The sequence below is a fragment of the Lutjanus erythropterus genome, chromosome 2 (assembly GCF_056507025.1).
Source record: "Lutjanus erythropterus isolate fLutEry1 chromosome 2, fLutEry1.hap2, whole genome shotgun sequence".
NCBI lineage: Eukaryota > Metazoa > Chordata > Actinopteri > Lutjaniformes > Lutjanidae > Lutjanus > Lutjanus erythropterus.
In genome coordinates this window covers 25,984,209-26,227,272 of record NC_139318.1, presented here as the reverse complement: position 1 = coordinate 26,227,272, position 243,064 = coordinate 25,984,209, and the positions used below count along the sequence as shown (strand labels likewise).

General features: G+C 38.4%; 14 protein-coding genes across 17 annotated transcripts; 7 read left to right on the top strand and 7 right to left on the bottom strand.

The window, feature by feature from the left end:
- Positions 1-211: 211 nt before the first annotated feature.
- Positions 212-19,118, top strand: slc6a11a (solute carrier family 6 member 11a). Its single transcript, XM_084735282.1, has 14 exons — positions 212-966; positions 5,000-5,134; positions 5,215-5,355; positions 5,588-5,675; positions 8,760-8,892; positions 12,723-12,857; positions 14,546-14,649; positions 15,558-15,682; positions 16,035-16,147; positions 16,240-16,377; positions 16,516-16,618; positions 18,334-18,434; positions 18,532-18,702; positions 18,843-19,118. Exons 1-14 carry the CDS (start codon positions 720-722, stop codon positions 18,957-18,959), a joined length of 1,851 nt encoding a protein of 616 aa, XP_084591408.1. The 5' UTR covers positions 212-719; the 3' UTR covers positions 18,960-19,118.
- Positions 19,119-21,960: 2,842 nt separating this feature from the next.
- ppil1 (peptidylprolyl isomerase (cyclophilin)-like 1) lies at positions 21,961-24,222 on the bottom strand. Its single transcript, XM_084735244.1, has 4 exons — positions 24,030-24,222; positions 23,527-23,681; positions 22,350-22,418; positions 21,961-22,198 (listed from the first exon to the last, which is right to left on the bottom strand). The coding sequence occupies exons 1-4, from the start codon at positions 24,083-24,085 to the stop codon at positions 21,978-21,980; spliced, it is 501 nt and encodes a 166-aa protein (XP_084591370.1). The 5' UTR covers positions 24,086-24,222; the 3' UTR covers positions 21,961-21,977.
- A 1,952-nt stretch (positions 24,223-26,174) lies between these two features.
- eno1b (enolase 1b, (alpha)) lies at positions 26,175-36,792 on the top strand. 2 transcript variants are annotated; one of them, XM_084735224.1, is made up of 12 exons: positions 26,175-26,315; positions 28,324-28,418; positions 29,459-29,554; positions 30,190-30,248; positions 30,349-30,418; positions 32,186-32,319; positions 32,449-32,671; positions 34,142-34,339; positions 35,373-35,574; positions 35,696-35,804; positions 36,026-36,084; positions 36,361-36,792. In XM_084735224.1, the coding sequence occupies exons 2-12, from the start codon at positions 28,334-28,336 to the stop codon at positions 36,428-36,430; spliced, it is 1,305 nt and encodes a 434-aa protein (XP_084591350.1). In that variant the 5' UTR covers positions 26,175-26,315; positions 28,324-28,333; the 3' UTR covers positions 36,431-36,792. The 2 variants fall into 2 exon arrangements, with proteins under 2 accessions (XP_084591350.1, XP_084591358.1); XM_084735232.1 differs by lacking the exon at positions 26,175-26,315 and adding an exon at positions 28,168-28,186.
- A 2,029-nt stretch (positions 36,793-38,821) lies between these two features.
- On the top strand, positions 38,822-54,152 carry rereb (arginine-glutamic acid dipeptide (RE) repeats b). Of its 2 annotated transcripts, none has more exons than XM_084735032.1 (17): positions 38,822-39,210; positions 40,122-40,170; positions 41,565-41,689; positions 42,725-42,824; positions 42,943-43,041; positions 43,638-43,718; positions 43,838-43,991; positions 44,124-44,210; positions 44,327-44,520; positions 44,739-44,888; positions 46,196-46,306; positions 46,769-47,916; positions 50,016-50,220; positions 50,869-51,571; positions 51,676-51,816; positions 51,912-52,086; positions 53,116-54,152. In XM_084735032.1, exons 1-17 carry the CDS (start codon positions 39,185-39,187, stop codon positions 53,147-53,149), a joined length of 3,582 nt encoding a protein of 1,193 aa, XP_084591158.1. In that variant the 5' UTR covers positions 38,822-39,184; the 3' UTR covers positions 53,150-54,152. The 2 variants fall into 2 exon arrangements, with proteins under 2 accessions (XP_084591158.1, XP_084591150.1); XM_084735024.1 differs by having other exon boundaries at positions 38,823-39,210; positions 44,736-44,888.
- A 1,900-nt stretch (positions 54,153-56,052) lies between these two features.
- On the bottom strand, positions 56,053-62,961 carry perm1b (PPARGC1 and ESRR induced regulator, muscle 1b). Its single transcript, XM_084735010.1, has 4 exons — positions 62,379-62,961; positions 57,712-60,563; positions 57,018-57,134; positions 56,053-56,372 (listed from the first exon to the last, which is right to left on the bottom strand). The coding sequence occupies exons 2-4, from the start codon at positions 60,536-60,538 to the stop codon at positions 56,284-56,286; spliced, it is 3,033 nt and encodes a 1,010-aa protein (XP_084591136.1). The 5' UTR covers positions 60,539-60,563; positions 62,379-62,961; the 3' UTR covers positions 56,053-56,283.
- Positions 62,962-66,053: 3,092 nt separating this feature from the next.
- On the bottom strand, positions 66,054-73,747 carry c2h1orf159 (chromosome 2 C1orf159 homolog). Its single transcript, XM_084745059.1, has 9 exons — positions 73,559-73,747; positions 71,135-71,215; positions 70,947-71,031; positions 69,115-69,210; positions 68,953-69,009; positions 68,619-68,753; positions 68,423-68,448; positions 68,254-68,278; positions 66,054-67,049 (listed from the first exon to the last, which is right to left on the bottom strand). Exons 2-9 carry the CDS (start codon positions 71,204-71,206, stop codon positions 66,943-66,945), a joined length of 603 nt encoding a protein of 200 aa, XP_084601185.1. The 5' UTR covers positions 71,207-71,215; positions 73,559-73,747; the 3' UTR covers positions 66,054-66,942.
- Positions 73,748-76,168: 2,421 nt separating this feature from the next.
- On the top strand, positions 76,169-80,359 carry iho1 (interactor of HORMAD1 1). Its single transcript, XM_084743192.1, is given in 6 exon segments — positions 76,169-76,423; positions 77,485-77,621; positions 77,730-77,778; positions 77,878-77,962; positions 78,226-78,341; positions 79,625-80,359. Coding segments are annotated over 6 exon segments (1,377 nt in total).
- Positions 80,360-80,955: 596 nt separating this feature from the next.
- kbtbd12 (kelch repeat and BTB (POZ) domain containing 12) lies at positions 80,956-85,197 on the bottom strand. Its single transcript, XM_084734999.1, has 5 exons — positions 84,011-85,197; positions 83,661-83,931; positions 82,615-82,765; positions 82,313-82,510; positions 80,956-82,217 (listed from the first exon to the last, which is right to left on the bottom strand). The coding sequence occupies exons 1-5, from the start codon at positions 85,081-85,083 to the stop codon at positions 82,048-82,050; spliced, it is 1,863 nt and encodes a 620-aa protein (XP_084591125.1). The 5' UTR covers positions 85,084-85,197; the 3' UTR covers positions 80,956-82,047.
- A 2,365-nt stretch (positions 85,198-87,562) lies between these two features.
- Positions 87,563-96,966, top strand: slc26a6l1 (solute carrier family 26 member 6, like 1). Its single transcript, XM_084743179.1, has 19 exons — positions 87,563-87,745; positions 87,918-88,057; positions 88,530-88,640; positions 88,908-89,083; positions 89,176-89,340; positions 89,630-89,782; positions 90,117-90,199; positions 91,251-91,398; positions 91,490-91,603; positions 92,553-92,630; positions 92,800-92,895; positions 93,000-93,106; positions 93,291-93,360; positions 93,453-93,545; positions 94,204-94,314; positions 94,712-95,140; positions 96,012-96,066; positions 96,144-96,289; positions 96,949-96,966. The coding sequence occupies exons 1-19, from the start codon at positions 87,606-87,608 to the stop codon at positions 96,964-96,966; spliced, it is 2,433 nt and encodes an 810-aa protein (XP_084599305.1). The 5' UTR covers positions 87,563-87,605.
- Positions 96,967-97,102: 136 nt separating this feature from the next.
- p4htmb (prolyl 4-hydroxylase, transmembrane b) lies at positions 97,103-105,808 on the bottom strand. The gene is made up of 9 exons (XM_084734987.1): positions 105,220-105,808; positions 105,026-105,107; positions 102,539-102,729; positions 102,328-102,424; positions 101,068-101,230; positions 99,874-100,059; positions 99,519-99,609; positions 99,229-99,352; positions 97,103-97,903 (listed from the first exon to the last, which is right to left on the bottom strand). The coding sequence occupies exons 1-9, from the start codon at positions 105,553-105,555 to the stop codon at positions 97,686-97,688; spliced, it is 1,488 nt and encodes a 495-aa protein (XP_084591113.1). The 5' UTR covers positions 105,556-105,808; the 3' UTR covers positions 97,103-97,685.
- Positions 105,809-108,608: 2,800 nt separating this feature from the next.
- LOC146331743 (myosin heavy chain, fast skeletal muscle-like) lies at positions 108,609-121,597 on the bottom strand. Its single transcript, XM_084734976.1, has 40 exons — positions 121,441-121,597; positions 120,217-120,432; positions 119,494-119,637; positions 119,249-119,405; positions 119,121-119,148; positions 118,919-119,030; positions 118,736-118,828; positions 118,567-118,630; positions 118,363-118,461; positions 118,164-118,267; positions 117,790-117,928; positions 117,361-117,479; positions 116,994-117,143; positions 116,694-116,864; positions 116,297-116,609; positions 116,065-116,135; positions 115,873-115,960; positions 115,672-115,789; positions 115,469-115,592; positions 115,245-115,381; positions 114,839-115,094; positions 114,508-114,750; positions 114,242-114,418; positions 114,015-114,160; positions 113,575-113,665; positions 113,074-113,463; positions 112,826-112,952; positions 112,607-112,725; positions 112,289-112,485; positions 112,008-112,191; positions 111,749-111,914; positions 111,276-111,400; positions 110,885-111,193; positions 110,597-110,800; positions 110,389-110,514; positions 109,533-109,703; positions 109,337-109,441; positions 109,102-109,197; positions 108,882-109,013; positions 108,609-108,749 (listed from the first exon to the last, which is right to left on the bottom strand). The coding sequence occupies exons 2-40, from the start codon at positions 120,418-120,420 to the stop codon at positions 108,732-108,734; spliced, it is 5,817 nt and encodes a 1,938-aa protein (XP_084591102.1). The 5' UTR covers positions 120,421-120,432; positions 121,441-121,597; the 3' UTR covers positions 108,609-108,731.
- A 9,912-nt stretch (positions 121,598-131,509) lies between these two features.
- LOC146331742 (myosin heavy chain, fast skeletal muscle-like) lies at positions 131,510-147,899 on the top strand. Its single transcript, XM_084734953.1, has 41 exons — positions 131,510-131,617; positions 131,883-131,919; positions 132,064-132,274; positions 132,393-132,536; positions 132,624-132,780; positions 133,182-133,209; positions 133,324-133,435; positions 133,525-133,617; positions 133,859-133,922; positions 134,002-134,100; positions 134,186-134,289; positions 134,551-134,689; positions 135,239-135,357; positions 135,457-135,606; positions 135,700-135,870; positions 135,959-136,265; positions 136,498-136,565; positions 137,332-137,419; positions 137,551-137,668; positions 137,748-137,871; positions 137,963-138,099; positions 139,985-140,240; positions 140,339-140,581; positions 140,670-140,846; positions 140,936-141,081; positions 141,171-141,261; positions 142,183-142,572; positions 142,692-142,818; positions 142,923-143,041; positions 143,135-143,331; positions 143,429-143,612; positions 143,706-143,871; positions 144,168-144,292; positions 144,411-144,719; positions 144,827-145,030; positions 145,108-145,233; positions 146,019-146,189; positions 146,498-146,602; positions 147,262-147,357; positions 147,517-147,648; positions 147,779-147,899. Exons 3-41 carry the CDS (start codon positions 132,071-132,073, stop codon positions 147,797-147,799), a joined length of 5,811 nt encoding a protein of 1,936 aa, XP_084591079.1. The 5' UTR covers positions 131,510-131,617; positions 131,883-131,919; positions 132,064-132,070; the 3' UTR covers positions 147,800-147,899.
- Positions 147,900-156,292: 8,393 nt separating this feature from the next.
- LOC146331741 (myosin heavy chain, fast skeletal muscle) lies at positions 156,293-171,169 on the top strand. Its single transcript, XM_084734964.1, has 41 exons — positions 156,293-156,319; positions 156,530-156,580; positions 156,997-157,212; positions 157,548-157,691; positions 157,781-157,937; positions 158,198-158,225; positions 158,616-158,727; positions 158,840-158,932; positions 159,018-159,081; positions 159,166-159,264; positions 159,899-160,002; positions 160,108-160,246; positions 160,347-160,465; positions 160,597-160,746; positions 160,834-161,004; positions 161,092-161,398; positions 162,286-162,359; positions 162,446-162,533; positions 162,631-162,748; positions 162,840-162,963; positions 163,070-163,206; positions 163,303-163,562; positions 163,669-163,907; positions 163,997-164,173; positions 165,212-165,357; positions 165,470-165,560; positions 165,643-166,032; positions 166,113-166,239; positions 167,360-167,478; positions 167,573-167,769; positions 167,857-168,040; positions 168,124-168,289; positions 168,398-168,522; positions 168,768-169,076; positions 169,166-169,369; positions 169,744-169,869; positions 170,012-170,182; positions 170,273-170,377; positions 170,467-170,562; positions 170,721-170,852; positions 171,040-171,169. Exons 3-41 carry the CDS (start codon positions 157,009-157,011, stop codon positions 171,058-171,060), a joined length of 5,817 nt encoding a protein of 1,938 aa, XP_084591090.1. The 5' UTR covers positions 156,293-156,319; positions 156,530-156,580; positions 156,997-157,008; the 3' UTR covers positions 171,061-171,169.
- A 12,584-nt stretch (positions 171,170-183,753) lies between these two features.
- Positions 183,754-237,899, bottom strand: cacna2d2b (calcium channel, voltage-dependent, alpha 2/delta subunit 2b). Of its 2 annotated transcripts, none has more exons than XM_084734933.1 (38): positions 237,532-237,899; positions 221,485-221,566; positions 212,867-212,983; positions 212,388-212,447; positions 205,426-205,470; positions 205,089-205,224; positions 204,858-204,989; positions 204,582-204,639; positions 204,419-204,469; positions 202,367-202,466; positions 201,164-201,325; positions 200,955-201,065; positions 200,768-200,846; positions 198,149-198,198; positions 197,874-197,963; positions 197,678-197,743; positions 196,399-196,473; positions 196,218-196,292; positions 194,845-194,916; positions 194,551-194,622; positions 194,058-194,119; positions 193,850-193,926; positions 193,688-193,748; positions 193,511-193,608; positions 193,338-193,428; positions 193,170-193,232; positions 192,956-193,059; positions 191,790-191,888; positions 191,505-191,596; positions 191,367-191,414; positions 189,521-189,592; positions 188,905-189,057; positions 187,342-187,394; positions 187,032-187,087; positions 186,596-186,719; positions 186,397-186,506; positions 186,194-186,276; positions 183,754-184,228 (listed from the first exon to the last, which is right to left on the bottom strand). In XM_084734933.1, the coding sequence occupies exons 1-38, from the start codon at positions 237,645-237,647 to the stop codon at positions 184,133-184,135; spliced, it is 3,291 nt and encodes a 1,096-aa protein (XP_084591059.1). In that variant the 5' UTR covers positions 237,648-237,899; the 3' UTR covers positions 183,754-184,132. The 2 variants fall into 2 exon arrangements, with proteins under 2 accessions (XP_084591059.1, XP_084591067.1); XM_084734941.1 differs by having other exon boundaries at positions 200,955-201,062; positions 205,426-205,467.
- Between the last annotated feature and the right edge of the window lie 5,165 nt (positions 237,900-243,064).

Genomic DNA, 243,064 nt, shown 5'->3' with positions numbered 1-243,064 from the left:
CCAGTCATGTAGACATACAGTCTCAATAAACATAAGCACCAAAGTCTCCCCAGGCTTGTTGAGTTGACCAAATTGACAAAGAATAAAAGTAAAGACATTTTCTGTATAATTTTATTTTATTTTAGTTTGTTTAAGTGAACAATATTGTTAGTTGTTTTTTTTGTTTTGTTTTGTTTTTTGTTCATTTGTTTTTTGTTTGTTTTTTTTAACTTAAATCTAGTTTTTGTTTTTATTTCAGTTAACTAAAATCTGTTTCCACACTTGGTTTTATTTTGTGGTTTAATCTTGCAAACAGTGTGCAAGCTTTTCTCCTTTCTCCTCTCCCTATATTTTCTTACTTGGGGCTCTTAAGAGGTATTATTATGTAAAATACCAGACATGTTTTATTATACAAAACCATACTAATGTATACTTAAATACATTAAAGCTAATCTGTATTTTGGGACTGTGTTAAAAATACATTTTGCCCCGGGTAAACCAATATGTCTACTACTTGTCGGTCATTTATACCTTGTGCAAGGCAGCGAGCCCCCAGTGTCAAAGCTTTAAGAACCATGTCCAAGAACAAATTAGTCACACATAATCCATCACTCTCCTGTTTGTCATTTACATGCTGGCAAACTGCTTCTGGCATACACCTAGAGGTCCCCCTTGTGGCTAAAATACCTTGCAGTCTGTCAATTATGTAGCCTCTTACAAAACTGCATCAGGCAGTCCCCATGCAGTCAATCCAGAAATTCAGGTATCTATGCCAATCTTCCCCAGTACACCACTTCTCCCTCAGCGGTATGGCAGACTTTCTGTGCAGGCTGTGCCATCATCTCTCCCCAAAAACGACCTCACAAACAGTCAAGGAGCGAGGCAAGTGGGGTAGCAAAAAGGAGTTCATTCTGTCTGTGGCTGGTGCTATTATTGGACTTGGAAATGTGTGGAGATTTCCGTATCTATGCTACAAGAATGGTGGTGGTGAGTATTTCTATTTATCATTCTCTCAGGTCAGTATTCCTCCTGCAACATCCACTTACTAAAAGTGCAGTAAAGTGTCAAATGCTAACTTTTTAAAACTCTTTTTTTTGTTTTTGTTGTGTATAACCTAGTAATAAATAAATAAGTATTGGCAAACTGATTAGAGTATTCTTTTATTATTTTCCAAGGAACTATAATTAGATTTTTTGGTACTGCTTTACTTAAATCATTTATAAATGGTTTATAACATGCATTATTAATAAGGTTGTAAAGATTTTATAAATCATAAATAAGCTGCTACAACACATTAGATAAAAAGAGCAACACTGACCTTTTGCTTGCCAAATAGTGAGCTTACATTTATCTTTACTGTTAAGCCTCAGATCTTATTGCTTATTGACCTCACTTTGTCTTCTCCATCAGCAGCAGTTATACCTGTCAGCTTCGTTACATATATTTTTTTAAGGAATTCCTAGTATTTAACCACTGTCAGACTATCTCAATAGTCAAAAAGTTTCATTTGGCATATCAATTTACCAGATTCATACACTAAGACTTTAGTAATATTGTTTACATGGACATTTTCTTCCTCCTTATTATCACAGGTGTTGATATGACGTAAGTCATGAAAAAATAGTGATGTATTTTACAATTTCTATTTTGTATAAATGCCAGTAAGTCATTAGTAAGCTTAATTAGTAGCAAGTAGTAACTTAGATCTAGTAGCAGATATTCCCACCTATGTAGGAAAATTGTGTTATAGCTCATGTGTATCATTGATTATTAATGATTCAGAAAATGATTAAACCCTAAATAATAACCTAAAATTATGAAAAAAAAAAATTATAAGGTAAGTCTTACTGTAAAGTGGTACTGATTTTTTTTTTTAATTTGTTTTACCCTATTTGTTATTAGGTTGTATCTTGACGGTATTGTAAAATATTGAAAGACAGGTGGACTAGAAAGATGTCTGCAGTAGACTGAGGGAAACTACACCCGCTGAAAAACAAACAGCATTTTATATGTGATAAATTTATGAATTCATTATTATTAAGTATTATTTGAAAAACTCAGTGTTACTGTCACAAACCCCGAATGCTGTGGTCTGCAAAACTTTCCATCTGTTCCCTCTGCTTCACATTTGATGGATAAGGGTTTGACAGGTTACAAAAGGTTATGAAAATAATGTTCTGTCCGCATTTGTGCAAAGAGCACAATCACATTCTTTGCTGAATCCCTACAGATTTTATTTACTTACAAAACACCACAGTCCTCTTGCTGATCTCGCATCCCTCAAATTGAACTGACTCAGAAATGTAATCTATTACAAAAGCACTTTAAACAGGACACTGCCATAATTGTTTTAAACTCATCCACAGAGAGTGAATTATGGTGATATTGCACAAAATCTGTCAAGAACTTGCTTGACGATAATCTAGTCAATGGATAAAGTAGCTTTAACAAATTCTACAAAATATAATAGGATTACATGGTGAGTAAAGAGCATACAAGAGGAAAGTCGTCCTGAGCATGTCTGAGCAAGACAATACCGAAGTATTTGATGTGTAACTGTCAGCCTGGGAGCGAGGAACTGGGAATCGGCTAAGCTCATTTTTTGTTTATCTCTCATTTGCCAGTTAGTCTGGCCAAATGCCAGGCTACACAACTGCCCTTTTCTACCAATTTTTAAGTCAAATAAGCCTGTTCAAGGTAAATCTGTGTGTCCTATACTGAATTTAGCACTCTCAATCTTGTCAGATTTCATCTTAGCGTGTTTTTGAGGCCTCAAAAACTGAACCACCTTAATTAAATAAAAGATCTGAGTGTTCCTTTAACAAAGGCCCATGACCTTAAATAACAGACTACCTGCTAAACATTTTTTCTCAGCATAAAGGTGAAGACGACACTTTACTCCTCATAAACTATTAGTTTTTGTCATTCCTGTCATTGCCTTTGTAAATGTTTTTTTTCAAACATTCCCAAATTTGCCAAGTATGTCAAATGATGATCTTTAACATAAAGTCTGTCCTTTACCAAATTCATGTCCTTTATTGTCCATATTGTAATAACGTATAGCTTTTAGATCTGGTTTCGGTGTGGGTTTTACATGCTTTTTGAATGACATTACATGTGGACACTCATAGTTACTGTGCATCTCTGTGCCAACACTGTGTAAACACAGCACCAGTTACAAAATTAGCAACGTACAATATGGATTTTTTCAGACCAATAATTACCTGCTTCGCGTGGTAGATATAAGATAACCAATAATTTCACTTTTCTGTGTTTTAGAAAGAAGTTTATATAACCCGTAGTTCATGCACATGTGAGGGTAAGAAATGCTAAGATGGATGGACATCATTTTACACATTGATGGAAAAGAGTGCATCCACTATAGGACTAATTTATAAAATCAACCTGACTTAAAGCGTTTTTACTAAACTGAACCTACATTGAACCCTAACCCTAACTTGCCAGACAATCATAGCTTGTTGTTGAATTTGTGTGTCTTTATATGCAGAAAGTATACCTGGGTTAAAATATCCAGTAACTGCATATCAATAGCCTACCAATGTGTTCAATATAGGCTTCATTATGGTGAAAAAATAAGGTGAAGTTAAGGTTGACTTTACAGTTTAGTCCTCGATTGTAAGAATATGTGGGTGCACAAATTATGACTTTCGTAATAACTGCAGCAGGTGCACTGCACTTCATGTTCCAGGGAGAAAGGCTGGCCTGTTGTGCTGGCTCTCTGCATACAATTATCTCGTGGTCATGAATTAACCAAAATCACGTATCTTGTACCCACGAATTAGCAAAAAACATGCACACATAATGGCATTTCAAGCACTCAATGTAGTAAAACATGGTCTCTATATATTCTTTCTCTCGAGGCACTTTGATGTATCAGATAAGTCCAAAATCCAAAATCCAAAAATGTACAACATCCACAAGGTACAAACAAGAATATTTACTTCTTCTCTCTCATTAAGAATTGCAGAATTTAAGACTTGTGTCCCATTTGTCCAGGTATGGAGGAGGATTCTTGCACACCTGTGGCCACAAAGCAAAAAATATGTAGGCCTGTTATTAATTACCAAGGTTTTGACATGACAGTCAAAACATGACAGACATGACATTTACATGACTGTCCTTATATTGAAACAAAGGTAAATGGTAACACGTATTTTTAGCAATGTGACTGCAAATGTGAGGCCATCTTCCTCCACACCTGTACTTTTTTTTCCATGATTTGATGATCATGAATGTCTCAATTTAAAACACTATTAAAATATCTCAATACAGCCAGACTTACTTAGATTTAGGCCACTGTGCAGTAAGCTAGTCTGGTCAAAAATAGCGTCAATGAAAACGAGTAGGAGTTGGTTCCTTTGTCGGGCAACTGAAACTAACAAATGAAAATGAATTATGTGGTTAATAGTCAATGCAGTCATATCTGGATATCTGAAATCTTCATCTGGGGAGAGAGCTGTGTTAAAGTGAATACCATGGCATTACACGTGGTATTCACTATGTGTATATTTGAGGTGGGTTTGAGTGTGTATGTGTGTCAGGGTGGGTCTGAACAGTGGTGGAGGAAGTCTTCAGATCCTTTACTGAAGTAAAATAACTAATACCACACTGTAAAAATACTTCATTACAAGTGGCTGAAAGTCCAGCATTGAAATGTATGTAAGTGTAATCAGGAAAGTGTACTTAAAGTATTCAAATTAAAAGTACTCCATGCAGAATACTGTATACAAAGTGCAGTAATATCTAAATCATCTGTCAGTCCTTGCACCAGTATGATTTAGGTAACAAGTTAAGTTGAGAAAGAAAGACACGTTATGAGCCTTTTAATGTTAATTTATTTTATCTAATAAGTAACATTATTATTATTGTCCTCCCGTCATTTTGCAAAGCAAAGCAACTTGAGCATCTGTGGTTTACAGCTTAAGTCAAATTTCCAGGTAGTTTCAGAAATCAGAAAAATGTATGTGACTATGGTACTCTGCTTTTTTCACACTTGCAGGTGCATTCTTCATTCCTTACATCCTATTCCTCGTGACCTGTGGCTTACCTTTGTTTATTCTGGAGACAGCTCTGGGCCAGTACACCAGTCAGGGAGGAATCATGTGCTGGAGGAAGGTCTGCCCCTTGTTTGAAGGTGATGTACTGAGCAGAGTTTAGCAGTTTAAGACAAAAATACTACGGCAATGCAATGTTAACGTTTTATGTTGTTTCCAGGCATGGGATACGCCAGCCAAATGATCATTTTCTATGGATCTGTCAGCTACATTGTGATTTTAGCTTGGGCTTTCCTCTACTTTTTCTCTTCCTTCTCGGCTGAGCTTCCATGGGCCAGCTGTAATAACACATGGAATACAGGTAAATTAATTATTTGTTTGGTCCTGTCAACCATTATAGAGATTATCTCTCCCAAGTTAATTTAAAAAACACAATAGTAAGGAAAATTGTATTCATAATTAAGTGTAGGGTCTGTGTAATTGGAATTTACCTAAACTGGCTGCTGTATCACTGTGCAACAATAAATTAACAAGTAATAGTGATCTAATAATGCTAATAACTGTGTATTTAACAATATTTTGATATGTTTCAGATTCTTGTGTGGTATTGAACAACTATAATGCCACTGCTAACTGGACCTCGCGTACGAATACATCGTCGTCTGTAACAGAGTTTTGGCAGTAAGTTTTTATCCAAACAAGACTGAATTTAATAGGAATTGGTCACAGATTAACAATGGATAACAAGGTGAAAAAACTATTTGGATAGGTGACCACTGAAGCATCCATAATACAAATAGATACATAATACATAATAAAGAGCTTGATCCAAATTCTGTCACATGCCTGTTCAAGTCTGGTAGTGATTGGGTGTGTGCAAACGTTTTATAATTCACTGATGTAAGTTTTTTTTTGCACATGTTAGGGCATGAGCAACTTCTGCCAATTTTATAATACAATTTACAATCTCATGTAACAGCTGACATAACTACTCTTAACTTGAACCAGACCACAGGTCTTAACCAACCAGAAAAATGCGTGACTCATAGAAAATCTCTGTCGTAACCACTAGCTCTGTTGAGCAGTGGAGGTCACCTGATCAGCACGAAGGCAGGAAAACATTTATTAAGCACACCTTTTGACTAAATAGCATAGTGGGGTTTTAATAAGCTGCACTTTCCCCCATTCCCTGCACTCTTGGCATGACAGGGAAATACGTAAGGGATAATTTACAGTGAGCAAATCGTTATTGTGTCAGCAGTGACTTGAGACATGAGATTTATTTATTAAAATTGAACGATCTTTGACGATCTTTCCCAAAGTTTAACCAGAGTGCTTAGTGCTTAATAGGAGAGAGGGTTGCCTCCTCAGGATATTTTTATTCTTATTGTTCATTCATTCTCTATAAAGTCAAAGTCAGCATCAGTATTTTGAGATAGTCATGTCTATGCATGTTTATGTATTGGGGCTGTTGTGTTTGGCCTCATCCAGTACTGATGCTGCACTCTTGTCATATGGGATGGATAGCAGAGATGGGAAAAAATCCTAATGACTTTCAAGCATTCACGCCATAAAGACAGTTACAGAGTTGGGTTGTTGTTTAGTTTTCAGGCAGTTCCACATTTCAAGTGCCAGGCTGAATTCATCTGAGCTACATTAAGTAGACGATTTAGGGGGTGATGGGGGATGCCATCCCCTTTGTTAGCAAAATAACCAAAATACGTCCTCCTTGTTAACCTGTCATTCCCCCTTTCTATCCTCTAGTAGCACAGAGTGTGCAGGGGCGAGAGGTTGTTTAGTTGAATATGTTAGTCTAGTCTGTCTGACTCACCGATCCTTTATCCGTCTGCAGTTTCTTAGGATCTATGGCCCTGACCATGGTTCTGAAATATCAGCAATTAAAGGAGAAGTGTGTGATTTCCAGTGGCCTCTAGCGTTCAAACCTTAGATTGCAACTAAGAGGATTTACCCCGACACCGCCCCTCTCACACCAAGTGTACAGTGGCCGTCAGCGGACAAAATGGCGAGCGAAAGCTTTCTCACAACAAACTACAATTATGTGTGTAGGATGAATTACCTGTCCAGCAGAAGACAGGCAACCTCGGCATCACTTTGAAAACTTTTGTCCTCCATCAGCGATTCTATCATGTAAACGCTATGCCAATGTTGATTCGTGTTTTTGCCGTTTCCTGTCATGCTTGCGTTTACTTTCTTCGCGTCTCCGCTTCTTGGATGACGGGAATTCACTGTCCGCTGCTTTTTGCTCTGGTACAGTGTATGTATGATCCTCCATTTGTCAAAACTGTGCCAGTCAAGGTTCACAACGCTAAATGGTCTGCCAGCAATCACCCGCGTCTATCCTCCCCATCTACTTCCGTGTTTACGCTGCGGCGTCTACGTAAGGTCGCCATGGGCTTCCCAAGACTCACTGTTAGTGCAGTTTGTCCGCTCTGCGCTGCCGTAGATGGCGCAGGATGATGATCTCCGTAAGTTGACCCGACAGTATATAACTATAAATGGCTATTTCTAAAGATATAGACATAAACATATAGATTATGAGTTTACGTTGATTGTTAATAATAAATAACATACTTATATATAATATATCGCATTTATATACATAAATTCCTGTAATTATTACACACTGGTCCTTTAACTGTGCTGTGTCTTCACTGCCCATGTTGCTGAAGTGGCAGACAGATTTAGACAGACACTAAACCCAGCCATCACGGGAGCACTGGGGCACTGTTATGACGGTGGTGTGACAATGGAGGGCCAAGGCCCCTTAAGCCCAAGATCTGGAAGTTTTACTCAAATTCAAATGTCATGGTGAGGCTGATTGGTGGGCAATCACCAGACCCTCAGGAGGTGGTCTGCCCATCTTATTCAGCTTTTTTTTTTTTTTAAACTGGCTATTTCTAACTAAATACCATTCATGTCAACATCCAAGTTGTAAAGAAGATACAATATATTAGACTTGGTTCTTATTAATATGCAGTTGCATGAAAAGCCAAACCAATATGGATGGCACAGACCAGCCAAAAGTCATAATTTAAGGTAATTAAACCCAAGTTTATTGCTACAGAATATCACCAATACACAGAACTTACACCTCCAAAACATCTCTACTGCATCTTTACTTTGTGAAGTTGTAACATGGGAGTTTCTTTCCATCTCTACAGTTCTCCGATTTGACATAAATGCAACATCAGTGCTGCACAACTTTTGTATCTGGCTCGGGTTTCCACATGTGCAGACTGTGTTGGATTGACTTGTGTTGGATCTCTGTCACACTTTTGATTTTGTCATTGTTGTTGTTGTTGCATCAGCTTGGGCAATTCAATTCTTTTATTGTAGCGTGAGCAGATCAGCAGACGGTTAAGCTTTTCTCAGGGTTTTTGTGTCATTCATGGGTGTGACCCTTATAAAGCAAGCGCTAGGACCTTTCCTGTGATTAATAAACAACTAGTACTCCTCACAGAAACAAGAACATCAAAAACCAAATATTGTCCAGAAAAATAGTAAGAAGAAAATACAAATAAAAAAAATATGATATTATGTTAATAACCAGAGAAGGGAATAAATGTTTTTACCATCTAACAGTGAAAAATACAGATGTGTATATGTGTCATCTCCTCATATTGTAAAACATTCATCGAAACAGTATAATCAATAAACAAATTAAATTTAATTTGTGATTCAGTGTTAGGATGTTAGGATGTATATTTCCTCAAATAACTGGTGACAATACTTTGGTCCCTACAGACGACGGGTGCTAAACATCTCCACCGGCATAGAGGTGCTGGGAAAGATACAGTGGGACCTTTCTTTGTGCCTTCTTCTGGCCTGGGTCATCTGCTACTTCTGTGTCTGGAAGGGAGTGAGATCCACAGGAAAGGTAACACTGAAATGATAAAATCCTAACTCAGAAATTACATTACCCACGCTCATGTTTTATTAATTTATTTAAAGCTACAATTGATAACTTTTATAAGAATAACATACTGTCACTACATCCTGACAGTTGTCTATGAGACAGAGAATATTTGATAAAAATCAGGTTCCTCTGGCTCCTCCTAGTGCTCCTAATGGCACTTGCAAGAATCCACTGTGCCTGAACAAAAACAACCAATAAAAGCCAGCTTTCAAACCAAAACACTGACATTTGACAGCCGGGAATGAGTCTAATTTCCAGATTGGTTGATCTGGATTGATTGCTGTCAGTGTCTTGTCAAATACAGACCGGTTTGAGGGTTGTCGGGCCACAGGGAGATGTTAGTGCTGACCTATAAACTGGGTTAAAGGACGCTTCTCAACTGTTTCAGGAGGACACACATAATTATAAATAGATAACAAAAATAAGGTTTTTCTTCCATGGGGGGAGGGGGGCTTACTTGTGCGGTAGCCTGTTCACATGCTGACAAGTTGCTATAGTGCAACTCAGGCAAACATCTTAAGGTATCACACCAGTGTATTTAATATACCAAAAGGGCCTTTTTTTGTATTTGCTGAACTAAATTAACATTTTATTTAGCCTAATGAAACTTGCCTAGTTAAGGAATGTTAAGGTACTTCAATTAGTGCAAATCCCTCATAATAAGTATATTTTATTTTACGATTTCTGCTGTAAGACTTGAGTACCTCAATATAAGTATGAAAGAAATCTGATACCACAAACCTTCAGACAAAGGAAGAAAATTAACACACTAAAACCAATTAGAAAATAACAAAAGTTAAGAATAAATGAATAAAAATATGGTATTACATTTGAAATTTAAAAATTGCCATCCTGTGACTTAAATTTTACTTTTTGTGGATAAATCTCACTGGGAGATGTAAATTTCTCAGTGACTACTAAGTTGTGTTTCCCACTTTTCTGCACAAAACAGCAACTATTTAAAAGTTCATAAAAGACCAGCACCACACATTCGACTTCTATCCAGAGGGGGAATGTAATTAAGTACATTTGCTCAATTACTGTACTGTACTGTACTGCTCAATATTTCAGCCACCCCTCCTCACCTGTCTGAAGATCACCTGGTCACACTCACAGATACACTGTCACTCTGTTCTCCACAGAGTTTATCATCTTCCTCTGATTGTTGTGGGTTTATGAGGTCTGGCTGATCAGGTCCAGACTGTTAAACTCAGTGTTTCTCTTCTAATGTTCTCCTCTCAGAACACCTGATTTATAGTGACTTTAAGGACTCTATGTAGCAGCTGCACCCAGTGCCCTCTATTGACCAGCCCACATTAGAGCCAGACAGATGTATTGGTTGGTCGGTATTATCGGTCTGATACCGACCTAGTACAACTTTATTGATTTATATCTGTATCTGCATGTTTATTGTCAGTTGTGTTTTACAGATCACAGTTGATTGGGGTTATCAGCAGCATTTATGTGTCTTTGATCCTTTTTCTTAAGACACGTTATTCAGTTTGTGTTATTTTAAAATGTGTAGTTATTCAAAAATACCAGTGAAAGACCCAATTCCATTTTGGATTATATAAATAAAGAATATCGGCCGATATATCAGTATGGCAGTTACACTTATACTTATACTCACTTATACTAAGAGCATTTAAAAAGTTTGAGTAAAGCCTCTATGATCCTGCGCATTTGAACAAATATGTCCTTTCCCACAATAATATGACTGCTGCATGTGTTTAAACATGTAACGACACCATTAACCTGTCAGTAAATTTTCTTTTCAAACCAGTGATGTGTTAATACAGTTGACCTTTACAAAGTTACATCACCTAATGATGTAACATACAATATATTCTCTTGATACGTCAAATGTCTATCAAAAGGCATGAAGCAGTATTTCTTCTCGACTGGCCTTTTCATAACCAGCATCTGTTTAAAGTATGCCTTTTCCTTCATACAAGCATGTTGCTGAGGTGGATGAGGAGAAATCTGAAACCATTTCACCCCCTGGTCATGGCTGGGTGCCTGAGGTGTGCTGTGGAAATGACGAGAAATCCAAAAGACACGGGCATACGTTGGTTATCTGGTTTGAAATACCACCTTTTCCTCGTGTAGCTGCCAAAGCACATGACTCTCATGGGAACATTCCAGGCCTTCTTACAGTATCTTCAAATTAATTAAATCAAAAGAGATTTCTTCAGAAAGATGCTGTTAATGATCAAATCTTTCTGGCATCTCTTTGTGTAACACAGTGTATACGCACTTTGGCACCTCCCGAGGGTAAAGTAAAAGGCATATCAGTGGAGATTTAAGAGTAATAAGAATGTGGTCTTGCCCCCATGGTAAGTCAGACCTGCTGCCGCATGCAATCAACTGTCATTCACCTCTCCGTCAAGCCCAGGGCATTGCAGACAGTATTAATGATGATGGATGTTTTTCTGACTGGTGTGAAAAATGGCTAGAGGCCAGTGTTGTAAATTCTTAGCAGCCAGCGGATGAGCAGGATTGGCATGAGTTCTGTGAAGGGGAGAAAGCTGAGTGGAAACGCTGACTGCCAAACTGCTCTGTGAGTGACATATTTGTAACTGATCCGGGGTACAGTTATCTAATGTCATTATGTGATTCAGTCCCTACTGCTGTATTTTTCCCCCAAGGCTTCACATAAGTCAGGAAGATATTTTCAAGGATATGTCCTCAATAACAAAAATAGTGTTATATATTATTACTTTTGCAGCTTTTTGCAGCTTTGTGCAGAAAATCTAAGGCGGTTAAAAAAAAGTCAAAATACTGGGTTGGCAATGATGTGGTCTCATACAGTTGGCAGAGTAGCCTAGACAGATATCTACTTCTTTGATCAAATCACATTATCTGTCTGCAGTATTACTATAAGTCTGTGCAGTCATCCACAGATAAAATAGTCATCTGCCCCTGTAATATTGGCCATTATTTGTCTGGTTCACATATTGTTTTTAAGTGGGAAAGTAGCAGATATATGAATTCATTTTAGATTACAGTACAGCTCTGTTGTAATGTGTCCATAATAAGTATAATAAGGATCTAATAAAGGGCAGAATACTGTCTAATAAAGACCAGATTGTTTCTGTTTTATCTAATTTGATACAAAATACGGCATGTGATGTCTTATCAGCGATTAGTACGATTGCTTTTGTTTATTTAGGCCTTTGTATCCTACTCAGTGGTCTGATCCACTCCGTATATTACAATTAGTGGAAATTTGAGAAAGGATTATTTCATCTTGACAGCCTTAAGGGTGATTCTGTGTTTTAGACCCTGTTTTACATATTGTGGTGTCATTGAATAATAGGTACAAAGAGTTTTGGAACTGGTCTAGGAGACTGAGTGAGCTGGCAGCTGTGAAATGGCCTGCAGTGGAAAAAAGTCCTTGTTTTGCCATAGACGGGCTCAGCTTGTTATTATAGGCACCTTAAAACATTATGGAAAGTTCCCTTCAGGAACAGACCTTTTTGTTAAAGAGTAAGATTATTTTTGTTTCACCAGAAGTATCCATTATATCACTCTGTTCAAGGCCACCAAGCTGCATTTAAAAAACAGTAATTTTAGTTGCTGGTCTGCCTCTGCCCTGATCGGTTAGTTTGTGTTACTGCGTGACTTTTGTCCCACCCTAAGCTGATGGTGTATTACAAAACTACTAAACAGTGTCCAACTGATGTCATAGCATTGCATCTAATATTCAAACTTTCCCACATGGATACAATCCCAGATTTAAATGTAGAATTCCTTCATTTATAACAAAATAATTTTCTGCTTCAATGTAGGCTACCTACTTCACAGCTACATTCCCCTTCATCATGTTGGTGGTGCTGTTTCTCAGAGGAATGACTCTTCCTGGAGCCTTGCATGGTATCAAGTACTACCTGTACCCCAATCCTGCCCGGCTCGCTGACCCACAGGTATCATCGCCTGTTTTCTAATCTGTATGTATTGGGTAGCACTTTATTTGAAGAGGTGCACATAAGACTGACATGACACCGTCATAACCATGTCATGTCAACTGTTATGAACATCAAGGAGTCTTCATGAATGCTTGTGACTGTTGTCTTTAACTGTCATTTGGTCAGTTATTTCATTTTCAATGCAAAGTTGACATTGAGATATCTTTGTTATGTCAACTGCTACGTTTTTGCTAGATGGACCCAAATCCACGACACAGACGAGACACAACTCAGGGGAGGTGAATATTAAAGAACGTTTATTGCAGGGGTGGAAGGGGAATAGAGGTGGAGGAGGAGGCAACTGGCAGAGGGCAAAGGGCGGTGACGAATGACTGGATTACCAGAGCTGGAGATGGCTGAGAGACAGCGGGTTGAACACAAGCAGGCAGGGAGATGAACGTGGTCCTGAAGCACGGGAGAAAAACACCGTTAACACAGAGGCAACACTGGGAAAAATAAAACCCTGAAAAAACTCAAGGCCTGAGCTCTTGCATGTTGTAGACTGAATGAAACTGCACTGGATAAGTGGAGACCGGAGGTAAATATACTGCAGCACTGATGAGATCCAGGTGAGGAGACTGGTTGTGTTGATGTGTTGTGATGATGAACACTACGCCCACAAAAAAAACACACAGACAAAGACAGACAAGACAAACAGGAGACACAGAGGTAGATAGAAAACAGAGGAAAACTCTGGGAGATAATGGGAAGCGCTGCCATGGGCATGACAGCAACTTGATATTAATCAAGCCAATAATGTCTTTATGATGTCAACTTGTCATTATCGGACTAAAAGAATCTGTTTAGCTTTATATGTTAACATTACATTAAACTATGTAGTTGGTTTCGACATTGGCTGACATTATAACTGCATCGTGAATATTTCCCTTGATCCCAATTACAGTGATAAGTTTTGGCCTTGTCATAAAGTGTCATTAAGAATTATTACACTGTCAAATGTTTAACGGACTAATGGCATCATGATTAAGTCACTTGACTTCAACTAGAGTGGTACCATTGGACTTGTCGTATTATATTTGAGGACAAAGTACCGTACTGTGGTGATGTGCAGAGTTGCCTGATGGACAGATCACTAGTTGACTTGTTTTGCGAAAGTAGGCTAACCCCTATCTGCTGTGAACTGTATAGCTAGTTAGCTCGGTTAGTAATGGAGCTAGCTGTCTTATTAGCTGACTCAGCCCAGAGGAGCCAAGAGACAAACCCAGAAAACCATCTTGGTACTGTGTTTCATGTCAAAGTGGCCGTCGTCAGTCTTGAAGGCTGTCTTCGGTCATGGTCTGACTGCATTCATCGGTTTTTGATAAGTTTGATAACATCAAGTTGTCGTAACAAAGACATTGACAGGTTATGCTGTCTTTGCTCATGTCAAGTTGTTATAACAAAGACATTAGCTTAATACATTTCAAGTTGTCATAAGAAAGAGATCTCAAATGATGTCAACTTTGCATTAAAAGGTGACATAATTGATGGACTGTCACTCAATGACAACAGTCAGGAACATTCACAAAAACTTCTTCATGTTCATGTCAGGTGTCATGACATGCTTATGATGGTGTCATGTTAGTCTTATGCACACCTGAGTCAATGAGTGTTTTGGGTCAAGTAATTTGTCACTTGATTTGTAGGTGTGGATGGATGCTGGAACCCAAATATTTTATTCTTATGCCATATGTCTTGGATGTCTGACTACGCTGGGGAGCTACAACAAGTACAACAACAACTGCTACAAGTGAGCATTTCATGATATAACAGAGAATAACATCTCTAGTTCAGTGGTTCAGTTGTATTAGGCTAACAGTATCTAGAATAGTTAATATTATTACTTTTTCTGTGACTAATTTGTACTTAGTTTCATTTGAGTGCAGGTTATTTTAATGTAGTTGTTTAAGTTTCAGTGGTGGAATGTAACTAAGTACATGTCCTCAAGTGCAGTACTTAAGTACTTGTATTTCAGTGCATCTTATTGAACTTTTTTTTTTTTTTTTATCTCTGCTCCACTACATCTCAGGGGCAAATGTTGTACTTTTTACTATACTGCATTTGTCTTACAGCTTTAATTACTTGTTGCTTTTCACATAACAATTTCTCATATTCTTCCTGTCCAGTGAAAACCACATATTACCAGATTTGGTGATTCTGAATTAGATTTTTTTGATCCTTTCAGAGATACGTGTTTGTCTAAACTACGCCAAAGTATATAAAGTAGCTACTGCAGTAAAATCCAACTTACACATTAATGCAGCAGTAATTTTATTTATTTATTTTTTTTTTTTTCCATTTTCTTTTTATTTTTGAAATACATCATTACATCTTTAAGTACATTCATGCCATTAGGTATGCAGCAGTAATTTTAATCCAAACACTTCATATATAATAGTAAAAAAATGACAGGGACCATTTTACTGCACAATGAGTACTTTTACTTTTGATACTTTGAATACAGCTCATTATACTTACATACTGTTACTGAAGAGAGGTTCTGAATGCCTGTACTTGTAGTGGAGTATTTTCACTGTACTTCTTCAAGTTGTCTGTAAGCATGTGTTGTGTATTATTTTACTGTTAATATAGTAATTTTAACAGTCCTGTCTTACTAAGAAAGAAATAAAAACACAGTGAATTGTGTGTGATTTGCAGAGACTCCTTCTATCTGTGCTTGTTGAACAGCGGGACCAGCTTTGTGTCTGGCTTTGCCATTTTCTCAGTTCTGGGCTACATGTCAGAAAAACAGGGTGTTGACATTCGCTCAGTTGCTGAGACAGGTATGAATGTGAATCTACTTGGTGGCATTTATAAAGACTTTAAACTGTCAGACTAAATGAAGTTGTTTCCTATAATTTTCCTTCCTTTGATCATACAGTGAAGATGTATGATGAGAATGTAAGTTTGTTGTTTGATATTGTGAGGAGATTGTTTTGAAATAGGTACTCATTTTAATTTATCAGTTTTAGCTTCTGTGATTGTTTTTTTCCTAAAATACTCATGTAAAAAACAAGCACAATAGATAGAATATCAGCTTTGCCACAAAAGTATCCTAATTTGTCACCAAGTTGTATCAAACAAGACACTTTGCTAGAGATCAGTGACTTACTCACTGCTGATTTCGTCCTGCAGGCCCCGGTCTCGTGTTCATCGTCTATCCACAAGCTGTGACCCTTCTGCCGTGGCCTCAGGTCTGGTCCGTGTGCTTCTTCGTCATGATCATCTTGTTGGGAATAGACGGTCAGGTCAGCTGCAGCCTTCTGTATGTCTCCCGAACATTTCCTGCAGTGTTTTTTGTGTTGTCCCTACACTAACATTTCTCTCTGTTGTTCTCCAGTTTGCTGGGCTTGAAAGCATCATGACCTCTCTAACGGATATCTACCCTTCCCAGATCCGAAAAGGATATCGCCGAGAGCTTCTTCTGATGCTGATCTGTGCTCTTTGCTATGTATTTGGCCTGCTTTTGGTGTCAGAGGTAAGCTGTGAGAAGTATACATCCACTGGAGGTCATGTAAGCAATTCAGGATTCAACTGAGGATGAACATCAGTGAGCACAAAATAAAAGGCAGTTGATATCCAGACCAGTTTTCAATCTGTCCTGTTTTCATTCTAGGCTGGCGCATACATTCTTCAGATCTTTGATCACTATGTATGCAGTGGTCCCACTCTGCTTCTGATGGCAATCTTCCAGTCAGTGATTATTGGATGGATTTATGGTAAGATACAGTTGTCAACAGTACGATTGTCTTTAGTTTTTATAGGTGACCTGACATCATGGTTCATTTTCTTTGCTTGGCCATTCTCAGTGTGTACTATAACCACTCCACTCAACCTGTCTGTCCAAATATAACCTGTCCCCTCGGCCTGTCTGTCCCAGTATAACCAGTCTGCTCAGCTGGTGTGTCCCACTGCACTCCTCAAAGTTTTCAGACATTTTAAGCTGTGGCAGAAGTTGTCAGATACAGCAGAAAGGTCTCTCACAGATATGGAATATGTAGGAGTTGTAGAAAATATAGAAATCACGACTGGAGAATGCACCGTGAGCATTTTAGCTTTTTTCCCAAACAGAGTGTTGTCACACATGATTCAACGATTCAAGGACTTTTATTATGATTTTACAGCAAAGGGCTGTACAACAAAATTATACAGTCAGAACTAGTCTACTCAGGTGCAACAGCCCGATCCAGGATGTTGTGGAAGCAGTTTTCTCTGCGTGGGCACAACAGTCTCTGGTTTCCTGTTGAGCCAGCCTTTTATCTGTTTCATTTTCCTGACTGAACTTTATCTAGGAGCAGCCTTAAGTCCCAGCTGTAGCATGGCCTGTATCTGCTCACCTCCTCTCTACCTGGGGTGGATCCGTGGCAATGTGTTTTCCGCTAGACTGGCTGCATGTTCAAGAGATGTTGACTACATTTGTTGATCATCTCAGGATCCGCTTGTGCTGTATGTACTTAACTACAGTACTCAAGTAAATGTACTTAATTACTGTCCACCACTGGTTACATGGCTCCAGATTTTCAGTCAATCTGGTGCAAAAGAGGTGTCTATGATATTTAAAGGAGCAATATGTGAGAATTGTGTGTGCAAAAATGAGTACTGAGGGCTGTACTACGAAGGAAGCTCAATACAGCCAGGCTTTCTTTGCATGCGCTGGCTCAACAAAACCTAAAACCCCACTCTGAGATAACAGGTATCGTGACAGTGGTTATCAACTTGCTTTATTAACTCCAGCTTTCTTCAGACTGTGCACACTAACATAAAAAGGGAAGTTTGGTGCATCACTTGACTCTTCTTCTGCACAAAGTGAAGTGATTTTGAGCCGCCCACTTCAGTCAAGATTAACAAGCTAATATAATGAAGAGTTATGGAAATTATATTAAAAATATCTCAGCAAAAAGCAACATCATTGCTGCAAATAAGACAGGAGAAGAAGAATGCTGTCAGATAATTACAGATCAACTGAATGCTATCTTAATGCTGCTGTTTATTTCTAACATGACAACTGCACATTAAACAATAAAACTTCAGACAGCAGATTTAATCACTGATCCTGTCTGTCTGATACCGTCCCATGACGACAGAGACGTGGACATCACAGTTTTTGGCAAAAAAATTTAATGAAAATGCAGCTAAAAATGATAACTCAGGAAATAATTTAACTTGTTACTTCTGTCAAAAAAGTAACAATAAAATATCTATTGAATCTTTGCACATCTTTTTATGTTTTGTCTTTGATTTTTGCACCAAATTATGATCGGTAGTATCAATAAGAGTATCTATCAGTATCAGTATCAGTATCAGTATGGGTATCAATTAAACCTTAACAATGCCCATCTCTAATTATAAAGTAATTTATTACTTTCAAATGAATATAACTAGTAAAATGTAACATATTAGATTTTTAAAGTAAGTTACCCAACACTTGTCCTAGGTGCTGAACGCTTCAGTGACAACATTGAAGACATGATCGGGTACAAGCCTCTATCACTCATCAAGTACTGCTGGATGTACTGCACCCCTCTGATTTGCAGTGTAAGTGTTTCAAGCAGAATAAATAATATTTATAGAAATCATCTTTCGTTTTGAACCAAAAAAAGTTTATATATTTGTTATTTGTTTCCCTTAAAAGGGCACCCTTGTATTTTTGTTGCTGAGATACACCCCCATGAGGTTCAACAACTCCTACGTGTATCCTTGGTGGGCGTACGGCATCGGCTGGTTTCTGGCCATGTCGTCTCTCACGATGATCCCAGTGACCATGGTCTGCAAACTGGCCAAAGGAAAAGGGACTCTCTGGCAGGTCAGTGGTCGTTGATATCAGGTGACTTGTCATTTTACACCTTTAAGAAACATTTGATATTTACAAATTATTCTTCATCTCCTGTGCATGCTGTTGTGATGGAAGTGATTTTCTTTGACAATATTAATATGTTTCCATAGCGTCTCAAGACAAGCTTCAAACCCGCTGATGACCTTCCAGTGATGGCAAAGGAAATGGCAAGCATGAGTGTCGCACTGCATTTGACTGATGATGGAAAAAATGACAATATGCAATGAAATGGCAATCCATTTTTTTATCTTAAAAAAATGTAGAGCAGGTTGTTTACAATATAGATGGTGGTGGTATTCATATAGAAGTATTTGTTTTATGGTGAGGTGGCCTGAACACATTATATTAAATGTCTAATATAGGGTTTTTATATCATTAAATTATATTTGGAATTGTTACACATACAATACATATCAAAACAACAATGGGGGCTTCTGCATGTTTTTCGCCCACTCACGCACACATTTTACATTATTGCTGTCTATAGGCAGGGTATTACTGTAGAAAACAAGTAAGCCATGAGCAGTGTAGTGTGGAATTATGAGGCTGGCACAGAGAAGATTATTCTTTTTCTCTTCCTCTATACCTGCTCCCAGTTTACACCCAAGGACACTTCTATATGTGTAGTTATTCTAGTCAATTCCTTTGCTATATGTAACAACTGTTGAATGTACTGGACAGTTATTTATTTAAACTGAGATTGCATACTCACATTGTTAAAGTATCTGGAATTTAAATACTTCTCTATTTTTTATTATACAGTATGTCTATATATTTGTGACTAAACTGTTAGATATTTTGTTAAAATTTGGATACAGGGTAAGAGAGCTGATTACGAGAGGTAATTCTCTCTTTTCCAAGGTAAAAGAATAGCTAGTGAAATAGAATGTGAAGGTCCAGTGAGTGTGCATGATTTACAGGGTGATTTGGGCTGAAATGGAATATAATATTCATAAGTATGTTTTCATTAGAGTATAGTCATCTAAAAACGAGAATTCCTGTGTTTATGTTACCTTAGAATGAGCCGTTTGTGTCTACAGAGAGTATCGGTCCTCTTTCACCGAGGCCACCATGTGCACTGCCATGTTTCTACAGTAGCCCAGGACAGACAAACACTGGCTTTAGATGCAGCCTTTTGCAGGCGCTGTAGGTTCTCTTACATGCTAGGAGCAGCAGAGGAAGATGAGGTGTTTGCAGTCTGCAACCTTACAGCTAGATGCGACTAAACCTTACACACTGGTTTTCATCACTAGACTTGGCTTAGATTTACAGATGTGTTGGTTTACACTGATGCAACCTGAGGCTTATTAACCTTTAAACTGTTTACTGATTTGGGCTTCAACATTGCTGTCTTTGACCTCAGTGACCTCCTCTGTACAAGTTTTCAATGCAGTGTTCAAGTCAGACTCATAACTATGCCATTAAATCCAGTTCTCATTCCAATACCAACACTTTGTAGCACCCCTCTGCGCTTAACGGTATCTTGTGCATCTGTATTTAAAGTAATCTCAATGTCAACTCATCTGCATCGCGTGACCAAGTATAAAGAATGAGAGAGTTTGAATGTGGAGGAGATGGGTGGATGGTTGGGTCAGACCAGTTTTAATCCAAAAAATAGTCTTTTCCTAAACTGCAAATGTGTCAAACTTGTTAAACTTGTATTAAAAAGACTTAATGGCAGCATTTCATACACATGCCAAAGGGAACCTTGTGCATCAGTATGACATACAGAGGGTTGTGACGAGACCCTTCTAGCACTGTGACCTCTGCAGCTGTTCCTCTCCTTTGTTCTCCTGTTTTTTTTCTGACTGAACGGGCCTGAGCTGCCATTATTCTGTTATTATAGCACAGTCATTCATCTGTGAAACTCCCTGAATATCGTTACACTACGGCACTGACCCAATCATCAGCCTCATTGGGGTGGTGTTGATTTTCCTATTGTTCGGATGTGATCTCAATTAAAACCAACTCGTATGGGGGTTTTTTCTCGTTACTTTTCTAACGCAAACTCATCAGATTGGCATTGACTGAGTAAAAAACCATGGAGTGATGAAACTTTCATCTAATCGTTTGTGTATTCACTATATAGTTTACCTATTTTACAACATACGGTGGGCAACTGGATTTACCTTCTCAAAAAACTGTTCTGTCACAGCCACTCACAGTTTGAATTTATAACACAAACACTATAGTGCCTTAAACACTGAATTGTATTTTTACTTTTTTGGTACTCAGTATTTCCTTGGATTACTATATTGATGATGTTTTTATATACAACTTTTGTCTTTATACATGACTTATTTGTGATATGAATTTGCATAATAAAATATTTGGGGCATTATTGCTTGTTCATTTTCATGCGAGTTTGGTGAGTGAACTGATATATGGTCGAGTGATCATTAAGCAATTAACAGGCATTAATAATTACTGAGAATCAGAGGTTATAGAACGTTCTGAGGGTGTCGTACAAAATGTTTTTACAAAGTTTTGTAAATGACCACACTCAGCTTATAACAAAATAAAAAGCTAAATGTTTTAAGGAGAAGTACCACAAAATAAATTCTTAATGGGTATAGGTCTTTTTAGTTCGACATCGCAGATTGGAAAGTAACAGTTTACCTACTTTGTGCAAAGCAGCTGTCTTCACCTTCAAAGACAACAATTCTGTAAACTCACATGCTATCCTGCCACCCAAGTTTTGGGAAAACTCAAATTTTGAGGTACTTTGACTGTAATTTAATATTTTTAATTTATGCTACTTTATTGTATATGTATTTAGACGGCTACATTTCAGAGGGAAATACTGTTCTTTCTTTCTCCACTACATTTATTTAACAGGTAAAGTTAACTGTTAAACTTAAGATCAGCATTGTACATGAATAAATCTGATAAGATTATAACAATATGCCTTGCATAAAGAAAGTAGCTTGATTAAATGGTATTTCTGAAAAGACACAAGCAGAGTGCCATCTAGTCCCATAATATAGGAGAGAAGGCCAAGATCTCTACAGCTCATACTGCCAAAACTGCAACTCGCACCAAAACAACCTACATGGATAAATACCACTACAGGTAAAAAAAAAACAAAAAACTAAAGTTGGTACTGCTGCAATACTTTCATGGATTGATTATTTCCATAAGCTAGCCATGTTATACAATTAAGACATACGAAGCTTACACATTGAAACATTTAACATTTATTTAAAAAAGAAAAAAATGTGTAAAAAAAAAAAAAAAGTATTTGTTTAACTGGCTACATTAGTTCTGATGATTTTGATATCATCGACTGGCCGATCTTGACCCTGTGTCTCCACCATCCCGATGCGGTTGAGCACTCCCATCCCCTGGCATACTCTTCCGAAAATACTGTGCTTTCCATCCAACCACTGAGTGGGTCCGAGAGTGAGGAAAAACTGGCTGCCGTTTGTGTCTGGTCCTGCATTGGCCATCGCGACAATACCTGCACCTAACAGACACAAATTAGATGAGAGAATCAAAAATTCATGTTAAGTTCCAACCTTGAAAATAATACAGTTAAAAGCAATTTACAAACTTTAAAGACCTTGTACAAACCCTGCACATTGTATTTGATTGAGATTTTTCCTCTGTGAAATTACCTGTGAATTTCAGTTCTGGGTTCAGCTCATCTTCGAACTGTTTGCCAAATATGGAGGCACCACCGCGACCTGTTGGAAGAACAAAGATCAGTAAACTACAGACTTGTACTGCTGAAATGTCTTCATCATATGACCTTCAAACTTAGCTGTGAGATGCATTTTGCTCTGTTGATATTTCACACTGGCTTTGCCAAAGAGCTCAAGTTTTGAGATTGATTAGTTGCAGATTAGTCTGCAACAGGAATGCTGCTAGATAGGCTCTACATACAAGACAGAAAAAAGGTTACCACTCGATACAAACTTGCTGGTTAATTGCTCCAAAAACAGCTGGTAAATTTACTACATTAAGGTATAAATCACGACATGTCACTGTCCATACAAATTAATGTTCCTTGGGCCCTTTGGACATTAGGTGGTAAGGCTTGGCTTACAGTTTTCAAATTCAGCCCTAATGGTGACAGATGAGGTGGAGGTCAGGGCTCTGTTAGGGCCAGTCTAGTTCTTTCAAAAGCATGTAACACAATTCCTTTTCCCTTCATGTTTCACTTCGAAACAAGAAAGGACTTTCCCTATATGGCTGCTATAAAGCTGGAAGCACTCCATTTTCTTAAAAAAAAAAAAAAAAAAAGTAGAAAAAATCATTGTGAGTTGTAGCATTAGATTTCTCTGGAACACTGAATTTTATGGGCTGTTATTTGCTTATAGTTTTTCTAATAATTTCTCAAACGTTTCTGTGAAAGAAGCACATAATGAAAAAGTTTAAAGAAAATGGAGTTCTGAGACTGTTTTAGAGTATATGTAGTTGTTTTTGTTACAGACTAATTTATCAATCACGTGTGACAATTGTCAGCAGATTAATTCATAATGAAAATAATTGTTAGCTGGAACCCTACTTGAGTTTCTAAGCATTTATTTATTTCTGAAGAGACCTCCTTAAAAAGACCCGGTACAGTTACACCAAAGTATATTCACCATGTCCACCTGACAATATGTATAAAGCAATTAACTACACCTGATTAACTGAGAGTGTACCAACTGAACACTATTTGACCTATAATTAGGGACAAACTGTATAGTTCAGGAAATGTCCAGGAAACTTTCACAAGCCCAAAAGCAACAGATCAAAACAACACCTGCCCCCTCTGGATGTACAGTAAAGTGTATGCGATGAACCAACCTGTTCCCGTAGGGTCTCCTCCCTGCACCATGAAGTCTTTGATTATCCTGTGAAACTTGGTGTTGTTGTAGTATCCTCTCCTGGCCAGCTCTGCAAAGTTCTTGCAGGTTTTTGGTGCGTGTCTCCAGTACAGCTCCACCACCACCGTCCCCATCCTGAAATGCGTGGTCAGTATCAGTAAAAACCGTCACTGAGCAGCACATGCTCTCACAATGTTCAAGATAAAGTAATGTGTGATATCGGGTGGCTCACAACAAAACCAGCATGCTGACAAAGAACCAAACAATCTGCAGATTTCGTTATATCCGGACATGACAGCACTCGGACGGAGTGATAAACATTATCCAGAGCTAGACCTAGAATAAATATATTTATTGCCAAATTAACCTATTAAGTACAGAGTTTCCCCAACATCACCAAACCGTTGGGAAACTACTTTGACTTCACGTTATTGAGAGCTAGCGGCTAGCAGAGTTAGCCCAGAGCTGTTAATAAAGACTTACGTGGTGTCCAGAGCCACTGTGGGCGGCTGCCATGTGTCTGGAGGTATCCCGGACATTATCACTCCAAACACAAACGTTTATCAGTCTTAAAACGAATCTGTTTCAATATAAAGTACGTGTTTAGCAGCCTACTACGTTCATTCATTTACCGCAGGGAGTTTCTTCTTCTGTGGTTACCGCTCATTTCCTCTACATGTGTGAGGAAGTCAATTACAATTGACTGCCCTCTATTGGACAATATGTGTCATGACATGTTGGCTTCGTGGGTGAGGACTGAGTAACGCTTTGCCTCTTGAAGTTAAGTATTTCATTATTTTGTGGTACTTGTACTTGTACGACTTGAGTATTTCTGTTTTTCAGCTTTTTATATTCCAACTCTACTTCAGTTCACGAGGTACTTTTTATTCCACTACATAAATGTATTACCTTTATTTACTGGTTGCCTTGCAGATTCATTGACACATCAATAATATTAATCCCATGATATAATATGCAGTATATGATGAAAATGGGCCATTCTGCATAATCATAATTTATGCTAATTGTAAAATTTTGAATGCAGTTGTAGTAGTCTTGTAGTTGTAGTAGTAATGCTGAGTATTTCTACACTGTGGTACTGCTACTTAACCAATGGATCTGAGTCAGGGAGAAGTGGTACAGTTGTAGCACTGGTACAAGTGTAACACTCATATTTTTTTCTAAATGTGAGGATGCACATGGGACCTCATCACACACACACACACACACACACACACACACACACACACACACACACACACACACATGTTAATGCCTTAGTCCACTGTTCCTCAAGATTTTTACACCATGTACCATCTCAGAAAATGTTAGCCTCTGCAACACAACTGTTATGACTGACATGGAGAAGAGGCAGGATATTACTGGATATTACAAAAGGTTAATCAGTGTGAAAAATCATGCATAGACGTAACATCAACAAATGTCCATTAACAAACCCTTCATGGTAATACAGATCTTAAGTATAGGTTGACAAAAGAGAAAAAGGAAACTGTCATGGTCTGTGCCTGTAAGAGCAAGAATGGAGATATTTATGACTAGATATTATGATGAGAGATAAGAAGAGTTCATGCAGAGCACATGTGATGGTGTGAGAAAGTAATTTATGAGAACTCCTGCAGGCTACGATCATTAGACAGAGCGGCCAGTAGCCAGACATTTATTTTCTGCTGATCATAGCTATTTAAATCATAATCTGCAGTATGTCTGCCTTCACCCTGGGAGCTCACATTAATTGCTTTCTCATACTTTCCTACTATGTGCTCTATATGAACTCTTTTTATCTCTCATCAAAATATAGTCATACATATCCTCATTCCTGCCCTCACATGTACAAACAAGAAAAAAACATGTGAATTGTGAAATAACTCTGTCCCACATCTGTGGAGAGAAATTAGTCGACACAATTAAATCGACACATAAAATATCAATATTTATTCAGGTTGTGTGCATTTGTTAAACTGTTTTACATGTGTTCAAACTGCATGATATTTGTATATGGCTTGGGACACACTTTGGTATGCACCACTTTCAGTCTAACTTCTCTCCATGCTCCTCTGCTCAGTGCAGTTCATATTCTAGTTATATTATATATATATTAATCTGTTTATTTCTGGGAGCCCAAGTTTCCCATCCTGACATATTCTTTGAAAAACAGATTTATGTATACTTACAGCAGCTTTGCTAGTAAATATTCATAGTTTAAAAAAAGAGAAGAACTAACACTGATTATTGACAATAATGGTGTTGTGTACATCTACATAGAGAGGAGTTTCCACACACACACACACACAAAAAAAAAAAAAAATATATATATATATATATAATTATAGAATTATTCATATGTTGACTATGTAGTAATGTGTACACAAACACACAGAGCAATATATTTTCTGTAATGCTACACACCAGGTGTATATCATGTAGCTTTTCATTTTTATTTTATATATAATATATTTGTATTTAATAATTAATAATAAGAAGAATTTTATTTCTGACTCTTGAGCTGCTGTAACAAGTGCATTTCCAAGTGCAAGTGCAGTGGAGTTTATCCTATTTTTCTCTTCATTTAGTGTACTTCACCTTGAAAGCTATGGGGGCAGCAACACGCACAGAACGCGTCGAGCGTGCTGAGAAATAAGGAGGAGAAGAAGAAAGTCTTCTTCCCTGATTCTTCCTTTGCACTTGAAGTTGCCTTCAGCCTGTCAGCATTTCAACTTCTCTATACTGATTTCAACGGTTGGCAGCAAGGTAGAGTCAACTATTTGCGCTGTTTCCACCATTGTAAGCAGGGATATTTAATTAAATTGTTTTTTATATCGGGTGTAGTCTGTCAACAGGCTCCTTGCTGCTAGTTCAGGTTCGCTAGCTAATCTTCGCAGTCGCAATCAAACCTGATGCTGCTGTAACCAGGAAGCGTTGTGTTTGAGGTCAGGGTAAAAGTTGTCAAAGTTCAAGTTCTGCTTAAAGTTTTAATTACTTATTGTGTTATTTGGTTAGAGAATGGTTTGAGGATGTGTTCTTTTCATGCAATAATTAATCACAGTAGAATCACAAATTCTTAAATTCCTTATAAAATGCAGTAAAAACAAACAAACAAATCTTAATCGGATGTCCACTTGTAAGAAGCTTTTTTTAACCACTAGTAATTGAATCTTGAGTTTTAATATTTTCTATGACAGTGAGTCATATTGACAGCTAGCTGCTATCTTAAGTGAATTACATATGTTTGCAGGTATAATATGGAAACTTGTATATATTTATTAGAGCTGTATTGATTAATCAATCATTAATCGAATATTAAGTTAATAATACTGATTAATCATTTTGAGTCCTTTTTTAATTTAAAAAGAGGCCAAAATGCGCAATTTCAGCTTCTTAAATGCGAACATTTCTGGATCCCCTATGACAGTAAACTTAATATTTCTGGCCTGTAGACAAAATTAGTAATTTGTACAAGTTACCTTGGGAAACCAGTAATCACCATTTTCTGAAATTTCATGGATCAAACAACTTTATCGACACATTAATGGATAGATTAATCAAGACTTCCTAATGTTATTGATTAGGGTTGAAAGATATGCAACAAAAGAAAAATCATATTGTGATTATTTTCACTGATATTGTGATATGTGTCATGATTTTAGTGGGAATGTTAATTTTTTAATGCTAGAGCTTCTCTGAAGCACAACAATGTTTCGTTTATAATGGTATGATCTGACATAGTTTGCCTTTATCAAAAAAACTGCAGTGCCTGCAGTATGGATGTTGCACTTGGCCATATTGCAATTTTATTAAATTTTGCAGAATTGCTCAGTCATACATTTAATTATATAATACGTGAAGCTGTTGGCTGACTTGTTTCTGCACTCATATTAACGTTAGTGTTACAAATACATTGCCCAAACACATTATGCATTTATTTTTTTTTTAGTATTCAATTTCCCGCCATTATGGTAGATTTTTTTTCTAGGCTAATTCTAACTGCACTCCAGGTCTACCTGAACCTCAGGTATATATTATTTAATTATGATAAATAATAATTTCAAGGTCCGTTTATTTACTGATAATTTTTCAGCTCCAATATTAATCACACATCCCTAACATATTAGGTAATGATGAAGCTCTACAGTATTATACTGCAGTTTAAATGCCTACATTTAATTTTGGAAATTTCAACAGGAGGTGCAGTTTCCTCGTTGTTCTTAATTTTGGCATGAAATCCAGTCTGCAGGAAGAGCCATTGTGTTGCCTCCTTGTTTATCTGGCAGGCAAAGGGGGGAGGGATTATTAGGGATATCATGTCATGTGATCAATTGCAGAGGGACGTTGCCACAGCAGAAATTCTGTTGAAATCAAAGTAGCATCATGACTTTGCTAAAATTTTAATTCATATAAATTTTGCTGCAGTAACCCAGTCTAGTTGTAGTCTTAAGCTTAACCTTGCTTTGACAGTTGCAGCAGTTTCTGCATCCTTATTGCCATGTGATTAATCAGATGAGAAGGTCTAATCCAATTAGGATGGTAGCATGCTTGTTAGCACGACTAAGCTTGCAGCTAGGTCAGGATATTTTTGTGAGTAAGCCCCAAGGAGAAAAGAGAGTAAAAGAGGAACGCCAGTAGTAAGAGAAAAACAGGCTTTTAGATACTGTTGAGTTTATATTTGTTTTGTTCTTCTGTCTCAAGCCTGAGTTGTTAGAGGCTGCACTGTGTGTTTGTCCAGATAATAACAACCTGAACTTCTCTGTCTCATCTTAAGGTCTTACACCATGTCTATTGTCAAGATCCACGCCCGACAGATCTTTGATTCTCGTGGAAACCCCACCGTAGAGGTCGACCTTTACACTGAAAAAGGTAGGGAGCAATGAATGACTTAATAGATAAAGTCCAGAAATATTGCTAATCTGCTTCAGTAACATAAAATATGTAATATAAAGGGTTGTATTGAATAGTTCAAAGCCTTATTCATAATGTTAGTGTTCAAATTCAAAATCAACAGTAGAGTGCTGTGCAGCTTATTTATTTATTTATTTATTTTTTCTTCTCCATGTGTATTCATTCTGTTTAAACCCAGTGTAGCTACAGAGTTGCAGATAAAGGTCAGGGCAGCTCCATACCGACTAGCATTGGAAAATACCTCTGATACCTAAAATGCTGGCACCAGCAGGTACAAGAGTCTATGAATCGATTCAATGCAATGTAATTTCTTCTGATTCTTTTGAGTGTCCTCCTGCATTCTTCACAGCAGGGTTGTGTGGAACTTACACTTTAATAAGAAAAAAGCTGGGTAGACACGCGTGCATTCAACTCACATGTCTATAGGCGCAGACAGCCAGTTTGATGTACAGTAGGTGTTTGCAGTACATGATTTAATGTGAAACTAGTGCAAGTGAAATTTATAGGAATCAAGAAGCAGACTTGAAATTAAAATTCCTCAGTGATTCCTTTGGAAAAGTTATTTTGAAATCAATCCTTGTTTAGAATCGATTCTCGATGCCCAACCCCACCTAAAACAGAACCCTGCTGCTTCTTAGGTGCATACCATATGCCCTTTTTTATCCCAGGATGGGGAAGTCATGGTCGATGATATTCATTGTCTGTAGGCAGCTAATACCAGAGTTTTAGTAACTGTCAAGATACTGTTGTTAGAGCTACAATGATTAATTGAATGATTAATGATGATGAATTGGTTTTGTAAAAATAAGAAATGTTTTTCAGGGTGATGAAGTCATAAAATAAATCAGACATTCAAAGCTTCATTTGAAAACCTCAACTGAAACATCAGGTGTAAAAAAAAATATTTATTATTATTTGTTAAATTTTTAAGAAGTTTTTAGTGATTCTTTTGTCACCACATGTCACATCCTCTTTCTGTTCCTATGTGCATTTTACAGGCTTGTTCAGGGCAGCCGTACCGAGCGGTGCATCTACCGGAATCTATGAAGCCTTGGAGCTCAGGGACAATGACAAGACTCACTACCTTGGCAAAGGTTTGTTCACCGTTTTCTGTTTCTCTTTTTGTGAAGGAAAAATAGATAAATGTCAGGTCTGGTTTTGATCTTTAGAATATTTACCACTAATTATAAACAAGCTTTATTGCCTTTACAGTTTGAAGCATAATTCAGTTTAAAGGAAAAATACAGTATTTCATACTTTGCTCATTTTTTCTGTCATCTTTACTCTCCACTCTCTCTCTTCCTTTTTTACCAGATGGGAAAGGGTTAGTGAGTTTCCATCATTAATCAAAAACTGAAGTTTGTGTATTTGACAGTGGAATAATTAATTATTTAATAACATGGTCATAACAACTGATCATTGAATGGTTTTGGCAATCAACTAGATATGATTTGCATGGTGACGGTGTCAGTAAAGCATGCCCTCACTCCAGTACTGATGTGTAGACTGTGGGTTGAAGTACAGCTCATGTTGAATGAGAGTTATACGTTTTTTAATCTAATACCAATAATTTTAAAAATATCATTTATACTATTGCATGCTTCTCTGCATATGTAATTTAAGAAGTAAAAGTTGCATGTGTTTCTAAATCTGTGTCTATTATTAGCTTTACGAGATTAACCCTCAGTTTTGTGAAATAATAATAATCACACTAATCTGTCTGTCACAGGAGTCTCGCAGGCCGTAGAACACATAAATTCAACTCTTGCACCTGCACTTGTCAGCCAGGTAAGACAATAAATGTCCCTCTTTGTCTCTGTCTGTTTTGAGGTTTCGCTTCTTTCATTGTTTCAGTGCCAGTGTGAACTTGTTCCTCCCGTTTCCTCAGGAAGTGTCTGTGGTTGAGCAAGAGAGAATTGACCAGATCATGATTGACCTCGATGGCACAGACAACAAATGTAAGTTTGACTTTTTTAACTAACTTTTAAAACTACTAATATAACTATACATGTTGCAAGATAGTATTAATAACTATCTAGAGTACGGCAGATTTCTGGTGAAGGAGAAATCTGTAATATATTTACTGCACTGAATCATCAAAATGATCATGATATCTTATCAGAGATTAAGGAAACATGCTAAGTTGATATTCTGGCTTCTGTGACAACAACACCACAGCCAGCATGTTTGCCGAATGAGTAAGTGTCTGTTTATGAGATGTAAGAAATCCTAAGTAATCTTGTAGAATATAATAGTAGTAACGGATAAATTGAGCAATATGTTAATTACATCTTGCAGGCTGTAACACAGAGAGTCACTGAACTCTGACTCAAGGGTGTATATTTTCAAGAGCAGTGTGCTTTTGTTTTTAGGATAATGGGCTTTATAACTTTATATTGACAGAGAATCAACTCTTCGCTAAGCCCCGCCATCCTCAGTTACTGTTGCTACACCTGTCAAGCTTTCCATTCCCACATTGCACATATGCTGTTTACAGTGATAAAGGCGGCAGATTTTACTTCAAATTCGGGAGTACTTGTTGAAATGCAAGGGTCTTTGATTCCATCAGACTTTTTTGTCTTTCCATCTAATACATTTTAAACTGAGAACCTGGTGACTCTGTATTACTGTAAAGTTATGTAACAGCTGCGTACATGATATAATGTTAGTAATACGAGACTGAGGCTAAAGCTGGCTTACATTTTAGCAAATATTAGTCAGACGTGGAAATGCGACATATGTATATAATAGATGATAGAAATGCACTCATTAACATGGGAGCAGAAGGCACAGGGATTAGATTAAGTGCGGCGGACGTTGAGATGGTCACCCAGCCGACCAGCCAGACCGACATCGCTTCAGGAAGTGAGCCGAATGAGAGCCAAGCTAACCCAGCTGGTATGTGCTTCTCGCATCCGCAAGTGCGCGGACCTAAGCAACCCAGAGAGATGCATTGTCATAGGCTGACTTTGATTCTGCACCAGCCCACATCCTTCTCCTCAAACTCCCCACAAGGAGTAAGCTGTGAATTTTTTTGCAAATGCAGTGGTATCTAACACAAGTTTGGCTGAAGGTAACATCACTGTAGCTAGTAAGCTAGCATTAGTTGGCGGGACATACTAACATTCACAGCTTACGTTCAGACAAAGACAAAGTCTAATCCATTCCCCACACACGTGCTCCGTATTTTACATTTTTGAAAGATATAAAAGAGAGGATAGTGTCCAAACTCATGAGACACCGAGTATTGCTCATCTCAGGGCCCCATGCACATGGCTTCAACATGGAGAGAAATGTGAAGTGTGACACGCTGCGATGCCCTAGTTACGGTTGCTAAACTGTGATTGGTCAGTTGCTGTTTGCGGGAGGGGCTTAGCAACTTGCTTGTTAAATATATTGTTCATGGCTCAGAATACTAGATAGATACTGAAAAGTCTGTTCTCAGTATGTGACCTGCAGGCTTCAGGTTTTCTCATCACACTAGTTGTAAGTTGTATAATGGACCAAGACTCCAAACTATTTGTGATCTCAGAAATCCCTGCTGGTATGTTCACATAAAAAACTGAGATTTCAAGTGAGAACAAAGAAACTTTCCTCCTTCAGGAGACGATTGTATCATATACATCATTCTGCACAGTCAAACATCCAAACAATTTAACAAGAAGAAAAATACATTTGAGTGGAGGTTGATTTAAAATATTTTTCTTTTTCTTCTTTCCAAACAGCCAAGTTTGGAGCAAATGCCATCCTGGGTGTGTCCCTGGCTGTTTGCAAAGCTGGTGCTGCAGAGAAAGGTGTCCCCCTGTATCGTCATATTGCTGACCTTGCAGGAAACCCCAAGGTCATCTTGCCCGTGCCGGTGAGGATCTGTGTGCCAATTTAGATACATCAGTTTCCTGGTATTTTCTCCTCATTATTCAGCCCCCCTCCTGTTCATTGTGAAGTCATAGCTCTCATCTCTCAACCCCCCCACCTCCACCTCGACCAGGCCTTCAATGTGATCAATGGCGGCTCCCACGCTGGCAACAAGCTCGCCATGCAGGAGTTCATGATCCTGCCGGTCGGTGCAAGCACCTTCAAAGAGGCCATGCGCATCGGCGCCGAGGTCTACCACAATCTCAAAAACGTCATTAAGAAGAAGTATGGCCAGGATGCCACCAATGTGGGCGACGAAGGAGGCTTTGCTCCAAATATCCTAGAGAACAAGGAAGGTATGTAAAGAGGAATGACTTCATTTGAGCTACTGATGTATTAAACTCTCCTGGAAGCACAAGATTAGCCCTGTTTTAAGATTCCTTTCCAAAAAAAAGTTGTGTCAATCAGTGTGCTTTAAACCAAATGTTCAACCAGGAAAAAAACACTGGAAATCTGCACAAAATTTTGATTTATTGTGCAACTATAAAAGAAATTACTATTCTGAGAAGTAGATTTTTGGGAACACTGGCATTTTAGTGGACTTAAATATCATGTGCTATAATCATAGTATCAGGGCCCATTCACCCTGACTCTGTATGGTTTAGTCAGAACCAAAATTGGAGGTGTGAAACCTCCCCTGGACCACAGTCTTGACCAAACAGCTGAGCCTTCATCCAACTGAAGGAGGCAGTCTCCATTCAGTTCATTTGTTTTGCATTGAGCCACGGTAACACACAGGAGAGGAGGAGACCAAATGTTTAACTGACATGTGGTCTGATGACTGTTCAAAAAGTCAGTTGGGAAAAATCACTTTTGGCACTCAAATTATTTTCCTAGAGGATGAGAGAGAGAAGAATTGAACTGAAATGACAACATGCCAGTATCAGACACACACCTGTCTACAAACAAATCCACTGCGAGTACATGGAGACATAGCTGACATAGATGATGCTGGCAGGACTTAGATATGCCATCTATTGTTCTTTAGTGCACTCATGATTATAAAGTGAAACCAATACCAACCCACTCAGATGTACACAGTGTAACAAAAATGTGAACCTTGGTTTGGACTTTCAGGGGTGAAAAGGCCATAAGTGACCATGAAAAAAAAAACAACTGCAAAGTTTTGTTAATTTATTTGTTAGGCTCCCCAGTAGCTGTGTCCTGAAACAAAGCTATTTCTCTATGGGGTCTGCACCTAAATGCTTACTAAACTTTACAATCCACACAAATGAACAAATGTAAAATGATACAATAAACATTAGTCATCACAGATGGTAAACAAAAAACGTATATTAAAGAATAAGTCATATTTATGAGACAAATACTACGCTGGTGACTCTCTTAACAGAGTTCCCAGCAAAAACTACAAATTCCACATGCATGGCATCCTACCAATATGATTTGTAATGCATGTAAGGCACACGTGAGTCAAGTAACAAACACAACCATACTAAACATGTTTTGTCAACATTTTGACACTGCAGTTGATGATGGGGTTTTAATAGCATGTTTTATCTTGAAAGATGATGCAATTTAAAACACAGCAAACTACAGACTCAAAATGATAATACTGTTAAAACATATTATGATACAGTATTAACAGTTAAAAATGTATGTTTTTAAGTAATACTTTAGGGGCTTCTATTTTCTGGTCATTCAGTGTGGAAATCATCATCATCTTCCTGCGGTGCTCTGTGCAAATTTGTAGCGTATATTGTGATAAGAAAAACTCTGCAGCTCATACTGATTGTTTAACCCTGCAGCTCTGGAGTTAATAAAGGAGGCCATCACCAAAGCAGGATATACAGATGAGGTTGTGATCGGCATGGACGTGGCAGCGTCTGAATTTTACAGGGAGGGAAAATACGACCTGGACTTCAAGTCTCCTGACGACCCGAGCCGTTACATCACTCCTGACGAGCTGGCTGATCTCTACAAGAGCTTTGTGAAGGATTATCCAGGTAACCTCCTGACACTTTTCTCTTTTCACGTTATTCAGCAGGAAGAGCAGGACAACAATATAATAGTAATGTCAGAACCAGCATAGCCTCACGAAGGGAAGAGATCTGGCTGTTCTGTTGCTATGTTCATCCTCAGAGGACCAGATAAATTGATGGTGTGCTACTGTCAGCGCTGGTTTACAACATCAAACACCTGTTTCATCCTCAGAAAACTGTCAAGAGCATTGATACTTCAACTTTTTTTTTTTTCTGAACTTCATTTTTTGAATGTTCAGGTAGATGGAGCACAAGGTTGAAAGAAGTTAAATTTTTTTAAGCATGTGAGACTTAATCAAAGCCTTCACCAACTTGTCCTTTGACTCACAGTGACAGCAAACCAAAACAGTTGTGAATTTGAGCAGGAGCTTAAAGTCAAATGAATATTTATCACAACGGATCTTGTTTGTTTGAAGTAAAAATATAATGCTGTACAAAGATAAAGATGGAGGTGTCACCCCCTGATTTTACGAGCATGTCAACAATGGTGAACGTCTTCATCTTCATTTATAATATAAATAACACAAAAACACAGTTCGCTGTACAAGATATAGTTTAAATCTTATATACTGTACAGCAAATTGGCTTAACAATGTAAACTGCATTTACATAATATTAAAGAAACCAAAAAAAAATCACATTTAAGAAGCTGAAATGAGACTTCACTTTTTTCCATTAAAAAACATTAACCATTAATCGACTAGATGTCAACTACAATTAATCTGCCACTATTTTGACAATTATTTAATCTTTGCAGCTCCAGTCTCCAATCTCAATTACTATGGCGGGTGAAACGTTATTATAACTGATACAAATTATGGCTGTAACTAAAGAATATACAAGACGAAAATACAAGAAATATTTAATACTTTGAGTAGAAGCTATGATTGGCTCAATTTGGATCTTTTGGTGGAACAAAATAATCAGACATATTTCAGGTGAAGCCATAATGATCATCTGTCCAATGAGGAATGCCTGTTTTGTTTTTTTCACTCAGTGGTTTCCATCGAGGATCCCTTTGACCAGGACGACTGGGAGGCCTGGACCAACTTCACTGGAAGCACAGACATCCAGGTTGTCGGAGACGATCTCACAGTGACCAACCCTAATCGCATCAGCAAGGCCGTGGAGGTGAAGGCCTGCAACTGTCTGCTGCTCAAAGTCAATCAGATTGGCACAGTCACAGAGTCTATGCGAGCGTAAGTAAACACAGAATGAGTCGGAGATGTGTTTGAATCAACTGAATATTAGACTAAACAGCCTACTATACAATGACCTGTAATGTGTAGACCTCGATGAAGTAACTCCTCCTCCTCACAGGTGTAAGATGGCTCAGGAGAACGGCTGGGGTGTGATGGTCAGCCATCGCTCTGGTGAGACTGAGGACACCTTCATAGCAGATCTGGTGGTCGGCTTATGCACTGGACAGGTAAATTCAGATGATAAACGCGCCTATTGTTTGACTGTTTATATGATGGATTTATGCCAAAAATTAAGGATTTATCTCCACTGTTCATTATCACATTGGGTAACTATTTCCACTTTTTTAATGACTTTGAGAAAAGTGTGAATAAAAGACAGAAAATAGTCAACAATCAATATCAAATCTGTGAGACATGTTGTTGTACACATTTTGTCCCACACTTTCAGATCAAGACTGGGGCGCCCTGTCGGTCTGAGCGTTTGGCCAAATACAACCAGATTCTGAGGTAAGTCTCCATACAAACTGAGGAGTTTTACCAAAATCATGTAATTTTCAAAAGTATAAAGCCTGACCATGTATGTGTTATTCTTTAATTTGAAAAATAAAATACCAGCAATAGCTTTTCTGCTTATTAAATGGTGTTGTTTAAATTGTTTTGGTAGGTGAATTAATCTCAGTTTGTATAATTTCTGTACTTTTAAGCAGAGTTTTTCCAGTATACAACCTATTAAACATATACATTAAAGAGAGGAAGTTAACTTTCAGCCTTTTGTTATTGTAGAATTGAAGAGGAGCTCGGAGACGAGGCTTGTTTCGCCGGGAAAAACTTCAGAAATCCACTGGCTGAGTAAATGGATGGAGCGTTTACTTACAGTACATTTACTCACATACAAATTGATTCATGCTCACAAATCTGTAATAACATGTTGGATAATAATGGAAAACACCTCAAAACAATAATGGTTAAAGTAGAACTACTTGAAAAACTAACAGAGGTGATGAATTTATAGAGAGAATATGAAACGTAGGGACTGAAGTTGTGGCACTTGACCATCAAGTCTAACACTGTATTCTGTGCTGTTTGTAAATGTGAATTAAAATAATAGACCTGATTATAATTTGAGTGATGTTGAGTAACACCACTGACAATCTGTAATAACAGAAACTGCATTTGGAGACAGTTAATAAAAAAAAAGTTTTCTTAGTGACAGAATGTTGTGTCATTATTATTTATACCATGTTTGATTTTATTTTGTAGGGGTGGTGGATCTTTTGTTGGCTTGTATGAGAATTCTTTTCCACATCTTTAATTATTTCAGTGATTTAAATACATGTCCAATGAAATTAAACAAACAGTCCATTAGAGAGAGGGATCTGCGGAGCCCTGAATCAATGTTAATATGGCTATTTCTCATATACATTATAATCAACACCTATAAACGAAAAGAGAAAACGTGCTTAGAGCTTTTCATTTCAAACTTTATTCCTCCGTCTGGCTGAAGTGTTTCTGCGTTTCAGTTCACACTCCTGCGCTGCTTTTCCGTGCGAGGCAAAATTAAATTCACTGCAATGTGGAAAAACCTTGTATTTTGATTGTAAACTTCTGATTGTTCTTCTTAAACTCTGGCTCCTGATTCTGTTTTCCATCACCTACTTGTCCTGTTCACACACACATACACACACTTTTATATTTTAAAAGTCCTCTGCACCTTTGCAGGAGAACACTGAAGCTTGTTGTTTACTTTTGATGGAAAACTTTTATCAGAGCACAATCAGTATCCAGCAAAATAGTCTAATTTCACTCAGTCTCATTGGTCTCTCAGGGATAATCATTTTAGTTTGTTCATCCTGATTCTCTGAAGTCCTTATCAAAAGTTTTTTTTTCCTTCATCATAAGTTGCAGACCTGACAGAACTATAATTGTATAATGTATTCAAGCATGCATAAATTCAACTTTTTGATGTTCAAGAGCAGTAAAATATTGAGTTGTATGTCTTTTTACCACATGTTTCTAATTTTTGTGAAGGTAATAAGTCGTGGAAGAAGTACATCACTTAATTAAAAGTCCTTATGCGATTTCATTAAAACTTAATTAAAATAATTAAAGCACTCAATGCAATTACTCACACATTAATGTAAAAGCAGGAGTTTACTGCTGTTGTTGGTTGAGATGAAGTTAATTTTTAACTCATTTGTAGCCTGTAGAAACATTTCTCAATTTTTTCTCAATAGAAAATATATCAGGCATCCCCTCATGTATGTCCCTTGGAATAATTTGATGTTACCTATTTTTTTTTTTTTTATTCTACTTATTTATGTGAAAGAACAACAGAAGGATATTACAGACATCAATTAAAGGTATTTTATCATGTTACATCACATAATACCTACACACACATATACACATCAAATGTGGATTCTAATTATTTTAAATAGCATTTAAATAATAATAAAAAAAAAACCACAAGAACAATAATCAGCCTAGCCTGTATTGCATGTGTTATATTGTATTGCTGTATGAATTAACTGTGTATTAATAATTATAAATGTAAAAATTAATTACGTTTTTTTGTATTTTATATATGATACTTGAATTAAGACAGGGTATCAAATGTTGCCTGTAAAGCCGAAAAATAGTTTAGTTTAGTATTTTAAAATTTTAATTTTAATTTTTTAAAAGGAAAGAATAATGAAATACAGTGCAGGGAGAGGCAAAAAGCCCAAAGGGCTTATTTGAAGCCTCCACCTAGTAAAATGTTCACAAAGTAATTAAGAACTCAAAATACAGAAAAATACAGATAAGTACATAAAATAATACAAGTGATGGCAAACTAGTAATGACAAAATATGTTTGATTGCAACAACAAAAAAACAGCAATTATAAAATCAATTTAAGAGCAAAAAATGTGAGTATGTGATATGTATGACAATGTTAACATGTATGATGTGTATGTGACGGGAAAATTATACTATTTATGCTATGTCATACTATGTTATACTATGTTAATAAATAGCTAATAAAAAATAAAAACCCAATTTGAGGTATCTTTTGTGAAAATAAAGTTGTAAAATTGGCATGTATGATGGACAACATATATGCCTTATTAGTATTAACTAAAAACCTCAAAACCAATCGGACCATAAATAATTCAAAACTGACATTATATTATTACTCAGTGGTTTCCTTCACCACTGTCCTACATGTAGAGTGGACCATCTGTCGGCGCAGGGTTACTGTTATGGCTGCTTACATAATAGTGTTTAATAACCACAGCAGTCCACACAGTGTGATATGTTGTTTGATTCATGGACGCCTGTCTGTGCAGCAGCAGCTGATGAGCACAAGAAGAAGAAGAAAAGCCCCAGTGGCTGCTGCCGCCGCTGCTGCTGATCCGCGGCACATGCTCAGTTATGTACACCCAGACAACTTTGAAGGCTTAGCTGTGGCTGCTGAGGTCATTGCACTGGAAAAAAAAAACACACCGACTCCCTCCACTACACCGCCTCCATTTTGAATAGCCATGTAATAGGGGATTCGCATAGTTTGTGTGTATCGCCCACTGCGCTGCGTAGTGTCAACAAGCCACATCCAAACATCCCTCGACATGGACGACCTGTTCAGTCCGCGGAGGTAACTTGATTTAACTCATCGTTTCTCTTTACACGTTATTCGCTTTGCATTAAATGTGTGTTTTAGTGTTCAGTGGTGTTACTTTGATAGCCGTTTGTATGAAATAGTCGGAGTGTCAGTGGTCACGAAGTTCGTGTCTGGCTAACAAGCTAGCTAAATAACGTTAACGGCGTAATGTTACTGTCTCGTTAGCAGCTAGCAGCTAACTAAAACCGTTTTCTGCTCGCTTTACTGTAGCTAACAGCCATTCCTGCAGCTCTCACGTTAAAAAATGACAGTAAAGCTGATTAACCTCATGCATGGCTGATTAATAAATCTGCTGTTATTCCCTCTGGGCATGACGCGTATTGACATATGTATGCAACGTTATGTATGTGTGTCAGCGACGTGTTGTGCATGCTAACATTGATCTTTATTATTGATCGCGTACTTTAGCTAACAGTTAGCCGTGCCAGCTGCTGTCAACCTGTTAGGATCTCCCACACAGCACACACTGTTCTCGTAATGGTGACCGTAAAAATTAGCAGCTCATGTATGATTGATTGACAGTGTTTCGCGGTAGCTGGCGTCGGATTTCATTCATGTAATATAAGGAAACGTCGCAGGTCACAGCTGAGATTGGTTCACGGGGATGGAGGGGCGGGATGTTATTCTAGCTACTGCTGAAATCAGTGTGCAGAGTGGGAGGAGAGCTGCTCTCACAACACACAAGTTATCACATACTTATTGATCATACGTCTGTGTGCATACACTACATCGTTAATTACCCGATAATTAACAGTTAATATATAGTAGACTGTATTTAACTATGTGAACACAATTGAATTTACTTGATCCTAGTATGAAAGACTGTAAATTTAATGCACACGTTGAACATGGGATGTTTGTATGTTTTTTCATTTTATTTTCAGGAGCCTGAACAGCACTCAGGGCGAGATAAGAGTGGGACCAAGTCATCAGGTACACCCTGCTACAACTAGACTATTATTATTTACAGGGATGCATGATAAATATGGGGGCGATGAATTAATGGTCCATAATGGGTATGTGATTACTTATTATTCCAATAATGTAATTATAGCACCAAAATGTTGGCTATAATAAAAATCTGATTTTACAGACTGACAAAGAATTTAATTTGAACTCTTAGGCAAAAATAAAAGTATATTTGTGAAGTTTTGATGTGCCTAACTAGAAAAACTACTAAGAGTCAGAACTGTTCTTTTTTTGTTTGTTTGTTTGTTTGTTTGTTTTAGTTGTTATAGTGATGTCAGTTAGTTTTGTTTGATCAGAGCTATGGAATATTAAATCATCTAAAAAAAATCTATATCATGCATTCCTATTTATGTCACATCTGAATGCACAATATACATTACATTAAATACATTTTATATTATAATGCTGTATTACATTACATTATTTACTACCTGTTGCAACTGCACATTGTAACTGATAATATCACATATTGCATTGCATTATTGTGGTGTATTATCATTATTATCATCATCATATTATTACTATTATATTACTATATATAATGCATGATTATATACTGTGCTTAACCATATTTCATTACATTATTATGTTATTTATCCATTGCAAGTCCACTGTCAGTTTACACTGACTATTGTTGCACTAACTCTTTAACTTTGGACTTACTGTAACTCTAACTTTGACTTGTTTGGCTTCAGGATGTACTGTAGGTCCATGTGGCCTATAAAGCTCATTATAAAACTGACCAGACCTGTCTGTTCAGTGTGCTCTGTTATTTTCAGAATTCTATACTGTGTGAATGTATTTCTGTCTAGGGATGGGAATTGATAGATTTTTTATTAACGACAATTCCATAATTGATTCTGCTTTTTAAAAAATCTGCTAAAATAGGTTAGCACAGGTTTTCAGCATCAACACAACTGTTTTATTATCTCTAAACACAGAGTAGTGAAAAAGCTCTCTGTCGTGACTCCTTGCTTCAAGTTTCCAACAGCGTAGACACATGATTGTGATATCATTGCTTTGTAGCATCCAACTGTCAGAAAAACGTGCCAGCACCATTAAAAAGAAGTGATAAGCTAAGAGGCATACGATTCAGATGGATAATTTGGGAACAATTATCAACTGGAACCAGTTCTTGATTCCCATACCAATCCTGACTCTGTTTGATCTGAATGGAACTGAACCTTAATTAGTATCATTGGTAACACCTGTGTTTACCCTGCCATTTCGTGTCAAAATGGCTGCTGTGAAAAAGGTCTATTATACCTTACCAAACATTAGTCTTAGCAGGACGTTCAGTTGCTGTCCTTTGAGGCGGTCTAATAAATGGTTTTATCTTTTCTTTGGTTTCATTGCAGGCCAAACTTCCAGAGTTGCAGCCGCGGCCTGCACCTGGTCTACAGACTCAGACAGAGAGTGAAGAGCTGATGTGGACACCAGGGGTCAATGACTGTGACCTTCTCATGTACCTCAGAGCTGCCAGGTGAGTGTCTGATGTATACTGCTTTACATCACTGGTACTTGAGTGAAGTTTGTCAGTCTTGAGTCATGCTAGCACCTTTGCAAAAGTGGAGGAATATAATTTTACAATAAACTGGTAATTTACCTGCAGCCGCATCCTTGCTGAACTGCAAGATGCACATGCTTAACTAAATTGAACTGTTTTTGTTTGTTGTCATGATATAAATAAGTGAAATAAATATTGTGTCACTGTAAACAAATACTACTTCGAAATCTGCCAAAAATGTGCTTATAATAGATCAAGTGCAGTTTTATTCTAATAACAAGATTAAAGCACGAGTATAATCAGTATTACTTGCTAGCTTTTTGACACAGAGGTCAGAAAAGTGCCATGAATAGGGAAGTACTTGCAAAACAGAACAAGTCTTGGTCTGGTTATGTGAAAGCCAGTGTGGTTGATTTCCTTTTTTAGCTGGCGTCAACATATTTAAATTAGTTTAAAGGTAATTTGATAGTAGAATATCATTTGTGTAGGTGTGTCATTTCTCATTTTGATACTCTGCTGCCACACTGTATAAAAAAGAGCAAAGTAAAGTTATTTTAACCTGGAAAAATGTCAAGGGGAATTTTCATTCATATAGGATTTATTCCATTCCTTCTCAAACTGTTGCTCAGGTGGCCTTGGCCAACTCTGCTGAGTGTTTGTTTGATGTATTCATTCATCACTTAAAACCCATTTTTCATTGTCACTATTTGTGTTAATTAGAAACTGCAGAATAAGTTCCTCCAATGAGACAAGTGTTGTGTATACTTGCTCTCAGGCTGCCTTGTTATTGTTTGATTTTTTTGTTTTACCTGATTTCTTAAAGGTCATGCAACAGAGAAATGTGGTGTTAATAGAGGCAGCAATTAAGAGAAAAATGGGTAAAACTTCTAGGTTTTTTTTGGAGAAACCAGAGCCTGTACGATCAAGTATTTGAGAGTCAGACGAGGAAAGCGTGAACATGCAAGCTTAATATTTCACCAAATAACATAAATGTTTTTTTTATGTTTGTAGGAGCATGGCAGCGTTTGCAGGGATGTGTGACGGTGGATCAACAGAGGATGGATGTTTAGCAGCCTCCCGTGATGATACCACACTCAACGCACTCAACATGGTGAGAGGCAACAACTAAACAACAACTAAAAATCATACTAATCAGCATCAGGTAAATTCAAAGACCAGAAATATTACTGTGCAAATCCACAAACATCTCTTGTTTTTCTCAATTCTAGCTTCATGCAAGTCATTATGATGCAGCCAAAGCTCTCCAGCGTCTGGTGAAGAAGCCTCTGCCAAAGCTCATTGAGAAGTGCTGGTCGGAAGATGATGTGGTGAGCCATCTTTAGCTAGTAGCACAGCACTGATGAAGGTCAGTGCTGTTTGCCTGTTAGTCCTTAACAGTGTTTGTACAGGTGCATAAAATCCTCTGTGATGAAATAGTGTTCATGAATTTAACAGTGTTAGGTTTTCACAATATGATAACCATCTCAGAACGAATCAAATTCTAATGGTATATTAGACTCTTGTTATTATTATTATTATTATTATTATTATTATTATTATTATTATTATTACCATTTTACTGCTGCATTCCTTTTAACAGAGTAATGAGTGTAAATTAAAAATTCGCTGATCAGAAATTGGCAGTTCAGTCAACTTCATGGACTACTGTTAAGACAGTGTTTAATATGCAGCCAAAAAATGCATTGTTCTGATACTAGCCTGCTGTAAAATAGTGTTTTTTAAACAGCTGCCTTAGTTTGAAATGGCAAATCAGTCTAGTGCTTCATTGTAATAATAATGTCAGGTGTGTGTAATAAACGATCTTATGACTCACAAGATTAACATTTTGTTTAGGAGCCTTTTGTTTCGCAACTGTATATAATTAAATTCAGTCCACCGCCACCTCCCTCCTTTTTAACTACAGAAACGCTTCATCAAAGGCCTGAGGCAGTATGGAAAGAATTTCTTCCGCATCCGGAAAGACTTTTTGCCAAGCAAAAAGACTGTAAGTGAACAACATGTTTTTCAAACAATTTTAGGACACGCAGTGCTTTGTGGTTTTTAAATTTTTGTTTAGAAACATAACTTGTATTGTTCCTAAAAGTACCGTGTTCTTATCTTCAGGGGGAGCTGATCACTTTCTATTACCACTGGAAGAAAACTCCTGAGGCTGCAGGAACGAGAGCTTATAGACAGCAACGCCGACAGCCATCCTCTCGCAAAGCAAAGACTCGCTCTGCGGCAACTCCTGTCAACACCCCGTCACGAAATTATTCAGGTGAGCTTAGTGTTCCTCAGAAATGTGTTGCCATTTTTGTTTCCCCTATTCATGCCATTGAATTTTGTTCATAGTGGTGCAGTCACAAAGTGTGGCAGTCATAATGAGTTGGACTGATCTATTCCTTTGCAGTGGATGCGAGTTCTGCCAGCGAGGATGATCTTGATAGTGAAGACAGTGAACAGGAAATCAAGAGCTGCAGCCACTGTGGTGCAACAAGTGAGTACACGTCATCTGTGATTAATCACAATGGGCAGAATTCAGTATTTTATGTCATACTGATGTTTTACAGATACTTGTTAAAGCTTTTTAAACATGTTTTTTTTTTTTAACAGGTTCTAAGGATTGGCACCAGGGTGGAAGAGACAGCCGGTTGCTCTGCACGACCTGTCGCACATATGAAAACAAACATGGATGTCTGCCGTCAGCTCCAAAATCTTCAGGCGCTCCATTCATGTTTAAACCTGTTAAAGAGGAAGAAGAAGTGAACAGCAAGCACGGCATGAGAACACGGCGGAGCAGAGCACCTGTAAGCCTCAGGCTAGCAGATCAGTCACACTTATTACTGTAAAAAAGCAACTGCCAAGAAAATGCCTGTGCAGATGCCATTTTGTAGTCAAAATATCATTATGATTTACAACAGGAAACAGATTTGACAGCCTGACTGAATCCAACTTGGGATTCAAGCTGGGAAAATATCTTGTATATCCGATGAACTATTAACTATTAAATATCTTCTTATAGCAGCTGTCATCTCTAAGAAGTGGCCACAGGAGGCTCACAGGCTCTCCAACCAGTGAGGATCAGCAGTCCAGTAGCCAGCCCTCCCCGAGCGGAGCAACTCTGAGATCATCTTCCACAGATAATAAGAATGAATCTGGCAGGAAGACAAACAAGGTAAACATGATACACAATTCATACACATGTACAGTACATGTTGTACCTGTATGACATGATCTTATCGGCCAGCTGGGTTGTTTGCATATTGCTGAGCATGTGTACCTTCCTGGAGCAGCTGTTTAGCTGCATATTAGGAATGTTAGAAAAACAAAGAGAATGACAGTATGGCTACACTTTGATTGTGCTCTGACAAAAACTGCTGTAGCTTGACTAATCTCAACAGACACATAACAACCTCACAAATATTGTAACTACTGGGTGTACTGTTATGATATGTATGGGTGAAAGTTTAGTTAATACCAACTAGGGCTGTGGCTATCCATTATTTTAATAATCAAATATTCTAGCTATTATTCCATTGATTAATCACTTAATCAGATAAGAAATGCTTTATTAAAGAGCAATAGTAAATATTCAGAAGAGAAAGTAAAACAGGTCTCTTAAAATGAGCAACTAATTGGCTTCCTTTTAAGAAAAATCTTCATTTTTATTGCTTAAATTACATAAAATATTATCTGTCAAAACCACACCTAACCCCCTGAATATACATGCATCTGTGTTTATTTTTTGAGAATACTTATCTTATATATATATCTAGGCACCATATTAAGTCCTTAACTAGCCATTACATTTAACCATAATTAATGTAATTCTAGCCTTTATCTCAATCTGTATCATTTTGATTTGTGTTAAATGCACACAGTAGTGCTGCCTTGTGTCGGATCCGCTCTGTGGACTGGATGTGTACACTGGATTTTTTTTGCTGAGACTTTGTGTTACTGTGGTAGAGTAGTTTTGTTTTATAATAGACGCTGACTCTACCTTTTTGTTTTGTTTCATCTTGAAATAATCCCAAACTTTGGACACTTTCTGTCATTTTACATTGGCCTGTCTCATATCTTTGCTCTTATTCTTTGTCTCTTCCTCCTTTTTGTAATCTGTGCCATCAAATCACTTCCTCACATCACATGTCAACAGTGTAAACACGTTTAACCGTAATAATCATCTATGTGAAACACAATGCACTGAATATAGTAATATGGATTAAACAAAGCTTCAATGCAAAGAATTTGCATCAATCATTTTAAGTAATTGAGTTGCTTGTGTTTCTCGAGGAATTGTTTCTGCCCAGGTCCTAGCTGAAATTACACATGTGCAGTATGATTCCCTTGAAGATACGTACAATACTGCTGCAGACATAGATGCTCATTGAAATTCACTCATTGAGGTTTTTGTGTCAGTCATTGTTGTCGTCTTCTGTCAGTGATTAATACCTTTTTGTAAATATCATGCTGTGTCCACAGAAGATAAAAGAGGAGATAGTGTCACCAAAGACAACAAAACGTGTACGGGAGAGTCCTGCTCAGGAGCCTGATGAGCCTGAAAAAGTTACGCCTAAAAGGCCGAAGACACAGGTGAGAGCGAACGTTCTGTGTCAAATACCATTTGAATAAAAACTTCTAGAAAGGCGCCATTTGTGATATTTCAGTCAGACAACTCGCATTTCAAATGCAACTCTTAACTCCCATGCTGGAGCCTGCAGATGCATCCTGAAAGAACAGGGGGAGAGACAGGAAATTTTTGCAGTTATAATAGACTGACAAATTCAGAGGATTAGTTTGGTATATTATTATGAAGAGAGGCAAGTCACGTGTGCACTGCAGTGCAGCTTGAGTTGACTGCCTGAACTAGCTTGCAGGTGTTGCTACATTTTATGAATTAGCATATCTGTAGTGAGATCTATCAGTCCTAAAATGTATATGTATGTATGTAAATATATATATATATATATATATATATATATATATATATATATATAATTTATTATTTTATGTAATTTTTCTTTTTTTCTTTTTTTTTCTTTTTTGCTTGTCCAGGATCCACCGGGCTCCCGGTCAGAGGGAGAGGCTGAGGTTGAGGAGGAGAGCTCCTCAGAAAGCCGCAGTGCTCAGGATGATGGCAGCAGTGACACCAAAGACATCGATCAGGACAACCGCAGCTCCTCTCCCAGCATTCCCAGCCCTCAACAGGGCAATGAGAGCGACTCTGACTCATCTGCCCAGCCGAATGGCGTCCCATCAGAGCCTGTTGCTCCTACTGCTGTGCTGGCTGACACACCGGTCCCGCAGCCCCTCCCCTCTCAGGGCGCTCCCATCACTCCTCAGCCAACGCAAAGCACCCATTCTGCTGATCCTGCTCCAAGCCCCCCTCCTCCTTCTCCTGACCCCCCTCAGCCAGCTGCTGGTCAGTCAGCTGCCACAGTGGGTCCAAACATCCGACCACCACAGCCCACCGCTCACCCTCTTGCTGCTCCTCCACCTCTTCCATCAGCACTGGGTCAGGATTCTCCTCTGTCTCCAGCTTTTCAGGTCCCACCTGCTCTCAGCAGCTCTGCACAGCCTCTGCAGCCTCTCGGCCCGGCACCTCAAGCCCCCCAGCGACCCCCACCCTTCTTCAGGGAGTCTCAGCTCCCCCAGCCTCCACTTCCTGGCCCACAAATCAAGCCTCCTCCCACCACTCCTATTCCCCCTTCACACAAACAAATGCCCCACCAGTCTGCGACACCTTTCCCTCAGATGCCCTCCAATCTGCCCCCTCCCCCTGCTCTCAAGCCCCTCAATTCTCTGCCCAACCAGCATCCTCCGGGTGCCCCTCCTCCCCCTCTTCAGCTCATGCCGCAGCCTCTGCCAATGCAGTCACTCCCCACCCAACTTCCAGTGATCTCTCAGGTGCAGACCCACCCTGGAAAAAGCATGACGTCCTCTCACCCACCTGCTGCAGCCTCACACCCACTCACCTCCGTAACATCTTCTGCAATTGGCCCAGTCCCAAGCCTCCAGCCATCATTCCCACCCCTTCCGCTGAGACCCTCACCAGGCGCCACAGCAGGAGGGTCACAGATCCAGATTAAAGAAGAGCCACTGGATGAGATAGAAGAGGTTGACAGCCCACCATCTCCACCTCGGAGCCCCTCGCCAGAGCCCACCATTGTCAACATGGCAAGCCACGCCAGCCAGTCTGCACGGTATGTGTGAAGTTTTATATTCTTAAATAAAATCACACCAAAAAACCAAAGTGTTTCTCTCATCTTGTTAAAGAAATAGAAGGTTTTGACTTTCCCATATATTGTTATGAAAGCAGGGAGACCACAGAGTTTAAATTCAAATGATGTCTCTTCATGTTATTACCTCCGACAAGAAGGAAATGTTTTTGGTCCAGTTAGTCTTTTTGTCAGCAGAATTACAGAAAAACTACTGGCCCAGTTTTAATTAAAACTTGGTGGAAGGGTGTAGCATGGGGCAAGAAAGAACCCATCAAATTTTGGAGCAGATATGTGATTTATTTTTCACTTTCCTTAACATTGTTATGCAGGTCCCTAGGCCAATTGTAACACAGTTCTCAGTGTCAAAAAATGAATTGGAATTCATTGCACATGCCACCTCAAACACCACTGTAGAAATAAATCCAGCAGTAATGTAAGAAACAAGTAACAGATAAATTATCCTTGCTGCTCTTTTCCAAGTCAGTATAACCGAAATAAGTTGTGAGCTAGCATAGCATGCATTATTGCTAATCATTCCTAGCTTTAGCATAAGCTTTAACAATCTTAAAATTAACAAATTTAACCACCACTCCTATCAGTTACGGTTACATGTTCCTGGCGACTAATTTCCCTGTCGATGAAACGCAAAATTTAATTCAGACTAGTCGACTAGTCTAACACTAGGAAAACACCCAGAAAGCAGTTAAAATTTAGCAGAATTTATTAATTTATAATGTTAAACACTGTCCGAAAAAAATACTGTGTATTAAGAGCCATTTGAAGCCATTTATTACAGTCAACAATTGCCAAATTGTACTTTAAATGCCCCTGAAATGCGCGCCACTTTGCACTATGCAATACAAACCTTACACATTAATGTACAAAACATGACAACAACTCAATAAACACTTCACCTTTTCAGACTGAAGAGGATCACAGTGTCTGTGGGTAAAGACGTTAGCTGCCAGCCTGACACAGTGTGGGTAACTAGCAGCAGCAGCAGTTCTGCTTGCAGGTTTATGTCCGTGTATGTGCTTAATGTGCTAACTTGTTGTATGGTACTGGACAGGTAGTGTATAGTGGGTTTTTGAAGTGAAACAATGAGCCGAGGGACACAAGAAAGTTTTGCAGAGCTGAAGTGGACTGTAGAGTTTGGTGATAAGTCGTTGTGGCTTCAGTGCTGTGGGCAATGAATGGATGTATCGGCTTTAACAGTTATTTAGACCTCTTATTTGGAGATGAAATGAAAAGTGAATTGATCCAGAGAATCTGTTAGAAGTGTCATTTGGTTTGTAAAGCTGCTAGTGTGTATATAACTACATTAAGTATTGTTGTGCGAAGGTGAAGCTCACACAGCAGGAGCAGGTTTGTATAATAATTTTAACCTTCACACAGTTGGTTCACACAGTTGAACTGTTTAAACTGCTTCTTGTTGTTGCCTCATTAACTTTTTTGTAACAACTATTCTTAAAGAGTAAATTGATTTCCAGACATTGGCACTTAATTTGGCATCTGAAATGTCATCAGAACTGACAGGAACTGTGCCATAACTGCAAATACAAGAGCCAGGTTTAAGTCGCTTCATGTTTATCAAAATCTAAATAAAAGTCAGGGACATATAAACATTAAATGACATCTTTTTGGGGAGTATTCACATCATGTACATCAGCATACAGGTTTCACATGTATAGTGCCAACTGCTTCAGTGTTTCCTCTTCATTCATTTAGCAGCTGTGCACCACCGCAGCAAGGAAATTGCCACCACTACAAACATAGGTATAAGCATTATAATTGAGCCTTAATGTTATCTATAACTAAACTTAGTGTAGTCCAGATGCTTTGATGATTGATTATGTAATAATTAAACAAATTTTTAACACTATGCTTAACTTTAAGCATAGCTAAGACCCAGACAGATATGAGACAGAAATGAAAATTATTGCCCAAAGCACCACAGCTGTATTAAGATTACAGAGGAAAGACTGAGCCTCCCAACCTTTGAATGAATCATGTTTCTGTTTAGCGTGAATGAAGCTTATTAGTCATACTCATTAATTATGCACATCTGTTATTTCTTTCAGGTTTATCAAACACTTGGATCGTGGATACAATTCCTGCGCCAGAACAGACCTCTTCTTCACTCCTCTTTCGTCTTCCAAGCTGGCTAAGAAAAGGGAGGAGGCCGTGGAAAAGTCCAGGAGGGAGGCTGAGCTCAGCGCTCGGCAAGAACGTGAGAGGGAGAAAGACAGAGAGAGGGAGAGAGAACGAGAGGCGGACAGAAATGCTGTGAGTGGTTTAAAATGAAACAGTATCTGTTAATTATAGTATAAAAAGTACCAAAGCTGTTAAAAAAAGTATTCATTAATTCATTCAAGACCACAGTTCATTCTTTATTCTCCTGCCTGAAATTTGTCTTGCAGCTAAACAAAACTAGACAGTGTTCAGTGACTTTTTGTGTACCAGCATGTGCAAGTTGTTTAAAAAAAAAGCGTGTGTGTGTGTGTGTGTGCGCACACGAGTGTGCCTAGGTCTTTTTTATTGTTGTGGTATCAAAAGAGGTATAGAGTGCAGTTTTTTTAAACAAGTGAAGGCTTTCCACAACTCCTTGAAAGTCTTAAAATGTCTAAAATCCAATACAGTACAATTTTGAAAGGTCTTACAATTGAATAGCTTGTGAGATTAATGTTACTATTATAAGGTTTCATTAACTTCAGTCTCACTTTTGAACAAGTTTTTGGGGAAAAATTGTATTGATCACACTGTAACAACTACAAAATGAAACCAATGTGGAACTAATAACTAGGGATGTCCCTGTCGATGAAACGCAAAATTTAATTTAGACTAGTCGACTAGTCTAACACTAAGAAAAGAGTCAGAAAGCAGTTACATTTTGTCTGTCAAAAAAACAAACACACACTCTGTCTGTGTTTACAGAGAGCTTCCAGCTCCTCGCACGACAGTCGTATGAGTGAGCCTCAGATGACGGTTCAGGCTCACGGACGACCCTCCTTCGAGCAGCCGCCCACCACTGTAGCTGCTGTGCCGCCCTACATTGGCCCTGATACACCTGCCCTGCGCACTCTGAGTGAATACGCCCGACCCCATGTCATGTCGCCCACCAACCGCAACCACCCTTTCTACGTGTCGCTGGGCCCTGGCGACCCCTTGCTGGCCTACCACATGCCCGGCTTGTACAGTGCTGAGCCAAGCCTCAGAGAGCGTGAGCTGAGGAACCTCAGAGAGAGGGAGCTCCGTGAGAGGATGAAGCCCGGCTTCGAGGTCAAACCTCCGGACCTGGAAACTCTACACCCCTCTGCCAATCCCATGGAGCACTTTGCCAGACACGGGGCGATCGCTCTGCCCCACATTCCCGGGCCTCCACACCACTTTGCACCCTTCCATCCTGGCCTGAATCATCTGGAGCGGGAGAGGATGGCGCTGGCTGGACCTCAGCTGCGCCCGGAGCTGAGCTATGCAGAGCGGCTCACTGCAGAGCGGCTCCATGCAGAAAGGATGGCGTCTGTGGCAACTGACCCTGCTGCCAGGCTGCAGATGCTCAATGTGACGCCGCATCATCACCAGCACTCTCACATCCACTCGCACCTACACCTGCATCAACAGGACCCACTCGGTCAAGGTGAGGCTGGACCTCTTGACTGATTTTGAAAAGTTATTTTGTCAGCAGTAATACATCCAACAGTGTCAAGTTGACCCTAATGCATAATTTATTTCTTCATCCAGGTTCAAGCCCTCATCCTCTCGTGGATCCTCTGGCAACAGGACCACGTTTGGCTCGGTTCCCCTTCCCTGGAGGCCCGATCCCCAACCCTTTACTCAGCGATCTTCCTCATGATCATGAGATGCTGCGCCACCCACTGTTTGGTTCGTAAGCTCAAATCCTAACATACTCATAATTTGAGTCTTCTCTGAATCCACCTCCGCTGATTTGTCCCCTCTTATATTTGTGTTTTCCACAGGAGCTGCATATCCACGAGAGCTGCAGGGCCCGATCCCTCAGATGTCTGCTGCTCATCAGCTGCAGGCCATGCATGCTCAGTCTGCTGAGCTGCAGAGGATGGCCATGGAGCAGCAGTGGCTGCACGGGCATCACCTGCATGGAGGTCCCATACCGAGTCAGGAAGATTATTACAGGTGAGGATTTTCAGAGTGTCATAGAGTGACATGCTGAAACATTTGAACTAAATTCAACATATTGGATAATTAAAAGCTTCAGTTCAATTTCTCTGCTTCAAAGCACCACTGTGTACTGGCTGCAAGTTGAAAATAAATGTTATATGTTTTATGTTTTCATACAATTTTTATTGTGAAGAGAACTAACTGACTTAATGGTATCTTGTGGAGCTTCTTTTTTTACTACAATAGTCACATAGAGCAGTATTTTTATGAGTGGTGGTCCAGTTTGTTTGATTTTAAATTGTGCAGTTGTATGAGGATGCTCATGAACATGTGGGCGGAGCAATTCAGGAGAAAAGCAAAAATCTTTCATTGATTAAAATGTTTCTCATTATTGTTATCATAGCTGTGCAGCTTAATGTGAATTCATAACAGTTTTCTCATTTGAACTGTGGACTTCAAAACCTGTCTGATTGGAAATGTGGTTGTGACACTGACCTTGTAGTAAAGACTCATCAATAAAGATGGCGCCTGAAATGCCATTATAACTGACAGGAATTGGCTTTGAAGAAAGTGGTTGTGAGGGACATGTTTTGTGTGTTTTAGTGGAAGGCACTAATATAAACGTAACTTTTGTTCGTTGACAAGAAAACTTCCCAGGGCCCCTTTAATTTCTCACATATGGCACATAATATACTCTAATTGATCAAAAAGCATCTCATCATTATCATAGTAGGGTTGACCTGAATGCATTGCAGCTTCAACTGTAGCCATGGTAATCAGTGTCTAAATCCATAATTGAATGCTACAGGATTTTAGTTATTGTTTTCATTTTTTGTTTTAAGAGAGGAAGGAGAAGTCCCCTTCCCCTTCTGTATGGGCTTGTAATTGCTCAACACTGGCCACTCCTCAATTGTTCCACGTTTTCTCTGGCGTGGAGCCAAAATTATCAACATCATTCCTTATTGCTCAGTTAGACTCATGTAAAATGTGTTTCACAGCCAGGTGCTCAGAATTTTAACTTACCTTTATTTGTGTTTCCTGCAGCCGTCTGAAGAAAGAAGGTGACAAGCCATCTTGAGTCGCAGGTGGTGCATGAAACCCAACACTCATACCTAATAGAATACTGTGTACTTTTGAGACTGTAAGAGAATATTTGTGTGTCTGTTCTTTGTTTTAATATATTTTAGAAAAATCTTTGTGGATCTTTATGTGCATTCCTTGTTCAGCACTTAATGGGACTGTCAAAGTCCGTCTGAGATTTTCATATCACTTAAGACTTTATACTAGTTTTATTATCAAAAAAAAGAACAATCTCACCCCTTCGTGTGAGATTTAAAGTGACAGATTTTCTCTAACAAACTGTAAAACGGTTTCATATGCAGTGATATTAATTTGCTAAACTACAGCTCATATAAAGGATATGAAAACAGACTGACTTTGGTGTTAAAGTTTAAATATCCCTCTGGTTTCTAAATGATTTCCTTGTACAGAATGACATTTAAATCAGTGTTTGAATGATTGTAACGAACCTAGCATGACTTCATTTTTCACCAAACTAGAGTAGCAAGTTGCATTGTGGTGTTTAGACTTTGACAGCATAGTAGAGGTTGGTTTTACTCTTTAAATCTGCTAAATATTTGTCTAAATCCTAAAGTTTTATATATCAAGATATCTTTTCACAGTATAACCGAAGCTTTTATTCGCTCGTTTTTGAGATTGTAAATATTACATGTTCACAATAATTCTATATGAATGAGTACTATTGATAGAGCAGTAGATGTGAACACTTGACCCTTGATTCAGCACGATAGCAGTAAATCATAAGCTAAAACAGTATATGGTATTATTATAAGGTGAGATAATTACTAATTGGACCATGATTTGTCACTACAGACAGAAAGTTTCAGTAGAATAATGTATTTAAATTGTTTGGATGAGAATAATTGGAGATAAAATAAATCTTAAGCATTTTAATGGACTTTTTTTTTAAACTGCCTCTAAATTCAATATTTATGTGACATAATATGAAAGTGTATCCATTGCATATTTATTTCAATAAATATTTCTGCAATGACACCTTATTCTCTTTGCACTTGCACTTCCTCTGTTTGAATGAGAACTGTCTGTGGTGCATACACTCAGTGTCCAGTTTATTAGGAACACTTAGCTAGAACTAATGCAGTTAACTGTTCTTTAATAATAAGAAGAAATCCAGCCTTTGTGAATGTCACAATAGAATAAAGATGTTGATTGCATTATTCGGCGAGGTGTCTAGTCTAACTTAACTGATGAAAATAGGGTGGACAAAGTAACAGAAACACCTGTTAAACACCAATTAAGTTCAACAGCCCCGTAATGAAAAGCTACAGATTTTACTACAAACTTAATACGGAACTGATATGGAAAACATAATTTGCTGTGCACTTCACTTCACTTACTATGAGACATAAAAGTCTTATAAGACATACATTACATATAAAACATTAAGATTTACTGTTGGAGGCGATGGGAAATTCTCTTTTCTATTGATTTCCATTTGCTGCACCACAAACTGCAGCCTCTGGAATGACCATACAGTCCAATCAACAACTCTCTAAAATAGTTTTAACAAAAACTGCACATTATAACCTTCATGATTTTAGGATCTATTGCAGGACTGTTTTATCTGACTGCATTAAGTTTAGCTAGTTGTACCTAATAAACTGGCAACTGTGTGTTTATACTGTGGGAAAAAAACAAGTTCCTGCAAGTGCTGTTGTTTCCTGCACCCATCAACTTGGACAGAGAGGACTATGGGGAATTCATTCATGGTTTTATTGCATTAAATCATTTATTGCACAAAATCTGTCAAATATGGAAAATCATATGAACCCAGTCTTGTTTGACAAGAGATATGAAGTGTTGTGACAACAATCATTTGCTTGTAGATCTTAAAACAAAATAGTTTTAAACAGTGACAATTATAGATGTGAACAGAGCAGAACAACAGACATGTCACTTTTATTGTTTTGCAAACAGGCAAAGCTATTTATTAGCTATGTTTAAAGCTCACACAGTCTGTTTTGGCTTTTTCTCTGTACAGTATTTTAAACCACAGGTTCCCAACCTGAGGGTGAACTTGATGAGATTAATCTAAGGGACAGTGAGCATTATGAGAATAGAAAACAGGAAGAAACAAAAATCTGCTACGTAGAGTTACATTCTTTGTCAGATTTGTCTCTAATCTTTGCTTTTCCTTACTGTCTAATTTAATACTGTATAGTTTAACCTCTTCAGGCATCTAGAAATTATTGAATTGAAATGGTTTAAAAAAGGAAAATCGCTGTTAAACAGTCACAATTCATGTTGATGAGAGGTCACAACTAGACGACGCCTTTTGTTTGAAATGGGCACAAAGCAAAAAAAGTTTGGGAACCACTGTTTTCAATGATGCTTACCCATCATCCACAGCTCAATCTGTCACTTACTGATTCTTTTCTTACAACATACGTACAAACCAGACCAATATCTACAAAGCAACTGCCTGTCATGCTTTTATCCCTCATTTTTTACCCTCTACAAAGATGTCCCACACTTTCACATCTGTTCAAAAACTCTACAAGCTGCCGTTACAACTTAGCTTGATAGCAGCTGTACAACATACAAAGCCACGTTTCAGGCACAACAGAACATTCACAAACACATCGTGTTAAAAGTATGAGCTTCTGTACTTACAGAATGGTCCATATTAAAAGTTTAAAATGCAGCTGAAATGATTTAAGGGTAAAGTTGGTGATGTACCGTATTTTTCTTATCCCATAAAAAGACCAAAACCAATAATGTGTTAGTCTATCAATATTCTCCAACTTCCTTATGCTGTCTGGCTTTCAATCTCAAGCCAATTTATTCTTATTTAAGATGTAAATCTAAAATCTTGAATGTGTACTCTGATTAAAAAAACTGGGCGCTGTAGTATTTAACAAATGTAACTCATGTATGAAATCCTTTAAGTTATATCAGGCTTTTGTTACACAGATATTACATATTATTAGGATCAATTCATTGTTGGTTTGTGTCTTTTCATGGAAAAAGAAACATACAGAAGAATTTGACCAGACTTTTCCCGTAATTAAAAATGTCCAATGAGCTTCAGGCTAAAAATAAAACATAGACACTAGATATGCTTTCATGGATGGACCCAAGTGAAAATGTTTGGAAATGAAATCTCTTGTATCAGGGATCATCTTGAGAGGGATTCCTCTTCTTCACGTACTGCCGCAGGTACTGGATAGCCGATAGTGCACTGATGTTTGCTAGCAGAGCTGCAAAGGAAGTCAATGAAGGTTAGTTTGTAAAATTCAGCGTCAGTTCAACAAGTTATAGAGAACTTTTCATGTTCAAGAGTTAAAATCCCTTAAGTATTTCTCAGTTAAGAGTAATAAAGTTTAAATTATTTTCATTTCATTTTATTTTTTAGTAGAAAAACCAGCAAAGCAATGAAAAACATTATCATCTGTGGGCCTGACTAAAAAAATGATTTTCCACACAGTAAGGACATAAAGGTAAGACAAATAAAACAGTATAAAGCAAGACATACACAATGATAAAAGTGACCAGTTATACTAAAACATAGTTAATATTTATTAAATAGTCAAAAAAAACTAAAGTAACACAACAGCTGTCATCAGATTTTAAAACCAGTGTTGCTAATCTCTGATTGATGCACAGAAAATCATGACATCTTTTTACCAACTGAGCCTCGTCAAATTCAAAACAGCGAGAAAAGCAAAGACAAAATAATCCTCAGGATGAAGGAAACTAACAACTGTTCTTTCTGTTTTCTAATACGAAGAAGTTAATATTTATAAAAAGTTTTCAGGAATTTTAATATTGTATTTTAGACACCAGGTTTTAGTCAAATTAGTAGATTAATGACTAACAGAAGAATATCGATGCAATTTTCATACCTGCTTTCCAGGCATCAGCAGCCTTTGGATCAGAGGATCTTAACACCCAGGAGGCAAAAGCGATGCAGACCAAACACATATCTGACTGCTTCAGTGTGGAGAAGATGCCCTCTCGTCCTATAAGAGACATAAACAGGCACAAGAAAAGTAGATTTTCATCAATTGCAGTTTATACTTTGGATGTGGTTTGATAACAACGCCCAACCTTAGCGATGCATGTTCATCAGAAGACCCACATGATGATATCCATTGCAGAGCAACATGTGTTACTAGAATGTAATGTTCAAATGATCTCTTGCTGTTATGCTAATTTGTAGCTAGAGCTGATCGTCTCTCATTTGTGGCCGTGTTATGGAGGATCACAGAAAAAGAAAATACAATTTGCCATTGACAGTCCAGTGACACCTTTTTCATAAGTTGAAATAGATCTGTCCTACAAAACCTCTCAGTCAGCTCGTCACCGTTGTTCTGTTCTGTCGCTAATAATCTCATCCAAAAGCCTGCCCATTGTAAAATCTATACACAACATGTGTCATTGCCGTTACAGTGTTGATCAGTGTTTACAAGCTGTGTTCTTCAAATTGTTGCTATAGAAACAGCCTAGATTTTGACTTCACCCCTGCTCTGACTAGACTTAAGATTTACACCCGGTTGTAACCAGCGTAAGTGTTAGGTCGACTGCCCACAGACTTACTTGTTGTCTGTATGGTTCCCAAAATCCTTTGCTGCACTTCCAGCTGTCTAAACAGCTGAGACGAGGCTGAAGAAGAAAAGTTCCCTTCAGTTACCACTTTTATTGGTGGATCTGATGTCCTGATGGTAATCTTCTCAGTCTCAACTGGAAACACCCAGGCACCAGACCTCCTGAACCAGATGCTGCCTTTGTCGTGGAATCGAATCTTCCTTATCGACAGCAAACTTCTCCAGCTGTGAAATCCAGGTGGGGCTGCTGCTGATGCCGCACCGTCATCGCCCTGGACGAAAGAGTGAGACACAACTCTGATTGGAGAAAAGTCATCCTCATCCTCACAGTCTGCACTCAGGAAAACATAGTCCGGATTTGGGAATGTGAGTTCTCGGACGGTAGGATGAGAACAAGAGAAAATGGGTATTGGTTTTTCATCGCTGCAGTGTGAATCAGCGAGGGAAGAGAATGATGATTCATTCCTGAAGGTACAGAGAGTGTAGTCAAACACAGGAGTCACTGAGATGTCCTCTGGATCATAGACAGCGACACACCGGTAGTCTCTCTTTGCTTTATCATCTGGAAAAAAATATTCAAACACTTCAGGGAAGGATATTTGAGTACTTTCAAGCAGTATGTCTGTGTTGGACAGATAAGGTGCAGGTATTTGACTGTCACTTGCTTTTAAAACCATTTTTTCTTCCAGTGATGGACAGCTGCTGAGAAACAGACTGCTCTCATCATCACCAACCAACAACTGCAAAGATAAATCCTCTGTACTTAAAGCTTGTACGTCATGCACACTTTTGCTTTTTGCTGTCCATCTTGGCCATGCAGGTTCGCTTGAAATGAAAGCATCTGAGTCCAAACACTCCCTTGAAAAGTCCCCTGAAGGCACAGGAGTCTCCCTTCCTTCAGAGCTGGTGGACTCATCTTCCTCACGTGCAAAGAGAGGAGAGTCTCTCATCCCGGGATGGTTTTTGCTTTCACTTTCAGGAGTAGTGTTCCGACTGGCGCCAAGAAACTGCCAGTACTCTTCCTCAAAATCGGAGGTGGAAAACTCACAGCTTGAGCAATCTGGTTTGGATTCGTCAGGCTGTGTGAAATAATCAGAGTCAGCTGTGTCGGATGTGTCCATTAGAGCACCGTCAGATAAATTATACTCCGCAGTGTGTCTGTGATTTGCTGGGAAATCATCAGAATTTGCTGTCACTGTTTCTTGTGGTATGCTTCTACCCATCCTGAGCTGCAGAATATCATTTATCGTCAATTTTTCCATTTCATCCCAAAAAGCAGAAATGGCGTACACAGGTCGAGTGTTACCCACAGCTTCGGCGTATGTTTCAGGGCTGTCGGCCGCAGAGCAAGGTGTTAGAGTTAAACCAGGAACAGTGGGAAGACCGGGCTGATCTCCTGTGGAGCAGCCAGATGCTGAAAGATTAATTTCATGTTTTTGGAGTCCAGTTGAATTTGAAGGCGTGCGGAGCAGCGTGCTGTGTGTGTCGCTATCACATGTGGAGGTGTCATCTGGCATTTTGTTAGCACTTTGGGCAACAGATGGAAAATCCATGGTAGGCCCAACATCGGTGCTTTCATAGCTTTCAGAGTTAGTAGCTGTTGGATGCGTTTCTCCTTCCTGATGATCAGTGTCTGTATTCTCATTCTCTGTTAGCCTGAATAAAAAGCTGTCTTTTGTCAGAACTGATGAGCGCTGTAATTGTTGTTTTTCCACGAGAGGACGCTGAGGTTCCTCCACTGATTCAGTAGCTGACAGATAGCTTTCAGAATCATAACTGTGAGTGGAGAAGAACTCAGCACCGTCTACAAACTCATCAGATTCCACACTGTCCCACCTTGGAGGGTCTTTGGCTATAAATATATCCTGTGATGTGAATGTTGAGCTGCTTGGGTCATGTTTGTTTCTGTCTATCGTTGGCTCCAGGTTTTCTGATAAACTGTCTTCTTTCCCAGATGTTAAAGACATCTGCAGTACATCTGAAATGACTCCCATCTGAATACTTTGAGGACTTTCTTCTGCTGAGTTTTGGTTTGATTGTGTAACATACTTTGTGTCTCTCCCTCCCTCACATTCATTATTATCATCACTGTTTAACTCCAAGTTATTTTTGCTTGATTTCTCCTCCCCCGGGGTTCTGCACATGTGATTGTTCCTACAAGGTTTTTTTTGTCTTCGTTTTTTTTTCGCAGATGTCGCACGCACCCGCTGTCGTGCGGGACTGTCATTCACTGTCACGAACCAGCGCTCTTTTTCTGCTCTTCTGCTTACATCCTCGCTCACAGCTCTGTCTGCACTCTGCGGCTCATTCACACTGAGCTCTGTTTGCCTGCGAGAAAGTGGGTCAGGCTCATGTATGGATGAGGTGTCACTCTCTTTCTCGTCTTTTCTCAGCTCTGTTGATTCTCCATCTGAAGTCTGAACATGCAGTTGCTCGGTTTGCAGTGTTGTTGTGACTTTGTCATTTGTCTCCTCTGTGCTGTTGATGGCATTTCCTTCAGGATAATTGAGGCATACGTCAGATTTAACCTGTCTTTCAGCGTCTTCTTGAGCTTTTGTTGTGAGATCATCTTCCCCTGAACCACTCTGATTAATCTGCACTTCTATGCTGCATCCTGCAGCATTGCTTTCATCACTGTTTGCAGCAGGGCTTTGCTGTGGCTCCTGTTGACCCGAGTTTCCTGAATCCTCTGAATCACTGAGGCTCAGGTTGTCAGGGCAGGCAAGTGACGGCTGTAGCAAACCACACTCTTCACACTCCTCATAGAAACTTGTCCAGTCATATTCTGCAATGTGCATGCTGTGATCTAAATCATCCATTTTGACGCCTCACATGCTTTTTAATCTGTAAAAAAAAACAAACAGAAAACATAAATATTAGTGATGGAAGGTTGCAGATTTAGATGTTTTGCATGAAGAATAATAAAAGTGGCCTTAGACCGTGTGTAGCACTAAGCAGCATGTCCTTGGTATCCTCATCAGTTATAGTTAAAGTTACATCAACAAATTTGAGTTAAATATAGAGCATGCATGTGTCTGAAGCTTAACATCGCTTGAAATCAGATGCCATTAGGAAACTGTTGTGTGGAAAGCAAACAAGCTTCTGTATTAAGCAGAAAATTATACTTTCCACATCCATAAGTACACAAGAGTCTACTAGGATCCATGTGATGTCAGTTTCATCATCAGAGGGTGAATGTGTAGGCCTGAATGTACTCTCAACAGCTCCAGACATGACGGACATGTAGTACTTCTGTTTATCCTACTTTCTAGCATCTGTTTGGCAGACATGTTCCACACATGCATTTGTTCCCTAGCTTGTTGTCTGGACAAGTGCGTCATAAGAAGAGCACACACACGTGTACACTCTCTAATGATGAAATTTATTTCACACATACATCCGCATACCTCCAATTTGTTGTTGACCTGTGTTCAGTTGAGAACATGACAAAGACAAGATATTTAATGTTCAAACTGATTATTGTGTTTTGAAAATATACACTCGTTCTGAATTTGATTCCTGCAACACGTTTCAAAACAGTTGGGACAGGGGTCCAGTCTATTGACTGGGAAAGCTGTAGATTGCTCAAAAAAACATTGCACTCTTACACAGGTTAACTGATCCAGGTAAGAGTCTTGGGATTGGGTATGAAAGGGACATCCTTGAAAGGCTCAGTCGTCCACAAGCATGGATGGGGTGTGGTTCACTACTTTGTGAAAAACCGAGTGGGCAAATCGTCCAACAGTTTAACAGAGGGGAAAGTGTCACTTTCAGAACTTCAATAATTACTGTCCTCAGTTCCCAAATGCTTACTGAATGTTTTTAAAAGAAAAGGTGACGTATCACAGTGGTAAACATGCCTCCATCCCAACCTTTTTTGTAAAGTGTTGCAGGCATCAAATTCAGAATACAAAAAATGCATGTGTATGTGTATATATATGTAAAATGTCTTGTTTTTGTACTGTATTCAGTGGAATATAGGATTAACAAATTCTGTTTTTATTTACATTTTATACAGCATCACAACTTTTTTGGAAGTGGGGTTGTACCACACATCCACGGTGTCCACAGCTGTCTATGTACCCTTCTGTTTAGGGGTGTTTGCAGGCCTTTAGTTCAAAGCTCGAGAGGTGAAGACATCAGAGAGCAGCAAAGCAACACCAGAGAGCCGTGATCACAAGCACCATAACAGACCCCAAAATACCCTGCGGCCCTGCTCTTAGTCATACGACCTGATATGAAAAATTCAGCTGTCCAATGTCAGAGTACAACAAACTGTATCAGCTTCACAAACAAACTCAGTTAGGGGAGTAACGTTGCAAAAAAATACACTGATGCAATACGACATAAACATTAAAATATCATCTTACTTAAAATTGTGCCAACACATAATTCATGAAAGTGTATCTTACATTTTGTATACGATCAACACATTTTTTTCAATATTGTTTTTGCTGCTGGGTAAACGATTTATTTACTTATTAGGTTCACTCTTTCACCTTTATCACAAGGGATGTTATTAAACCCCTTCAGCTTCTCTACGTCAAAGTCATTAAAGGTCTTGTCTGCAAGCACTGACATTATTAACACAGCCAACATGAAGCACAGAGCTGTAGGACATTCTTATGTGTTGTGTCTGTAGAAGAGAACCTACTGTACCTGAGGCAGAAGGACGCAGCGTCCAGTTTGAAGGTGTCAGTATACTTTCTCCCTGCAGGGACATTTCAGCTCTGATGTCCGTCTGTCCTTGCATATGTCAGACTGGGGCCTGGCGCTCGGCTGTTATAAATAGAGTAGTATGTCCAGTCACATGGAGCTGCTGGTGCAAACATCCGTCCCTCCGTTACCAGAGGTATGACATTTCAGTGCCCTAAAATACAAGCCCTCCTGATTTACTAGAGGTGAGATCAATAATCAGCTCCGTTATTAAGATCATAGAAATTCAAGGACAGAGACATGTTTTGCTTCAATTACGGATATTTTGTACATAGGTTGCATTTATTTTAAATGTTAAAATGTAAACAAATGTAAGATATTGTTTATGAAGTTATGCATACAACATATAACGTCAAGCAATCTTGAGATTTTTGGTTTGTTTGTTTGTTTTTGTAAGAAAATGTTTACTTGTTCTTGCAACTTTGAATTATACACAGCTGCTTTAACAGGAAATTAAAAAACAAGAAATAAAAAGAACTATTCCACAGCTTGGCAAGCAAACTTAAAAATGATCGATAGTGGCATCCACATAGAGAGGAGTCTCCAAAAATAAAATAAAATAAATTAAATAAAAAAAAAAAAAAAAAATACAGTAAAGCAAATAATTAATTTTGGCCAAATTCACAACTAAGTCAGTGCAGCACTTTATCACACTTGTAAAATGTCTGCATGTAAAACGTCCTCACAGCAAGTGGAGTTTTGTTATTTTTTTCCATTAAATATACTTTAATTAACCTTTCCAGGCACTGTTGTATGGTGGTTTGAGCCAAAGTAGCTGAAATTAAAAAAGCAAAAAAAAGCTTTTTGCTCTTATAATGTAATAATAGTCTAATAGTAAACCAGTATTCAAAAAAACACATTTCTATATGAAACCTTTGCCAATATGACTTCAATTTTGGACATTCCCAAAAAATATGTTTACTTATGTTATATATCGATAAAGAAATTCTAAAGAACGTCATTCTTAATTTCTAATTGAATTCTTTTCAAATTTATTCTCTTTGATAATCACATTAATTTGCTTCCACTTATCTCTGGGTGTTTGAATCCACCCTGAAACAAAATCAACATTGTGATATACAAAATGATTTTGAACTACTTCAATTTTTACACAAATACATCACCTTAAGCTGAAAATGAAAGCATTAAGACTTGTATTGGTATAGTTTTTTTGTTATTTAAAGAGACATTAAAATATTATGCTTAAGTAAATTATTTGTACGACCAAAGTAAAAAGAAAGACATAGATTACCACTGTTTCTGATGATCACAATAAAGATAAATTAAGTACTTTTATTCTTGATTAGGTTTTTTTCCTTTCTGGTGGGAAACAATGAATCTGTTAAATAACTAGCAGGGAAGTCACTTTCAGAATAACTAAACAGAAATTCTTGACGGGCACACAGTGAGGAATTGTTTATTATTAGCAGCAGGAATCACAAAAGAAACATACAGTATCAAAATTTGTCAAATTTGTCATTGAACAGTATGAAGTTTAAGCTGCACAGAGGGAAAGAACGGTTATGGAAAGGTGCTTTATTTCTCCACGTTACACACATCCTCAGAACATTCTTCATCGCAACGAAACTAGAATATGTACATCATTACAAAAACAATACGTCATTTGTATAAAACAATATATACATGTATTCAGCTTATGGCTGTCTATACAACAGCAAACACATGAAGCAAAAAGGGGAATATTCATGGAATGATTGCTGCCTTTTATCAGGTTCACTTCATATGGCTTCACATATACTGAAGATGGAAATAATTTGTTACAGCCTTCATGTTGTCAAGATATAAAAGTATAAGAAATAAAATACCATGGAGCAAATGAAACTTGGGTAACTCGCCTTGTTCAAGAATCGTGCGCAGTAAAGGCCACTAGATATAATTCAAATATCCATTTACTCATCACGCCATGACTGAATGTTTTCTGGTTGCATTTAAAGCTCATAATGGCACAGTAATCACAGTAATGGCACACAGTAGAAGCCATTTTCTTCAGACAACATTTGGCAAAAGTTAATAATAGTCAAGTAAAGTTATCAATGCAACAGTAAAGTTGCCATCTATACAACGAAAAAGTTTCAATCACTCTTGATGGCAACAAGTTGTTTGAGTATTTCTTTTAAAAATTAGCTGACTACCTCAGACAAATAAAGTGCAAAAGTCAATTCTGTAGTTTTATTTTTTGAGAGAAAAATATATTGGTATTTAAATGTCGTCCTTCATGGAGCAAAACTGGTATTTGAACAGGTTTTGTTGGATCACTGAACAATGAAAAAGATGTTTTTGTTGTTGAAAATTACTTTTTTGAATGTCTGTTGTGGAATGCTATTCATGATACAAGCAGCTGTGACGCATGATTTGTTGTACATGTGTAATACATTCATCTTGGTTAAGCTCACAAAAATAATAAATACAAATGCAATAATAAAAACAAAGGAAAAACAATCATCCACACAAGGCCATCCACAGTAACTCTCCCTAAAATGTCTCGATCCACCAGAAGAACTCTGTTTATATTAGACACATCATTTATTCTGTTGGTCTAAATGCAATCAATAAGACTCAGTGCACAGTTACAAAATGCAAATAAATATAACACATTAACAAAAAAATCTGACTGGCACACTTCACAAAAAAACATATTTCTATAAAATATCACTCAACTGTCACTTTGCCCTCCCCACCCCACCCAAGAAACAAACAAACAACAATCAAATAAACAAAAATCACTCAACTTGGCTCGATTCATTTTTGCTTGAAAGGAAAAGTTTGACGTTTCAGGAAATACGGAGTTAGATAAGAATATCAACACCGCTCTTGAATTTGTTAAAAATATGGTCATCAGCTGGTTATCTTAGCTTAGCATAAAAACTGGAAACAACAGTCTGTTGCTGTCAAAAGGTAACAAAATCCATCCAACAGCACCTCTAAAGCTCTCTAATTAACACCTTATATTTTCTTTAAGTGAGAAAATAAAATGTCCAAATATTTGTCCTATAAAACGGGGTGATTGTATTTTCTTCCATTCACTATTTATACAAATTAAAAGAGACACATAACACAAGTAAATAAGTAAATTTCCCTAAATGTCAAACTATTCCTTTAACAGACGGGCCCATATATTCATGAAACCCATCACTTAAGTTTTGGAAGTCACCTGAACACACAATAGCCGTATTTCCATCTAAATGTATTGTACTTTTTAACAGCATTTAAAGTAAATCAGCAGAAGAAAACATGAATGAATGCCTGTTTCCTTGCATACATGTTATACGATTTTCTCCACCTCGTTGGCATATTGGACCGGACAAGACCGGCCTATAAACAAATACAAGTGAACAGGAGAGCTGCATTTTTTTTTTTCTGGAAGAAAAATACTATAATGTTCAGGTTTCTCAACTGATTTTGAATGAGTAATGTTATATTCAAGCGTCTATGATATATATTGAGTATTTTTTCTCTGACTTACAGCATGTAGACCGTGAACCTTTGAATATAAAAACAACAAATCAGTTGAGATATGAAAATGCTATGGTGCTTTTTACTTGTATTTGTTTACAGGCCAGTCTTGTCCTGTCCAATATGGCGGTGATGTTGCTGTTTATGTATATATGTCTAGAGAAAAACCATTATACCATCGCAGAGGACAAGGGTGCAACACAATGACAAACAAAAGGAGAACCAGTGAAACCTCTAACAGTAAAAAAAACTGTGGAAAACACAGAAGATATGTCAGAATATGACATTTCTGTTTGTTTCATGTATTAATATGAGGAAAGTTACATCAGATCTGTTTGGAGCGATCATGGATGTATTACAGAGCCGCAGGAGCTATGAGGAGACTGACGGAGTGGAAACAGCTGATCAGTCATGCGAGCTGTTATGATGTTTGCTACATCAGAACTTCACTGGAAAAAGTGTTTCCATGTCCCATTACGCAGATTAACTCGTTTTCAAAAATGGAAAATAAGCACCTGTATGAGTGAGTGTGAGTCTTTTTCAAATACTGGTCATTGCCAATGCAGAAATTCAAAATGTGCATAAAATATGTTGATGGAAACACGGCTACTGTCAAACAGCAGATAAGAACTATTTAGTAACAGTGTTTAGACTTAAAACAAAGGAGTGATCTGGAAGTGCTGCACGAGGAAAATACAAACCTGTGATGTTTAAAAGTTACAGAGAAATACTGAAACTATTTTTCCTGGCTTGTTTAAGTAATTGTGTGAAAAAACTAATTAAAAGTGACCAGGTTAGGGACTGTTTGAAGAAGACTGCCAGGTTAGTAACTGAATACTTTTCAATATCATATTCCTGTTGAATACAGAAAAAGTAACAGCCCTGATGACAGCGCAGCAGAAGCAGCTACAGTTAAAATTTGGCCACTTTTTTAAGGACGAGTCAACTGGTCTTTCTTCACACTGCTGAACCTTCACTTGATAAGAAAATCTAACATCCTCTCCTACCCGCACCAACCTCCCCATCCCTCCACCTACACAGTGTAGTCTTCTTGTGCGGTGGATGTGGTGGGTACGGTGGCACTGTTCAGTGTTGATGTTGCAGAGGGCCGCTCCCTTCTGACATATCTTGGCTTCCTCACTTCAAAAGATACACACAAAAAAAGAGAACATATAATCACTTGTGGGAAAAACAAGAGGCAACATGCACCAGAATTTTCATTAACATCTTGGCTATCTTTTGGCATGCTTGGTGCTTTTAAGTACAGCTTTCAGTTTTCAAAGTGTATTTTCAAGCTTTTCCAGCACCTTACAGTTATAGTAAATTGCAACTTATATACACATAGTGAGAACTATTATTTTGCTTCTTCACATCACATTAAATTAGAAGTTTTTTGTGCTACAAACAAATTATGTTTTGAGACATTCTTCAAAAGGCCAACAAAGAAACTACAGTTTCATTGTCTGTGCAATATTTCTCAGACATGAAAAAAAAAAATCGGGTGCAGGGCAGTGTTTTTTTAATTTCTTTCTTTTCTCTTCTCTTCTTTATTCATCCCTCTCCATCTGCCTTCCCCTCTGAACGAGAGGAAAAATCACTGATTGCCTTCAGAAAACAGTTATTTTCTTCTTTTCACACTCTTCTGCAAATTCTATGTAGACAGACAGGGCCTTCAGCAGCTGCCTCACAGCAGAAATATAGTCTGGACACCACAGCGTGTGCAAGCCGCAGCAGTTTGGCTCGGTGCTGTCACGCACTGCTCAAGCGTGTAGTGTGAAAAAATGTATTTTGCATTGTAAATGTATAGATTTTTGGGTGAACTGCCCCTTTAAGTAGACTTGGACTATATTAAATGGCTGAGCTAATATTCAACTTATTTTATTTATCTAAGGAATGGACTACACCATCAGGTAGCAATTTACTATGAAAGTAGTGTGATTACAACTTTAAGCAATTTCAAACACTTATACAAAATCCAGGCACTTTTCAAACTTTGAAAACACCACATTAAAAATAAAAAGTGTTTTCAAGGTTTTCCAGCAGCCATACGAACCCTGTGATGCCCAAGATCAATTTTTTTTTTTTTTTTTTTTTTTTTTTGTGTGTGTTTGTGTGTGTGTGTGTGTCTGTGTGTCTGTGTGTGTGTGTGTGTGTGAATGAAAGAAAGCCTGTCCCAGTTTCTCACTACATCAGTCATAAACTATGAAACACTCCTTGCTCACACTGCCAAATACTACTGGGTAATGTTTTGACTGCTTTGCACTACTCAATACTACAACCTGTTCAGCAAGGTCACAGTCTGAAAACAGGTAGTTTACAGAGTGAGATAGTGTAATCGACTCACCTGACGAGGAGGGGATCATCACAGCCTGGAAGGAAAAGAAAAAAACAAACAGATCTTATAACCATCCCTTTGAGACACAAACATTGCAACACATTCACAGTCTCTACACAAGGCTCCTAATGCTCTGTATTATGTGATAAACTGTGAACAAACAATAAAACTGACTTACTGTCTCACTTGGTTGGAATATGAAGGCTGTAAAAGTGCATAAAATATAGTTACATATGAGTTTAACCGACTGAAAATCAATAATCTTGGATATAATGGGTGTGGTGGGGCAACAGGAGCTGCAGTGCTTTGTAATTCAGGTTTGACATAACAAAACCCTGCTTGTGTAATCGCAGTCAGGGCTGTGCAGTGTTTACCCTTGTTGCGGCGGTAGAAGATGCTCGGGAGTCGGTTGGAGCGTTTGAGGTAGAAAAAGGAGGCAACAGACAGGATGAGGAACAGGCTGATCAACAGTGTTCCCAGAAGAAGAGAGGCTGCTACACCTGGACCTCCTGCTCAAAAACAAAAGCACGAGACAGGAAGCGTTTGATAAAAAGAAAATGGTGACATCAGCTGCAGCAGACACATTTGCTTGAAACTGAAATAACTTTTTTCCTAAAAATTTCTAACAATTGCAATAATAATTATAATGCAATAAATATCATATATAAGGAAATTAGTAAATCACTCCATAATGAAGTGATATCTTACCAATTTTAGGAATGACGGTGGTTACAGTTGTGTGATTTTTCCTCTCCACTGTGTAGTCTAGTGAGCACACGGAAAGGGCAAATTAAAAAACATGATACAATAACACAACATTCAGATGTTTATGTTCTTAAAAACAGCCAGCAGACAGTTTTGAGTCCTTACTGTATGTGCAGACGGTGATGTTCTCCAGATCCACAGCTGCTGAGTCACAGAATATGCAAACAGTGTTGCTGTTCTCAAGGACTCGCAAGAAGCATCCTGAAAAATTCAAAAGAACATATTTCACTTTATTTGACGATTTATGCCTTTTGATACTCTCATACTGACAGATTATTTGTTATCCTGCAATGTATTTGTAACAAGCTAGAGCTGAAATAATGACAAAATGGTGTGCTTTTCAAAAATTTGTTACATTACTTGCTTATATATTGTATTTATAGTTTATAGAATAGTTTAATTTGATTGGTTTTCATTGAAATACAAACGTTTTACCTAAATAAATAATCCAGTTTTAAAGTTTAACAATTTAACTGTAGCCCACACTGTGACGTAAGGGTGTTTTCACACATGTAGTTTGGTTGATTTGGTTCAAATGAAGGGAAAAAAATGACACATTGTTATATTTCATGGTTCATGGTCACACTAGTTTTTTTTTTACAAAAGAACCAAGAGGAGTAAACATGAAGTTACACAGACTGGTAGATAACTCATCAAATGGACAGTTTTGACGATTCTGCATCATCAGGACCCACATGAGCATTTAAATGCTCATTTAAATGCTCCTAATGTGCATTTTATATTCTCAGATGTCATACAGACTGCAAATCAACTGCATAATGACAAACAGGTAGAGACCAGTCGAAACAGAAGCACATTGTACAGTCATATTTTGCCTGGTATTACTGTGGGATCGCTATGCCGCATTCTTTAAAGAGCCTTTAAACTTGCCGCACTCCCTTGCATATGCACATACAAGTTACCATGGTTAGCAAATATTCACATGAGTATATGGATTGCTTATACAAATCAATTCTAAGATTGATTCCTCAGTGGTTCACAATCAGCAGATGGATTTATTAGTAATTTATCTTTTGAAATCATGCTAAGAATCACACATCTCCTATCACAAACCCTGTGGCTGGTTTGTTTGCTTTCTCAACAAACTAACTGCACCACAGTCTCGTTTGTGACTCACAGAGTTCCTAAAGGTGGCCATCTGTAAGAAGTGTTGGAAAACAAGCTAAACTGTAAGTTTAAGTGTGTCAGGGCTGCTGAGTGTTTTCATTTTTTACAAACAACCAAGGATAAGGGCAACACATAAGCACAGGGACAGGACAGGCTGTCTCATGTGTCCTTGAAGCATGCAGGAGTGAACTGTCTCAATCTAAAATGCCAACAACAACACAGTCATACTTTCTCTTTCATTTTAAGTATAAAAGTAGTGTCAGACACCAAACACTGCAGTGTTTGTACTGTGAGGGTCACTCTTCATCTGTTCTCGGTGCATCCTGAATGTACATTTTTTTTAGTACATCTCCTGAGTGCCATTGTGTCTTTTAATGAATATGTTACATAAATTATTAAATAAGTGTAATAAAGGAAGTTTAAAATAAATGTAACTGATCCTGTCTTACTGATCAAAGCTAAACCTTAGCTGTTGGATTTACAGAGGAATTATAGAGCTTCCGAAATCCCAACAATGTTATTTTATCATGTTCACATAAAATATTATGCATTTAGCACAAGACATTATCTTGTAGAGAGAGAAATTATTAGCTTGTAAATTATCTTGCATGCAGGAAATTAAGAACAAAACAAAAACAAACAAACAAACAAAAAAAAGGCTCTGCAGCTTTATGTATTTTCATTTACCAAAGTAATTATACAGATAAACTGATTACTGACAAGAGCATCATTTCACTCAGGCTCATCCCTGATAACGATAAACTAATAGTAATATTAAAAGGTCAAAACTCTTAGTGATATTACAATACCTGGTTCACAGTGAGTGTCATTTGAACAGGAATTGTTCACTCTCTGTTTCTCAACACAGCACTCCAATGAGTTCTGATGAAGGGCCTACAGTTCAGACAGAAAAGCATTAACAGATTAACAAATCAGCATAACCTGAGTACAACACATGTTCATCCTTTTGGCTGCTGGAGTAACCTCCACTTTCTACCTTTGTTACAGGTGTCTCGGGTCTGATAAGAATCACAGTTGCAGCCAAGACCAAAAGGAATGACAGAGCCATACTCGAACCCTTAAAGATCAAACAGACTTGAATTAAATATGCATCAATTACTTTGACAAAGGCACAATGAGGACACATTCCTTTACCCATTTAGTCCTAAAAGAAAGAAGAATGATCAAACTGTGTACTATTTGACTGGCTGGATATTTATCTAATGAATAAATCATATATCTTGTATGTATATTTTATTAGGATAACAAGAATAACTCAAATAAGTTTCAGGTAATTTTCTGTCTTGAGGAATCACATTTTTTTTGACCAAACAAGATATCAGAACAAGGGCTGGGCATCTAGCTTCCATACTGTAAATCCTGGTCACTTGTTTAGTCTTGTTCAGTTATCCTTTAATCACATACTTACTGATTTAAGTACAAATCTTCATGATTTTAGACTGTCATTTAATAAAGTTTTTGTACAGCTAATAATGTACTGGGTAGACAACATTTAATATATGTTTGACAGCTTTTGGTAAATGAAAAAAGGCCCTCTGTAATTCAAATAATACCTAGCCTAGCCATTTCAGTAACTATGTAGGTGTTTTGCAAGGCTGAAAGGGTGTCACTTGTGTATGTTTTACCCCAAATTAGAGCTCATTTACATGTTTTGTTCCCCTCCATATGTCACAAAACAGTGCACAACATCAAGATCTAAACTTATCTCTTATTAGTATAAAGTAACTCCCTTGAAGGGAACTTTCACCCCTTACCTTCAGTGCTATTAATCCATCTAGCTTGTTTTGGTGCGGGTTACCAAGTTTTGGAGATATCAGCGATGTCTACATTCCCTCAAATATAATGGAACAAGACGGCGCTTGGCTTCTGGTGCTCAAACCAACAAAAAATGCATTCAGCAGCAACATCTCTGTCCAGAAATCATGTTATTCAAAATAATCCACAGACCCTGTTGTGAGCAGCTCCATGAAGGAACCATTTTCTTTCTACCAAACTACGCCCACCAACTGTATCACCACACAGAAGGAAGCGTGCATCTACTCATTGATGGGAGGCACGTCCTCGTGATAGAACAGGATGTAAACATTAACGCGACCCTCCTCAGCTAAGCACCTCTTGCCATGAATAGATGCATGCTTCCTTCAGCACAGTGATAAAGTTGACAGGTGTTGTTCAGTAGAAAGCAGAGTTGATACTGGGAAGCAAAAAAAAAAAAAAGATAGCTATTTATCTTTAGAATATATGCTCCCTAAAAAGCGGTTACCACTCTTGGACATATGTAATGAAGGCAGGATATTTTACAATTTAAAAATGAACTTTATTGCTCAAAAATGTCCAAATGCACAACAGTTATCTTTCAGCAGTATTTTTTAATAATTCTAAATACCTACAAATTAAAACAAAAACAAAGCAAAATATATGACTACATTAAACCTAAATTAAGAAAAAGTATCAATTATACACAAAACACTGCCCATAAAGCTGACAAATAAAAACAATCTACATTATGTACTTTTATTGAAAAAAGCTTCACATACCAATATAGATCGATATAGAGGTGAAAGGCCAATGTCAGGCCGATACACCAGTCTGGCCCTTATAGAAAGAAAATACTTCTTACATGAAACTGCTTACAACAAGGTCTGTAGATTATCTTGAGTGACCGCTCATGATTTCTGAAAAGACTTTTGCCTTTTTCAAACGAATTATTCTGATGCTTTGAGCAGCACAAGTCGAGTACCATCTAGTTTGATTATATTCAAGAGAATGCAGACATCTCTATGGCCGATAACTCTCACCAAAACAACCTATGGTAAGAGGAACAATATGTATGTTTGAGTTTGGGGTGAATTGTCCCTTTAACTTTGCTACTATCACAATTTGACACGTTAAAACCACCGTACGGCTGAAGTAAGGTTAAACACGACCTCAAAACAGTGTAGTACATGATAGTGGACAATGCTGCATTCAGACTACACAAATGAGTCACCTATAACCACAAGAGTTTACATATTCATGAGCAGGCAGTCCTCAACAAATGTCAGATACACTTTTCTACCTGTCTTAACGTAAAAACTTAACTTTCGCACCTACACTTTTTATATAAAAACAATTATTTCAAGGGTGAAGCTACATAAATGTCCCAGAAAATGTCTTGAAATGTGCTAACGTCAGTTGAGTTGTACAGGATACAAGGTGTGTAGCTAGCTAGCACCTGTCACTAGGATGAAGTTATGTCGTGATTGTGCTAGTTAGCAATCAGAGCTAAAACAACGATGTCAGCATTACAGAGCCGGATTTACTAATCTATTTAAATCGGGTTTTACATTATCTTGTACGTTTACAATTACAGACTGACCAGCTGCACATTTCTGAATCTGGAAACAAAAAGTTAACTCACCAGCCAAACACCAGGCTTTGGCCTGACCAAACTCCTCGGTGTGGTTTAACCAACGGCAGGTCTCCTCCGCCGCACAGGTATTCACAGACAGCCACTTGTGTCACTGACAGCTTTGTCATCAACACACCCCTGTAGTCAGTTCAACCAGAGGTAATCCTACAGTGCGTAGCACAGAGCTACCTGCTTTCATTTAGCATGAACACTTCCGGCGACGATTTTCAAAATAAAACACTGACCATTTCTGTGCTTCACTCACGCAGTGCGTCTGCGAAGAAAACATAAATGAATAAATGAATAAATAAATAAATAAATAAATAAATAAATAAATAAATAAAATATTTAGTAGTAGTAGCAGTGTATTTGGTAATAGTAATAATTAATTAAATTAATAATCAAACAAAAAATAAAGCTTAAAATGAATAGAAAAAATATTTACAACTACCACTACCACTCATTAATAGTTCTAACAAAATAAGTTAATAATCCAAAATAAAATTAAAAATAGAATGCATATAAGAATACAACTACCACTAATTCATAATTGTAGTAATTATCAAATTCAACTAAAAAAAGGGAAAAAAAAGAAATAGAAATAAAATAATGATTGGCCTTTTAATGTACATGAATGATTACAGACTCCATTAATTTGTAAAATATTTTGGCAACACAAAAGGATCTCTGACAGAGAACAAAATATATTAAAATCACTGAAGGTCATTTTAAATACAATAGTATAAAATTAAGTTAAACAAGTTTTGAATAACAATATGTTTCTGAAACTGATGTTACTGAATAAATTAAATATTGAAATAGGTGTTTAATTGTCTGTCAACTACAGTTCTTTAGGTGATATACTGTATAGTCAGCCTATAGATAAGAAACAATACGATTTTCACACAATAGACATTTGAACTTGTCATACCAAGAAAAGTAAAGGTGTCCCTGATAACAGTAATGATGGATCCATTACATTTCACTGCATGTACAATATCAGGGTGTCATTGCACCAGAATGGAATGCAGCCATTAATTAATGATAAATTAGATACATTTTTTGTTTAAGAAGTCACAATATCTGAACCCATAATTAGTCTGGCCAGTGTAAGTATTTGGTTAACCTGTAAGGGCAAAAAAATTGCTGTTGACTCACTCCTACCCTGATATCTCCAAATTTCCAAAATTCCTATGAAATCTAACATTCCTATTTGTGTTTACTTTGTGAAAATTTAATTAAGCACAACTATATTAGGAATATGCATCATATGTTTAAAATAATAAAGCTCTTAAAACTATAGGATTTAACATGGGGCTCTATAAGACAGCCACCAAATTAGTTTTGCCTTCGCTCATATTGTACTTTAGCTTTGCAAATTTCCTATGGCTGAAATTACCAAAACCAATACACACTCAACTTCCATAGTGGCATAGTTAGCCTACATTTATGGAATTATCAATAATAATATTCCACCACTTAATTATTGTCCTGCATTGTCAAATGTCACACAAACACAAACACAAACACACAAACTAACTAAACTAAAAACTGTACTGTCCCAGCTAAGAAAAATGTCCATCAACAGGTGTTTCATGCATCCATTAAACATAGGCAAACTGATTTACTCTTTAAAACATCTTTTAATTGAGTCTAGTGAAATATTTTTTTCATTGACAATTTTTTCATTGAAAAAAACGAGTCAAAAAGCTTTTCAATCCAGTGTTTACTGGAAGTTTGTTTTACTCCTCAAACGTCGTATTTTTTTTTTTTTTTTCGGCGGTACCTGAATGCAGCCCGGTGGCCTCGCTCTGAAAGATCACGCGGCGGGAGATTTAAATTTCCGCGACTCACTCGCGACCACACTGACGCCCCCGCTTCATCACAGTTTACAAGAGGTGAACCGTGAGTCAATTTAAAAAATATATTATCGTGATTAATGGACGGTAACAATTGTACACTATTAAGTTTTTAATTTTTTTTGGTGAAGGTTTGATAAGATTTTCTAGCTAAACAGCTAATGGTAACTTAGAACTGACTCCGTGTTAATCAAAGCTAGCTAATGAAGCCCTTTCTTGATAAGGTGAAATTAGGAGACTCTCAACACATCTGTCAGCAGCTGAACTGATGCTCCTAAGAAGACATAGCTTGTTAAAATTACTATTGTTTTGTTATCTTTACAAACAGGTAACCGACGGCAATGAATCATATGAGGAACATAAAAGAAATGCTGAGCATCGCAACTGGAAACGGGTGATTAGCTTAAGTGTGCTAATACTTAACAATGACTCCTATTAGCTTAATATTTTTTAGCTTTTACTCTATAGTTTTTAACAGGACTGCACAATTAATCTAATTATTATTTAAATCACAATATGTTGCAATATCAAATTGCAGAAGCTGCAGTTTTTTGTTTGTTTGTTTTTGTTTTTGTTTTATTAAAGGAAAAATGTATGCAAAAACCGGCATTAATTTAAGTGCTGTAGTGCTACAGAAATGCAATATACAATTGCAATATGATTTTTTTTTATCCTATTGTGCAGCCCTAGTTTTAATCTGAAAAACAGTAATATCACCTGATCATTAAAATCTACATTTGTGCAGCAATGTTTTATGTGGATGTTTGTGTGTTTACCTGATTTCTACAAACACTTTCTTTGTTTTGCTTCACAAATAATTTGTGTGCTTGTGTTTTCTTTACTCATCAAACCTTGTGGGAACAAAACATTGGACAGAAATGTTGCTGCCAATGGCTACTCCAGCATTACAGAGTCTCAGCTGTTCTTTGGGTCTCAGTTTTGGCCTGAAAATTCTCAAGGCACGTCTCAAGATATGAGTGTGTCATCCAGGACCTCCCAACACAGTTCACAAGAGGTGAGATTTATCATCTTCATTTTATAGGCTAATCTTGGTAAGGCAAAGGCAGTAATATCCTCAAGTACAGAGTCATGAACAAACCCCACTGGTTTAATGGCATTATTGCTTACATGTAGATTACACACAGTGTAGTGTTTTATAAGGGAACAGAATAATGAGTCTAATGGGACAGCTAATGTGGATATATTCATGTTGATTGTACTGGGAGGAAAGTTAAAAAAGACTAGGTGAAAGCTTACCGTGTGCAGTCTGTTTAGTTGAGTTTGTCTTATATCTTCAAATCAACACTGCTCACTAGGCCTGGGCAATAAAAATGGTGATATGTATCAGCAATAGACCATTGTTTACAATAAGAAAGTTGTTTGATAAAATGTTTCATAGTTTCACTTAAATACATTAAATACAACACTACAAACAGTTACAGGGGCAGCTCAGTGAATGGGAGCGAAAACATATTATTAGAATAATCTAAATATGTGTGATTTTGTCCAAGAGATAGCTCAGAGATACACTAGTTTAAAGAAATTTTATTGTTTTTTTTTCAGACCTTAGACAGACCTTTTTTGTATTTGGTGTAGTCTGAAGTTATCTAAAATTATCTTGGCTCAATTGCTGAGCGTCTATGTGATGGGATAACATGGACATCCAGGAACTGAGCGAATCTGAGTAAACTAAAGAAGGGACCCTTGTTTCCAAACTTTGTCTGAGGGTAGGCCACTAATCCAGATAGATAAAACAATCATTTCAACCACAAAACATGAAATGTTTGTATGTTGTTTTGCTATTGCATATTGTAGCTCTATAGTATAGTCAAGAGTTTAAAATCAATCAAGTCTACTATATATCCATATGTGTCATTGTAAGACTCCACTTAAATGGGCCATGATGATCAAGTTCAGTTAATTCAGGTGGCCACATGTTTCTTTGAGTGAAATATTTTCAATTGATTGATGTGAGCTTGGATTACCATCCTCATAAGGAAAACTTTTTAGGAGCATGAGTGCTTACAATTTACATTTGTCTATATCTCATAACCTCAGTATTTTATCGTCATTTAGGGAAGTGACCCAAAGTTTTCAAACAGTTATCACACTAAACCTCTCCTGTTTGGAGAATTAAAGGACAAAAACAAAGCTTTTGGGATACTGCATAAATTTGAAGAGGAGAAGAAAAGGGCAAAGGAAAAATCTGACAGGTACTTCTCATATCACTTGAAAGATGCAACTGGTCATGAATTTATTGTGGGATTATTAAAAAAATTGCCTAAACATTTTCTGTTCTATCCATCATTTTGCTTCAACAGTGATACTTTAGCCAAAGAATGTCATAATTTTCGAGAAACTCTCAGCAATGTAAGTGATGACAGAAATCCATTGTATTGCTTTTTCAATTACACAGTTCCTCTTTTCTAGATTCTAAATGTTTTTAAAAAATGTTGCAATGTTTTTTAGATCCAACAAATGGTTGCTGGCACAGAGAGAAATACTGCTGTGTGCCAAACAGTCCTTGGAAAATTTGAAAGTTTTGCGTCAACATGTAAGTTTCCTAATTGATTGATATGTTTTTTGTCTGCATATTGTAGATTTGTTTAATGGTTAATGCAGCAAGCAAGCATTTCTTACTGCCAGTAGATGGGGCTCTTTTCCCAATGATTAAATATTAGTCACTCATAAGCTCCTCTGACTCTGGAAAATTACTAACTGTTTCCATGAATTTTTAAATTGTATTGACTTCAGTTCAATAAGATGAAAATGAGTTTTTAATGTGCTCATTTCTGTCTTTTTATTTATTCATGCCAGTGCAAAACAATCTGAACAGTCTTCAGAGTAACATTTCCCAGCAATTTGAGACTTTGCTGAATAAAGTGAACTCACAGACAGAGACGATGACTGAACTGGAGGAGAAGTTGCAAAAGGTAAATAGTATGAATGGTCAAGATTATTGCAGATAGATTCAGTGAGGTGAAAGAAGATTTAGGTGGCTAATAAATGTTTGTGGTCAAGTGACCTGAATTTTTTACCTGCCACCATCAACATTTACTAAGAGGTGACAGAAGTACACACATTCTTTACCTAAGGAGCAGTACAAATCAACTTCTTTACCCACGTAAAAAGTGAAAAAAGTACAGACTCTGAAATGTATAAAGACAAAAAGTAGCCCTCTGAAGGACATTTCTACTGTCTGTTTCTGTACAAAGCTAACTGAACCTCACCTTTGCTCCACGGTCTGTTACTGACGTGTCATTGTCCCATCTATCGGGTTGACCTCGGTTTTGATATTGGAAAGGTGAAAAATAAAAATCAAAAATAATGTTTTGAGGATATGATATATTTGGATATCAATTAGGTTCTCTGACTGTTTGAAATGCCCTCCTCACTCATTTCGGGCAGGACAATGGCTCAGTCATATCGTTTAACATCCTTTGGTGGAATCTTTTGGCAATATGAAGGTTTTTTTTTATTAATTTATTTTGTTAATATTTTAACACATACTTCTGCTGTTTGAATTGATGATGATAGGCATTTTTTACTCAGACTGATACAGTTAGGTATGGTAGAAACATTATCTCTTCTAGCATTTTCGATGGGTTCAATGAGATGAACATTATTCTGAACACCTGATGTGATTTTTGCACAAAGGAACCATGTTGTGGTGTATATTGACTTTGAGAAAGACCCTTGTGATTGTAATGATATGGATTTCAACCATATCGTCCAGCCCTATAACCTTATAACTTATAACCTTTTATTTTTTCCTCCATGTTGTTGCATGTTTGTTATGTCTTGTTGCATTTTTCTTGGCTTGTATTGTCTGTTTTGTTTCTTTGTGGGGAATCTGAGATTCAAAGAATCGTATTCCTTACGTTGGCAAAAAAAAAAAAAAAAAAAAAAAGAAGAATAAAAAAAATAATAATCAATAATTTTCCTCAAATGCATTCAAACTCAGAATGAAAATGTAAGTAGTAGAAAGTACAGATACTTATGTTAAACTGTAGGGAGTAGAAGTAAAATGTCAGAAAAATAAATAGTAACATAAAGAACAGATACCTGTAAAATCTACTGAAGCACAGTAATGAAGTATTTGTACTTTATTACTTCCCGCCTCTGCATTTACCCTGTATTTAGCAGGTGGCAGGTGCTAATTTCAGTCCCTGGTCATGTGTCTATTTTTTACCAGTTGTCCATTTTTATCATTTAGAGCGGAGACACCACAGCAGAACTCAATTCAAATCTGCAGAGCTTAAAGAACAGTCTGGAGTGTGTGAGAGACGAGCAGGTGAGAGAACGAAACATGCTTGAAGCAGCTGTGAAGCTGCTCAGCACTTTAGTCTCAGGTCACTCAGCTAAATCCAGCCCTGAGAGAGTGATGGACAGTGCCATCCAGACGTCACCAGAGCTTGAACAGCCATTTTCCAACATCCTGCACGACAATAAGCTTGAGAGGACAGAGCTTAGACGTATGTCACAGAACCTTGAGCACAATCAGGTTCAAGTTCCTCCTCAGCGTCCCAGCTGTTTCATAGTAAAGAGGAGATCCGCTCCAAAAAGCCATGGGAGGAGCAAAAAGAGGCCGCTGGTGCTCTCACAGAGGCGTAGACACACAGATGAAAACCGTCAACCCCTCATGAACTGTAACAAACAACAAAATGTGTCAACGCTTCTCTGTGAGCATCGTGATCTAAACGCAGTAACTACCCAGGACAGTCTGAACCCAGACTGTCTGATGCCACCGAACAGGAAGAGGAGATCCGTAGCTGCCGGATGTTTAATCACCCCTCTCAGTTGCTGGTCTCAGGACAGCAACAGCTCTGTGTGCCTTGCAGGAATCGAACCCATCTTAGATAAGATCTCATCTGAGTCCAAAACAGGGACCCCAGCAAAACCTGAAGGGCTCTGGCACCTGTTTGACATGGACTCTGATTAAGGGTTCTAGAGGATGAGTAAAGGACTCAGAACACCGAAACATTTGTGCTCTTACTTTTGGAGTTTATCATTAGATAATTAGATTTATTACTTGTGACCTTTGTTCTATTAGTTGTTCAGTTATTTAAAGAATGAACACATTGATAAGTATTTTGTATCTTATAGTTATGGTGGAAGAGGTATGTAAAAAGGTACTGATGACAAGTAAGTTAGGGACAGAATGACCCACAAAGCATTCCACATGTTTCATCTTGTTAATTTTTTCTACTGACATAATACATACTGTAACAGTAAAGTGTCTGACTTTTTAAAACTAACTTATTCTGTATTTATACTGCTGACCTGACAGAAAATAAACTGAAAGGCTTTGCAAACAAATGACAGTTCTCTTAAATAATTATTGGAAACCAAATCTTCTGTCTAATTTCTGTGACTGTTGCTCAAATTCTGATCTTAGATAGACTTTAATGCAGCAATCAATGATAGACTGACTGATTATTCAGGCCAGTTATGTGGCATTTTTAAATAATCAGCATCGAGCCATATTAATAAAGTTGAATGATATCACTTCATACTGTATCCTGCCCTCAAATCACAATAACCATGTTTCATAATAACACTAAGGTGCATATTTATTAGCAAAAAAAACAGTTTTATTTTGCTTTAGCAAGCATAGCACAAAAACAACCAACTCATTAATCCAATATAAAATCTTCTCTTGTTTTTTTTTTACTGTGCGTAAATTAAGTCTGTCAGTTTACTGTTGTCATAAAATCTGTAATATTTCCTCTGTAATAACAGACTAAATACTTTACCACCATTTTGGTATAATTTATATCAAAGCCAGAAGTCTGTAGTTAGGCTATAACTGGGGCTTCAATGATTAGTTAATTGACAGAAAATGAATCTGCAACTTTTTTGATGATCAGTTAATAACTTTAAGTCCTTTTCCAACCAAAAATATTAAACATCTTCTGTTTCCCACCTTTCTGATTTTTCTTGTCCTACATGACAGTAAATTGAATATCACAAAAACAAACATCAGTATGGCCTCTGAGAAATTGTGAATGTAATTTTCTCGGTATTGGACTTTTCATAAACTAAATGATTAATTGATTAATCAAGAAATATATGAATCACCAGATTCATCAAAAATTAAAACGATCGTATGTTACATCCCTAATTATATTCATAATTCACATCCTGGTGTTGTTGATATGCAGATTTCCAGATTTCAGATGACCAGTCTCTGCAGATGTTAACAAGTTAAAAAAAAAAAGCAAACAACAAAATGCTATTTACAAATTATCTGTCAATCGACCTTCGTCACAGCAGCCATATTGATTTGAAATAGTAGAGGAAACACAGCTGTTACCAGTGATGCTAGACCCTGTTCCATTTAGTGTTGCAGAGCCTTTTTAGTAAACTGAATTTAACCAAACCTTAATTAGTATATTTAGCAAAATCTGTTTTCACTCTACTATTTCATGTCAGTGGCTACTGTAAAAAAGCTCTATTATCAGTCTAAAAACGTGCAAATCATTAACTGCTGATCCTTTCTCATGCAGCAGGGCACTAAGACCTTTTCCACTTGAAAAAATTAATGCCTTTGGCCCAGCAATAAGTGCATTAATAATCAATAATTGATTTCATTCACTACTTCTCCCACACAGACTTTGATCTTCTCTGACAGCGGTGTCACATTTTAACCAAGTCTGCAGGTGGGGACATGAGTCCCCTTGGGTTGAGATTTGCCACCAAGCAGACGTCATAGTTGTCATGCATCAGAGCGCGCCGAGCCACCACTGTCCACCGGTTATCCCAGGGGTCCAGCTCCAAAATGTCCTTTGTTATATTATCATGACGATCTAAGGACAGAGATGACATAGAAAGCGTGATACAGTCACTTTGAAACATCTCTTTAACACTTTTCATTCATTGGATATGAACATTCTTTCATTACCTGCTCCTTTGTAGTATCCACACACATAAATCTTTCCACCCACCACTCCTGCGTTAGTGGCATTGGTGCGCAGTGAGAGTTGTGCACATGGAAGAGGAGGTCCATCCCTCCAGTAATCTCCATCTGGGTTGTAGATCTCTACTGCATCAAGGCAGCGGCGTGACTGCCCACGATCCACACCCTCACACCCTATACCTCCTGCAAAATCATATTATTCATGACATGATCATGACAATACAGTGTACTGAAATGCATTGAAATAGTCAATTTTCTCAACAAGTTAACAGAACAAAGTATCTTACCCATCACATAAATTTCACCATTGAGTGCAACAGCACTGCAGCGGTACTTTGAGTACTTCATGGGACCTAACTCTGTCCACTTATTTGTGTTTGGATCGTACTCCAGGAGACGGTTACTAAGACAGTCAGGCTCATCATCCATCCGGTATGTCTGGAAGGTTCAGGAGGGAGGGAGGTAATAATGACAAAGCAGAGCAGGTGCAGACAGAGAAGAAGAATCAGATACAGATAGTCAGTGCTCAAAATGTGTTCATGAAGTCTGATTTTCTCAATTTCAAAAGAATCAAATTGAATTCAGGTATATATATATATATATATATATATATATATATATATATATATACAATATTGGATTTTTCCATGTATCTGAAATGGCAATGCTGATACCAATGTACAGAAGAAATCAAGTGTCTCTTGCAGTGGCATTAACTTAATTATGCCTGTTTTTATCTTGATTGCCCACTGGCAGATGCAAAAATAAAATACAATGCTTTTCAAAATGTACACATTCTTTTTGTTCTTGACAAGTTTATGGCAATGATTGGAATGATGTCCCTAAAGATGGCATGGAACAAAAAGACTTCTACACGTACTACAAGAGGCATTTAAGTAATAACGCTAAAAATAGTTTATTTTAGAACCTGATGAAGATGTGCTGAAACGTTACTAATTAAATGTCTTTGATTACAAGAGAAGTCAACAGTATGCAGGAATTGTTTTGTTCTATATTGTCGACCAATAGTCTTCTATGCACCAGCTGATCATCAGGTGTGCAAAAGTTTTGTTTTTAGACAGCTCTGAAGATGGGCAGTTAAATTTGGAGCGCTGAAAGGATGTGATTTGGCTCCTCCTCCTTGCATGACAGACGCTGAGCAATGATTGCAAATAGCAATTTTGATATATTTCTCAGACACTTCAAAAAACTTCAACACTTGTCTTCTTATCAGCCTATCATATCACCAGGAATGTTCAATACGATATTTAATTTTAACTCCTTTACAATACCAGTGACATGTATCCCTAAACTTAAAACATGTAAAGATCACCTGTGGTGTTCGACCACCCATCACATAAAGGCGATTTTTCATTCTGACCACGCTCTGATAGGCCAAAGGCAGAGGAAGGGGTGCTGCACTGCGCCAGGGTCCACCTTGCAGTGACCATCGCTCCACACAGTTTGTGATGAGAAACTGGTTCTTCAGCCTCATCTGCCCACCCATCAGGTACAGAGTGTCACCCAGTGATCCCAGAGCATATGAATCACGGTACTCTGCTGATGTCAGGCGCTCCCAGGTTCCTTGGGCCTCTATTTTGTATCTGGCAACACAACCTAACAATCAGTATCATATATGTGGGTCAAGCAGTTGTCAAATGTGTCACCAAATGTCTTTCTTACCTGTAAATCTCAACATTCATGTCCTTCTGTCGGGCCATTCTGCGTGCACTTATTTCTCCTGCCACTATGATGTCATCTCTTTCAGTTACCACCCCGGCACACACATACCCCAGAGCTTCTCCATACCGAGGCGATGTGATGTAGTACGTCCGGCCTGTGGATGGAGCATAGCAAAAGCTGCGCTCAGTATAGCTGCTGTATCTTGACCTGATCCCACCACCGTCATTCCCGACACAGAGCAGCAGATCTGTGGTCTCCATGCCGTACCGCAGCTTAAGTTTGCGTGGTGCGGCTGAGGGATGCATTGCTGTGGCCTCCAAGGCTTCATTGAGCATCTCCAGACATTCAGCTTCAGCCAGCAGGGCTGTGTTCCTCTTAATCGCCTCTCTTAAATAGTCAGGGTTTATCAGGGGCAGACGGACTTTCCTCAGGAGCTCTGGAAGGTGTGGGATACGGACCTCCCCATCCAACAGAGTGTTGTGTTTGACCCAGCGAAGGACCACATCCAGGATGGTTTCCTCTCGGGAAACATTAAGGTCATCAGAGCTCAGCAGCTTTCCCAGCTGATGGGCCTCCAGCTCCAGGACCTCTTCACTTTGGCAGACTTGGACAAAGTGCTGCCTCAGGTAGCGATGGGCGTGGTCAGCTAGGTCCTCTGCACCGAGGTCACGGGCAAAGTAATACACACCAAGACAGTTGGAAGCATCCATGTTCTCGGTCATGTGCAGCTGACAGCGATTGAAGACGTCGTCCATCTGCAGAAGAAATGCTGCAATAGAGAGGCCTTGTACGTTGGCATTGGTGAGAGGAAGGTCTGAGCAGTACATGTAGTTCAAGAGGAGGGCCAGGCTGTCCGCAGGGGTGTCACGCAGGAATATTTCTCTGTTGTTGCACTCACGCAGGCCACATGTGAACATAACACGGAAGTATGGGCTAAAGGCAGAGAGAACAACTCGGTGACAGGGAAAGCTGATGCCCTCAGTGACCAGCACCACATCTGTCAGATGCTCCGTCTCTCTCATGTTCCTCAGCTGGTCGAGCAACAACAGCCCATGTTTGGCCGTAAGATCCATTTTGCCTCAACGTTTCAGCAACAATAATATTGAAAACGTTACACAGGAAGTTTTATGCCCTCTGAATAACTAGTGAGGAGGTTGTCTCTGAAAAACAAAGAAAAAAGTACAGAACTAGATGTTTCACAGGCCACCAATATCATATCAAACTGCAGTTTAATAATCACAAGCTGCTTTGATTAGCTGCACAGTTTACTTTTAATACTAAAACTGCTTGTTTATTGTTTATTGTTATGTTAATTTTACTGTAGGTTCATGAACTTGAAGATGTAGATAAAAGATTGTTAACTATTGTATTACATGACTAACTATAAAAAAATCAGTGTTACATCACCACATCAGTCAACAAAACCTCATCCTCGAGTAATGCAAATTTATTGGATAATGAACTTCATGTTTAAACAAGAACCATTCTAAAAATCAAAATTTAAGATAGGATAATCCTTTATTGATTGAAAAGCATACACAAATAGATACATTTATAGAGAATAGGTGATTAAATATGTAGGCTATAAAATAAGTACATAAAAAAATAGAAACTATACAAGAGCAATAAGACTTAAGTTGCAAAATTACAGACAATAGCAGTACACATACACTACCTAAAAGTAGTGTTGAACTTGAACTATTAGTGCAATGCCGTCTCAAGCAAAGTGACATTTGACAAAATGATTTTCCAGTTAGCCTTAGATATAATAAGATGTCTCAGATATAAATACCAGTAAAGTTCCCCTATTGTCTTCATAACATGTGCACTCAGTTAAGACTACAGCTGTCCACATCATACAGCATTCAACTCCTTTGTAAAAACCTTACCAAAGTCATCAGCTCCTCTTGTCTAGTGTTGTCTTTGGTCTAAGAAGTCCAGTAAATGTCCATGTTTTTCATCAGCATGTGTTGTTGATGTTGCTGAATGTCAGTCAGGGGGGTCAGAGAGGGTCTGTGCGATTGCAAGAGACAAAGATATGTGCCCCCTTAACTGCTGCGGCCCTCTGAGCTACTAACCCAAAAATAGACAGCGTTGTGGCACACAGCAAGTGGGTCAGAGGGGTTTGAGTGATCAGGGGAGTAGGTTTTTAAGCCATGACAGTGATGAATATTGTGAATTATTTGGACATTCCTAATTTGACCAATTAGCATTATCTTCTACTTTGTTTGGGGTAGTTCTCTGTTCCAGTTTTTGTTTGCCTCGGTCACGTGTATGCAGCTCTGGAATGACCTAAGTGAAACATTGCTCCCAGCTTCAGATTTCATGACAGTGCTCTCTTAAAGGCCCAGTATACTGCAGGCACACACGTGTCAAAAATCAGACATTGTCTTTTAATTTTTATTCTTAAAATCAAAATTCTTGAGACTGTTGCACCAATCATAACAAAGTTTGTAAACAACTTTAAGCTTTGTGTTGGATATTAATTGAAAGCCCCCTTTGCATCTTAAATATTTTAGGTATTTTTTTTTAAGAAGGAGCCTTTATAAAGACTTATTTGACCAATATACTGTAGTTTGAACTTGAAGGGACATTTCATGCAGGGATAGATGCTAATATTTTTAAGCACTGGCCCCATAGGCCACCAAGCCCCTAAATTTGGTGGCCTAAATGAAAACAGAAAACAGAAAAAGCAATTTAATGGAGCTTAACACAGCTTTCCTCAACTTTGCATCGTCCACTTTTCCCATGACTTGGGATGTGGTGTTTCCTGTGGTGTTTCTGATGGAAAATGAGCTAGACTTCTTGGCTAACTGAGTAACCTGACTGCACACACCACAGTAAATTACGTTCTTGGATCTTTCATATTCTAGCTACGTAAAGTCCTGCTTCTATTCACTCCTATATTTCCATTGCTATTCTGTTTTTTCACAGTCCACCTTTTGTATTTCCAGTTCTTCTGTAAGGATCCTGTTCGTAATTTGACTTGGCTTTGTTAACCATACTTCCATAGCCGCAAAATATTGGTAACTGGTAAGCGACAAGCACTGTTTTCTGTTTTCGTAGAAAACGAGCAAAGGAATCAGGATGTTTGTGGAACTGTAACGTTGTGCTGACAAAGGCTTGAGATAAAACACGGCAGCTACTGGGGGCAGCCTACATAGAATATATGGTGCCACAGAGTCAATTCTGTGACTATGGGTCATAGGGCCATGGTTAATATCGAACTCTGATTTCATGGTTCATTAGGTTTAGTTTTGCTGGTGAATGGAAACACTGGAAGAATGGAAACTCACCTCTCAGACATCTGTTGAAATTCAACAATCTTTAAGCTAATATTTTTCCTCTTCTACACCATAATTATATCTTTTGTATCTTCTGGTCTGCCGTCATTGTCATAAAGGTTCTGCCCACAACGTCCTGAGTGAAGTTAACCATTAGGCGAGATGATGTACATATGCAGAGAGAGTTGTTCTTGTGTCAGTAGTATAATCTGGTGGACTGTAGTGAACAAGTCTCTTGAATCAGTCTCCTTTACAGTATATTCACAGAGTAAAGAAAGTGAAGTTTCCCAGATTTAGGAATATTCAGCCTGATGGACTCGACACGCAGATTTGGGAAATACAGAGTGGAGCGGGAGGTGCTGGATGAGCAGAGACTGGAAGAGGTAACACAGAGAAAAACACACTCTGACACTCACCCTTCTCTAACTGAACGGCTTAAAGACTCTCTAAGGTAAGGCAAATTTTATGGCTGGATCATGTAACTGTATTGTAGATGTAGATGTCTGGTCTGATCTTCTTTTCAAAGATGATCAGAGACCCATCTCCAGTGAGTTTATGCTTTAAAACAACAGCCAATAAAAAGACTGACTTTTGTCTCTGTGTATTCTTTAAATCCTCTCCAGATGTACAGTACCCAGACTGAAACACAGTGTGATGAGCAGCTTGCCTGTGTTATACTGGCTGCCCAAGTACTCAGTCTGGGACTATGGGATGCCAGACCTCATCTCCGGCATCAGTGTGGGGATAATGCACCTGCCGCAAGGTACAACAATAACTCCATCATGGTTGAGTAAATATGACAAAATTTGCAGAAAAGGTTTTTTTTGCCTCAGGGGGAAATTGTCATAGTCTTTACATTAAGTGAATCTCATGATTTAAGGGAAAATGACAAACTGTAAAATGTATGTATAGTTTTGACTCTTTTTGCCATATGCAAGCAATAGTTTGTACAATACATGTACAAGATAAAGCAAATTTTCATCTGTTGCCCCTGAACTGGGACATTAAAAAAACTGTTTCATCAGTACAAAGAATTACCAAACACCCAATACTGGCTATATTCAGTTTCTTTTAGCTCAATGCCAAGTGACCTGATTTTCCTTCAGCCATGTTTTCAAACTGACTTTAAGATGATTAAAGTTTGCCAGTGATACTACAGTAAGAATAGTTAAACTTAATAAAAATATTTGCTGTTTGTAAACTAATACAGATAAAACAAAGCATGTTTTTCACAGGTATGGCTTATGCACTGTTGGCTTCCTTACCTCCTGTATTTGGTCTCTACACATCCCTCTATCCAGCATTTATCTACATCTTTTTTGGAACGTCACGTCACATTTCCATCGGTATGTTGAAAGAGAGAAGCGTTGTAACAAGGGTATTATAACCTCTGTAATAGAGCTGTCATGATATCAGAATTTTAAACTTTAATACAATATTAGTATTTAAAAAATGATGCTCTATCCCACAGCAAAAAAGGCCTAGGCACACAAAAGCACTTTATATTTAACAGAGAATGTATTGTTTTACAGGTGTGGTATCAAAAAAGTTTCAAAGATATTTTTGATCACCTTACTCTATCATAACACGTTTGCATATTTTATTGTGTATAGGTACATTTACTGTGCTCAGCATCATGGTGGGTAGTGTGACAGAGAGACTTGCTCCAGACGTGGATTACCTTAAAACAAATGGGACCAATGTCACTGTAGAGGTGGACATAACCGCCCGGGACTCATACAGGGTGCAGGTGGCAGCTGCTACCACTGTCCTAGGAGGACTGATTCAGGTCTGAACACAACGTCCCGCAGAAATAGCAATGACTTATTTTGTTGTTACAGCTGCCAAAATCCATATATACATTAATGATTGTCTGTATAGGTGGTTCTGGGTTTGGTGAAGTTTGGATTTGTAGGGACGTACTTGTCTGAACCTCTGGTGCGGGCGTACACAACAGCTGCTGCAGCCCATGCTGTGGTGGCACAACTGAAGTACATCTTTGGAGTTTCACCAACACGGTTTAGTGGACCATTGTCACTAGTTTATGTGAGTACTGTCGAGTATTGTGATTGCTGTGTTTTTTCTGATACAAGAGAACCGATCTTACTGCATTTTCTGTTACAGCACTGATAATCACAAAACTTTTATTTGACCAGGATTAATGAAATGTGTAAACCAACAGGATGTGACATTACAACACTGTTTCAAGAGCTAAAAATAATGGATGTTTGATGGAAAAAAGATAATTATCAGTGTGTGCAGCTAAGAATGTGTGTTTATCTGTGTCCAGCTGTAAACCATAACCACCTCCTGCTTGACCTTTCTCCTTTTTCAGACTCTCAAGGATGTTTGCTCCTTGTTGCCCCAAACTCATCTCCCTACCCTGGTGGTCAGTACTGTGTCCATGGTGTTTTTAATTGCTGCCAAGGAGCTCAACTCTTTTCTCAGTCCAAAGCTGCCAGTGCCTATCCCAGTGGAGCTCATCACAGTCAGTTGACACGAGGACACACTCTCTGTCTGGCCTCTCTACATGTTATCACCTCTGCGCTCTGTGCTGCTGCTGCTGCTGCTGCTGCTGCTGATGTTGCAGCACTGAAAAAAAAAGCACAGACACAGTGGAACCAAGCAGCTGAGTCAGCAGTAGCACCAGGGCCTGAATTTGTGCAACTCACAGCAAAAAGGACATATTTGTGGCTAATAATTAGGTTCACATCTAGCATATGATTTACCAGACTTTTAATGATTGAAGGTTTGAAATGCTATGTGAAATGTGGCTTTGTTGTGTGTGTTTATGATTTGCATGTTTTCTTTCTTGGCTTTAGATTGTGGTGGGAACATTGATATCATCCTATGCCTACTTGAACAACAACTACACTATTTCAGTTGTTGGAGAAATTCCCAGTGGGTAAGCATTTGGATTTAAAGGTGCACTATGCAGCATCTCCCTGGGGGGAAAAAGTGTCTAAACCTAATTCCTCTAAATCATTATGACCCACCAGAACAGTGTGAGATTATCTGTACAGACCCTGCCCTCTGACTTTATGTGTAACAATAACAATTTGTGCTGTTTTCCTGACATGGTGTCATTTAGTTTGGGACCAGTAAAAATTCAGTAAACAGTCTCTCTCATATAAAATACGTCAGGGTCTGCAGATGTCCCGTCTGCGATACTACCTGGACCTGTATTATCACAAGATCTGGTAGTATCGTGTTATTTCCAGCTGCCGGTTAAATAAGAGAAACAAACAAGGGAAAACAGATTTTAAAAGACAAAATGATCGTCACATGAACTATTTTTAATTTTTGAAAATCATGACCCATCCCTGGTATTCACACAAAATCCAGTGTTGTGCAGAGGCGTGGGTGCCTTTATTTATAATTTATGATATATAACTATATAATTTAATTGCTGCGAAACAATCAGAAAATAACGTTTTATTTCTCTGGTTCACTGCTTTGCTCTCACTAACAGCATTCACTTTTTAATTAATTCTATGGCAAATATCAACCTCCCCTATTATTTTTTATGAACAAGTCCTACACCACCTGCTGCCAGGTGCAAGGACGCACTGCCCTGCAACAATTCAAGCCACTGTCCTATTTCCAGTCACACTGCCTGTGAAAAAATGCTTTTTGTCCCATCAGCTGCACTTCCTCTGCACAAACAGTGGAGAAACTAGTTGTTGAGTTTGAGAAATAACCTGAGTTATGTACAGTGTGCTGTGTGTGGTTGACGTTCTGCCCTGCATGACATATGATGTGCTGAAATGCTGCAGCGGCTGTGTGTTTCAGCAATAACTCTGTCTCTGCATTCATTGAGAATTTGAATGCTTCCTTTACAAACAATGCTGCATATTCTACCTTTCTGTTATACTACTGTCATTATTTGTTCAGTCATATTTCTAGCTTGTTTTGTTCTAACTCATAAGCTACTTCTCCTCCCTCCTGTGCATCAGTCTAAGTTCTCCCAGTGTACCAGATGTGAGTCTTTTTGGAGAAGTCATCGGTGATGCTTTCGCATTGGCCATTGTTGGATATGCCATATCTATTTCACTTGGAAAAACATTTGCACTGAAACATGGATACAAGGTGGACAGTAACCAGGTAAGCCAAAATTCTCATCAAATACCTGTTGAATTCTGAAGATCAGGAAACATACAATCATTTTCGCTTTCTCTGTTTCACCCGCCTGCAGGAGTTGGTGGCTCTGGGTCTCAGTAACACAGTGGGAGGCTTCTTCCAGTGTTACTCTGTCTGCCCCTCCATGTCTCGAAGTCTCATCCAAGAGACCACTGGAGGAAAAACACAAGTGAGTGAATGTGACAACATTACAAAAACAACATAACAGTTAAGAAGACAGCATTATATGAGCCAACATCATTCTAATTCTGTACTGTGGAGACGCAACATGCAATAGTTGTCCTGTAAATATGTAATGAATGTGACCTAGTTAAGGATGATTGAGATGGCATAAGAAGGAAATAATGTTGAATTATTTATGAAATGACATAACAGACTGACCTCAACAACCTGGCCTAACAAATATAACCACCTCATGTACAGTATATAAGAACTGTGTGGAAATTCAACACATAATGGTTCTAGAACTTTACAGCAGTTTTAACTTCATCAGTTTACAATTTAGTCAGTTAGTCAGTAAACAGCTTTGTCTCCTATGCCATACTGTACAAATAAATGCCTAAACATAGCTTAAGCTTGTGGCGGGGAATGGTCAAAGTGTCTAAGAAAACTTACTAAATAAATAAAGGCATTGTCAATTTACTGAATGATAGAAAAGGGGTCCCTCAAAGAAGAAGGTTGGGAACCACTGATCTAAACAACGCATCAGAAATTAAAGACATTTTACTAAAAAGAGTACCCCTTAAATCATCAAACCAATTGTACCACGGTGACCAACAAAACATGAAATGGACTCACCTAAATCACAAAGTTTTTTCTCTTCAGGGAGGCCAGTAAACCTGATTGTTTCTGCAGCTAATGGCAATGCGCCTGAACACAACTGTGCACACAGAGAGGCATTTATTATTTATCTAAACAATATACCAAATCAATGAATTATTGAAAACATGGTAGTTGCTTGCATACCATTAAGTGATGGAGGTATATATTCATATATTCAAGTTATTCGTCAACAATGGTTTTCATCCATCTCTGCTAAACAAAGTAGTATATTACCATGCTTGCTGAACACAGATTGTTCAGTAAAACCTGGAACACATTTTTTGTTGTATTTGCAGATGGCAGGAGTGGCCTCAGCTTTAGTTGTGTTGGTAACTATACTGAAACTTGGACCCCTGTTCCAGGAGCTGCCAAAGGTTCTGTTGCTCTACTACTTGTCTTTACTGTAAAGTGATATACACTAATTATTTATGATGCATGACATATTTCATGCAATGTAATGGATTTTTTCATTTTACTCATTCAGGCTTACAGGTACACGTCTGATTAATCATGTGAAAACTTGTGTGTGTGTGTTTGTTTTAGGCGATCCTCGCAGCGATTGTCTTTGTAAATCTGAAGGGAATGTTCAAACAGTACTCTGACATTGTTACACTGTGGAAAAGCAGCAAGATCGATCTGGTGAGAGGTTAAATTATTGCTCTGTTGTTGAATCTGGAGCAGGTCATTATTCTTGTGTCCCTTTCATTGTTACACTGAGTAATGTCTCTGCCATGTCTCCCCAGATGGTTTGGTTGGTCACTTGGGTGTCAACACTTCTTTTTAATCTGGATCTGGGTCTTGCAGCTTCGATCATGTTTGCTCTGCTTACTGTCATCTTCAGAACTCAGCTGTAAGACCCCTCTGCACCTCATCATAATATATAGTTCACCTCAGTATCTGAGTCATACTGTGTGTGAGTGCAAAAGACAATATTAGTAATGTTAAGCTTCAAGATCTGCCAGATTAGACAAAATCCTGTATACAGACATATTGCCACATATTCATTTTATGTTTTCATTTTAAATCCCATTCAGGCCAACATACTCTGTGCTGGGAAATGTTCCAGGTACAGAACTGTACGTGGATATAGAGACCCACAGAGAGGTAAAATAGAAACATGTAAAGCCATAAATGAAAGCTTTTTTACCCTCATTGCAAAAACCTGATGATTTTTTTTTTTTTTGCTGCTTTGGCAGGCAAGGGAGATTCCAGGCATTACTATATTTCGCTCCTCTGCTACAGTGTATTTTGCCAATGCAGAGCTCTATCTTGAAGCTCTGAAAGAAAAGGTTTGTTTTCTTTCTTAATGGTAAATTTATTTTAGGGCTGCAACTAATAATTGTTTTCATTACTGAGTCATGTGATTATTATTTTCTCTGCATTTTTTCTATAAAATGGCAGAATATAGTAAAAGATGGCCATAATAATTTCCTTGTTTTATGCAACATAACTCCAAAACCCATTCATTCATTCATTCATTCATTCATTCATTCATTCATTCATTCAGTCATCTCTGAAAGGTCCTCTATGTGCATAATCTTAATTTATGAATAAGAGATTGGTATTTGGTCAGAAGTAAAAAAGCTATCACAAGGGAGTGAGTTAAAGTAGATCCCCCTACCCAGGAGCAATAGATAGAGATAGTGGAGGAAACATAATGGGAACACATTGTTTGAAACTGCAACTAACAGCTGGAAGAAAAGTGGGAGATGTGGATATTATACAGGACTACTAAAAATGTAACTCCCAAACAAAGCTTTTTCTATTTTGTATTTGGTTATGGTTTGCTTGTTTGTTTGTTTGCAAGTTCATCTTTTTTTTTATAGGTTTATAAATGTGCGATCATCAGTGAAAAATTAAAGAAAATCTAATCTAATCTCCTCAATTTAAAGTTTAAGATTGTTGCCCTGTCTTTTTTAATGTCTTATTTTTTAAATGTGTTTTCAGAGTGGGCTTGACATCAGTAAAATGATTCTCTATAAGAGGAGGCAGGAGGCCAAACAGAAACGCAGAGAAAGGAGGGCTGAGAGACGAGCAAAAAGGCAAGCCAAGAGAGAGGTAAAGTGCTGGAGAAGTATAAGATAACTGCAGAAACATGGATTGTTTATAGATATTTTTCAGTGTTTAATTTGTGCATTTCTAGACAAATAAAATGGTAAATACAAATAGTGATGAATTGTGTGTTAATATTAATGATTACAGAGGAAATAAAACTGAATAGGTTTGTTTATATACATTTTACAAACAATACAAGGATTTTTTGGGGCTGTTTTGGCCCATGATTGGTCACCTTGTCCTTTATGTTGTAAGAAAATTGGCACTAAAATCCTATTAGTTACAGTAGGTGGATGGTTGAAGTGTGCCAGTTGTCACACTGGACAGAACAAACTACAAAAAAGTCAACACACTCTAATACTTAACAGAAGTTTGAATCACTTTTCTTCCAACTCTGCAGAGACGAGCACAGAGGGCAGCAAAGCAGCTGTCTGTAGCACCGGTGTTCTCTGTGGAGGAGGAGGCCGCCCGTTGGGGGGACACACACATGGACACAGAGGTTACAGACAAGGAGGAGCAGCACTGGACAGAGAGGGAGAACGGAACCGTGTTTGTCATCCCAACCACTCCTCGAACACCAGATGGCCAGTGTAGATGGGAATACTTGAAAGGAGGAGATCCAGACTGCACCAGCTTAGGGTGGATGTCTGAGATGCAGGACGGGGACACCACCACTCTGGGCTCCAGCAGTGAGGACACGTTGAGCCACGACCTGGAGCGGGTCTCTCTGGGGTCACTGGGCAAATGGACCTGGGACATTCACTCAATCATCATCAACCTTTCCACGGCTAACTTCATTGACACAGTGGCTATCAAGACTTTGAAAAATGTAAGTACTAAAGGGACAAATATTCTTTAAGCCAGGGGTTTTCAAAGTCTGAGGCCTCCTCTCAGACATACTAGGAAAAATTCACCCCCTTTAATTTACTTGTCGCCAGTTCCTAAGAACTGAACTGTACCCCACCTCTCGCCCAATGTCAGCTGGGATAGGCTCCAGTCCTCCTTGACCCTTCAAGGATAAGCAGACAATGAATGAATGAATGAATAATTTACTTGTTTAGTTTTGCTGAATTCCTGGGTGTAGACTAGACTCTCAACAATTGAGCCAGGATAGCCTAATAATGCTGTTTGACATAAGGTCAGACTACACCATATACATAAAAAGTTTCTGTCCAAAGGCATTCATCAGTTTCTAACTCTTGGTAAGTGGGAAAAACAGTATATATTCCTTAATACTGCATCTCTGAACTGTCTCTGTAATTAAATCATGCACATTTAGGCTATTCTATGTGATCTCATGTGAATAACTAAAGCAATAACTAACATTATATTTTTCCCTTGCTTCTGAGCCTCCCCTGAAAGCCCCACCTGGGGAGGCCTGCCTCCCACTTTGAAAACCTCTGGTTCAAACAAATGGTTTGAACGAATAGTAAGACATGACTGAAAATGTCTTAAATGTCCCCATGTTTTCTTTGTTTTGAAAGTTTAGTTGGGGACCCTTATACTTTCTTCAACATGCCTTATAATTGTGTTGTACTTGTATTCTAACTGTTCTGTGAAAACTGAACTGAAACTGAACTCATAATTCTCTGTGAGACAGATTATTGGGCTGATAATGGCACTTGATAGGGAAGAAATTTGGGTTGGCGCAGCTCCAACTTTTGATGATGAGAAATAATTTGTGCTTATTTTATTGACAGATTTTCCAAGACTTCAGTGAGATTGATATAGATATCTACATGGCTGGTTGTCAAGGTAAGTGAGCATCTTCTCACCTCCTCGAGGCCGTACTACATAAATAGACTTCATCATGGTTTCTGTTTTCTCTTCAGCGTCTGTGGTGGAACAATTAGAGCGTGGTGACTTCTTCTCTGAGAAGATAACAAAGCAACGTCTTTTCGCCTCTGTTCATGATGCTGTGCTGTACTGTCTGAACCATCGTGGGGCCACGTCAGTCCCCAGATATGAATCCTCAGTGGTGAGTGTGTATAGTCAATCTAATATACATATATACACATGAACAACATGAGAGGCAGGAATCCAATATACACACAGGCAGTGGTTGCTCTCACCTATAAAGCCTTTAATTAAGCGATGTGAACTTTCAGAAATTTCCACCAGAAATTATTTTATTTTCAAGGTTTTTTCTAAGTATTCAACATCCAGCTAGATAGATTAAACTTGGTTTGAGTTTTAAAACAGATGTTTTGTTATATAGTTTTGCTATTTTTAACTTTAACAAGTCTGGATAGCATGTTTCGGTTCATTCTATATTCACATGGTGGAAAAATTCTTCAAGGCAGCGTGGGGTGAGCAATTTAAATACAAACAATTTAGGGGATGAAGTGCTTACCATGCAGTAGTGACATCAATTCCATTGAGAATTGGCTCAAGTTTTTTGCGTCATCTGTTGTTGTGATCGGCGAGCATTAATCCCGATCTTTTGATTGCATGTTTTTACTGAATATCAACCTGGGTATCTCTAATGGATACAGAAGTACTAAAAGCATTTAATTGTGTCATTTTTAACAAAATGACTGTTTGATTTCAGGACACATGCAGCAGCACAAAACTTTAAGGACTTCAACCAAACAGGACATTCAGTTCTGAGGATGGAAAATCTCCATGTCTACTCAGGGGAATATCAGCAGCTGAGAGCTGAGCGTAAAACAAATAATACATATGAATCACTGATTAAATATTTTAGTGTGTCCGTTTCATTTCATTGTTGAATTGTACTGATATTTATACATCTTGTCTTTAAAGTAGGAAGATTAACACTGAGGACACATGAGCTTAATTTAACTTTATTCAGTGTGGGAGAGTGATACAGTGCATTTATAAGGAAAAATATATAAATAAATAAATAAATAAATAAAACATCCAATCCAATATCTCTTAATATGAATCTGGCAGAAAATAAAGATAAATTCCAGGAACAAAGACAAGGCAACATGCATCACACTGAGGGTGTGTGATTTTTTTGGTCATGGCAGCAACAACAAGGAAGGACATTGAAATGTTTACAGAAGCCATTTCAATCTTCAAGTGCAATTTTTTTGCTCATAGCAACAGCAAAACGTGTGAAGCTAACGCATGCAAAGGGATTTGTTTCTGTCTCAACTCCTTTAATAAATTTCTAGTGCAACATTCCTAAAATGGGAAATTACAGCAGATTAAAAAATAACAGGATAACAATATCCAAGCAATATTTAACAAACGCATCTCTTTACAGTTGCATAAACCCACTGTGACCTCGTTCCCTGAATAAATCTTATCTCTACATACCGGCCACAGAGGATGTTGCCAAAGAAGTTGTGCACAGGACTGAGGAAGGCTAGGTAGATTTTTTGTTTGTTTGTTTGGTTTATGAGCTACAAGTCTTGATGGATATCAGAAGTCTGTATGTCTGGGTTCAGACTCAGACCTTCATCATCCTCATCCTCTGGCTGCTGTGAAACCAGCTGCTGGTAGCGAGCCTGCCGTTGGTAATCCGGATCAATGTTGATCCATTTATTCGCGACCCACTTAGTGCCATGGGTGACCACACAGCCTCCATGCAGAGCGTATTCATCCTGCTCTCCGACCCAACCTATTGAGAGAAAAAAACCACCACCACCAACAACAAAAAACCTCATTAAATGTTGGCGTCTTTCATGTTGTTTGTGTTTTTCTAAAGGGCTTGTGCTGATGTTGTAGCTATTAAACAAATTGCTTCAACTGGTTGGCCAAGATGTGTTGGCTTGAGCAGTTTTATTGGCCCAACTAACATCTGAATTAATTTAGAAAACTATTAGTTTAAACAAGCCAGAAATTAACCTTAAATGCATTTCCCTATTCAGTATATTTGCTGCTCTTGCTGTACTATAGCTGTCTTTCTAGATTTTCTTAAATTATACCAATATGGGCATAAATTTCAATCTAATTGCATTTTATAGGTTGATTTTTACTGTGCCTGAATTATGCCACAAAAATATTAAAATGACATAGGAATTAATGTTAAATAACAAGATGAACTGATCTGAAATAAGATAATAAACTTATATTTCAGATCAGTATTTTTAGCCATTTAATCAATAGGCTGGCTCTAGGAATGGTAATGTATAATGTAAGTAATAATTTGATCCAAACTGAACATTATACTATCTGATAAAGACAAAGACAAAATATACATATAAACAAATCATTGCCTTTATTTTTATAAGCATGTTAGCATGCTATGTTAGCATTTAGCCCAAAGCAGCACTGTGCCTAACTACAGCCCCACAGACCTGCTAACATGGCTATAGTTTTTAGTTTTGTTTAATTTGCATTAATATTGTGATAGGATTTGGAAAATTAGATGTAAAATGGACATTACATTTGCATTTTATTATTGGCAGACAATGTGGCACAGTGTATATATGCATTATACATCAAATGAAAATTAAATGAGTAGTTGCTGATTTGCATTTTTATTACAGCGTATGTTGCAGTAATACAAGGATTTTTACTGTAGAGAAAAGTCTCGTTTCTCTTTTTATGTGAAACAGAAATTGGTGTTATCGACTATGGAGATGTGTTGTACATGAAAGCCTCAGTCATAATCTTCATTCTCTGGACATGCAATTTGTTGTTCCCAAAAGCCTGAACTGAATTGAAAAAAAAAAAACTTTAAGTTTTCAGCATGTTAGTAACCTTAAACAATTTTAAAGCTATTGTGAAATCCATTGTGTCCATCCAGGTTGTTTTATCTAATCATTCTAATGTCACATAAATCTATGTCCGCTTGTAATTTAGTGTTGAAACTCTGTGTTGCTGCTATTCTTGGCAAGGTTTCTCTTGTAAAACAGATCCTTTATCTCAATGGGTCAAACCTGATTAAATAAAGGCTAAAAAAAAAATAAAATGTGCTGTAATGTTTGATGGGAATCCTACCTCTTCCATCAGAAAGATAGTTGTACCAGAAAACGGCCGTGCCTTTGGTTGGCTTCACCTTCAGGTTACTCTTGTTACAATTCCTTCTGGTGTCCAAAAGATCAACGTCGTTTTGTATGAGAGACTAAAACACACAATCAAACTCAGTGACACTGTTTCTTTAACATCAGAGCCAGGCACTAACTGACAAACAAGTGAGTTAACACAGATATGAAAGTCATGCACAGTATGTACACAATACTTTTGCAGGGCTGTCCTACACACTTCCAGACCCACACACAATTACGCACCACTTCATCATAGGTCCTGTTGTCTGCCACAGGGAATGCGGTCTCCCCACCCCCCTCAACAGAGTTCAGGTAGAAGAGAACTGTGATGTACCTAGGTGTGCAACACAGATTTAAATTGACACACACATGTATGGTGCAAACAAACCCTATACACAAACACTTTGCACACAAGTGGCAAGCACACCAGTTTTTCCCAACGTGACAATGTAGAGTCACAAAAACTAACATGCCAGCTGTCACAATGAAGTGTCAACGCACAGTTTAGTAATCACAGCGGACGGATGAATTCAGATCTGAATGTTCACAGACGCCTCACAGTCATCTCAGTCAACTCTGTGAACCTCGGTAATCTCACCTGCAAGATGTCTCAAAAGGAGTGGATGTGTTGACCGCGAGACGCGTGTGTGTGCAGGCTGTCTCAGGATACACAGGGCCGCTGTCGTGGTGGGCGTGGTAGTGTCCTCCCTCCTCATAGCGGACCACCTGGAGCGGCTCGCTGAGGTCCACTAATGTGGGCGGAAGCCGAGTGAGGCGAGTCACCCTTTGATAAAGAGAGGTAAAGAAAATTTTGGAAGTTGGGAGTCTGACAATAAAATGTCATAGTTATTTTACATATAGGCATGTGCCCTATCATACTGATAATGATAACATTGGTATCATTTTTAATATAAAATATGTCCATATTGTGATAATGGCAGTGTTCTGAATTGCTGATGTGATGACACCATACTCTTTGTGCCAGGCCTGCAGGATTCTGACCACACCTCTGCAGATTTTTAGCTTATTTTATATGAATAGAGATGCTGCTTGTACAATGTAAAACCCAGAAGGATAAAAAGCACCTTACAAGTTATTTCTTATTGTATTGTTTGTGGGTGTTGAATTGGTAATTGTTGAGGAGATGAATCATTAATGGTAAATCATTTCACAAATTATTTTTTTTCTCTCTCTGCTCCATATTTAACCATGTAATGCGCATATAGCTTACATTTTATGCTGGTTAACTTTTCCAATAAGTGTTCAATCTAACATTTAAAGGCTCTACTGAAATCTGCCAAATATTTCTTTCAGCCCTGCTTGAGGCTTAATTTTTGCTTGTTTTAATGCATTGTGGGTGCTTATTTCTGTTCAAAAACAATCTTTGTTGTCTTAAGTGAATAGCGTCTATCACATAACAAGCAGAAAAACAAAATGTCTGCAGATTTTCATTCTGGATCATAAGTGAAGACTGTACAAATATATTGGGCCTTCATTACACAAGCGTGGCTGAAAGTGAAAGAAACATAGCTGCCAGCTCCACGGTGAAGCAGCGAGCTCCAAAAAGGGAGGAGACTTCAGTAGTGTGGAAGCAGTTCGGTTACAAAATATCAGAGGTACGACAAACAACGGTAATATGTAAAAAGTGCAAGAAGATTGTAACAGCAAAAGGGGGTAATACAACAAGCAGAAGCGCCCAGCTGAGTAGAAGAGCTTAAAACTCTGCAGGGATATTGCAGAATACCCTGAAATATCATGACAGCAATCAGAGAACGTGGTTTGACTTGTTCACCTCATCTTGATGTCTTGGAGGACCTGGTGTGCTCCTTTTCCCTGGTACAGCCAGGTATGTCTGCTGTTCCTCACCAGCTGACTCCTTTTCACCCCTCGCTCCACCAGGAAGCGCTGGAAGGCATCATTGCTCAGGACCCTGAACTCCTCGAGACTCAACAAACCTGTTCAAAATATGAGAATTAAATATTATTCTGATGCTGTGTCTTCTGACATTATTCACACTCTCTCTCATTATAGTAACCACATACAGTATACTGAAGATAGATCGAAGTTTTCACCTTTAATATCATAGTTTAAGAAAATGTTTAATTTGTGTTCTTTTTTATAAACACATTTCCTGGTGCATTTCCAATACTATGTGTTTAAATTGAGTCTGATATGAGTTTAAGATGGGTTTTATATTCTGTGAAAATCCAGTTTCATTCATAGCCATGAACTGTGTCCATAAAAGGTATATTACGTATGTACTATATGTTCCAGTTTATATATTGCACTGAAAAAGCAATATACCTGCAATGTCAGGAAGTATATCTGGGGGTCAGTCTGAGATAAAAGGATGAAATTAAAAAAAAAATAATCTGTTTTTTCATTTTCTCTATTTTTTCTTGTCAAGTATTGGGTTAAATCAACCCTTCTGACCTCTGAATGAATAAAGTCTGAAGTCTGCACACTCAAATCTATGCAAAAATCTTTTTAATTAGCGGTCAGAGACATGAACAGGCTACCCGTTCAGCTCTTGGAGAAGGTCTCTGACTGATTGCTCACTAATTAAAAAGATTTTTGTGTCTACTTTACTCAGTTTGATGATTCTTTAGCTCCACTACCTCAGTTAAATCTAATAGCAGAGCTGTGCTTTTTTCTTTACTTTCAAACCCCTTTGGAAATCTAAAGGTTCTACAAATGAACCAATCTAAAAAAGGAAGAATTATGGTCATGTCCATACTGGACTCCAAACAGACATAAACATTGTGTTTGTAGTCACATACTGAAAGAAATTTAAAAGTTTGTAGTCAAAAAAACTGTTTCTGTTTTAGCCAAAATACAACACTGTTGTCCCTCCTGGCCTTGTAAAACTGGTTCATGGGCAGCATTTTTAATGAAGTGTATAAAAATGTTTGAGATCATCTCACAAATTAGACTTAAGAATTTTAGAAATACATTTACAAACAAATGTAAATAAACTATGAAATGAACTACTACTCTGTAACATCTGCAAAACAACAGATACCTAAAATGCTGACTGAAGTTGATTTCTTACCATTACCGTCCTTGTCAGCTTTGAGCCCAGCATAAATTTCTCGCAGATTTTCCGGCGTGAGCCAGATGCCGTCCCTCACTCGAGAATGAGTTAATATCTGTTGGACGTATAATAGCAAAAACAGGATGAGTTTAACTAGCTCTGAACCAAACAACTTCTGCATGTCATACACTACACAGTATGTGCTCACAGTCCACAGACTGACATACACCTCGTGCAGCTGCAACTGTCCATCCTGGTTGATATCAAGTAGGTTAAAGATCTCCTCTGGGCTGAGGTTTAGCTCCTTGGCCAGCTCCTCCTGGCCATCCTGTACCATCAGCTGACTCTCCATCAGACCCTTCAGCTGTGCGAGCTGCATCACAACACGGCACTCATCCTCAGACAAAAACTCCGGGATCTCTGCAGAAAAAGTTATTATACACAGAGGAAAATCTCTTGGGTCATCAGGGCTGCATCATTGCAGCATTTTCTCTGCTGCATGCTTCACATTTTCTGATTTGCCACTGGAACAATTTCTGATTTAATATAAATATGTTAAAACAAAAACTACTTAAGATCCATAAGGAACAATGTTAAGATGAGATTTATTCTAAGCCAAGGCTCAGAAGCTACGCTCAAATCAAAGCAGATTACTGGACACACATTACCTTATATAACATTAAGGAGAGGACATAGGTCTCCATGTGCCCACTTAAGAACTAGTGCTCTACCACTGGTAACTGAGGTAGGCAGATATAAAGTATTCCTGAAGAGCAGTGTTGTTTGTGAGCTTGCTGCTGTTGCATGTCTCTTTAATGAGGACATTTTTGTTTTAGCAAAATTTATAGAAAATGCATGGCCATAAGACAGTACACTGTATCCAACATAATAAGACGTTTCTTTCGTGGAAATTTGATCCTCTGAAATGTTCTCTTTTCAAATTTGTGGAATTGTTTTTGTCATGTGGCCGTCCTAGCTGTTGTTGCTGCTTTGTGTCTCGTAAATATACGGTGCAGGAGACATAAACAAATGAAAATCAATCAGTCAGAAAGCTACCTTGTCATACTGTATTGTACCAATGTGATATTTTACAAATGGCTCTAGTTTTCTGCAGCTGAAGTGATTAATCGATGAATCAGTAAGTAGATCCACAGACATTTAAGCAATGTTTTTTTTATGTTCAATTAATGATTCCCATCAAGCAGAAATGCAAAACCATTAGTATATTGAAAATCTCTGGGTTTCCATCTTGGCCTCTGGGAAATTGTGCCTAATGTAGACAATCATTTAGTCAGTTGCCAGTTTTGCAGATCAGCTGATGTTGCACTGAAACATTAATATCAACATTGAACCATTTATTTAAACTTAAAGTTAATGTATGCTTGTTGCTAATACAAAACACCAGAGAAGAGTCCAGTCTACTCCAGAACATATAATCTAATGACAACACGCTGTATGTCGATGTATGTCTAGTTGTGTTTCTGAGTCAGCTATAAGCCTTTAATTGGGTCCGCTGTGCACTGATGAAGGAATAGTTGCCTCAGGACTTATCAGCCTATTTCATGCAACGTTCATTGATCTGAGCATTCATGTACTGTATGTACATTACAGTCCAGACTGCATTGTATTTATTTTTCTTAGTCTAGATTACTAGTTCTATTCCTGTATTCTACGTATTATTTTACTTTACTTATTCTATTTTTATCTATGGTGTGTTTTTTACTTACTGTGGTTGTTTTGTTTCTGTGTACCGTTGTATATTTTGTATATTTTTTTTTATATATGTGGCTTTTTTATTGTACTGATCAGGAGTAGCACTACTAATTTAATTGTATTCTGTACAATGGCAGTAACGGCTGTCTGTTCTACTGTGTTCTTCTACCAGTGGTTCTAAACCTTTTATGGTTATGAACCCCCAAAATAATCTGGTTGGTAATTTCAACCTTCCTGTCTGCCTAAGAAACTCAAACACAAAGACCACTACTCTGACCCTCAAACTCACTGTAATTCAAATGATATATAATTTAAAAAACATTCTCCAATCTAAAATATGGCCTCACTTCCCATCATGCCAAGTGCTGGACTGTGTAGTTTATGTTTGCTATTTAATGCTACAAAATGCAAATGTTACTTTTTGTTAGTGTTTGTGTTTGTTCATAACATGGTGGCTTATGTAGATAATTTTTTGTGTTGTTTTGTAGTTCAGCCATCAGTCAGGGGGCTGTTTTTCTTGAGTCCAGCTGTATTTTGCATATTTTTGAATGCTTGCCCCGTATGTACTTTGAGCACCACAAGCTGAGTGCCATTTAGTCCCATTATACTGGAGAGAAGGCAGACATCTCTTTGGCCGATATCTCCAAAACTCTGCAAATCACACCAAAAAAATTCTAGCTGGATAAACAGCACTATAGGCCAGAGAAAATATGTATTTTTGATTTTGGGGTGAACTGTTTTTCTTAAATGTCAATATTTTATTTTTTCTCCACAACCATCTGCCGACCACCACAAATTATCTCACAACCTTATTAGAGACTGAACCCTAGGTTGAGAACCACTGTTCTGTGCTAGGCTGTGCGTTTGGGGTGAGTGATCGAAATAAACAAAACAGGTAAAGAGGTGAATGAATCAAATGTTTGCATTATTCAGAAGTAGGAACCAGTTTGGCCACTAGAGGCTCATGTGGGCTGTTTTGCCACATGGTTGTTTTGGTTCTTACCAAACAGCAGAGGTTTCAGACTCAGAGTGCGCATCTCATGTACTTTGCCTGGTACCAGTGACACCTTCTGGACATGTCCCACCTGAACAGATCAACCAGATAAGTGATTTCCTGGTTCTTACTGTGTATAAGAAACAGAAAGGCAGCGGGAGTAAATAAAAAGTAGGAGTGGGACGCATCATCACATTACTCACCCTGATCCCTTCGATTCTTGCCAGAGAGACATCACGCAGAAACTCGGGCTTTGATGGTGGCCGTCCCGACTCGGCGCGCTGCTGGTCACCGCTGGGCGCATCACGACCCCGGCTAGCGTCTTCCTGCCCGCTGCTGTAGTGCACGTAAAACAGCAGCGCGATCACATTAATGATGTATACGTGAAAAAACACCATGACCACCACGAAGTAGGAGCGGGAGCACACGCTGCTCTTGTGGCAGGAGAGGCGCTCGCAGGGCGGACGGAGCGGAGGCAAGGTCGTGCTCCCGGACGGAGTCGTGTCCTCAGCAGCTGGGCTTTCCTGGCTGTCTGACATTTTCCTGAGATTCGAGAGAGTAACACTTCCTCAGCAGCAAAGTCCATCTGATTAATCCAAAGACGAGACGAACATTTCCTCAGAAGTGGCAGATGTGCAGACTGACAGATGTCCAGTTTAATTAAAAGAAGAAAATCAGGCCAGCTTCTCTTTTCCGCTGCAGGATGGAAATCGTTGCGCACTTACAAACCGCCGACCGTTCATGATGAAACTGTGCTCATCTAAAAAAGCTGAGAAGTCAACTAACACTGGCAGTGTGGCCGTGTGTTTTCGCTCACAGACAGTGGCTGCAGCCTCGCTCGTACAGTCTTGTTTACACTGCAGCAGTCCCAGTCAGCGGCGGTACCGAGGCGCACTGCGCATCCCAAACCGGCGAGGAGCTCATCCCAGAAACCCGGTCTACTAACCTGACCCTGCACCCACTGAGCACAACAATCATCCTTTAAAATAAAAGAAACATGATCTGTGAGCAACACAAAATGTCACGGACTGCAGTATAGCCTACGCTTTACATGCCATTGACCGAGCTCTCCCGTTGACAGCAACAATCTTTACACCGTGCAATGCTGACCTCTGGTGACCCAAAGCAAGAACACACTCCTGTGTTTATATCATACAGTACAGAGCCTCTCACTGTCTGTGTATTGAATAAAGGCAAAGAAGAAGAATAAACTTTAAAGCAAAATATTAAAAAAAGGAAATAACATAATTAAAAAGCTCTTCTCCAGCATTATCATTTCCAGGTTGTGAGATGCTGCTGCTCTTTATGTTAGAGACAGCAGCTGCCTCCTGTTTATTATCTCTGCCAGGCCGGAGGAGATCATGTGAAGGGTCGTGTATGCGTGTGTGAGTGATCAGTGGGGTTGGAGTTTGTCCACAGCAAATCTGACATTTTACTGAGCCAGTCTGCCTAAAATTATGAGAAAAAATATCGGTGCCATTTTATTTTACAGTACGTAGTGGGCCGTACTCTGTATCAAATTCAATGATTAGCAACAACATTGATTTTCATGCATTTTTATTTTTTGTGTATTGTCAGACTTTTAAAAATAGCGCCAAATTTGCACCCACAGGACAAAAATGTCCCCTTCCTAAGACTGCTATAAAATACTACACATTAATATTATTTTCAGTTATCTTTTTATTAAAGTGTTTCACCAATTTATGTTCTGATCATAACTACAAAATAGTCATTTTCAGAATTTCAGAAGTCTTTAAATACAAATTTTGAGATTATACCACTCATTTTTATAAAATAAAACACACAAAATTGCCTATTATCTTATTCTACTCTTGTTCACTTTGAACAGAACAAAATAGAAGAGAAAAGAACATGAGTGTTTTCACACCTTGAGTTTACCATATAACCATACCGTTCTCCCAAATATCGCGAGAGTTCGATGAATCGGTTTCCTTCTAGACTCCTGTTCAATTCTGTGAAACAGAAAATTTAACGCCCAAAGTTTGTGCACGAACAAGTCGGCAAACATAATGACCGTGCAGTCAAGTGACTATTTTTTATTGCAGGTGAAGAAAAGACTTTTGAGTCACGTCGAAATGTCTTTAGAGAAAGTGGTAAGTGTTGTCCAACGGCTGGCACACTTAGCGTCGCTGCAAACGCGTTTTAAAAACAGCATTACTAACTAAACAAAATTAATTAACGAAATGTAGTTTTAAGTCAGACTGTTTTAAGATACTGTTGATTCACCACATATGCTGTTAGCTTAACGTTAATTGTTAAGGTTATCTCATTCTGTCATTTAATGTTGATAGCATCAAACCGAACTGAATTTCAAACTGCATCGGAAACCAAATCAACGTTACCTCCAGTTTCTCCCAAGAAACAACATTAGCTCTGCAAAATAATGCGATTAATGAGAATGAAAATGCAATTGCAGTATGCGATACCATTTTCATGTTTACTGAAAAAAACAAAAAACAAAAAAACTGGTGATGTAATATTGCAGTTTCGATAATATTGCAATTAATTGTGCAGCCGTAGTTCTGAATAACCGCTACTTCAAATCATATGGTAATCCAATATTGTTTTGGCCAAATTAGGGCTACAATTTACAATTATTTTCATTATGGATTAATCTGTCGAAAAAAAAGGTGAAAAATGGCTCCCATAGCCCAAGAGGACATCCTCAAATGTCTTGTTTTGTCCACACTCCAAAGATTTCTAGTTTACTGTCAGAGAGGAAGAAAATATTCTCATTGAAGAAGCTCAAATCAAAGATAATTGATTATTAAAACAGTAGGTGATTGATTTGATAATAATTTCATAATCGATTAAATGTATGTGATTTAAATGTAATTTATTTGGTTACAGCATACAAAGACATTCAAATGGTTGGTTTATCTTTTTGTTTTTTGTTGACTGGCTTTGTTTTGTCTTTTTTTGCTGCAGAGCAGGAACCAGTTTTAACTAAGTCAGGCCTGTATGGTTTTAACTGATTTTGTTATGTTACTTTTAATTGTTTCCTGTATAATAATAAATGTAATGTTTTTATTATTATTATTCTTGTGTCAATATCCACTGGACAATGATAGACTTTTTGCTTAATTCTTTTAAATGATTATTTGGATCCAGGTTTACAAAATAATCACAGACTACATAAAAACATACACAAATACAAAGTATATATATAGAATATATGCATATTTAGGGTTCTAAACTATCCACTTTTAATCAAGAAAAAAAAAATCTCATTTGATTTAGGCCATGAGGACAATAATTCGAAGGAATATTGAATATTTGCAGGTTTTCTTTTTCTTGCAGTGCTTTGAGTCCTGTAAATTCAATATGTAGGAAATGAATAAACTTAAACAAACTTGGACCTAGACTTGGGCTTTGGTTATGTTTGGTAGTCTATAATGTTGTGCCATGTACTGTATTTGATTTTATAATTTTTATAACAGGTGTGTCTATGTGGTCTAAATTACATAACAACACATCATAGTGCAGTAAGTCCCCGAAGGCTTGAAAACATCTGTATGCCATGTTCAATTTTAAATCAGTTATTCTAAAATGAAAGGAAAGACAAAACAAATGCATCAAACTATGTACCTTTTATTGGGTTTTGGTTATCACAGCATGCTTAACATGCTGCAGTGAACAGGTAACAAGATACTCATATTGTATGATCTCTTGGTTCTGTAGCTTGATTTCTTCGTCACTCTGCTTCCTTGGTCTGAAATGACAGGAAAATAGCAAGTGAAACATTTGGCCAGATAATATAAATTCTAAACAAATTTAAAAGTTGAATGCCTAATTAAGTGAATATTTCCACTAAATTGATTAAACTCAGATAGTTCTTTATTACCTTGACAATTTCACGACTCTTTGCCCTCAGCTTGTTGACCTGAGACTCAGCGATGTCAGCACGCTCCTGAGCCTCCTCCATCTCATGCTGCACCTTCCTGTACCTGGACAGGTGAGAATTGGCCTGCTCCTCCTGTATGTTAAGGCATAGTGAAGTCAAAACCAGTGGACTGAGTGACATTTTTAGAATGTGTGTTGTTGTGAGAATTAGGATTACTCACAGCTTCCTCAGCCTGTCGCTTGTAGGATTTCACTTTGAGCTGCAGCTTGTCCACCAGATCCTGAAGGCGGGCAATATTCTTCTTGTCCTCCTCAGTCTGGTGTAAATCAGGAATAATAAACATTTTAATACAAAGTAAATACTAGCTTAAGCCTACAGTTGTTATGACCATATGTTATTATAATCATTAATAGTAGTACTAGTTTAAGTATTAGTGTTGTAAGAAAGTAATTTACCTGATAGGTGAGCTCCTTTACTCTTCTCTCATATTTTCGCACTCCCTTGATAGCATCAGCACCACGCCTCTGTTCAGCATCAACTTCAGCCTCCAATTCCCGAACCTTGAATTGAGAAAAACATAGTAATTTTAAAATGCGAAATATTGTCCTGGCCTCTTGTAAATATAAATAGGTTCATCTTTGTGACACTTGCCCTGGCCTCCAGTTTCTGGAGCTGCTTCTTGCCGCCCTTCATGGCAAGATTCTCAGCCTCATCCAGACGGTGCTGCAGGTCCTTCACTGTCACCTCCAGGTTCTTCTTCATCCTCTCCAAGTGAGCGCTGGTGTCCTGCTCCTTCTTCAACTCTTCAGCCATCATGGCAGCCTGAAATGTTGTTGAATTTTATTACTGGTAATTGGATAGAAGCCTAAAGCAGTCTAACGTTTCGACCCCTTTTCTAACATAACTACTGGAAATTTGTTCAAAGCAATGAGCAGTTTGGATGAATTTTGAGCAGATTATTTCCTAAAAATACTGCATCAGAGATTAAATTTACTGATATTTTTTGGTATCTCTTGTACAAGTCTCTTGTTTTGAAAAATTTAGAGTCTTAGAGTTTTCTTCTCCCTGACAAGTGGCATTTGTTCTAGTAGCTCTTTGGTTGTTTTTAACTGCACACTTGTCTAATGCAGAACAAGGCGGTTTAGCAGAGAGTGAAGGCTCAGTGAATAAAGGTCTTCCCCGTGCCCTTATCCTGTGAGATCTTTTTAAGTTTCTATCTTAAATAATAATATAAACTTTAGAAATTATACTTTAATTTAGTCCTTTGCAGAAGGGAATGAAATGCTGAGATATAGATCTATTTTATATATATATATTTTTTAAAAGTTTTCTTACACCCCTTAAAATCCAGAAGACCCCCTGTGAGTCTTTTGCGATCCCTAGTGGGGGTGCAAGTGCAAGAGAACTAGTCACAGTGGAGAAATGACCTAAAATACAAGTTGAATTCTGCCATGTAGCACACTGCATATTTTACATAATTATGTAGTGGAGTGTGAGGATGACTCACATCTGTGATGGCCTTCTTGGCCTTTTCTTCAGCATTTCTTGCTTCCTGGACAGAATCTTCCACTTCACCTTGGATCTGTAGGAGGTCAGCCTCCAGCTTCTTCTTGGTGTTGATCAGGCTGGTGTTCTAAACAAACGATGGTTTGGATTACATAAGTCATTTTCAGTTGTCAGGTGTTTATCATGTCATCATTTGAATCTTTAGTTACCTGAGAGTGCAGCAGCGCCACACGCTCACTGGCATCAACCAGCTCCTGTTCAGCCACTTTGCGGCTTCTGTCTGTCTGCTCCAGAGCAGCTCTCAGCTCCTCAATCTCAGCCAGCATCAGGTTGTTCCTGCGCTCCACCATGGCAACCTGCTCCCTCATTTCCTCCTGACCTCTAATTGCGTCATCAAGGTGCAGTTGTGCGTCCTAAACGAATAATAAGGACCCATTTGCATTGCAGTCTAAATAAAGTAAACTTTGCCTGTAATTTTGTTCAGTGAGCTACAATACCTTAAGCTGTCCCTGCACATTTCTCAGCTGTTTCTGGGCTTCAACTGCCTGGCGGTTGGCGTGACTCAGCTGAATCTCCATCTCATTAAGGTCTCCCTCCATCTTCTTCTTGATTCTCAGAGCATCGTTCCTGCTCCTGACCTCAGCATCCAAAGCTGTTTGCATAGACTCAATCACTCTCTGGCTGTTCCTCTTGATCTGCTCGATCTCCTCGTCCTTCTCTGCAAGTTTTCTGTCAATTTCACTCTTGACCTGGGTGAGTTCAAGCTGAATGCGGAGAATCTTGGATTCTTCATGCTCCAGGGTAGCCTTGACAGAAAATAAATGTCAATCATTAGGTCCAAAATCATTTAAAATTGTGTTTAATAAGAAAGATCTTATAAGACAGTACCTCTGCCTCTTCAAGTGAAGTCTGGAGTTCACACTTCTCTGCCTCAACAGTCTTTTTCCCCTTCTCCAGCTCATGGATGGTTTTTCCAGTCTCACTAATTTGCTCAGTTAGATCAGAGATCTCCTCTGTAAATATCAGGCATAATTATTATTTAAGGTTGTAATAAATTATTTTGTCTCTTTGGTAGATGTTCAGATGTAATATACTTTACCTTTGTGTATTTGTAAAAAACTGTACTTTAATATATAGCATTTGGTGTTAGTTTGAAATCATAGACCATGCACATTAAACCTATTGGCCCACTGGGGGGCACACTCTTCCACACTTGTCCTTTTATACAAAGCAGAAGCCACAGCTTTCTAAAATGGTGATACCTTGAGCATACCAATGAAAAACAATTCTAAGATCTGCAATCAGACCACTATCAGTTAATTTTAATAGAGAGTATTCTTTTTTATTAAAACTTTGCATACGTTGCAGGTTCTTGTTCTCCCTCTTCAGGGTCTCCAGGTGATCCAGAGCTTCTTCATATGAATTTTTCAGCTTGAACATCTCAGTGCTGAGAGAACGAGCTTCTTTTTGAGCTCCCTCCAGCTCTGCCTGGCTCTCCTCATACTTCTGTTTCCACTCTGCAAGAACCTGAAAACATAAGGAAGACCCATGTGTTTCAGAAATTCACAATTCTACAATGTGAATTCATATAAGCACCTGAGGCCTAAATAAAAATCTAACCTTGTCAAAGTTCCTTTGCTTCTTGTCGAGGGTAGCAGCCAGAGCATTAGCTCTCTCCACATCAATCATCAGGTCCTCCACTTCACCTTGCAGTCTCTGCTTTGTCTTCTCCAGAGAGGCACATTTTGCATTCACAGCCTCGATGGATTCCTCTGCATCCTGAAGACGCTGAGCAAGCTTTTTCCTGATAAAAAATATTTGATTTACAAACTTTCAGTATAGTATTGATGACACACATTAGTGGTGGGTAGACTTAGCAAAAAAAAATTATAATGACTTACTTGGCCTCCTCCAGCTCCTCAGTGCGCTGAATGGCATCAGTCTCATACTTAGTTCTCCACTGAGCCACCTCACTGTTGGCCTTGGACATCGCACGCTGCAGCTCAGCTTTGGCCTCCTGCTCCTCCTCATACTGCTCTCTGAGCAGGTCACAGTCATGACGAGACGACTGAACTGCATGAGCCAGAGCGTTCTTGGCCTTGAAAAGAAATACAGCCATTACTTTTTTTTATAAACCAAACTACATGTGTCTGACTTACAGCTTTGAACCAATCTGTTTTTAATTATGTAATACTGCAGTCCTGTGATAGCCCTCTTACTTTTACTTCCTCTTCAATATGCCTCTTCAGCTCCTCAATCTGCTGGGTAAAAGCCTGCTTGCTTCTTGTCAGCTGTGAGATCAGGGCTTCCTTCTCTTCCAGTTGGCGAGTGATTTCACCTAAGGAGAGAGGGAGAGTTAACAACTAGTCTAAATGTGGGCTTGTGTTGGAAATATGAGATTAGGAAAAAAAAAAATACACGCAATACATTTTTCTCACCATTCTCTGTTTGCAGTCTTGCCCTTTGCACCCCAATGTCATTCAGTTGTCGCACATGTTCCTCATTTTTAGTCTTTAACTCACTCAGTTGATCCTCAAGAGTACGACACATTTTTTCCAGATTGGTCTGTATTGACAAAAGTTGTGTAAAGTAACGCAATATAGTCTCATTCTCTGAATGCCAAATAAAGGCTGGAGTATAGCAGAGTAATTTTTTTTTTTTTTTTTTTTTTTTTTTTTAACATTACCTTTGCTTTCGCGACAGACTCCATGTTGCTCGTGAGGTCATCAATCTCCATCTTGAACTCGCTTTTCTCTTTCTCCAGCTTCTGTTTGACTCTCTGGAGGTTATCGATCTGTTCTCCCAGCTCGGCCACACTATCAGCCTGCTTCTTGCGGAGAGCTGCAGCGGTGGCCTCATGCTGCAGGGTGGACTCTTCGAGATCACGACGCAGTTTCTGAAACTCGGCTTCACGCTTCTTGTTCATCTCAATCTGAACAGATGTTGCTCCACCAGCTTCTTCGAGCCTCTCGCTGATCTCCTCAAGTTCCCTAGAGAGATCAGACCTCTGCTTCTCCACCTTGGCTCGAGCAGCCCGCTCAGCCTCAATCTCTTCCTCCAGCTCCTCAATACGAGCCTAATATGTATATGTTGCAAAAAAAACAGCTACAGTCTAATATATTTATGTCTGCAAGTCAAGCACATCTGGATCATCCATAGTCAGTGTTGGATAAGATTCTGTACCAACCTGAAGTTCTTTGATCTTTTTCTGAAGCTGAGCACAAAGTGCTTGCTCATCCTCAATCTTGCCAAGAAGCTGGCTTGTTTCAAAGTCCTTCCTGTAGGGGACAATTATTCATAATTATTACATCTGGCATTCAGTTGTATTTTGAGAAAAATAAAATGGAGTTGAGATTTTTACTTTAACCAAGGTTAATTTCTTGACTGTCCATTGTCAGTCTTAAATAACTGAGAGATACACAATCACAACATAATTTTGAACACAGAGAATTTGGTTTGGATTTTAATCTGTGGTGTGGTAACATATAATTTGTAGAAAAGCATTTAAGCAGCCTGTTTTCACTGCAGGTTTGTGTCTGAACTGTTTCAATACTGTATGCTGGCAAGGGAGAGGAGGATTTTAGTATTTTAGTGTTTTTTTGAAACAATGAGTTAAATTACACTCACTTCTTTATTTTCTCATCAGACTGCTGCTTGTCATTCTCCAGATCCATTATGGATTCCTGGGCCAATTTAAGATCCCCTTCAAGCTTTCTTTTAGCCCGCTCAAGATCCATACGGAGCTTCTTTTCTTGTTCCAGGGATCCTTCAAGCTGTTTCAACAGAGATGAAGCATTATTTTTTGTTTTTCATTCTCAAGGGGACTGAAATCGCTGTTTGTTGTGATTACATACATCGTCCACTTGCTGCTCCAGCTTGGTTTTGGCCTTTGTCAGAGTGTTGACTTTGTCTTCCTCTGCCTGCAGATCATCAAGGGTCTGCTGATGGGCCTCTTGGAGGGCTTTCTTCTCTTTGGTCAACTTGGCAATGGTCTCATCTTGAGATGCCATTTCCTCAACCAGGTTTTTAACCTGTATTCACAATATTGTGAAAATTATTTCAAAGTATGTTCATATTTTGCAAACAGCAGACTTTCAGGCATTATGGAAGCTATACCAACCTTATTCTCAGTGGCATGCTTCTCCTTTTCCACTTTGGCCAGAGTGAGCTCCAAGTCATCGATGTCTTTCTTCAGCTCAGAGCACTCGTCCTCCAGCTTCCTCTTCTTTGCTGTAAGTTCAGCATTGACCTCTTCCTCATCCTCCAGTCTCTCACCCGTCTCTTTGAGTTTGGCTTCAAGCTGGATCTTTGCTTTAATGAGCCCCTCACACCTTTCCTCTGCATCGCTGAGGTTTTCAGCTTCCTAAAAGTCAATGCAAACAAGTTTATGTCATTGCCAAATCAGTAATTTGATAGGATAGTTAGGATATAGGTGTGATGAACTAACTTACAGACTGCACTTGCAACAACAGGTCATTCTTCTCCTGCAGCAGAGAAACCATCTTCTCCTCCAGCTCTTTCTTCTTAGCCAGAGCCTTTGCCAATTCCTCTTTGGTCTTCTCAAAGTCCTCTTTCATTTGTGCCATCTCTTTTTCAGTTTCTGCACTCTTAAGCAGAGGCTTAATCTTGAAGTACAGCTTCATCCATGGCCAGGTTTTGACATTCATGAAAGAGCGGATGTTGTACTGGATGGAGTAAATTGCCTCCCTGGGTAAAATGGACAGATTTGTTAAAACTGGAATGACAAGAAGTATGGATTTGGTTTTCAAATTAAACATTTGGTTTAAAAGTTGTAATCAAGTTCATCTGCAAATGCACAGTTGCCTTTTGATATATGAAGCTAAATATGTAGAGTACCTGCGCTCCATCATCTTGACAAACTCCCTCCTCATGAGGAAACCTCTGCAGAGACCCTGAGTCATTGTGACCAGGATAGCTAGTTTTTCATCTCTCATCTCCTCCAGCAGACCCAGCAGACCGGCTTTGAAGAACACCTAAAAGAAAGTGTTATTTTACATGAGGTAATATACTTACTTGGGTAGCAGTTAAAAAAAACCACCCTTAACAGACAAATGGATTACCTTTGTGTGTCCAAATTTGTACTGCGTATGGTCAACGTCAATAGAACCCAAGAGTTTCTCTGAGGCCTTTTTGTTGTCGATGAATTGTCCCTCGGGAATGACACTGGCATTCAATACTTTGTATCTGATTGGAGGGAAATTAAATTAACTAAGAATAATTGGATCATAATATTGTCAGAAATGTAGTTAATTTTAGTAAATACCTCTGCTTGAAGTCACCATAGAGGATTCTGCTGGGGAAGCCCTTTCTGCAGATCCTGATACCTTCCAGCACACCATTACACCTCAGCTGGTGGATGACCAGGAAGTTCTCCATGAGACCTTAAAGACATGCTAAGTTCAGTCTTGTGTTGCATAATTGTAGCAGAGTTTAAAAGCGTACATTTATACTGATTTTAGGTTACCAGGAGTCTTTGACTCATTTGGAATCAAACAGCGCACAAAATGAGGATGAGTGCTCCTCAAGTTGGTCATCAACTTGCCCAAATTCTCCTGAAATATGGAAAACCAACAAATCATGTAGCGGCATTTTGGAATGTTTTGGTGTACTTATTTTATTGTAGTTATGCAGTGTGGCAGTCATTTGGGATGCTTACCCTGAACAGAGCAGATACGGTCTGAAAAGACCCACCCTTTTTCTTGCCACCTTTTTTGGCACCACCTTCAGCTGTATAATGAGGATTAAATTTGAATGATTAACTTTAGCAAATGTAATGCATTTGATTTATACTGTATTCTTTACACTTCAGCTACAAATCAAACAGCATTTTTTAAAATATAATGAAAATACAAGAAAATATCTCCATATTATGTTCTTTAAAATATAACTCTTACCTTCTGATGAGGCATGTGTTGCATAGAGGTGAGACAACAGTTTGGCTGCAGACTTCTGGTAAAGCTGAACCACTGAGTCATTCAGGGGGTCTTTGTTCTTGTCCAGCCAGCCAACAACATTGTAATCAACAGTGCCAGCATAGTGCACCAGAGAGAAATGGGCCTCTGCTTTGCCTTTGGCAGGTTTGGGTTTCTGGAAGGGTGCACTTTTACCAATATGTTGATCATACATTTTGTTCTTGAAGGTCATGTCTGTAGCCTTGGGGAACATGCACTCCTCTTCAAGGATGGAGAAGATGCCCATTGGCTGTCATGATGAAATGGTTATTAAAAACAAAAACTTTCAAGTCATCAGATAGTTTTCTTTGTGAATATACTGCATGTGACTCACCTTCTCAATAAGCTCAATGCAGGCAGCCAAGTCCATACCAAAGTCAATGAACTCCCACTCAATTCCCTCTTTCTTGTACTCTTCTTGCTCCAGGACAAACATATGGTGGTTGAAGAACTGTTGCAGTTTTTCGTTGGTGAAGTTGATGCACAGCTGCTCCAAGCTGTTGAACTTAAGATAAAAAGGTCATCAAAGGTCGGCAAAAGCCTTAAGTAGTTCTGACTAAAAATAAAATTATTTTTACTCTCAGCTTTAAATGAGGCTGCATAAGATTATGTAATATCAGTCAAGCATACTTACATCAAAAATTTCAAACCCAGCAATATCCAGGACACCAATGAAAAAGCTTCTGGGCTGCTTGGTATCCAGCATCTCATTAATTCTGACGACCATCCACAAGAACATTTTCTCATAGACAGACTTGCTGAGAGCCATGACAGAATTGTTGACCTGATTTTACAAATAAAGAATAAAATATTAAGAGGCGTTGTTGTAAAAATGAACACAATTCTTAATTCAAAAAACTTTATGAGAGCTTTGATTGCACTGTGAATCTTAAGTCAGAAAAATATTATCTCTATGTAAGAGTGTCTTTAAAATGACAACGCATGACTGTCTTTTGTGTTTATTAATTTGTTTTCGTTATGTTCTTTTTGACATCTCATACCTGAGGAACAGTTTGACCTTTGGTCACATACTCGTTCCCGACCTTCACTCTTGGGTAGCAAAGGGCTTTCAGCAAATCGGCAGAGTTCAGACCCATGAGGTAGGCGACTTTATCTGCCACTAAAAGAAAACATAGTAGTAATCTTTGAAATCCATTCAGAATGTTCTTTTAAATTTTCTATAAATTTTTCTTTAAGTTTTCTTTCTAGTGGCAAAAACTACAACTTGGATTACACCAGACATGCAGTATGGAGGCATTCGATTGCTTGGCAGATTCTGCAATGCTGTGTTCCTGTGAAATTTCAGCAGTGTCTTATGGGCTAAAAACTAAACACAGATGTCAGTCGGCATGATGGTGAGTAGATAATGACTGAATTTTTATCTTTGGGTTAACTGTCCCTTTAAAACTCATAATGTGCTGGTTTCATACCTTCAGTGCCGTCAGGCTCAGCCTGCTCTTCACGCTGCTTCTGCTTAAACTTCATGTTACCATGATGCATCACAGCTCCAGTTAGCTTGTACATGCTTGCCTTCTCTTCTGCATTGAAGCCCAGGATGTCAATAGCAGTCTGTGAAATAAAGAGTCACTTTAAAACAAACAAACAAAAAAATTGTTGCCTCAAAAATGAACATAGAGTTCAGACCAGGTCTCATTAACAAAGAAAAATCAAAAACCCTTCAAAACGATAAGCTTCAGAGAGGTAGTATTTCTTGTGGAGGTATAATAAATTGCTAACTTAGTGTACATAATAAAACTTGTAACCATTAATGTGAAAAGTGATTTGTACAATGAATTGTTCTCACATCAGTGGCTATGAATTCTTCAATGTCATTGATACTCTTGACAGTGATCTCCCCCTGGCTGATCATGGGGTAGTCATATGGGTTTGTGGTAATCAGGAGAGCCTCTGAAGAAAGGACAGAACATATGTAATATTAACAAAATAAATATAATATATAAGCCATTGTCCTACATGTTGTAAAATATTCATTAATCTCACACCTATCAGTTCAGGTTTGTGGCCTGTTGTGAGCTGATAGAAGATGTGGTAGCTCCTCTCAGCAGACAGCTGGAAGGTCACTCGAGACTTCTCCAGCAGATCTTTATGGATTTATGACAGGAAAACAATTGTCAAATCTCCTATGACAGCTGAAAGAATTGACAGTGTAAGAAAACTATATGCTTGATAAGTTCCAAAAATCTTACAAGTTTCAATATCAGCTGAAGCCAGCTTTCCAGTTGTCCCGAAGTGAATTCTGATGAATTTACCCTATGTGAAAACAGATTAACATTAAAATTTCTGTCACAGTGAACGATTGCTGTCACAAAATACCAAACAGTTTCAAGCAAAAGAGAAATCTAAGGTAGAACTTACAAAACGTGAAGAATTGTCATTCCTCACAGTCTTGGCATTACCATAAGCTTCCAACAGTGGGTTTGCTGCAATGATTTGATCTTCCAGCGACCCCTAGAAATAACATTAATTTAGTTAATGTGACAATCACCAGCCACCCCTTTGGTCTTAGATTTCATATTAATATTGTTAAGCTCGTCTTACCTGCATCTTGCTAGAAACCTGTTCAGCTTTCTTTCCACCAGCAACTGCGATTGTCGCAAAGTACTGGATGACACGCTTGGTGTTGACAGTCTTTCCTGCACCAGATTCTCCACTAGGTAAAGGGTGTGTTTTTAAATATTATGTAAAATAACTTATTACTACTGTTGTCAACACTGATAGGTTATATAAAATTTTTACTTACGTAATCAGAATTGACTGGTTTTCTCTATCTGCAAGACATCAAAATGGTGTACAGCAGTTAGGAATGGACTTCTAAAAGAGCAACCGCTGTAGTTTTTGACAAACAGAGGCTTACAAACTGATTGATACCTTGGAGCATGAACTGATAGGCGTTGTCAGAGATGGAGAAGATGTGGGGTGGAGCCTCAATCCTCTTCTTGCCTCTGTATCCTGCTACAACCACTGCATCATACACTGGGAGCCACTTGTAGGGGTTCACAGTGACGCAGAACAGCCCTGAGTAGGTCTGTGGAGACAAAGAGGATTTGTACAGACACACGTCTTGCTGTAGTCATGTTTTTAATCTACTGACGTGATGATCAGGTCAAACTCACGTAGATCATCCATGCTGCATAACGCTCTTTGAGGTTATACAGCACAGCGGGCTCACTGAGGTGGGTCATCATGGCCATGTCCTCAATCTTATCGAACTTTGGAGGGTTCATGGGGAAGACTTCATCTTCTTTCACAGTGAGAGACTGTTGAAGAGACAGAAGAGGGACAGGAATATGATTAGTTACTTTCCATCAGTCATCTGTTTGTCTGCAAACCATTTTTGGACAGTGGTATTATTATTATTTTTTATTATTATTTTAAACTTAATTTAATTGGATTTTCAGTTAAATCTGGGCCACAACCCAAATTATTGTTGGGTTGGGTGTTGATTATTTTCCTTGATTAATCGATTATTAAGCAATTTGTGGTTTGGTCTGTAAAATGTCAGAAAATGGTGAAAAATGTTGATCAAGTTTTCAGAAGCCTAAGTTAACATCCTCAAATGTCCTCTTATGTCCAAAACCCAAAGATATTCAGTTTAGTGTCATAAGAAGAGTAAAGAAACCAGAAAATGTTCGCATTGGAGAAGCAGAAACAAATCAAAATTATTAATTGATTATCAAAATAGCTAGCAATTAATTTAATGATTGATTAATAATTGATGAATTGTCACAGCTCTAAATTAAATGTTTTAAATCACCAGGTAACCATAATTATCTCACAGCAAATACAGATTCTGCATAAAAAAATGTCAGGCAATGTAAAACATTTAATTCTAGTACCTTTCCAGTGAGAGTCTCCACGGTGGCTTTGCCGCCCTCTCTCTTAATGAGTTTCCCCTTGAGGTACATCTCTGTGGCCTCGGCCACAAAGTATGCTGTTTTAGCATCAAAGGGAGTGTTTTGAGCTTCAAGTCGCTCTTTTTCTGGCTTCCGGAGGTATACGGCCGCCGGGCCAAAACACTCCATTTCAGGGTCGCTACTCATGATGACCCTTTTCTGCACAACAGAAAACAAGACAAAGGTTATACATTTTAAATCCTAGGAGAGTCATTCAAAATATATATTATTGCCAAAGTCAAATGAATGCTCTGCCATTAAGATTTGTAAGTACAGGTAGCTCCTGCATACTACCAACCTTTAGTACATATGCACTGGTAATTCTTCTCTAGTAGGGGTGTGCCATATTGTATCGTTCACAATTTATCATTATAATTTTTTTCATGCTAAAAAAATCTTATCATAATAATGACAGTATTATAATATTATAAATTCATACCTTGATATAAAAGCAATATTACGGTGGAGGAGTTAGTTCCAAAAAATAAAGTGACTTTGGTAGCATTGAAGTGGCTTGGTGACAAAAGATTAGGTGTACAATAAGCCACACTAATATGTGAGAAGTGCAGATTTTAACAACGAAAGGGAACAATACAGCACTACTAACTTATTTCCCCACCTCAAGCGGAGGCACCTGGTTGAGCATGAGGAGAGCCAGAAATCACACAAGAAAAGCTCAACAGCTATTGTGTGTTCTAAACCTTCTAAACCACAAAATATTTTTCTGAATGTTGTTATATCATCAAAAATAATTATTATTGCATTACCCTGAAATATTATGATATTATGTTAGGACCATATTGCCCACCCCTATTACCATTAATTACAGTTGGTAACAAAATAACTTTTTGTCATATTTGCTGAAACTGTTGCTATATCCTAACAGCTGTGCATAAGACAGATAATTTGCGAAAAAAAATCTGTTTCCTCTGGCTCTTTCAGTGCTCCAAATGACATATGCAAGAATCCACCATGCCTGAATGAAAAGAACCAATCAGAGCCAGCTGTCAACCTTAAATATAACAAAAAGTTATTTTCACAGGGTTTACCATCTGTAGCTTTAAGATTTGTTAATACAGGTCGCTTCCGGCATACTAGAACATAAGAGACAACCTTTAGTATATATGCACGTATTATCCTCCCAGACAAATACAAAACCTGACTTACCTTGGATGACACTGGGACAGCAGAGGTTGTTCACACGGATTTCAATGCAGATTTCTGAAAAAAAGAAGCAAAGATGAACTGTTTACAAAAGCTACTGACAATTAAGTTTAAAAAGGAATTAAATGAAATGTAAGTATGCTGCTAAGACTATCTGTTTTTAGTCTTATAAATGTTTATCTTATATTTTAAACATAATATTGATAATAATATTGATGATAATAGTGCATGGTAGGACTGTAAGTATATTAGCTTGTACTGAAGTTGTTTAACGACTCTAAATACATCTGAGCCATGAGGAAACTTACCTTTGCTGGGTGCCTTCCCTTGGTGGCCGTTTGTTGTGCCTTTTATACAGAGTGATGGGAGCCTATCACACATGTCTCTCTGTATTTGGTCATGTCGCCTGACAAGATGCTTGTGCAGCAGTATTTCTTACCTCAAGCTGTCACATTACATGGTTTATGGGATGTCCTCATGCCAGATCTTGATCAGGATTTTGAATTTGTTGCCAGTCGAGGTTTTGGCTAGCACTATTGGTCACATACCTGAGATTATTGGAAAAATTAGGCTGTTGTGTAGCCTTTAGCTTTATACTGCTATCTGTGCAAATTTTTAATTTAAATATTAGTGCACATTCTTTATGTTTTTTGACTTACTATGTTTATTGTTATGCACCAAAACACAGAAGCAAATTCCTTTGTTAAGGTTTGGGAAAACCTACTTGCCATTAAATCTGATTCTGATTTTCTACTAGACTGATTGTCATAAATTGTCAAGATTGTTGCAACATTTTGAGATATATCTATATATTGTTGTTGTTTTCTTATCATGTGTTGATACATGCCAATGTTGCATGCAGGTGTGAATTAGCTGCGCCTGTGGATAGAACTGTCCATGTCGGCTAAATAAGGTACAGATGTGAAGTTGGTTCAGTTCTTGCTTATGGGTAAGTTGGTAGTCACAGGCAGTCCAAAGGTGTGACTAATGTATCTCTTTTATGCTCCCTGGCACATCAGTAGCTCCTTGCCATGCTTTGATGAACCTTCTAGAAAGTCAATGGTATACTGTTTCAGAGTCTTTACAGGTCATAAATGACTAAAAAATGAAATGAGTGCCAATGAGCTTTAAAGAAAAGGAAGGATTGCCAAAGGATTATTTCCCACAACAGTGCCAACAGCTGTTCTTATTCTTGTTCTCACAAGGGAGACTAAGACCATCCCTAAATGTGGAGCAACTGAGTGATGGATGCCAGCTCGACTTCCTTTATGTTTTGTGTATGTCAGATGGTCAGTATGTTTAGGGAATTCGGTTCTAAGACGTTTTGTTTATGAAAAGTCTAGAGTATGTGATGGGATAGAAGATGTTGTCATAGATGGCAAGTTTACGGCTTTGCTGTGGCACACAGCCGGCAATATTCAAAAGTGTTGGGAGACAGTCATTAGGCACTGTTTCCATTGGAAAGAGTATCTACTTACACAGTGAATAGAAAGAAGACATTCTGAAGTGGTTACCCCACAAGATATAATGAGCCTCTGTCTTCAATGTTACATGATACCTGCCCTGAAATCTTCTGTCTTATTAGGGCAAAACTCAAATATAGCACTGGGCTTGTGTTGATGCTCAAACCAAATGCCATATGCTCAAGAGGCTTATTGTGTTTTAATGGTCTTTGATCTCCCCGTCTGTCAGTTTCTCCATTTGTCAAGCAGAAACAAATGGGCTCGCCATAACAAACCAAGGTGAGTGTTGAATAACATTCTAGTTTACAAGCTGGACACAAAGAGCATGGATATACATTTACAGTTATTTTGTAAGTACATACATTTTTAGTATATTTCAAACATTTTTATATATTTGTGAACTGTGAATTCTGCATTATTATTATCTTGTATTTTCAGGTTACATTCTATAGAAAGATGTTGATGTACCTGTGCTTTAAACATCACTACAGTTATGTATAAACACTTATTCTCTGCTTTAGCAACCCATTTTTGACTTTCTTGTCATTCAGATTTATTGGAATTGTACTTTATGGTACTTTTTGAATGGTTAAGTAAAATGTTTCAAAACTTTCATCACTTATGTTTTTGATTTATAAAACAAGGATGCACAGTGTATGCCAGGCTCACTAACTGTGATGCTGTTGCTTCAACTTCGTTAACAATCTCAAGACCGTGTTTTCCTTTTTAAGAATGTCCGTATCAAGAAGTATTAACCTGCTTTGCTGTCATTCATACCTCAGGACGTACAATGTAATATTGTCTTGCAATCTCATACATTGACACTAAGCTCTCCTGAAACACTGCTCCAAGAACCAGTGACTGGAATTATAGTAATTTTAATGAATGTCAAAACATTTTGTTTCAACAAGGTTTAGGGCTTGTTGGTTAAAATTAGGTGTCAGCGTTGGGATTTTGACCCTGGTTACTTGTCCATCTTGCAGTAGAGCTCCTGGGATTAGGATGTGAGACAGTGAGAGGTCTGTGTGGGCAGTGACCTGTCTGTCATGTCTGTTAGTCATACATGATACTTTGGAAGCTTCTGGCTTCATGCAGATGAAATTTGGTATTATCATGCCATGGAGCAAGGTATTTTTGATTCTTGAAGATAAACTGTTGGCCTGACAATCTGCCTTTCTTTGACAGCCAAATGATGCAAACTTGAAACAAAGGTTTCTTTATGACCACATTAAGAGCAGTTGCTCGAGGCGCTGTCAGTTCCTGGTGGTGCTAATGACAGGGATCACGGTGTCACACGGATGTGTGTGCACTAATGTTGTTGCTTGGGGTCACTGCCATCTTATAAACACCAGAGGGAGCCTCAAGTTGCAAAGGTGTAAACATGCTGCTTATGTTACCAGTTTCTGTCATCATCATCATCAACCTCTGGTCCCTTAACATCACACCATGTCACCATCTCATACTAACAGCATTGAATATGAAGTATTTTAAGTATATAAGGATATATAAATGTTCAAAAATTATTTATTATTATTGATACAAACATTTAGAGATATGAATTCACTAATATTTTGTCTATTATTTGTTGCTGTTCAAGGTCACAAAGGCACGCTTGAATCCATCATCCTAACCCAGGTTGGACAGAAGGCAGAAAAATACCCTGGGCAGTCCATCATAACCCTTTTAAAATATGGTATGACCCACTCACAGATCTAGATTTCTATTCATAACATGTGATTCATGTTTGGAGGTTTTAGTGCCTACATGTCATCACTTTGCTGTTGATGTCTGCCTGTGCTTTTCACTGCAGATGTGTTCAAATGTTAATGCTCTCATTAAGTGAGAGCTTTGAACCCACTGACATTACTCATATGCGTTGTTTGTAGACTTACAGAAGTTGAGATAAAATTCAGTTGATTGCTTTCCTGTATAAAGTTTCTCTGGTTGTAACTGTTTATACATTATTTTGAGAGGATGATTTGAAATGTGCAACTAAAATAAAAACCAGTACTACCACTCCCAGAGCTCTATTACAAGACAGTTATATGTCACTTACTGTATGCAACTGATGTAATGCACCCACTAGACGCTTAACAAATGATTGTTTTTATTACCTTTAGCACCTGACAGGGGAGGGAATGACATGCAGCAAGGGCCCACAGGCTGGGGTGAACCTGGACAAGAATCAACCCTGTGGCATTAGCCTTTATACATGGGCTGCATGGTCGACCAGGTGAGCACCTGGGACATCTACTAATTAATTCCCTCAGGTATCGGTAGTTTATCTGTCCCAAGGGGACAGTAGTGAGAATGGCAGTTAAGTTTTCGTTAAAGGGTTACTCTCCCAACTTAGTATTGCAGTTCAGTGAAGATGGAGACAGATTAAAGGATAGGTCCGCAGTTTTTCAAGTCTATCCAAATACAATCCCATATGTACATTTAAACTGGTACCAGGAATGGGAATTCTGATTTTGATTTTTTGGCTGATGAATGAAGCAAATCTACCAGCCACTTGCATATTTTACCTTTATTGTGCTGATGTCTGGTGCGAATTTTATGTCCTGATCGAGGACACAAATCCTGTGTGAAGATCTTGGCTTGTCAGATCTAACAACACATGATCTGACAAGCCAATGATCTATCACAGAGAGAGAGAGAGGGAGAGCATACAGAGGAGAGCAAAGGTAACATTAAATACACCACAAAGTTGTGTAAAGTTACTTGACCAGTAAAACTAAGTGCAAACATTTATCCTCTTCTTCAGCTGCCACCCGAACCATTCAGTGATTGGTCAAGTTTTTAGTTTCCATGTTGGGGAATAATTGGGGCAGGCAAAGTTAAAGCAATAATAACACTTTAATGCAAATTACTCTCAACGTCACTACTCTTTTTTTTTTTTTTTGACACACGATTATCGCACAGTCTTTGTGTCGTCCTGACCTGTAGTTTGAATAGGTTGCTGAAAACGAATCAGCCCGCAGTCGCTAAAAAGCCACCTTCCCTGTCACCCGACAATGTAAACAGGCCTGTCTATTTAGGCAACTGGCTCAGTGCAAAGAAACAGATCTGTGTTTTTTACACAGCAGACTAAAATATGTCTCTGTAAAGGCTAAACAGATGCTCGTCTCTTCCACAAAACGTTTGTCACTGCGCTGTTATTGTAAGTCGTGATGAAGAGTCCAGACTCTGACTGTCCCTCTTTATCTGCTCGGTGTGTGTCAGTGTTCAGTTTGCTGTCTGCTGTTGTCCAAAACATCCTCACTGATGTAAATGATCCTGCTGCCTTAATACAAAAACATGAATATCGCTCACCGTTTCGTCATTACAGACTGAGCAGAATAAAGGTGAGGATTTTTTTCACAGGATAATATTTTATGAAAGAAATAAATTATTATAATGATACTAAAGAAATAAACAGATACATATAAATAGCGACCTTTTCCTAAAATACTGCTGGTTCTGTGCCTGCAGTGCCATACAAACTTCAATTGACTATTCTATTGAATCTTTTAGTGCGTTTTGCCCTTGATGTTAAATTGAGCAGGTCAGTATGCTCATCTGTGCCTGATTGGCTTGGGTTTGTGAGTATTTTTATGTCAAATGTAGTTCCTTAGAGGGTTTCTGGACAATGTTTGTCATTGTTTTTGATTCATGTATTTTATTTAATAAAGTTACATTCACATAAAGCAAGCATATTTGTCTATTATTAAACACTTGAAAAATATCCCTTTAAGGTACATTTGAACAAGTAAAAAACGTGATTAATCGTGATTAACTAGACAGTCAAGCACTTAATCACGATTAAATCAATTGACATTCCTAGAAAGAATGAAAAGTAATCGCATGATTAGATTTTTAAATTGGTCATGCGATTAGCTGGTATGCAACAGTGTTTACTGACCATGATGTAACTGAAGATAAAATGAAGAGTTGAATGGGTTGAGGCTATGTAGTTAGATGACCAGTGTACAGAAATGCAACAAAATCAAATGCAAATTGTGTGATGCTACTTTTTTTAGTAGTAGTATGAGCACTATGCTGTAGCACATTAAGAACAAACTTCTGGCTGCCATGTCTGAGTTTGGCTCATAGTCAAAGATCATACAGATCACATCTTTGCGAGCCGGTGTGTGTGTGTGTGGGGGGGGGGGGACAAAGTATGATGCACACAGGTCTGAGGCCATGACTCAGTTGGTGTGGTGAGTATATGCTGCCATCCAGTGTAGTAAAGGGTGAAAGAGCTAGTTTGTTACTGTGAGCCTGAGTATGTTATGCTATCAAGAGCTACTGTGACTAAATGCAAAACAGTTTGAGGAGAAGAAGGTTGAGCTAAAAGTGAAGCTGGTCAGAGCAGACAAGCCACCTCTGACCCCTGACTGTCGGGCTGCTCTCACGGGTGAAAGCAGATTACCTGTATTAAATGCATTGTAATCTCTTTAAAACTAAAATAAAGCTAACTAAACCAAATAACTGTTATATTATTCCTCATCTACAGCACAAGGACGAAGGGAAGAGGAGAAAGAAGAATAAAGAGGTGGAGGAGGAAGAAGAAGAGAAAGAGGAGACCCTAGTAAGATGGAACATTTGCTGATGCCATCTGACAGTAACATCAGAGAAAGAGAGATACAGTAGCTGAAGATATAACACCAACTATTTGAAATCAGTTGTCCATAATTTATTTAAAGAACATACACCTGCAGTTGCTCCACAACGAAGCACAAAATCCTCACTGAGGAAGTGAAATAATACCAATAATTTTTGATAAATCATCCAAATTGCTTTTATTTGCATTGGTGTGTGAAAAAATGTTGGTAATACAGTAATATGCAAAGGCTCATTCAGAAATAGGCAAACATGACGAGAAATGTGAGGAACTGGATTATTATTATTATCTGTATCACAATGTAGAGAAGTATTTATGTGTAGAGGATAATGGATCGAATGAATGAATGAATGGATTACTAAATACAAGATGAAGCAAAATACAGAGAAACCCACTGATACTGTACAAACTGAAAAATTAAATCCAAAAGGCTTTGTAAAAAGCAGAGAATTTGCACTAAGCACACTTACCAAATGAATTTATGGAGAAACCATCACTGACACCTCACATCTCTCTATGGTAAAATGAGCTGGAGATTAGCAGGAGTTATCTGATTCTCAGGTCAACAAACTAAACACAAACTTTAATTGCTGAAATGCAAAAACAGAAAATGTATTTACATTTTAAGAAAATTATGCTGATTTAATGAAATGTCATGACATCAGGTCTCTTACCTTCACCTTGTCTCCACACTTGCCTGAGTGTGGTCTGTTGAAATTCATAAATGTACCTCATTCAGCAACTTATTTCAAAAATATTTCTTCACCATAGAATTAGTAGCTTACTATGAATAAGTGGTAGGTGAAATTAAAGCGTTGTGACTGTGGCATCATTATACGTTATACCTTCAACTTCCTCCACCCCCTTCTTTTTCCATTTTTCCTGATGACTGAAGTTTACAATTTTAGAAAAACATGGCCTGCGGTCTATTTTACACTAATGTTAAAAGGAAAATTTGGCACTTTTCATGTAGATGTCAAATCGGTGTTGATGGTAAATGAAGCAGTTAATTACTCAGTGTGTGCTATATTGACCGAGAAGGCAGTGTTATCCTGCTCACAGAGCCCCGCCAGCAGTGCCTATATGTGGATTGCATGCAAGCTTCTAATGCCTACGCCCATGTTGCTGTGTATCACCAGGTACTTTTGACAGAAATATAGCACACTCCCTCAGGCTATCCATATTTGGAGACTAGGAATAAACTCAAATAGCCTGGGGTTCTTCTTGTACCCAACTACATCACAGAATGCCTGAAGAACAACAGATTTTGCAGCATTAGGTCTCAGTTTCCATTAACTAGATTTACCATCAACATTGACATTCACATGCAAAGTGCCAAATTTTCCCTTTAATGAAATCCTGAACAAAATCTTAATTGCTCTCAATTCAACACATGCACACACTCACAAACTAATATAGTGTTATCATTACTCAGCAACCACCTTAAAACTATAAAAGACTTGACCATGTTATTAAGTGACTTTCAGTACTTCATACCAGATACTTAATATTAATATTTGTGTATGAGAACATGCATGTCTTGTATGAGTTTGAGTATTTTTTTTTTCAACACATGAAGACAAATGTATAGCAAAACAAAAAGAGGAGTTTCACTTGGCTGGAAATGATAGTCAACGTTTCAGTTGTTGCAGAAAAGGCATTCACTCTCAGGCCAGATGAACAGACCCCATACCATCATTGCATCACATATAAGGCCATTATCTTGTGTGTATATTTACAAAATGTTATATAATTTTACAATTTCTCAAATTGAATAGAGATTAGAACAATAAAATCCTACCGGTATCATTCTGCCGATGGGATGAGATGCAGACTGAAGGTATAGTTTTCTTGATTCTGAAAAGGAAATTAAAAATGGTGCCGTCAGCAAATAAACATCTTTGCATTTTCCATCAAACAACAACAACAAAAACATCATGCCTGTTATTCTGGTTTTAACCTTTACAACTAACCACTTCAATATTATAATTAATACACATCTAAATACAGATGCATTGATAAATACATTAAACTAATACATGCAAACTGCTAAGTACATTACAAACTGTGATGGCCCAATAGTAAATTTATGTTAAGTATTTAACTTACTTGTACTTCTGGCTTTCAGTATTATAAACGCAGTTCAAAACAATTCTGTTTAGGTGCAGACAGCAAAGAAAAGCTTCACTCTCAGTCTTTCCTTTCTTCACTCCCTTTCTGCCCTCACTAATTTGAATTTCTCTCACACACAAGAGTAACACACATGCACGCACACACACAAAGTTCACAGTGTAGCACCTGCACAGAGATGTCTTCTTTATCACACACCGGGGAATATTAGCTGCTTTGGAATTCAGAAAAGTCTTGGCCACCTTGAAAACCAGACAGTGTTTACCAGAAGCCAACAGGTGGTCTATTAAGTGGACAAGCTGTTAATCTGTTTTCACTAAAGCAAATATTTGCACTTGATTTTTGTCTTATTTTTTATGAATTAATACAGGAAATGCTATTGAAAGCTTACAAATGAACCAGTTCAGAAGAAAGATAATCTTCTTATAGTAAACCACTAGATTTTCTGTTAGTCTAGAGAATTGTATTGGATATGTTGTGTGTCATGTGTGAGTCATTTTCACTTATCAGATATCTCTTCCAATGTGTGTATTTGAGGTTCCCAGATTTTTTATTTGTTTGCTCTTTGTCTTCTCTTAGAGAGAAGTTTACAGTAAAGTATGTCTTCATTTCCTGGCATAGAGCGCAATGACCTTATCTCCACTTTGTGTTCACAGCATTACCTACATTAACAGCACTCTGGTCTTTGCAGTACTGGCTTATGCAACTCAATAAAGACCATCCCATTCGACTAAAATGGCAACAGATGAAAGAACCTATTACAAATAATGATAATACATATTTACTTAAGCCATACCAAAACATAAACTCTGCACAAAATGATGAATGAAATTTGAAAAGGCAATGTGCCACCTTTGGCAATACATGCGCTGCACTTAACTGCTACCCTTAATAAAGATAAATTGCTTTTTTTTCTTTGTCTAAACTATATTAAATACCAAACACCACACAGCTATACACTGGGTGGCATCTGAAGCCCCCACAGGAACCAAACAATAACCAATGCAAGCACCATGCACTCATCAAACTCATCAAACTACAGAAGAAGAGAGAAAAACTTCTTAAGATCTCTACTTACCAAGATACTGAACGTTAAGTAAATTGAACTTGATGAGTTTATGACTTAGTCATAATACTGAACCAGGAATAAGGAGCTTCACAGACTGGATTTTTTTTTCCGAGGTGCTTAGTAACCGGATGCTGAAATACATCTGACATGTAATTAACACAAGCGTTCAGTGCATTTGTCAACAATTGCAAAAGTAAGAGCCTGGGCATTTGTGAGCTGGGGGCTATATTTGCTTTACGTCCTAATAAGACTGTAAAGAAAGGCCAGACATATTGAATATCACCTTTTATTGCAACTCAATCACACCACAAGAGAATACTTTTGACGGTGTCCGAGGTGTCATCTTTCTTTGGAGAGAAAGTACAACATTATAATGGACCATAATGGATCTTAAATTAGCCTTAAGTAAACACTAAATACTCAGCCCCGTTCTCAAGAGATGTTTGAAACAAAAGTTAAACAAACTTAAATGATTGCATGTAGATTAAGAACATAATTATGCAAAAATACTTCCTGGCCCATGTTTATTAAGAGTTTAAGTAATAGTTTAATTCTTAATTTTCATATATACAAAAAGTCATATAGTAACTCAGGAACACTATATATATCAGTTATTCCTTGTATTTAAACCACGCTGCACAAAGTAGAACATACTCAGGTGTTATGATGCATAGCAGTGGTTGATTTGTGGACAGGAATCTGCAATTTTGATCTGGGGTTTAATTTAATGTTTTGTTTTTGTATTCTTCAGGATAAGGTGACACCAGTTGTGGTCATGAAGCCATCTGATATCATTCTAAGAAGCTCAGTGACCTAAACAGGAGGGCTGCTCCTGCATGGGGTTCAGGGGTTTCAGTATATAAGAAGCTCTTCCAGCCTCGTCAGAAGTTGTGGACTGACAGGCTGCCAACGAAGGTGAGTCCCTGTAATGCTGTCTGCAGTGATGAGTGCTTACTTTAGTAGTTTTTCAAGGGCAGATCTTGTGAAAAATTGCAAAAAGTTGTATATTTCAGTTATAGTCTCTCTTTTTCTACCTGTATTTTCAGTTCTTGAGCTGCTATACCAACTACATTTCCCTGGTGTGGGATCAATAACTTATCTTATCATGTTGTGTTGTGTCTTTTTGTATCTTTTGTTTTTATTTGGTGTCTTTTCTTATCTTATCTTTCTTTTCTTTTAGTATCCGCTAAACAACTGCATCACTGGGCAACAAAAAGGTAGATGATGTTCATGCAACTAGTGACTTAACTGACAGAGGGTCAAAAATAAGTCATGCACTTTTTATTTCATGGAATCTACTATGGAACACTTTTCTTAAAATACAAATTTTATTATTTCATTCATGCTTCATTTACTTTTACAGCTGCCATGAGTACGGACGCGGAAATGGAGTGTTTTGGCCCGGCGGCCATATACCTCCGAAAATCTGAAAGGGAGAGAATAGAAGCTCAGAACCTCCCGTTTGATGCCAAAACAGCTTATTATGTGGCAGAGCCCTCTCAGATGTATGTGAAGGGGAAGCTGGTGAAGAAGGAGGGTGGCAAAGCCACAGTTGAAATCGAAGGTGGTAAGGTATGTAGACATATATTGTCACATAGAACACTAGACACAAGTGAAGGCAATGACTACATATTTATGTCATCATGGTGCTACACATGGTTAGAAGTCATTCTTCTCTGTTTCGGTGCAGTCTCTCACTGTAAAAGATGATGAAGTCTTCCCCATGAACCCTCCTAAGTTTGATAAGATTGAGGACATGGCCATGATGACCCACCTCAGTGAGCCCGCTGTGCTGTATAACCTCAAAGAGCGTTACGCAGCATGGATGATCTACGTAAGACCAATTTAAAGATTAAACACAACTTGTTGTACTGTAAGTATGAAGTTGACATCTAATATGCATGTCTTCTTGTTAAAACAGACCTACTCAGGGCTGTTCTGTGTCACTGTGAACCCCTACAAGTGGCTCCCAGTGTATGATGCAATGGTTGTAGCAGGATACAGAGGCAAGAAGAGGATTGAGGCTCCACCCCACATCTTCTCCATCTCTGATAACGCCTATCAGTTCATGCTCCAAGGTATCAATCAGTTTTAAGCTACAATCTGTCCACTCAATATGAGGAGCTGGTCATAGAACGAAACCCTAGACTTGGAAACTTAGAGTTGTATCTTCATTGTGCACATGGAACACACTGATTATGTTTTACACTTTCATCATGGTTTGGGTCAAAATGATTACTCTCACAAGATCTTTTGTGAGTCGGGGGTTTTCTTCTAGACATGATCAGAAGAGCTGGCCTTCAAAGATTATACTCTGTTTTTATAGTATCTTCCACAATGCTTTGTTGTTGCTTATAAGCCTGCAGATTATGATGACCGGTGACAGTTTGACTGCTGTAAAAATATATTGCATTAATACCATTTGAAGATAAATGGATGGAAGAATACATTGTGTGTTCAAATGTCTTTCTCTCAACAGATCGTGAGAATCAGTCAATCCTGATTACGTAAGTCAATGCTAAAGAGAGTTAATTTGAGCTGAAAACAATTGCCTGATAATTTCTTAACTGTATTTTGTCTGACTTACACCAACATGTGTCATATAATTGTCTGTATTCTAGTGGAGAATCTGGTGCAGGAAAGACTGTCAACACCAAACGTGTCATCCAGTACTTTGCGACAATCGCAGTGGCTGGTGGAAAGAAAGCTGAAGCAGTTCCTGGAAAAATGCAGGTAACTGATGTGCTATACAGTGTATATATGAGATATAATATCTTTGATCATGTAAATACAAACACATGTCCTATAATATTATTTATAAGGGCTCGCTGGAGGATCAGATCATTGCAGCCAATCCCCTGCTGGAGGCCTATGGTAATGCCAAAACTGTGAGGAATGACAACTCATCCCGCTTTGTAAGTTGTGGTTCACAAAATCGTGCTGCTTTAAAACCCTTCTCCTCAAAAGCCTTAGAGTATTTTGTCTTTACACGTTGTTTTTGTTTTAGTACTAAACTTTTAAGTATCCTACCACGTTGTACAATTGGAAAAACCTGCAATAGGATTAAAATAACAACACTAACCATTAAGTATAAGATGTGAATGAGTGAGAATGAGTCACACATATGCCCACACTGATAACTTTATTCTCCTGTAGGGTAAATTCATCAGAATCCATTTTGGAACAACTGGAAAGTTGGCTTCAGCTGATATTGAAACATGTAAGCTTCCAGCCAATCATTATCCAGAAGGTTTGATGAAAGGACAAACTGTAAACCGGCATGTTGCCTTGTTTTACAGATCTGCTGGAGAAGTCTCGAGTGACCTTCCAGCTGTCTGCTGAGAGGAGTTACCACATCTTCTATCAGCTCACAACAGGCCACAAACCTGAGCTGATAGGTGAGCAATCTAGCTGTATCATTTTATAGAATAAATACACGCTTCACCTGGCTCTGTATAATGAGGCACCGTAAATATATTTCAGATGGTCTTCTCATCACCACCAACCCGTACGACTTTCCCATGATCAGTCAGGGTGAGATCACTGTCAAAAGTATCAATGACGTTGAAGAATTCATTGCCACTGATGTGAGTACGCACCCTGCAAATTCCAACATATGTAAAGTGACAGTGTAACTTTTAGTGATTAAATATTACACAATATGTAAAAGTGCCACTGATGTCTTTATGATATTTATTCATTTAATGATACAATGATTTTTACTATTTTAGGAATATCTGATAACACACAGTAGAACCTTTGTTTGTAATAAGGAAAGACTGAAAAAATATTGTAAATAAAAGAAAGATGTCACAATAAATCTGTGTGTTTGATGACTTGTTCTACAGACTGCTATCGACATCCTGGGCTTCAATGCAGAGGAGAAGATTAGCATGTACAAGCTGACTGGAGCTGTGATGCATCATGGTAACATGAAGTTCAAGCAGAAGCAGCGTGAAGAGCAGGCTGAGCCTGATGGCACTGAAGGTAATTTTTTTTTTCCTGCATTTATTTTCATGGCATAAACCTTGGTGCCATGAATATTGGTTAATTATTCTAAAATTGTTAATCAGATATTTAAAAGAAATAGCCTTACATGAGTTCATAGTCTGTGTAGGCATACTGTGGTTCATGTTTTATTTTCATGAACAGAAACATTTCAAAAACATTCCCCTCTCTTGGTGGAGTAATATTTTTAGTGATGAGCAGGGTGTGCTGTCATGCTGATTTGAGCACGTTCTAAATGTCCAGGTGACCAACCAGATTGCTTGATCGGACCTATCTCTTCTATAACTGTTAGAGTAGCACAGAGGTAAAAGGGGTGGAATTTATGGGAGTTAACTGAGAGTGTCTGCATTGTGAAAGAGAAGAAGAGAACGGTGTCAGAGTTACTGTGCTTACTCTGCTGTCACAGTGACACGGATCAAAATAAGCAGCACAGGATGAATGGATATTTATTGTCATATCATCACCAATCACCTATGTAACTTAATAACATTTAGTGATGTGGATCTTCATGGTTTCTGTTTTTATCAGAGGCTGATAAAATCGCCTACCTCATGGGCTTGAACTCTGCTGACATGCTCAAGGCTTTGTGTTACCCAAGAGTCAAAGTCGGCAATGAAATGGTGGTTAAAGGTCAAACTGTGCCACAGGTAATTTACATAAAAAGATTAGTTTATGTACATAAAGTAATTAATATAAAAATGCCACTTGTTCCATATAACCAGACCTCTAATTCTTTCGTTGTTTAGGTGCATAATTCTGTCATGGCTCTCTGCAAGTCTGTCTATGAGAAAATGTTCTTATGGATGGTCGTCAGAATTAATGAGATGCTGGATACCAAGCAGCCCAGAAGCTTTTTCATCGGTGTGCTCGACATCGCTGGATTTGAAATCTTTGATGTACGTAAATACGACATTGTGCTTGTTAAGTTTTACAGTGTGAACAAGCACAGTGAAAGTTTGACACTATCTTTTGTTTTTTTTTATCTTAAGTTCAACAGCTTGGAGCAGCTGTGCATCAACTTCACCAACGAAAAACTGCAACAGTTCTTCAACCACCACATGTTTGTCCTGGAGCAAGAAGAGTACAAGAAAGAGGGAATTGAGTGGGAGTTCATTGACTTTGGTATGGACTTGGCTGCCTGCATTGAGCTTATTGAGAAGGTGAGTCACATGTTGTATATTCACAAACAAAGAAAACTATCTGATGACTTGAAAGTTTTTGTTTTTAATAACCATTTCATCATGACAGCCAATGGGCATCTTCTCCATCCTTGAAGAGGAGTGCATGTTCCCCAAGGCTACAGACATGACCTTCAAGAACAAAATGTATGACCAACATCTTGGTAAAAGTGCCCCCTTCCAGAAACCCAAACCTGCCAAAGGCAAAGCTGAGGCCCACTTTGCCCTCGTGCACTATGCTGGCACTGTTGATTACAATGTTGTTGGCTGGCTGGACAAGAACAAAGACCCCCTGAATGACTCAGTGGTTCAGCTTTATCAGAAGTCTTCTGTGAAGTTGCTGGCTCACCTATATGCATCTCATGCCTCAGGAGAAGGTAGAGTTTTCTTAAAAGTGCTCTTGAAAGTACTTAACAACCTCAAACGGCAGTCATGGTAATTTCATCCAGACATCACTACTGCATTTCATAGTTAAATTTTTCTTTGGTGAATCAATAAGGGAAACTGAGAGGGTTTATGTAATGTTACCCCCAGACAATTTAAGGTAATACTATAATTTATATACCAAATTGCAAAAATGAAAATAAAACATTTTTTTTTTTTTTACAGATAAAGGTGGAAAGAAGGGTGGCAAGAAGAAGGGTGGCTCCTTCCAGACAGTATCAGCTCTCTTCAGGGTAAGGTTTATTTTCACAGATATTGCTTTTATGGACACTTTTGAATACTTATCTGTGTGACTGTGATACTAAGCTTTACACAATTAGCATGCATGTGTTTTATCAATGATAAATTTCTTGTTGTGGCAGGCCAGGTCTATTACCTGAATGCACATCGCTGCAGATAAGCTGGTGTGTTGTAGGGAGACCTTCAACACGAGGGGTCTGGATTGAATCTCCTGATACAGAAAACTGTGGGAGAACCAAGAAAAATGACAAATGTCTTGCCCAGATTGTCTGTTAAAGTTTTATAAATGATTTTTTTTATTTTTTTTGTTTAAAAAAAAACCCAAAACAAAACAAAACATATATTTGAATTTTAACATACATTAGGTCAGATGTACACGTAACCTCTCCCTTTCAAACTGAAATTTCAGTGTTAGCCTTATATATTTGCTACTATTTCTATTGTTTTGTTCTGCTGGGTTATGTTATTTAAGAAAATAAAATTATTTAGACAAGTAATACGCATCAGAGGTTGTGGTGAGGTGCTGATTACTGAAAGTGAACTTCAGAGAACTGGAGACTTCTTCAAGTACATGATCAAGAGCTTGAAGAAGAAGACCTGAGGGCCAAACAGTCATTATAATAAAAGAGAATTGCATATGGAGTTAGACTTTGCAACAGTTTTTTCCTACTTTCAATTAAAAAAAAATAATGAAAGATATGTTAAGTGAAATCATGTCAGTGTCAAAATTTGGTGTAAAATAAAATATTTACTCCACAGGAAAACTTGGGCAAGCTGATGACCAACTTAAGGAGCACTCACCCGCACTTCGTCCGCTGTCTGATTCCCAATGAATCAAAAACACCAGGTAGGTCCCAAAAAGTGACTGTGAGACGTTTTATCGGCCTATTCTTCTAGATTTCTGCAAATGATACTCTCCACAGTATCACTGACCGGCGTAAGAGCGTCATCACATTGTTTGTCCTTGTCACTGTTAAGGTCTCATGGAGAACTTCCTGGTCATCCACCAGCTGAGGTGTAATGGTGTGCTGGAAGGTATCAGGATCTGCAGGAAAGGTTTCCCCAGCAGAATCCTCTATGGTGACTTCAAGCAGAGGTACAGTAGCTACTTCTGAACCTCTCTGTCTGCACGTGTTGATTCTGTTCTGTTGATGATCTGATTTAAAACCTTTCAGGTACAAAGTATTGAATGCTAGTGTCATCCCAGAGGGACAGTTCATTGACAACAAGAAGGCTTCTGAGAAACTACTTGAGTCCATCAGTGTGGACAAATCACAGTACAGATTTGGCCACACCAAGGTACAGTAAAAGAGCAGACTTACTGCCAGTCATACTGAAATCACTGTGTAGTTTGGCTTGGTTAAGTCAGTGTTATTACATCTCTCATCAGGTGTTCTTCAAGGCTGGTCTGCTGGGTACACTTGAGGAAATGAGAGACGAGAAATTGGTTGAACTGGTCACAATGACTCAGGCTCTCTGCAGAGGTTTCCTGATGAGACGAGAATTTGCCAAAATGATGCAGAGAAGGTGGGTTTCATATTTTGTAAGCTACAACTATACTGTGGCAATTAGAGAAAAAAGAACACTGTTATATTATTTGCAATAGGTCTTGGATGAAACAGTGTTATAAATAATATGAAAATCAAATAAACCTTTTTTTAAGAGCAGCATGTTCAGTGCAGGTTTAGAGGGATTAATCTGCTTATTGTTTTCACAATTAATATATTAATAGTTTAGTCAATGAAATGTAAAAAAAGAAAAAAAGAAGAAGAAGTGAAAAATGCTTATCTCGATTTCCTAGAAGCCAAAGTGATGCCTTCGAATTGCTTCTTTTATCCAACCTACAGCCCAAAATCAAAAGACATAAATGGCAAAGAAGAGCAGCAAATCCTGACATTTAAGAGGCTGGAACCAGCAAATATTTGACATTTTCACTTGAAAAATGGTTGAAACAATTAATCGAAATGGTCCAAATAATTGGCAATTAATTATCTTTAGACCGACTAATCGATTAATCGACCAATTGTTGCAGCTCTACAGCTCACACTGACTCTTTACAGTGTATTTGAGTGTCCTTTTCATCTGGGACCTAATTTTACTTCATAAAGCTCTTGTGGCTTGTACAGCAGCAGATTTAATGATTTCAAGTCCAGTACAAACATAAAGTGTGTTCACAGCACAGTGACATCACTGCCAAAGAAAATGTAACGTTATTCAGAGCTACAGATTTAAAAGAAGACTGAATGAGTTAGTATTGAGAAATTCTTCCTATTGGTCTTTTTCTGATCGAGATACTGTACGTAGTCAACATAACTTTATGTTTCAGTAACTATAATTGTTGATGTAGTTACTGGTGGACTGACTGGTCTGAACTGTGGGGATATGCTGGTTGTTTCCTTCAAAGTGGTTGCTCCTGGCTAATAACTAATACAGTTCAGCACACACAGTAGGTGCTGCAGTAGTGGATAAAGTATACTCTATTTCTGACATCTTAATGAGATCCAGGGAGACACAGAAGTCTGCTTTTCAAGCTTTCCAGATGATAGTAATGGATGATATAAATTCTGGTCTTATGTCCAGGCTAAATTTTTCATGACATGATTGAATGAGTGTGAGGTCCTTGATAAGTCAAGTGAAAGATATATTAGATGGAATATCATCTTTTTACAAACATCATATCTCTTTTTGCGTCCTCCAGTATTTCAGTGGACTATTAGAGGGAAAGTACTTCTCTAATTATCTATTTGACACCAGGGGAGCCTTCTACATGTGCCCTCTTCATTTCTATGAACTAGTTTAAACTCTGTAATGCAGCTACAAGATAGGGGAGTGTGTCAGTGTGTACGCTGTCTCCTGAGAACAATGAGCAGTTCCTGTGTAGTAACATAACAGCTGTGTAATATCAGGAACTTTATAAAACAGCTGTTGTTGCTTTGATGTGTTTTAGGGGGTGACAGTGTTTTCCATGGACAGTCTGGGTCAGGGTTTAGACTAAAGCAAAATATACTTTGAATAACAGAAGATTACTGCAAATCTTAAAAAAATTACCTGCAGTCCTGGATCAGATCGACCACATGGCCTCCCACTTATTATCTTACCTTAAGAGTCTGGAGGAAAAGGTGGTTGCACTGGGTTGGTCAGATTTACGGGTCCACATCTCTGGTGCCAGATATTTTGATGGCCAGGAGTTTCTTACCTAAGACTTGATCAGGTCAACTTTTCACAGCACAGTAACGTGTTAACAATGCTATGTTGTTAACCTGTTGATATTTAATTTCCACACAGAGAAAGTGATTTAAAGGATGCAGCAATAAGCAGTAGTTTAACCTGACTGTCCTATTGTCTTAAATAAGTGTGTGTTGGGTGAGAAAAGAAAGAAAATTCAGACTTTTTCTGTGTCTTGTATCACCAGGGAGGCAATTTACTCCATCCAGTACAACATTCGCTCATTCATGAATGTCAAAACCTGGCCATGGATGAAGCTGTACTTCAGAATAAAGCCTCTGCTGAAGAGTGCAGAGACTGAAAAAGAGATGGCACAAATGAAAGAGGACTTTGAAAAGACCAAAGAGGAACTGGCAAAGGCTCTGGCTAAGAAGAAAGAGCTGGAGGAGAAGATGGTGACTCTGTTGCAGGAGAAGAATGACTTGCAGCTACAAATTCAGTCTGTGCGTTAAAAAATTAAAGAGGGAATTCCTTTTTCAGAGTGTCCTGGCTTTTAAAGTTGAATAAATATTATTTCAATGTTATGTCCTATCAACTCTAGGAAGCTGAAACCCTAAGTGATGCAGAGGAAAGGTGTGAGGGACTCATTAAAGCTAAAATCCAACTTGAGGCCAAAGTCAAAGAGACGGCTGAGAGACTGGAGGATGAGGAAGAGGTCAATGCTGAGCTGACCGCAAAGAAGAGGAAGCTGGAGGACGAGTGCTCTGAACTGAAGAAAGACATTGATGACTTGGAGCTCACTCTGGCCAAAGTGGAAAAGGAGAAACATGCCACTGAGAACAAGGTTCACAGCTCTCACTTCAGATGTCTAAACTCTGCTTATTAGAAATATACTGTGATCAAATGTTAAATTGGCTCATTTACTTTCATAGGTCAAAAACCTTACAGAGGAAATGACGTCTCAAGATGAGACCATTGCCAGGTTGACCAAAGAGAAGAAAGCCCTCCAAGAGGTCCATCAGCAGATCCTTGATGATCTGCAGGCAGAGGAAGACAAAGTCAACACTCTGACGAAGGCCAAGACCAAGCTGGAGCAGCAAGTTGATGATGTAAGTGGCTGTGTATTTGTTTGAAATGAAGTGCACCAAAGTTTTTCTTTATTTCCAGTGGTACCATTATACTATATGTGATGCACTAGATTGAAGGCTCCTTGGAGCAAGAAAGGAAGCTGCGTATGGATCTCGAGCGTTCAAAAAGGAAGCTCGAAGGAGATCTGAAACTGGCCCATGAATCTATAATGGATCTGGAGAACGACAAGCAGCAGTCTGAAGAGAAAATAAAGAAGTATGTAATAATGAGGACTTTATGACACCCACAATTACCAAAATGTCAGTGTATATCTGTAACATTTATCATCATTTTTGCTAACACAGGAGGGACTTTGAGATGAGCCAGCTTCTCGGCAAGATAGAAGATGAACAGGCCATTGGTGTTCAGCTTCAAAAGAAAATAAAGGAACTGCAGGTAATGTATAAAGATGTGTCTGAGCTTTGTAATAGGAAATTTCATTACATTTTTGTAATTGTGTCTCAATCAACGTATGTAATCTTTCTTATTGAAGTGTATGTTAATTTAACTACTTCCAGATCTTTTTGATCCACTTCATCTTTATATTGATGCCACATAAGTAAATTCTGTTTAAAACATCATAATAATTTAATCCAGTAGAGGCTTCAGTTGAAACTTTTAAGTGTATTGTTGTTGTGCTGTCACAGAATTTAGTTTCAGTTGATTTTCTCTGTATTATTATGAATTACATTATTTTTTGATAATGCAATTAACAATTTAGCTATAGACTAGAGAAAAAACAATATATCGACTAGTGTGATTAAGAAATGTTTCAATACTGTACTGGACTGTGACAATATATACTGTGATATTACATGGGAAATTTAACTCCATTTTTAATTTTATTTAATAAAAGGACAGTTATTGATTGCTTCATTGTTTGTTTTGCAGTTGTATCTTCATAATTCATAAATTCATCAGCAAAGACAATGCATGCGATTTTTTTTACATGTTTAGGACATTAGCACTTTTTTTATTTCATAAAGAAGGAAAGCAGAAGCACTTTATGTTAAATGTAAAACTAAAAATGTGTACAAAAAATGTTGTGCAGATGTGTTGTGTACTTTTTTTTAAGTTGTCAAATTTCTTAGTTTTTTAGTACTGAAATATATATTAAGGCATGGACATTTTATTGTGGTATTATTGTAACTTGAGTTCTTGGTATCATTACATCCCTATCATAAATGATCACCTACTATTAAAAGTGGAAAAACGTTGATTTCCTCTATTATCATAAATTATATTGGTACTAGCCCCCAAAAAGCCTTTCAAATAAGTCATTTGAACATGACTTTTTCCATTATTTTTGCATCATAGGCTCGTATTGAGGAGCTGGAGGAAGAGATTGAGGCTGAGCGGGCTGCTCGAGCCAAGGTGGAGAAGCAGAGGTCTGATCTCTCCAGGGAACTTGAGGAGATCAGCGAGAGGCTTGAAGAAGCTGGTGGAGCAACATCTGTTCAGATTGAGATGAACAAGAAGCGCGAGGCCGAGTTTCAGAAGCTGCGTCGTGATCTCGAAGAGTCCACCCTGCAGCATGAGGCCACCGCTGCAGCTCTCCGCAAGAAGCAGGCTGATAGCGTGGCCGAGCTGGGAGAACAGATCGATAACCTCCAGAGAGTCAAACAGAAGCTGGAGAAAGAGAAGAGCGAGTTCAAGATGGAAATTGATGACCTCACGAGCAACATGGAGTCTGTCGCCAAATCAAAGGTAAAATTTCAAATATTTATTTTATGTAAAGAATAATAACGACCGGAGTTCATATTTTATCATCTACAGGAGCATCATGGCTACAGTGGACTTAACACCGTGTTGATTTGTGACCGTAGGGTAACCTGGAGAAAATGTGCCGTTCTCTTGAAGATCAACTAAGCGAAATAAAGGCCAAGAATGATGAACATGTGCGTCAATTAAATGAAATTAATGTTCAGAGATCAAGACTGATGACTGAAAATGGTGAGTGTAACACTGGGGATGTGAATAATAAAACAATCTGAACCTGCAGATGTAAGTTAATACAAATCACCAACCAAAGGTTTTTTTTCTGTATTTCCAATTAGCTGAATTCGGTCATCAGTTGGAGGAAAAGGACTCTCTTGTTTCACAACTTACGAGGGGAAAACAGGCTTTTATTCACCAAATTGAGGAGCTCAAAAGACATCTTGAAGAAGAAGTTAAGGTACTGCAGGATTAATTTAACAACAAATGATCCAATATATTTCTTAATGATCAGAAATTGAATGTGCCTCACGATCTATTTTGTTGTTATTAGGCCAAGAACGCTCTGGCTCATGCAGTTCAGTCGTCTCGTCATGACTGTGACCTGCTCAGAGAGCAGTATGAGGAGGAGCAGGAGGCCAAAGCTGAGCTGCAGCGTGCGATGTCCAAGGCCAACAGTGAGGTGGCTCAGTGGAGAACTAAGTATGAGACTGATGCCATTCAGCGCACTGAGGAGCTGGAGGAGGCCAAGTAAGTCATTATAATTTTTTTTTGCTAAGTCTACCCACCACTAATGTGTGTCATCAATACTATACTGAAAGTTTGTAAATCAAATATTTTTTATCAGGAAAAAGCTTGCTCAGCGTCTTCAGGATGCAGAGGAATCCATCGAGGCTGTGAATGCAAAATGTGCCTCTCTGGAGAAGACAAAGCAGAGACTGCAGGGTGAAGTGGAGGACCTGATGATTGATGTGGAGAGAGCTAATGCTCTGGCTGCTACCCTCGACAAGAAGCAAAGGAACTTTGACAAGGTTAGATTTTTATTTATGCCTCAGGTGCTTATATGAATTCACATTGTAGAATTGTGAATTTCTGAAACACATGGGTCTTCCTTATGTTTTCAGGTTCTTGCAGAGTGGAAACAGAAGTATGAGGAGAGCCAGGCAGAGCTGGAGGGAGCTCAGAAAGAAGCTCGTTCTCTCAGCACTGAGATGTTCAAGCTGAAAAATTCATATGAAGAAGCTCTGGATCACCTGGAGACCCTGAAGAGGGAGAACAAGAATCTGCAACGTAAGACAACAAATCCTGTGTGTGACTGACGATGTGAAATACGTTCTTTAATAAATATGTGACACATTCAAGGTTGAAGAAAAACAAAAACAATTACAGCATTTGGGACATTATTGTGAGTTAAACTGTTTTTTGTAAGAATGACATTGCAAATGTTAAAGTTTGAGCTCCAGTGGCAGACTTGATTTTACTGTAGAAAATGAGATTAAAAATTGATGCAGTATTATATTTACAACGACAAAGAAATAATATGTATTATTAACCCTAATGCAATTTTCTGTTGGGTTTTTCAACAGAGGAAATCACCGACCTGACTGAACATATCGGTGAATCTGGAAAGACAATTCATGAACTGGAAAAGGGGAAGAAGACAGCAGAGAGCGAGAAAGCAGAAATCCAGACTGCTCTTGAGGAGGCTGAGGTATTTAAAATGACTTATTTGCAAAGGAAACCTCTTGAATTATGATTCCTTGTCTGGATGCACCTGCTGATATACTTCTTACACTCTGAAGTTTTCCACCTCCCATTTCATTTTGTAGGCTACACTGGAGCATGAAGAATCAAAGATCATTCGTGTCCAGCTGGAGCTCACCCAGGTGAAAAATGAAATTGACCGGAAAATTGCTGAGAAGGATGAGGAGATCGAGCAGATCAAGAGGAACAGTCAGAGAGTGATAGAGACCATGCAGACCACTTTGGATGCTGAGATCAGGAGCAGGAACGATGCTCTGAGAATCAAGAAGAAGATGGAGGGAGACCTCAATGAGATGGAGATTCAGCTGAGCCACGCCAACCGCCAGGCAGTTGAAGCCCAGAAACAGCTGAGAAATGTGCAGGGACAGCTTAAGGTTGGGCATAAATATGCAATATACAGTATGAATATGTCCAAAAGTGCAACTAAATGGCCCAAACATATGCAAATGTCTAAATGGAATTTGTATTATCATAAATTCAGGATGCCCAGCTGCACCTTGATGAAGCTCTCAGAGTTCAGGCAGACATGAAGGAGCAGGTCGCCATCGTAGAGCGCAGGAACAACCTGATGCTGGCTGAGATCGAGGAGCTGCGAGCTGCTCTGGAGCAGACAGAGAGAGGCCGCAAAGTGGCTGAACAGGAGCTGGTTGATGCCAGCGAGCGTGTGGGGCTGCTGCACTCTCAGGTACGGCTCAAAAGCCGAAAGTTATGCTCCTCTATAATTCCACACATTGAAACTGATTGTTCCTTCTTTAATAATAGAACACCAGCCTGATCAACACCAAGAAGAAGCTGGAAGCTGATCTTGTCCAAGTCCAAGGTGAGGTAGAAGATTCCATCCAGGAAGCAAGAAATGCTGAGGAGAAGGCCAAGAAGGCCATCACTGATGTAAGACCTGTTTTAGTTTTTAGCCTGTTGCTTTATTTAAAACCAGCTACTTAATGAGCAGGTCCCTGATTGGAGCTCAAGTTATCTGCTTGAAACATTTCAGTGGTAACTCCATGGTTTTGTATTAAGGTCAGCTTTAGACTAATTCTGAATATACTGTACAACCTGCATGATGGACATAGAGTCTCAGGCAGCCAAAGACTATACTACTTAGGAAATGTTTAAACAATAATGGAAACTATAACTATACATATATTCTAGCTATGCTCAGTGGTCACTGCAGCTTGGTTATAAAACAGTAGAGGCAGCTTTTAGGAGTTCTGGCTCCAAGTGAAAAGGCTGTTGGAGTCTGTAAGCAGAGCAATTACAAGTTTCTCAGGAAGATGGTATATACAGCCCTCATGTCATTTATAATGAAAAATGTTTCATAACAACAAATTTTGTTTATCCAAACTGAAGCAGAGATGTTCCAGAATCACAGTCAAAAATCACAGGGAGACCAAAGATTACCTGTTTGTTAAGAACTTTAAAAGTTGTTGCTTCTGTTTAAATAAACTCAAATTGATTTCGGGGAATGACTGACATAAAAATGACCAAATCCATGTAGAATGAAATAAAATATAAGTCCATTGACATGATGATTCCATTATAACTTAAAGTATATTCGGATTACTTGACTATTCTGTTGTAATCTTCTCTTTTTTTTACGTTTTGCGTCAAAATCAGGCCTTATTCACTTCGATCATTCTGCTTACTGGCCTTCTTACAAAAAACTCCAATTACAGGCTGCCATGATGGCTGAAGAGCTGAAGAAGGAGCAGGACACCAGCGCTCATTTGGAGAGGATGAAGAAGAACCTGGAGGTGACAGTGAAGGACCTGCAGCACCGTCTGGATGAGGCTGAGAGTCTGGCCATGAAAGGTGGAAAGAAACAGCTCCAGAAACTGGAGGCCAGGGTAAGAAAAAAATATTTTAGTTTTCTTTTTGTTTGGAATTTGATGAAACCAAGACTAAGGTTAAATGGCTGACTTTCACTTTTAATTTGAAGGTCTTTGCAGATATAGACGAGGACTGAGAGATATATACTGCAGATGAGATAGGCTTAGAGCTACCATAAAACTAAATATCAGCACTGACTTTGTTTATTTTACTATTTCCTACTTGTAACAATCCTGTTTATCTAACAAGCTCATAAAAAATTGACGTTATATGTTCAAACATATTCAGTCCTGTCACAATAAAATCTGCACTTCTTATCATCAAGGTCCGAGAGCTTGAGGCTGAGTTTGAGGCTGAGCAGAAACGTGGCGCTGAAGCTGTGAAAGGTGTCCGCAAGTATGAACGCAGAGTGAAGGAGCTGACTTACCAGGTACAGAGTACCACAACATCTACACCTTAAAATGTTAACAGTAAAGCAACTGCTTATTATCATATAGCATGTTTCTGAAGCAGTTCTATAAATGCTGCTGAGAACAAACTGGGTGCATAATACGTTTCAGACCCCTAGAGGGCATGAATCACCATCCTATGTCTGAATCTCCAGCAGTGTGCAGCATGCTGAGTGATATAGAGTAGACCACAGCTAAAAATAGACATTCTACAGTTGCAGCTGTAAATACATGCAGTTATGTGCTCATACTAGCAAGACCGCATGCCTGTGTATGTGTGATATTTATAGATCTATTTAACAGATTTCCACGATGAAAAACTGGAAAGAGGATGAACTCTTGCTCTCATTCTCACAGGCAGCTTGATTGACAGAGATAGCAGTGTTTTTACAGCGATGAAGGATTCCCTTAAGACACTGTGCCAAGTGATACAGATGAAAATATGTACATTTCTCTGCTGTTGTGTGTTAATTTACATCTTCAGTATTTGTAGCCTGTTCGGTTGTCCTTGCTTGTGAGTCTTTCTGAAGTGGAAGTGTGTTCGCTAGAGTCGTTTTAAAGATGCATTTAAAACACGATGGAATGATGGTGTTCGCTTCAGTGCTGTTCTCAAACAAACTGCGCTGTATATCGACTCTAGACTGAGGAGGACAAGAAGAATATTGCCCGCCTTCAGGATCTGGTGGACAAGCTGCAGCTGAAAGTGAAATCCTACAAGCGACAGGCTGAGGAAGCTGTGAGTGTGAAGTATTCGACACATGCGACACAAATATGCGTCACACCAGTAACACCTTTTAAAACACCAGAGGACTTGACAGCATGATTTAATGACTGCATGGTTTTCGTCTCATGCGACTGGCAAGATTGTTCACTTCTTTAATGTTGTGCTTCACAGGAGGAGCAGGCCAACACTCACCTGTCCAGGTACAGGAAGGTGCAGCATGAGATGGAGGAGGCTCAGGAGAGAGCTGACATCGCTGAGTCTCAGGTCAACAAGCTGAGGGCCAAAAGCCGGGAAATTGTCAGGGTATGTTAATTTTTTTTTTTACATCTTTCATTTTGTTTTAATTACATTCTAATCATTTTTACACAAAGAACTGTAGAACATCTTGTCTTAACTACTAACTCTTCATGGTCTCTTTTGTGTTGATTTAAAGGGAAAGGACGCTGAAGAATGAGCATCACTCTTGATGAGACACAGTGCAAAAAATCATACAATATGAGGCTTTTGTCTAATGTGTCGAGTGTGTAACAAGAAATAAATCTGTAAGCAACCCAGATTTTTTTGCTGTTCAGCCTTTTCTGTTTCTTGATTCTTAATTCATTCATTAATTAGATTTATGGACAGAGTTACTTATACACAAACAGCACAGGCAGCACAGCTCAAATGTAAGGTTATATATTTTGTTTTATCTTTTATAGGGATGAACATGCAGCACAAACCAGTACCACATACCACAGCATTTATAGGCTAAGCTAATTTGCAATGCCTGTCCCTAGACAGACCTTTAAAATACATAAAAGTCAACTCCAATACAGAAGAGACAGCACAAACATACACAACAATAAATATGTACATTAAGAACACAAAACTCAGAACTCAACAAGAAAATACAGACAAAACATTACAAGACAGAAATTATAACACCATAAAGCAAGGAGCACCAGATTATTGATGACTACGTGATTGATGCCCATCCAAAAACTGTTTCAGTTTGAGTTTAAAATTGTCCAAATCAGGATCCAGTTTAAATTCTGTTAATAAAGCCAGTATATAGAGAATTGATATTATTTTATGCACATCAAGTAGTGTCAACTCTGGGGATTTATCTGAAAACCTGTCTGGTTTATTTGGAATGTACTCTTTACAGTGTAATCACACAAAAAGCTATTCTGCTCAATTAATTCATCAACTGCATGCAGAGATTCCTTTATCACAGCAACAGAATCAAAGTAGATGACATGAATTAGTACACAAAAAAGTACAGATGAAGACAATTATTGACATCCTTTATACATTTAACCAAGTCAGTGACAATCACTTCCAATGTCAGATATCAGACAAATTATCAACAGTCTTGCAGGAGAACTAATAATAACTAATATAACACTGATTCCAAAAAAGTTGGAAAGAGCTGTGAAATGTAAATAAAAACAGAATTCAGTTATTTGCAAACGAACTGTGTTTACGAAGTGTTCCAACCATGTTTTTGAGCATTACACAACTTTTATTGCCCCTGTCCCAACTTGTTTTAAATGTGCTGCTGGTATCAGTTTCAAAATAAGCATATATTTACCAAAACCAGTGAAGTAGATTAGGTTAAACATTAAATATATTGAGTTTCTTCTGTTTTCAATTGAGTATATATCAAAAAGTATTATCAAATTATCACAAACTGTTTTATTTATCTTCTAGACAGTGTCACAACTTTTTTGGAATTAGAGTTGTAGTACTGGAAATAAACTGAGCAGCGCACGTTGTGTCTAAATTTGAGAAGTGTAACTTCATCATTTGAAATAACCTAGTTGTCAACTGTCGCCTGTTATCACGTAAAAGTTCTATAGGTTACGATAACTGCAAATCTTTGTCTTGTGGTGATAATGTTACTGACAGTCTAGTGATCTCACAGTTTTTTTTATGTGCTTCAAAACATATGTCTCACCGTGTCAAGTTGTGGCCCTGCGATGAAAATAGACCTATTAGGGAACCACAACACATGCACAAGCATAAGCAGTGATGTCCCTGGTTAGGTAGCTATACTTACAACCTGACTTGGTCCTAGAACATTGTTCTGACTAAAAAACAATTGAACTGGATGTGCATCACAAGCAAAATACTGTACACATAGAGTTTAGTGATATTCTGTAGTATGTTGGATTTTCCAAAAAAACAAAGAAAAGGGAAGAAAGAAAAAACAAAATCTGCCTGTGGTCAGTGGTGTGCAGCCTCCAGTCAATAACAGTGATTTCGCTGTCTTTGTCTCTCCTCGGCTCTCTGCCTTTGAAAGCTGCAGACATACACACACACACACACACACACACACACAGGCAGAGCAGACCGGGGGCATAGCGACAAAATAGAGGTTTGCTTTGGCTGCTTCGGCTAATCTGGTGCTGTGCAGAGGCGTGGATGTGTTTATTTGTGCATTCATAATCAGAAAATAGTGTTTTATTTCTCTGATTCACTGCTTTGTTCTTGCTAATTCTGCTTCCTTACTTCATTCACACTCTACTTTTCTTGACCAATGCTGCTGTCTCCCTCCCTTTATCATCTGGTGAGCTGGGGAGGAGGAGCCAACATTGAATGTTGTGTTACAAATCTCCCAATTCTAACTTTAGGAATATAAAGATAATTGACTGAAAGACTCTGGTTGGCACATACTGTTGGTGTTGCAAATTCTGAACAGATTCAGTCTTGGATTGAGGTGTATCCGATACTGTTTTTACACCAAAATTGGTGCATATATGAGGGTTTTGAAACATGGCTAAGCCCTAAAAATAGGAGATTAAAAAAAGCAATCACTCATAAATGGTTACAGCCAACCCACCTACGAAATTGTTAAGGAGATTCATGAGATGAAAAGACTGACTTTGCCTCTGAGACTGAGAAAAGATGCATAGATCACAAGATGGACAAAATGGATAAAATACTTGTCGGAATATGGGGTGTAGTTGGTGTTTTCTCTTAAAAATTGTGTTTATTCATCTGGTATCAAACATGTTGGCTCAGTGCTACATGTGACAGGTACTACTGCAGAAAGCTGGTACAATATGATTTGAAAGATTAAATAAATACAATAAGATTTAAAATAAAAAAACTTGATATAATATGAAACTTGACTATGATGTATTTAAAGACCAATTTATAATATTTGATTTTTACTGTACTGCATTAAAACAGCACTCACACTCGAGAGTTGTAAATCACAGTGCCCTTTGTCAGGCAGGAGACTTGAGCCCGCCAAGGAAGTGACTGTTTTATATCAAAGGTTGTTCCACTGTAAGACATGAGGCTGTGACAAATGGCTGAGCCCTGAGAACATTGCTGAGGAGACGGCTATATTTGTATTTCTTCCAAATAAGCACACCCGGGAGCATAAGAGATCAAGTATCACATTTTTATTGAATATATAGGCCTGTTTTGTAGGGTGTGAAGTCCTCAGTATTTAGCTTCTAATGCCCTCGCCCCATCCGTGTCATCTTTCAACAAGGAAAGAATGCAACCTACTACACATCATATAACATGATCCCCTTCTTGTGGCGTATGGGGAACAAACACTTGACTTAGGGGAAGGTCAAGCTACAAGGCCAGCCTTGTCTTCAGTTCATCTGTCAGGACACACAGTACAGCAAGACCATTTAAAGAAAGGGTTTAAAAATACATCTGCACCCTCGAGACAACACAAGTGCCCGTCCTGAAAAACCTGGAGACACAAATCTAATCACCTGTTCCCTGCAGATTCCACGTTGGACAATAGAGCCGTAACTGACATTTGTAGAGTTTACTGTCCCACGGTCAAACAAACCAGGATGCTTTATGCAGCACGACATGTAGGACAAGAGCTACTAGAATAGGTGATATATGAGGGTCAAAAACATCAAACAGCAGACATTTGACCTGCAGACGAAGCTGTCGTGTTTAAACCTTTGACTTTCAGCAGCACAGAGGAGATTAGAAGGTCAGTGTCTGAGGCCCCTGATTGACCGGTCATACTGTCAGAAATGCAGAGGTGTAATCTGATCTGCTAGAAAGTTTGAAGGGTGAAAGTGCTACAAAAATATTAATTGTTCAATTGTTTGGGAATTTAAAATATGAGGGATAATCATAGAAAATATCAAAACAGACTATTTTTTTGGTAGTCATTTGAAGTTTTATTGTTCATGGAGAAATGGCCAGGAGGATACAGAAAACATTGTGATTAAAATATGAAAAAGTGATAAATGAGGTGAATGTGCTGATTTCATGTTGTTACTTACCATTTACAAGGACACAAGAACCAGGGAACCAAGGTGATGTATTTATTATTTAAAACAAAGTTGTAAAATGAGATTTTGTTGTAGTTCCATCTTTGATGGAGGGAATTGGTTGGAATTCATTGTAGAGAAAAATAAAAATATAGAGCAAACTATTTGTTCTGGTAGATTACTGATCCAGTTGTTAAATGTTTGGCTCAAGTTGTTTTTGTCGCTGTCTCTGCTCTGACAGCCTCAGAGGTGGTTTGTCAGTAATAGTTTATCCTGCTAAAGGATAAACAAATGTAAATAACAATATTTAAAATATTTTTTAAAAAACTGTTGCTCTTCATAATAAGCAACCCTCAGGCTTATGGATGGACAAATATTTACACCTTCTTCACCTCTGTTATGCATTAGCATCCACAACTTAACCCAGTGGTTCCTAAACGGGGGGTGGGGGGGTTGAGACACTGCGGCGGGGGGGGGTGTGGGGGGGGGGGCATGGATGACCAGAGGAGCAATATCAAAGTGAAACAAAGTTAAATGAATTTGATTTATGTAGACGTTAACAAACAAGGGTTTGCTGATGCTATCATTCTGACATTTCAATATGATTAAACTTTAATACCTTTTTTATCAGTTGCTTCCCCAATTATTGTTAATGATGGAAAATAATTGGGGTGTGATCTTTATACATGGGGTATGCCAGAAAACATTTAGGAACCACTGAATTAACCCATAAGGATATAGGTATAAACTAAATGTCAGTTAAGTTCTGATTAGTTCAAAATACTTTTATTTGTCCCTCAAGCAGCAATCTGAGACAACACAAATAAACACACAGATAAACAATTCCTTCACATTATCTAAAAATACCAACATGACAATGTTAAGAACCCAATACCCAGAGCCCAAAGGATACTAAGAGGCAATACCCACCCCCAGCAACAGCCTGTTCACACTGCTGCCATCTGGCAAGACATATACTGTAAAAGTATTTGTTCACATAATCTACTGTATAAGTTAAATATTAAATATATAAAAGACAGTACCCACCCCTGCCACAGCCTCTTCACCCTGCTGTCGTCTGGCAAGAGATACAGAAGTATCCGCTGCTGTATCACCAGATTTCAAAGCAGCCTCTTGCCTGTGAGATTCTTTAGTTCAGCCTCACCACTCCATACAAAAAGTTTGTTTTATTTTCTTTTGTATGACTACCTTGTACCATAATGTTTTGGAGTTGCTGTAGTACAGTAGGTCTGTTTAGATCACTACCGTTTTTGAACACTGGTATTTTGGATCACAATCAGTTGAGAGACACCACACCTATTTGACATCTACTGTATGACATCAAAGTCAGTGTGTTTTTGTTTGAAAATAGGTTAATTTAAAAAAGATGAGCCTGAAAATGCCTTAACAACTCTGTGTGTGATGTGGCACCAACAGTGCCATAATGTTCATAATATCAGATTTCAGAGACAGTCCCTAGAAAGCTGAAGCCCTTTGACCTGCACTAGACCCTGCCAGACGACCCCTTTTAGGATGGGCACGTCTGTCATCAGTCTGAGCTCTAGGATTATCGCACCCTCATAAACCACAACAAAAAACAGACCTCTGAGTCAGTAGATCACTAAATATTTGTCATTCTGTGAATAGTGGGAGCTTTTTTGAACATTTTCGGGTCAAAAATTATGAAAACCAAGCCTTCATCCTGTTAGAGCGCTGTCAGTCTTCGATTAATGGAAATGTTTGACCTCCAGACAGCTCCTTATAAGTCATGTATGCTCGTATCGGTGGCCACAGAGCATAAAGATAGCAACAGTTATTACTTTAATATAGTCTGTCCAGATCTATCATTTTTTAAAGGTTTACTACTGCATTGTTGCTTATTTATTTATTTTTTTTGTTGGAAGAGCAATGAAAAGTAGGTGTTTTCAGTATTTAGTATTTACTTAGTATTAGTATTTAGTATTTGAATAGTATTTAAAATGACTGTTGACACTTTAGAAACATTAACACACTCATGAGGGTACCAAATTAGATCCTAGTGTTTACAGATCTCTTTCCATCACATGACCAAAATCCAGATGAATAGCTCAGGCGCTACACAGCCTCCCTTCAGCTTTAAGACATTCTTGAATAAAGTTCAAGTATATTTGTATGGCACAAGTTCATACGTACTTCACAGGGCAATATTAAAAACATCAAAGAGAGAGAGGCACAAAAACACTAAAAACAGCAGAGCAACAGAAAATGAATACATAAAAAAAAAGAAGAGAGAGAAGTACTGATTAAGGCACAACTCAGACTGAATTCTGGCTGGAAAGTAATATGTACAAAAATAGAAGAAGGACCCGTGCAGTCATCACCTGTCTGTATAATCAGGACGATACGGCTGTGGAGCCTTAATTATTCCTCAGTAATTGCAAAAATTCTTTGGGATAATATGTCATCAGTCTAAAAACAGGACTGCTTTTCTTAGACCAGTTTAAGTAATACCTGGTAAAATCAGCTCTCTTCTTAAAGATAAAATGTTTTGTGAATATGGCAGCCAAGAGAAGACATTTAAAACTTTTAACACCACTTGCTACTGCACAAGTGTGTTATATCATGTATCCTGTCATTCAAATGCGTGCCTCCGTATTTAGTGTTTAGAATTACTTACTTAATCCTCTTCGTCCCAGGTGGGACATGAGGCCGCAACAGTCTTCTGCAATGAAGTTGTTGGAGCTTCTGTGTCATAGTAAGATTTCTTTATAGGGTGAGGTTGCTCGCCTCGCACCCAAGTCTGGCTACTGGGGTAAGATCATCTTTATTAGCAGCAAATGTGAAGAAAAAATAATATCCTCTGAATATATTTCTTTACTTTTACCGAAGTAATAACAATTACATGTTAAATATATACACACTATCAAGATACAAGACAAGATCAAATTATTTATCTCTATACAATAAGATTGTATAGCGAGATTTAGATGTAGCAACACATTTAAAATTATGTACAATAGATTGCTTGAAGAGATTAAAATATATTTAATACATGATAAAGTGGTGAGAATGAATAACACAGTCACACAGCCTGAGGGAAGAGGTCGAGGTGTAGTCTGATAGTACGGCAGTGGATACTTCTGTATCTCTTGCCAGGTGAACAGGCTGTGGCTGGGGTGGGTACTGTCTTTCAGTATCCTTTGAGCTCTGCGCAGGCATCTCACCTAATCAGTACCAGTGATGTTCTGGGTGGTTTCAATGCCCCGCTGCAGTTTTCTTGTTCTGGGTCATGCACATCCCATGTTACTTTCTCCCAATGTCATACATTTCTAACTCACGACCCGTGTGTCAGTGATGTTGTGGTGTTTCTAATCTTATCACATTAACTCAAACACAGGCCCTGCTCCAAGATTGCCACCATTAGTTGTTATAATGAGATAATAAGACCTTTGGCAGCCATTATTATCATTCCATATGTCACAATGATCTCTTTTTAGGGGGTTTTCATGTCACAACACTGCTAGTAGAATGTCACAATACAGTTTTTGTATGAAATTATTGTAACACAGTGAGATTTTGTGATGTTTGTATTTGCAGCAAAAGCAGAAGATGTGTCATTGTTATGACAGTACCTCACGTGCTTTATGATGGACTTTTGTACCTAGTCAACTTCAAAGCAATGCCATCACCATTTGTTTGACAAGTTATTTTTCACAGGATTCATATGTTATGTTTTACCGGATACTTAAATATCCCAACAGAGGAGCAACAACAGGGGAAATTAAAGTGCTATAAATATGAGTATTGTTCTTTGTATTGTCCTTCCTCTCTACAGAACAAATCTAATTAACTTTGGGATTTCATAAAACGCAGACCTCAGCGAGTGTTTCTGCTATCATGAGGTATCATCATTTCCACAGGTTCTTAGATTAGCAACTGTTAGGCCCAATCCTGCTCCTTTGTCACAGGAAAGACTTGCAAGGCTTCTGCAACAGAATACCAGTGACATATGAGAGCTTCTCCACGGCTAAAGTGGGATCCTCTGCAGTGCCAAGGTGCATTAAGGAGATTATCGTAAAGACCAAAACAATGTCTGAACTTCAGTAACCAATACGCCAGCCAGAACAATATTTACACAGCGTTAAAAAATGCTTCATTGTGGGTGTCTTGATCTATTTATACACTTTTAAAATCACTCTCTAGTTTAACTGTGTCTATTGTGTGGCACCGTTACTCCTCTAGTAAAACAGTTTACAATGAGACAAATGTTTTGTAGCCCCAGAGAACATTGTGGCATCTACAGTATTTTAAACAAATCATACTGATTAATATGATAAATGACTGAGGAAAAACATCAACACTCTGTTCATGTTTGTTTTTATTGACAAAGCTGAGATAATCTGGTGATGACAATAATAAGGAGCTTTTGCCATTTGTTCACACTAATTAACCATATTAATTTCTGTCATTCAAATAACAATCTTTGTATTTATTTCCCATTTAAAATTCTTATCATCGCCTAAAACTTTGCTAAACTAAAGCTTTGTAAACCCTCCGAGTCTGGAAGTGACTTTCATTTGTGATAAACTGTGACAAAAGATGCCAGATATCATATTAGGGGCAAAAATACTCAAGCAGACAGCGTAAAAATGCATGACCAAATAAAGAAAGTCATGTCTGCTGAGTGAACAGCGATCTCTCTATATAAGAAGGGAGGCTGGACACCCCCAAGGACTGACAGGCGACCAGTCAAGGTGAGTGAGTTGCAGTCTTTTATTAGCAGGAGGAAAAGCAGCAGCTTAATGAACAATGCAGGGCATGACCACTTATTGCCAGCCAGACACCATAAAGTGAATACAGAACTGTTGTGTTTATGCCAGGACTTCAGTGTACAGTAAGTTTATTTTTTTTAATCTGAAACAGATTAATCACAGTTATTAATTGAAACAATTTCTTTTCTTCAGAACCCTCATTAAACCATCAATCAATCTGTTCTTCTGAGGGGAGGAAAGAAGGTAATTTATTTTATCACTGTTATCATTTTGTCTAAAGACATTTTAAATCAATAGTATTTTGTGCATCTTACTCCATTAATCATGCCTGCATCATTATATAGAAAAACAGTAACTGTCCTATTTGTTTAGTGTTCCACCATGTTCCTTTTTAACAAAACATCTGATACTAACAAGGGTTTAGTAGCACACGTAAGAAGTCATGGCATCAACAAAGAAAATATACAATTAACACAGAAAACATAACAAAATTTCTGTTTAACTTTCTCATTCATTTTGCATGAAGCATAATTAAGTAAAATAGACTTGTCCATTTTCCTCTGTTCTTCATTCATCACAACATTAGATTAAGTCTTGTTCAATTGTGTAGTGCAAAGAAATAATGACTGAAATAAGAAACTTTTTTTACTTACTTGCAGTAAAGGGTCACCATGAGTGGGGACGCAGAAATGGAGTGTTTTGGCCCGGCGGCTGTTTACCTCCGGAAACCAGAAAGAGAGCGTATTGAGGCTCAAAACACTCCCTTTGATGCTAAAACAGCATACTTTGTGGCTGAACCCAATGAGATGTACCTCAAGGGGAAACTGACCAAGAGGGACGGCGGCAAAGCCACCGTGGAGACTCTCTGTGGAAAGGTGAGCACAATGGCAGTCTGAATCACAGGAACATGTTCATTTTTAAAAGGTTTTTGTAATTTCTCTGTAATAATCTTTTAAAGCTGCCACAAGCGACTCTGGAGAAGTTGATTGTTAAGTCTCATTCTCACGTTGTTGGTGACTTGACCCCACCACAGATCTTCTGTCTTCCTCCAGAGTTGCTTGCAGCAGCTTAAAAGGAAAAACAAAAAGGATTTAAACTGTTTAAATATTTCCTGCTGTAACACAAATAATAATGAATACTGATCAGCTCTCTGTCATCACCAGTTTACTGTCAAAACTTAAGTCCTGTGTTGTTTCTGTCCCTGTAACAGACAATCACTGTAAAAGATACTGAAGTCTTCCCCATGAACCCTCCGAAGTTCGATAAGATTGAGGACATGGCCATGATGACCCACCTCAGTGAGCCCGCTGTGCTGTATAACCTCAAAGAGCGTTACGCAGCATGGATGATCTACGTGAGTTTGACCTGATCGTAATGATCAGTAGATTAAAAACATGACTACAGCAAGACGTGTATCTATACGAATCCTCTCTGTCTCCACAGACCTACTCAGGGCTGTTCTGTGTCACTGTGAACCCCTACAAGTGGCTCCCAGTGTATGATGCAGTAGTTGTAGTAGGATACAGAGGCAAGAAGAGGGTTGAGGCTCCACCCCACATCTTCTCCATCTCTGACAACGCCTATCAGTTCATGCTCACTGGTGTGTATAAGAAATGTGTAGAAATTTTCCACATTTTAAATGCAAAACCATAATTATTTTAGAGGAGAGTAACATTTATCATGTATATCAAATGTTCTGGATATATCTTGAACAAGCAGCAGCTAACAGAAAATTTTCACTTTTTAAATATCTTGACATTACAAGAACTCCACATCACTGGTTTACATTTGTAGCAGTTGTTAGCCCTTATGACCCTATGTTGAAACTTACCAATATGTTATTTTTTTTTTATTTTACAGACCGTGAGAATCAGTCTATCCTTATCACGTAAGTTTGCCATCATTTTACATCTCATTCATGTAACATAAGTCCCTTTCACACATGAAGTTTATCCCTTAAATGTTCAGGAACATTTCTTGCATGGGGTCTTGTGTGGATGGGAGCAGGGATCGATATTTAGGTGAATCTGTATCAATTTTTCACCTCAAGACGTAGTAACATTTTAGGAAAAATGCCGATATGGCTGTGTTGAACTATGTGTGACAGCAGTGATCCTAAAATCGATATAACTGCACATAGAATAAGGTTTCGACACACTGTATTTTTTAACATAATCTGAACAACATTTGTCTGCACCACAAGTCTGATCAAGAGTTGGTTCAGTTTTCCTAAGACAAGATGTTTCTGGTGCTAACTGACCTGTTTTTATGCCCAAAGAGGAGAATCCGGTGCTGGGAAGACTGTCAACACCAAGCGTGTCATCCAGTACTTTGCGACAATCGCAGTGTCTAGTGGAAAGAAAGCAGAGCCAACTCCTGGAAAAATGCAGGTAAATGAACATACCTGTAAATAGTCTTATGAAAAAGAGTTGAACATCATCTTGGACTGTCGTGTATGGAGCATTCATTCTTGTTTTCTCCTGGCTTGTTTTCTGAATGAAGGGTTCTCTGGAGGATCAGATCATTGCAGCCAATCCCCTGCTGGAGGCTTATGGTAATGCCAAAACTGTGAGGAATGACAACTCATCCCGCTTTGTAAGTGTTTGTTAACATGAGTCTTTTTAAACAATGTCAGAATGCAAGAAACTATAATTCTAACCTAAAGTCTTCTTTCGAATAGGGTAAATTCATCAGAATCCACTTTGCAACATCTGGCAAGCTGGCCTCAGCAGATATTGAAACATGTAAGGCTAGAAATTACAAAGTTTGTTTTTGTAACTTCAGCTTATTGAACCGAGCTGAATGGTGTCTAACTGTTTGATCGACAGATCTGCTGGAGAAGTCTCGAGTGACGTTCCAGCTGTCTGCTGAGAGGAGCTACCACATCTTCTATCAGCTCATGACGGGCCACAAGCCTGAGCTGATAGGTAGGACATTTTGTTGATTGTTAAAGGTCAATCAGAAGGATATTCAAAATTCAGTTCCTATCTGAGACCTGAAGTGTTGATTGTCTTAAGGAAATAGTTATATTAACTCAAACCAGGGTTAATATAACTGTATATTACATATTTATTATTGCTAACTTGACTGCAAAATGAGTATGACAGTGGATAATATATTATTTTGAAAGTCATGCTGAATTTCATGAAAAGAATGGAAAATTCATGCCCATGTCATAAACAGAGCCTCCGTGATGTCACCCATAGGTTTCTGAGAAGTTGTTGTGAAGCTACCAGTGTGGTAGCTCTGGCCATTGCCATCATGCCAGTGCCTGACTTAATGTAATTTAAGGCTTATATAAAGTTAGATAAAAAAAAAATATCACCCCCTGTACAGTTGTCATGAACAGGGAAAACAGCTAAAGAGAACAAAAATGCTTTTTGTGTAAACATGGCTGTAAACATGTTTAGCTTCATTTTTTTTTTTGCCCCAGGGGTTGCTGCTTTGTTAATGTATATAAATCTGATAGATTAAATGTTGTGACTATTTCACAAACTGCTATGAGAACTGTGTTGGTATATTGGTTTAAAAAAATTAACCACATGTGCTTTCTTTTGTCAGAGGCTCTCCTCATCACCACCAACCCGTACGATTACCCCATGATCAGTCAGGGTGAGATCACGGTCAAGAGTATCAATGACGTTGAGGAGTTCATTGCCACTGATGTAAGAAAATTATCAAATCCATACTGTAAAATAAAACTATGCATTTCAGAATGTTGTTTTTTTCCTGAGAGCTTATGATGTTATTTTCTTTGAATACTCACACAGACTGCTATCGACATCCTGGGCTTCAGCGCAGAAGAGAAGGTGAGCATGTACAAGCTGACTGGAGCTGTGATGCAACATGGAAACATGAAGTTTAAGCAGAAGCAGCGTGAAGAGCAGGCTGAGCCTGATGGCACTGAGGGTGTGTTGCACTTTTTTCATTTATTAACAGCAATACTTTGTTTAATTCTTCTGCTTGTATTTTCTATAAAATGATATCTCAAAATTCTTTCATTTTCTAGTCGCTGATAAAATCTCGTACCTCATGGGCCTGAACTCGGCTGACCTGCTGAAGGCTCTGTGTTACCCGAGGGTGAAAGTCGGAAATGAGTTTGTGACTAAGGGTCAGACTGTGCCTCAGGTACAATGTTCACATACTGCACAGTCATAAGCAATCATTTAACACCTGGAAACTTTGAACCAGTTCATTGTTCATTCTCTTGACATTCTTAGTAATGTTTTGTCTTGTCACTGTTGTATTTGTAAAATCAGGTCAACAATGCTGTCATGGCTCTCTGCAAGTCCGTCTATGAGAAAATGTTCTTGTGGATGGTTGTCAGAATCAACGAGATGTTGGACACAAAGCAGCCAAGACAGTTCTTCATCGGTGTGCTCGACATTGCTGGATTTGAAATTTTTGATGTAAGTTTGGTGATGCAATTTCCTCTAACCTTTGGCTTTGGCATAAATGAATATGAACTTACTCCACATCTGTCTTTTTGAAATCAGTACAACAGCTTGGAGCAGCTGTGCATCAACTTCACCAACGAAAAACTGCAACAGTTCTTCAACCACCATATGTTTGTCCTGGAGCAAGAAGAGTACAAGAAAGAGGGAATTGAATGGGAGTTCATTGACTTTGGTATGGACTTGGCTGCCTGCATTGAGCTTATTGAGAAGGTGAGTCACATGCAGTATATTCACAAACAAAGAAAAGATCTGATGACTTGAAAGTTTTTGTTTTTAATAATCATCTCATCACGACAGCCAATGGGCATCTTCTCCATCCTTGAAGAGGAGTGCATGTTCCCCAAGGCTACAGATGTCACCTTCAAGAACAAACTGTATGACCAGCATCTTGGCAAAAGCAAGTCTTTTGAGAAGCCAAAGCCAGCCAAAGGCAAGGCTGAGGCTCACTTTTCTCTGGTGCACTATGCTGGCACTGTCGACTACAACATCACTGGCTGGCTGGACAAGAACAAGGACCCTCTGAACGACTCAGTGGTTCAGCTCTATCAGAAGTCTTCAGTGAAGCTGCTGTCCTTCCTGTATGCATCCCATGCCTCAGCAGAAGGTACACACTGTTACCTGTCTCTCCATTATGAGATAGTAGTGCAGTGCCTGTTTGAAGTGTGGCTCTTCAGAGCCTGTGCCCGTTTTAAATGGGCCATTTGCCTACCTCTTGCTATTGCTGCTTGCAGCATTGTTTAGAATTGCAGCACAGTTGTTTGCAGAGTTCTTGAGAACTACTCTGATCGATTTCACACTTAACTGCTCTTCCTTGGGTCCTCAGCAATACATATGCCAAATGTGAGGTAAATCATGTGTTTGGGTCTCAAGATATGCAAGTGACAGTCCTACATACATACATACAGAAAGGCTGATTCTTACCTTTATAATTAGATGATGCTGAAGAAGCTAATGCTGCCACCTATTGGCCAAATGTGGTTGGAGTAGCAAAAAGTGTTCAGGAAATGTGACATGCCAACAGCATTTGAGCAAACTTTGTGGACCAGCTATATTAAAACTGTATTGAGCTTTAAAAATTCAAAAAAAGTAATTTTTACCAGCTTGGTCCAGAGATGTTCTGTAGCAAATTTAGTGACAATTGCTGAAAATTTGTTGGCGTAGCAGTGAAAAAACAGATTTGGACAAAGTTTAAAATGGCCTAAAGGCTGGCTCCAAATAATCCGCGAAAAAAGATCTTTGAAATTTAGTTTCTGATACTTATGGTTTGAAAGTTAGAAGTTTGTTATATTACCTCTATATGGCCAAATTGCACTAAATTTGACACTTTGCTCCCTTGGTATCCTTAGTAGTGCACCTGCCAAGTGTGAAAATGATCAGATGAAAGGTTATCAGGAAAACTGAAGGACAGACAGACAGAGATTCCTAACTTTATAGTTAGTTAGAGTAGAAATTGTGTTGAATTTAATCTTTTCAATTGTTGTTCTGCGACAGCTGAGGGTGGTGGCGGCAAGAAAGCTGGCAAGAAGAAGGGTGGTTCCTTCCAGACTGTGTCTGCATTGTTCAGGGTAAGACACAAAAGACTTACTGTGTGTGCTTCATTACACTAATGCAGTGCCTTTTTTTTTAATTCAGTGTCCTTTTGATCCTTCAGGAGAATTTGGGCAAGCTGATGACAAATTTGAGGAGCACACATCCTCATTTTGTACGCTGCCTGATTCCCAATGAATCAAAGACACCAGGTATGTGCTCTTTATCTCAGTGTTGATGGCTAATAAACATAGCCCTTTCTTGTACAATTTTACAAATAATGTTTCTAAATAATGTATTGTACTGTAGGTCTCATGGAGAACTTCCTGGTCATCCACCAGCTGAGGTGTAATGGTGTGCTGGAAGGTATCAGGATCTGCAGGAAAGGTTTCCCCAGCAGAATCCTCTATGGTGACTTCAAGCAGAGGTAGCAGAAATATAATCTCCTCAGTCACTGAGTCACTGTGTTAATTATCTTCAAGCTAATGTGTCTAACTGAATGCAATCTTTACTTCCAGATACAAAGTATTAAATGCTAGTGTCATCCCAGAGGGCCAGTTCATTGACAACAAGAAGGCCTCAGAAAAACTGCTGGGATCCATCGATGTGGACCACACTCAGTACAAGTTTGGCCACACAAAGGTAGAGTGAGAAACGCTTCCTTAGACAAAACTGTTAGCAAAGAGGCATAAGAGGATCTATTATCAATAATAAGTGACTAAAAATAATTACAATTATTGACTCTCAGGTGTTCTTCAAAGCCGGTCTGCTGGGTTTGCTGGAGGAGATGAGAGACGAGAAACTGGCTGAGTTGGTCACAATGACTCAAGCTGTTTGCAGAGGTTTCCTCATGAGGAGAGAATTTGTCAAGATGATGGAGAGGAGGTAATGTGTCTCTGTGTTATTGATGTTGTTTTTAAGTTTTTTACCTATTTATACAATACAGAGCTTCTAACTCAATTCTTTTGTTGTTTTCATCAGAGAGGCCATTTACTCCATCCAGTACAACATCCGCTCTTTCATGAATGTCAAAACCTGGCCATGGATGAAGCTGTACTTCAAGATTAAGCCTCTGCTGAAGAGTGCAGAGACTGAAAAAGAGATGGCACAAATGAAAGAGGACTTTGAGAAGACCAAAGAGGATCTAGCGAAGGCTCTGGCTAAGAAGAAAGAGCTGGAGGAGAAGATGGTTTCTCTGCTGCAGGAGAAGAATGACCTGTTGTTGCAAGTGCAGTCTGTAAGTTAGTTCATCACACCACATGTGCATATCTACTTAATATCCTAACTATCCTATCAAATTACTGATTTGTCAATGATGTAAACTTGTTTGCATTGACCTTTAGGAAGGTGAAAACCTCAGCGATGCAGAGGAAAGGTGTGAGGGGCTCATTAAAGCAAAGATCCAGCTTGAAGCCAAACTCAAAGAGACGGCTGAGAGACTTGAGGATGAGGAAGAAATCAATGCTGAACTTACAGCAAAGAAGAGGAAGCTGGAGGACGAGTGCTCTGAGCTGAAGAAAGACATCGATGACTTGGAGCTCACCTTGGCCAAAGTGGAAAAGGAGAAACATGCCACTGAGAACAAGGTTACAAGAGAGTCTTTTTAATAACTTACTGTCACTTCAGTGTAGATTAAAAACATTTTGTTACTTAAAATTCTTGTAAACTTTTATAGGTCAAAAACCTGACAGAGGAAATGGCTTCCCAAGATGAGGCCATTGCCAAGTTGACCAAAGAGAAGAAAGCCCTCCAAGAGGCCCATCAGCAGACCCTTGATGATCTGCAGGCAGAGGAAGACAAAGTCAACACTCTGACGAAGGCCAAAACCAAGCTGGAGCAGCAAGTGGATGACGTGAGTAGATTTAACAGCAAACGTTAAAGTTGCTAATAAAAGACCAAAAATCTCTCCTTAAAAATAGTTATTCTCATGATTGATACTACCTAATCAACCAGGATTAGTCCTGGTTGATTAGGTAGTTATCATGGTAACAAACTGTGGTTTGATACTAGAGGTCCCAGAATTCTTGGGGGCTGCAAATACTCCTCGTGGAGCAACTTTCTCAGTGACACAAGAACAGCCGGTTCATCTGTTTACAGTGCAGCCAAACAAATTCACACTGTTGAAAAAAACATTTCCATCATGCCACAAGTGACAGTGACCTCATTTCATGCTGCACACGGCTCGAGTAGATTTCACCACGATAGCAGAACAGAGTCAAGTTTGTACCTTGCTGATGAGATGAAGTCTGCAGCTCTTCATCTAACAGCTCACTGTGGCTGCTCTTGCTGACAAAAATGCAGAAAACAGCTGTTATCTTGTTTTGTAGACAGATGCTGACAACCAATCATAAACTACTGCTAAAGTAATATATAGCTTTGAAACAGTGTTAAAAGAGTGGACAGTAAACACTGAGGTTATTAACTAATACATCCACGTCTTGTTTTTTATGCAACTAAAATCCAGTGTAGGGATGGTGGATTACATCACCAACAATAAAAACAGCTTTATAGAGAGGTAATTACTCAAAGTATATGCAACTTCAAAGGCACTGGGAGAGCACAGAACTCTGCCAAGGCCAAATTCCCTATTTAGCAATGTTAATGAAAGTGAAAAATAATTCATGTATCTGCCTCATGATTCGGATCCACTCCAAAATTTAATGGGTTCTTCCTTGGCTCATGCATCACCCGTCTGCCAAGTTTCATGAAAATTGGGCTAGTAGTTTTTTGATAATCATACTGACAGACAAAACAAATGGTGCCAAAAACATAACCTCTTTGGTGGAGGAAAAAATGACTATTACAGAAAATAAAACACATAAATTTCATCAAAATTTGAAAATCTATTAAATTACAACTTTTTTTAACGTAACATCTGTTTTTTGGATAGCTTGAAGGTTCCCTGGAGCAAGAAAAGAAACTCCGTATGGATCTTGAGCGAGCAAAAAGGAAGCTTGAGGGAGATTTGAAACTGGCCCAGGAATCCATAATGGATCTGGAGAATGACAAGCAGCAGTCTGAAGAGAAAATCAAGAAGTAAGAATAAACAAACTCCTATAAATCCATATACATACTTGCAGTAAATTATTTAATTAAAGATACTACTCAACTCAACTTTAATACTCTGAATTGATTCTGTCCCCTCCAGGAAAGACTTTGAGACGAGCCAGCTTCTGAGTAAGATCGAGGATGAGCAGTCTCTTGGAATCCAGCTACAGAAGAAGATAAAGGAACTTCAGGTATAACTGGAAACATTAATTGAAGGCAAAGGGAACATTAAAATTTCTTGAATTATTTTCAGTTAAACTTTGTGTGTTTCAGGCTCGTATTGAGGAGCTGGAGGAAGAGATTGAGGCTGAGCGGGCTGCTCGAGCCAAGGTGGAGAAGCAGAGGTCTGATCTCTCTAGGGAACTTGAGGAGATCAGCGAGAGGCTCGAAGAAGCTGGTGGAGCAACAGCTGCTCAGATCGAGATGAACAAGAAGCGCGAGGCCGAGTTTCAGAAGCTGCGTCGTGATCTCGAAGAGTCCACCCTGCAGCATGAGGCCACCGCTGCAGCTCTCCGCAAGAAGCAGGCTGATAGTGTGGCCGAGCTGGGAGAACAGATAGATAACCTCCAGAGAGTCAAACAGAAGCTGGAGAAAGAGAAGAGCGAGTTCAAGATGGAGATTGATGACCTCAGCAGCAACATGGAGACATTTGCTAAATCAAAGGTTAGGATTGATACATTTTCATACAGGGAGAAAAATATAATGGCAATATTTTTATACTTATACCTGTTTTCTTTTTCTAGTCAAACCTTGAAAAGATGTGCAGGACATTAGAGGATCAACTGAGTGAGCTCAAATCCAAGAATGATGAAAATGTTCGACAGCTTAACGACTTGAGTGCACAGAAAGCAAGACTTCAAACTGAAAATGGTATGAATATCATGTTCTGGGGGGTGTTAATTATTCTCTAAAAACTGGGTTTCTGCACTTGGTAGTTGCCAGTAGCAACATTATAAACAATCTCTCCTCTGCAATCTATCCAACCCCTAAATATTTGGGTATGATTTTTATATGCCCTCATGGTGAGGGCAACTTCCTTTACACGCAATTTAGTTTTTGCCCGTTCAGAATTGAATTACAAGTTGCCTCTGACTGTCTGACTTAATGATTAGTTAGTGGCAAATTTAATTTTTTTTACATTCAAGGTTCTTCTTCAGTCACAACAGTGCAACATATATGGGGCATGCTGCCATTTTGTAGCATCATCATTTACACTACACCAGTGGTGGACAGGAATGAAGTACATTTACTTACTTACATTTAGTACTGTACTTAAGTACATTTTTTGAGTATCTATACTTTACTTGAGTATTAGTGCATTAATTTTCCTGAAGATACCTAAATCAAACTTCAACTCCAGGATTTATGCAGGATGTTAAAAAGGGTTAAGAATTGATAAATCAACGACAATTAAAGCCCTTAAAAAGTAAGAAAAGTCCCAAATGCTATTTTCCTAGTTTGTAGCTTGTTTTCAATATGTACTTTGGGCAAATAGCTTGTATGCTAAAGTTTGTCTGAATTAGATAATTGTGTAGTTGTGTAGTGAGATTCTGTGTAGTTTATTTATTATCCTATAAGATTTGACATCATCCCACAAGGACAACTGTAAGGACATTACATTAAGGTCCTTTATGTCAGGATGTTAAACTATCTATCTAACGGGGAAATTACGACTGTTTAATTGTGCTATCTTACAATCAGTGCATAGTAAATGTAAGTTAAAGTGTGTCGCTGATGAAATCGGTTAGAACTCCATGTGGCAATTAAGTCTTAAAATGTAATGAAAGGGTCTTAAAAAAGGTCTTAAAAGGTATTAAATTTAAATTAAGGCTAACTACATATACCGTGAACTTACCTACTATTGTTTATCTCCTACTTTAAACAAGTTTCATTCCTTCCATTTTCCTCTACCTAAATTTAAGATTTTGCTGCACATAATCTCTAATCATTATAATATGAACTCTGTATATACATTAATGTCTTTGATTAGGTGAATGTACACGTCAGCTGGAGGAGAAGGAAGCTCTCGTTTCTCAGCTGACGAGAGGCAAGCAGGCTTACACTCAGCAGATCGAGGAGCTGAAGAGGCACGTCGAGGAGGAAGTTAAGGTAACAGTCAGTGAAATCAGCAGGATAATCACAGAGGAAAAGGCCACCAGACGATTGGAATCAAATATTAATTAAGTTCTCATTTGGATTATAGGCCAAGAACGCTCTGGCTCACGCTGTTCAGTCAGCTCGTCATGACTGTGACCTGCTCAGAGAGCAGTTTGAGGAGGAGCAGGAGGCCAAAGCCGAGCTGCAGCGTGCGATGTCCAAGGCCAACAGTGAGGTGGCTCAGTGGAGATCCAAATACGAGACTGATGCCATTCAGCGCACTGAGGAGCTGGAGGAGGCCAAGTAATGATCAGTCCTGAAATCACACTATTTCCATGTGCGCTAATTCTGTGAATCATCCTAAAACCTGTTTACTGTATTCTTTATCAGGAAAAAGCTTGCTCAGCGTCTTCAGGATGCAGAGGAATCCATCGAGGCTGTGAATGCAAAATGTGCCTCTCTGGAGAAGACAAAGCAGAGACTGCAGGGTGAAGTGGAGGACCTGATGATTGATGTGGAGAGAGCTAATGCTCTGGCTGCTACCCTCGACAAGAAGCAAAGGAACTTTGACAAGGTGACATATTTTTCTATAAACATACAATTTTGATCGGCAAAATGAGGTGACAAAAAGCACTCAGTTGTTTGCTTCACTTTCAGATTCTTGCAGAGTGGAAACAGAAGTATGAGGAGAGCCAGGCAGAGCTGGAGGGAGCTCAAAAAGAAGCTCGTTCTCTCAGCACTGAGATGTTCAAGCTGAAAAATTCATATGAAGAAGCTCTGGATCACCTGGAGACCCTGAAGAGGGAGAACAAGAATCTGCAACGTAAGACAATTAATTGTGTTTTCCTCAACAGACTGCACTCTAACCTTTAGTAAGTTTACTACATAGCTGAATATCTAACATTAATACTTCATAAATCTGCTCCAACAGAGGAGATTTCAGACCTGAGTGAACAACTTGGTGAGACCGGTAAGACAATTCATGAGCTGGAGAAGGGAAAGAAGACAGTGGAAGGCGAGAAGTCAGAGATCCAGACTGCTCTGGAAGAGGCAGAGGTAAAACAAAGCATACAGTATAGCATATATATATAGTAGAAATACAAAATCTAAATTAATACAAAAAGAAAAAGGTTGCATTCCTGTTTCTGCTGCAGCTGTGAGACAGTTTTATCTTGTTAAGGTGTTGGACATGACACTTTTTGCTATTTTTCTTCGCTGTCTGACTCAGAGCCGTGCTTTCTGTATTTTTAATGAAGGAACTGTTCTGTGCTCTAACTGATAAAGGTCATACTTGTCTACAGGCTACCCTGGAGCATGAAGAATCCAAGATTCTCCGCGTTCAGCTTGAACTCACCCAGGTCAAGAGTGAGATTGACAGAAAACTTGCAGAGAAGGACGAGGAGATCGAGCAGATCAAGAGGAACAGCCAGAGAGTGATTGACTCCATGCAGAGCACTCTGGATGCTGAGGTCAGGAGCAGGAACGATGCTCTGAGAATCAAGAAGAAGATGGAGGGAGACCTCAATGAGATGGAGATTCAGCTGAGTCACGCCAACCGCCAGGCAGCTGAAGCCCAGAAACAGCTCAGAAATGTCCAGGGACAGCTTAAGGTACACCCTCTGAAGGATTTTTTAGCATCTCCCTTCAAAAAGTAGCAGTAGGTGTTTACTGACACATCTATCAATGTTTTACAATTCAGGATGCCCAGCTGCATCTTGATGAAGCTATTAGAAGCCAGGAAGACATGAAGGAGCAGGTCGCCATGGTGGAGCGCAGGAACAACCTGATGCTGGCTGAGATCGAGGAGCTGCGAGCTGCTCTGGAGCAGACAGAGAGAGGCCGCAAAGTGGCTGAACAGGAGCTGGTTGATGCCAGTGAGCGTGTGGGGCTGCTGCACTCTCAGGTACGTCTCACAGGCTGACAAACAAGAATTTTAACGCTGTTCTTCTATGCCTGGTTCCTGTGCAGTATGGATAATTATGAAATTTGATTTTAGTAATTTCCAGGTATTCATAAATATGAAAAAACTAAGTGTTTCCAGACTAGTGCTCCTATTCTGTTTAATAACTTACATAGTTGGAATGTAGCATACATGTTAACAGTTGTATGGACATAACAAACATCTAGCTATTTATACATAGATGTCAAATATGGTCTGGGAAATCTGTCAAGGGGTTTGGAATTAGATTCTGGAATGGGATTTTGAAATGGAAATTGTGAAGGAACACTGTCTATAATTCAACACATGAAAATTTATTGTTTTTTCTTTAATAACAGAACACCAGCCTCATCAACACCAAGAAGAAAATGGAAGCTGACCTTGTTCAAGTCCAAGGCGAAGTAGAAGATTCTGTGCAGGAAGCAAGAAATGCTGAAGAAAAGGCCAAGAAGGCCATCACTGATGTGAGTCATCCCTGTGGTGCATAATATGTCAGTGCATATCATGTTAATTTAGGCTATTTCTCCTCTACTACCAGTGCTCTGGCAGGTGACACATTAAACTGCAACAGGCTTACACTCTAACTTTTATTCTTCAAAATTTCAGGCTGCCATGATGGCTGAAGAGTTGAAGAAGGAGCAGGACACCAGTGCTCACTTGGAGAGGATGAAGAAGAACCTGGAGGTGACAGTGAAGGACCTGCAGCACCGTCTGGATGAGGCTGAGAATCTTGCCATGAAGGGCGGCAAGAAGCAGCTCCAGAAACTGGAGGCCAGGGTAAAGATGAATTTGAACACTAACATTAAAACAAAATTTGAGATCAGATTTAAAGTCTCCCTGCAAAAGCATATATTGTTCTAATTTCAGGTCCGTGAGCTTGAGGCAGAAGTTGAGGCTGAGCAGAGACGAGGAGCAGATGCTGTCAAAGGTGTTCGTAAATATGAGAGAAGAGTGAAAGAGCTCACCTATCAGGTCAGAAGGGTTCCCCCCTTTTTATTACAGTTGTCCAATGGAAAGGTGTAAATTCATATATTTTAATCATGAATTCATGTCCACTGCAGACTGAAGAGGACAAGAAGAACGTGATAAGACTTCAGGATCTGGTGGACAAGCTGCAGCTGAAAGTGAAGGCCTACAAAAGACAGGCTGAGGAGGCTGTGAGTCAAACTTGTTATGAATTTGTCAGTTTGTATCGTCTCAAAAGTTGCATGCAGTACACAAAGAAAGAGAGCAAAACAATCATGTCCTTCTTCTGTTTGTTAGCATAACAGTAAAAAACTTTTCAAGTCCTGCTGGATGTTGTTTCTCCTCACAGGAGGAGCAGGCCAACACTCACCTGTCCAGGTACAGGAAGGTGCAGCACGAGCTGGAGGAGGCTCAGGAGAGAGCTGACATCGCTGAGTCTCAGGTCAACAAGCTGAGGGCAAAGAGTCGGGATATTGGAAAAGTAAGTAATACATAACACTCACAAGTTATTAAAAATCTTGTGAGAAAACAACATAAGTGATTTCATATTTGGCATCAGTAGGTTGCTGTGACTGTTTTAATTCCCATTTACTTTGGATTTTAACTGGATCAAGCTCAAGTTTTCCTGTCATTCATTATGTCTTCTTTCCATTTTCTTTCTACTGTAGGGAAAGGATGCTGAAGAATAAACCCCGGCATCTTTGAGGGACACGAATGAGAATCATAAAATATGATTTTTTCATTTACCTGCTCTCACTAAATATTGTAGATCTATATTAAATAAATTCTGTCGCCAAACTGCTGCCTTTGAACATTTCTTTGGTCAACAAAAACAGTAGCACCTCCACTTGGTTTATGGAAGAGAAAAGAAGTGCAGGTTCAGTTTCTTGATACACTTGAGGACTGGAAAATCCTTTGTAAATGAAAACATACCTTTGCAGTAAAAGTAGTGTAAAGTTTGTAGTGAAACAAATATTAGATACGTACATGAGGCTTGGGCAGTATCTAATTTTTCATACCTTCCTGACAATCTTTTGGAAGTTTACTTACTACAACAGTCTCAGGATCTTTACTTTGGTGTTGAGAAGCTGCAGTCTTTATTCACTGACAAAGTGAAACCTAAACTGTATATTTACTGCAAGACTGACAACTTCACTGCTCACCTTTTTCTACTCTGCCACTCACTCTGTCCTGTTCCCTCTACTCTAAAGTTACACACTCATGATGCTACGCTACTCTGATCAGTTAGCGGTCTGCAGTGATCGCTTACCTTTATCATTGGGACTAAACCCAAAATACTTGAAAACAGGGGCAGAGGCATTTTTCTCTTTTACTAGTTAGTCATGTGACTTCCCCCAGTCACCATCACCACTGTGAGACTGACCTCTGGTGGCATGAAAGGGGGTAGAGAGAGAGGGGATGACATGCAGCAAATGAGCCACCGGCGGGAATTGAACTGGCAGCAAGTCATGTTTTGACAAAAATAACATTCTTCTTTTCTCACATTTTTTTTTTTGCTACATTTGATTATTCAAATGAAATTATGTTATAAATGTTGTATTATGAGGGACAAACAAGACTGATGCCATTGTGCCCATGCATTCACATACACATTCACATAAGCATGACTGTCTGTCCAGAACTGTTTTGACATTTTAAAAAAAAATGCGTAGACTTTGGAAGCATCTAACGGTGAGATTGTAAACATCTCAACCTACCCTCGCCTTTCAAACATGTAGGAGAACCTTCAGTGGTACCTAAAGCCTTTGTTTGTTTTGTCTATTCTGGGCCACAGTAGAAAAAAGAAGTAGAGCAGTGCAACACGGTGGTCTCCATGGAATAGGACCCACACGCTCTTCAGATCCAAATGGCTCAGTCCAAGTCCAGAAACATAGCCATTCTTATTTTCAGGTGATCAGACACTGATGAAAACATTCTTACATACTGAATATTATATTCCATTCCTGACATATTCCCACTGTATTACACACTGGTCTTTTAAACATGGACGTGTACTGTGTGTTACTCATAATCATGATGAAGGGAATGATTAAACATTTTGGAAAATATGCTTTTTCACTCTTATGCCAGGAGTTATATGAGAAGTTTGATACCACTACAGTATGTTAAATATTATGAAGTAGCTAGTTAGCTTAGCTTAGGGGGGAACAGCTTTCCTAACTCTGTCAAACTCTGATTAACATGCTATATCTAATTTGTTTATGTGATATAAAATCCAAGGTGTAAAAATGACACATTGTGGGGTTTTGGGGGTTATAAGCCTACACCTAACTATTTTCTGGCTGGGTGCACTTCCTGGAACCATGTCATCGCCATGACGTTGCCAGGAAACCAGTAGAGTCCCAAATCTCAGCCAGAACTATTTCTTAAACTTGATCTCTAACACAGACCACTTCAACTGTTTTAAGTTGGGACAGACATTCTTGCCTTTAAAGAAAAAACGTTTTATGGAAATTGATTTTAAAACATCTTCATCATTATCTGCCACATACCTTTAGAGTTTCTCTCACCTCGACCAGGGGGCAGATCTACCTGTGATGAAGTGTGAAAATCCATCAACACATTTGAACAATTTAATCAAACTCTCATGGCACTAATCTCATCTGTAACAGACACATTTTTAAGACAATCACACATTCAAATTGTGGGTCAGGCGGGAGTAAAGATGGAGTGTGTTTTGCTTGTTGCATCACTGCTCTTCCTGACAGCAAAGAAGAAAAATAAGTTCCACGAATCCTTTAGGAATAAAGCAGTCATCCGGTACCAAGTGCTTCCTCCTTAGGGAGCTATTTCATTAACATTGTGACAAATGACAGCTGCCTTTCTGCCAACACTAATCTTACTGCACCTGTTTACTGCTGAATCTATGGCACCAGACACAACTTTATATGACCATGTTATTGTCTTACTGCACAGATGGGGCGGCTGCGTAGCTGTACAGAGAAAAACGTCTGGTCCTTCAGTTGCTATGCATAAATATCAACACACAGCTGAGTGTGCTTTATTAAAGTCTGTATATTTTGAATAGCTAAGCCTTGTTCAAGGTTAAAGCTAATAAGTTTAAACTGGTTATGAAACAGTCTAAATTTATTATTTATTACATAAGTTAACGAGACCATCCACAGGAAGACTGGCTGTTTAGTTGATCTAAACGTCTGCCACTGGGTTACAGACTGTTTGAAATCAGATGAAACAAGTCTGTGTTTACATTTTCCTGGGCAAAGTTACAGTGGTATGTAAGCCAGTCAGAAAGAAGCAGGAGTCAGATTTTTCTTTAGATAATTTCATTTTTTTTTTATGATGATGTAAACACTACTGCTTTTGTCCACAGGGGCCTCCAAAATCAACAAAGTATGATAGTTCCTTATAGCTGCTTTAAGTTATAATTTTATAGATTTTCAGAAATTATATAAATTTTTGTTGATATTTATGGTCATTTTTTTCCTGCAATACCCATTTATTTTATAAATTGTATTTATTGTATATACATTCAATAATCTATAAAGTTATTATTATTTCTATTTTATTTATTTTTTTTTAGTCTGTCCTTGTAGTACCTTTATCTTATGCTTAGAGCTCCCAAGTAACTGTATCCATGTTAGAGAAGAAAAACAAATTCACAAAACAGAAACCTGCTACTAAGTTTCAGTCGGGTTACACATGTTAGCCTATCTTACATCACTGTGTCTTAAATATTTTAGAATAAAGAATTTCTAAAAACAAAAACGGAAAAAAAGAAAGAAAGAAAAAGAAAGCTCAAGGCTATTAATTGCCTCCAGTGTTTTAGCAGTTATTTAAAGCAAACCTGCTACCTACCTGACAAATTAATCTGCACACATCATCTGATGCTACAACAGATTCTAGTTCTCCTCTTTGATAGTAAATTATTAAAAACAGTTTTACCCAAAAAGAAGTCATGTTCTGCAGCAGACCTCCTTTTTGTCTCTCTTGAAAGCTTCATCTGTTCAGTGTCTCTGTTGTTCAGCTTATGAGAGACGAGCCACTGAGGTCTGCTGGTTATACCTCACATGAAGGATTAAAATGACAATAAGATTCAAAGTGCTTTGCCAAACACTGATCGTATGATTTCATAGCTAAATCAGACTCTGTACTTCGCTTTAAACCACATAACAAGGCATAGTGCCTGCTGGAGAGAAGGTATCACTTAATCCAAACAAGACTACTGAGAGCAGCTGGCACGTGGGACTGTTGGTAAATCACAGCAGCCAAAATATCCCAAACCCTCATCCAGAGATTTTAGTGTCTGTGAAGGTGGCCAGCAGCCGATCGTATTTCCTCTGAGGACTTCAGCTTACTGTTTGAAATGTTCACTGACTGACATTATGAGCAAATGCACATGATGAATCATTCAGGCTGCTTGACTCTTGGATTTCTTTTCTGGTCCTCGCCAAGCCGCCCTAAACTCATGTTTTAATCCTCAACAGCTGACAGAGAAACACAGTCTCTTTGCTTTGGATAATGGAAGTATACTGGAGGGATTCAGTAACTCCCTTCCAGTTTTCTATATTGTAAACTGTCGGTATATGGCCAGCATATAGACCGTACTTAAAGGTGGGGTAAGTGCTTCTGGTGGGAGATCACTGATTGTTGAGTCTCATTCCCAAGTCATTAAATACTGATGCTTTGGGTTGGGTTTAAAATTGAATGTCATTGTTTTGTTGAGTGGCAACAATCATTTATCTTTCTCCAGAATCACTTACCCCAATTTCAAAGGTGTAATATGCAGTGAGACTTTTCTTTGTTTTCTCCTCAGAAATGTAAAGAAAAGCAACAACAACCTGAAACTCCACAGCTCCTTTTAATAGCTTTTTAAGTAAGCAGTGGGCACAGTTGATTCTCAACAATATGAGGTAGAGGGTTCAAAGTCCAGCTCAGTGACATAAATAGCTGACAGATCTGGATCTGTCAGTGGGAGAGACAGAAATGTTAGTGGGGTCATTTGGACACCTATGAAACCCTCAAAAGAAATTAAAAACATATCAGTAGAGACCGGTGCTACAGTGCCATCTCTCTTAACGAGATAATAGTATCGCATACTAGCTTAAACAATGGATAACTGGCAACGAATCGATTCAGATTCAGAAGGAGATTCTGCCCCCTCCTTAATCTCCAAGTACTGGCAGGTATCAAACCTCTGTGCTTCATCCTGTCACAGATGACCCCACTACACCACCAAGTCCCCTTCACATGGGGAGCTTTTCTCTGAGTGCTTTTAAATCTTCACTTTGGACATTGGACTTCAAAATTCACTGAGGATCATAAGAAGTGAACACACAACCTCAAACTCCCAACCAATGCTCTTACAACCTCAGCTATTGGATCAGACAGTTGAGAACTCTTTCTCAGAGGTTTTTTACTTTTTCTTTGGACACCAGCATTCAAAACTCATTGAGCCACATGAGGATCAAACGCACAACAGTCCTCTTCCAAGTTAGGCTATTGGATCAGGTAGCTGTGACCTGTTTCTAAGAGGTTTTCACTTTTTCTGTGGACACCAGCATTCAAAATTCATTGTACCTCAGAAGGATCAAAAAACAACCTTCAAACCCATTAGCAGCCTTCTTGCAAACTGAGCTATTGCACCAGACAGTTATGCCCTTATTCCCAAAGGTTTTCACGTTTTTCTTCAGACCATGCCTTTCAAAATTCACTAAGACTCAAAAGGTTCGAACACACAAACTCAGAGCCCCAAGGAGTCCTTGCAAAAGTTCAGCAAAACAGGAAAGACAGTCTGTTTCTCAGAGGTTTTCACCTTTTCCTTGTGACACCAGCCTTCAAAAATCAAAGTGCATTAGGGGGAATCAAACAGACAACATCCAAACTCCATGCAGTTGTCTTACAAAATGAGCTTTTGCAACAGACAGTAAAACTCTGTTACTGAGACTTTTTCCTTTGGACACCAGCCTTCAAAAGTCAGTGCACAGTAAGAAGGACTGAACTCACAAACTCCAAGCAGTCTTACCACCTCAAAACTGCAGAGCAGCTTGCACCACTAGGACAGAAATACTGCAAGACTTTCTTCTGGACAGTGCAGTTCAAAATTAACCAAGTGACTCAGGGATTGAACCCCAAACCACAAAACTTCTAAGCAATTGTCATACTATCAGAGCTAAAGTGCCTCTCATGTCATTGTCTCAGACCTTTCAGTCTTTATTCTGAGATCAATGTTAAAATTCACTCAAAATTCCCACATCCTTAAGACCCATGAGGCAATAGAGATCATGTTGAGCCAGTGTGAGCTTGGGGAGCAGATCCCTGGGGGGATGAAGGGGGCGAGTCTGTCACAGCTTCTGAAAGACATGAAGTTACCCCCCCCCCCCCCCCCCCCAGTAAGTTATGAAAATATTTAATAGATGCCAACTCTACTGATTGAATGACATGTGGGCTGAGTGTGCCTGCAGATTGAAACAAATCAAGTGTCAGGCTTAGTGATGGTGTAACTGAAGTTTTTCCTCTGAAATATGCTCCTACCATAAAACACTGGCTTTTATGACTGCAAGCAACAGAGGTAACATTAATAATTCACATTAATTGAGCTGACATACCTTTTAATAAGATATTGTATACTATAATAATAGCACCCCTGTGGGAGTGTTGTTTGTGCTGATTCACTGTTTTACTTCTTCATATTCTCTTTATTTCTTTTCTTCTGTATTTTTGATGAAAAAAGCAAATGAGATTACTCTGAAATAATATACGTAGAAATGTTTGTTTTTTATTAATGTCATTGTAAAGACATGCAATATCAAACCAGGTGAAGTCCTCATTCTTATGGCAAAAAACAAGAAAAATGGCTCAGAATCACACTAAATAATGAAGTCTATCGTTCTGTTTTTTATATTATACAAAGATATTTTCATGTTATAACATGCAAACTTATATTATAACAATATAGTCACATACAATCTTGTTATGATGTGACACGTTTCATGTTATGATGTGATAACTTATTTTTTATAATGTAATGTTCTAACAATATATTGCATTATAATATGAAACATTTTACATGTTTGTGATAAGATTGTATATAGTAATAACATGAAAATATCTTGTCACAACAAACTTTTCACATTATAACGTGATACTGATCTGTTTTCTGTTACTGCGCGGCAGCAGCAGGCCTCTGTACATGAGAATAATTGTACTTTCATAGATTGGACTGAAGATCCCGGTAGTGCATAAACTGTTATGATGATGTGAGAATGTGTGAAATCAGCGGTGCAACAATAATGATTCAGAGCTGAAGTGAAAAATATCAATAGCATTTAATCACCAAAGATATAAACATTTAAATATCCATTTTGTTATGTGACTGACAAAATCTTTACAAAGTTAGCCTTCGTCTTCTGCTGACTGCTTCACATCGTCTGTACAAAAATGAGGTGGCATTGGAGACTGGCACAAAGAGAGGAAACTGTCCAGAGTAAACGACAACGTCAGCAAAATGAAAAGCAAAGTTACCGCGAAAACATTAACATTCTCATCTTTTGATACTCAGTAAATAAAAAGGGACAAAGACATACAGTAGAGATGTTTTTTGTCTGTTTTGCAGATTTTCTTGTAAACGGTTTAGTGTGCCCACACAAGCTTCAAACACATTCAGTTCCTTTCTGATCAATACAAATATTACTCACAATACCCAAATAAATTAACAAATAAACTAAAGAGTACATAAATAAATCAAATAAGCAACACTTTTCATAAAGAAAGTTCATTGATAAAAGGGGTGTCCCCACACATGCCACTGCCTTGTTTGTAATACAGCCTTTTAAATGCATAAATCATCATTTCCAGCGTTTTTAATGTCACTTTTTTCCTAAATAAATGACAAAAGTTGAATCAGGCAGTATGTTGCTCATAACTCTAAACTTCTCTGTGCTTTTACTTGCTGCAAAAGACCTAAAATGCAAACACTGACAGTTATTGTAGGCTTCACTGAAGTCAAACTTTCAGCTTGGTTAAGTTTACACACAGCAGAGAGCTCCACAGAGGGCGCCCTCAGCTCTCCTCTCCCCACAGCGCTGAGAGGGAGCTGGATGTGGACAGGAATGTAAAATATCCATCAGACTATGTACACAAATCTGTTCAAAATATCATGCAAATAAATACCGGTAATTTAAAACGAAAACTACAACACTGACCTCAACAGCAGTAATATATTGTCGGCTATAAAGAATTTCACAAAATGTCTTACAGTGTTTTTGGATTTTAGAATAAAAGCCTTTTTTTTTAATGTTTTTTTTTGTGTGTTTTTGCTGAGGTCTCCAAACAGTGTTGAGCTTTAATCTGCGTCTCTGGGTCCCCACCATGCTCGGGTACGGCAGAGATGCACAACGGTAGGTAATACTGTACATAAACATTCACTCGTTTCAGTCAGTCCTAATGGAAAAGTTTCCGACAGGCTTCAAATAGAGAATATACAGTGCGCAGATGGAGAAGTAAATCTATGAAAATGGACAGTGTCTGTGCTTTGATTCGAGGCTGCACCACAGTGTAGAGATAAACAACATGTAGCAGAAGGGCAGCAGGGGTCGTTCTCGTCGCTTTGACAAACATCTGTCCATAAGAAGGCAGGAGGCCAGCTGCTCGACACACTTCTGCTGCTGTGCTCTTCTTTCACAACTGTGCTGTGCTCCATTTAAAAAGGTTTCATGAGTTCACGAGGAGCCTGATCATCTGTTTGTTCCCTGACCAAAGAGAAGTCCATTTAGAGTTGAACCAGTGCAAGCCTTTAAATTCAAGTGCGTCTTTGACATGGCAACATCGACACACGTCTCAGATCCAAATGTTCCTGCCATCCAGAGTGAGTGCAACAAGGCACTGCAGGGGTGGAACACCAGGCAGACAGACGGAGAAAAACAGCATTTTTACAAATACTTTGTCAAAAAAGCTTTTTAAAAATATCCCCCTTTAACTCTTTAGATCAAATGGTAACACAAAAAGACATCAGGGGCTGAGGAATCACTGTGGGAAAATGTTTTTATCATGCATAACTCTTCCACTGTTTTATTCACGAAAACTCATTTAAATAATTTGAAGTCCAAAGTGCGTTTTTTTACTTAATGTTGCTTCACTTGACCTTCACCGTGCAGGATGATGTCTGTGCAGAATTTCACACTAAATGCCGTTTTTCACATTCATCTTCTTAAAGGGGGAAAGTTTCTCTGTGCTCATCTGAAATCTGAGTTTAAGATGTGCACAAACAAGAGTGGTAGCTTGGAAGCCAATCATGGTCCAGTATTTAACTTGTCTCATGTAAAAACTTGAAATTCCAATGCACACACACTGAGAATGTTTGGGACACAGATTATTGCTCTAAGCATATTTTTGACTCAAAACATGCCTGGAAGGAATATGTATGAAAGCACATATCTGCCAATGTGATGAAAAAAAAAATCTTTAAGTCATTATGAGTAACTTTATCAAAATAAATACTTATCTCAAAATAATGCCAAAGTTTTTCCAAGTAATACCATACTAACTCATTTTGACATACTAAGTCATTAGTTTGTAATAAGTAAAGCTTTATTTCAAGATGAGCAATTTTGAGATAAATAACTAAATTTGATAAATTCACTCATTATTTTGAGATAAGTAACATTATTTGGAGAATGTTTCTCATATTTTCAGATAATAAGTCATAATTTTGAGATACTGAGTCATTATTCTAAGAAATTTGCTCATTATTTAGTTTCTCATTACATTGACCTACAGGATTTTTTCATCACACTGGAGGAAATGGGCTTCTGCAGATATGTAATACAGCACAATGACGAACACATTTAATGTGTTTTAACATCACATATGTTGTAGCCTTGATTTGTGACTGGTGGAAAATTTAGTCAAACTAAACTACTGACCACCCTGCTCACTCTTTGATCTTGAAATAAATTATCTGTATGCCTGACAACTACATGTCACAGCTGAAATGATTAGTCAAATGACAGAAAATGATATAACAATTTTTCAAGCAAAACTGCCAACTTGTGCTTGTTCCAGCTGATGCAGTGTGAGGATTAAATGTTTTTCTTTTTTTTATCACTCTAAATTGATTTTGGGGGGGGTGGGGGGGGGGGGGGGGGATTGTACTGGTCAGACAAAACAAATCTTGTCAGCCTGAGCTGTGGGAACCTGAGGGGCATTTCCTGTTATTTTATTGCCATTTTACACAACTAAAGGGCTCATTTGCAAAAACAAATGTCTCCATTTTTAATTTATGTTTTTAACTTTTTATTTTTGTGTGCTCCAAGGAATATCAATCAAACTTGTTCTGGTTTATTTATTTTAAAAATGGTGTTTACCTGTTTTTGCAAATCAATCTCCTTAGAATGATTATTAATTGAGAAAATAATGGGTAGGACAATTGATCATGTACACCTGTATCCACATGAAATCATTCACAGAGCATAAGGAGTTTTAACCCTAAAATAAGTAAAATAAATTGCACAAACTAATCATTTTAGCGCAACACTACATGCAGCACTGGGCAGACCTTTCAGTCTTACAGCTTCCCAAATTTGTAAAAGTTGAATTAGATCAGTCACTGTCATGGTGAGGTATGCATGATAAAATGAAAATATTCTGCCACAGTGAATCACCTCTTTCAGTGAGACATCAGGGGAATCTCAACAGAGGGTCAAAAAGCATCACATACTGATAACATATTGATAACACTGAAAGCTGTTCAGAAGCTACATTCCCCATACAGAAGCATACATAAGTGCATAAATTCAGGTTTGACAAATAGTGGCGATAGAAGATACAAAAAAGGGACAGAGAGTTTCCCCTCAGTCAAACAACTGGTGTTTAAAAAGATGATGGCCACACACTGACTATAGGTTTTGTGCTATAAGACAACATAGATAACACTGCATGTAAATTAAAATTTATGATAAATGTATGGTCATGATAATTACTGCCAGACTAAAGTATCCGATTATCACAGCAGTAATGCAGTGGTTAGATTTTCGTAACAAAATCACTGTTAACATTTGAGGATTTTGGTCTGTTTTTGTCTGATTTTACTGCCTTTAATGATTCTTAGCAACTGGAAGCACTTCAAGATCACACCGAGTCTCTGAGGAAGCATTTCAATAAAACAAACCTTGACTTCAACAATCTTTGTATCAATTAAACTCCACTTAATCACTGATATGTGTTATGATAAGTCACAAAATCTAACAGGTATTTCTCATCATTCTGGCTTTTCTCATCTGTTGTCTTGTAAGTGCTCTAAGAAAATACTTTTAGGGGAAAAAATACTTTTCATCTAAATTCTGTCTGAACTCTTGCTAGATTTAAATATTTAAAAGACAAAGGCGTACTTGAGATGGTAGATGGAAGTCATTCTGGGTCGTTGTCATGTATGATACCATTTGTGGTATTGAAACTGTCTTGGCAAAGGTCAGAGGTGGATTGAAAGACACTGAAGTGAATGTGAGGTTAAGGCTCAGATCTACGGTCACGTAAAAACTGCTCCTTTATGTGCAAAGACATTTACTAGGACTGGACATGCAAATGAAAGCTGGTGCAGAGAATTCATTTTGAATTTCACAAAGCCAACAGAAGCAGAAGCTGTCAGAAGCAGCAGAGTCTGAAACAGGAGGGAGTCTGAACTGTGAAGCTCAACCAGCAGCAGATTCTGTCAATTTATTTACATGTTCATGCTGCAGCGGTTAGCTTGATGTGTGGTGGACACGATGTAAAACTGACAGTTGTGCAAGTGGCTTGGACAGCTTTACCCAGCAGTTGTAAGTAAACTGTAACTCCATTTACTGTAAACATTTAACTGTTGAGGTGGGCCTCATCTAATGAGCCACAGTGACAACAAAAGATCTAAAAACTCAGCTGTGTTTGACCAATCACAGAGCTCCTCTAGACAAATACACCCGGTTCATGTGGCGACCTGTGCAGCACTGTATTTTCAGTGGTGGAAAGCAAGCAAGTATATTTCCTCAAGTACTATACCTGGGGACAGTGTTGAGGTTTCTTTTACTTTATTAAGTCCATTTTATGCTACCTAAATGACCACTAGTAGCACTATAGAGCAATGTTTCTGAGGGTGGGTCCCTGTTATGCTGCTTTCATGTTGTACATCACATGCACAAGCATGTGGGTCATGCAAAACACTAAGGACGTGCACAAGGCCGGGCTTGTTGCCAGAGCAACAGCCCATTTGCCCTCTTTGGCTGAGCTGCCCCTCAGGTGAAAAAAAATATTTTTTGTGCTGTTTTGACTGCTTAGTGTCTAACTCTTTTTTTGGGTAGGACACAGACATGAGGCAGCCCAGAGCCATAAAAAAAGAATAAAAAAGATATGATATCATGAGAACCTGTTGCATCAAAACTTTGGTATTGTTGCCTTTGCCATCTCTTTTGAAATTGCAAACAATGTACAGCTTGTGACATTTGCATCAAATCGTGGAATATTGAATTATATGATGCTAGCTTGTTAGCTGACTAACACAGGCCTACAGGTAGCAGAGTTACAGTTATTTTTCAGGTTAGAACAATAACTTAACTTGTAGAGGGAAATGTAATATTTAAAACAACATGTCCTCATACCTAAAAAACAGAATATGTTGATTGCTGGTGACTTTTGAATTACATGACATTAAATATGTGGTTAAGATTGTGAAAAGGTCAGTAGTTTGGTTTGGTTTAGGCAGCAAAACTACTTAAATAGGTATGCTACGTATGTCATGTGACAGAAGTGAAACAAGTCACCTATGTAACTTAAAACTGCATAACTCACCATGGATTTTTGGTTTCACATGCAACGCAAACCCTAGTCTCTTGGGAAAAAGTCCTGTGCTTCACCCATCCATCAACCCAACTACTTCCCTACATGGACTTTATCACTCTTTATACTTCTGTCATAATTACTACGGCCACTAGAGATCGCCATCTTAACAATAAGCGTAAATATTAGTTGGGCCATTTTAAAATTCTACTTTTTATAGTTATTGTTAGATAGCCAATGATACTACTCAACATTATACACTGTAGTGGAAATTAGCTCCACCCAAGAGTTACAGCATTAAAAAGCTGCTGACATATTAGAACATCATCAATAATAATCTGATAATGCAGTGTATGATACAGTGACACAGATAACACAGATGGGGTCCATTCTGCTGTCAAATGAGCATTTTTACTTAAATACTTTAAGTTAAGTCTTTGTTGCTAAGACGGCTTTACTTTTACTTGTATTTCCACAGTTTGGTAGTGCAACTTTACACAAGCAAAATACTTCCATCAACCACAAAAAAGCCAGGAGTTTTTAGATCTTTTGTCATTTCACCACCATATCCAACCTACAGTTTTGACTGACGTCTGCTCCAGCTGGGCGATTATTTATTGGCCTGTTAAAAATACATTTCAGCTGCCTCCCTGACTTTTTGGTGATCATTTACATGGCTGAGCCTGTGTGCAAAAATTTGAAACATGCTTGTCCTAGTTTAAGTAGCATGCACACTCAACACATTCTCGTCCTATATTTTGCACTCAAGCCCTGAAACACCAACAAATGCATAAGCAGTAAGGCAAAAAACACTATGAGCTGATCCACGTATTTTTTTTTCCCCAAGCACTAAATGTGCTGTGGGCTGTTTGCAGATCAAAAAAGAAGAATTGTGCAGTTGCCGTTTGATCTGACCTTCAGTAGATCTGAGCCTAAACCCAAAGAGATGAAAGATGTCAGTTAGAGTGTTTTCACGTGTCAGAGATGAAAAAGAGGCAGAATAAGCTGAATAAAGAGAAGGACTCCTATGGACGACTGCAGAGCATGACCCCGTCCACACTCTGACGTGTTTTCCTGCAACGAGAGTTCACAATAAATCCTCTTCCTCAAGAGTAAATGATTCATCACATACATTAAAAAAAATTCTTGTGATTGTGTTCTTCACATAGGGAATTTGTGCCTGCAATGAAACATTTTGAGCATAGAAATGATTTTATTTGTATTATATTCATTATATTTTGTTGACAAATTATCACACAAAAAAGAACCTACTTTCAGCCGACAAAAATCTAGTCTATGTTCTGCGAATTCATTTGTTTTTTGTTTTTTTGCCATTATCCACACAAACACAAAATAATAACCTCTCTCAGTTTTAATCATTTGCATCCCTCATCTCTCAATTTCCCTGCTCGGTGCACTCTCAGGTTTGCCTGTACACTCACTCAGTTTAATCGCTCTGTACAGTGGGTGTGGGTGCCTTTCACAAGGTTACAGAAATTTTCTGACAGAGCCAACAACCCAAATTCAATTAAACCATTGATAAGCAGTTCTGATTAAGCATAATGGCAGCTTTACCAGGACAGAAGGGAAGCACCCCACAGGCACACACATACAGTATAGTTAGGTATGTTGGTTGCTTGCATACCTCGTTTTATGAACTTTCATGAACTTGCAGTTGAAAGTTAGTCTGTGCTTAGCTAACTCTGCGACTATGCTATTTTGGACGTGGGTAACAGACCCAAAGATGGTGCCTATTAAGTCTTAAGTAAGAATTGCCCACCTGGTGCATACACCAAAGAAGTTTTCTAGAAGTCTACCTCTGGGAGTATGCAGCCCACCAAACATGTTCAGTAGTGTTTTGACTTCTCATTCAGTTCATAGACTTTACATTGTGATAATATCACCTTCAGCGTTCACTGGATCGGTTTGCATTCGAGTGCAAAGTAGCTGGGATGAGGATCAGCACCTCTAAGTCTGAGGCCATGGTTCTCGACAGGAAACTGGTGGATTGTCTACTCCGAGTAGGGAATGAATCCTTACCCCAAGTGAGGGAGTTTTCGGGGTCTTGTTCTTGAGTGAGGGGACAATGGAGCGTGAGATGGGCCAGAGAATCGGAGCAGCGGGAGCGGTATTGCATTCGTTTTACCGTACCGTTGTGACGAAAATAGAGCTACCGGTCAATCTTCATTCCTACTCATACCTCTGGTCATGAAGGGTGGGTCATGACCGAAAGATTGAGATTGTGGATACACGTGGCCGAAATGGGTTTTCTCAGGAGGGTGGCTAGCATCTCCCTTAGGGATAGGGTGAGAAGCTCAGTCATACCTGAGGAACTCGGGGTACAGCCGCTGCTCCTTTTTGTAGAAAGGTGCCAGTTGAGGTGGTTTGGGCATTTTGTACGGATGCCAACTGGTCGCCTCCCTAGGGGGGTGTTCCAGGCACGTTCAGTTGGGAGGAGGACACAGGGCAGACCGAGGACTAGATGGAGGGATTATGTCTTTGCCCTGGCCTTTCCCCCAGTCATAGCTGGCTAATGTATTCGAGGAAAGGGATGTCTGGGGTCCCCTGCTGGAACTGTTACCTCCACAACCTGATTTTGGATAAGCGGTTGAAGATGGACGGATGGATGGAGATAAAAGTGATTTTTAAGGAACTAATTAGCTAATGAAGCGATGCCTGCAAGCTAGTTCAGGTAATCAACTCAAACTGCACAGCTAACCACAGGTGACTTACATCACTCTCCACAGTCATCGACCTAACACACCCTCTCAATCTGGCAGCAACAAGTACAATTTCACTGACATAATTTAAACTGAATGAGAGAGGTTATCATTATACAGTGTATAGCAAAAATGCAAATAATATTCATGAGGACAGAACAGATTTTTGTTTGTTAAAATTGAATTATTCTTTGTGCTAATTTTTGAACAAAACACGATTCATGTTCTTATGAAATATTTTCCTGTGCTCAAAATGTGCCACTGCATGCTCAGAACTGAAGCATGAATATAATGTCATATTTATAGTGTATTTACTCACTAAGGCACTGTAGTCAAAGCAGGAAGTTGGGCCTTTACGATACCGTGCGTTACTCAGCACTTCGCATGGATTTTCCTCCTGAACTGTTTGGTTTTAGTTAAGGGAGCTAACAGTGAACTCACCTGCCACGCAAGATTGATGAGATCACCGCCTTCAGCATAAATAAAAGCACAAAGGAGTGACTGTCAGCATAAAAAGGATACACTCTGTCCTAACCTGTGTAAGTCTCTCTATCTCACATGAGCTGCAGGGGAGCGTCTCAGCGACCACGAAGAGCAGGTTGGTGTTTTCTATCCGTTTTGCGTGAAACAGCCTGTAGGAGACAGTGATGGATATTCATAGCGTGTTCAGTGCAGGTATGAGAGCACAAACACATTCTGCTAATGCTCCAGAAAAACCCACCGTGAGCAGTTTCCACAGTCCTGCAGCACATTGTAGGAGTTGGTAGTGTTTGTAAAGTAGAACTGGCTTTGGATGGTCACACAGCTGCTTTCCTTTGTCTCAAAACCTTCTACCAGGAGATCATCTGCAAAAACATCAAACTAACATACTTAAAGCTCATTTTCATTTTTTAATCATGTTTAAATGATTTTGATCCAGATTTTCCTCTCATTGTTGTTGTTTCCTGATACCCTGGTGCAAGAACACACTTAGCTGTTAACAAAATCCCCTTTTAATGAGGTCAGAACATGTTTATGGCAACAGAAGTTATGAGGCAGAAAAATAAGGACAAAATGCAAATGAGCTGCTTGTTAGGCTTTTTTTTTGTGCAAGTGACTTTTTTCACCTCATTTGTACCACATTTTACATAAAAACAAAAAGTAATGAGTCTGACCACCTTGGTAGAGCCAGCTGTTGTAGGCCAGTCCATACAGAAGCTGCTGGGTCACAGACCTGTAAAAAAAAAAAAGTTCACACAGTACTTTGTAAAAGAATGAAATACAATCTGTATCCTTCAATAAATAAGATTAAACACTTGTCACAGCTTCAGTAACACAGTGCTGAAAATAACTAAGCGGGAGCCGCCAGCAGCGCACAGCACAAAAAAGGCACTCCTGGTTTGATGAGGAGAAGTCCGTACACAGTTAGGATTGTTTACAGGGCAGCTCACATGCTCCTGGTGTCATCTAATTGAAACAAAGTCTCACCATGCCACTGTGGATGTCCACCATGCCAAGCTGAGGATGTCAGCGATGGACGGCTGCAGAAACAGAGAGAAGTTACAGATGAGCATTTTCCATCTGACTGAAATGAAGTCTCTCTCTGTATTTATGTATATATGTATCAATATGTATATATTCTTGACAAGCATTCATACAATCGTCTTCACACACTTGGCGAGTGAATTGCTGATGACCAGAGGGAGTGCAGTGTCAGCTCTTGAGATCTACAGGATCTATATTTATTAGCAGCACTGCTTCCACAGGTGCGCACTGTCACAGTTTCCAAAAGCTAGCTCAAAGTTCAGTTAACACAGATTAAAAGGAATTTGTTCACATTTATAGTTCCCAATTCTGAAATTTTAATTAAGTTCACTGTCCCAAAGTCTGTCTGTCTGCTTGTTGTTGAGTGTAATCAACCCTAAGTATGAAAGTAGAGTTCACTTATACAATCATATTGGTCTCAGCAGATATGAGACGCAACTTGAAAATAGCCAGTAATGTGTTTGTGACAAATCTGGTGACTGAGTCAGACCACAACTGCTGCTGCTGAGGTGAACACAAAGCATGCATGTGTACGGGAACCAGTATGAAAACAAACAAGTATGCCAGGGACATTAAAACACAGTGTATTAACATAATTAACTCTGGAGGGAGTTAACAATTTTCAGAAGTTGGGTTCAGTGTTCACCAAAGACATTAGCATGTTTAATGAAAGCACTCTTTCAGTGTATACAGTGTATACAATTTGTAGTGTATTAAGAGGAGACCTCTGTTACACCACCAAACAGTATGCTGGGTACAGCTTGCTCTCTGTTGCTCACAACAGTACATTCAAGAACAGATGAAGAAAGAGAGAATGGAGAGACAGAGATGTTTCTCTGAAATAAAGTTGTAAAGTTTGCTGTTTTGTACCACAAAAAACATTCCAAACATTCCTGTTCCAAATAGCTAAATAGCCTGGTCCCAAATAACTAGATAATCTAGTCCGAAATATCTAAATAGTCTAATCCCAAATAGCTTGGCCCGAAATAGCTAGATAGCCTGGCACCAGACAGCTAAAAAGCCTGTCCTCAAATACCTAACTAGCCTGGTTCCAAATAGCTAAATAGCCTGGTGCTAAATAACTAGATAACCGGGTCCCAAACAGCTTAATAGCCCGGTCCCAAATAGCTGGCTGTTAGCAATGACAGCAGCCAGCTGATTATCTCATGTTTGCTATCAAATGTCCATCTCTAATTGTGCCATAGACATCACAATTCAACAAGTTTGCCACTTTGTTTCACTAAACTCAAACATTTCAAGAATCAGATGTAACTTTATTGCGAGGGGACGTATTTATGTCATGGCAAGTATCGGTCAGGATCCAACAAAGCTCGGGGTCGACAGTGAAGTTGTTTTTATGAGCAGCTCTTGAGAACGCGGCAAGCAGCAACAGTAAAATCCAAGGAATTGGCCCAGTCCAAACAGGCACATTTTGAATAGGCACTGCACGAGTAAAACGAGCTATAAAAAGATCCAAGAATCTAAAATATGTAGGTGCTCGCTTACCACAAAGATACCCTTTGGTGCTGCGCCAGTGTGGCTGCTGCTGACTGGTTCACATGCAGACTGGTAGTGGAAAGACTGACGCCGAGTGAAGATTGAGTTGTTGTAGAGAGCATGCATCAGGTAAGGGTCCACATCACCGAAGAAAAGACCGATCTGCGATGGATGAAGAAAAGAAGAGATATTAAGAGAGAGGAAAAGAAAGCGCACCAGTGAAACAGCCAAACAGCCTGCAGAGACAACTGAACTGAACAGTTAGAAAAAAAAAGGAAACTGCAATAACTTATGATGAATTTAGTTTAGTTACAACTTAAATGACCCTGTAACCAGCAAACATAAAAAAACTGATGTAAAACAAGCAAAAACAATAACATTGTTAGCAACAACAACTAGGTTTATAAAAAGCTCAGAAATTAATTCACTTAAAAGAGGATCCACTGGGAATTTAATTAGAGCAGGATGACTGCACTGAAAAGACATGAGTCACATTTTTAAAAATATCTTTCCTTTTTCTAAGCATTTCAAAATATATTGGTTAAGGCACACTGTGTACATTCTTCTAAAAGAAGACAGATGATATATTGTATAAGAATAAGCACATTATCACACAAAGACTCACCTTTTTCCAGTGATCTCTCTGATTGGACATAACTAGGAACCCACCGTCGTCAATGAGATAACAGAGAAGGTCCTAAAGACAACACAGCACAGTTTACATTTAACAAGCAGTTCTTAACACTTTGCATCACTGCACTGCAGCAGCAGCACACAGGAAGTCTCAAGATTTCAAGGTTGAACTGTTCTTATAAGAGGAGACAACAGACAGTAAAAACCTGCAGGCAAGTGTACAAAACAGAAAACTAATAAAGGAATAATATGCCTTCATACATAATACGGTAGAGTATATGAATTTTTTTTTTATCTGTTTTAGTTTCTGACTTGGTCTTTCTAAATGGCTTTTTTTTTATAATGGCATTTCTGGATGAGTTGTGATTAATGATACACATTTGACTTAACTTCCAATCTGTTGGATTTAATATCTCTTCCCCTCTAACTGCTCGGGGCGCCGCTATAAGTAGCAGCTCTTCATACTGACGTCTCTCTACTGATTCATTTCTTTAGGTCCTGTTTATGCATGTGTGCATATAAAACCAAAAAAGAGCGAAAAAAATATTTTCCCAAGAGGGATTACTAAATTATGCCTTCTTCTTCTAGTTGTTTTTGCCCTTTTCATAGAGGTGTGCTCTGTCCGCATGCGGGAGTATTAGACATCGTCGCCCAGCTCTGCTCTGATTGGTCCAGTTGTTTGAGAAGACTGACTCTCAATCAAGCAGATCACAATCGTCTGAGTCACATTTGTGTCTACATGTCACTCGTTCTGCTTTGTGATGGTGACTTGTTGGCAGTTATCAGTACAGTGCGCAGATCTTTTTGTTTGTTACTTTTTAGTTATGAAGATTTTTCACATTATAAGGGCAGTAAGCAAACAAGCAGATGAATAATGAACAGAAAACAAAAAAGCAAACTAAACTGAGGTCTTGGGATGATCAATAAATCAAGACAGAGTTGCCTAATTTAAAACAGAATATTGCACAGGATTCATACAATAATTATGAAAGATCTTTCTTATTTCTTCTGGAAAAACACACCATTTTTCCCTGATGCTTTTTTAGTCATATGGAGAAAGTCATCTGTTCTAAAAGATGTAAATGTTTGACAATATCGACAAAAAGGGCTGTGGTGGGGCAGTTTTCCTGAAGGCTAAGTTTTATAATAGCCTTTTTATTTGCTGCCAGCAAGATCTGAAGAAGGCTAAGTATCGTCTTTACACAATCCATCAGAGATGTTGTACTAGTGTGTGGATCTTTTGTCTATTTCTTATTAAAAGTATATTACACTGCGAAAAACATTTTCGTCACGAGTCATTTGGTCTTAAATTACGCATTCAAGACTTCTTTGTGAAAAGAAGCGCGTTTATAAATAGTTATCATTTCTGTACACTTGCTCCAAATTTTCCTGTAATGAAATGTCAAAACAGAATAAAGCAAATCACTTTTTCAGGAAAATAAGATTTTAAGGCTCAATGCCTGACTAAATTACTGGTTAGAGGGAGATTTTTCATAGTATAACATCAAGTTGAGAAGCTGACAAGTTGAGCTCAAGGCCTCTTAATCTTAATCATACACAACAGGCAGGAATGTGGATTTTCTTAATTACACTTGACGTGTCAGCTTTTACAAGTGTTCCTCTTACAGCGAGACAAGTAGCACCAGCAGCTCTGTTCTGGTCTATAAAATGTTACCTTTAAGTTTGTCACTTAATAATAAAGACTTAAGAAGACATTTAACGTGTGAAAAATGCAACTGTGGCCACAAAACTGATGACAGTGTCTGACTGCAGTAGCAGGTCAGCTGCAGTCTCAAGTGGTTGTGTCAATGTGAGAATGAAATAGAAAACGTTCTTACATCAGTGTTCACTTCACAGTCCATTTCACAACTTCTGGATGGTCCACACTGTTTAATAAAAAGTGTAATGAGAGAATAAAGTCACTTCTGTTCCAGTAAATGCAGTCTAATCAAGTGATTATTAGTGATCAGTGGCACCTTGTGTGAGCCCTGTCGACTGTCTGACACGTTGCTGGCCAGGATCTTAAACTTGTCCACCCACGCCTCCAAGTCCAGCTTCACTCCGACCACTGAGCGACAACATCCACACGATCAGGACAAAGAGAGGAAGAAGAGAGCAAGAAGCAGCATTTTGGTAAGAAGACAGTTCAAAACTGAGGCAGCTGAAATAATCAGAACATATTTCAGATAAAGAACATTCCTGAGAATCCCAGACAACACTGGATTTCACATCGAGTTTCCACATGAAAGTATTTTTCTCACCTGAAGGTTTGAGCAGTTTTCCTCCCAAGTTAACCTCAACAGCCGAAGAGACCAGAATTCCAACTGTGCCGTTTTCTGCACCCATGGGGTCGTCCAAGGCTGAAACAAATAAAACAAGGTTAAATCAATGATGTGAGGTCACATTCTGATGTCACTCATGTATGAATGCTGAAATTATCATTTTGAATTTATGTTTAACTGAAATTAACAATTATTTGGCAGTTATGTGACAAGTACTTCAGGATAAAAGTTCATTGTTGACCTTAAGATGAGCGCATGGAACAAAATAATCTCAGTTTAAGGTCCATTTCAACCACATCTCACAGTCTTCATGCTGGCTCTGGTGTCATCATGTCACCAAAGTGTAAAACATGTCATGCATTACAGTAATATATTACTTTCAACAGTAACAAAGTAACATAATGTTTCTTTAGTAGGATTATTACATTTATTACATCAAGTATTGCATCATCAATCATGCTGCATTCATGTCTGAAAGGATGACAAAAAGTGTGTTAAGCTACAAAACAGAGTTGCTGTCAAGAAACGAACCAACTACCTCACTAACAGTTAAAACCAGCAGAAAAAAATGACAATTACCAACATAAACTGCCATGTTCTGAACAGACACATGACAAGCACTATCAAAAAGTAACATTTGCATTTTGGAACATGAAACAGCAAACTTAACACACTACTCAGCCCAGCTCTGCATTTACTTTATATAAAAGGATCCCTGTCAAATGCACAATGGGAAATGTGGGCCGATGCTACAATATTTTAACCTACATTACAAACTGGAGCAGAGGGCCAGAGAGCAGCACTCTCTGCCTCACTTGCAAAATGTAGATATATATATTTATTCCGGGCCTTTAATAGACTTGAAGTGTAAATAAATGCTCCAGGGCATGTTTACACCCATGAGACACAGCTGAGACGTGAGGCTGCACAGAGCCGGCGCAGAATTGGGGTGGACATTAATGATGGAAATGTCCTTTTACCCAAAGCGTTAGATAGCATAGGAGCATTTGCAGGAATAATGCTATGAAACAACATTACTCTTATACATCTGCAGTTATTTTGGTGAAAGTAACAAAAAAGTAGTGCAATGCATTCCTGCACCCTTTTACATACACACAGCCAAGATATGTTCATGAGTTACTCACTGGATCTGAACGGAGGTCTGAACATGTAGCCTTTGTTGTCGAGGCTCCGTCTGTAGTAATTTGAGTTAAAGGGTTCAGGATCCTCATCCCATAACTCAGCAGCTCTGTATAAACATAACAAAAATCATTCAAAGTTTTCTGAAAAATAAAACTATTTATGGGACAGATTACTAATATATTTCTCTGCTTTAGTATGTGCATTAATCTTGCTCACGCGTTGGGAAATACTCGTGTTATTCCTCCATCAGTGGATGCAAACACAGCCAGAAAGCCGTACCTGTAACAAATAGTTTTTACTTAGCCAGCTCTGTGTGTTTTAGTTCTGATACCATCACAGCAGATTGCTGTTCATTTGCACAATCAAACTAAGAAATTGACTCACGAATTCAGATCCTTGTTCTTCCAAACACGAGAGGCCAGCTGCCCGATAATCCTTGAGTCCAAAATCAGGTTGTGGATGAGGCCTTGGTCACCTGAGATATAAGACACATGTATTATCTCATCTGTTTGTCTGCAGCAGTGACAGATACTGTAAACTACTCTCAACACACTCACACTCATCAGATTCTGGGGAAATATCCAGCATGAGTGAGAGGAAGTTCTGCAGAAACTGGGTGTTGTTGTCAGAAAGATGCAGACGTTTGCAGTATTCTCTGAGGAACAGAGGACAGATTTAATACCGGCAGACAGACAAAGAGTGAAATCAAGAGAGCAAACAGAGACGGTGGTTACCTTGGAGCCAGAAACACGTGTCCTGCAGATTCAAAGGAGCTGGGCAGCAAGGATTGCATGTCTGTAACACAGACACAGAGGGTAATGTTAGTTTTTTCATCTAATCTTTGTCTTACATCTTAATAAAAACTGAATCTTGAAGCTCTGCTGTCCTGTACTCACACTGGAGCTGCAGCATCACGTCACTCAGGTCTGCCTGGATGTAGAACTCATTGTACGGAGGTAAAACCAGACCAAGACTACATGAGACACATGAATGAGACAAAGAGAGGGGGAAGGGGTTCAGAGTAAATCAGTCAGTGCATGTTGTCCTCATCAGGCCACAGCTGGTTGGTTATTAATTATAATCCATAACATCATAATGGCTCACCTGTAATCTGTACCGTTGATAGGAGTCCAGGTGTAACCTCTGTACACCTCATCAATGTATTGCTGCAGTAAAGAAAGACATTTAACTAAACTTCAGTCAACCTATGTAAACCATTTATAAATACTTTGTGTTTTTAATAGAGGAGTTAACAGGCATATGAATTTAATAACCTAAAGCTATTAATATTTTCTGAGGTTGTTAAAGTTCTTTTGACAATATTCACAAATACAATAGAAAATAGGTCTGTATTTTAAACTACAATCAGTACTAATTGAAAAATCGTCAAAGTTTAATGGCCACCAGTTGTATCTTAACTGAGACATTGAGGCTGATACAAGAATGAGAAACAGATTGTGAAAGACGTACGTGATGTTCTTCAAACATATTCATCACACCACAGATTAGGTCTGATTATTGAACATGTGTCAGTGAAATCTACATGATCAGCTACAGTGAGACTTCAGTTATCCAGAAAGAGAGAGACTATACTTACCTCATCAATCGACTTGATAAGAGTTTTGACTTGCATTTCACCAGGTCTTCCATCAATCATCTGTCGCCGGATCTACAAAACACAAAGGCACGAACATGTTATGAAAACATGTTACGTGGTCCTTCAGTTACCTGCGCAGAGCACTGCAGACTGGTGGGCAGATTGTCCTGAGGCAGATGACGTTGTTCACTGGCCCAGCAGTAACTCTGAACACGAGCTTAACAGCAATAAGGAACAGAAAACGCCTGAAAACAGAAACTTTTCAGTTCCACTCTGTGGAACATAAGTGCTCACCTCCTCTTTATTGCTGTCCTCCACCTCTGCATCCAGGAAGTCCAGTGTCACCGGCTCAGGGAGGTTCACAAGCTAAGAGGAGGCGAGGGAGAAAAATAGACTAACATCAAATGAAGGTATTGAACAGACATATCTGCATCATAATTATCTAAACTATATCTGAACAATCACGATTTAAAACTCAAAGTATGTATTCTTCTCTCTATGTCTCACCCTCTCTTCTACCTGCAGTAAAATGTACCAGTGTTTATCCTTGTGTTTCCTGATGCTTCCCATTTTCCTGTGTCTTCTTGTGGCTCCCTGTCTGTTCCTCTTTGTGTTTGAGTGTGTTGTCTGCCCTCCTCGCTCTCCTGGTTCCCTCGCTCATCCTACACACCTGCCACCTATCAGCTCATCAGCCTTGCAATACTTCAGCCCCAGCTTTTCACACATCCAGTGTGAGATCCAGTTTCTTCAGCTACAGTGGCAGGGAGGCCTCTCTGATTAGTGATCTGTTCTTCGTGTTTAATTCCTTGACACAAATTCCAATTGGCCCCTCAACACTCCTCTGTGGAGACAGGAGGGTCTCTTAATTAATGCTGAGGGTATAAATACACTTGCAAGCTTTGGGACACCCTTGCCTTGCCTTGACAGAAACAGGAACATTTTTCACAATGGATATTGTAATTAAATAAATATTTATCTAAAGATAATCTCATACATGACGTTGACAAAGATGTAGGTGTGTGGCAATGACCTGGCACACTCACTAAATTCATGACATAGTAAGCTTGTGAAAAGTAAAATGATTAATTGAGTAAATAAAAACTCATTTGTGATTCTTAAATGGACAGCTCACCCAAAAATCAAAAATGCATATTTTCCCTCTGGCCTGTAGTGCTATTTATCCATCTAGATTATTTTGGTGTGAGTTGCAGAGTTTTGGATTTATCAGCCATAAAGATGCTGCCTTCTCTCCAGCATAATGAGACTAAATAGGGCTCGGCTTGTGGTGCTCAGAGCACGCTCCCCCTTAAGGCTGACTGGTTTGAAATGACACTCGGTGTGACAGACCCTCCACATGAACGTGTAAACAGAATGAGAGTGGATAGAGGGAAGGGGTAGGGGCCAGACTGCAATTGGACCCTGATTATACTGTCTTCTCTTTGTGGTCAGGATCGTTCCTCGTCTGCCTGCGTGTCTCCTCACTTGCCTGTTAACCTGCTTGCCTGCCTCTTGCCATTCCAGCCAGCCCACACCATTCACCATCACTCCTCTACTCTCAGCCATCCTTTACCAATAGACATTTAAACTTCCTCATCTTATCTCCAGTGTCATGCAGTTAAATCCAACCTGCAACATTGTGACAAATAAAGGTTTTTAAGACACATTACCTTTGGCTGAAGATTAGGGTGAAGGAGAAGATATCCATTTGGATCAATAGCAAATATGTATCCATTGGCTCCAAGCTGTTTAGGAAATGAAAAAAGGAGTGATCTGTCAGTCTGTACTGCACATCACAAGTACAAATGCATTAGTATGTGACTAATAATGGTGCTAATGGGATGTACATACATTGTACCGAGGTGTTAGTCGCTTTATCTCGTCGAGATGCACGTCGACTCCCATGACACCTAATATCAGCTGATTCTGGTCAGACAAAAGCATCCACACATCAGACATGTTAAAGGAATTACTGGGAATTTCCAGAGCAGATTCAGGCCATTCTAAGTTTAAAAAACATTATGGGGCCAAAGGAGGGGGTAATATTCTGAGAAAAAAAAATAACAAAACAACAAGATTAAAAGCAAGATTAAAAGCAGCTGATAAACATGTGATGCAGACTCACAGCACAGCGAGGGATAGAAATGTCAACCTAATGTTACTCTAATTTCTGTGGTTTATCAGTGCAGTGTAACCTATGAACTAAACTGCAGACTAGAGTCTCTTCTTCACAGTGATAGATTAGTGTTATATTTGCTTGTCTCCTCTATGAAATATCTGTATCCTCATTGTGTTGGAATATTATAAGCTACATGAACTGGTTGTGTCATCACACCTGTGCCCAGGTGCTGTCTCTACCTCTTCATTTCCATGCATTTTTCATGCATTAGTATGTCGTTGACTGTGTAGTTGCTGTGGCTGCTTGAACAGGATGCAGATGTTCAAGTTTGCCGTCTGCTGTAGTGTAAAACATGATGATGAAAGTGTTGTTGTAAAAAAATTTTTCTACTAAATTTGTGTGTGTGTGTGTGTGTGTGTGTGTGTGTGTGCATGCACACGTGTGTGTTAACTTAGAGACTATCCTAGCTTTTTTCTCATTAATATGAGATTTTGTTTCTTGCAAAGTTACCACTTTAAACTGAAGTCTCTGGCCCTAATGTGCCATTGTACAATTGATACTGCTCTCATGTCTGTCAGGTAAATTTCTAGCTGAAGCCAGCAGCAGGTAAGCTTGGCATGTCCCTGACCAAAAAATAATCAAGGTACATATCCCACTGTAAAGCCAAAATGTGTTGATTTACAGGCTTACTGTTTGCCCATTTCCAGTCCTTATGCTAAGCTAGGCTAACACTCTCTTAGCAGTAGCTTCATATTTACTGTACAGACATAAGAGTGGTATCGATCTCCTCCTCTAAGTATTTATTTATTTATTGATCTACTGTATTTTGCATGAAATTTATTTGTATTCGTAATTACACTATTTTCTGTTTTTATGTCTGTGAAGCACTTTGTATTGTAAACCAGTGTTTTTTTAATTAATGTTACTAAGGGTAATCAGTTCATATTCTATGATATTATACAACATTTGAGGGGCTGTAAAACAAAAGATCATAATCTCCAGTTTTGTTACCTGTGAGTTTCCATCCATGGTGAGATTAAATACAGGCAAAGTCCCAGTTACCACCATGCCGAGACCCTAATGAGTCCAAAGACACAGTCCCAGTAATATAATTTAGGAGCTTATTTATTCAGAGTGTATATTTATGAGTGTTTGATGCATTTACTATAGTTGACCACATATGGCCAGCAGCATCATGCAGTCTCACCAAAGCATCCTGATACACATTGGTCCACTGAACCTGCTTGGCATCGCTGCCTGCCAGCACCATGGGGCGTCCCAGCACGTCGAGGTACTCCTGACAAAACAGAAGAGATTTGTGACCAGCCGCGGTTTCAAAACAACCAACAACATCAGGCCGAGGGGAGAATGGGTGTGCAAACAAATGGAAGTAGATGTTTCTACAGAGTGAGTGAGCCCCACAAGGAGAATTAGAAACAGCGAACAGGGATCAGCTGTGTCAGAGGCACTAGACAAACCCACCTGGGTGTTAATCCTTATAGCACAGATGGAACGGATCTCAAAATAGTAACCTGGCAGGCGACAGAGAAAAAAGACAAACAGAGAGAGAGAGAGGGGGAGCATGTGTGAGCGATGCTATCAGAAAAAAGAAACACAGGAGTGGTGCTCATAAATATTCCACATTTTACTAGATGTTACTAGACCAGTGACTCAGCTACTTAACTCACACAGATAGGAAGCTTCAAGAGGAATACCACTGAGCTTTCAAACTGAGGTATCTCTATTTCTATTTGTATCGTTCAGTCAAGACCATTAAATCAGCTGAATGTCCAACTTAAACGCTCCTGTACAACCTGACACATAGTTTGTTATTAGCATCTGCTTCACCGGACACTATTTCTGTGTGACCTAAGCCCCTAACATCATGTTTCATTGCAACAGGGCTGCAACTAATAATTCTATTCATTATCAATTCATCTGCTGATTATTCTCTCAGTTAATCTGTTCAGTCCAAAATAGTTGCATGTTAATTATATCTTCACTGATGAATTGATTCATTGTTTCAGCTTTACAGTGCAATCCAGTGACCATTAATATACTGGAATCAGGGTTGGTAGTAGTGGATTACATGTAATCAGGATTACAAAATCAGATAACTATAATGAGCCCAGATTGCATTTGGAAAAAAAATAGGTCAAGGAATACTAATTACATTTTTGATGAAGTCCTTAATATAATTAAACTTTCTTTTAATGATAACCACTAATGTTTGACATACAGGGTTCCTTAGACAAGTTCTCCACTTGTGGTGCAGATGGTGGGAGAAAAAAGAACCTGATGCAAAAATGCATTTTAATAGCACTGAAAATGCTGAGGATGTTTAACAAGAAAAAAGGAATATTGGTGAAAGTCATTTTTTTGGCTTCATCCATTCTGAGGTGCAAGATTTCCAGTGTTATATTTTAAAGTAATCCAACGGTGCATTTCTTTGTAAACCAATGGTTTACGTTACTAATTACAAAAATTGCCAGGTAATTTGAATTCAGTTACTGACTAGAATTAACAGAAATTGTTTTAGGTTGCTAAAATAAGGCCTCTAATTAAAATACATTAAAAGACCATCTTTAATGGTCAGTAACACAGAATGTATGATTTATACATTTCATGAATTGTTCATAATCCACAGACTGCATGTATCATCTTCGGAGGACCTGATCTGTCTCTGTGTTGCGTAAAACTGGACGTAATCAGATGACATAAAAAGACAATCCCCTTTCAGATTCAACTTGTTATCCCTTGTGTCAGAAAAATAATTAAACCTGCAGCAAAAGAAATTGATTCTGTGTAAACGAAAAAAGCAGTTCTCAGTCTTCTAAGTGTCCTTGTCCCTGTACAAGTGAAAAGAATCCTCGTGAACACAAGTTCTCCTGGAAAGATCAATGCCACAGCGCCTTATGAGAGCCAATAAGTCTGCTTACAGATCTGGCAGGCAGGCCCATTAGCAGGGCCAGACGGTGCACAGTGCTGTACATTAGGCCTAGTGGTTTATTTGTTGGTTCTTTTGTCTAAGCATTGATTAATAAATAGAAGACTTTTAAAGTAGGGACTGAGTGGGCCTATTAGAGAAATGAATTCAAAGATTATCTGCTGAGCTAAAAATACATGTGCTCAATTTACTGTTGATGTTTTACACATGGCCATTATAAACAAAAAAGTTCAACTTGTAAAAATTATCCTATTTGGATGCAGCACAAAAAGTAATGACTCTTAATCAGCTTTTGATTATTTTCATTTTTTAGAATTGCAACTGAGATACAGGCTGCAGTCTTAACTTCTGAAAAGCTCCTATAATAATATAACAATATAACTGTAGGACATTTGTGTAAAACAAACTATTTCAATTAAGTTTAAGCAGATTATTTCCTGTGAATATTGTATCAGATATTTTTAGGAACTTTTTATACAATTCTCTGTTTGTATGATGTATATTTTAAACAACCATACAGTGTTTTCCTCTTCCTGATGCTTGGACATTTTTCTATTAGCTCTTTGGTCCTTTTCTAATGTGGGACAAGGCTGTTTAGAAAGAGAGAAGGCTCTGTGAATATAGCTTGTGTTCAGGTCCTTATCCTGACCTTATCCTGTATGATTTTAAAAAAAATATATACATATCTCAAGTAATAATCTAACTTTAAAACTAATAATTTTATTTAGTATTCATTTCAATGAATGAAATGGTGAGATACAGGCATACTGTATATTTAAAAATAAGTTTTCTTAGACCCCTTAAATTAAAGAAGTTCTTGAGACCCCCCCATGAAGCTTTGATGACCCCTAGTGGGGGTCGGGACCCTCAGGTAGGGAACCAGTGGATAAATGGTTGAAACATGCAGCTTCTGCCACTCCAATTAGAACAAGTACAAATGCAAACTTGACCAAATCAATCAACCAAATCAATAACAAATGAAATTCATAATCCATTAATAAGAACATATTTGGAACATGAAGGGAGACGAGAGGTCACTTGACCTGTGGGCTATGAGGGCACATCAGACAAAAAAGGTTGGGAACCACTGCTCTACAGTATGTGACATGGTAAATAAAATAAAATGAATGAATCACATAAAAAATTCAACTCACCTTTATTGGTGCATGCGATCCACTGTAAAGGTGTGACATCATAGTTGTGCTGACCCACAGAAAAGGTGAAAACTCGAACCTTTGAAGGAACAAAATAAACACATTTTCAGAGGCCGATTAAGATCACTGGGTCTCCTTCTCAAATGCTGAATGTAACTTAAGGTGCGTATTATGGTGAGATGATAACCGTTTTGTTAGGCCAGTTGTATTGCATGAAGACATCCTGAGCTCTGTCCTCTCCTCCATCAGTAAACAGCATGATTATTTTATTGCAGTTGGCCCGAGGGACATTTGTCTTCTGAAAAATCCATTTAAAAGGGACATGAATGAGAATGAACAGTAGTTTTGGTCTGTGAAACAGAGTCCCCCGTGGATGTAAATCAGTAAGTCACTTACATTTAACAGCTGGTTGAAAGCAAAATGAAATCCAGACTTGTAGTCAGTAGTGCCTTTAGCCTGCATCTGCTGCACTGCGTCCTTGAAGATCTTTTTGTTGCGCACATTAGCCTGGACAAGATGTTTGAAGCAGGGAACCACAGCCTCGGCCTTCTCGTTGAACTGAAACAAAACAGGAGATACAGTTGGGGCTCAAATGTTAAAGACCAGATGTTTACTGATATGTACAGAGGTAAGCAAAGTCTCATTGATTGATACAGCTGATCTGAGCACAGATGAATAAACTAATTTCAAAGAGGTGGATAAACTGAGTTGACTTGAGTTTACCATCCTTGTCCCTACAGCCCTGATAAAGAGGAAAAGAAGGAAAGAAGTGCAATAAAGTGAAGACAAAGAGAGAGTTGAGAATCGGTGATGGAGTGTTAATAAAGCACCAAAAGTTCAACCTCATTGAACTTTTTGCTTGATGCAGCAAAAAGCCATCATGCTGCGGTGCAAGCCATTTAAAATAATGAGTTTCAGAGTGCAATGGTGCAGTTTTGATGGTAAAATAAAAGGGCCTTAAAGTGGAAACGGACAACTTTTCAGACCCTTAGCGTTTCAAATTTTGTTTGCACTGCTGTGGCAAAGACAACAAGTGTTGTGTCTAAATCTATTTCCTGTCAATATGTGTGTCTCCCGCTATGTCTACCCATAACCTTACCCTCAACTACATAGATATGGCATTGCACGAAAAGGGGTTGGATCGTGCCTAGAAGGGAACCCCAGACCTGTGAAAGTTCTTGCAACAGTGATCATTTTAACTCAAACCATGATCTTTCCCTGGCCAAGTGTTTTTTTTGTCCCTAAACCTACCTAGATTTTAACCATATCCTTGTCGCATTAGAAAACATAATTAGTTTGTGCAAAGTGCACAATGATAAAACAACATACTAATCAGGGTTCCCTTCTATACTTGACCCAGGGTCTAATGTTGGGGTAGGGGGGGAAACAGTAAGAAGACATTAGGAGAAAATTAATAAAAATAAATAAATTTGTTCAGATTTTTCATAGAAAAAGAAAAGATTATAGAGAACCAATCTAAACATTGATGGTGTCATTGATCTATAGTCATTACAACATGCAGTCAAAATATACTTAATAATGATTAGTCAAAGCAAAAAAGTTGTCTTCTTTTCTACTTAAAGTGTGGCAGATACTAACCCTGGCCACGTTGACATAGTCATCATCAGACAGAGTGTCCAGCATCTCCATCACTGATGCTTTGATCAGTTTCAGGGTGAGTCCACTGACGCTGCCGCTCCTGAGGAGACACACAAGTGTCATCATACACTTCAATACACAAGATATAAGCCAACACAAGAAAAAAGATCTTTTTGGATACAGTTGCAACAAAATGCATCAGAACAATTTATTAATTAATAAAACTGAAGATGTACAGTATATGAGTCCAGCGGCTGTTGATGTGAATAAAGTGCTGCTATATAAGACACAATTTTGTGGTATTTAAGACACATTTTGTGCAAATTCATTGTGAATGGAGGATATGTGAGGAAATATTAGCTCAACAAAAAGATTAGTGGTTGAATCATAAAATCCTCCAGAATTATTTTTTAAAAAATCAACATGGAAGTTTCTTCGTGGATAAACTTTTGAACTCCTTGTTGCTTTTTAAAAATCCAATAGCTCTATTTAATGAGTCCAGTATAAATAACAGCTTCAATTACAATGTGCTTTCTCTCTCTCTCTCTCTCTCTCTCTCTCTCTCTCTCTCTCGTTCTCTCTCTCTCTGGCTCTCGGTGCCAGACTAAAGTCTGCAGTAGTGCTGAAAACTTTACAGATGCTTCCGCCAGATGTTCAATCACAGACGTGTTTCCCCCTGCCGCAGTGATTAATCAGGATTGATAGATCCCTTTCAGTGGCTATTTGTTTTTATCTACATTCTTTCCTCCACAGAGGAGCACACTAATGAACTGTCTGCTGCCTTAATATAATAATAATAATGATAATAGAATAAAGGGACAAACAGTAATTATACTCTGATGACCCTAAATACTGCCTGAATTATTAAATATAGAGTCTAAGATCTTCAGGTTTTTGGCTTTTAGTTTATTCAGCAGTATTTCTTCACTATGTGTGAAAAATAATACATTTCAATTATAATAATACCAAACAACACTTTTTAATTTTAATACGTGGCTGCCTCAGTGACTATCTGGATGTACATGTATGAATAAATAAACATGTTTCATGTTGGTTAAAGGTCATTCATGAGGGCTACTCTCCTGTTTCCCTCATTCAGCTCAATAATAGGATTGACCTCGCAAACAAACAACCTATTAGTACCTCAATGAGCTGCAACCATGGTGACAATGCAGTGACACAACAGCAGGCTGTTGTACTCAAAATGAGATTAAACGCAAAAAAAAGGCACTACAGAATTATGGCATATATTGGCATATATTATAAATACAAATTGACCAAGGATGTGATCTAAAAGGGTTAAAAATACATTTATTGAACATTTAATGAACATACATACGTGTGTTATCAATCTCTTCATCTCACTTTCCTCCGGTGTCTTGAGGAAAGGTCATGTCTCATCAATTTGTATCAACTGTACAGCACGTTCTGCTGCTTTACTATAAAACAGTATCTCGAACAACCCAATCATATTTTGTTCTAGTGTCTGAATCATCTCTAACTGAACCTTTAGTCTGTTATACATGATAAGCAATATGAGCTGCACTCTCAGCTGGTTTTGCTGCAGAGTCAGTGCCAGGTGCACTGTTTTCCCACTACAATTCAGCTTTAGTCTAGCTTCTCTGCTCACTTCTGCTGGCCTATAGGACCAGACGCAGGGAGAAGCTGCTCACTTATGTGAAATAACACCATGGATGGTCTCTTCACTTCACTCGAGAGTGAGAAAGAACTACAGGGAAGGCTGAGGACAAACTTCACAGATGGATTGCAGGACCAGTTAATTATTTAACTCTGCGAGGAAAAGGAAAGTTTTGTGTGTTTTTGTTTTGTTTTTTTTAAATTCGCAGGGACACAGTTAGTAGTAGAAGTGTCACACGTACATTTTGCCAGTATGCCTATGCTTATATTGCTTTTTATTGATGCTTGTGCTATTTTGTTAACCCATTTACTGCTGAAACACTTAAAATTCTCCTGTTCTTATTGCATGGTATGGTATCTCTTATGTAAGACATTTAATGAACCAAACTTTTTAAGGTGTTACCGATTACTTACACATCAACTAGAATGACCATATCTTTGGGAGATGAGGCTCCCTGGATGTACCTGTGACAAAGGAGAAGAGATGATGCAATATTTAAACCCTACACATCTACTGCACCTGTGATAAGAACAACACTTAAAGATAGTTTTGGGATATTTTGAGGTGTTACGGTACCAGGGCCTCCTCCTGACATCATACAAGTCAATTTTATCAGGGGCTTTCCAAGGTGTGGCTGAAAAAAAGATGAAAAGATGGTTCACTCTTACTGTTTATCAGAGCTGTAAGTCAGTGAATCGATTGGTCAATGAAAGAAAAGAAAATTAAATCGCTTCACTCATTTATCAAGCAGTTGTTGCAGCCCTACTGTTTATATACACTGGAGTTTAATCCATTTAAAATGACATCTACATATTCAATATTAGCTTAAGCAGCACATGACTAAAAACCTACCTGGGTAGTAGCGAGTGACACCCGTCGCGCTCCCGAATGCCTGCCACAGCAGTGACGGATCCTCCTGACTGTTCTCCATGAACACTTTCTCCAGCGCCTGCGTCCAGTTCAGCTCATTCAGAATGACTGGAGCTGATGGGAAAAAAGAGTAAAAAATCTAACACAATATGCTCCAAATCACAAGCATATGACATCTTTCCACACTAACAATATATTGAGAGTTTGACTTGCCTCCTTTATAAATATCTGTAGGAATCTGAACAGCCGTGTAGGAATAGTTGACGTTGTTTTTGAAGTTTGGATCATACACAAACTCCAACTTGATGTGCGAGGGATTTTCTACCTCTCCTTCTCCATCCATGGAATACTGTAAGAACATGAAAAAGCATCTTTTCATCAGCACTATTACAACTACTAATGTGCCTTTTTTTCTAATTTGCCACTTTTTAAAGTCCATTTATTACAATCAGACACTTTGGATTTACACATCAAGTCATCCTCCTTCTGTTGAATGGCCTCAGTAAATATAAACAAAGCAGACGAATCGGTTTATCTGTCTCTTACTCACATAATCCAGCTCTGCCTTTGAGTCATAATAAGCCATGTCCAGCTCCTAGAAGAAAACAGATGCAGATATGAGATAAGAGTGCAGTGTTGACTACTGACTGAAACAACATGAGGACAGACAGTCATACAGGTCAGTAGACACACTAAGACTACTTAGTTAAGGTTGCAACAACATAATTTTGTTTAATTCTAAGCAATCGTTACTATGGACTTACCATATCAATCCCCACAACAAAAAAAATTCCTTTCATTTACTGGCCTCTCAAAGTCTCTCATTAGCTTAAAATTGGACATATTCACATTTTCTTTCAGGATAACCAGAACTTTTTGCCAATATTTTTTTTTTTTACCAATAAATAAAATAATAAAACAATATTTAGTGTGAAAAGCTGCAGTTAAAATATATGCTAGATTAAAGAAATGTAGAATTTCAATTTTGCCGAGAAAAATGCAGTTACAAAATGCATCTTATTACAACTCTAAAGGTTTCCAATATGATGGCCCATGGCAGAATAGTTACACAACCAAACAGTGAAATCTGTATGCTATTTATTTATTTATTTATTTGTCCTTTATGTAACGAAGAAGTTCCCGTTAAGATACAATATCTCTGCTGCCAAGGAGTCAGGGTCATAAAATAAAAGTGCAGACACAAGACACAAGAAACCGATACAAAACATACATACATCACTGACAGACACTATGGCAACAGCACCATAAGGCTTCTATTTACAATAGTGACAGTGAACTCTTTACAGCCACTTCTCCCGTTTCAGGAGAGTCGGACACATGTTGCTCAGATCACAGTCAAGCATCATAGCTAATTTTCTCACAGGAACCAGGTCCATCAAAGTGTCTGTTAACAGTGAGACAGACCTAACAATTAATGCATGAATGTCACATAAATGGTGGGACTGATGTGGTTAATCTATCCATTCGTGCAGTTAATGAATCGTTTCACCTCTAATAACGGCAACAATAATAATAACTAAATGTCCATCAAAAGTGAGAAAAGCATGGAGAAGAGGCAGAAAATCCTTGCAGTAGTGAAGCAGTACGCACCAAATGTTTGCTATTGTTTTCCACTCAGTACTGTCACATTATGAATCAGTAGACAGGCTGTCAGGCTTGGGCAGAGCATCGCCATCTGTTAGTCTTAGTTTTAGAAGAGACCTAACATACTTCAGAATAAGTGTGACATCTACTTGGGGGCTGTTACGTTCCTATTTTTGGCCTGTTCTGATTACCAAATCTTATCTCCAAAGAGGGCCTCAGCCTATATTACAATTCAACTAAAAATGACAAGTCTCCGACTTTTGTTTGTCTTCTCGCTGTTGGTAATACAGATCTGCTGTCCTCAGAGGAGAACGGCTCAGACAACATCCAGCGAATATCAGCGTCTTTATCAGTCAGTCCAAACAAGTGACACAGCTCATCCTCCATGTTGAACTTCTCTTGAGAGCTCTGCCTCTTCAGATCTGAGCCTGTCAGCGGTTTTTCCATCCTCTGTTTGTATATGATAAAAAAAGAAATGTAGTGATTCATTCTACAACTTTTATAGACTTCCTTTTATGTGATGTTTTCTTTTTTATCTTTTATTCTTTTTAATCTTTTATTTGCTTTTATTTCTATTTATTTCTAGTGGCATGCAAAGTTTTTTTAATCCTTCTATTCTTTTGTTTAGTATTTTGAAATAAAAGAATAGCTTTATTGCTCTTATTGTTCTTATCTCTTTTATCATTCTGTCTTATTTCTTCTATGGTGCTTCTGGTTCTTGTCTTATAATTTTACCTCAGGTTTAGCCTTATTTTTTTCTTGCTTTTGTTTGTCTATGTTTTTAAAAGTGCTATATAAATAAAGTTATCATTATTAGAATTATTAAATATGAGACAGGTTTTGGGATGGAATCTTTGGTAATCTCGTGATTTGATTTAGAACTGATTCTCTATTCAAATTGATTCTTGATTCTTACTGCAGTCAGTTGTGTGCTGAACCACAGACTCTGAACAGCAAATGACCTTCTGTAGATATAAACAGCTCATTCTAAGGTAATAGAAACACAGCCATTCTTATTTTCAGGTGATAATACAATACTGAAAACATATTTGAATACATAAATATTAACCCATTTATGCATTTTTCAGGAAAACATTATGAAGTAATGTTATGACAAAACCATCAATAAGTTTTGGCATTTGCAAATCAGTTCATAATTGGAGAACATGTTGAATCAACTTTACTCTGTCATCACACTTTCCCCCTACTCTTAGCGGTAGAGTCAGTAGGATTTGTTCGAACTGCTCGTAAACCTATCAGGACGTCAAATACATTTTAGGTTGGTGTAACATCACAGCAAAACAATGACAAAAAAATAAGGAAATCAGAGTAAATCAGTGAGTCACACGTGATGATTGAAAGGGATTATATTTATGAGTCTATTCATTGATTTTTGAGGAAAATGATGCAGATTATACCTTTTTAATATGTCTGTATTGTGGCTAATGATCAAAATTATGGCAACATAAAGCAACAGTTTGCCATTTTGGGAAAATGCACTTGTTGTTCGCTGCTGAAAGTTTGATGAGAAGATCAACACAGCTGCTGCCATGAAGCAGTTACCTTAGCTTAGCATAATGACTAGATACAACTAGCCTGGTTCTGTCCAAACATCACAAAATCTGCAGAAATCGTGTAAAAAAAAAAAAAAAAAAAAAAAAGAAAAGACACTTGTTTTATGTGGTAGGTTATGTGTTGTTGGTTGGGTGCAGTGACTTTCTTGTTAATCAATGAAGTTTAGAGGTGCTGATAGGCAGATGTTGTTACCTTTGGTAACCGTTTCTTCCTGTTCCTAGCCTTTATGCTAAGCTATGCTGAATGGCTGCTGCATATTTTTTATGTTTTTTATGTTTTACTGTTTTAACCATAAATTTATATTGCCTATGTAAAAAAAAAAAAAGTGACGAATGTGAATTTAAATTTATTGTGAACAACGTTGGCGGTTACACAGCTATAGGACCATCTGTTTGCAGAGAACAAGAGAGAAATAAGGAATAAGCAAAAGAACTGGATCAGTTCAGAATTTAAATACTTCAAAGTCATGTCTAAATGTCTGCAACTCCAAGGAAATTTGAAGTTTATTTTCATGTAATATTGATAAAGGAATACAGTGGCTTCCTATCAGGTAGGAAATCAATCTAAAAGCTTATGGCGTGCCTTAGAAAATGGTGGAAAGTCTATACTATTTTCAGTGAAAGGACTAAATCATGCAAAACCACTAGTGTCTCTTAAACTAAATGACAGGGGGATTCAGTGCCTCAGAGAAGACCGTGAGAGGCCATGTGAGAGGATGAGGTTAACCCCGTCTCATTTTGCCGGGCAAATGAAGCAGACCAAGTGGAAAAGTGGAATGCCAATGTGTGTAGGACTCAACAGAACCGCACGGCTGAGTGCACTCAGTCGTCTGTTTGAGCCAGCTGAGCACTGAGGGATCTGCTCAGCTGACTGGTGTAAATGTTCTTTCTTTCTCAGGTCGTCCCATTTGAAGTCGAAGCGCTCACAGACATACCCATCTGCTCTAGATTTACATCAGCGGTTACATTTGACTGCGTAACACTTCCACTGTGTGAGGAAACGTTTCATTTTTATTCTTTTGACTGTCAAAATATCATTTAGTAGTTAAATAGAGAAACGGCCTGGACAAAATCCTTAATAAATTATTGTGCCTGAAAAACCAATACTGTTGTAAACCTGTAATATATCTACACTACATGTATCAATGACTTAGACGACGTCTCTCCCAGCCACTCCACGTTGCTCTGGTCAAGTGCAGGAGTACATTCAATGCAAGACTCATTCCATCGAGATTTACCAGAGGGCCACAGGAAGTCACTCCTGCCTACAGCAATCAATTTTTTCAACTTCTCCTTGTCAGACACTCTGAGTCAACAGACCAGACTATTTTCACTCCGTCAGCAACTATAACCCCATAATTTATTTATAATCTATATCTTCAGCTGTGCAACACTGACCCAACATTACAATAACTTTGTGCAATAATTCCACTGTGGAATATTCTGCAATAAAAATTCAACGATGCAACAATCTCATATACAGTGGCATGAATATTGCATTTATACTGTACATTTCAACTAATAATTTATAATATTATTGCTTTTTAAACCCCTTTAAGTTCAAAATGATGTTTACTGGGGGACTGGTAAAAACACCAAACATAACCAAGTGTGTATTTTGTTATTCTTATGGGTACAATAACAGCCTGTTGAGTTATAGACACTGGAAGGAAACAAAGGCTCCAGAGCTGTGAGAATGGGTTAGTGCAATGATGGAAATAGCATCCTATGAATGTCTGCTTAGCAGAGTAAGTGTTATGGTTGATGCCAGAGCACTAGTTCCTTGTGTTTCTAGTGTTTATTCCCGTCCCTAGTGTCTCCTGTCTTCTCCTGTGTGCATGTGTGTGTGTGTGTGTCTCTGCCTCTCTACTGGCTACCAGAATACCTCACCACCTGCACGCCAGTCTGATTACCAGCACACCTGCCATCCATCAACTCATCAGCCCAGCAGTACTTAAGCCCTGTTTTTTTTATCCACTTGCTGTCAGATTGTTGCTTCTACCAGTTTGGATCACCTTCAATCATTCAGTCTGCCTGTCCGTCTCCCTGCCAGCCACACTCACTGGACCATTTCAAGCTCCTGCCTCGTCTGCCTGCCACTCAGCCGTCGTTCATCTACATTTTGCAATAAACCCCTGCACTGATCATCTTAACGCTGTCTCTGTCCTGATTCTGGGTTCACCTGACACCACTTTACAAAAACCCACAGGGCTCTACTGCTATTCTCCTGGAATAAGGCGCAAATGCAGACACAAACAAACACAGGCAAACAAAAATCTACAGGTGCAAACACAAATGGACATGACAAGCAAATTCTTTGTAATTTTGATGACCACAGGCTTCGGCATAAATCAGGCACAATGTAGAAGAAAAGCTGAACTCATTATTATTATTATTATTAGGATGAACACAGAATCAGCAGGTGAAGTCAGGACGAGCTTTAGTTACGACCAGTAACATGAGCTCCTCTCATCCTCTTTAAACCCAGCAACAGGTGAAACAGATGAAGAGAGACTGAATCACAGTTGTACAAATAGTTACTAGTGGTTAATTAGTCAAATATTTAAACTCTGCAGTTGTGCTCCTCTTCTGCACATTTGAAAAACCTCATTTATCTCGTTTAAGTCCAATAAACATAAATGAGCATGTTTGCAAAATATCTGTCTTTATTTATCCAACAGAAATAAATATTTTTTTCTATTTAGTGTTTGGAAAAACACACTGGGTCAGCTATCATTGGTGTCTCATCAAATGATAAATAATTAATGAAGGTATCCAGGCTGCTGTGCCAGCTGTGAGTGGAGTGAGGAGGATTTTGTGAGTGTGATCTTCTGCAGAGAGTTGGTTCTGAGCAGAAGAAAAAAACAAGTGAACATAATCCACTGAAAGCTTGAGGGTTTTTCTGCCTCCGCAATCTGCACTCTCAGTGCATTTTTATTTATTTTTATCATTTATTTATAAATTTTACTGTTGTGCTCTGACAGTATTCTGTGCCCCGAGCTTTTGCCTTCACTGCCCCGCAGCAGCAGCTCTGAGCCTATATTTAATTACACGTCAGGTCAGGTCTTATATGAATGGGTTGAGTTCATTCAGGCATAAGCACAGGTAACAGAACAGCTCATGAAGTGGGAGGTTGGTGCAGATTACCAAACTGGACCAGAGCAGGACTCTGGAAATAAAAACAATGACCGCACATGTGTGTGAACTTGTCGTAAAACATGTTCAGTAACGTGTTTTATTTGTTGACAGCATATAGGATGGATTATTTTGTGGTATTACCAATTAGATGAATTTGCACTTGCCACATTTGTACATATACAAATATGTGCCTAGTAAAACAGAAAACTATTTGTGTCAAAGAGTTTAGACTTTTGTTTTTAATAAAAATGTCCACACAGATTTGACAGATTTCTGGAAAAATGGATGCCATTGATATTGTTCTAATGAGTTTTTCTACTGCTGATCCCATATTATATACAGTCTACTTATTTAATTATTGGTATTTTTTTCTTATTAATTTTTATTTTCTGCATGTTTTTCTCACTACTCATTCACTATTAATCACATGCATTTTTTTATTTGTTTGTTGTTATGACGTGATGTTAATTAAATGTGTCTGACCTCCGATTTTTGTTTCATTGAATTTATCTACTATATATCTACATGAATTTGTTGCTGTTTAATTATTACATGGTGCAGTAATAGAAAACTTGGAGCCTGTAAGTAAAAGCTTTCCAGGTTGTTTGTATGGTAACCAGCAAACAGGTGCAGACATAAAAATTAGACTTGCACTCAAGGAAAACCGCATAAAAACTGTTTGCCCTTGTGCTTTGTTTGCACCTGCAGGATAATAGAGCCAAGTAGAGAGAGAACAGTGCTGCAGACAAGACTAGTCAACAACTAAACACTGCAATGACAGATGTACTGACAGAATGACACAGCAACACACAGGACACACTGCCAAGGCTTATGATTTATAAAAAAGATTCACAGAAATATAGCAGACAAATGGAAGATTTTGGGTTTGCATACATGAGACAAAGCAATATAAATGGGAGTCAATAAAACTGATCAAATTCAGTACTGCGCTGTACATCATAATCATAATTATCTGGCATATACACTATGCTGCATGTGTGTAGCATGAAGGAACTACAGTTCTCTTTTAGTTTTGCAACACTGTGTTGTATGATGACAACAAACAACATTAATACCTTAATATCAAACGCTCTCAATTATGCTGACTGTAGTACAACCTGTAATCTTGCCTGTGACAGATGAAACGTACAAATGCATTATTTAACTGAAAGTATCATCTTATTTAAGATTTTACCTTGATGCCGTCCTGCCATAGATGCTCTCGCTGGAGCCGCTCTGCTTCACTGGCTAATCTCTAAAAGTTGAAAAAAAGAGAAGCATTTGCATTAGAGGAGCAAATACGATGACATGTCTGTTAGCTCTGAATAAGGAGGACAAACACTGTGAGGTGGGCTCCCCTGAGTCAGACCTGGTTTACTGGCATTTGCAAAGAGGCATCTCCTCTACCACAGGAGAATGATACAGAAAGCACCATAAATTTTGTCAGTGTATCAACCACCCTGACTATAGAGAAGTGCCTCATACAACCCTGCTGCAAATAATCTGAACTATCCCTATAAATTAGCAAGAAGCTACTACTTTATTTTTCAAAAATGCATCATGTATTGTTGAGCAAGATTACCTCACTTGCAGGAAAAAAAGGAAGAAGAAAAACCAACAAAATAAGTCAGTGAGTGGTGTTTCATATTAGTCAGAAACATACAGTATACCCACATCAAGTGCTTTGCGCTTCTTAGCCAGGAGTTTCTCGATATCCGAGGCCACCTTCTCCACAATCTTCCGAGGCTGATTCCTCACCAGACTGAACCGTCGTCTCTCTTCATTGTATATCTGTAAATTTTTAATGGACAAAGTTTAAAACTTGAGAGCAATAACAGCTGCAGAGTCATTATATATAGTCTATTTCTGCTGACCCAATGTCTTGCTATTGACAATATTCAGCCTTCAACATAATTGTCTACGCTGACTCAACACGAATCTGTTACCATCAGTGCAGCCGATTGGTAGGGCGGTAGCTGATCTGTGTGGTGTTATTTCACACTGCATTTGAAAATAATCATCTTCAAATCAAACGTTTAAGGAAACAGATGTGGAGAAGTCTGAATTGTAACATCTCAGAACAACACTGAAAGCAGACAGAAAACTAGAATTCAAAGCTCACGAATTCGCAAAACAAATCCTTTTTCTATTTGAATACCGAGGACGCAGGGGAAACAAGTCACTCGTTGTGTTTGTGTGTTCAATCCAAATCTAAATATGGAGCTTTTCATGCAATCCACTCACACACAATATCTGTTATTGTCTTTGAACCAAGTTTTCACTGAACAGTCACATAACTGGACTTTCATTCCAAAATGACACCATGTGGCATTTATTCTCTTAGCCGATGATATGAAAACATTCTGACTCATATTAGCACATATATAAATTAAACATATATACACCATAAGTAATTGCTATTTTCTAATGCAGTGCTTCTCAACCCTGGTCCTCAAGTACCCCTGTCCTGCATGTTTTAGATGTTTCCCTCCTCCAACACACCTGATTCAAATGATCAGATTGTTGTTAGGCTTTCATTAATTTATTTAAAATATGACATTTGTTTTCCATTTTACACTCTCAATCTATCTGTTCTAATCTACTCTCTATGTCTAATTTTTTAAATAGTTAACGTGACAACTTTTAAAGCTTTCATCAACAATTAATAATCTACTTTCTTTCATGTTTTGCATGCAAAGTTTTGGAACGTGAAAAAATAACAATACTTATTCACATATGTTTTGAACACTGGAAACAAATAAACAATGCACTATTAACATTTATAAACAAAACAACTTATTCCCAATTTTATTACCACCAGCTCCTCTGTGGTTCCCTTACATTAGTAATATCTTATCAGGTGACAAAATTACAGACTTCACATCTCGTTTTCTTGACCTGTAGAAACTGAAAAACTGAAAAATCAATAATTAATCAATACCACATATGTGAGAGTAAAATAAAGATGTATGAAGATATGCATCAATATTTCATAACTTTCACACGTTTAAAAATTAATCTGTATATCTGTGAGTTATTATCCCTGTTTTACACCACTAACTGGGCAACGTATCCTCCTTGATGCAGACATTTTCACAATGTAATTCATGTAATCCATTATTATGCTGCTAGTTCAGATTTTGTTACCAATGATGAGTATATTTTTGAATGCTGGCATAAAGTCACATGATCTGAGTGCTTTACCCATCGCCCCCTTTCAGGGTTTCTCATGATATAAAGTGAGCCTTCAGCCTATCAAATGACTATGTCCCCCAGGACACAGAAACCATTACCTACTTGTGCCTGTGACTCTGTCTAATAAAGTTGGTGTGAGATTTACTGAATGATTATGAGGTTTAAACCCCATTAAAATGCTGCTGAGCTGGCCCGTTGATAGTGAGACAGTCTGTTATTTCAGACAGTTATTTCCTCCACTAATAGTCAAGTGGAAATTTATTTTTATAGCTCAAAATCCCAAATCACAATTTGCGCCAAAGGACTGTATGCTACACAACACCCTCTGTCCTTTGGCCCTTGAATCAGGTGAAGAAAAACTCTTCCAAAAAAAACATTTTAGCAGAGAAAAAGTGGTAGAAACCTCAGGATGAGCCACTGTCTTCTCCCAGGATAGACAGGCATACAATAAATGCTGTGTGTACAGAGTAGACCAACAAAATCACATTATATACAAATTGTGATGACAAACTTTCTGATGCATGCATAAAATGTATGTGAAGGATCCAAAATCCTAATAAAGTCTTCCAGTGGAGTTGGAGATTGAAGGTATATTTTACACAGAGATGACAAATATTTCTGGAAGCTAATAGTCTATTTAAGCCACCAGACTTGATCTATTTTAATGTATACAGCTGAGTCACCGTCTACTGCGTGATTCACTCTGTGAGAAGGTAAAATATCTGTTTGCCCTTTTCATTGCATTCTCACTGGGGTATAAAGCTCATTGCAAACGGAGCAGACCAGATTCACCCAGATTCTGCTCTTAATGCTCCTCTCTGGAGGATGTGAAGTTAAATTAAACCTCATATGGACACACATCACAGTGAACTTCAGACAAACTGAAATATGGCTTTTCAACATCCTCACAAAGTATTCCTTATGATTTGATTCACCAGAGGTCTTTGTGGGTCATCAGGAGACATCTTTGAATGAATGAGGACACATCTGAACTGCACATGCAAATGTCTAAGTAACTATTTCTTCTTAGAAGAAATATTATAACGGCTGCATAAAAATGACTGAAGTGGCCTCAGACATAAATTACTTGAGGACAAAGTGTATTAAATTGCAAAAACATAAACTTGATTGTTACAGCACCACTTGGAGGTCAATGAGTGCCATTTTCGTTGCCTGAGTAGCGGGAAGAATTTTCAATCCATCAGGCAATTTTGGTCAATTTTCATCTTACAGTTTTTGCTGTGCAAACACTTTTAGCGAAGAAGAAAGAAAGAAAGAAAGAAAGAAAGAAAGAAAGAAAGAAAGAAAGAAAGAAAGAAACATCACTGAATCTGGTTCCTTCCAATCATCAGATAGCTATTAACAAAGTAAATGTCCATATTTGGTAAAACCATGACACATTTTTATTATCTTTTTTTTTTTTTAGAGCATAAGGGGATACTACACAGTGATGGTGGTTTGTCTTTAGCTGAGCTATTGTTTACTTCCATCTTCCCAAACTGGAAAACAGCAAGTCCTGGCCTAGCATACTGGAAAATACATACATTTAACAGTTTCGTATTGCACACTACTAAGAAAAAATAGACAGTTCAGAACACAGCTATTGTTTCTACTGAAGTAAAGCTGATGGGATTGTTTATATTCCTGCAAAACTAGTGCAGAAAAACATTTTTGTCAGAGTCAAGTCTTTTTGCTAACAGCTCCAAATAAACAAGAGCAGGTTTTGTAGAGAAAATTGGGTACCTTTTGGCTGAAATACTGCCAGTTTCCACACGTCTTTTCACAAACAGGAGCACAGAGAGGAACTTTTGTGACTTTTGTTGGCAGGAGATCGTTCAAGACCTCTCCAAAAATGAATAACACCTTTTACTCTATGCTTCAAATTGTTCTGTTCTTTACACAGCATCTACTGCATGTCTGTAGAGCCTAAGAGGGTGATTCCTCCCCCTCAGATTTCTGCCTTTTTTTTTGTCCGTGTTACATTTTTTTTCTTTTTTTGAGCATTTTTTTCTTACTCAATCAAGGGTCTAAAGGACAGATTGTACAGCCCCAAAGGTGATTTGTGATATTGCAGTATAACACAATCCTTGTCTTACACACAGAAACCATGGTGACTGAGTTCAGGAGGTTCATCATCATCAGATATGCAGGGAAAGATATCTACACTATCTTGCTGTCTGGTCTGGTGGGTTTTAGGCCATCAGACTCTCTACCTCATGAGGGAAGATGTCAGAGACAGGATGATAACAAGACAGGCGCTGACCTGGATGAATACATTTGGCAAACCTGCATACATACTGTATGACAGCCCTCTTCCTATAAATGGACTTCACGAAATGGACTTCAAGACATCCCTCAAGTTGTGTACTGACCAGATGCTTTATTGGCCCACGCCGCACAGATGGGAACATGCAGTAATGAACAGGGTGTATCTGTGAACTGTGTGCTGTCCGAGGAGAACCAGGTCCTGCTGGGTAGAATATATTCAAGATGTACCACTGACACTGGACATGATGTTGATAGAAACCTTTAACCAACCAGCCTTATAACAAAATAAATTACTTTGGACAAAACTGAGGTAGGACCAAGACAAAAAAACGGGAAATTTCCATCGTATCACACAAATAAATTAAAAGCTCTCAGGCAAATATTAATCCTTATTTCTAGTAGCCATACAAGCTGTGTGGCTGTTAGCCTGTCTGATCCAGACTGACATACCTGAACAGTTACTGGAAGGCATTTCTTCATTATCCCCAGCAGACGAACCCAACACACTTTAATGAACTCTGACTTTTCATGCTACCACCAGCAGGTCAAAACATACACTTATCAGGGTTGTGCGACTGGAGGAACATATTGGCTCTTGGCGACTGTCGTTATATTTTGCTACAAACTCCAATCCAGTGGCAGTACACACCAACTGAGCTGGAGAATGAGAGAAGACAACAGCCTGTAGATCTAGAACATCTTCACATCTAACTCAGTGAGTTAAGGATTTATTTTGACCCAACCCAAGTTGTTGATTGTTGGAATAGTGGAAAGACAAGCCAAAACCTTTTTGAGTTTTGTTTTGTTTTTCTGTCGAGTTTTAATGAAGTGTGCTTTAGAGTTTTAGAGTTAACAGGCACTTTATATATAGTGTACATAACATAGCAAACTCACTGTCTGCATATTGGCAGTTGCTGGCTGGTTGAAATGACTCACAATAAAAGGAGGGATTTGCATGAAATTTGGTATAGGTATCCATTTTCCCCTCAAGATACAATAAATTATAAGCACTTGGTGATTCCCTAACCTTTCATTCAGCACCATCACCAGTTTAAAATTTCTATTGTCAAATACGTTATTTAGATTTATGTTCAAACTAATGACATTCCCATCAGCATCAGCTGTACTTTGTCTAAGTGCTTACCAAATATTAGCATGCTAACACACTAAACTAAAATGGTGAACATGGTTAATATTATATCTGCCTAAAATCAGCAGGTTGTCATTCTGAGCATGTTGGCAAGCTTTACTCTTTATTTATATACATTTATATATTCAATGTATGGTAATTTAATTTGTATTGTTGCATTTCTATTGTATTGATAAGCATTTTTATTGCAGTTTTACACAAAAGGTACAATAAAAAATAAAGACTGATTGACTGTTTGATTGATTAATTGATTGATTGACTGATTCTTTGTAGTTGTTGGCACTGAGTTTAAAGTACCACTGTGCATGAGTACAGCCTCTTAGAGCTGCTATATCAGTAGACTGTATGGAAACTAGTTCAGGGGCATTTGGAAGATTTTTACTAACCTGAACATTTAGATAACTATATTAGCTTTCTTTACAATTAAATAGAAATGCAAAAATTTCTTTTGGACAGCAGAATCAGAAACAGTCCTGTCAAACTGCAGGCAGTTTTAGTGGTTTAAAAAATGTGCAGAAGAGCATCACTGAGGCCATCAAAATGAAATGCAAATACAAAGTTGTAGCTTCTGATTGGTTGAGGAATTGAAAATGACATTTCATTTAAATTACACGCATTTCCTCGACAAGAGAAGATTGCACTGAGCTTTCCAGGCGCAGTAGAACAATTTCTTTCACAGATCCAGAATGTTTTAGGAGCATGGAGGGATTAATGAGGATTCAATGAACGAGTGAGTCTCACATCAAGGCATTACTGCAGGCTGCAGGCTGACCATCTGCTCCGCTGTGACACAAACAGAGAGGACACGCGCTGCTCTCCGCTGAGGGAACGCCCCCACACATCTTCACTGAGCAGGGCTCTCTTGCCCCCTACAGATGATCTCTGGTCCTGGTTTCTGGCATTTGCCTCTCAGGGACTACCCCTTATTCCCAGCCACCTGTTACAGCGAGGATGTAAAATAACCTTGATGACTTACTGGACAGAAGAAGTGAATGTTCAAACCGGATCAATAAGTCTAAATCCCCAGTTTAAAGTACAGACAGTGTTGCAACTTTTCAGCTTCTTCCACAAAGATCAACACAGCTCAGATCAGTTTCAGACTTTAGATTATTTAATTTAATTTAATATTTTAGAGGTACTTTCATTTGAGATTATTATAGTGCTGCAACAAATGATTAGTTTCATTATTGATCAATATGCTGATTGTTTCCACAATTAATAAATAAATAATAGTTTTGCCAGAAAATTGCAAAAAGTCCTTTACATTTCCTAGAGCTCAAGGTGTCATATTCAGACTTCTGTTTGCAGTGAAAACTCAAAGATATTTAGTTTGCTATTACATAAAAAAAAGAAAAGCATCCAATCCTCACACTGGAATCAGAAAGTACTTGTCAAAACAATTGACTGATTTGCAAAATAGATGCTGTTTAATTTTCTGTTGATGAATTAATCTAACAATCGACTAATTTCAGATCAAAATGATTAACATAACAATGCCAAAGTGATTTAGAAACTAGATTATGCATATACATACCAAAAACATTAGAAGATGATTTTTTTTTTGTTTTAACTAAGCCAGATTTCTCATTTCCCCTTGAAGGGTCAGTTTACTAAGTTTACAAAGGAAATAGAGCATATTTTCTCACTTTTAGAATCAGAATCAGGTTTATTCACTAGTAGGTTTTAATATATGCAGAATTTGCCTTGGTCTTTTTGTGCATAACACTAAACATAGTAAGTACAAAAAATATGGGCTGACCTAAATTAATACGCAAGTACTGCAAGTCAGGCAAGACAAAATATGAAGAACTATAAAAAAAAAAATATGTGGGCTACAATATGTTATGTAAATGAAAGAGTTGTACATATTTTCTGCATGAATGTGAAAAGTATTCATTAGGGAGTGTGCAAAAGTTCACATTATAAAGTATGTATATACATATATATAAATATATAATGAAGAATATTTGAAATATTTTGTGTGCCCAGCTTTTGAGATTTATAAATAATAAACACTGGAGGTGAATAGATTTTTTTTGTGCTGCTCTCAGCATTTTACATTTACATTTACAACACAGCTGCTGATATTCTATATTTTTCACATTGTCAATAAATCCCATAAAAAGATGAAAACAAGACAATGAATGGATCTTATTGACATGTATTGTGTGTGACAGCTCATTCCTCTGAGCCATTGAGCTGCATTGTTGACAATAAACTATTAAAAGCACATCAATATATCAGAGAGCCACTGTGTTGCACTGGAGGACATGTTCTTTTATCTAACCATAAAAGGATCTCTGTCTGTCTGTCTGTCCTTCAAATATCTTGAGGACCTTTCGTCCAATCTACCTCACACTTGGAGGATGTATTGCTGGGGACTCATTGCAGTGGTGAGGGTGGGGCTTCGGGAGTCTGTGGACTGTGTCAAGCATGTCGTCACCTACATCCACAGCTCATTGACTGCAGTTCACTCTTGCTGCTACATATACTAATGTTGCACTCAAACTCTTCTTCACTTCCCCGGAGTCAACAAGCACGAGCGGATAGCCTGCAGGAAAAGGCATGACTTCCAAACGCCCACATGCTCGAAACAGGCATGACCCCTGACAGCGTTGCAAGCAGCAATATGGGGAACCAAGCAATTGGCCTGAATGGCACACATTCCCAACAGGCAGTGCACTGGTTACAATGAACATGGGCTCTGTAGTTTATTTTGTCTCAATCCCATACACACAGTCCACAAAATACTTGCTAACACACCAAATCTGTGGTTGCAAACAGTCCCAAAAAACACGCAAATCAGTCCTGTTTAAATAACATTTGCTTAACAGAGGCCAGTTCCAGCAAATTATTTATCATATTTCAAATAGAAATATTGATTTGGGATCCGTTTGTAAAGATTTGGAGACTTGGAGCTGAGAGTCAAAGACAGAGCACAGAAGATAGACAGTATTGCGAGATGTACATAAACAATGTTAGGTTTGGCCTTTTCGTAAGATTTTTAGCCATGAATCAAATTACCTTAATGCATGTAATGTTAAAAATGCACCAAAATTTATCTTATTGAGAGCTTCATGAAACACGTTCTTTGATACAAAGTAATGCAACATTCATGAAATCTTTCTGCAAATAACACAGGTATTACATGATCAGCTTATGAAAGATTTGAATTAGTATTCATAAATGTAGGTGTTATTAAGCTCATGACTTCATGAAACATAATACTATTCTAAATCTAACCACTGTAGGCGTGTGTTCAGGCATCTTCTTCACTCTGTAGGAATCATACAATGTGTGCAAGATTGATAATTATTGCAAACAATATACAAAGTGCCAGCAACATTTGGCCACAACAGCTAAAAAACAGAGCATACATGCTGGAAACCGATGAATATAAAAGCTATTAGAGAGAGTTTTATGTCCGTCCTGGGAAAATAAAAAAGATTGTGTTGTTGGCTGTTCATGGCTCTGCAAGAGGTCCAAAAAAGAGGTTTCTAAACGGCAGATTGTAATTGTTTTCTTGTTTCATGCGCCTACTTAGCTCTTAAACTTAATGGATTTACAGGGTTTTTTTTGCACACTGACCCCTCTGCCCAGTGCATTTCTTATTGCATTTATGCAGCAGCACTATGATGAGTAAGACCTGTATACTATAAAAAGAGAGAGACATACTCACCCCTTTCAACTGCTGAGCTCCAGTGATGTGCTGAAAGACTCTGTCAATCTCCTGCTCGATACGCCGGGCCCAGTGCATTATCCTGTGGATAGACATCACAGGCTGACTGTCACACACCACAAACAAATGAAACAGATACTGTGTGTGTGTGTGTGTGCGTGCGTGCGTGCGTGCGTGCGTGCGTGCATGCGTGCGTGCGTGTGTGTGTGTGTTCATTTCAAAGAAGTAAGCAGTGATGTTGCAAAACTAACTGGTACATGTGCACGGATTAAAAGACAAATTGTAAAAACGTGCTTGAACAAAAAATATTAATAAGCTCATAGAGACATCGGTCTACTTCATTTGGCTCTAAATAAAACAAATAAATAAATATTGTTCCAAGATGCCCATGGTAATGACTGTATCACAGCCAACTCAATAGTTTCTGAGGCTCACTGTTTACACTGTTTTACAATTTCTTTACTTTTTACACATTTTGTACTTTTATTTTTAGTACTGTTACTATCTTTTTTTTTTATTCTTTTTTATTCTATTGCTTCATTTTGTCCTTATTTACTGTCCTTTTTCTACCTCTATATCTCTGCTGCTGTAAGACTGAAATTTCTCCACAGGGACAAATAAAGAGCTACCTGCCTACCTACTTAATGGATAAAAAATGTGCTTCCACACTGCAACCAACACAGTTAATAAGGATAAAGCTGGTCATATCACCTGGCTTTGGAAAAGAACTCAGAATGGAGCACCTCTTTGATGGCCTATCATCAATATCTTTGCAAGAAATCATACATCCAGTTGTCTCACTACCACTGATTGCACCAAATCAGCATTTTCTCATTTGCCGCAACTTTCACTGAATGACACGAGGAACAGAAAAGAAGCTTAGACAACAGGTGCACGCATCGCTGAGGTTGAGAATAATCCCTGAAATGTTAGTAACGCTACCTAATCAGCTTTGTTGACTCATCTTCATAATTCTGTGAAAGGATATTTCCAAAGCAAAGAAAAATACACAATTTGCAACATCATTATTATTTAAGTGCATAAATAGCTTTTAAAACCTGCCGTGACAGCCGGGATCACTTGATGCAATTGGAATTTCTTGCAATGCCCCCAAAATAGAGCAACTAATGAGCCAGGATAAACAAAGCTGTGTTGTGAGTGTTAAGAGCAACTATAACGCAAGCACTTCAGTAAAGCAGAGGTATACATGTGGCTCAAGAGGTGATTTAACAATCATTGGGCACTGCAAATTAAAGCTGATAATGTTTAATTTCCTACTATCATTCAGAATATGATAATATTCAAAATTTAATACAGGTCATGTGAACAGCACATTCCATTTGGACATCCTGAATTAAGCCTTATTCTGAATTTAGCATTTTTTCGGTGAAGACGTGGGATATGACAGCATTATTCAGGTTTTAGGAGCATGGCTGGGGTAGAGATGCATGCTCAAAAGAAAAGCCCACGTTACTGGTGGGAAGGAGAAACACACTTACTTTTGAATATTATTAAATACTTGCACATCAACAGGATTTTGGATGTACACAACATAGACTTTTTCGAGAAGGCGGTTGAAAGAGTGAAAGAGGGAGGCGTGTTTACGCGGTCGAACAAATCCACCACGAGGAAATTTGAAAAAATATTATTTTGATGCAAAGAAGCAAAATGGCTCAAGAAGGTCCAGTCGTTCCACTTTTCCATAACCAGAGTATGCTTGTCTGCGTGTAAACAGCAATATTAGTGGATTATTCAATTTCATTAGCCATTTCAACAGCTTAGAAGGAATATTGTCTTTTTTGGAATAAGGGCAAAAACAAGAATATTTTGCACATGTAATCATAACTGTCCCTTAACTGTAGTACATATAGGTTGTATTCTGTTTTTGTTGAACCACAGGATGAGTCCATCTTATTCAACACTATGTTATCAGTTCTGAACCAGAACATGTGGCTTAAATCCACCCACAACTTGCTTTTTAATGTTTTCAAATGCTGTATGGCAGCTTATTGCAGTGTCACTACAGCCATTTAGCCAGAACCAGACTCTGCACAATTCTGTCGCCTGGTTAGTTGCTTCAGTGGACTCCAAATGTGTATTTTAGTTGCTTATTTATACATCCAGCAGTCACAGAGCAACATTAGCAATCACTTGGAGCCACATTTGTGTTCACCTGGTGAACTGAAGTCCGATACTCACACTCTTTTAGCTCTGTTTTTTGTCTCTACCAGCTCCTAAGGGGAATATTTGGCTCTTTTCAGCTGCTAAATGCTCCACTATGTTCACCGGCTAGGCACATTATGTCTGCTGTTTGGTGCAAATCAGGTCGTGTACAGTGTTTGGCTGTTGCAGCCAAAATGGATTGATTGAAGCAAAACAGTAAAGTTATGGGCTGGACAGTATAAAGAAGAGTATAGGGGCATAGGGAGAAAAAAGAGAAGAGGAAGATTTGTTTTAGATTTTGCATTTGGAGAATAAGGTCAAAATGTTGAGAATACAGTGTAGATGTTGAGAATAAAGTAAAACTTCCAGTAGTAGTTCCAGGCATAAATAAAGAAGGGGAATATTCTCAAGTGGTATTTCAACTTTATTCTTGAACTTTCTCAAAATGCAAAATTAAAAAAAAGTTCTTCCTCCTCTCCTTTTTTCCATTAATGTGGCACTAATACTCAGTCACTATAATTTTCAGTAAAGCTGATGAAAACAGCTGATTCAGGTGATGATTCTCTTCTCTTTCTGCTATATTACTTTTTAACCTTAGGGTCTTAGAGCTACAAATATCACACAAACTGCTGTCCTGAGCTTTAAATGAGCAGTGTGTATGCATGGTAAAACAAATTCAAGGTCAAGCTATTTTTGTTGTTATCAGAGAAATATTTGCATAATATTTGGATTGTCCTACATAATCACAACAAATGATTAAATTTAGTAGTTTTCATTTGAAGAAAAAAAAGACAGCAAAAGTATTCTTCACCCAGCAACTGTGGGCTGCATACTAATCCTATACTAACAATGGAAATCCCCACATTTCATCCTATTGATTTTGTTTGTGCTGTCCAAATCCATTAATCACTGTAATTTCAAAAAAATGAATAAATAAAATGTCTGAACAACATAAAAGTTTTTTTAAACAGTTTTTTAAACAAGTGTCTCCAAACTGGGCCCGTGAAACAGTTCAGTCGTGTTGCAAATGTGTCAAAGTCAGCAGGAGAAACACCAGTGATACCAACAACTACAATCACTCCATGGAGGACTGGACACATTTTTTATGGACTTTCATTTATAAAGCGCTTTTCTAGTCTTCCCACCACTCAAAGTGCTCTACACTACAGGTCACATTCACGCATTCATACTCTAATGCCATGCAAAGTGCCTCTGCTCCTCAGAAACTAACTCATTCACACACTGATGGTTAAGCCTTCGGGAGTAATTCGGGGTTCAGTATCTTGCCCAGGGATATTTCGCCATGCAGACCCGAGGGATCAAACCACTGATTTGCCGGTTGGCGGATGAGCCGCTCTACCACTGAGCCACAGCCGCCTTCGACGACTGAAGTGTGTAAAAGCATCAGCACTCCTACCAAGATCTCTGTTAAATGTCAACTCCAACACAGAAATCCCACTCACCATCGACTGCACACAAGAAACACCAGAACCACCAACCACCAGCAGCTCTGTGTGAGCACATGTGGTTCCAGCAGCTAATTCCCTCCCAGCCCACACAGACATTGCCCCGAGAGTTCAAGAAACTGAGGATACAGGGCTTCTGTTACAAGAAGAAGAAGAAGAAGAATTGCTTTGGGACACTGTCAAATTCAGACCTGCAAGGAAACATCTACAGAAAAGATACAGGCTTTGTTTTATGCACATGGACTCGATTTTCTTTCAGAATCACACTCAACAATCAATTTCATTACTTTTAGAAAAAACAGAATTATGACCTTGCGGTTATATGCTTCCATCAAACAGTGAAGTTGAATTTTATATTCATATCTGTCCAGACTTAAATAATATATGTAGTAAAGACTTTAAAGGAATTCAACAAAAGAAATTAAGCGTATTATTTGGAGAAATGGGAGTTATTACAATATTGACATTTATGAGTCTAGTGAATAATTTTCAGTGAGAAACATGCTGTCTTCACTTGGATGACTATTTTACAGAGGACTACAGAGGACTGATAGAGAGCTTTGTCACCTGGTGCAAAGACCACCTGAAGCTCAACATCAGTAAAACCATGAGCTTGTGGTGGACGTCAATGTTTCAAATATGGATGTTGCTGCAAAGAAGCTATAAATTGTAAAACCTGGATGCTTCAAACAGATCTTCAATCCAATAGTACAGAAGATCTTTGCAATCACCAGAGTTTCAAGGTTTAACATCCAACCAAATGTGCATTATGGTCACATAATGCAATATGGCGTTAAATAATAGCCAAAAAAGCAGTTTTGAAGGTCTGTGACGTTTGACCATCAAATACCAAATAGTCTGTCCTTGAGGCCAAGTGTGTGTTTGCTCAAGGCATTCCTGAGACACTGTATCGCGTTCAGCAACAGGACAGTCAACCCGAAAGCATAATCCCTCCAGCCACAGTTATCAGTGGCACAGAGGCATAGAAAGTAGAGAAAAACATCAAGAGGAATGATGGCATAAAACAAAGTAAAGATGAATCTCCAGAGGTCAACGGCATCCTTGTAAAGTCAGGAAGCTTTTCTCTTGTTTTGATAAGACTGATTTACCCAGAAAATTAGTATAATTTTCAGAAAACTGTTGAGAGTCATGCTATTACTGATTAACACAATTTCAGGGTTTACTTGACTTTGCCTCAGGTGACGGCTCTGTCTCGAAATGGTCTCTGGTTAAACACAGACTGAAAAAAGATGGCAATGGGACAAACAACAGATGGAAGGTTTGTATTGAGGCATGAAAATGTTAATCAATGTGTTAACTAATTTGTTTCTGAATTATTAATACAGGCTAAAAAATGACAGCAAAGCAAACATCTCATTGTTGTTTTATGTTTCCTGTCAACACTTTACAGAAAATAAAAGCAGCAGACGCCATAATAATCTGCAATAAACAGACACTGGATAAATCATTTCCCATAATGCAACTCTGTAATGTCTTTCATTCCAACATCTTTCAACTCGACAGCTCCAGGTTTGTGATGCAGGTTTTGCAGATTTAACCGCAATCCAAGATAACGTTGATAACATCAGTATGGCATCATCACTGTTGTTTTCTCAGACTTTGGAAAGCTCCCTCCAGAGCCACAGAAGATGTTATACAACTGCTTTCACAGGCTGAGGAGTTCTGCTCATAAAGAGTACCCCTTCAAAGCAAATGGCGTGGCTGTAAGGTGGAAGTATAGCAGCTGTCTGGTAGGGAAATTGCAACAGCAGTCTTTAGGCAGACTGCAGTGCTCTCAACTGCAAGAGGCAATCAACTTTTTGGAGACCATGTAATATTAACCACTTACACTGTATGTCAGCCAACCAATCACAAAAAGTGGGGTTTCAGCTGTGACTCGCCGTGGTAACATCAATATTTAGATGGTACACTGACTTGTAATAGGAAAAATGCTAGAACGATGTAGCTTGTTCTCCTGCGCGTAAGACTTCACAACAGAATATCACACACCAGCAATGTATTTCACTGACTTTAGTGAAACTGGGTCAGATTTTTCAGTCTTCAGTCACAATTTGGTTAGGTTTATTCACAAAAACGCTATGGTTAGATTTGGGCACAAAAACTAATTGGGTAGGTTTAGGAAAGGAGGGTTAAAATAGACTCTGACGTTAGAAGGGTTAGAAAGTCGAGGCAACAAATACTATCCGATCAGAGCACAGTAGTAGTAGTAGCCAATCAAGCTACAGTAGGTCAGGACTTGGTGGAACAGTCTTGAGAAAAAACATAATGAGCTGCTAACTGTAACAGTCAGCTGCCGTTAGCCCGTTAGCTCAGTTAGCATCGTAGCTAGTTGGACAGACTGGGAGCTCAGAGCACCCGGGGAGTGGTGGTGGTTATCCAGGGACTGGCTTTTAGTTGTTAGTGTAAAGGCTGCAAGACAGACATTGAGCTAGGCTAGTTGCTGTTGGACTAGTAAGTAGTATTAGCTTGCTTGCTGTGCCTAGTGTTGTTGCACTTGCATGATGTTTGGTAGCGTTCAAAAAGTTGGCGACTTGCTACTTTTTGATCATAAGAATGTAATCATAACAAAAATCCATATTTACAGCAGATGTGTATAATTGAATTGCATTTATTAATGCTGCTTTAAACTAAATATTGTTCAATATTTTCACTGATTCAAACAGCTGTCCAGGACATTTTTTGATAAATAGGCCAGTTTTCTGATGAAATGAAAACATTGAACAAAAACAGTGGAGGCCAGATGAACAGTATCAAACCATTTTCATGAGAATGAACCTTACTTTACTTTATGGCCACACAACTCGAATCAATGGGGTTTCTTTTTCGTACAGCATGGAAAAAAACATTCTATTCATGGTGTCAGCAACACAACATAAACAGTATGTGATAAACAACATAATCTCTGCCCAAACTGCAATTTCAAAGCGGCACGCACAATCCTACACAACCTTTCGGAACAAAAGCAGCATCCTGCAGCATAAGAACTAGTGTCTTTCATGTTCAGTGCATCAATGTCATGTTGAAGTCTATTAGCCACGGGGAAGAGAATGAAAAATAAGATGAAAAACATGCTTTAAAAGACTAAAGACGGTGGTAAATAGTATAGCATTTGTGTTACAGACTCCCTGTATGCCTAGACTTTGCCACCCTATCCTCAAGAGACCCCGAGGATCACTGAATGAAAGCAGTCTCAATAAAGATCTCTTCACTTCACTGCTTCAGTCTTCATTCACTGGCTGAATCCCGCTGTTCAGCCCAGCCAAATGGATTAGAGAAGACTTTGTGCAGCTGAAACATTTATTTGAGCTTTCTACCTAAATTAGTTTGAACCAGGAAATAAATCTTAATACCCAGAAAATCGCCCTGGATCCTGTAAGTGCCCAGAGAGTCTATTCATTATCAGTCAGACAGCTCCCAGCAGAGTTACGAGACAACATCACAGATTAAAGTCTTGTTGGACTTGTTTCTAGTGTTGGATGAGACACAAATCTCCACTCAACTGTCCAGATCCACAGAGAGTCACAATAAGGACCAAATATTTGGATTATTTCTTCCCTCGCTTTTTGATTTTATTATGAGCTGCACTGAGGTGAGAGACTTTTAGACCTGACGATGAATAGACAGCTAGACTTTTCACACTCCACCTCTTCTGATGGAAATGTCCCTCTGGGTCACAGAAGGGTGCCAAGTTAAAGGAAAACTAAGATGTAAGCTATTTGGGTCTTTTTTTTAACTCCAGCAGCATCAAGACGATCACTTTAAAGGCCCATTTCAGATAAGATGATTGAATGCCTGACAGAGTGTCCTCGACAAGCTCAGCACTATTTAAAAGTGAAATTATTTTCAGCTCGAGGCAGTCGATGCAGCAGCAGAAAAAAGTCTTCTGAAAAGAGAGCAGCAGCTATTGACAATTGTGAAGGTAGCAACCATCAGAAAAATTGGGTTTTTTGATCAAACCCTTTTAAAAACACATTCCACTTGTCAGTAATCTTCATTTCCTACTGACCTGTCAAAGGCCTGTGTGTTCATGTGATTACTGCAGCTGTGAAACTGAGATCACCACAGCTGATCATATTAAAATGTTTATTAAATAATAACTGAGCTGTTTTGTCTTGCCACAGACAGAACAGAACAATGGTGAGTCAGCATCTTGTGATTCTCACACAATTTTTGTTTGTTTGGCAGAAATAAAATATCTAACATAAAAATAAACCAGATTTGCACATGCAATCTTGGGATTATTCTCAAGATCTAAATCAGTCTGACTTCATGCATTCTGTCACTTTCTAATCTCATTATGCTTTCAGATGTATGTTTCACTAGTGTTCCTCACAAAGGAGCAACTCCACAGGGTTAAACAGAAAAGTACATAGACCGACATTCAAAATATATTTCAGTCAAATGAGTGTTCATTATGCTTACAGCACCATTATACAAATATTTTACCTTAAAATCATACCTTGAAAATAATTTTAATGCTATATTTACTTGTAGTAGGGAGAATGGTGCCTCTGTCATAATGATGATGATAATGAGGCGAAGTCCCCGCCCTTCTGGTGGACTGTCATGGGAACAAAGTGCATTATGCAACTGTCTGTGACTTACAGAGTTACAGAGACGGACATACAGATTTCATTTTTGTTAACATGACTGCCTTCTGCAGTTAGCTAGTTAGCTCAGTTAGCTGTGCAGCTAGTGTCTTATATAAGCTGACTCTGCCTGAACTGGGAGTCGAATGGGGTAACTGTTAGTGTTTGTACTGCTTGCAAAGGACCCAGAAGTTTCTACGAAACAATAAGAAATGCACGTGTACAGCTGTCTGTATTTACAACAGTGGTGTAAAAGTGAACTGCACCCAAAAACTGTAGAGCTGCCAAGTGCTAAATCACAAAAAATTCAATTCTTGCCTAATGTTGCTTTAAGGGATGTTTGTTGCTCTGGATTCTTTAAACCTCCTTTACACTGTGTGAACACTTGCATCTTCGTTTCATGTCACACAAGACGGTTCTCATAAAATATTTGTCATAATATCTATCAGACTGTACGATATAAATTCTGTGTCATGTCACATATGATTAGCCTGATGCCTGGTGAATTTTTAAAAATGTAACACTGCACAGGCAAGCAGAATCACGTCATCCAGCGGTCTCATGACTCGTAAATGCAGGAAAGCTTGATGTTTTTTACATAACACATATACAGTGCTTATATTGTTGCATTGTTCTATTCTACACCATATTACAGCTTATTCTGATTTGTTGGTCTGTACATGTGGTTTACAGCAGCAGTCGCTATTTTGCCCCTAGCTGTCTGTGGTTGCCAAAAAATGGTCTCACAGTGTGATCTTGGACACAAATGTCTTGGATTGATGACCAAAGAACTCAACAAACTAACAAAATCATACAGTGTATAGGAGCCTAAAGAGCATCACTTATGGAACTCACTTCTTGTTGGCCCCTATGAGGAAATCTAAATTCCACTCATAATCCTTACTTCAAACAGGCATACGTGCCAACCCTCCTGATTTCCCTAGGAGACTTATGTTTTTAATTGCCCTCTCCTTGTCTCCTCCTGGGATCATAATTCTTCTGCATCTGTGCCAATTTAAGACATTTTCACACATTTTTTTTCCTTTTCATGCTCACAAATGGCCCTCTGCAGTGTGCATATTCCATATGACTGCACAACTCTACTGTTTCCACCCAGACAACAACACAGCTACACCAAAGCAGACTTCCTGGAAAGAGGAATTCCCACTTTAAGGGGTATGCATTTTGTAAAATCTGCAACATCAATTTTCTTTAAGGAGCAAGGCAAAAATAAATGCATGAACGAAAATGAATTAATATTGGCTTATGCCAGAGACTTCTGCAAGTTCATGCCAGAGGGGCAAATTATTCTGTAGCTTTTCCAGAGAATTCTAAGTATTTAACACAAAAAGGCTGTTGTTAGTTTTGATATTTTAAGTCACAAAAATGAAGGAAACAGTATCTAAAACTCTATTCTTTGGTTTCGAAATCCTCCCGTATTTTTGAGAGCTAAATGTTGGCAAGTATGCAATTAGGATGTTTAACATAAATAAGTACATTAGTATGCACTGTGGTGTTCAAAATTTTAAGTAGAATCAACAAGCGTGTTTCATCACAAACTAATTTAAAATGCTCTTGTGAAGTGTTATAAAAACCCTACTGTGTGAATAAACCAGGCTTGTAATATGACTATAGCCCACAGAACTGCAGAGCAGCTTTAACTGTGTGAGTCAGTGCAGCTGAAGCGCAATCCGAAGTTTTTCACTGCGTGCTCCATTTCGTCTCCTCTCGAGCCCTGTGGGACGTCAGAAAACTCTGTATTGCAATGCTGCGATGAAGCGGCTGAACAGCACAGCACACTTGTGCCTCTTCTCTGTTACCTGCTATACTCGCACACCCCTGGGACGAGAGGGAGAGAAGCAGTATGTGATCTGACCCATATTCACTTACAGCCGAGAGAGTGAGAGGTTGAGAGGGTGGAGCAGGAGAGCGAGAGGTGGAGACGTTTACAGCTATATGTATGTGTGCTATCTATCTATCTATCTATCTATCTATCTATCTATCTATCTATCTATCTATCTGTCGTACAGTATTTACCCATCCATTCATCCAGCACCATAATGTGCTATATGTTCTTGTACAATCCATATGCAATAGCAAATATGTTTTGTAGGCAACATAATGCTGCCCAGATTATATTTTTACCCAACCAAGCGGTATGTCTCTAGGGACGGCACTGTCAAGTCTGTCAGTCGTTCCACCACTTCCTATCCAGGATGAAATATCTCAACAACTAGTGGATTGGCTGTCATGAAACAGTGTGCAGACAGTCGTGATCTCCAGAGAATAAATCTACTGACTTTGGTGATCTTTGGTGACTTTTCCTCTAGTGCCTCCGTAAGGTTCACATTTGCGGTTTTGAATGAAATGTCTTAGCAACTGCTGGATGGATTGCCATGACTTTGGTTTAGACATTCATGTCTGTCTCAGGACGAATTGAATTTAAAGCTGCAGCGAATTATTATTCTCATTATCGATTAGGGATGTTACAGTTTTAATATTAAAATCAGAAATCAATTGAAAATAGCTTCAATTTCCAGAATCAAAATCAAAGACACAATCAGTGATTCTCCCAGTATTTTTTTCTCTCCACTGCCTTCTTGCAGCGTCCAGCATATGTCCAAAGAAAAACACATCAGAGATGACACAGTGTAGCTTACCAGCTGTTATATCACTGTCAATATTGATACTACGAAGACTATCTTTTAAAAGAAGAATTTGAAAATGTAAAAGACAGCTGTCAGGGCATTAAACAAATGATGTGTTGATCTTTCCAAATCAAGACTTGATAGTCTAACAATGCCATAGCTGTCTTTGGAGCATCATGACACCCTATTATCGACTGATTTTTGATTAAATGATTATTTGTTTAGTCAAAATACCTATCACAATTTCCAAATTCAATGCAAATATTATTTGTATAGCCCACCGCCTATACGGTGAGCTACTTTGGTATATCTATAACTATGATGAAATACCTGCAAGTGTAATGATATCCCCGTTAGTGTCAGCTGTACTGTAATGTAAGCACACTAACATGCTAAACTAACATGCTGAACACGATAAACATTATGAACATCAGCATGTTAGCATCGTCACTGTGAGCATGTTAGCATACGGACGACAGCATTTAGGTCAAAGCACAGCTGTAGAGTCTCAGAGCCGCTGGCTGAAGACTCCCAGTCTTGTTATCAAATTAGTGGCAACACAAACGGACATTTTGGGCTCTGCCTTCCTCAGTCTTCCTCGTGTGTGTTAATCAGGTGTCACTCTGGACACGTCATTTATTTCCCTACAGCCGTACAAACATGATGTGTGATGCTTAAATTCAAGGGTGTAGGTTTTGGTACAACATTGGTGGGAATCTAGAGCATCCAATTTTTGCCTTGTCTGGGTCATTTTACAGTATCAAAGTATTTATTTATGTAAAGGAAAACACAAAATTCAAGCACCAGGTTACAATTCAAAACACAATTGAATAATGCTCAATAATGTTTTTACTGGGGGGGACAAATGTCCATGTTGTAAATATTGAGGGGGACCCGTCACCTCCATCTCCCCTGAAATTTGCACCAATGCTTATATCTAGGCAACTCAAAGTTGGGGGGAAAAGCATGTCGGGCTAAATGTTGAAAAAGTCATCACTGGCTTGAACCACAATACATTCTTTAATATTTAACCATTACAAGTAGTGCTGAAACAATTACTAGAATAATTTATTAGTTGATCTACTAAAGCTAAAACAAAACTAATGCTAACTAAAACGTATGCTATCCATTAGTTTAAACAACAAAATTATTTGTTTAGGTCTGTGAGGATTTGCTGGTCCTCTGTTTCAGATCACTGTGAACTGATTTGGGTTTTGGTCTGTTGATTGAACCACACAAGACATTTGAAAAGTTCCCACTGAGCTTTGAGAACTCATGCCAGACCTTTTCTTCTTGCTGTTTTCTAAATTTGTGGCTGTCAAACATTTCTTTCATGCCTCCCTTTGAAAACTAAAACTGATTTAATTAGACGGAATCTAAATAAACATTCTAAACACGAACTGTTTCTTTTCATGAATGTTTCTCAAAAGTTACTGAAGTTACTCCTGTAAAACACCAGAAGTTTATCAAACACAAGGACACAAAAGACACAAGGCTTTCCCGCTCCACTGACAGTGAACTTGAGAGCATGACAGGCTTTTTCAGGATGTGACTGACACTCGATGAGCTTCACCAGTTTTTTCTTTCCTTCCCTGTTAAAACTTCACACACTTCACACTCAACGTTTTTCAAGAATAAATCTTGCCACACTTTTCCAGTCATGTTCAAGGGCCCAATCTCGGCTTGAGGACCATTAGATCGACTGATTAATCAAAAAAAATTGACAGATCATTGCTAATGAAAATACTCAGTAGTTGTAGCCCTAGAACTGTGATCTATCCCTAATCTTACAGACATTGTTCAGATTTTTTGGGTGGGGTTATCCATAGTCAGTGTATTACCTAGATGGTGGTCGACATGCCCTCTGTTTGGAGAAGCAGAGAGGAGAACTGGTGTAGGAGCCTAAGCAATGTACAGCCGTAGACAAAATCAGCAGCAAAACCTATTTTGGCTACATAAAATCATCAATATCAGTGCTATATTTGTGCTATATTTGTAATATTTTCACCATTTTACCTTGTCATCAGACAGCCTTTACTGAAGGGAAACCACTTTTACATAAGCCCAATATCGCTCTCTCCAAAGCCACCAGAGTCCATGGACAAAAACGCTAATTTTACCTCACAGAACACAGGAGCTGCTGCCCTACCACTGCCTTGAAAGTTTAGTTTGTTTGTGTTATTGTGTGAGTTTGGTGAGTCTGAACTAACTGTTTAAATCACAGACGTCACACAAAGACACAAACAAAATTAACTGATCAAGGTAGGTGGTATTCCAGCAACTACAATGTCCTGCGAGGTAAAATTGCTGTTTTTGTCAGTGGAGTCTGATTACTTTGGATAGAGCAATGTTTGGCTTACATAAAAGCGGTTTCCCATATCAAAAGGCTGTCCGACAGCAAAGAAAGTAGTATAATCACAGTGTTTACTTAAACTGATATTGGATTTTTTTTAGCTACATGTACCATTACTCCTGCTGCTTCTCAAAACTGGGGTCATGCTGACCTCCATCTATTGCAGGTACTATTGACTATGGATAAGTACCTCTTAAAATGCCTCTAAACTATCCCTTTAACCATGTATTTTGGTAGCCTAGACCTAATGACACGAGGAGAACAGGATAAAAACGGCAGCCTCCACAGTCAAAGTCCTGCTTTGTGAAGTACAAGGATGTCACACCTACTGGATTGGAACAAAACACGTCGCCAATAAATGTAATCCTGGCAGGAACTGCATTTCCTACACAACTTGGAGAGCAAAATAGTATCTATCTATCTATCTATCTATCTATCTATCTATCTATCTATCTATCTATATGCAGAAATAGAGAGCAGGAGTCAGACAGAAGGGGCGGGAGTGAAAAGGGCGAAGGGGTATAAATCCTCACTGCTGCAGTATTAATTCTTAATTGGAATGAGATGCTGTTCTTCAGCGTAGCGATTCTGCTTCATTTAGCTTACATGAAGAGACCCAGGGCAGAGGGCTATGTAGCTGTTTCAGAGCACTCAGCAGAAAAATAAGAGGAAAGGAGGAGGAGGAGGAGGAGGAGAAAGCAGCGGTGGCTATACCCTACTTGAAATAACCCAATTCATCATAAAACACACACACATACACACACATCCCTGATTTATAGACCCCTTTCCTAATTGGTAAATACACCTCGGATCTCCAGTTGTGATTGGCCAGAAAGCCTTCACTGTGCGCCCTGAAGATGAGTGGACCATCTGGCCTGTTCCTCCCTCCAGAGCAGCCTGATTGCAGAGCCTGGAGGTGGGCCCAGATAACTGGAGTCTCAACTTAAGTGCCAGCTGTACTTAACAGTAATGGGTTAAAGGTTAAGAATGAAGAACTAAGCGCAGGATTGATTTAAATAGAGAGAAAATGTTCCGACAGCGAGGATTCACTGTAAAACCACACCTTTCTTCTTCTGTGCAACATCCTACAACCACTGTGAATCCGCAGTACTATGAGAAGCTGTTACTGTAGTGTTGGTTTTCTCGAGAGGGTTGCAAGAAAGGCGAGTGTTTCACCAAATAAAGAAATGTGTTGCTCTTTACTTGAAAGCCTGCATGGAAAAATCTAGTACCAGCACACAAGAGCAGCAGAGGGAACACCGAGGGGGGAAAAAAAAACCTTTTCAGTTTTATAACCACTGCACAGACTTAACGTTCTCTGTCAAATCCAATGAGCCTCTGACTGCTTTAACTAATAAAAGCCCATGACCAGCCTCACCTAGAACTTCACTTTCACTGGCTGTACTTTAAAGTGGAAACTCCTCTCCATCACTGCCATTATTTTTGGATTTCTCTCAGATACACTGAAAAAAAAATCATTGGAGCAATGTGAGTTATTTTACATTTAATAAACAGCTGATATTACTGGCCCAATACTGGCTTATCACAGCTATATCTGTCATTGTTGGCACATATGTTGTTTGATATGTGGGAATATCCTTTTTTGACAGAACATAATGCAGTTTTTATTTTGTAGTTTTAAGTGCATTTTATGTATATTTTTCTTATAGGTAGAATCAGATTTGTTGGAGCTGTTCATAAGCGCACCAGAAACATAGCTGAGTGTTGAGTCTCATTCCCAGGATTTCAAATACTGATGTTCTGGGGTGGTAAAGTGTCCCGAGCACAGCAGAAAAATGAGAAAATAATGAAATACAAGCAGAGGGCAGGGTCTCTGCAGATACAGCCACCACCCCCTTAAGCCATGACTGAAAGGGATTATGTTTCTATGAGCCTATAAATTGTTTACTTTTTAGCAAAATGTTTCATATTATGCCTTTAATTCAAGTTATATATAAATACACACATATAAAATCTATTCTTTTTTGCTTATTTATAGTCATTTACAATTATTAAAAATACTGATGAAAGTTTACTGTTTCAGTGCCTTGATATCATTTTGGACAATAATGTCCAAAGTCAACTTTTTAAACTGTAAAATATTCTGCATCCATTACACATTTGTCACAAGTATTAACCACATCTGTGGGATTACTGCAAAAGTGTGTTTATGTATATATTCTAGATTTTGTGCATTATATTTTGATTAAAGAATATATGCCAATAAATCACTATTGGGTTTTGTTTACTCTCTCATATTGGTATCAGCATTGGCCCCAAAAATCCTGACTGGAGATTGAGTTTACTGCCAAATAATATAACAATATCTGGTTTCATGTCACAATATTGCCCAACCCAAAACATCAATGAAATCTAGTGAAATGAGATTGATCATGTATATAAATATTCATGTAAATTATCGGAATATCTCAACATAATTAGAAAAATTATGGCTAAAAGTCATGGAGACGCTAAATTATGGCCCAAACCTACACATTTTATCTGCTATAAAGGCCAACTTGATGACAAAATAAAAACATCAATGACATCTCGTGAAACGAGACTGTTCGTGTACATAAATATCCCTGTAAATGATGTGAATCTCTGTCTATGCCTGCTCAGTCATCCTGTGGTGGACGACACCTTGCAGGGGGGCACCGAGCCTTTACATTGATGTAATCGCCAACACTGTCACAAATTACATAAGAGCAGCAAATAAAACAGGATGACTGAAGTATCTGTGAGTGGACAAGCCCAAAGTTGTCTCCCACCAGAGCCCCGGCTATGTTTTCAATCCCGTCACTTACGTGTATTGCTGAGGGAACGTGAGAGCCGCCGCTCCAGGCCACGATGCGCTGAACATCAAGATAATCTGGAGAGATACCAAGCAGACGATGCTGCAAGACCTTTTGCCTATCGCCATTTTCCATTAACAATTCTCGTCACGGGGTTTCGGTGCGTGAATGAAGCGCTCCGGACCGTCTCCGGGGCATACGGCTACGGTTCACAGCGTGGACGTCCGGCTCAGTTTCCCACCACCGACGAGTTCATGTCGGCTTGTGTTGTCAAGTGGACGCGGAGGAGGCAGGCATTGGCCGTGGAGGCATCGCGGACGGTGGGAGATGCACTAATGCAGCTGCCAAGACACTGCAGAGTCTCTCCTCCTGCTCCCACATATACACCACCACCACCAACACCACCACCAACACCACACAGGCCGGCGCGTTCACGACAGCTCTCTCTCTCTCCTCTCTCTTCTCTCTCTCATCAGCAGCAGCCCCGTGGAGCCAGGCGCGTTCACGCTCACCAGGCAACAGAGGAGCAGCACACAGAAGAAGGATCTAGTTTGGCTTTATTTATCTCTGCAGAGCCACGTGGGATTTGTCATCGACACAGATTTCGTTTTTATACAGGACTGACCGCTGCTGCTCTGCTGTATGAGATACTGTATGATGCAACAGTTACAAGTACTAAAAGGTCCCTGAATGCAACAAAATTAAGAAACTGTTTAAAACATCCATTTACCTACACAGTTTAAATTTATATCTACACACTGTGCTTTACCATGTACAAATCATCATCACTGTTGAACAGGATATAAATCCTATAAGATGCAGGCATGTACACATGCACCACTCACTTCATGACTATAAACTAATCTAGTAGGCTACTTCACTCATTTTTTTCTTTGCTATTTTGTATTGTTTACAGTTAAAAATCCTAATAATAATCCACATTTTTACCATCTGTAATCTGATTGCGTCTTTTTATCTGTAACTGTAGTGGAATACAGTTACCGTTTTTGTATCCAGATCACGTAATCCCATTACATGTAATATGTAACTCCTCAAACTTGCTATCTATCTATCCATCTACCTTCTGACTGACTGGCCAACTGATTGACCAACCAACCGACTGATTGACCAACCAACCAACTGATTGATCAGCCGACTGACTAACCTACCTACCTGTAAACTGTTCTTGGATGTGTGTGTGACATTAAATGCAACTTTGAACTGGAGTCAAACTCCTTTTGTGATACGTGGCCAATAATGCTGACTCTAATTTTCTGTTTTACTCCTCCCAGTGGCTTCGTGACACTACAATGACTTGACCAGGTGACTTTTCAAATTACCAAAAACTATTTACCTGGTTTTAGTCATTTAAAAGCCAAGTGAGTAAGATTTAGGGAGACAGCCATGAGTTTTGCGGCTGCTGAAAGTTCTCTTACATGCTTGGAAGGAGAGCTGAGTTGAGGCCAGGTGTTTGCAATCTATAATCTATAAATTCAGATGTCTATGAGGATGGATGGGGAGCTAAAAGGGCCTACCTAGGCCGGAGCTTCTGTTTGCAGGGAACTGCTGCAAACCTACAGAGCTCAGGTAAAATTAGGGATTTCTGGATCTGGAATTTTTTTGTTCCTGATCTGGATCAGTCTTTAGATTTTGAGTTTCTTTTGACCAAATCCAATCCAGTACATTTTTGTTCTTTTATACTACAGGTGTACAAAGTATTGAGGCTATACAGTAATATTTAATTAAAAACAGCACAGTAAGCAAATCAATTTAAATCAGTTTCACAGCAGAATAGCTCTCTTTTAAGAAAATCTAACGTGCATCTCAGGCTTTCTTTGACGGTTTTTAATAATTTGTCCTGTGTTGTATTGTCTTCCATATGAGTGCAGAGAAGTGTCAGTGAGGATCTGCTGTTGCAGGAAGGCTTGAACAGAAGCCAGACAGCCTTTCTTCATCTCCAGTGTGAACAAAATATGTTCTAACAGCAGCACTTTAGAGACCTCCTCAATTTGAAGAAGAGAAGCAACAAGACAAACGATGCAAACGTCCATGGATGCAAATAAAATTACAGGGCCCCAAAAGTCTACCACTACCTGGTTTCATTAAGTCTTATTTGCACTACTAAAATACAATTTCCAAAACTCTAAGCAGGCTTTCAGTAGATACTCTGTCCACACTGGAAATGTGACAAAGTAAAGTGAAGCGGATAGGATGCACACTAGATACAGTGATTTTGTTTTATTATTCTACTGGCCCAGAAATCAATGCATAAATGAAATGAAAGAGCTACTCAACTGAAAAGGATTAAACAAATTGTGGGTGGTGGTGAAACAGCTCCAGAAAGGAAAACAAAAAATAAGCATTAAATCATAAAAAAAAACAATTTGATCGTCTTTGAAATGTCACTGCTAATTAAATTTAAAATAGTCACGGTTTTATTAACGACTGATGTCTCACATATTGAAAATTTCCTGTATAAAATAGTTGACAATGTTGATTTCTTTAATAGTAATCTCTAAAATAACATATTGTGATGGTTTGTGGTTCATACTGTGCAGAATCCGTACAGGATTTGTGTCATGACATTTTGACTTGTCATAGCTGGGAAAACACAGTTGAAACTTCTCAAATTAATGATGTATTTTCTCCATTTAAGTGTTCCAGTAAGCCAGAGAGCCAGAATATATTCACACCAGGGCCATGCAACTGGGACACCTACCGTTGAATTAAGTCAATATCATACAATGGCATGTCAAAGTGTCTGCTGTAAAGCTGCTGAAGCTGCTATGTAAAGTCTGCTATAAGTATTGCAGGCTACAGCTACATAAACAGTGCGGTAGGTGGGGTATCAACAGGGGTCCAAACAGCAAAGTTTCCTCCCTGGGGTTCCCAGATTAATCCCACCACACACTCAACATGTAAAGCACCAAATTATGGATGTACAGAGTGAGGCTATTTCAGGTGAAAAGTATGAGTAAATAAATAAGGGCATATACATTGCATTTCAGATCAGTACGGTTCTGGGAAAGTGTAGATGAATCTTGCATCTGGCCTATATATAGGATGGGATGTTCCCAAGACTCCATTTTTGGATTACTACATATAAATACTAAACAGAGTGTGTTAAATAATTTAAGGAGATTTAAATATTCAGGGAGATCATACAGAAAAAAATAATAATTGTAGATCCCAAAATTAAAAAAGAAAAAAAAATCTGCCTCAAAGTGCTTAAAGTAAAATATTCAAACTGATGGCCTAAATAAAAAAAAGACCAAACAGACTGATAAATAGCATTATATAAACGTCTTCCATTACTTTGTCTCAATTCATAAGAAATATGTTTCTCTCTCATTTATGCTGTACAGGGTCTGTTTATTTTCTCACCTCCTCACTTTTCCCAGCATACATTTAATCAATAAACCTTTCTCACAGCAGACATCTTGATTTGTTCAACACAGGTGCAACTAATAACATCAATAACGGCTGCATTCCATTTAATGTCTGACAGAGCTTCAACATGGTGTTGTGTAGGCTGACTTAAAATTAAAACTGTCAGTGTTATTTCTCACAACTGCATGAAAAAAGTCTGTCATCTATTTCCCATTTCACCATAAGTCTAAGTGTGTCTCTCGTGTCCAGCCTGTGTGCATCAGCAAATACAGACTAGAGCAGTCATAATATGACTCCATGGCTTACACTGTGATATTACTGTAATACAAACAGGCTCTGCTGGTTGATCTCTCTGCTGTGCAGGAATAACTCAAACAGAGCACAGATATAGACATCAGAATGATGCAATACATACTGTAATGGCCAAACATTTAAGACAGTGGCGACTGGGAAAGTGCCACTCAAAAAACAATTTCAATGTCATAATTTGTGGTTATTTTTAGGATTTTTTTCCACCACATTTAAGAACCTCCAGACTTTAGAAATATTATATTAATGCACAAAACTACATTTTGTGTCTGAGACTGCCAGATGTGTGAGAAGAATTTGATTGAATATAAATTAAATGCATTTTAGATCAATGTCAGTATCAGACAACAAGTCAAAGTCCCCTGTCAAACATTAACAAAATACTGACTGGTTCCATTTATTTAATCTCCTACTTGAAGTTAAGAAATCTGTTTTGATTGTCTTATAACCCACTGATTCTCTTAAACTAACTAATGTATCTTATTACTGACTCATTGAACTGGCTCTCAGTGACAATAGTCATTCCTGGTACACAATACAAAAATAGTTTAAGGATGAAGCTTCTCTCCCATCTGTCACCTCTTTAGAAACAGTTATGTAATCATAGTCTAACAAGTCATCATTTGTCTAAAAATAGAAACTTAATCAGATGGGTTTCCTCATTGTGGTCAGTAGTGTTTCACATGTAAAGATATAGTCATACTATATTTTGTCACTTGGGGTTACTGATTTTATCATTTTTGCACTAAAACACTATAGTGGTAATACAGGTTCCTCTGATTCCTTGTGACTAATGACTAATAAAAAAGGATGTTAATAAAAACTGCTGGAGCCTCATACTTAAACTTACATTTTTATTTGTGCTTAGCTCAGCTAATACTTTAAGTGCTGTAAAAGGAAATTATAAAATTCCACTGCAGACATTAATGGGTTCTAGATCTAATGTTCCATCAAGACCTTGTCTTCCTCTGCTGTTGATTTGCAAAAATAAATATCCTAAACTGCATAAAAAACATGAATGCAAAATAGTGTAGCAGAACAACAAAACATAATGGCCACAGTATAGTGACTGTGGAACTGCAATCTCTGACAGGCTACAATTAATTCCAATTTAAGGGAGAATCTTGTGGCTATTATAACAGCAGCATTTGGCTGTAATTACCTCCAGAGGACAGTTGTTGTAGCACAGCAGGAGAGAAATGCCATTCAGCTGGAAGATTTACAGGATATTCCTTCATACACTGCAGCTCAAAGATCAGATGTGAAATAAAGCTGCTGGGACAGAGAAACTGAGATTGAATTACACTTTTTTTCTATATATATATTTTTTCTTTTCATTTCATCCTTACACTCTTTATTACAGAGCACAGTTGTTACAGGCACAAGTCAGTCCCTTCATTGCAATATGTCTAAGAGATCTGCATGTTTTTTTTTATTATGATATTGATGCTGATACAAACACAGCAGGGTGTGAGTGGAGAGACTGCAGGAGTCAGGTTAAATCTCCCCTTGTAGGTATAAGCTCCCTGCTTCAGGCGTCCTTGACCGAGACTTGTATCCCCACCTGACCTCGGCTCAGAGCGGCTGTTATTGAGTCTGATCCTGACCCCTGACCGAGGGAGTGAGAGTAAAGGGCAACAACTGTCCAGGGATTTTTTATTTCCTGAGCAATAATGTACATGTAAATTAGGGGAGACTGGGGAAAACTGTAACACACTCCATTCTTCCAATCAGAAACAAGCTAGAGTTATGAAGCTCAGTAGGATTCTCTCTCTGCCCACGGAAAAGGAGCAGGATCATTTTCATCTCAACAAAAGATTTCAGCAAAAAAAATATTTTGAGATAT

Coding starts and splice junctions, on each gene's coding strand:
- LOC146331743 (XM_084734976.1), bottom strand. CDS start 120,420: ATGAGTAGCGACCCTGAAATGGAGTGTTTTGGCCCGGCGGCCGTATAC. Junction 119,031..119,120: donor AACCAGTCAATTCTGATTAC/GTAAGTAAAAAT, acceptor CCCTTTACCTAG/TGGAGAATCTGGTGCAGGAA. Junction 114,161..114,241: donor TGGAGCAGCAAGTGGACGAT/GTATGTAATCAC, acceptor CTGTTGAAACAG/CTTGAAGGATCCCTGGAACA.
- eno1b (XM_084735224.1), top strand. CDS start 28,334: ATGTCTATTGTCAAGATCCACGCCCGACAGATCTTTGATTCTCGTGGA. Junction 29,555..30,189: donor GACTCACTACCTTGGCAAAG/GTTTGTTCACCG, acceptor TGTCTGTCACAG/GAGTCTCGCAGGCCGTAGAA. Junction 30,419..32,185: donor CGATGGCACAGACAACAAAT/GTAAGTTTGACT, acceptor CTTTCCAAACAG/CCAAGTTTGGAGCAAATGCC.
- LOC146331741 (XM_084734964.1), top strand. CDS start 157,009: ATGAGTGGGGACGCAGAAATGGAGTGTTTTGGCCCGGCGGCTGTTTAC. Junction 160,003..160,107: donor AGGAGTTCATTGCCACTGAT/GTAAGAAAATTA, acceptor ATACTCACACAG/ACTGCTATCGACATCCTGGG. Junction 170,183..170,272: donor TCCAGAAACTGGAGGCCAGG/GTAAAGATGAAT, acceptor TTCTAATTTCAG/GTCCGTGAGCTTGAGGCAGA.
- kbtbd12 (XM_084734999.1), bottom strand. CDS start 85,083: ATGGATCTTACGGCCAAACATGGGCTGTTGTTGCTCGACCAGCTGAGG. Junction 83,932..84,010: donor ATGAATGTTGAGATTTACAG/GTAAGAAAGACA, acceptor TTGTGTTGCCAG/ATACAAAATAGAGGCCCAAG. Junction 82,766..83,660: donor TGGGTGGTCGAACACCACAG/GTGATCTTTACA, acceptor TGAACCTTCCAG/ACATACCGGATGGATGATGA.
- cacna2d2b (XM_084734933.1), bottom strand. CDS start 237,647: ATGGCGATAGGCAAAAGGTCTTGCAGCATCGTCTGCTTGGTATCTCTC. Junction 221,567..237,531: donor ACGTTCCCTCAGCAATACAC/GTAAGTGACGGG, acceptor GTCTATCCACAG/GATAATGCACTGGGCCCGGC. Junction 193,609..193,687: donor CACGTGTTTCTGGCTCCAAG/GTAACCACCGTC, acceptor TCTGTTCCTCAG/AGAATACTGCAAACGTCTGC.
- slc26a6l1 (XM_084743179.1), top strand. CDS start 87,606: ATGGACTCGACACGCAGATTTGGGAAATACAGAGTGGAGCGGGAGGTG. Junction 92,631..92,799: donor TGTTCCAGGAGCTGCCAAAG/GTTCTGTTGCTC, acceptor TGTTTGTTTTAG/GCGATCCTCGCAGCGATTGT. Junction 93,361..93,452: donor ATATAGAGACCCACAGAGAG/GTAAAATAGAAA, acceptor CTGCTTTGGCAG/GCAAGGGAGATTCCAGGCAT.
- ppil1 (XM_084735244.1), bottom strand. CDS start 24,085: ATGTCCGGGATACCTCCAGACACATGGCAGCCGCCCACAGTGGCTCTG. Junction 23,682..24,029: donor ACAGTGGCTCTGGACACCAC/GTAAGTCTTTAT, acceptor CACGCATTTCAG/GATGGGGACGGTGGTGGTGG. Junction 22,419..23,526: donor AGGAGACCCTACGGGAACAG/GTTGGTTCATCG, acceptor TTCTTCCAACAG/GTCGCGGTGGTGCCTCCATA.
- p4htmb (XM_084734987.1), bottom strand. CDS start 105,555: ATGTCAGACAGCCAGGAAAGCCCAGCTGCTGAGGACACGACTCCGTCC. Junction 100,060..101,067: donor CTCCAAGACATCAAGATGAG/GTGAACAAGTCA, acceptor TCTTTATCAAAG/GGTGACTCGCCTCACTCGGC. Junction 99,610..99,873: donor CCTTTTGAGACATCTTGCAG/GTGAGATTACCG, acceptor TTGCACACCTAG/GTACATCACAGTTCTCTTCT.
- LOC146331742 (XM_084734953.1), top strand. CDS start 132,071: ATGAGTACGGACGCGGAAATGGAGTGTTTTGGCCCGGCGGCCATATAC. Junction 134,690..135,238: donor TGAGCCTGATGGCACTGAAG/GTAATTTTTTTT, acceptor TGTTTTTATCAG/AGGCTGATAAAATCGCCTAC. Junction 137,872..137,962: donor ACAGATTTGGCCACACCAAG/GTACAGTAAAAG, acceptor ATCTCTCATCAG/GTGTTCTTCAAGGCTGGTCT.
- rereb (XM_084735024.1), top strand. CDS start 39,185: ATGGACGACCTGTTCAGTCCGCGGAG. Junction 44,211..44,326: donor CAGCCACTGTGGTGCAACAA/GTGAGTACACGT, acceptor TTTTTTTAACAG/GTTCTAAGGATTGGCACCAG. Junction 44,521..44,735: donor CACGGCGGAGCAGAGCACCT/GTAAGCCTCAGG, acceptor ATCTTCTTATAG/CAGCTGTCATCTCTAAGAAG.
- perm1b (XM_084735010.1), bottom strand. CDS start 60,538: ATGGATGATTTAGATCACAGCATGCACATTGCAGAATATGACTGGACA. Junction 57,135..57,711: donor GGGAACCATACAGACAACAA/GTAAGTCTGTGG, acceptor TGTCTCTTATAG/GACGAGAGGGCATCTTCTCC. Junction 56,373..57,017: donor TGCTGATGCCTGGAAAGCAG/GTATGAAAATTG, acceptor CTTCCTTTGCAG/CTCTGCTAGCAAACATCAGT.
- c2h1orf159 (XM_084745059.1), bottom strand. CDS start 71,206: ATGGCTCTGTCATTCCTTTTGGTCTTGGCTGCAACTGTGATTCTTATC. Junction 69,010..69,114: donor CATCACCGTCTGCACATACA/GTAAGGACTCAA, acceptor TGTGCTCACTAG/ACTACACAGTGGAGAGGAAA. Junction 67,050..68,253: donor GATGATCCCCTCCTCGTCAG/GTGAGTCGATTA, acceptor TATCTTTTGAAG/TGAGGAAGCCAAGATATGTC.
- slc6a11a (XM_084735282.1), top strand. CDS start 720: ATGCAGTCAATCCAGAAATTCAGGTATCTATGCCAATCTTCCCCAGTA. Junction 5,135..5,214: donor GGTCTGCCCCTTGTTTGAAG/GTGATGTACTGA, acceptor TGTTGTTTCCAG/GCATGGGATACGCCAGCCAA. Junction 15,683..16,034: donor TCGCTCAGTTGCTGAGACAG/GTATGAATGTGA, acceptor TTCGTCCTGCAG/GCCCCGGTCTCGTGTTCATC.